Source organism: Citrus sinensis, chromosome 5, assembly GCF_022201045.2.
Source record: "Citrus sinensis cultivar Valencia sweet orange chromosome 5, DVS_A1.0, whole genome shotgun sequence".
NCBI classification, from domain to species: Eukaryota; Viridiplantae; Streptophyta; class Magnoliopsida; order Sapindales; family Rutaceae; genus Citrus; species Citrus sinensis.
This window is the reverse complement of record NC_068560.1, coordinates 6,428,161-6,699,772: the sequence shown is the minus strand read 5'-3', so window position 1 is coordinate 6,699,772 and position 271,612 is coordinate 6,428,161. Positions and strand designations below refer to the sequence as shown.

At 33.4% G+C, this 271,612-nt stretch overlaps 15 protein-coding genes, 1 long non-coding RNA gene and 5 other non-coding genes across 57 annotated transcripts; 16 read left to right on the top strand and 5 right to left on the bottom strand.

Moving 5' to 3' along the window:
* Window positions 1-32,475: 32,475 nt before the first annotated feature.
* On the top strand, window positions 32,476-124,088 carry LOC127902639 (probable disease resistance protein RF9). 12 transcript variants are annotated; one of them, XR_008055072.1, is made up of 3 exons: window positions 32,476-35,063; window positions 92,385-92,673; window positions 123,895-124,088. XR_008055072.1 is itself a non-coding variant. In XM_052442339.1 (2 exons), the coding sequence occupies exon 1, from the start codon at window positions 32,501-32,503 to the stop codon at window positions 35,048-35,050; it is 2,550 nt and encodes an 849-aa protein (XP_052298299.1). In that variant the 5' UTR covers window positions 32,476-32,500; the 3' UTR covers window positions 35,051-35,063; window positions 104,074-104,370. The 12 variants fall into 12 exon arrangements, 5 of the variants coding, with proteins under 5 accessions (XP_052298299.1, XP_052298300.1, XP_052298298.1 ...); XR_008055070.1 differs by lacking the exon at window positions 123,895-124,088 and adding an exon at window positions 93,942-94,322; XR_008055067.1 differs by lacking the exon at window positions 123,895-124,088 and adding an exon at window positions 93,936-94,322.
* LOC112497546 (multiple organellar RNA editing factor 1, mitochondrial-like) lies at window positions 46,756-50,467 on the top strand. 2 transcript variants are annotated; one of them, XM_052442349.1, is made up of 2 exons: window positions 46,756-47,251; window positions 50,162-50,467. In XM_052442349.1, the coding sequence occupies exons 1-2, from the start codon at window positions 46,848-46,850 to the stop codon at window positions 50,163-50,165; spliced, it is 408 nt and encodes a 135-aa protein (XP_052298309.1). In that variant the 5' UTR covers window positions 46,756-46,847; the 3' UTR covers window positions 50,166-50,467. The 2 variants fall into 2 exon arrangements, with proteins under 2 accessions (XP_052298309.1, XP_052298308.1); XM_052442348.1 differs by lacking the exon at window positions 50,162-50,467 and adding an exon at window positions 49,292-50,155.
* Window positions 58,189-58,944, bottom strand: LOC107178722 (uncharacterized). The gene has a single exon (XM_052441026.1). It carries the CDS (start codon window positions 58,942-58,944, stop codon window positions 58,189-58,191), a length of 756 nt encoding a protein of 251 aa, XP_052296986.1.
* LOC102607619 (disease resistance RPP8-like protein 3) lies at window positions 65,003-184,234 on the top strand. 13 transcript variants are annotated; one of them, XM_052442326.1, is made up of 6 exons: window positions 65,003-65,140; window positions 99,218-101,669; window positions 101,831-102,152; window positions 102,670-103,016; window positions 122,304-122,663; window positions 123,711-123,887. In XM_052442326.1, the coding sequence occupies exons 1-2, from the start codon at window positions 65,027-65,029 to the stop codon at window positions 101,654-101,656; spliced, it is 2,553 nt and encodes an 850-aa protein (XP_052298286.1). In that variant the 5' UTR covers window positions 65,003-65,026; the 3' UTR covers window positions 101,657-101,669; window positions 101,831-102,152; window positions 102,670-103,016; window positions 122,304-122,663; window positions 123,711-123,887. The 13 variants fall into 13 exon arrangements, with proteins under 13 accessions (XP_052298286.1, XP_052298287.1, XP_052298283.1 ...); XM_052442327.1 differs by lacking the exons at window positions 65,003-65,140; window positions 123,711-123,887 and adding an exon at window positions 135,007-135,372 and having other exon boundaries at window positions 99,104-101,669; XM_052442323.1 differs by lacking the exons at window positions 65,003-65,140; window positions 123,711-123,887 and adding an exon at window positions 134,823-134,999 and having other exon boundaries at window positions 99,104-101,669.
* On the bottom strand, window positions 79,610-79,716 carry LOC127902834 (small nucleolar RNA R71). Its single transcript, XR_008055472.1, has one exon. It is a non-coding gene; the product is annotated as a small nucleolar RNA R71 (small nucleolar RNA).
* LOC127902642 (disease resistance protein RPP8-like) lies at window positions 89,971-133,899 on the top strand. The gene is made up of 2 exons (XM_052442347.1): window positions 89,971-91,070; window positions 133,259-133,899. Exon 1 carries the CDS (start codon window positions 89,972-89,974, stop codon window positions 91,055-91,057), a length of 1,086 nt encoding a protein of 361 aa, XP_052298307.1. The 5' UTR covers window position 89,971; the 3' UTR covers window positions 91,058-91,070; window positions 133,259-133,899.
* Window positions 128,418-131,485, top strand: LOC102608398 (disease resistance RPP8-like protein 3). The gene is made up of 2 exons (XM_052442322.1): window positions 128,418-131,190; window positions 131,354-131,485. The coding sequence occupies exon 1, from the start codon at window positions 128,613-128,615 to the stop codon at window positions 131,175-131,177; it is 2,565 nt and encodes an 854-aa protein (XP_052298282.1). The 5' UTR covers window positions 128,418-128,612; the 3' UTR covers window positions 131,178-131,190; window positions 131,354-131,485.
* LOC102607121 (multiple organellar RNA editing factor 1, mitochondrial-like) lies at window positions 133,371-208,316 on the top strand. Of its 3 annotated transcripts, none has more exons than XM_052442346.1 (5): window positions 133,371-133,726; window positions 206,624-206,721; window positions 206,803-206,868; window positions 206,946-207,656; window positions 208,049-208,316. In XM_052442346.1, exons 1-4 carry the CDS (start codon window positions 133,641-133,643, stop codon window positions 207,623-207,625), a joined length of 930 nt encoding a protein of 309 aa, XP_052298306.1. In that variant the 5' UTR covers window positions 133,371-133,640; the 3' UTR covers window positions 207,626-207,656; window positions 208,049-208,316. The 3 variants fall into 3 exon arrangements, with proteins under 3 accessions (XP_052298306.1, XP_006471219.2, XP_006471218.2); XM_006471156.4 differs by lacking the exon at window positions 133,371-133,726 and adding an exon at window positions 204,708-205,216 and having other exon boundaries at window positions 206,946-207,608; XM_006471155.4 differs by lacking the exon at window positions 133,371-133,726 and adding an exon at window positions 204,709-205,216.
* On the bottom strand, window positions 144,002-145,966 carry LOC127902643 (uncharacterized). Its single transcript, XR_008055073.1, has 2 exons — window positions 145,453-145,966; window positions 144,002-145,365 (listed from the first exon to the last, which is right to left on the bottom strand). It is a non-coding gene; the product is annotated as an uncharacterized LOC127902643 (long non-coding RNA).
* On the top strand, window positions 181,208-184,587 carry LOC127902640 (probable disease resistance RPP8-like protein 2). The gene is made up of 2 exons (XM_052442341.1): window positions 181,208-183,954; window positions 184,258-184,587. The coding sequence occupies exon 1, from the start codon at window positions 181,398-181,400 to the stop codon at window positions 183,939-183,941; it is 2,544 nt and encodes an 847-aa protein (XP_052298301.1). The 5' UTR covers window positions 181,208-181,397; the 3' UTR covers window positions 183,942-183,954; window positions 184,258-184,587.
* LOC127902902 (small nucleolar RNA R71) lies at window positions 200,890-200,993 on the top strand. The gene has a single exon (XR_008055539.1). It is a non-coding gene; the product is annotated as a small nucleolar RNA R71 (small nucleolar RNA).
* Window positions 208,317-208,868: 552 nt separating the features above from the next.
* On the top strand, window positions 208,869-215,246 carry LOC102615105 (phospholipase D delta-like). The gene is made up of 10 exons (XM_006471183.4): window positions 208,869-211,484; window positions 211,819-211,935; window positions 212,105-212,299; window positions 212,642-212,908; window positions 212,994-213,062; window positions 213,229-213,376; window positions 213,469-213,617; window positions 213,803-213,973; window positions 214,131-214,328; window positions 214,773-215,246. Exons 1-10 carry the CDS (start codon window positions 210,534-210,536, stop codon window positions 215,064-215,066), a joined length of 2,559 nt encoding a protein of 852 aa, XP_006471246.2. The 5' UTR covers window positions 208,869-210,533; the 3' UTR covers window positions 215,067-215,246.
* Window positions 215,247-215,411: 165 nt separating this feature from the next.
* Window positions 215,412-215,485, bottom strand: TRNAR-UCG (transfer RNA arginine (anticodon UCG)). Its single transcript has one exon. It is a non-coding gene; the product is annotated as a tRNA-Arg (tRNA).
* A 1,227-nt stretch (window positions 215,486-216,712) lies between these two features.
* Window positions 216,713-221,090, top strand: LOC102606622 (cleavage and polyadenylation specificity factor subunit 3-I). Of its 2 annotated transcripts, XM_006471153.4 has the most exons (6): window positions 216,713-216,871; window positions 217,018-217,174; window positions 217,301-217,398; window positions 218,018-218,063; window positions 218,153-218,302; window positions 219,100-221,090. In XM_006471153.4, exons 2-6 carry the CDS (start codon window positions 217,025-217,027, stop codon window positions 220,738-220,740), a joined length of 2,085 nt encoding a protein of 694 aa, XP_006471216.2. In that variant the 5' UTR covers window positions 216,713-216,871; window positions 217,018-217,024; the 3' UTR covers window positions 220,741-221,090. The 2 variants fall into 2 exon arrangements, with proteins under 2 accessions (XP_006471216.2, XP_006471217.2); XM_006471154.4 differs by lacking the exons at window positions 216,713-216,871; window positions 217,018-217,174 and having other exon boundaries at window positions 217,301-217,415.
* On the top strand, window positions 218,830-218,948 carry LOC112497777 (small nucleolar RNA snoR100). Its single transcript, XR_003064760.2, has one exon. It is a non-coding gene; the product is annotated as a small nucleolar RNA snoR100 (small nucleolar RNA).
* Window positions 221,091-224,679: 3,589 nt separating the features above from the next.
* On the top strand, window positions 224,680-229,077 carry LOC102631022 (cleavage and polyadenylation specificity factor subunit 3-I-like). Of its 2 annotated transcripts, XM_006471151.4 has the most exons (6): window positions 224,681-224,831; window positions 224,993-225,149; window positions 225,263-225,360; window positions 225,978-226,023; window positions 226,113-226,262; window positions 227,144-229,077. In XM_006471151.4, exons 2-6 carry the CDS (start codon window positions 225,000-225,002, stop codon window positions 228,782-228,784), a joined length of 2,085 nt encoding a protein of 694 aa, XP_006471214.2. In that variant the 5' UTR covers window positions 224,681-224,831; window positions 224,993-224,999; the 3' UTR covers window positions 228,785-229,077. The 2 variants fall into 2 exon arrangements, with proteins under 2 accessions (XP_024951609.2, XP_006471214.2); XM_025095841.2 differs by lacking the exon at window positions 225,263-225,360 and having other exon boundaries at window positions 224,680-224,831.
* Window positions 226,784-226,900, top strand: LOC112497778 (small nucleolar RNA snoR100). The gene has a single exon (XR_003064761.1). It is a non-coding gene; the product is annotated as a small nucleolar RNA snoR100 (small nucleolar RNA).
* Window positions 229,078-231,077: 2,000 nt separating the features above from the next.
* LOC102630717 (magnesium transporter MRS2-4) lies at window positions 231,078-235,275 on the top strand. The gene is made up of 4 exons (XM_006471150.4): window positions 231,078-231,680; window positions 232,344-232,792; window positions 233,844-234,125; window positions 234,813-235,275. Exons 1-4 carry the CDS (start codon window positions 231,350-231,352, stop codon window positions 235,089-235,091), a joined length of 1,341 nt encoding a protein of 446 aa, XP_006471213.2. The 5' UTR covers window positions 231,078-231,349; the 3' UTR covers window positions 235,092-235,275.
* A 3,904-nt stretch (window positions 235,276-239,179) lies between these two features.
* LOC102629443 (uncharacterized) lies at window positions 239,180-248,730 on the top strand. 8 transcript variants are annotated; one of them, XR_003064270.2, is made up of 18 exons: window positions 239,489-239,833; window positions 239,967-240,107; window positions 240,192-240,236; window positions 240,318-240,358; window positions 240,449-240,530; window positions 240,808-240,852; window positions 242,504-242,560; window positions 243,493-243,552; window positions 243,633-243,760; window positions 244,100-244,361; window positions 244,454-244,520; window positions 244,859-244,929; window positions 245,002-245,091; window positions 245,876-245,984; window positions 246,063-246,154; window positions 247,056-247,161; window positions 247,683-247,846; window positions 248,425-248,730. XR_003064270.2 is itself a non-coding variant. In XM_006471149.4 (17 exons), the coding sequence occupies exons 2-17, from the start codon at window positions 239,988-239,990 to the stop codon at window positions 247,778-247,780; spliced, it is 1,473 nt and encodes a 490-aa protein (XP_006471212.2). In that variant the 5' UTR covers window positions 239,180-239,307; window positions 239,967-239,987; the 3' UTR covers window positions 247,781-248,155. The 8 variants fall into 8 exon arrangements, 7 of the variants coding, with proteins under 7 accessions (XP_006471212.2, XP_006471210.2, XP_006471211.2 ...); XM_006471149.4 differs by lacking the exons at window positions 239,489-239,833; window positions 248,425-248,730 and adding an exon at window positions 239,180-239,307 and having other exon boundaries at window positions 247,683-248,155; XM_006471147.4 differs by lacking the exons at window positions 239,489-239,833; window positions 248,425-248,730 and adding an exon at window positions 239,201-239,367 and having other exon boundaries at window positions 247,683-248,155.
* Window positions 248,731-253,197: 4,467 nt separating this feature from the next.
* Window positions 253,198-257,529, top strand: LOC102613140 (hypothetical protein). 2 transcript variants are annotated; one of them, XM_006471178.4, is made up of 5 exons: window positions 253,198-253,388; window positions 253,991-254,738; window positions 255,516-255,591; window positions 255,705-255,831; window positions 256,725-257,529. In XM_006471178.4, exons 2-5 carry the CDS (start codon window positions 254,023-254,025, stop codon window positions 256,928-256,930), a joined length of 1,125 nt encoding a protein of 374 aa, XP_006471241.2. In that variant the 5' UTR covers window positions 253,198-253,388; window positions 253,991-254,022; the 3' UTR covers window positions 256,931-257,529. The 2 variants fall into 2 exon arrangements, with proteins under 2 accessions (XP_006471241.2, XP_006471240.2); XM_006471177.4 differs by having other exon boundaries at window positions 253,199-253,388; window positions 254,002-254,738.
* Window positions 257,530-258,855: 1,326 nt separating this feature from the next.
* LOC102615383 (COBRA-like protein 6) lies at window positions 258,856-262,415 on the bottom strand. The gene is made up of 6 exons (XM_006471184.3): window positions 262,108-262,415; window positions 261,913-261,992; window positions 260,329-260,779; window positions 260,079-260,232; window positions 259,704-259,981; window positions 258,856-259,344 (listed from the first exon to the last, which is right to left on the bottom strand). The coding sequence occupies exons 1-6, from the start codon at window positions 262,163-262,165 to the stop codon at window positions 259,061-259,063; spliced, it is 1,305 nt and encodes a 434-aa protein (XP_006471247.2). The 5' UTR covers window positions 262,166-262,415; the 3' UTR covers window positions 258,856-259,060.
* Between the last annotated feature and the right edge of the window lie 9,197 nt (window positions 262,416-271,612).

Here is a 271,612-nt window from a genome sequence, read left to right as displayed (position 1 = left end):
CTTGGACATATGAGTCAAAAAGGTATGAAAGAGTTGGAGAAACAAGGTATGTTTGGTCATGATCAGATTTGTCAACTGGAATTCTGTGAAAAGTGTGTGTTTGGTAAAGCCACTAGACTTAAGTTTAACACAAGCAAGCATGAAACTAAACAGACCCTAGACTACATACATTCTGACATCTGGGGACCCTCCCAAGTTCCATCTCATGGTGGAGCTAGATACCTTATCACCTTCATAGATGACTACTCAAGGAAGCTTTGGGTTTACATCTTGAAGCATAAGAGTGAAGCCCTAGATAAATTCAAGGAATGGACATCTCTAATGGAGAATCAAACATGGAGGAAAGTGAAAAGGCTCAGAACTGATAATGGGCTAGAATACTACAATAATGAGTTTGATGAGTTCTGTAAAAGGTTGGGCATTGCAAGACACAAGACAGTAAGGCATACACCTCAGCAAAATGGACTTGCTGAAAGGATGAATAGGACCTTGATTGAAAAGGTCAGATGCATGCTGTTGAGCTCAAATCTCTCCAAGCATTTTTGGCCTGAAGCTGCTGTTACAACTGCATATCTCATTAACAAAAGTCCATCATCAGCTCTGGAGTTCAAAACACCTCAGGAAGTCTGGTCTGGGAAGCCACCTGATCTCAGCAATCTGAAAGTCTTTGGTTGCCCTGCCTATGCACACATTAGACAAGGCAAGCTGGAACCAAGGGCTGTGAAAGGTTACTTCATAGGGTACCCTGAGGGCATTAAAGGGTACAAAATATGAAGCATAAATGGGAAACCCACCAGAACCTTTATTAGCAGGGATGTTGTTTTTTATGAGGAAGCCCTGACACAGTCAAGGGTTGAGACTGAAATAATCAATACAAGCTCTGAAGTAAAGGGAGTTGTTGAGCTGGAGGTGGAGTCACCAAAAGAAGCAAAACAGCATCCAAAGCAAACACATTCTGAACTGGAAGGATATCAACTGGCAAGGGATAGAATAAGAAGAACCATCAAAATGCCTGAAAGATTTGGAGTTGCAGATCTTATATCCTATGCTTTGGCTGTGGCTGAAGCTGAAACAAGTGAGGAACCTGCAACCTACAAGCAAGCTATGAGAACCAAGGACAAAAGAAAGTGGGTAGCTGCCATGGAAGAAGAAATGGCCTCACTTAAAAAGAATAAGACCTGGACTTTAGTAAAGAAACCAGCTAACCAAAAACTAGTAGGCTGTAAATGGATATATAAGATAAAGAAAGGAGTCTCAGAAGCTGAACCAGCCAGGTACAAGGCCAGACTTGTAGCAAAGCGGTTCACCCAAAGAGAGGGAGTGGATTTTAATGAAGTATTCTCCCCTGTGGTCAAACACAGCTCAATAAGAGTCTTGTTATCTATTGCAGCATACAATGACTTGGAGTTAGATCAAATGGACGTGAAGATTGCTTTCCTACATGGAGATCTCAGTGAGAGGATATTGATGGAACAACCAGAGGGATTTGTTGAAGCTAAATCAGAAGACATGGCTTGCTTGCTCAATAAAAGCCTATATGGATTAAAGCAGTCACTTAGGCAATGGTATTTGAAATTCGATGAGTTTATGATCACACATGGCTACAGCAGAAGTAAATATGGCAGTTGTGTGTATTCTAAGGCTCTAACCTCTGGAAATTTCGTTTACCTTTTACTCTATGTGGATGACATGCTCCTGGCATGTAAACAAAGAGAAGAGCTGGAGTCGCTTAAAGGTGAACTAAGCTCAGAGTTCGAAATGAAGGACCTAGGTCCAGCCACCAAAATATTAGGAATGCACATAATCAGAGATAGAGTTTCTAAAACTCTTTTCTTATCTCAGACAGGATATGTGGAGAAGGTTCTCAGTAGATTTGGAATGAATGAATCCAAACCAGTCTTAACTCCTTTAGGAGCTCAGTTCAGACTCTCTAAACAGGAAGAGCCAGAAGAAAATGCAGAGGTTGAACACATGAAGAATATACCATACAGTAGTGTGGTTGGTTGTATTATGTATGCCATGGTCTGCACCAGACTTGATTTGGCCTATGGAATTGGAGTGCTAAGCAGATTCATGTCAAATCCTGGAAAACATCATTGGCATGCAGCTAAGTGGATGTTGAGGTATCTAAAGGGTACAGCTGGTCTGGGTATAGTATATGGAAGGGTTGACAAAAGCTCTGATCAAATTCAAGGATATGTTGATTCAGACTTTGCTGGTGATCTGGATAAAGGGAGGTCAATCATTGGTTATGTCTACACTTTGCATGGTGGACCAGTCAGCTGGAAGGCTTCTTTACAGTCAGTAGTTGCTTTGTCAACTACTGAGGCAGAGTACATAGCACTCTCAGAAGCAGTGAAAGAAGCAATATGGTTAAAAGGGTTAGTAGCAGAGTTAGGCCTGGAGCAAGGATCAGTCAATATCAACTGTGACAGCTCTAGTGCCATCCAGTTGAGCAAGAACCCAAAATACCATGAGAGAACAAAACATGTGGATATAAGGTTACACTTCATCAGAGATGAGATTGCTCAAGAAGTTGTAAATGTAATTAAGATTGCATCAGAATGTAACCCTGCAGACATGCTTACGAAGACTCTGCCATCAGTCAAGTTCAAAGCTGATTTGAATTTGATTGGCATGGTTATTCAGTAGATCTAGTTATGGTTGGTTGATTCAGTGACTGAAAGAAGCTTAACAGATTAAAACTAGGTGGAGATTTGTGAAGCCAGCAAGTAGTTATATTCTGTTAAACTGAATGAGGTGGCATGCTGAGTTAGCATAAGATCCTTGAGTCTGTTAAATCTGTTAATGAAGAATAATAGTTGGCACTCTTCTTTCGTAGCTGAGGTGTTATAAAAGGGCAGCAAGAAGATACATTGGATACATGAGTGTATGAGAGATTCTTGGAGTGAGATATAGAGCTTTTGTGAGAAGTTAATATCTCTGTAATCTCATCATCTTTTGTAAACCATTTTTCATTCTAAATAAAGCTTAGAGCTGTGTTGTTTCAACCGTGGATGTAGGCTTCTTGTGGCCGAACCACGTTACATCTTCTTGCCATTATCTTTTATATTCTTGGTGTCTTTGGCTGCTTTGTTTTGATCTTTAGTGAGAGTGCATTTGTTCGTATGCTTTGTTTTTCTTCTTAAAGAAGCTTGAAGTGCTGAGCTAGTTTCTTAACAGTGAGTAATAATAATATCGTTCGGAGTTTAGATAACGCTATATGATCAACTGGATAAAAAAATATATATTATTGTTAAATGACTTCTTAAATAATTATATATTGAAAATATTTATTACATTATAACTTAACTTATTATGAGATTTATCTTACTTATATAATAGATTGTAGAATGATTAGTGTTTTCAATTTATGATTCTTTTTAATAATAATTATGTAATTTATCATTATTGTTAACCTTATGCATGAGTTTATTTACCGAGTTGACAGATCACTCCTCATTTCCAACATTTTGCAGATAGATTTTAGAGATATGAGTTTTTTTAGTTTAGACAAAAGGATTTGTTAGTTGAAAACTTGAGTATTTTCTTTGATGAATAAATTATTGCTACTTCTATTATTGTTTACAAATGAATTTGTTTTGGAGGAAAATCAGAGGGGGAACATCGTAACTGCAGCCAAGCTTTCCATTTCAAATGTAATTCAGCATTGATCCTTTCAATAGTCAATATTTTTCATTTCAGCTGTCTTTTGGGGACAAACTTGAATAAGATCTTCTTTTTAAGTTTTTGTTCGGATTTGCATTTCAGTTTGTTCATGCATGTATGGTTTGGCTGAATTTGCAGTACATATAGACGAAGTTTGCATCGAGAGAGTTGTGCATCAATGTGATTGTGATCAAGTGGCACTCTTCAGTAATAGCCAATTCAACACTTCAGCTCCGTTCTCTTATCCTTTATTAATTTTTCACCCACAATTACTTCACTGAAATTGAATCAATAATGCGTCAGTGCATTCATTAACAGCAAGACCATATAAACTGTAAGGTAAAGAAATTTATTCGGGCACATTGCAACTGAGAAACAAAGAAAGATCCCTAGATGCAACCATTGGAGTAACATCGATAATTGGGGTAGTCCAGATAAGATCGCTAATGCTCAAAATAAATGTTTCATAGGAAGAATAGACGATGACCAGTAATGAACATAACTCAATGGGTCCACTTCAAAGAGAAATTATTTAATTTCAATCAACTTGTTCGTAGTGCAGATGTGGGATGGAGATTTATTAGAACTAAGAAGAGCAGGGGCTGCAGACACCAGAAGGATTAAAAGAATCTCGTTTGAAAAGCATCGAAAATGAATATAGCGGGACAATCAGAACAAGCTAATAGTTTTCTGTTTCTGCATCACTATTAGCTTGTTTGTTATATTTGCTTTTAACAACTCAAATATTTAGGATTTTAGTTACCAATTGTTATTTGACGTCACAAATACTTTGTTTTTTTTTTTACTTTAATCGCTCTGTTTTAAACTTTAACATGTCTTTTAGGTCTATAGTCTACCAAATAATCATAGTTAAAGCATATAAAATGTATTTCTAATTTCAGAAGGCATGTAGGACTTTATTCTCTGTTTTACTTCCAAATTAATTAGCCAGAGGAAGTTCCGCTTTCAGCAGAGCATTTTAAAAAGAAAATGGGTCACCTTTAACTTTTATTCTCATCCTTGATGGTCACTGTCTCCCTCACACTATATCAAAAAAAAAAAGGGCTAAAGTAGTGACAGTTCGCAGTTGTAAGCATCTTCACTTTAACAATTGTGAGGAAGTGAGGATTGTAAATTTACTTTCTATCTATTTATTCTTTTGGCATATGTGCATAAATATATACGTCAGGAAATTGAATTGTATGATTTTCACGATAATTCTTACATACACAGATCCATATCATTCTATTTTCAAAGATGGTAATGGAAAACTGTGTTACTCTCTCTTAACATTACACTAATTCTACCTAAGAGTTTAGTGGTAATCTTGAAATAAAGTCATCTTTTATAAGAGTTAAAATATGAGAAAATTGTTTGGCATCTGAGAAAAGCAGAGAAAATGAAAGAGAATTTTGAGAGAAGAATGAAGAGCTTAAGATTAATTGTTGTATTAGTTACAAGAGTATTTATACTCATCTCTTGAATATTCTCGAATCAATTCACATGAGCTGAGCTTAGCTAAACATGCACTAACTAATTACAAACAAACTACAACCAATGTAACTAACAATTGCCAGCTCATATGACACATCAGCAGTTATAACTAACTACTTAACAATAAGAAAAGGGAGAACCAACTTCTTTTGTAATTAAAATACACCGGATGCGTTTGGTTGAATTATGTTGTATTATATTATTTTAATATAGATGTATTGTATTATGTTGTATTGCATTAGCACTGTATTCTAATATTATTGTACAAAATTTGGTACTATATTGTACTGTACTCATTTTTTTATTAATTTAAATAATAAAATGATATAATAGTTGTAACATATTCACTAATAAAATAAATTGCTCTAAATAATCCAAGTAAGAATACTATAGTACATGTAATAATATTTTATATTATTATATATATTGGTATTAATTTTAAATTAATATTATTTAAATTTCTTCATATATAAATATTTGTTACTAGTTATATTAAATTGTTAAATAATAATCAATTTTTATATATTAGTTACTGTAATATAATTAAATAATATAATATCATGTTATATTTTTATTTTTATATATTATTTAAGTACTTATTAGTTGTATTAACTTATTAAATATTAATCAATTTTATACATTAATTATTATATAATTAAAAATTAAATTATTTAGTTATATTTTTAATATAATAAAAATTAAAATATGAATAATAAATTATAAATTTATTAACTTATATTAATAATTATAATGTAAACATAAAAGAAAATAAAAATTAATATTATAAAATATTACATAAAATAAAAAGTTATATTTTTTATTATTATTTAAAAAAAAGACACTAATGCACAATTTCGGCATTAGCTCACCCCCTTTAATCCCTTAAAATTTCTTTCCAAACACGGTATTGGTATTAAGCTAATGTGACTACTATTTTAATACCCTATAATCCCATGTTCCAAACACACCCTAAGGGTGCGTTTGGCATACTATATTGTATTATATTGTATTGCATTAATACTATATTATAATAATACTGTACAATGTTTGGTGCTACACTGTACTGTATTAATTTTTAATTATAATATATTTGGTGTTGCACTCTATTGTATTAATTTTTTATGAGTAATTAAAATTATATGTTTAGAAAATAATACTTATTAGTAATAAGAAAAATACTAAATATAGAAGTCTTAAATTTTAGAAATTTAACAATTTTTTTAGTGTAAATATTAAAAAATATCATAATTCTTCATAAAGATCGAACTTATAATCCTAAATTTTGAGATGTATAATATTCATTTTTCAATGTTTTCTAAATATATGACATGTGAAATAAAGATTGAAGCAAATAATTTAATCAAATAATCTCTAATAATATAACAACATAAATAACTATTTAAAACCTACAAGATTAGTTCAAAAGTCATCTTAGGATAATAGAATAAAAATTTATACATACCATAAGTTTATAACAAAATAATAAAGTGATACAATTGTTATAACATATTCACTAACAAAATAAATTGTGCTAAATAATCCAAATACAAGTTCTGTAGTATATGTAATGATATTTTATATTATTATTAATTGTATTAAATTATCAATTTACTAATAGATTATAATGTAAAAATAAAAAATTAAACTTAATATTATATAATATTATTTTAAATAAAAAAACTATCTTATTATTATTACTATTATTATTATTATAAAGAAAATTAAAAAGAAAAAAGAGGCAACATTAGTGCAGCCCATTAATGCAATGCGACTCGAGTTACTTTTAGCGCCAAACGTGAGTGTGCATTAATTTAATACAAAATAGTGTTTTTATCCTATATAATGTGGGCTACCAAACATGCCCTAAATCTAGTAAAATGTATAAATATATCTAATATAGGCTTAATTAGAAATCATGTAGGACATTAAGGGGATGTTTGGCACCATTTTTTGGCAAACGGTTTTTTGATTTTATGACAACATAAATGCATAAAACTTGTTTGGTCGATGCATTTTTTGAAGTTCTTGGTTCCACTTTATTAAGTCCATTATTTATAGAGTTGGCATCTTATGACAAGTCTAGTTAAATTGGAATTTTATTCATTGCATATCTTGTAATAGGGATTAATTTATTAATTCCCTAATTTAGTGAGATTCTAATTTATTAGGAATATTTGTTTCCTAATTTAATTAGATGTCTAATTTAGAAAGTCAATCAATGATGGGATTCTACAATTGACTCATGAGATTTATTTAGAGTAAGAAGTTAGTTCAAACAAGAAGTTCATTAAATACTCTAGATATTTCTAGAGAGACAACTAAGGCAAAAAGATCATATTTATTCCTATTCATATTCATTGGAATTATAAGAGGAAAGAAACTCTTATTTGGAAAGAATCCAAGTCTTTTAAAACTTGCTATTTTGGTGAAACATTAGTGCCTATATAAAGAGAGGTATTTCATAATTAAAGGCACACACAACACAGAGCATAAAGTAGAGAAGCAAAATTCGACCTCCTCCCTAGAGAATCCGGATTTAGAGCATAATGTTGTGTTGATTTATTTATCTATCTTCTTTTCATCTCTGTGGAGAGTCTATGGATATTGGATCATTAGACATTAAAGAATTAAAAAATTGCTATTGATCACTTTGTGAAGTGCCTTGAGGATCGTGGATCAAGAGGGCCAGCAATTATTCAAGAGAAACAGATTCAATTAAAGGTTGAATAAATTGTATGGTGATAAACTGTAAATGAGAATCTTAAGTTTGGTAAATCCATAGGTTGTAACATCTCAACTTAGTGAATTGCTTTTCATCTGGGCATGGCCTCGTGGATGTAAGATTGATTAATCCGAACCACGTAAAAATCTTCATGCCTTTTATTTTTTGCAATTTTATTGTGTTTTTGGAAAATTAATATTTTTTTATGCAGATGAATAGTAATCATCAAAAGTAACCGCAATTTCTTTGGTATACGTTGGTTGATTTTATTAAAAAAAAATCAGATACATTATGTATTCAGAAAACTATGTGAGAAGGTTAAAAATGAACAAAATTGCAATATTGTTAGAATTAAGAGTGATCATGGAAGAGAATTTGAAAACTCCAGTTTTGAAGAGTATTGTAATTTACATGAAATTTCACATGAGTTTTCCTCACCAATTGCTCCAAAACAAAATGGTGTTGTAGAAAGGAAAAATAGAACCCAGTGGGAAATGGCACAAGTGATGTTAAACTCGAAGAAACTTTGAAAGAGATTATGGGCCGAAGCACTTAACACTACTTGCTACACCATTAATCGTGTTTATCTTCGTCCAGGTAAAAAGAAAACTCCTTATGAGTTATGGAAAGGTAAAAAACCTAATCTAGGTTACTTTCATATTTTTTTGGAGTATATGCTTTATATTGAATGATCACGAACATCTTGGTAAATTTAATTCAAAAAGTGATGAAGGTGTTTTTCTTGGTTACTCCAATAATAGTAAAGCATTTCGTGTTTATAATATTAGAACGCAAAATATTGTTGAATCTGCAAATGTAGTTATTGATGATTATCAAGATTTTGTAGATTACTCAATTGAGGAAGAGATAACCAGTCTTTTAGAAAACACCAAATATTGTTACAGCTACTCCTAAAGTTCGAGTTATTGAGAAAGGTCAATCTAGTGAACATTCTTTGAAATAAGAAGAACTGGTTGAAGAAGACGCCTTTAAGGAAACACCAAAGAATGTGAAGGAGAAAGTTTCAAAACTCCAAGCAATCATGGACCTACAGGACCCAATCAGAAAGGAACCATCATCAAGAGTTAAGAAAAATCACCCATCTAATCTTATTTTAGGTAATCATGATGAACAAATGGTCATAAAGAAAAGGTATGCAAATATAGTAAGATATATATGGGTTGACTTTGATGAAACCTTTGCACTTGTTGCTAGATTCGAAACTATTCGTTTGCTTTTTGCAGTTGCTTATTTAATAGACTTTAAATTATTTCAAATGGATGTCAAGAGTGCCTTTTTGAATGACATCTTAAATGAAGAAGCCTATGTTGAACAATCTAAAGGTTTTGAAGACCCCCATTTCCCAAACCATATTTTTAAATTGAAAAATGCTTTATATGGTTTAAAGTAAGATCCTCGAGCTTGGTATGAAAGGTTGACCAAATTTTTGCTTGAAGATGATTATAAGCGAGGGGGAGTAGATAGAACATTATTTATTAAGCAACTTAATCTAGAGATTTTAGTTATTCAAATCTATGTTGATGATATAGTGTTTGGTTGTACTTCTTCTGATCATGTGCAAGAATTCGTGAGTCAAATGAAAAAGGAATTTAAGATGAGCATGGTGAGAGAATTGACTTACTTTTTGGGTTTGCAAGTGAAACAAATGGAGAATGGAATTTTTATTAATCAAAGTAAGTATGCCAAGAGTTTAGTTAAGAGGTTTGGCTTATATTCTGCAAAACACATGAGAACCCCTACGAGTACTAATACCAAGTTGACTATTGATGATAGTGGTTCTAGTGTTGATCCTAGTCTTTACAGAAGTATGATTGGTAGCTTACTTTATTTGACTGCAAGTAGACTTGACATATGTTTCAATGTTGGTGTATGTGCTAGGTGCCAAGCAAATCCAAAGGAATCACACTTAGCTGCTGTCAAACGAATCATTCGTTTTGTCAGTGGAATAGTTAATGATGGTATTTGGTACACTAATGACACTAATTAAAGTCTTGTAGGATATTGTGATGCAGATTGAGCTGGCAATGCTAATGATAGAAAAAGCACCACTAGAGAATGTTTTTATCTTGGAAATAACTTTGTGTCGTGGCATAGTAAGAAACAGAATTCAATTTCTCTTTCCACGGCTAAAGTTGAATATATTGCAGCTGGAAGTTGTTGCACTCAATTTCTCTGGATGAAATAAATGCTTGCAGATTATGATATGATTCAGGATATTTTGACTGTGTTTTGTGATAACACGAGTGCTATCAATTTTTTAAAAAATCATGTTCAACACTCTGGGACTAAGCATATTGATATTCATCATCACTTCATTAGAGATTTAGTTGAGAACAAGAATGTGTCCTTAGAATACATTGATACAGAAAAACAGTTTGTAGATATTTTCACGAAAGCTTTAGACTCCAAACGATTTGAAGATTTAAGGAAAGCTTTAGGTGTTGTTCCATGTAAGTCAAAAAGTTTTTTGCATTAGATTTAAATCATACATCTGTGCATTAATATAGGACATGCATTTATAAATTTTTAATTTCAAATAATTGTTTTTGTGTTCTTTTTTTTAAAAAAAAATTGATTCGTCTTGGTTAATAAATTACAAGTAATTTTTCATGTTTTTAAGACTTGAAAGCATTGGCTAAGTTTTGATTAGAGTTATTTAACTTTTTTCTTCAAAAGCACATGAATGAAAATTCAGTCTTTACTTTGACTCAAGGTTTTGATATTGACATAGTCTTTATTGAGAATATTTAACTTGAGTTATGACTGTTTGCCTTAATTCTTATCTTGTCATAAGATCTTAAATATTTACAGACATTATGGTTAGAAATAGTACTTAAAACTCTTAAGAGTGAAGCTATCCTCGAGTAATCTGAGTTTGCATATCACAAATATAACAAAGAACGAACTACCATGAGAAGAAGGTTACCTTAAGGGATAGAGTGAAAGCTCCTGACCATAGATTTAAAAAAAAAGGTTTTGCTATTTTTTTTAAAAAAAGTTTGTCACAATTGAAATGGTCAAAAATTGGAGATCATGATGATAAGGTTAATTTGACCAACTCTATGTTTTATATTTAATACTTTAACTGTGAAAATTGATGAATTTTTGGGAAAAAGCTTTAGATTGAGTTGTTTGCACACATACAAACAAGCTTAAATTTCTCTAATCTTTATTTATTTGAGCAAATTAGAGTCTTGATTTCATGAATTAATGCTTGTTCTGAAAAATTCTTAGACAGTTGTTTCTTGTTCAATTTCATTATTAATGCATTTTTTTTAAATTTAAAAAAAATCATGATGCATGTGCATTCTCATGTTCTTACATGAGAATATGTTTTTAGGTCTTAAGAGTCACATATTTTTCAGCAAAACGCAAAATTTTGTTTTCTAAGTGCATTGGCAAGTTTTTGCCCGTCACAACTGAGCATGTTGCATTCTTTTGATCATAACTTTGTCTACAGAACTCCAAATTCAGTTTTGTAAACTCCTATGAAGAGCTGATTCAATAATTTTTCCAACAGTATGTAGATAGTATTCTTATTCTCTTTCATTCATTCCCAGTTTAATTTCAAAATTCATTGCTCTGCATTGTGTGTCTGTTTTGTCAAATATCATGCATAGCACCTTGTTTTTGGGATTTTCCTTTATGTTTCTGACTTTTTTACGTTGGTTTATGTTTTTGTTTTTATATTGGAACGTTGGTTTATGTTTATTTATTCCTCTTATACGAAATTTATGTTTGTGGGTGCTCCAGATTCTTTCCTTTTGTAATCTTTTGGCAAAAGAGGGTGAGTAATTCGTTTCAAGTATTCAATTGCTCAATGCAATGAGTAAGGGGGAGTACTATTTTCAATTCTAGGGGAAGTTTTTTATTTTTGTTCAAGAATTTTTTGATTTTCGGATTTCTAGTTCTTAGGGGGAGTTTATCTTTTTATTGCTTTTGATTTTCTGCTTAATGTTGCCCTTCTATTTATTGATCAATAAAAGTAGCATTTTATTTTAATTCTTGCCTTGGTTTATTTGCATGAACTAACATGTTAATTGCGAATTATTTTGGTTAGTTCCTTGTTGTTGATTATGCTTGTTTCAGATTCTTATCTTAGCGCCAAGGTTCATAGAAGACTTGTGCTGGATTGCTTTTGCCACAAGAATGTCAAAGGGGGAGATTGTTAAGTCTATTATTTATAAAGTTGGCATCTTATGGAAAATCTACTTAAATTGAAATTTTATTTATTGCATATCTTGTAATAGAGATTGATTTATTAATTCCATAATTGAAGAATTGCTATTGATCATTTTGCGAAGTGCCTTGAAGATCGTAGATCAAGAGGGGTAGCAATTATTCAAAAGAAGCTGATTCAATTTAAGGTTGAGTAAACTGAATGGTGATAAACTTTAAGTGAGAGTCTTAAGTTTGGTAAATCCATAGGTTGTAACATCTCAACTTAGTGAATTGCTTTTCATTTGGGCGAGCCCTCGTGGATGTAGGATTGATTATTCCGAACCACGTAAAAGTCTATGTCATTTATTTTCTGCAATTTATTGTGTTTTTGGAAAATTAATATTTTTTGTGTGGATGAACAGTAATTGTAAACAGTATTTCCAAAATTTAATTAAGTTTTTAATTTTTTGTTTTTAACTGCCAACATCTATTTGCGATAGATCTAAATTCCTTTCACACGTTTTTTTCATAAAGCCATAGAATGCTAAATTGATATCTATGGTTAAATAAATTATCAAAGAAAAGGACACTTATAACCCTAGGATTTGGAAAAATTGTCATGCAGACTCTCAAATTTTCATAAAAACAAACCACCAAAACTTTTTTTTTTAACCATAATACCTTTTGAATGTAGTAACTAGAAAGTTGACTTTAAAATTTTTAATTAATGCAAATAGAATATAAATAATATAACCCGTGTAGTAGACTAGTAGCATTAAAGTATTTTAATATTTAAAATAATATTAAATTATAAACAATGATATTTATTTTATTTTTATATTTTTATTTATTATAAAAATTTTATAAATCTTTGGGTTAAAAATATTTACAATTAACAATATAGTAAAATTATTTTTTACATAATTTCAAAATAATTTAAATTTAAATTTATTTTAATTTTATGTATCTATTTAATATTAAAATTACTTTAATATAACAAAATATGTATAATAGATTGTAAAATATAATAATATTTTCTTACTTGTCAGCAAATATTTTTTTTCTCGATAACCAAAATAAAATCACATTAATATCAATTCTTTAACAGAACAACCTTTGCTTGCTGATGTTTAATACTACTTTTTCCATGCCCAAAAATTCTAAATGAATTGTACTAAATAATCCAAATTAGAGTTATGTAGTATATGTAATGATATTTTATATTATTATTAATTATATTAAATTATAAATTTACTAATAAATTATAATGTAAAAATAAAAAATTAAACTTAATATTATATAATATTATATTAAATTAAAAAGTTATATTATTATTATTATAAAGAAGATTAAAAACAATGTAGCTGGGGTTACTTTTAGCACCAAACATGAGTGTGCATTAATTTAGTACAAAACAATGCTTTTATCCTATATAATGTAGGCTACCAAACATACCCTAAATGAAGTAAAATGTATAAATATATCTAATATGGGCTTAATATTTGGTACCATTTTTTGGCAAACCGTTTTTTCGTTTTATGACAACATAAATGCATAAAACTTGTTTGGTGAATGCATTTTTTGAATTACAAACAAAAAATACAAAATTGAATAGTTCTTGGCTCCACTTTTTTTTTTCATAAAGCTAGAGAACATTAAATTGATGTTTCTCTTATCATATTTCTCATTGTATTCCCTCAAAGGTGAAATAAATTATCAAAGAAAAGCACACTTATACCCTTAGGATTTGAAAAAATTGTCATGCAGACCCTCAAATTTTAAGAAAGAAACACCAAAATATTTTTTTTAATCATAATACCTTTCGAATATAGTAACTAGAAAGTTGACTTTAAAATTTTTAATTAATGCAAATATAATATAAATAATGTAGACTACTAGCATTAAAGTATTTTAATATTTAAAATAATATTAAAATTTTAAACTATGATATTTATTTTATTTTTATATTTGTATTTGTTATGAAATTTTAAATAAATCTTTGGGTTAAAAATATTTTACACTTAACAATGATATTAACATTATTTTTTTACCTAATATTCAAAATAATTTAAATTTAAATTTATTTATTCTAATTTTATGTTTCTATTTAATATTAAAATTACTTTAATATAATAAAATATGCATAATAGATTGTAAAATATAATAATATGTTCTTACTTGTCAACAAATATTTTTTTTCTCGATAACCAAAATAAAATCATGGTAATATCAATTCTTTAACAGAACAGCCTTTGCTTGCTGATGTTTAATACTACTCTTTCCATGCCCAAAAATTCTAAATTTTTTAATTACACCTGTTACTGGGCTTGTGGCAGTAATAACATCGAAGGGCATTTTGATATTAAAATCTATTTTAAAAAAATCTTTACATTAAGAAAAGAAAAAATTGGTTTAAGCAGCATCGATTATGTCATGGTAGTAACTAAAATAAAGGTTCGATACCTATTTTTTTCAAAAGGCTCGCGTCTTAGACTTTTTGCTAAATTAACGTGTATCATTTTTCTGAAAAAAAAAAAGAGCAATAATGTCATATTTGTGGAACTTAGCCAGTTTCTTGGCATATTACTTGCAAATTCTTCAATGGTGTTTTATTTTACTCGACTAACCATATTTGTGGAACTCAACATTTCTTGGAGCAAATAAGAGCATCACCAAAAGTCTCTTCAAATAAGATTTTATTACTTATTTGAAGAGCCACATCAATATTTAAAACTCTAAAAAACACTTTAATTAAGATTCTTTAAATAAGAATTAATTATCTCTCTTCAAATTTGGAGAGTTAATTTCTCCCTCTTCAATTTATATTTTATTACTTTTCATTGAAGAAAGAGAGAGAAGTGCTTTAATTGCTATTGACTTTTCTTTTAAAAAACTAATTATATGGTTAAAATAATATTCATTTGTTTCTATTTGAAGAGCCTTTTGGAGAATATCATATTTTTTCACCATTTTATTTACCACATAGGTAAGCAAATAGGTATTTAAAGAGTAAAATTTATATAGGCTTTTGGAGATGCTCTAACAATACAGCTGGGCGTCCACCCCCGACTATTTTGAATTTGCTAGTACGTCTTCACTTGGCCTATCGCCACTCATAATATTTCTTTCATCCATAACTATTGGATCAAGATTAGAATTTGATCAATGAAAATAGATAAACAATTACCAATTCTAATTGAAATGCTATTGTATTTTCTTAAATTATCATTAATTATTAAGTAGAAAAATGGCAAGTTTTTTTGCTTCTTGATTTTGATTGGGAAAACTAATGAGACAGAGATCTTTAATTGCTAGACATCTTCAATAAAATGACTCCTAGCTAAAACTCCCAAAACTATTCATAGTTATCAATTATTCATACACATTTATATTGCGTTTACTTCCCAAATTAGGGAATCGAAATCATTGATGGCGTTTACTTCGCAAAATTGAGTTAGAAATCGGAATCGGAATCGTGGAGTCCACCACAATTTGGAAATGAGGAATGGGAGACTCATTCCCAAGGGAGAGGGTGGGAATGAGTCTCCCATTCCTAGGATTGACCATTTTATCCCTTCCCGAAATTGAAAATACCCAGTTATACTTAATTAATATATTATTATAATTAATATATTGATACATTATTAACAGTAATTATTAATAATTATAATTTTTGAATAAATAATCACAATAATTAATATATTATTATAATTAAATAAGTAATTTTATTATTAATAATTAATATATTTTTATAATAATTATTAATATAATTATTATAATTAATTAGTATATTATTATAATAAATTAATTAATAATTTTTAAAATTAATTAACATATTAATATATTATTGAAAATAATTATTAATATTAATAATTTTAGAATAAATAATCACTATATTAAAATATAAAATAATAATTATGACAATAATTCATTAAATACTCTTTAGTAATTTGTTATAATTTAGCTCATTTCGATTCTGATTGCAAGACAAAGTAATTGCAATCCAGCTCATTTCGATTTCGATTCTTACAGTTCGAGTAAACAATTTAGTCTGATTCTCATTACCTATTCTCACTCCAGCGCATTCGCATTTCTATCCATTCTGATTCCAGCTCATTTCGATTCCAATTTAGTAAATGCAACATACTCTACAAAAAATAATTCCAAATTTCATAATTTTTTCTCTCTTACTTATTTCTGAAGTTATTTTTTTCCTCTTCCTAATGTTTCTCTAATTCTGAATCCCTTAATGATGAGGGGAAAAAGATTACCAAAGCCAAACTGATTAAAGCTAAATATATAAATATTAGAATCCAAACATTCCGTGCCTAAATTCCGTTGAATATGAAATATATAAAATTAGACAATTGACTGCATCAAAAAATTTAAAAAAAATCAAAATTCATCGCGTAAAAATCTTATTTAACTCCTAATTTCATTACAAAATCGTCCACAAGTTAATTGAAATCAGTATTAGGTGATCAAAGCTCAAGCTTTTTTAATAAGGAAAGCTCAAAAGAATTTCATAAGAAATCACTTACCAATGAAAATCGATGCAGGGAAACAATTGAGCTATTTCCGATGATCCCATTGAATTCTTTTCTTTGAAACATTCGGACATGTATCTCCAATCTTTTCTGAATCACAGTTCAGAAAGCGATCATCTTAATCCGATAGATTGCGAGAATTTTTGTAAAATGTTCACACACCTTCGGGTATTGAACATGGGCTCTGCAGTCCTGGACCAATATCCACCCGGATTAGATAATTTATTCCATTTGAAGTATTTGAAATTGAATATTCCTTCGCTCAAATGTCTTCCTTCACCGCTATGCACCCTTTCAAACCTTCAAACACTAGACATGCGATCTAGCTACGTAGATCAAACACCAGAGGATATTTGGAAGATGCAAAAACTCATGCATCTGAACTTTGGTTCCATCACTCTGCCTGCACCTCCAAAAAATTATTCTAGCTCTCTGAAAAATCTTATTTTCATATCAGCCTTACACCCTAGTAGTTGCACGGCAGATATATTGTGCAGACTACCTAATCTTCAAACTCTTACAGTGTCTGGAGATTTGAGTTGCTATCACTCTGGGGTTTCCAAAAGCGTATGCAAACTCCACAAAATTGAATGCTTGAAGTTGGTGAATGAGAGCAAGCTCTCACGGATGTTCCTGTCCGAATACCAATTTCCTCCAAGTCTGATGCAACTGAGCTTATCAAATACTGAGCTAATGGAGGATCCCATGCCAATTCTGGAAAATCTTCCACGCCTTCGAGTGCTGAAACTGAAGCAGAACTCGTATTTAGGAAGAAAGCTTGCTTGTGTTGGCTTGAGTAGCTTTCCCGAACTTCAGGTTTTGCACCTGAAATCAATGTATTGGCTAGATGAGTGGACAATGGGGGCTGGAGCAATGCCGAAACTTGAAAGCTTAATTGTCAACCCATGTGCTTACTTGAGAAAGCTTCCAGAAGAGCTGTGGTGCATAAAGAGCTTGCGCAAATTGGACTTACACTGGCCCCAGACACAGTTGAGACAAGGACTACGGACTTTCGAGGATATGGAGTGGCGGTATGACATCCAGTTATATCCTTACGGAATCTGATGGATTGAATTGGGTGAGTTTTAGGGATGGCAATGGGGAGGGGAGGGGAGGGGACCGATCTCCCCGTACCCATCCCCGATATTTTGCGTATGTCCCCATCCCCTCCCCGTCCCCGTCAGAATTACTTGAGAGAATCCCCATCCCCTCCCCGAATAATAACAGGGGATCCCCGAGGGTCCCCGATCCCCGAATAACTAATACATTTTTTTTTATTTTGAGTTAATCATATTAAAATAAAAAATTCAAATAAAAATAAAGTTCGAAATATATCTTACATTAATATTTATTACAAAAGTCACATACATTAAATTAGTAAGTAACGCAACATGCAAGGGATACAAACTTATTTTACAAACTATCATGAACAAATTAATAGTCTAATACAAAATTGTTACAAATAAAATCGAATTTAGATTCAAAATTAACTTTTTCAATGGTGGCGTGGGCACTTTATAAATGTGAATTATTCCCTTTACAACACAATAGTTAAATCGGAGCAAATTAAAAGTAAATATTAGATTAGATTAGATTAGATATTAAAATTGTGATTCGTTGTGGACAATTATAACATCTAAAATTAAATAAAAAATAGATTTAAGTTTAAAATATTTAAAGAATATCAAAATTAAAAAAAAATGTTTGGCTAATAGAATCTACTCGGTCTTTTTAATGTCCTAAATAAAAATTTAGAACTTTAATTAGCTAATTAGGCCTAAAAGTTTAATAATATAAATATTTTGATATTTTTTATTTTTACCAATATTTATAATTTTATAATTTAAATTTTATAATTTATTTACTAATAATTTTAAAAAATTAAAATTAAATTAAAAATTAAAATGGGGAAATGGGTAGGGGATGGGGATTCCACCTCATCCCCGTCCCCTCCCCGAATAAGAAATTGGGTAAAAAAATTTCCCCGTCCCCTCCCCGAATAAGAAATTGGGTATGAAATTATCCCCATACCCTCCCCGAATGGGGAAAATCCCCGAGGGTACCCGTCCCCGTGGGGATTTTTGCCATCCCTAGTGAGTTTTAATCTTATTTGAGAAGTACGACTGACAAATAATATGTGTTTCCCAAATAAATTAGATTTTAACAAGTTTCAATTTAGAAATGCATTTTAATCCAATGATTTATCACAATATCCCACCAAACTGAACAAAGAAAGAAAGATATAGTATAATTACAAGTTTATTTCTTTATAAGTATGTACATGTACCAACAAAACTCTTCTTAAAACCAAAAAAAAAAAAAATCTCTCTTTAAATTAATAAATTTTCATTTATCAATAAATTAACGAATTATTCATTCAATAATTATAAATGACACAACATTTGTTAATGACACATAGCATTGGGATTTAAGTTGGTACTCAATTGTTGGGATCTCTAACATTATTGAACATGATTTAATAATCAAATTCAAATCTTGAACAAATGGCCATGAATGAAAGAATATCATGAAAGGTGTTAAGATGCACATGGATATTGGTATTAGAGATTATGTTTAGGCTATTTGCACATCTGAAAAATAATCGTCACCATTTTCTCTCACTATATTTTCCAAAACTAATTTTTGCAAAAAGTCATCATATTTGTGCATTAAATCAATTTAAAGAAAATTTTGCTTTAATCGAGAAAATTGATTTAATCACCATTAATTTTGTCGGGGTAAGATAAAGTATGGGTAGCTGCTGCATACATGTTCTTTTTAAATGGTAGGAATTTTCTCTAAATGTTAAATCAAGTTTGTTGAGAATACAGAGTAATAATAATATCACCACAAATATAGATGATACTCTGTGGCATGACCAACTAACCAAAAGAAAGATTTTATTGTTAAATGACTTCTTAAACGATTATAAATTGAAAATGTTTTTTACGTTATAACTTAACTTATTATGAGATTTATCTTACTTACGAAATAGATTGTAAAATAATTAATTTTTCTAATTTATGATTCTTTGTAATGATTATTATATATTTTTTATTATTAATAATATTATATATAAGTTTTTTTACTGAGTTAACGGCTCAACCGTCCGTCATCTCCAATGTTATTTAATTTCAATCAACTTGTTCCTAGTGCAGATGTGGGATGGAGATTTATAAGAAGAGCAGGGGCTGCAGACGCCAGAAGGATTAAAAGAATCTCGTTTGAAAAGCATCGAAAATGAATATAGTGGGAAAATCAAGATAAGCTAATATTTTTCTGTTTCTGCATCTCTCTTACCTTCTCTGTTATATTTGCTTTTTGATAACTCAAATTAGGACTTTACTTACAAATTGTTATTCTACGTCACAAACACTCCTTTTTTTTTTCTTTAATCGCTCTGTTTTATACTTTAACATGTCTTTTGGTCAATAGTCTACCAAATAATCATAATTAAAGCATATAAAATGTATTTCTAATTTCAGAAGGCATCTAGGACTTTATTCTCTACTTTACTTCTAAATTAATTAGCCAAAGGAAGTTTGGCTTTCAGCAGAGCACTTTATCCTTGATGTTCACTGTCTCCATCACACTATAATTGAAAAAAAAAAAAAAAGGGCTAAAGTAGTGACAGTTCACAGTTGTAATGCATATTCACTTTAACAATTGTGAGGGAGTGAGGATTGTAAATTTACTTTCTATCTATTTATTCTTTTGGCACATGTGAATAAAATATATATTTCAGGAAATTGAATTGTATGTTTTTCATGATAACTCTTATGCTGCGTTTACTAAACTGAAATCGGAATGAGCTGGAATCGGAATGGGCAGAAATGAGAATGGGCTGGAATGGGAATAGGTAATGGGAATCAAAATAAGTTGTTTACTTGAACTGTAAGAATCGAAATCGGAATGAGCTAGATTTTCATTAATGTGTTTACTTTATCTTGAAATCGGAATCGGAATGAATCAGATTGTAACAAATTACTAAAAAGTACTTAATGGATTATTGTCATAATTATTATTAACTAATCTATTAATTAATTGTAAAAAAATTTAATTAATTATAATAACTATATTAAAAATTATTATAAAAATATATTAACTAATAATATTAATATTAATTACTTAATTAAAATAATATATTAATTATTGTGATTATTTATTCAAAAATTATAATTATTAATAATTATTTTTAATAATATATTAATATATTAATTAGTAGTAATAATTATATTATTTATTTAATTCATAATATTAATTTAATTAATTAATTAATAATAATATATGAATTAATTATAATAATCATATTAATAATTATTATAATAGTATATTAATTAATTAATTACAATAATAATATATTAATTATTGTAATTATTTATTCACGAACAATAATTATTAATATATTATTGTTAATAATATATTAATAAATTAATTAATAGTAATAATTATATTAATTCATTAATAATAATAATATATAAATTAATTATATTAATAATTATTATAATAGTATATTAATTAATTAATTAAAATAACAATAATAATAATAAATTAATTATTGTGATTATTTATTCAAGAACTATAATTTTTAATAATTATAGTTAATAAAATATTTATATATTAATTAATTATAATATTATAATATTATATTAATTAATTATAAAAGAGGACAAAGTAGGCATTTTTAATTTTGAGGGAGGGCAAAATGGTCAATCCAGGGAATGGGAGACTCATTCCCACCTTCCCCCATGGAATTAATCTCCCATTCCCAAATAGTGGTGGGCCCCACCATTCCAATTCCGATTCCTGCTCCATATTTGCGAAGTAAACACCATCAATCATTCCGATTCCAGACTCCGATTCTCCAATCCGGCAAGTAAACGCACCATTAAATGCACACATCCATATCTTTCTATTTTCAAAATGGTAATGGAAAACTGTGTTACTCTCTCTTAACATTACACAAATTCTTTGTAAGACTTTAGTGGTAATCTCGAAATAAAGTTACTGTTAGAGTGCAATTTATGCACTAGTTTTGCATTGTTTACTTCCCTTGATATCGATGTTTTGCACTTAATAATAATGTTTTACTTGTGTTTTACTTTTATAGGTGCAATTCTATTAATTGATGATAAAATTGAGCTAAAAGATGATGTTTAAGGAGGATTGTTCTCTTGGAGAAATTATGAGCGTCAGAAGAACTTTGTTGATAAGGCGTGGGCGCGTGCTGTCAACTTCGGACCTGCAGTTTTTAGTTTAACATGTTTTGTATTTTTGGTTATTTTTGTAATTACGAATTTAATATTTCAGATATTAGTATTTTATTTTAAATAGAATTCTAAAAGAGAAGAGAGAGAGAGTATTTAAGGGAGGAATCTATTGTGAAAAAGGGGGATTTTATATTGAAGAAAAACAAAGAAACCCTAGATCTAAACTTTTTTCTTCTCTCTATGAAGAACTAAACCTATTTTTCTGGTTGAAGGATAATGAAGCTTTGATTCATCACTACTGTGAGATCTTTCTTGTGCTTTAATTGTTTTATTGCTTTTTGGGTATTTGTTTATTCTCTGAATTATTTTCATGATTATGTTTGTTAATTAGGTAATTGGCCACTATTTAATTATCAATTTAATCTATTGTCAATTAAAGGATTCATCGTATGAAGAATTTAATGTTTGTGACAAATAACATAGCAGAGAGTTGTGTTGTGAGAATAAACAATTTAATTTAAATGAATCATCATATGTGTTGATTAGGATTTGGGTCTCTCTGGTTTTTCAGGCTGTCAATTGATTAAAATCCTATGATCGTATCTAGGGTTGTCTATTGATTAGGGAAATAACCAACGGTCGTACCTTGGTTATCGACTAGTTAAGGAGAGATTGGCTATTAGAGGGTCTCAGTAGCTATAACCGGTCTATTCATAAGTAATAATAATAATCTATATTTGAATCAATGATCAGTAGTCGAATCAAGCTGAGTTAATTCCTTCAACCAGAGCTTTCTCCAATTTGAATTACAACTTTAATTTGCATTCTTGTTATTTTAATTTGATTTTTATTATTGTCAACAATTCCCCCATTTTACGTTTTACGTTTCAAAAGGATTTAAATAATTACCGATCTCTGTGGACACGACCCTGCTCAATCACTATACACAATTTATTTAGAGTAGGAATTTATTTTTGTTGGCTTCGACACCCATCAAATTTTGGCGCCGTTGTCGGGGATTGGTGTCGTTTATTTAATCCTTTTTACGTTTCACTTGGTGTATGGTTCGTTCTTCTCGTATAGGTACACTTTTGTTTGATCCTGAAATTGAGAAGACAGCTCGCCAGCTGAGACAGCAGACGAAGCGAGCTAAGCAACGATCCTCGTCGCCTTTGCTTTCTGAAACAGATACAGTGCCTAATTTAGTTGAATCATCTAGCGATTCAGAAGAACAAGTGATGGATAGACCTGCACATGTAGAAAGAACTCTTAGAGAGTTAGCTGAACCAGACTTGAATCAGCAACCACTCTGCATCCAATATGTAGATTTGGAGGTAAATTTTGAATTAAAGTCTGGTCTTATTCATTTATTACCCAAGTTTCATGGTTTTGCAGGTGAAGATCCTCATAAACATCTTAAGGAGTTTCATGTTGTGTGTTCAAGTATGAGACCACAAGGCGTGACTGAAGAGCATATTAAGCTGCGTGCTTTTCCGTTCTCTGTAGATGGGCTAGCTAAAGATTGGTTGTACTACTTGCCTCCTGGATCGATTACAACGTGGAATGGTTTGAAGAAGCAGTTCCTTGAGAAGTACTTTCCTGCTTCAAGAGCTGCCAATATCAGAAAAGATATTTGTGGGATCAGACAACTTCCTGGGGAGACTTTGTATGAGTATTGGGAGCGATTCAAACAATTGTGTGCCAGTTGTCCTCAGCATCAGATTTCTGATCAACTTCTTATTCAATATTTTTACGAAGGACTGTCATTGATGGATAGGAGTATGATAGATGCTGCTAGTGGAGGCGTGTTGGTGAACAAGACCCCTACTCAAGCAAGGGAGTTGATATCAAATATGGCTACCAATGCACAAAAATTTGGCAGCAGGCAAGATCTCGCTTCAAGGAAGGTGAATGAGGTAAATATTTCTTCTGTTGAACAACGTTTAGATAAACTTACTTCTCTTGTGGAAAAGTTTGTTGTAGGTAATGTGCAACAGGTGAAGACTTGTGGCATTTGTTATAATATGGGTCATTCAACTGATATGTGTCCTATACTCCAAGAAGAACCCGTTGAACAAGCCAATACAATTGGAGGATTTCTAGGCATGCCTCAAAGGAGGTATGATCCTTATGCACAAACATACAATCCGGGATGGAAGGATCATCCCAACAATATCCACCAAGACAACCAGCACCTCCACAGTCAAACTCCAAGTCAAGTATATCTCTTGAAGAAATTGTTAAATCACTTGCGACTAACACTCAACAATTTCAGCAGGCAACTACAGCAAGCATTCAGAATTTGGAGAACCAAATGAGTCAATTGGCGACTATAGTAAGCCGTCTGGAGTCTCAAGTATTAGGGAGATTGCCTTCACAATCTGAGGTGAATCCAAAGCAAAACGTTAGTGCTGTCATCCTTAGAAGTGGAAAGGAGTTACAAGAGCCTAGTAAGAAAGTGACAAAGCATGTAGAAGATGAGCTTGAGAAGAATGAATTGATGCCTAAATCTCAAGATGCGCAACCCACCAGAGCAAAACCCTTACCTATTGTGATACCTCCTCCTTTTCCAAGCCAGTTTGCAAAATCCAAGAAGGAGGAACAAGAGAAAGACATCTTTGAGACATTTCGCAAGGTTGAGGTAAATATTCCTTTATTAGATGCTATAAAACAAATACCTCGATATGCTAAAGTCCTTAAGGAACTGTGCACCTCTAAGAGAAAATTAAGAGGAGATGAAAAGTTCACATGGGGGAGAATGTTTCAACAGTTCTTCAAAGAAACTACCTCCTAAGTGCAAGGATCCAGGTATGTTTACTATCCCTTGTAAAATTGGTAGTGTTAGAATTGAAAAGGCTTTGTTAGATCTAGGAGCTTCTATTAATGTCATGCCTCGTTCCATTTATTCATCTTTGAATGTTGGTCCATTAAAAGAAACTGGCGTGATAATTTAACTAGCTGATAGGTCTAATGCATATCCTGATGGGGTATTAGAAGATGTCTTAATACAAGTTAATGAGTTGGTTTTTCCTGCTGATTTTTATGTACTTGATATGGAAGATGATAACTCCTCTAATTCTGTCCCAATTTTGCTAGGAAGACCTTTTCTTAAGACTGCTAGGACTAAAATAGATGTACATAAAGGGATTCTCACTATGGAGTTTGATGGAGAGGTTATAGAATTCAATATGAATGATGCCATGAAATATCCTAGTGAGGAACATTCAGTATTTTCTGTGGATGTTATTAACCCTATAGTGCAAGAAGTTTTTTACAAGAAAAAGACGAAGACATTTCATGATAGAATGATTTTGAGAAATGAGTTCTCTATTGGTCAAAAAGTTCTTCTTTTTCATTCTAAGCTTAAACTTTTTCCGGGTAAATTACGTTCTTGCTGGGTTGGACCTTTTATTGTTACTAATGTTTTTCCTCATGGTGCAGTTGAGATTCGAAGTCCGACCTCTGACAAAGTTTTTAAGGTTAACGGTCATCGCTTAAAACCTTTTTATAAAGGTTTTTCGGTGAATATTGTGGAGGATGTGGCTCTCGAGAGTCCCAATTATGGAGATTGATGCATAAATGTGTCTAGCCAAAGACATAAAACAAAGGCGCTTTTTGGGAGGCAACCCAAATGATTTATTTATTTTGGTTTTTGTTATATCTTCTTTTAATTTTGATTCAGATTTTTTTTAAATAATGTGTTTGCTTATTTTGGCCAGAAGAAAATTTTTGATAAGGCGTGCCCACGTGCTTATTAAAAAAGTACTTCTGAAATTTTTGGTGTCTCAAAGTGATTCATCACAAAAAAAAATAAAAATAAAATAAAAATTTTATTTATTTATTTATTTTATTTGTTTTTCTATTTATTTATTTTAAAAAAACGAAAAAAAAGAGATTTTCTTTTGTTCTTTCTTTTATATATATATTTATTTATTTATAAAAAAATTCAAAAAATCACTGTTCAAAAAAAAAAATTTTTACTGTTCACAAAATCCCTAATTTTCCAAAACTTGTTTTCTTCTCCAGCCGCTTGCAGCATACCAGCAGCAAACCAGCCCGCCGGAAAACGCACCACCCCGCGCGCGCAGCACCAGCATCGAGCACCATCCCGCGAGCGCAGCACCAGCATCCCATGTCTCGCAGCCCAGCAGCGCGCAGCAACAGCCGCAGCACGCAGATCTAGCGTCCCTAGTTTGCAGCATCAGTCCCAGCCCGCACGCGCAACACAACCAGCACCAACCCGCGCAGAACAACCATCCGCGTGCAACTGAACCAGCAGCCGTGTACCCGCAAGCTCCAGTCGAGCAGCAATAGTCCGCAACCAGCCTACGACCTGCATTCCAGTCGCGTGAATCGAAATTCGTGACAAGATGGAGCAGAATTTGGCCGCATACTTCAAGAGTGTGGGATTTATCCCACCATTCCCGCCAAACCCATAGACGTTATGAGGATCAAAACTCACAATTCATGGAAGTTTTTGCCTTTAATCTTTTATCCTTACGCTTTAATTTTTATGTGAGCTTTGATTATCTTACATTGGGGACAATGTAAGTTCTTGGTGTGGGGGAGGGATTTTTGCATTATTGATGTCTAGAATTATTGTTTTCACTCTACTTATTTTTTATTTTTTTCACTCTACTCATCCTTAAATGATTTTGGAGTTAGTATGCTTTATATATTATTATTTTTTTCTTTTCTTTTGTTTCTCACTACTTTTTTTTTCCCATCTATCTCAAATTATTTACATCTATTTTTATTCTATCATACTCTTTCATCACTCACATTTTATCTTTCACTTTTCATCTTTCTCACTTCTTATCATTTTTACCTTTCCTTTTATATATCACTCATACCTTCTTCTCATTCTACACCACTATTGATGGTTGATTCATTTGAAGAGTGTACATGATTTGATGGCAAATTTACCAACTTTGTGAGGATTTGAGCCTATGAGCAACCGCTTTGCTCTAATATTTTTGTTATGTGAATATCAATCTTAGTTTGTTTATTGTAGAACTTGCTTTCTTATGCATGTTGAAGCCGCATTACGGGATTTTATGCATTAAAATGATAAGGGCAAACCCTTTTCCATTTTTCTATTCTCGCATTTTTTTTCTCTACCCGAAGATCTTTATTTGCTATCTTTGTTTGAGCCTTAACCATTACCCATCTAATTCTCTCCGTCTACTTAACCATTTTTCTTCTTTTTGAGCCTCAATTTAAGGAGATTTTTGGACTCATTGTGTGGATATATTTTGTTGCTTTTTCTACCTTGTATTAAAGTTTCTCAATTAGATCAACAAGCATTATGCTTGAATTAAATTGTGCAAGGTTCATTTCTTTTATTTGATTCATCAAAAAAAAAAGGAAAAAGAAAAAAAAAGAGAAAAAGAAAAGGAAAAAGAAAAAACAAGAAAAAAAAAGAAAAGAAAAATCGAAAAAAAAATGTTTACATTCGTGGTGACTTGAGTAGAAATAAGCATTTTGATATCATAAGTTCATTCAATGAGTTCATTCTTCTCATTTTGATCTCTTTTTCTTTCATAGACCTTTCTTTTTCATTTAACCTATTTAACCCCATTACAACCCTTTTAAGACCCTTAGATTTTTGCATTTTATTCATGTTTTGTGGATTGAGATGTGATATATGAGCAAGCTTATGGTAATAGCATTCTTTGATTTGATTTGAGTGCATAAATGATACCCTAAACACTTTGAGTGCATGGAGTGAAGTCATTGAGAGAGCTATTAAATCTTGTTGCACTTGAATTTTGAATGGATCTTCTTGGTGGTTGAATGTTCTTATTCTATCTTATGAGATTCTATGCTTTAAAAATCCTTGTCTCTCGAATGTTGATCGACTTAATTTCTTGAGGTATGCTTGCTTAAAATTATTTTTGGATGAGTTGAGATGAGAATTGAGTGGAGATTTTGGATTAATCTTGAGTTATATGCTTGAGGACAAGCATCATCTTGGTGTGGGGGAATTTGTTAGAGTGCAATTTATGCACTAGTTTTGCATTGTTTACTTCCCTTGATATCGATGTTTTGCACTTAATAATAATGTTTTACTTGTGTTTTACTTTTGTAGGTGCAATTCTATTGATTGATGATAAAATTGAGCTAAAAGATGATGTTTGAGGAGGATTGTTCTCTTGGAGAAATTATGAGCGTCAGAAGAACTTTGTTGATAAGGCGTGGGCGCGTGCTGTCAACTTCGGACCTGCAGTTTTTAGTTTAACATGTTTTGTATTTTTGGTTATTTTTGTAATTACGAATTTAATATTTCAGATATTAGTATTTTATTTTAAATAGAATTCTAAAAGAGAAGAGAGAGAGAGTATTTAAGGGAGGAATCTATTGTGAAAAAGGGGGATTTTAGATTGAAGAAAAACAAAGAAACCCTAGATCTAAACTTTTCTCTTCTCTCTATGAAGAACTAAACCTATTTTTCTAGTTGAAGGATAATGAAGCTTTGATTCATCACTACTGTGAGATCTTTCTTGTGCTTTAATTGTTTTATTACTTTTTGGGTATTTGTTTATTCTCTGAATTATTTTCATGATTATGTTTGTTAATTAGGTAATTGGCCACTATTTAATTATCAATTTAATCTATTGTCAATTAAAGGATTCATCGTATGAAGAATTTAATGTTTGTGACAAATAACATAGCAGAGAGTTGTGTTGTGATAATAAACAATCTAATTTAAATGAATCATCATATGTGTTGATTAGGATTTGGGTCTCTCTGGTTTTTCAGGCTGTCAATTGATTAAAATCCTATGATCGTATCTAGGGTTGTCTATTGATTAGGGAAATAACCAACGGTCGTACCTTGGTTATCGACTAGTTAAGGAGAGATTGGCTATTAGAGGGTCTCAGTAGCTATAACCGGTCTATTCATAAGTAATAATAATAATCTATATTTGAATCAATGATCAGTAGTCGAATCAAGCTGAGTTAATTCATTCAACCAGAGCTTTCTCCAATTTGAATTACAACTTTAATTTGCATTCTTGTTATTTTAATTTGATTTTTATTATTGTCAACAATTCCCCCATTTTACGTTTTACGTTTCAAAATGATTTAAATAATTACCGATCTCTGTGGACACAACCCTGCTCAATCACTATACACACATCCATATCTTTCTATTTTCAAAATGGTAATGGAAAACTGTGTTACTCTCTCTTAACATTACACTAATTCTTTGTAAGACTTTAGTGGTAATCTCGAAATAAAGTTACCTTTTATAAACAGAGGGAGGACCAACTTCTTTTATAACTAAAATACCTCAAATGTATAAATATATCAAGTATGGACTTAATAAGAAATCATGTGAGACATTAAGGATATGTTTGGTACCTTTTTTGGCAAACAGTTTTTCGTTTTACAAACAAAAAATACAAAATTGAATAGTTCTTGGTTTTCCCTAGAGAACGTTAAATTGACATTTCTCTTATCTTATTTCTCATCGGATTCCCTCAAAAGTAAAATGAATTATCGAAAAAAAAAGGCACCTATACCTCTAGGATTTGGACAAATTGTCATGCAGACCCTCAAATTTTCAAAAAGAAATGCCAAAACTTTTTTTAACCATAATACCTTTTCAATATAATAATTAAAAATTTAACTTTAAAAGTTTTAATTTATACAAATATAATATAAGTAATATAACCTGTGTAGTAGACTAATAGCATTAAAGTATTTTTAATATTTAAAATAATATTAAAATTTTAAATTATGATATTTATTTTGTTTTTATATTTTTATTTATTATAACGATTTTAAATAAACCTTTGGGTTAAAAAGATTTTACAATAAACAAAATATCTTCCTATTAATAATATTAAAATTATTTTTTATAATATTCAAAATAATTTAAACTTTAATTGATTTATTGTAATGTTATGTTTCCATTTATTATTAAAATTACTTTAATATGATAAAATATGTATAACTGACTGTAAAATATAAAAACAGTATCTTGCTTGTCAACAATTTTATTTTTTTTTACTCGAAAGCAAAAATAAAATTATGCCAATATCAATTCTTTGACAGAACAACCTTAGCTTTCTAATGTTTAATATTACTCTTTCCATGCAAAAAGCGCTGATGACAATCAGGACAATCACTTAATTAACGTAATGAAATAGCAACGTAGTTTAGATCTACAATGCCACTTGCCATATGAAAATGTATATAATCATAATTAATTAGCGAAAAGGACGTTGTAATGATCTGAGTGAGTTGTGCATCAATGTGATTGTGATCAGGTGACGCTCTTCTTTAATAGTCAATTCAGCACTTCAGCTACGTTGTCTTATCCTTTATTTTTTTTTTCACCCACAATTACTTCACTGAGATTGGATCAATAATGCCTCAGTGAATTCATTAACAGGAAGACTGTATGAACTGTAAGGTAAAGAAATTTATACTAATACGCTGCAACCATTGGAGTTACATCAATAATTGTAGTAGTCCAGAGAGGATCGCTAAAGCTCAAAACAAGTGGCTCTTAGAAAGAATAGACAATGACCAGTAATGAACATAACTCAATGGGTCCACTTCAAAAAGCAATTGTTCAATTTCCATCAACTTGTTTAATAAAATTATGCCAATATCAATTCTTTGACAGAACAACCTTAGCTTTCTAATGTTTAATACTGCTCTTTCCATGCCCAAAAATTCTAAAATTTTTAATTAATCCTGTTACTGGGATTGCGGCAGTAATACCATTTAACGCATTTTGATATTAAAATATTTTTTTAAAGAAAAATTCTTTAAATTAAAAAAAGAAACAATTGATGTAATTAATTAAGATAATGATTCAAAGAAATAACAGACAATGATAAGAACTGAACCCTAACTCATCCTCTTAATTACAAGAGCAATTGTTTCAATCAACTTGTCTGTGGATGTGGGGTTGGAGTTCGGGAAATTTCTATCTCAAAACTGAGGGTTAAGAGAATAGTAAGGGATCTTTTATTTATAGATGAAATTTGCCTCGAGTGAGTTGTGCATCAATGTGATGAAATTTGACACTCTTCTTTGATAGCCAATTCAGCACTTGAGCTGCGTTCTCTTATCCTTCTTTTATTTTTCACCCACAATTACTTCACTGAGATTAGATCAATAATGCCTACGCGAATTCATTAACAGCAAGACTATAAAAACTGTAAGGTAAAGAAATTTATGCTAGCACGTCGCAACGGGGAAACAAAGAAAGATCACTCTATATTCTCAAAGAAGAGCCAACACTATCTTACATTCAACTGTAGATGCAACCATTGGAGTTACATCAATAATTGGGGTAGTCCAGATAAGATCGGTAATGCTCAAAATAAGTGGCTCATGGAAAGAATAGACAATGACTAGTAATGAACATAACTTAATAGGTCCACTTCAAAAAGCAATTGTTCAATTTCCATCAACTTGTTTGATAGTGTAGCAGTGGGCTGGAGATTTGTGAAAATAGCGGGGGCTGCAGATGCTAGATGGATTAAAGGATCGAAAATGAATAAAGTGGGAAAATCAAGATAAGCTTGTTTGGTGGATGGATTTTTTGAATTACAAACAAAAAATACAAAATTGAATAGTTCTTGGTTTCCACTTTTTTCATAAAGGTAAAGAATGTAAAATTAACCTTCTCTCATGATATTTCTCATCGGATTCCCCAAAAGTAAAATAAATTGTCGGAAAAATAATACCCACATCCTTAAAATTAAAAAAAAAATCATTTAAACCTTAAAATTTTCAAAAAATAACACCAAAATCTTTTCTTTAACTATAATACCTCTGGAATATATTGACTAAAAAATTGACTTTAAAAAATTTTAATCAATACAAATATAATATAAATAATAAAATCTATGTAGTAGACTAATAACATTACAATATTTTTAATACTTAAAATAATATTAAAAATTTTAAATTATGATATTTAATTTTATATTTGTATTTATAATAAAGATTTTAAATAAACCTTTAGGTTAAAAAGATTTTAAAATTAACAAAATGTCTTCCTATTAATAATATTAAAATTATTTTTTATAATATTCAAAATAATTTAAACTTTACTTTATTTATTGTAATATTATGTGTCTATTTATTATTAAAATTACTTTAATATGATAAAATATGTATAATAAATTGTAAAATACAAAAATATTTTCTTGCTTGTCAACAAATATTTTTTTCCCCGAAAACCAAAATAAAATTATGTCAATATCAATTCTTTAACATAACAACCTTTGCTTTCTGAAGTCTAATACTACTCTTTCCATGCCCAAAAATTCAAAAAAAATTTTAATTAATCCTGTTACTGGGCTTGCGGCAGTTACGCTATTGAAGGCAATTTGATATTAAAATATATTTTTAATGAAAAATTCTTTAAATTAAAAAAGAAACAATTGATTTAACCACCATCAATCATGTCGTGGTACTAATTAAATAAGATAAAGGTTGGATATCTATTGGATACCTCTTCTTTTCAAAATGAGCAATAATGCCGTATTTGTGGAATTTAGCCACTTCGCCAGTTCCTTGGCATCTTCCTTTCAAATTCTCCCATGGCGTTTAATTTTACACCAGTAACCACTTTGAGATAGAACCAATCCTTTTAATATTTCTTGGAGCAAAAAACAATACCTCTGGGTGCTACAGAGAGGAGATATGCTGGACGTCCACCTCCGACTGTTTTGTGAGAGGTTGAAAAGGGTGTTAGCAGGTGAAGAAGGCACGTTGACACTGCCAGATTCAACAAATTTAACTCCACTTTTCCAAAACCTTCTTACGGAATCCGAAATTATTGCTACTACTCTTCTGGGAAACTATGAAGCTGACATGGCTCGGCATTTGATTCAACTCCTTAGAGAAGATATCGATGACTCCAAAATATCTTTGCCTTTTTCGCAACTGTTGGACTTAGAAGAAAGCGATGAAGACGTTAAAAGACCAGATATTTTTGAAATTCTGGAGGACATCAATAACTTTGTCCGTGACTCTGAGGAAGCCATTGACACATTCTTCATCAACGTCATGCAGCAGCAAAACAGTGAAAACAGAAGTGAAAGCAGTACTAATATGGCTCTTCTTGTTGGACTCCACAGTAAAATCATTGATATTAGTAATCGGATGCAACAATTTCCACCCGGCGACGATGGTTTTGATATCAGTGAACAAAGTAACAAAATCATTCGCCTATTGAGTGAGGGACAACCTCGGCTCGATATCAGTGAATTTGAAAGGGGCAGAGAGAAGTTTTTTGATCTATTGATTGAGGGACCATCTGGGCTTTCAGTGGTTGCAATTGTCGACAGCAGTGGCTTCGATAAGACTGCTTTTGCTGCTGATACTTATAACAATAAGCATGTCAAGTTCTATTTTGACTGTCTTGCTTGGGTCAGGGTTTCTATACTCTACGATTTTGGCAAGATATTGGATGACATAATCAAGTCTGTGATGCCTCCATCTCGGGTTAGAGTAATTATCGGTAAAGATTATCAATTGAAGAAATCTATTCTTCAAGATTACCTAACAAACAAGAAGTACTTTATTGTGCTTGATGATGTCTTCGATGACGATGAGATATGGGATGATCTTGAAGAACTTCTTCCTGATGATCAGAATGGAAGCAGAGTATTGATATCGGTCACTGATCCACTCCTCCTTGCGTTGTTGGAAATGGAAAACGGAGAGAAGATTCGGCTTGATTCGGTGCTCTTTGGAGGACCATTGATCAGATTAAAGCATGAAGCCTGGCAATTTTTCATCCTACACTATGGAAGTATGCCCTTAGAAAATTATCTTCAAGGCGAAACGATTCCGACAGCTTGGAGACAAATTTTTTCTGTGATGGAGTTACCTTTTCACTTGAAAGTCTGCTGCATCTATTTTTGTGCCTTCCCTCCAAGTATTGAGATATCCACGAGGCAATTATATCAGTTGTGGGTAGCTGAAGGTTTCATACCATACAACGGTGAAGAAACTGCCGAACATTACTTGAAAGAACTAATCCATCGCGGCTTTATTCAAGTGAGTAAGAGAAGAGCCGGAGGCACAATTAAAGCGTGTTATGTTCCAAGTCTTGTATATACTCCATTGTTATTGTTGGCAGAGAAGACGAGATTTGTCTGGATGCATGACGTGGATGAGGAACCACCGGCAAATGTTAAACGGTGCTTCACTTTGAAAGATCTGATTGACTTCTTTCCTTTAGAATATTCTGACATGTATCTCCAATCTTTTCTGAATCACAGTTCAGAAAGCGATCATCTTAATCCGAAAGATTGCGAGAATTTTTTTAAAAGGTTCAAATACCTTCGGGTATTGAACATGGGTTCTGCAGTCCTGGACCAATATCCACCCGGATTAGAAAATTCATTCCTTTTGAAGTATTTGAAATTGAATATCCCTTCGCTCAAATGCCTTCCTTCACTGCTATGCACCCTTTTAAACCTTGAAACACTAGAAATGCCATCTAGCTACATAGATCAGTCACCAGAGGATATTTGGATGATGCAAAAACTCATGCATCTAAACTTTGGTTCTATCACTCTGCCCGCACCTCCAAAAAATTATTCTAGCTCTCTGAAAAGTCTCATTTTCATATCAGCTTTAAACCCTAGTAGTTGTACTCCTGATATATTGGGTAGACTACCTAGTGTTCAGACTCTTCGGATATCTGGAGATTTGAGTTACTATCAATCTGGGGTTTCCAAAAGCCTTTGCGAACTCCACAAACTTGAATGCTTGAAGCTGGTGAATGAGAGCAAGCCCTCACGGATGGTCCTGTCTGAATACCAATTTCCCCCAAATCTGATCCAACTGAGCTTATCAAATACTGAGCTAAAGGAGGATCCCATGCCAATTCTGGAAAATCTTCCACGCCTTCGAGTGCTGAAACTGAAGCAGAACTCGTATTCAGGAAGAAAGCTTGCTTGTGTTGGCTTGAGTAGCTTTCCCGAACTTCAGGTTTTGCACCTGAAATCAATGTATTGGCTAGATGAGTGGACGATGGGGGCTGGAGCAATGCCGAAACTTGAAAGCTTAATTGTCAACCCATGTGCTTACTTGAGAAAGCTTCCAGAAGAGCTGTGGTGCATAAAGAGCTTGCGCAAATTGGACTTACACTGGCCGCAGACACAGTTGAGACAAGGACTACGGACTTTCGAGGATATGGAGTGGCGGTATGACATCCAGTTATATCCTTACGGAATCTGATGGATTGAATTGGGTGAGTTTTAATCTTATCTGATAACTCATTTTTATATGCATTTTCTTTTTTTTCCCACTTTCTCAGTAGATTTATGTTTATCGTAAAACCTTCAAGGAGGTCATAAAAGTGCCAAATTAATTGAGATTGCTTCTAATGTCAAAATTATGTGTCAACTGTTGGGGAAAAATTAGGTTTTTAAATTTTTATTAAACCTTTTGAAGATCGCTCTCATATAATATATAAGAATTGGTATTCTAGAAATCGTACCTTGAAAATCCGATTTGGCTTTTTCCGTTGAAATGATTTAGGCTCCTAGATCACGATCCGCCACCACCACTCCTGTTAGATCACGATCCGTCACCACCACGCTTGCTAGATCACGAACTGTCACCAATGATCTTCCAGGTTATGACTCAGATTCGATCTGCACTTGACGTGTGGGCGCCTTTATCACTACCAAAGCAACTAGCACGAGAAAATTTTTCTCTCAACAATGGAGAGAAAAATCTTATTCTCTCATCTGTATCAAGTGGCTTCTCTATTTTCTTTAGAGAAAATAAGCCTTATATATCTCCATTTAGTGAAAACCCTAGGCTCCAAATAATGCCCTAAATAAAAATCACGTTGTTTTCTTTTTCAATAGGGGACCCACCTTGTAAAATAACATAAGGCCCCTTACACATAAGCTTATTAAATGGAGCCTCCCACTAAATGATATATTTAGGCTTTTGACCCAAATAGCTAGTTATCTTGCTTATTAGTCCAGCAGTGGTGCAATCAATTAAACGAGCTAACCCGGGGATCATTTGGGAACATACAATAGTGGCTACAATAATTAGGCCTGTAATTAAACTATCCCAATTATTTAATTCCAAATCTACTCCACTAAAAGATTGGAACTGACTTCCATAATTGTATGCTCGAATAATAATTCGTCCCAAGCCACATTGATTTCTTTACTGCACAATCCTTTGTACCACATCGTTAATTAAATTGATATCTCAACTGTCCAATCAATTCAATAACATCTTATTCCTTGATCCTTACTGGTTTTCTCTAATGATCATTTTCAACATACTAAATATGTTGACACACTCTGGCCAGAGAATTCTATGATCAAGTGCCGAAAACCCATCAAGAGATGTGTTGTACAAATTCTATATTGTTAATCCATAACTCCAATACTCATAATTGCTCCCACCAAGATACCGGGTAATCTTGACCACATGTATGTGTCGTGCCCATTGGTAACTCAAATGGAATAACAATTACAATCATGAAATCATAATTAACTCAAGATTAAGATTACAGTAAAATCAACGCCTATGAGATTTAATAAGTCTGACAGTTATTACAAAGTTAATTAAATCTCATATGTGATCCTGTTCAATGTAGTCGCACTACATCAATAAATTCATACATGATTAAGACAAATCATTCAATGAATTTATTACAGTCTATACCTAAATAAAGTGCCCCACTTTATTTATCAACTGCGAACTAAATTTATTTAATCATAAGATAACTTGTATTTATGTCTTCTGTGAATCCACATGGTGATCACATAAATACATATAATATGATTAAATGGACTTTAATACAAATATTAATGCAATTAAGATATTTGAATAAAATACCTCATTTATTTTATTAATCAGAAAAACTGTTTATTACAATTAAATAAACATATATGCTTTTAAAGAGCATATTTTCCCAACAATCTCCCACTAGCTCTCAAAGCATATCTGGCATATTGCACATGCTCTAGGGCTCTAAGTGCAGGTTATAAAGGTTTCCCACTAATGGCCATTGTAATAAGATCTGCCATTTAGCATCTAATGCCATTTGGGGTACTGTCATATAACCTTTCTACACTATTCCCTTATAAGATGATACTTCCTTTCAATATGTTTTGTTTCTTGTGATTCCTTGGTTCCTTAGATTGAGCTACCGCACCACCATTATCACAAAATAGTTTAAGGGGTGCAGTTACAACAGGTACCACCTCAAGATTTCGTAGGAACTTGCAGAGCCATATAGCTTCTTTTGCAGCTTCAGATGTAGCCACATATTCAGCTTTAGTTATTGAGTCTGTGATACAAAATTATTTCACACTCATCCAACTAATAGCTCCACTTCCCAATGTAAACACATAGCCGGAAGTTGATTTTCTAAAATCCTTATCTGACAAAAAATCAGAATTAGTATAACCCACTAGAATAAGTTCATCACCAGAATACACAAGCATATAATTTTAAGTTCTTTTCAGATACTTCGTTATATGCTTGACTGCAGTCCAGTGTTCAGCTCCAGGATTAGATTGATATCTACTAACCATCCATACCGCAAAACAGATGTCTGGACTAGTGCAAAGCATGGCATACATGAGACTTCCCACAGCTTTTGCATAGGGAACTCGTCTCATTCTCTCTATCTCTTCAGATGTTCTGTGATTGATCCTTAGAGAATGTAATTCCATGTCTGAATGGTAATAAACCAGTCTTGGAATTTTCCATGCTAAATCTAGCCAATATCTTATCGATATAGACCGCTTGAGACAAGGCTAAAGTTTTATTCTTCCGGTCTCATAGTAACTTGATACCAAGAATATAACTTGTCTCTTCCAGGTCTTTTATATCAAATTATTTTGCTAACCAAATCTTTATTGTACTCAATACTCCTATATCGTTTCCAATCAGGAGAATATTGTCTACACAAAGAACTAGGAAGGCTACAAATTTTCCCTGAATTTTCTTGTACACACATGGTTCATCAATGTTCTGAATGAATCCAAGCGATTTAATCGCTTGATCAAATCTGATGTTCCATGACCGGGATGCTTGCTTCAATCCATAAATGGATCTCTACAACTTACATACCATGTGTTCTTGCCCTTTTTATATAAATCCATCTGGTTGCTGCATGTAGATGTTTTCTTCAAGATGCCTGTTAAGAAAGGCAGTCTTGACATCCATTTGCCAAATTTCATAATCTAGCACTGCAGCAATGGAGAGCAGAATCTTGATGGATTTAAGCATAGCAACCGTAGAAAAAGGTTTCCTCATGATCGATTCCTTCTTTCTGAGTAAACCCTTCGGCTACTAATCTTGCTTTAAATGTTTCCACCCTTCCGTCTACTCCTCTTTTTCTCTTGTAAATCCACTTGCACCCTATAGGTTTTACCCCATTTGGTGCCTCTACAAGTTCCCAGACTTTATTGGAATACATAGATTCCATTTCTTGATTCATGGCCTTTTTCAAAATTCAACATCTCTATCTATTAGAGTTTCGTTGTAACTAGTAGGATCTTGTACATGTTTATCTGAGATAGCCGTATAGGTTTCTCCCAAAAACATGCATCTCGCAGGTAACCTAGTTACCCTCCCACTACGACGAGGTTCTAAAAGTGATGATTGTTCAAGGATAATCATGTTCTGATCAGCTGGTTGTTGCTGTTCTTCCTGTTCTATAACAGGTGTTGAAAGCTGAGCATCAACCTGATCTCTTTTGTTTCTCTAGTTTTACCTTACTCTTAGGTTATAAGTCATTATATAGTCTTCCTCAAAGAAAGTAAAGAATATTTCTATAAATACATTCCTATCTTGAGGACTATAATTCAGACTTTCCCTTATTCCTTTAAGATACCTAAAACATGCAAGCTTCTGAACACGAATCCATCTTGTCTATCTCTGATTCTAGTAGAAATACTAGTAAACTCCAAATACGAATGTGTCTCAAACCATGTTTGTGACTTTTTCATAATTTCTTGGAGTAGTAGACACCGAGATAGATGAAACTAAGTTCAATAAACTTTGTAGTTTTAAATACTAGTATCTGGAATCAAAAAGGTAAATGATAAACCACTTAGTATATATCTTGTCTTATCCAAAAGAATCTTGTTTCTTCATTTAATTACACTATTGTATTATAGTGTTTATTGACAACCAAATAGTGCTTGAATTCTCAATAGAGATATTATTTGTTTCGATCATATCGATGTTCTTTTATGCTCCTGTCTAATTGCTTCTGTCTTATCCATGTACTCTTTTGAATTTCAAAAGCAATGGAATCATGACGCACTTAGACAAACATAAATAAAATGAATATTCATCAACAAGTTTGATAGAATACTCACAACCTCTTATAACATGTAAACTGATTAGTCCGTATACATTTGTATGCGCTAAATCATCAAATACAATGTTATGCTTTTAGCTCAAACAGAGCATCCTTGTCATATTACTTTTCTAAATAAGATTTATAGAGTTACAATGATCAATCTTAATAGGCCAACAAGTCTATCATTAATCATTTTCTTAAAATCTTATTATAGTTTATATGACTTAAGCATAAATATCAGAGGTAATTTTGGTTTGAAGAAACATTTCTTTTCTTAGATAAATGCATATACTCTTTATCATTATATCTTACTTTGAATAGATCAATGGACTTATATGATATAAATTGTCTTTATAAATAACCAAAATAAATAATAAACAGAGGATAAAAAAATAACAGTGTACTCCTGTTTATTAAAACAAGTCACCGAAATTAATATTCCTCTAATAATTGGAAAAATAAAGACAAATATCAAAACTAAAGTCTTGTAAAATTGATCTAGTCTTTCAATTGATATAAACTAGCATGTCCTCAACTGCTGTTTGAAGCTTTCTTCACTTAATCTCTTGGTTTCCTGAAAACCAAATAAATGAATTATAAATAAGATTAGTTATCTCAGAATTCATTATTGTATGAATCAATAGAAATCTGAACTAATTAGGAAGCTTAAAGATTTCCTATACCTGATTTTAATAATCTTAGGACAATCTTTCTTCCAGTGACCCTTCTGTCCACATTTGTAACACTCGCCTTTTGGCTTGCCACTTCTTTTAGTGGACAGTTTGCCGATCCCAACTCTTGCTTGCTCATTCTTGTCTTTCGACTTAAGCCTTGAAGAGAATCCTTTTTCAGGAAGTTTTCTGCTATGATAGAATTCTTTTATAGCATGTAGTTCGTGCATTAATTCAATTAAGGTCATATCTTTATTGTTTAAGATATAACTGACCTTAAACTCTTTGAATGTATCAGGTAAAGATTCAATCACCATGTTAATCTTTGATTTATCATTGATTTGAACACCATGAATCTCTACCTCATTCAAATAGTCCATCATTTTGAGGACATGATCACGAACTTTTGTGCCCTCTTCCATCTTAGTATCTGTGATACGTTTTAATGCTGCTTCTCTGGCAAAATGGGTATTTTGCCCAAACATCTGATGAAGACTAGCCATTATTTCAGTGGCTGTTTCCATGTTCCGATGTTTCTTATGCAGTTCCACAGAAATCGAAGCCAATATATAGCGCTTAGCCATTTTGTTAGCTTCGCACCATTTCTCATAAGGCTCCCTCTGATTTCTATAATCGTATAACGATGGTTCAGGAGGGCAAGGCTGGGTCAACACATATTTGCTTCCCTTAGCAGTGAGAATATTAAATAGATTGCGTTTCCAATCTAAATAATTTTCGCCAGTGAGTTCATTTTTAACAAGGATAATTAATAATGGGTTGATGGAAGACATTTTCTGAAAAACAAAACAAAATAAACATGCATAAATACTTTGAAACAATATTCACAATAAATGACAAAAATGCAAAAAACCATAAATGCATTTTAATTTATTGTAACGATAATCTAGTACCGCTTTGACAAGCTATCCGTTGGGGAAGTCATGTCTACACTTACTAGACCCAATTATCCATTAGATTATTTACTTTCATGCAAAGACATGATAAATAATTATCGTTATCCCTTTGGGCCTAAATTTGTTAACAGAGCTTCGTTGGGAAGGTTAATAACAAACTTTAGTTGAGTATATAACCATTGTTTCAATCTACGTATTTTTCATATCAATAGTCACCGTTGGGGTGAACAATCGATTGAAAAATATTTCAATTTTATCTTTGAAGAAGTTCATCAAATAAAATATCTAATATATATACCATCCGAAGGGAGCATCACCGTATCATGAAGTCGAGGTATATATATAATTTTATTATTGAACTAACAATGGAGCCCGTGGGAAAAATTATCTTGAATTTTCCCTCTCCCACTCAATATTTTAAAATTGATTTTTCCTTTTTAAAACATACATATTGTTAATAGCATGCTTCCTATAATATTATCTAGATGATATCAAATATTATTAAGCATATGCAAATTTCAAACAATATAATGAAATTCATTATTAATGAATGACATGTATCATTATGCATAGAGTGACACTACCTATTCTATATGACATGTTATCATGGCATGTAATCATCCAAAACATAACATATAGAAAAACAATTAAATAATCTTAATTCATGGCTTTCCTAATAATGAAAAATACATTAACCCTAAGCCTAATCTTCATTGGGCTTCTTGTCAATGTCCATCTTCCATAAGTTTGTCTTTGTTAATGGACTAGGGGAAATTGGGCTTTTAAATTTATAATTGGTCCAATTTTAATTTTGAAAGGAAATAAATAAAATAAATAGTTTTATTTTTTTATTTTTAATTAAAATAAAACTTTTGGACCAAAAATAAATTTAATATATTTAATTTTGTCTATGCATTTTTAATCCATTAAGCCCAATTGAAATTGGACCTAAAGCTAGGATTCACAAAGCCCAAAACTGTTTTTGGACTTAAATGCAAAAAATTTAAACATGTCTACCCAAAAGAAAAAATTATGGAGCCATAGAGACCTCAATGATAAAAACCATTGAAACCCTAAATCCATCTTTTTCTCTTTCCTTTCTTCCCCAGCCGCCACCAGCACAAAGGGCAGCGACTGTTCATGCATTTCCGTCGCCGATTTGACCATCACCGCCACGCCGGGAAGCCTCGAAACGACGCCCTCCGCCAGCCGCAAACGTCAGCAAGCTTCCAGCCTCCACGCGCTTGCTGCTGGCCTCGCTCGCGTGCGTGCTGCTGGCAGCGTTGGTTCCAGCTGCAGCACATGCAGCGCGCGCTGCTGGCCTTGCTGGCCGCGCGCGCTGCTGCAGCGTGCCCTGGTTTGTTGCCGCTGTCAGAATTTCCGGCCTCCGTCGCTTTGATCTGCCATCCGTGATTGATTTACAAATTTCCTAGGCCAATTTTGGCTTACAAAAATTCTATAACAGTAAAATAAATCAAGAGGGAAACATGGTGATAAAAAACCACCCCTCTTGTTACAGATCCAAAGAAAAAATACAACGGAAAATCTAACCATGAATTAAGACAAACCAAAACATGCTTTATTCATATATTAAACAATTAATATATATCTGAATAAATTGTGCCACTCTAATACATAAATTTCAAGAATGATTTCATACGAAATTCTTATATATTAATATGAGATGGCTCTGATACCAATTGTTGGGGAAAAATTAGGTTTTTAAATTTTTATTAAACCTTTTGAAGATCGCTCTCATATAATATATAAGAATTGGTATTCTAGAAATCGTACCTTGAAAATCCGATTTGGCTTTTTCCGTTGAAATGATTTAGGCTCCTAGATCACGATCCGCCACCACCACTCCTGTTAGATCACGATCCGTCACCACCACGCTTGCTAGATCACGAACTGTCACCAATGATCTTCCAGGTTATGACTCAGATTCGATCTGCACTTGACGTGTGGGCGCCTTTATCACTACCAAAGCAACTAGCACGAGAAAATTTTTCTCTCAACAATGGAGAGAAAAATCTTATTCTCTCATCTGTATCCAGTGGCTTCTCTATTTTCTTTAGAGAAAATAAGCCTTATATATCTCCATTTAGTGAAAACCCTAGGCTCCAAATAATGCCCTAAATAAAACTCACGTTGTTTTCTTTTTCAATAGGGGACCCACCTTGTAAAATAACATAAGGCCCCTTACACATAAGCTTATTAAATGGAGCCTCCCACTAAATGATATATTTAGGCTTTTGACCCAAATAGCTAGTTATCTTGCTTATTAGTCCAGCAGTGGTGCAATCAATTAAACGAGCTAACCCGGGGATCATTTGGGAACATACAATAGTGGCTACAATAATTAGGCCTGTAATTAAACTATCCCAATTATTTAATTCCAAATCTACTCCACTAAAAGATTGGAACTGACTTCCATAATTGTATGCTCGAATAATAATTCGTCCCAAGCCACATTGATTTCTTTACTGCACAATCCTTTGTACCACATCGTTAATTAAATTGATATCTCAACTGTCCAATCAATTCAATAACATCTTATTCCTTGATCCTTACTGGTTTTCTCTAATGATCATTTTCAACATACTAAATATGTTGACACACTCTGGCCAGAGAATTCTATGATCAAGTGCCGAAAACCCATCAAGAGATGTGTTGTACAAATTCTATATTGTTAATCCATAACTCCAATACTCATAATTGCTCCCACCAAGATACCGGGTAATCTTGACCACATGTATGTGTCGTGCCCATTGGTAACTCAAATGGAATAACAATTACAATCATGAAATCATAATTAACTCAAGATTAAGATTACAGTAAAATCAACGCCTATGAGATTTAATAAGTCTGACAGTTATTACAAAGTTAATTAAATCTCATATGTGATCCTGTTCAATGTAGTCGCACTACATCAATAAATTCATACATGATTAAGACAAATCATTCAATGAATTTATTATAGTCTATACCTAAATAAAGTGCCCCACTTTATTTATCAACTGCGAACTAAATTTATTTAATCATAAGATAACTTGTATTTATGTCTTCTGTGAATCCACATGGTGATCACATAAATACATATAATATGATTAAATGGACTTTAATACAAATATTAATGCAATTAAGATATTTGAATAAAATACCTCATTTATTTTATTAATCAGAAAAACTGTTTATTACAATTAAATAAACATATATGCTTTTAAAGAGCATATTTTCCCAACATCAACATAGACTCAGCTTGGGTGGCAAAACAGAGTGGGATAGCCACACATTGCAGCAGAGAAACAAAGAAAGATCCCCCTTTTATCTATCTAATAAGAACCGTAAAAGCAGATTTTCATTTATTATTCTTATTTTCACTTATGTAGGCAAAATTGGAGAGGGAAACAACGCCAGCCGGACTTTCTGTTTCAATATTAATTCAGCATTGATTCATGAGACAGGGCATTGTTTTATAAACATGCCATGGTTGCAATGTTGTATACAAACTTGAACTTTTGCACTCCTTTTGCTATTTTGAATTTGCTGGTATGTATGTGTGTATTCTGTTTTAATCAATGTTTTATGCTTAGAAGTATTCCATTTAAACCCCCGACTTGCAGGTATGGTTTGGCTAGCTTTGGACTTGTATGGTTTGCTAGTCAAAGAAATATCAATCTTCTAGGAAAAATTCCTCATGCATGTACATTTCTGGCTTCATTTTAGTTGCTGATTGCACGTTCAATTTCGTTCTTAGAATATTCTTTCTCATTAAAATGATGCATGCACTGATGTTTTCAATCATATCAGAGAATCGTTTGTATTTATTGAGAGTCAACGTACATACACTTTGTAGTATAGCCCAGAGATCTGCGATCTACTCCCACCAATATTCGGAGAGATATCTAATGCCATCCAAATTCATAAAAATGAGCCTCATTAAAAGCCTAGTAGCGATATGAGTTTTTTTCCTCAAGAAATGTTTCTGTAAATTGCTTAAATATTGGTGGGGATGCATAATTGTAACCCAGTTGATTAATTTCTAATACAACTGATGTAGCAGGATTTTGGGTCATACGGGAACAAGCATGTAGGAAAAAATTCATCTAGAAAATTAGTGCAGCCGCACTTTCAATCAAATTGCTATTATGAACAACAATTCATGAGTAAATTGTTGTTCAAACTATAGGTAGCTTACACAAACTTAAATGGGTTTTGAGTAGAAGCAATGGCAATGGTAGGAATTCAATACAAAAGCAGTCAAGTTCAAGTAGTAATATAATTTAAAAAACTCTCAATAAGATAACAAGTACTAAATTTTTAAAATTTCATTGAAATATTTTCATACAATCAAATTAATTGCGGCCGGCTTCCATATGTTTTCATTTTTTAAATTGTTGAATCATAATTAACCTCTTTATCAACACCACAAAAAATATCATTTTTAATGCAAACACCTAGGTTGTCACTTATCATTGTCTAATAGAGCATATTAGCAGTTATCTAAAAAACAAAAATAGTTAAATTTTTGTCTGATTTTAAGATACTTTCAAGTTTGACCCCCTACCTCAATTGTCAGAGAGGGAAAAAAAAGAGTAAATAGCATGAAAAGAAAGTATATGAAGTCAAAAAAAAAAGTTGGGAGTAAATAAGTAATATACAAATGCAAGGCTGCTTTGATCACATTTGAAGTTAATTACAAGCATAGCTCTTTATATTTAAGTAAATATAAATAGAATATTAGCTGTTGAATAGATTACAAGCATAGATCTTGACTTTTGAATTTAATTACAAAAAATTTGGTGTATTGGTGAACAGAAGAAATCCATTCGTTCCACCGATTACATTGAGGATTTTAATGAATCTCAATCTTAGGTAACACGCTGATACCAGTAAGATATCAAATGCGGGAGATGTGAGACTATTAACTTTAAGCTCCGTTTGGTACGGTTTTTCAAGTAGAACTTATTTAAGTGGAGGTTTTGCTAAAAAAAGTTTAGTTATTTAGTTGTCAATAAGAACTTTTATTAAAAATTTATGAAATTACTTTAATAGACAAATTTTTTAAAGTTATATTATGAAAACAATAAATAATATTGTTAAATAAATAGAGGATATTATAAATATTTTGACATTTAAAAAAGTTTTTCAATCTCTACTCCCAAAAACTCAAAATTTGAGCTTTTGCTAGTAGAAAAACTTTATTAGAAAAACAACCAAACAACAACAAAAACTATGATAAGAGCTTATGAGATTAAATAAGCACTTATTGCTATTAAATAAGTTATACCAAACAGGCACTTAGGAGAACCAATAAAGACCGATAAGTTAGAAATAACTTGCTAAGTTGAGAAATACAACTGACAAATAAAATGTGGTTCCCAAATAAATTAGGTTTTAACAAGTTTTCATTTAGAAATGCATTTTAATCCAATGATTTATCACAATGTCTCACCAAACTGAACAAAAAAAGAAAGATATAGTATAATTACAAGTTTCTTGATTAAGATATATTATTATGAATTAAAGCAATACAATTGACTTGAGGAACTACTTTTTGTGTTTCTTTATAAGTATGTAGAAGTACCAACAAAACTCTTCTTAAAACAAAAAAAAAACATCTCTCTTTAAATTAGTAAATATTCATTTACCAATAAATTAATAAATTATTCATTCAATAATAAATAAATAACTTCTCTAAAATAATATTTTTTTCGTAGTCCTAATAATATTATTTTGTAGATACTTTCCACATTTATTGTGCAAGAATTAAAAAAATTATATTTTTTAAAAATATAATTGCAATCCAGATACATATACATTTATAATACAACTCTGAAATATATCAAGACTAATTCGAAAATCTACTTCTACTAATAATAATATTAATTAGAAATTAAACCTAATAGATATTTTTACAATTTGATTTAATATAAATTTATTTGTAGAAATTTATCTTTCTTAAGAAAATATTTGATTAACAAATTATTATTATTATTGTACCAACAAAATCAAACATTGGCATTTTTCATTTCCCAAAACCCTAAACAAAACCCTTCACTCTCTCACTCGAGACACTCACTGACGCGCAAGCAATGGCCCATACCGCCATCTTCCGCCTCCGCTGGTCACTACCGTCCGTCGCCGCTCTCCGACGCTCTCTCTCTGCGGTCGTCCCTGCACTCTTCGCATCCACTCCTCTGGTAAACCCTTCCATTTCATCGGCGTCGTCATCGCTAATCTTCTCCTCCTCCATCATTATCCAATCTAGGCCGTTTAGATCGTCCCCGACGATCTCCCTCTCGTCTACGCCGTCGGGTAACAAGACGTACCACTTGTATAAGGACGGCGACGAGATCACACCCGACACGATTCTGTTCGAGGGTTGCGATTACAATCACTGGCTTATAACTATGGAGTTTCCTAAAGACCCGAAACCCACGCCCGAAGAAATGGTTCGGACCTATGAAGAGACTTGCGCCAAAGGACTCAACATTAGGTCTTTCTCTGTAACTCTATTTATATTTTTAATTAAATTAATTATTGTTATCTGAATTTATTTTTTATATTTTAAATTTTAAACCCCTTTTTGGTTGAAGGTACATTTTTTAAGCTTAATTAGAAAGTTGAAGGAAATGAAAAGAGAATTTATATCGAGATGTAATTTTGAGATAAAACTGTTTTTTCATGAGCTTCCAATTTTACTGTTAGTGATTCGAAATCAGCATTTCAATCCCACACAGAAGCTAAGCAAGCTTAGAAAATTGATAGCTTCCCCCCCCCCCCCCACAAAAAAAACCCGATTGAAGATGGAAGTATTAGGTTCAGAAGTATCGAGAATGTTTGTGTGACGTGGGGATGGTAGATGGTTAATGTTAGTTCATTTATGAGGTGTGATTAATAGTTGAGGTTCTCTAATTATCCCTAAGTAGATTTTATCAGACTTTCCCAGATACAAAACAGATTGTTAAATAATGGTTTGGCTTCTTTTTTTATTAATTTGGTTCCTGGATTATGTTTCATGGCATCCTGTGCTCAGTGTAGCCTTATCTGTTTCAATCTTTTCCATATTGTTTTTTCCTTTTTTTTTTTGTTGTTGGGGGGGGGGGGGGATCAATTGTTAGTGTCATGTTTTGCCTTTGATGGTATAAGAATATTTGCCTATAATGTAAATTATGCACAATAGGAACATTGTGTTGTTGGAGCAATGTAATGGATGCAGCTGTCACTGATAAGTTCGATGGTTACTGCACATATGTAATTTGTCTTTCATGTTTTTTCACTTTTTTCCCCCAACGTTTAAGCCTTTTTTCTCTATCTTTAATTGTTTATTCATATGTATTCTGGTGTTGGCTTCCAATGTTTTGCTCAGATGCATTGTGTTTGACAGTAACGAAATATGATTATTGGTTCTTGTTTGAGATTATTTATTTTTGCAATAGAATTGAGGTATTATTTCAGAACTTTTGAGATGCCCTTGCACTTTCTCATGATGAATGCTGTAACATTTATGAAGAAAACTGAGGATAAACAATGAAATTATGGATAATTAATGGTTGTGGTAAGTTGTTTCCTATCGCTAACACCAAAAAGCTGGCATTTTAGTTTTGTAGAGTTTAGATTATCAGTGTTGTTATTTAGAAACACTGGTATGACAGGTAAAGTAGAAAGATAATAGACATGCTGTGGAGTAAATAAGTTTGAAGAATGAGAATCAGAATTTGTGTGACTATGAAAAACAGATTCAGTAGCATAAGGAAAGGTTGACTCATCAAAGATAACATGTCATGCCACATAGACATGACCTGCAGAATGTAAGCATTTATAACCCTTTTGTGAAGGACTATAACCAATGAATATACACTTACTGGAATGATAGGCAAACTTATGTTTGTTATAGTCTCTCAAGTAAGGATAACAAATACAACCAAAACATTTGAGAAAATCATAATCAGGTTTGTGCTTGAATATCTTCTCATATGGGGTCGAAAGTTTGAAAACAGAAGATGGTAATCTATTGATGTGATATAGAGCAGTATGGAATGCATCCCACCAGAATTTAAAAGGAAGTTGAGCTTGAGCCAACAGAGTTGAACCTAATTCAACAATATGCCTATGTTTTCTCTCAACCAATCCATTTTGATGGTGAGTACAAGGCCAAGAATGTCTGAAAATGATACCTGAGCGGTTTGAGAACTCATTGTTGAAAAAAAAAATGAGATTGAAGTTGTTTGGCTACTGAGAAAGAAAATCAAGAGTTCTGGAAATGCTGAATGAATTTTATTTCTCAACACTTAATCCATGATATCAGTACAGCAGCTATATATATATATGTATATATTTATTTATTTATCTTAATCATGATTACATTTTAACTAATCTAAAACTAATCATTATTAAACTAACTAATCTTCAGCACAATGCACAGGGGGCTTGTAACAAAATTTAACTGATTTTGCTGAGCTGTCAGTTGAGCTGGCACAGCTAATACTCTTGCCCTGTATTTTCTTCAGCTTATTTTTCTCCTTCTTTTGTTCAGCATAGTGAGCTACTTTAACAGGCAGACTACCTCATTTTCAAACTCTTAGTATCTGGAGATTTGAGTTATTATCGTTCTGGGGTTTCCAAAAGCCTATGCGAACTACACAAACTTGAATGCTTGAAGCTGGTGAATGAAACCAAGAGGTGGTAGCTCTCTCGGATGGCCCTGTCTAAATACCAGCTTCTCCAAGTCTGATCCATCTAAGCTTATCAAATACTGCATTATTGGAGGATACCATGCTAACACTAGACAAGCTTCCACACCTTCAAGTGCTGAAATTGAAGCAGAACTCATATTCAGGAAGAAAACTGGCTTGTGTTTGCTCTTGTGGTTTCCCGGAGCTCAAGGTATTGCACCTGAAATCAATGTATTGGCTAGAGGAGTGGACGATAGGGGCTGGAGCAATGCCAAAACTTGGAAGCATAATTGTCAACCCTTGTGCTTACTTGAGAAAGCTTCCTGAAGAGCTATGGTGCATGAAGAGCTTTTGCAAATTGGACTTACATTGGCCTCAGCTAGAGTTGAGGCAAAATCCACGGGCTCTTGAGGATATGGAGCAGCAGTATGACATCCAGTTGTATCGTTATGGAATTTGATGGATTGAATTGGATGAGTTTTATTCTTCTATGATAACTCAATCTTCAGTTAACTTGCCTAATTTGGTATTCAATTTTTCCATTTCCTCAGTCGATTTATATCTGCAGTAATACCTTAAAGGATTCTTGCAAATGCTGGTCTAATTGTTCTTGTTTCTAATAGCCATGGACATTGCTGCAGAGAAACAAAGAAACCTCTGTATTTTAATAAGTAAGAACAGTGTAATAGCAGATTTTCATTTGTGATTCTTATTTTCTTGTATTTGTTTAGGTAAAATCTGAGAGGGAAACATCACCTACCAGACCTTCAATTTCAACTGTGATCCAGCATTCATCCATTCTTTCTTTGTTTCAGCTGTCAGTAGATTTCGACAACGCCATGGCTACAGTATTGTCCACAAACTTGAATAATATATATATTTTTTAATTTAGTGGGTATGTATACTGTATTATTTATTTGTTGTTGTGTGCTCAGAAGTACTGCAATTGCATATTGTTCTTTGCTTGAAAATGTATATTGTATTATTTAAGCCCTGGAAAATGTGAGAAGAAAAAGAAATTAAACAAGATTACACGACATTAGCACATTGTTCTTTGCTTGAACTAAGTTTTTCTTTTCTTTAGCTTTTGTTAAGATGCTGTCTTAACCTTCCTCCTTTTTCCTATTGCTAGTTTGATATCTCTTATCTTTTCTTGAACCAAGAAATTTGCCTTTACTTACAAGTAAAGTTCAAATGCTCTCTCTCTTTTCTCTTAACTTTGGTTTACTTATGCCATCATTTTCAGTTCTTCCAAAACCATCCATTTATCAATACCCAGTTTGTTCTACGTTCTAATTTTGCTATGCCTTCCAACTAATATTTGATTGTGTTGCTTATATCGTCCGAATATTGAAGTCCTTGATTACTCAATATAACAATAGCAGGTACTTCAATTATTATTCACAATTTATATTTCTTTTTTCATTTTCATGTGTCAAAATCATCACTACGCATGTAATTTATTTTGTAAAAATCATCACCCACATACTCCTCGTTTCTAGATTACTTTTTTTAAAAGACCAAAGTAGAATTATGTCATTATAAACTCTTGAACAGAACAATCATCATCCTTCATATTAATGTTGTTTGTCAGATAGAACTAACAATCCTTTATCATTTCTTGATGGTGATTTTCTGCATTGATCAACTGAATAGTTATGAAAACCATCCCCTAACCCCAAAGCAACAAAAGAATCTACAACCAATCAGAGGTAAAGTTCGGGGTATACATAAAATGGAAAGAAAATAGATAATAAATACCAAAGTTATCTACTGGACCGAGAGTGCCTTAGAAATATTTTCTGCTTAATAGAATAGAAGGGCTATAGACAGCAAAAGTAAAAGCACTGGAAAGTAATAAAATGGGACGTCAAAAGTTTATATTGGTCTGTTGAGTTGTGTCCTCAAGAATTAGTCATTTTGACTTTAAAGTACTTAAAAAAAAAATTACCTTTAAATTTTGTTCCCATCCTTGATGTTCACTTAATATCATTCATTCTTTGCACATCTCATTTATAGAATCATTTAATATCAGTCATTCTTTGCATCCATCCATTCTCAATCTAAAAAAACTTTTGTTTTATTTATATCCTTTGATATTCAGCTTTCGTCATCAACACTAACAAATAACAATACGTACCTCTGAGTACTACTGAGACAGGGAAAGATATGGAAATTAACCTCACACTATTTTGTGAGAGGTTGAAAAGGGTGTTAGCAGGTGAAGAAGGCACGTTAACGTTGCCTGATTCAACAAATTTAACTCCACTTTTTCAAAACCTTCTTACGGAGTCCGAAATTATTGCCACTACTCTGCTGGTAAACTATGAAGCTGACATGGCTCGGGTTTTGGTTCAACTCATTAGAGATCATTTCGATGAAGACGAAATACCTTCGCGTTATCGGCAGCTCTTGCACTTAGAAAATGTTAAAAGAACAGACATTTGGGAACTTCTGAAAGACATCAATTACTTTGTCCGTGAATCTGAGAAAGCTATTGACACATTCTTCATCAACATCACGCAGCAGCAAAGCAGTGAAAGTGAAAGCACTACTTGCATTGCTCTTCTTGTCGGAATCCACAGTAAAATCATTGATATTAGAAATCGGTTGCAACAAATTCCGCCTAGAGACAATGGTTTTGATTTCGAAGAGCGAAGGAACGAATTCACTCACTTATTGATCGAGGGACAACCTCAGCTTTCATCCAGGCATTGAGATATCTACCAGGCAATTATATCAGCTTGTGTAGCTGAAGGTTTCACACCATACAACAGAGAGGAAACTGCCGAGCATTACTTGAACGAACTAATCGATCGTGGCTTCATTCAAGTGAATAAGAGAAGAGCGGGAGGCACAATTAAGGCGTGCTATGTTCCAACTTTTGCATGTGCTGCGTTACTTTTGCCGGCAGCATTGACGGGATGTTTCTGGACGCCTGGATTGGAAGAGGAATCAATGGAAAATGCCAAACAGTACATCATTTTGGATGATCTGATTGAGTTCTTTTCTTTGAAACATTCTGACATGTACATCCAATCTTTTCTGAATTACAGTTCAGAAAGCGATCATCTTAATCCGATAGATTGCGAGAATTTTTGTAAAATGTTCAAACACCTTCGGGTATTGAACATTTAATGTATGTATATGCATGGAGCAGGGTAACATAGTTCAACTATATTGGGCTAGCTTTGGACTGGTATGCTTTGCTAGTTAAAGATCAATCTTCTAGAAAATTAAATAAATTGCTGTAATGGACAACAATTCATGTGCAAAATAGTTATTCAAGCTATAGGCACCTCTTTTCAAAAAAAAAAAAAAAAACCTATACGCAGCTAACACAAACTTAAATGACTTTCAAGTAGAAATGGCGGCGGTACCAGGAGGGACTAAGTTCAAATAGTAGTATAATTTAGAAAACTTTCAATGAGATAACAATTTACAACCATCTTGATTGAAATATTTTCATTCAATCAATTTACAATTATCTTCCATATGTTTTCATATTTTAAAATGTTGAATGATAATCCCTTTTCACAAAAAAAAAAATATCATTTTTAATGTATATAACTACGTTATCATTGTCTAATAGAACATCTTTGGCAGTTAGCTTCAAAAAGTTAGGTAAATTACTGTTTGATCTTTAAGATATTTTGAGGTCTAAACAACATTAAAAAAAAGTACATGAAGTTAAAAAAGTTAGTAGATGAGCAATATACAAATGTAAAGCTGCTTTCATCAATATTTCAACTTAATTACAAGCATAGTCCTTGATATTTAAATGAATATATAATTATATATTAGTTGTTAAATAGATAATAAGCATAGATATTCACCTTTGAATTTATCAATTTAATTACAAATATTTTTAATCTGAGTACTCTCATCATGGTTAGAGTCCCTTTATAGGAACCCAGTCACTTTTTCTCTAATTGGATGGAGGCGAACATCTCAGTCACTAATATGAGTTGCGTAAATAATCCCCTGCATTACTGCTACGAATACAAAAAAATAAATACATTGAGTCATAATAGATTTGATTTAGATTAAAGCTCAAGAACTCAAGAGTCAAGATTTACTAGCCATTTAAATTATTCAATAAAAACGTAATGCTCACCGAAGATGGCTTGCATATTTTTTAATTTGAAATGTCGAATATGACAACATCAAGTTTTTGCACGCCGTTAACATTTAATGTATGTATGTGCATGGAGCAGGGTAACGTAGTTCAACTTTATTGGGAAATTTATATTCTCAAATAAGAAAGGTCCCTTTATACTCAAATAAGAGCTAATTGTATCATATATTCAACTGTGTTTATCAGCTATCATTGGCTAAACTACAGACCAGTGAATACTTGATTTTGCACCCGTTTGATCACTCCAAAAAATAAACATATTTTTAAAAGGAGAAAAAGTGGCCACTTGAAATTCTTCAATAATAGACAAATGATAATTAAGATCAGTAATGCTCAAAATAAATGTTTCAAAGAAATAATAGACAAATGATAAGAACTGAAACCTAACTCATTAAAAGAGCAATTGTTTCAATCAACTTGTTTGTGGATGTGGGGTTGGTGGTTGATAAATTTCCATCTCAAACTCAGGGTCAAGAGAATAGTAAGGGGCTGCCGACACAAAAGGAACCAAAAATGAAGACAAAGCCATCACTACTCCAACTAAAAGGTCCTACAATATAAGAAAAATTTGTCCACAATTAATTTCCTCTACCAAGTTGTGGTTTCAATCCCGAAAAAATTATCCAAAATACTTCTTTGTCTCAGAAATTTTTCCAATCAAAAAGGAAAATTTACAAAAATAACTTAAATTTTTTTGTAATTTTCACAATTGGCCCTCCAAAGTTTTTCCTATCATAATTAGCCAAACACAAGGTTTATTCCCCAAATTACCCTTGTCTATCAAACCAAACACAACTTTTCCTCTCTCTCTTTATCAAATTAAACACAGCCTTTCACTCTTGAATCATCAATAGAAAACGACAATGGCAGACGACAATGACGAACGATAAAAGTGAACTTCGATCAAATACAGCCGAATCCATTCGAATCCAACACCAATTTGACACGATTCTAACAAAGTGAAATAGAGTCAATCTGATTTCGTGCTACAAAAGAATTTCAGTGTGATTCTATGTTGGTGCGACAGGTACTTCATGTGAAAAAAAACAAATTGTAAGTTGGTACGACAGGTTGCCTGTCGCCCAAGCCTATCACACTAAAGTTGGTGCGACAGGTAGCTTGTCGCACCAAGTTCCAATTTTTTTTTTTTTTTATGTGAAGTTGGTGCAACAGGCTGACTGTCGCCCAGATCAAGTGCGATAGTCACGCTTGATTAGGCGAGTTGTCGCTCCTGATTAGGCGCACTGTCGCACCTAATTAGGCGCGATGCCTCCCAGCACCAAGCCCATGCCAACTTCAATCTTCACCCATGCACCACATCAACAACTTCAACCATGCCATCAACATCACAAACACTTCAATCTTCACTCACCATCACCAACACAACAAGAAAACCACAACATAAAAGAAGAATAGAAAATAGAACATGCTTCAAAATCTAGGGTTTTTGAACTAATCTTTGATTTCAGATCTTGACCGAAATTTTGGTGATGTTGGCTATCGAGGATGGACTCCGGGAAGCCACCAGTGATGAGTGACCATCTTGGGAGAGGAATCGTTGGTTAGAGAGAGAGAGAGAGAGAGAGATAAAGGAATGAGAGAGAGGAAGTTTGGTGAGAATGGAAGGGGTATTTTCGGTACTTGAGAGGGTTTTTGGCTAAGGTTGATAGGAAAAAGTTTGGAGGGTTAAATGTGAAAATTACAAAAGTTTTTAGGTTATTTTTGTAAATTTCCCAATCAAAATCAAGAAGTGAAAAACCCAAGCAAAATATTTGCTTCTGCATCATAATTAATTAAAGAAAATACAATATTCTTGTTTCAATTTGAATTGGTTATTGTTTATTGTGATTGAGTGATGCTAGATATCCCAACATTTAAATATTAATTTAAGCCTGAATTAATTATTAATTTTGAAATTCTTCACTTAATTAATGAATGACACAACATTGAGAAATGACACATTGTATTGTGACTTAAAATGGAACTCAATTGTTAGTGTTGGTTATTTTTCAATCAATTGCTATTGATGCCAATGTGCAAGTGTACACAACAAGTAATAAAATGATGGATATTTAAGATCGTCTCCACAAGGATTGATGTTACTAGAAATGCTACAGCAATCACAATAGTGCAATCTACCTTGATTCCGAGAGGAACAATTGTAAAGTTGGTTACTATTAAAATTGATAATTGCAAGAGAATAAAATGAAACAATACAGTAATGAAATAAATTAAATAAAAGTGTGCCGGAGAATCAAATGAGAATGAGGTAGTTGAATGATCAAACTCTCTTTATGGGCTGACTACTTTTCATTAAGTTAACACCAGTTGCTATAACAATTTCTATAACACTGGGCAGAATTATTTTGCATCCTCAGCTGTCGCATATTGGAATTCTCATACTCGTAAGTATCTTAGCAATGACAAATTGTTATTCTACCTACAGCATGGCACTATGAACATCCATTCTCTCCACCCTACAAGGTGAATACCTATGTCTAATTTATCACAAATCTTAACTTCAAGTATGGCCCTTATGAGATTCAAGATAAACTTAATCCAGGAAACTTAAATTAAGATCAGGTATTAATCCAATAATATCTACTAAGACATGCCATTTTGCAGCTCTATCTTAACTTGAACTATTAAATGGGTGGTCAACTAAAATAACAATTATAATAATAACTACTAGAGTAAAATGCTACAGGAATTATTTAGCAACTCATAAGAACAGTCAAGAACCCATTAGATTGTTTGTCACTCAACTACAAGTAAGTTTAGTTCATATTCTGAAAGAGAAAAACACACAGCAACATATTGGTCACGAAATACATTGGTTTAATCAAAGAGTGAAGAAAAAATAAGAGAAGAATGATAGCTAGTGAATCCAAATAACTATGTTGGATTCTTCAATGATGTGGCTTCGATTCCCTTAAATTCTGATCTTCTCCTTTTTTTTCTCTCCAAAATTTCCAATGATGATTCCTTTTACCGTTTTATGTGATGCGCGCCTCCTTTTATAACTGAAAACTAGGGTAAACAAAAAGTATCGGGCGTACATGAGCCATTCTGCAGCTAACCCGCGCTAAGTTTTCTCCCTCGGTGTTCTAGGATTGCTACAACAATTGTCTCTCCAGCAATAGCTATAACACTGCACCATTCTCGGTTGTGTTTCACTTCTTTTGTGGCCATATTCTTTCTTCTTCTTGCTAGCCTAATATCTCAGCATCCCTTTATGAATTATGAACTTATGAAAACCTATCATTATGCACATGTTTTGAGCACAAATTACTTTAAATCAAGCAAAACTTATTAAGACTCAACTAAAATGGATGTTTATGCAAAATATAACCAAAATATAATAAAAACACATCATTTACTCTCTAAGTGGTCTTGATTTGAGTCTAAAATTGTCGTAATAACTCTCATTTCATAGAGTTGTCACACCCCCAAACTTAAACCGTTACTTGTCCTCAAGTAATGACAACATACTAACACTTCACGCACAATCATGCAACACACAACTTAGCTCTTTTATCAAATTTGCAAGGATTCTTCCGCATTCATGTCACAATTCCAATCATGCAAAATGACCATAGTAAATCAGTTCTAAACTTAAGCTTCCTTCTGGCCAAAGTGTGTGTGTGCTACTTTGATTGAATTCCAGAGATGCTACAACATTACCAAGAGATTGCATGTAATTTAGAGGTAGCATAATTTTATTCATATATGGGGCAGCATAAATCTCACATACTCAAACTGTGCTCTATTTAAGAATGAAAACTTAAGAGTATTCAACCCTCCTCACTGTAATATTTATTTTTCATGTGAATGCCAATCAATTGTAATGATGACACCCAATTACCCAAGCCATGCATAGATCAGAGTTGTTGTAGCAATATCTGTAACATAATCTTATCTAGAGATATCTTTTAACTCAAGGCTGAACATGGGGCTCATGAACAGACCTGGCTACTCAATATCCTATACAGAGGATATTAGTTTTTTTTTTGTTACAGCTGCTACAACACTGCTCATAACTCTTGTTATCTTTGGACTCAAATCTGCATATGGGGTACATACTCAGCTCTGGTTACTCGGCAACTTGAGCCATTGGAGCATAATTTATTTCATAGTAAGCACAATCCATCTAACTTTTCCCCCAAACTTAAGATCTTTTCTATTCTCTTGGCTCTGCTTCAGCATTCTCATAAAACTTCACCAAAGTTTAGGTGTCAGGACATAACTTCACTCTCCATTTATAACTATCTCTACTCGGCATTCTTATAATCACTAATTAACACTCAATTTATCTTCGTTAGGTTTTCAAATCTATACACAAATATTAGATAGCAGAGCTTCACACAACACATGCATCAACACATATCCAACACACCCAGAGATATACCCCCCCAAACTTTAAATGGTGTTGTGTCCTCACAAGCACACAACACCAAAGTCACACAACCCGATAAGGACATGGAAGAGAAAGTTAGAAAATAAACCGCACAAAATGAAAACATAATGAAAGAAAAGTTTTTCATAATTGAATAAAATGACTTAGCAGGAATGGGATACTTCCCTTTTGTTTTAGCACTGCTGCAACATAGTGTGATGACATCAGCGCTTTTTGGACGCATTTCGCAGCTTATCCTTTGGGGATTCTTGCAGAGAGGTGGCTGGCAAAATCTTTTTCTTTTTCTTCAATGGGCTAGTGGGAGGGGTTGCAGTTGGGGCAGCTTGCTTAGTTGACACCGATTTGGTCCTTTTTTGTTCTGGTGAGGCTGTTGCATCAGTGCCTCCAGAAGTGCTGACTTTTCTTTTGCTAGATCTTCTAAGACTAGTACGAACAGGTTTGCTAGGAATTTGCTGTGGAGGAGCTAGAGCTGGTGCATCAGCTGTATGTCCCTCAGCTGTGATGACAGCAATGATGTCAAGTAGCTGCTTGGCTTCTGCGGGTGTACGAGTGACTCTTGTTTCTACATCTACTTGCTTGGCTTCATCTTCAGAGGCAGGAGGGGTAACTATTTTTTCCTTGCCCTTTCTCGAAAGGACTGGAATGGGGGGCTCCTCTTCAGGTTCATCTTCATCTTCTTCTTGGATGATGTGCTTTTTCCTGGGTTTGGAAGAGGTTTTAACTGGAGGTTCCTCACGTTCTTTCTCAGACTCTTCCTTTGCCTCTGTTGGTGAACTGTTAGTTGCAGACTTGTCACCTTCTTCCTCTGGTTGGTCAGATGGTTTAGCATCTTCTGAGTCAACCTCTGCTTCTTTGTCTGAGTCAGCTTCTTCAATGGCTTCTTTACTGCCCACTGTTGGAGCATCTATAGTGTTGGTGTCAAAATTGTACTGTTGGAGCAATGAATCAAGGAAATTCATGTGGATGCTTTTCATGAAAAGAGCAAATTGGTGTAGGTGGCTTTCCAGGTGCTATAGGTAGCTCTTAAACCGATCATTTTCCCTTTGCTGAGCTTCAACACATTACGTGATGCTGGTGCTCAGTGCTTGTATCCTCTATTCTAGCCCAATAGCTCGTCTCGCTCCTGTTACAGCAGCTGGTTCAGTTGTTGCTCCAGCACTTTCACCAGCAATTCTCTCAATGGTGCGTGCAATAATAGAACTATCATTCTTGACATGTTCATCCTTTGCATCAAGACGAACACCTGATACTACACATATGTTGGTTATGAGAGAAGAAAATAACAAGGCAGCAACCTTGTGGTTTTTCATGGCACAATCTCGAATTTCTTTTTCGATAATGCTTCCCACATCTATGGGAAGCCCTCTAACAATAGCATATAATAGCACCAACCTTGCCTGTGAAACAGTAGTGGTGTGGGTGGTTGGCATAAGCCTGGATTTCAGAAATTTCACCCACACCTTAGCAATGGGTTTTAAATCTATCCTATTAATTACATGCCCCTCCTCATTAGCCTACGATGCACCCTCTACTGTAAATGTCGTGAAAATTGTGTTCTATTATTGCGGGGTCAATTTGTCAAGCAACTTGGCATACTCACAATTAATTTCAGCAGGTAAATTATAAAAAAACATTTATAACTCGAAAGTCTAATGGAACAAGTGAGTTTCTTACCCCAAATGTTGTGCTGACCAGAGCTTACCAAATTGGCTTAAAATTCTTTTACTACTGGCAGCACAAGATCTCGAGGGTGGTTGCAAAACTCTAGCCACCCACACCTTGCTGCAGCATTGTGTACTGTTTGCTTAATTCCTATTTATAACGCTAATGACAATGAGGAGAATCACTTAATTAACGTATTGAAATAGCAACGTAGTTTAGATCTACAACGCCACTTGCTATATGAAAATGTACATAATCATAATTAATTAGCGAAAAGGATGTTGTAATTATCTGAAATAAGTAATAAATGCTTCAACTAATCTACAAGGGCATTGGCCAGAGGAAAATGAAGATGGTTGAATGATTAATTACTTTAAACAAAAAATAAGTCGAATCTATGAATAGAATTGTCCTTTCTTTATACATATTCAATTATAACAAACGATTATTAATTTACTCCTAATGAAAGGATTAGGTTTGTCATTATTGCAATTAAACAAGATTCTCATTTTCTCGCATCGCGTGCATTGCAAGTTGCAACAATCGAAAACTCTTGTTGATGCTTAGAGGTGGCAAAAATACCAGCCCGGACCGTACCCGGGCTGTAATACCCTAATTCTCTTAAATATAGTATGATTTATTTTTAAGCTAACCAGCCCCTTGAGTTTATAATATTTAATTTAAGAAATGATGACATAAGGAATGATGACGTAAGCATTGACATAAGCGATGATGTAAGAAGAAGTGTGGAGAAAGTTAAAGAATTCTAGATTTTAGCAAGACATTTAAGAGGATAATCTCATCTTTACTTAGATATTTAATTCTAAGTAAAGATGACATAATCAATGACATAAGTGATGATGCAAGAGAAGTTGTAGAGATAGATAAGAGTCTAGAAACTAGTAAGGTATTTATGAAGGATAACTTCAATCATTGATCAAGAATTATGGAGGCAAAATCCTAGCCATCCATTAGCCTTAAGAAATCCTATAAATACCCCCCACCACTTTTCATTTTGAATGCAACTTAGAAATTTCATTCTCTTCCATTCTAAGTCATAACAACAAGAGTAGAGAAATCCTTAATTTAGAAAGGTTTAGAGAAATCAAGATCAAGAGGCCGATGATATCGATGTGCATTTGTTACTCGAGGATACTAGGAGGTAAGTAAACTAGATTTCGAAACGAATCACAATAAACAATATATATGTTTGACTTGTGTGAAAAGCCTACTTTGATATGTATAAATATGGATTTCTATGTCTCTGCTCATGTGTTTATGTGATGTGTTGTTATGTGTGTTTATGGACATGGGCACACGTATGTGTGAATATTTCATTGACATGAGCACGAAAATGCATTATGTTTTCTGTAAAATGAGAAAGTTGATTTTAGCAAACGGAATTTTTATTTTATGAGATTTTACATTGGGGGTCACCTCTTGAAGTTGTGTGGGGGCCACCTCTTGAGACTATGCAGGGGCCACCTCCTCAAGGCCAGAGCGCCATAAAGTGTCGCGCATGGTGCAAAGTGCCACGCACAGCACAAAGTGCCACAATTGCATAATATGTATTTCATCGAAAGAAAATGAAAAAGTTTGAAAGCGAAAGAAAGAGATTTTTATGAATTTATTTACAGTATTTCTAAAAGATCATGGCATATCATCAATCTGCATTATGTATAAGTATGTATGTACTTTCGTATAAGAAAAACTGGTTTGCTTACTGAGTTTTATGCTCATTATAGTTTATTGTGATTCAGTTTCCAGAAGTCAGGATTGATTCATGAAGAGTGAGAAGATGGATTTGAATTAAGGATGGTGGATGGTTTGGCTAAATTTTTAAGTCATTCCACTGGCTTTTGTATTTGAGGGTCGAATTTTATCAGTTGTAAAGAGTTATTGAAATTCATATTTGAGTTGTGGACATATTTGCCCTTGGATTTCGGACTGGGGCGTTACACGGTCGTTGTGGGCCGGGTATTACCCGGCCCGGGTATAAAGCCGGGTCAGTCTTGGGCATCACTTGATAAACTTGGAACCTGGATTTTATTAAAAAAATATTATAAAATATATATTATTTTAAATATTTATATTTATTTGACTCATTTATTATACATATATAAAGTTTTAAACACTTAAAGTTTATATTTTCATGTCAAATTTTATTGAAATAAATTTAAAACTTATAAAATTACCAAAAATTAAAAAATATATACACATATAATATTAAAAAATATAAAATTTGGGCACCCGGATTAAGACCCGGACCGGTTGCATCCGGGCAGGGTCCGGTCATTGCTATATCCGGACCCGGCCGGGGGTTTTGCCATCCCTACCGATGCTATTAGTATATGATGTATAATGTGACTGGCTGCAAAAATGCTCTGCTGATTTGACACCGGCGTAATTGTAAACTAAACTTTTAATATTAAGTAAAACAAACATATGTTAACAAAAAGAACAATAATTAATCAATTTGGACATTGACAATTAAATAACTATATTTTTTTTTGTTAAATCTTTATTTATAAAAACTCTATTAACAAAAGCCCTCCTTAAATAAGTTCTAGTTAAAAATTTATACCAAACGGAGCTATAATATAATTACAAATTTCCTAACTAAGCTACATTATTATGCACCTTAGCAATTAAAGCAAATACTATTGACTTGAGGAAGCACTTTTTGTGTTTCTTTATTAGTGTGTGCATGTACCAAACAAACTCTTCTTAAAACCAAAAACAAATCTCTCTTTAAATTAATAAATATTCATTTATCAATAAATTAATAAACTATTCATTCAATAATAAATAAATAACTTATCTAAAATAATATTTTTTCTTAGTCCTAACAATATTATTTTATAGATATTGTTCTACATTACTGTGCAATAATTAAAATTTTTTATATTTTTTAAAGTATAGTTACAATCTAGATACATATACGTTGATAATACAACTTTGAAATATATCAAGACAATTTTGAAAATCTACTTCTACTAATAATAATATTATGGAGAAATTAATTGTCACGTGACTGCTGTAGAGTCCTATTCAACAGGATAGTTGTTGTTATAGTCAAAATACATATTTAGTTTTTATTTACTTGTAGAAGTGGTCCACTAAATCAGCACTTGTTGCTATCATTTAGCTGTGTCTTTGTTATTTTTTGTTAATGTTTTTGTATAAATTCATAGTCCGAAGATGAATAAAAGCCTTGGTTACGTTGGCACGTAATTTTCTTCAAAAAATGAATAAAGGCTTCCAATTAATTTTGTTCAAAGTTCCTCTAGTTAGGGGTGGGCATATTTTAACCGAACCGATCCAAACCGACCATTTGGATCGGTTTCATTAGTAAAAAAACTGGTTTCGGTTTATTGGATTGCAAACCGACATCACTCAGTTTAGATTTCGGTTTGGAATCAAACTGATCCAATTCAAAAATATTATATAATTACATTATATTCTAAGTTAAGCAATTTAACTAATTATATTTATTATTTTATGCAGATTTTGACAAATCAAAAGCAATTAGGCCATAAGTTTTGACGAACAAGATTCACAATAGTTTAATTGTCAATTGTTGTTCAAGTTTATTTTAATTTTGTGAGTTTGTTTTGTATTATGTTGTGAACTTGTATGGATGTATTTTTGAATTGTTATGTAGATATCAAAGTAGATATGAATAATATAAAAGAGGTATTAATTTAGATTACGGACACAAAAAAATAACAAATAATTTAGGTAAAATAATATAAAAGAAGTGAGCTTTTAGCTAATAAGTTCAAACTGAGGATCCAAACCGATCCAGATTGAAAAAATTTTAGGTTGATATCAGTTTGAAAATATTTCAAACCGATAGGTTTGGATCGATTTGATAATATGTCTCAAACCGATCCAAACCGAATTTGCCCACCCCTACCTCTAGTATTGGAAGCCTTGGTCTTCCTCGAAATAGACCAAGTTCAGCTGTTCGTTCTTTATTTAATTAACTACTACAATAGGGAAATGAAAGAAAAAGATCTTGAAAAGGCATGATTCCTTATAAGATCGCTAATGCTCAAAATAAGTGGCTCATAGAAAGACAATGACCAGTAATGAACATAACTTAATGGGTTCAATTTCCATCAACTTGTTTGATAGTGTAGATGTGGGATGGAGATTTGTAAAAATAGCGGGGGCTGCAGATGCTAGATGGATTAAAGGAACCTCTTTTGAAAAGCATCGAAAATGAATAAAGTGGGAAAATCAAGATAAGCATGTTTGGTGGATGCATTTTTTGAATTACAAACAAAAAATACAAAATTGAATAGTTCTTGGTTTCCACTTTTTTCATAAAAGTAAAGAATGTTAAATTAATGTTCTCTGATGATATTTCTTATTGGATTTCCCTCAAAAGTAAAATAAATTGTCGGAAAAATAATACCTACTTCCTTAAATTTTAAAAAAATTATCATTTAGACCCTGAAATTTTAAACAGTTGCACCAAAATCTTTTCTTTAACTATGATATCTTAATAACTAAAAAATTGACTTTAAAAAATTTTAATCAATACGAATATAATATAAATAATAAAATCTACGTAGTAGGCTAATAACATTAAAGCATATTTAACATTTAAAATAATATTAAAAAATTCAAATTATGATTTTTATTTTAATCTTATATTTGTATTTATTATAGAGATTTTAAATAAACCTTTGGATTAAAAAGATTTTAAAATTAACAAAATGTCTTCCTATTAATAATATTAACATTATTTTTTATAATATTCAAAATAATTTAAACTTTAATTTATTTATTGTAATATTATGTTTCTATTTATTATTAAAATTACTTTAATATGATAAAATATGAATAATAAATTTTAAAAAATAAAAATATTTTCTTGCTTGTCAACAAATTTTTTTTTTCCACGAAAACCAAAATAAAATTATGTCAATATCAATTCTTTAACAGAACAACCTTACCTTTCTAATGTTCAATACTACTATTTCCATGCCCAAAAATTGTAAAATTTTTAATTAGTCCTGTTACTGGGCTTGAGGCAGTTACGCCACTGAAGGCAAATTGATATTAAAATTTTTTTTTAATGAAAAATTCTTTAAATTTAAAAAGAAACAATTGATTTAAGCACCATCAATTATGTCATGGTAGTAATTAAATAAGATAAAGGTTGGATACCGATTGGGATACCTGTTCTTTTCAAAAGGCACGCGTCTTGGACTTTTCTCTAAATGAACGCGCAACTTACAATGCAAAAAAATGATCAATTTTTCAAGGTTTAGCCACTTACACAGTTTCTTGGCATTTTCCTTTCAAATTCTTCCATGGTGTTTAATCTTTCAACGATACCTCTGGGTGCTACAGAGAGAAGGAGACATGCTGGACGTCCACCTCCGACTATTTCGTGAGAGGTTGAAAAGGGTGTTAGCAGGTGAAGAAGGCACGTTGCCGCTGCCAGATTCAACAAATTTAACTCCACTTTTTCAAAACCTTCTTACGGAGTCCGAAATTATTGTTACTACTCTGCTGGGAAAATATGAAGTTGACATGGCTCGGCATTTGTTTCAACTCCTTAGAGAAGATTTCGATGACTCCAATATATCTTTGCCTTTTTTGCAACTGTTGGACTTAGAAGAAAGCGATGAAGAAGACGTTGAAACAGCAGATATTTTGGAAATTCTGGAGGACATCAATGACTTTGTCCATGAATCTGAGGAAGCCATTGACACATACTTCACCAACATCATGCAGCAGCAAAACAGTGAAGCAGAAAGTGAAAGCAGTACTAATATGGCTCTTCTTGTTGGACTCCACACTAAAATCATTGATATTAGAAGTCGGATGCAACAACTTCCACCCGGCGACAATGGTTTTGATATCAGTGAAAAAAGTAACGAAATCATTCACCTGTTGAGTGAGGGACAACCTCGGCTTGATATCAGTCATTTTGAAAGGGGCAGAGAGGAGTTGTTTGATCTATTGATTGAGGGATCATCTGGGCTTTCAGTGGTTGCAATTCTCGACAGCGGTGGCTTCGATAAGACTGCTTTTGCTGCAGATACTTACAATAATAACCATGTCAAGTTCTATTTTGACTGTCATGCTTGGGTCAGGGTTTCCTTAGACTATGATTTTCGCAGGATATTGGATGACATAATTAAGTCTGTGATCCCTCCATCTCGGGTTAGTGTAATTATCGGTGAAGATTATCAATTGAAGAAATCTATTCTTCGAGATTACCTAACAAACAAGAAGTACTTTATTGTGCTTGATGATGTCTTCGATGACAGTGAGATATGGATTGATGTTGAAGAACTTCTTCCTGATGATGAGAATGGAAGCAGAGTATTTATAACAGTCACTGATCCAGACCTCCTTGCGTCGTTGGAAATGGAAAATGGAGAGAAGATTCGGCTTGATTCGGTGCTCTTTGGAGGACCATTGATCAGATTAAAGCATGAAGCCTGGCAATTTTTCATCCTACACTATGGAAGTATGCCCTTAGAAAATTATCTTCAAGGCGAAGCGTTCCGACAGCTTGGGGACAAATTTGTTCTGTGTTGGAGTTACCTTTTCACTTGAAAGTCTGCTGCATCTATTTGTGTGTCTTCCCTCCAAGTATTGAGATATCTACGGAGCAATTATATCAGTTGTGGGTAGCTGAAGGTTTCATACCATACAACGATGAAGAAACTGTCGAACATCACTTGAAAGAACTAATCCATCGCAGCTTCATTAAAGTGAGTAAGAGAAGAGCCGGAGGCACGATTAAAGCGTGTTATGTTCTAAGTCATGTATACTACACTTCATTATTTTTGGTGGCAGAGAAGACGAGATTTGTCTGGATGCCTGACATGGAAGAGGAATCACTGGCAAATTTTAAACGGTGCTTCATTTTGAAAGATCTGATTGACTTCTTTTCTTCTTTGAAACATTCTTACATGTACTTCCAGTCTTTTCTGAATCACAGTTTAAAAAGCAATCATCTTAACATATATCGGGCCTTGTACATACCATAACATACATAAGACTACCCACAACACTAGCATATGGAACACGAGCCATGTAATTGCGCTCCTCTTGAGATCTAGGACATGAAGAAGAGCTTAATTTGAAATGAGGAGTTAGAGGTGTATATACCGGTTTAGTTTTGTCATCCATACCGAATCTTTCTAGCACTTTCTTTAAATAAGACTTTTGAGTCAACCATAAGCTCCCATTCTTCTTGTCTCTACGAATCTCCATCCTAAGTATTCTCTATGCATCACCCAAGTCTTTCATCTCGAACTCAGAAGCTAGCTGCTTCTTTAATCTTTCGATCTCATCTCTACTCTTCGAAGCTATAAGCATATCGTCGACATAGAGTAACAAATAGATGAAATCTCCATATGGTAGTCTTCTAAAGTAAACACAATGATCATGTTCACTTTTGGTGAATTTCTGCCCTTGTATAAATTGATCAAATCTTTTGTACCACTGCCTTGGTGATTGCTTCAGTCCATACAAAGATTTAATCAACCTACACACATGATTTTCCTTTCCACTAACTTTGAAACCACAAGGCTGAATCATATAGATTTCCTCCTCCAAATCTCCATGTAAGAATGCCGTCTTAACATCCAACTGAGCCAACTTTAACTCATATTCTGCAACTAAAGCAAGTAAGATGCGAATAGAAGTATGTTTTACAACTAGAGAGAAAACTTTATTGTAGTCAATACCTTTCTTCTGAACAAAACCTTTTGCCACGAGCCTTGCCTTGTATCGAGGAGTTGATTGATTCGGAGATCCTTGCTTCTTGGTGTAGACCCATTTATTCCCAATAGCCTTTTTCCCCTTTGGTAACTTTACAAGTTCCCAAGTCTGGTTTTGATAGAGACATTTCATCTCTTCTTCCATGGCTAGCTAGACTGATCACTTTCACTGCTGCGTAATGCTTCACCAAAAGTGTTGGGGATGTCATCATCAATAACTGAAAGTGCATAGGCTATCACTATATCTTTAGTAAGCCATCCGGGTTTCTTTATCTCTCTTCTTGGCTTCTTTGTTGCTATAAAATCATCATTATCTACATCATCAATTGTTTCTTCATTTTGTGGGACATCAGAAGAAACAACCTCTTCTTCAACTCTAGGTGTCACCTCCATAGTTGAACCATTCTTTGATGTAGAACTAACTGGTACATATGGAGTTGCATCAAACTCCACCCGCTGCAATACCTCTTTGGTCTTGTTCTCCACCTGCTGAGAACTTGAAGCTTTTATCATTGAAGCTTCATCAAATGTGACATCTCTGCTACACACAAACTTTTTGTCTTCGAGATCCTAAAGCTTAAAGCCCTTTACTCCACCTTTGAATCCCACAAAGATAGCTTTTCTAGCACGAAGATTTAGTTTACCTTCTTTGACATGATAATAAGCTGGACACTCGAATATACGAAGGGAATTATAGTCTTGTGCATGCTTTCCAGATCACATTTCCATAGGAGTTTTACCTCCAATTGCAGTAGAAGGCAACCGGTTTACTAAGTGACTTGCGTAGCTCACAGCTTCAGCCCAAAACTTTTTATCTAAACCAACATTAGATAACATACACCGTACCTTCTCCAGTAAAGTACGATTCATACGCTCAGCCACACCGTTCTGTTGTGAAGTATGTCTCATTGTGAAATGTTTTTTAATACCCTCATTCTGGCATACTTGCAAGAATGGATCAGAAGTATATTCACCCCCATTATCATATCGTAATACTTTGATCTTTCTGCCAGTTTGAGTCTCCACCAATTTCTTCCATTTCACGAAAATCTTTAGAACCTCATCCTTTGCTCGCATGGTGTATACCCACACACGTCTAGAGAAATCATCAACAAAAGTAACAAAATAATGGCTTCCACCAATTGATGCAGTCTTGGTTGGTCCTCATACATCACTATGAACATATTCAAAGATCTCATGAGTATCGTGATTAGCTGTATCAAACTTGACCCTTGTTTTCTTGCCTACTACACAATGCTCACAAAAATTTAATTTATAGGTTTTGGTACCTTTTAAGAGTCCATGCCTCATCAGAGTTTGCAAATACTTCTCTCCAACATGTCCCAGTCGTACATGCCATAACTTGGTGGTGTCACTGTGCGCCTCAACAACATTTGCTTCATTAGTTGTACCTCCTTTCAAATAATACAGATTGTGACGCCGAACCCCTTGCAGAATCACCATAGCCCCGTGTGTAAACTTCATTATACCATCTTTAATGGTAACCTTGTAGCCTTTAGGTTCCAGAGCACCCATAGAAATTAGATTTTTCTTTAAAACTGGAACAAATCTAACCTCTTTGAGTTCTCTGACCATTCCATCAAACATTTTGAGCCGAATTGTTCCTATCCCCATTGTATGACAAGGTTGATTTTTCCCCATCACAACTGCACCGGATTCCAGATTATGAAAATTCGTAAACCATTCCTTAATAAGACACAAATGATAGGTTGCTCCAGTATTAAGTATCCACTCGCTCGAACTAGCCATATATGTTGCATGAGTGATACTTAGTGAATAATTAGAGTCCTCATCTTTCTATGCCATGTTTGCTGCTGCTGGTTTTTTTCCATCTCTCTTTTGAGTCTTTGGACAATCTTTCCTCCAATGGCCATTTTCATGACAAAAGGCGCACTAATCTTGAGCTATATTTCTGCTTCTCGATTTAGATCGAGAATTCCTTCCACCACGCTTCTTCTGTTTCTCCATAGCCCAATCTCTACTCACCAAAACTTTAGACGATGCTCGTTCAGAATTTTTATCATTATTCCAAATCTCCAAGTTAGTCAATGTTGTGAAAACATTTTTGAAGACGATCACACTCTTCCCATTTATCAAGATAGTCACAAAATGACTATATTCTTCTAGTAGTGAGTGTAACAGAATCATAGCTTTGACTTCATCCTTAATATCTTCATCAAGATTCTTCAAATCAGCAAGTAACTTTTCAAATCTTGAGACATGATCGTGCCTTGACACCTCAGACTTCATTCGAAAGCCATATACTTGGCTCATTGCATGAAGACGATTTTCAGGACTTTTCAGCAGGTACTTCTCCTCTAATGTACGCCATAAAGTCACCGTACACTCCTCATCTGTCACCAAGTATTTCACCTCCTTGGTCAAACAAGATCTAATCTGACCACAAGCTTTCTCGTTCATACGATCCCCAATTTCTTCATCATACAAGTGTCTTTTATTTTTCAGAACAACATCAAGATCGATTTGAATAAGGGCATCCATAACTTCGCGCCTCTACATGCCGAAGTTGGTTTTCCCATCAAACTTTTCAAAATCGATCTTTTGACCTCCTATAACATGTGTTGAATAGCGATTTGACAAATCTCGCCTCCCACCTGAAGTGTCTCCTGAAATAGTCTCGGTAGATCTCTCCCCAATTTTGGAAGTTTCACCTTCTACCATTTTCTCAACGAACTATTTCCACTTGAAAAACAACCTCTATGATGTTAATTTCGCGTGAATAAATACACCAGGAAAGTTCCCATGAAACTGGATAGGAACTTGGTCACAATTAAAAAACCAGAATCCTTAGACTCTTATCACCTTTTTTTACAGAACTTTCCTAGACATGAAAAAATACACACTACTTATAATAGACTGTCTCTCAAGTACAAATGGTCGTCTCCACCGTATTCGTGAACAGTACCGCATGTGAACAATACCGTATACATGAATAGTATTGTATACGTGAACAGTGCCGTATACATGAACAATACCGTATCCCCCAAGTACGAACCGTCGGCTCTGATACCACTTGTTGTGTGCGGAATGCGGAATCAAGCACACCAAATAATTACTGAAAAATAAAAGACACAAAATTTACGTGGTTCGGTAATTAAACCTACATCCACGAAGGCAAGAAAGAATAATTGTTTATTTAACAATTAATAGAGTAAAATATTTGAGTAACGAATCTCACTTTCCAGAAACCCAAATATACCCAGTACTCTCATACTCTGCAGGAAAAATAAATTCCCCAGAGACACTTCTCTCAAAAGCTTAGAAACTTATAAGCTTAACAATTTTGGGATAAAATGGAATGAAGAAATGCTCTCTATTTATAGGCTTGAAGATAGTACTATTCCACCTAACCCATGCAAATATGTCAATGGTGTCCATTTGGCAAATTTGATAAATTTGCCAACTTTTCATTTTTTCCTTAATTGTTTGGTAGCCCTTTGAAATTTTGCCGCATGCATGACTTTTCAACAATGGGATAATCTTGAACAAGTTCTTCCTGACAATCAGAATGGAAGCAGAGTATTGATAACGGTCACTGATCCAGAGCTCCTTCTGTCATTGGAAATGGAAAACGGAGAGAAGATTCGGCCTGATTCAGTGCTCAATGGAGGACCAATGATTAGATTAAAGCATGAATCCTGGCAATTTTTCATCCTACACTATGGAAGTATGCCATTAGAAAATTATTTTCTAGGCGAAGCGTTTCTGACAGTTTGGAGACAAATTTATACTGTGATGGAGTTACCTTTTCACTTGAAAGTCTGCTGCATCTATTTGTGTGTCTTCCCTCCAAGTATTGAGATATCTACAAGGCAGTTATATCAGTTGTGGGTAGCTGAAGGTTTCATACCATACAACGGTGAAGAAACTGCCGAACATTACTTGAAAGAACTAATCCATCGCGGCTTCATTAAAGTGAGTAAGAGAAGAGCCAGAGACACAATTAAATCATGTTATGTTCCAAGTTTTATATATACTTCGTTGGCTTTGGTGGCAGAGAAGACGGGATTTGTCTGGATGCCTGACATGGAAGAGGAATCTCTGGCAAATGTTAAACGGTGCTTCATTTTGAAAGATCTGATTGACTTCTTTTCTTCTTTGAAACATTCTGACATGTACCTCCAATCTTTTCTGAATCACAGTTCAAAAAACAATCATCTTAATTCGAAAGATTACGAGAATTTTTTTAAAAGGTTCAAATACCTTCGGGTCCTGAACTTGGGTTCTGCAGTTCTTGACCAATATCCATCCGGATTAGAAAATTTATATCTTTTGAAGTATTTGAAATTGAATATCCCTTCGCTCAAATGCCTTCATTCACTGCTATGCACCCTTTTAAACCTTGAAACACTAGAAATGCCATCTAGCTACATAGATCAGTCACCACATGATATTTGGATGATGCAAAAACTCATGCATTTATACTTCTATTGCATCTCTCCCTGCACCTCCAAAAATTATTCCAGCTCTTTGAAAAATCTCATTTTCATATCAGCCTTACACCCTAGTAGTTGCACTCCGACTATATTGGGTGTTGTGCAAATTTTAATGTACTCGCAAGCGCACGAATCTATTGTAGAATAGACTAATGGTGACGAGTGTTGATCCCACGAAGAGGTGGATTTTAATTATATGTAGAATTAATTTTGTAAATGGGTGGTTGGAATTGTGGTGGAAGTGATTTAAATTATCCTAAAATTGGAATTGAAATGACAATAATAAATTCTAAAATTGGAATTGCAATGACGAGAATAAATTGAAGATAATTCTATTGAAATGACGTACTTGGGTATTCGGATCCGTATCAACATGCATCATGGGCTAAATATTCCTTATTAATACCAATTAAATCGTGAGGGGGGAATCCACACCTCATGAACCACACTCTAATCAATATGGTGCTAAGGGCTTATTGTGCCAAATAATAATAACCTTGTACTAGGGGGCCGGTGGAACCAAGGCGGTACTAGACAAGATTAGTATTATTTGTCGACGAGAAGTCAAAACATCCACAAAAATTAGAGGGGAAGAGAAAGTAAATTTACCAAATAAAGCCCATGACACATGTTGAGACTTCACCTTCAACCCAAGCTTGAAAGAAAATTAGCTACTCATAATTGAACTAGGGGCAAAATGGGAATTTATTAAAATACGTAGAAAATATAAGATGGAGAGAGAATTACAGAAAATGGAGTCCAAAAATGGATTCAGAGATATCCAATTAGGGGGGAGAGACCCCCTTTTTATAGATACATGGAGTAAATCATGGCCATCGGATTAAAAATAGTTTGGACGCTCAGGATTGCGCCACGTCATCAGTCAACAGTACGCGGTTTGACCACACAGGTGAACAGTAACACGGTTTGACCCGGCTTTGAACAGTAACGCGGTTTGGTTGAAAATAATCCTGTGTAATGCATGTATCGTACGCGCAAGTTTTGGTCCACTAATATGCTGCCACGTCACCATCAACAGTTCATAAGAATTTTAGACCAACAGGATCATGACACCTCATCAGTCAATGCCACATCATCGGTCAATGCCACGTCATCGATCCGTCTATGTGAACAGTGTCGTGAACAGTAACGTAGACAGTACCGTACATGTGAACAGTGCCATTTTTCCTTTTATGCTCCTCCTAAGGTTTTCGACCGTCCTGAGTTCAAAAGTGATGTTCGTTTTGCCGTTTGATCTCTCGTTTATTGTGAAATGACTATGATGCCCCTAAAATACACAAAATACTTAATTAAAATAAAACACACATAATTAAATTACAAGAACCTTAAATACATAAAAGTAAGGGTTGTTAGTAAGACTTGAAATGTAAAATGACGATTTTCTTCTTTATAAATATACATTTTCTAACACTTAACATTGGGCAGACTACGAAATATTCAAACTGTAAAGATATCTGGAGATTTGAGTTACTATCAATCTGGGGTTTCCAAAAGCCTTTGCGAACTCCACAAACTTGAATGCTTGAAGCTGGTGAATGAGAGCAAGCCCTCAAGAATGGTCCTATCTGAATACCAATTTCCCCCAAGTCTGATCCAACTGAGTTTATCAAATACTGAGCTAATGGAGGATCCCATGCCAATGCTGGAAAAGCTTCCACACCTTTAAGTGCTGAAACTGAAGCAGAACTCGTATTTAGGAAGAAAGCTTCCTTTTGTTGGCTTGAGTAGCTTTCCCAACTTAAGGTTTTGCACCTGAAATCAATGTATTGGCTAGATGAGTGGACGATGGGGGCTGGAGCAATGCCGAAACTTGAAAGCTTAATTGTCAACCCATGTGCTTACTTGAGAAAGCTTCCAGAAAAGCTGTGGTGCATAAAGAGCTTGCGCAAATTGGACTTACACTGGCCCCAGACACAGTTGAGACAAGGACTACGGACTTTCGAGGATATGGAGTGGCGATATGACATCTAGTTATATCCTTCCGGAATCTGATGGATTGAATTGAGTGAGTTTTAATCTTATCTGATAACTCATACTTTTATATGCATTTTCTTTTTTTCCCACTTTCTCTATATATCTATGTTTATCGTAAAACCTTCAAGGAGGTTATAAAAGTGCCAAACTAATTGAGGCCGCTTCTAATGTCAAAATTATGTCCCAACGTAGACTCAGCTTGACTGGCAAAACAGAGTGGGATAGCCACAAATTACAGCAGAGAAACAAAGAAAGATCTTTTTATATCTATCTAATAAGAACTGTCAAAGCAGATTTTCATTTATGATTCTCATTTCCCTTTACTTATGTAGGCAAAACTGGAGAGGGAAACAACACCAGCCGGACTTTCAATTTCAATTTTAACTGAGCATCGATTCATGAGACATGGCATTGTTTTGTTTAGCTGATTTCAAGGATTTGCTTTAATATGCCATGGTTGCAATATTGTCTACAAACTTGAATAGTTGCACTCCTTTTTCCATTTTGAATTTGCTGGTATGTATGTAGGGGTGTGTGTGTGTGTCTATACTGTGTTTTGATTAATGTTTTATGCTTAGAAGTACTCCATTTAAATCCCCGACTTGCAGGTATGGTTTGGCTAGCTTTGGACTTGTATGGTTTGCTAGTCAAAGAAATATCAATCTTCTAGGAAAACTACCTCTTGCATGTACATTTCTGGCTTCATTTTAGTTGCTGATTGCACCTTCAATTTCATTAGAGACGGTACAACTAAAAATTGTGATGCATAAATAATCTTAGAATATCCTTTCTCAATAAAATGATGCATGTATTGATGCTTTGATTCATACCATAGAGTCGTTTGTATTTATTGAGAGTCAACGTACATACACTTTGTAGTATAGGCCAGAGATCTGCAATCTACTCCCAACAGTATTCGGAGAGATATCTAATGCTATCCAGATTCATAGAAATGAGCCTCGTTAAAAGCCTAGTGGCGCAATGAGTTTATTTCCTCAAGTAATGTTCTGTAGGTTGCTTAAATATTGATGGGGTGTCGAGTTGTAACCCAGTTGATTAATTTCCAATACAACTGATATAGCAGCATTATGGGGTCATACGAGAACAAACAAGTGGGAAACTTTCATCTAGAGAATTAGTAGAGCCGCACTTTCAATCAAACTGTTATCATGAACAACAATTCATGAGTAAATTGTTATTCAAACCGTAGGTAGCTTACACAAACTTAAATGGCTTTCAGGTAGAAGCAATGGCAGTGCTGGGAATTCAATGCAATCAATCCAATACGGGAATTAAGTTCAAGTAGTACTATAATTTAAAAAAATTTCGATAAGATAATAGGTACCAAATTTTTAAAATTTCATCGAAATACTTTCATAGAATCAAGTTAAATACAGCCATTTTCCATATGTTTTCATATTTTAAATCGTTGAATCATAATTAACCTCATTATCAACAAGTGGGTTATCATTGTCTAATAGAGCGTCTTTAGCGGTTATCTTAAAATAAATAGTCACATTATTGTCTGATTTTTAAGATATTAACAAATTTTACCCATACCTCAATTGTCAGAGAGGGAAAAAAAATGAGTGAGTGTGCGTTTGGGATTAAGGTTGGACAACTGTAGCTTTTAAGTTACAGCAGCAAAATGTTTGGTAAACACTAACTACTGTAGCGCAAAAGTTATGTTAATTTAATTTTTCACTTGTATAATAGAAAATTTATTATATATTTAATAATTTTGTCTAAATTATTATTTAAAATTTATATTTACTATATATTATTAACTTTTGTTTAATAGTTATAGTACTTTTTAGTATTTTGTTACAATCTAACTAATTCCGATTCCGATTCCAAGACAAAGTAATTGCAATTCAGCTCATTCCGATTTCGATTCTTACAGTTTAAGTAAACAACTTATTTTTATTCTCATTACCTATTACGATTCCAGGGCATTCGCATTCCTATTCATTCTGATTCCAGCTCATTCCAATTCCAGTTTAGTAAACGCAACATACTCTGCAAAAAATCATTCCAAATTTCATAATTTTTTCCCTCTTACTTATTTCCAAAGTTATTTTCTTGCTCTTCCTAGCATTTCTGTAATTCTGAATCCCTTAATGATGAGGGGAAAAAGATTGCGAAAGTCAAACTGATTAAAGCTAAACATATAAATATTAGAATCCAAACTTTCCATGCCCAAATTCGGTTGAATATGAAATATATAAAAGTAGCAAATTGACTAAATCAAAAAACTAAAAAATCAAAATTCATCAACTCCTAATTTCATTACAAAATCGTTCACAAGTTAATTGAGATCAGTATTAGGTGATCAAAGCTCAAGCTTTTTTAATAAGGAAAGCTCAAAAGAATTTCATAAGAAATCACATACCAATGAAAATCAATGCAGGGAAACAATTGAGCTAATTTCCTAGAGGGTATAACGCTGATGACAATGAGGAGAATCACCTAATTAACGTATTGAAATAGCAACTTAGTTCTGGAAATTCTGGAGGACATCAATCACTTTGTCCATGAATCTAAGGAAGCCATTGACACATTCTTCAGCAACATCATGCAACAGCAAAACAATGAAAATGAAAGTGAAAGCAGTAGTAATATGGCTTTTCTTGATGGACTCCATAGTACAATCATTGATATTAGTAATCGGATGCAACAACTTCCACCCAGCGACGATGGTTCTGATTTGGTTTTTATCTTTAGAACATTCTGACATGTATCTTCGATCTTTTATGAATTATAGTTCAGAAAGCGATCATCACGCTCTGATAGAATGCGAGAATTTTTCTAAAAAGTTCAAACGCCTTCGGGTACTGAACTTGGGTTCTGCAGTTCTCGACCAAATTGAATTTATTTCTTTTGAAGTATTTAAAATTGAATATCCCTTCGCTCAAATGCATTCCTTCACTGCTACGCTCCCTCTTAAACCTTCAAACACTAGAAATGCCATCAAGCTACATACATCAATCACCAGAGGATATTTGGATGATGCAGAAACTCATGCATCTAAACTTCGGTTGCATCACTCTCCCCGCACGACCAAAAAATTATTGCAGCTCTCTGAAAAATCTCATTTTCATATCAGCCTTACACCCTAGTAGTTGCACTCAAGATATATTGGGCAGACTACGAAATATTCAAACTGTAAAGATATCTGGAGATTTGAGTTACTATCAATCTGGGGTTTCCAAAAGCCTTTGCGAACTCCACAAACTTGAATGCTTGAAGCTGGTGAATGAGAGCAAGCCCTCAAGAATGGTCCTATCTGAATACCAATTTCCCCCAAGTCTGATCCAACTGAGTTTATCAAATACTGAGCTAATGGAGGATCCCATGCCAATGCTGGAAAAGCTTCCACACCTTTAAGTGCTGAAACTGAAGCAGAACTCATATTTAGGAAGAAAGCTTCCTTTTGTTGGCTTGAGTAGCTTTCCCAACTTAAGGTTTTGCACCTGAAATCAATGTATTGGCTAGATGAGTGGACGATGGGGGCTGGAGTAATGCCGAAACTTGAAAGCTTAATTGTCAACCCATGTGCTTACTTGAGAAAGCTTCCAGAAGAGCTGTGGTGCATTAAGAGCTTGCGCAAATTTGATTTACATTGGCCTCAGACAGAATTGAGACAAGGACTACGGACTTTTGAGGATATGGAGTGGCGGTATGACATCCAGTTTTAATCTTATCTGATAACTCATGATCCCATTATGTCTATCTAATAAGACCTGTAAAAGCAGATTTTCATTTATGATTCTCATTTCCCTTTACTTATGTAGGCAAAACTAGAGAGGGAAACAACACCAGCCAGACTTTCAGTTTCAATTTTAATTAAGCTTTGATTCACGAGACAAGGCATTGTTTATTTGGCAAATTTCGAGGATTTGCTATAAATATGCTGTTAGAGTGCAATTTATGCACTAGTTTTGCATTGTTTACTTCCCTTAATATCAATGTTTTGCACTTAATAATAGTGATTTACTTGTGTTTTACTTTTGTAGGTGTAATTCTATTGATTGATGATAAAATTGAGCTATAAGATGATGTTTAAGGATGATTGTTCTCTTGGAGAAAGTATGAGCGTCAGAAGAACTTTGTTGATAAGGCGTGGGCTCGTGCTGTCAACTGCGGACCTGCAGTTTTTAGTTTAACGTGTTTTGTATTTTTTGTTATTTTTGTAATTACGAATTTAATATTTCAGATATTAGGATTTTATTTTAAATAGAATTCTAAAAGAGAAGAGAGAGAGAGTATTTAAGGGAGGAATCTATTGTGAAAAAAAGGAGGATTTTGGGGATTGGAGAAAAAGAAATAATCCTTAGATCTTAATTTTTCTCTTCTCTCTATGAAGAACTAAACCTATTTTTCTGGTTGAAGGATAATGAAGCTTTGATTCATCACTACTGTGAGATCTTTCTTGTGCTTTAATTGTTCTATTGCTTTTTGGGTATTTGTTTATTCTCTGAATTATTTTCATGATTATGTTCGTTAATTAGGTAATTGGCCACTATTTAATTATCAACTTAATCTATTGTCAATTAAAGGATTCATCGTATGAAGAATTTAATGTTTGTGACAAATAACATAGCAGAGAGTTGTGTTGTGAGAATAAACAATCTAATTTAAATGAATCATCATATGTGTTGATTAGGATTTGAGTCTCTCTGGTTTTTTAGGCTGTCAATTGATTAAATTCTATGATCGTATCTAGGGTTGTCTATTGATTAGGGAAATAACCAACAGTCGTACCTTGGTTATCGACTAGTTAAGGAGAGATTGGCTATTAGAGGGTCTCAGTAGCTATAACCGATCTATTCATGAGTAATAATAATCTATATTTGAATCAATGATCAGTAGTCGAATCAAGCTGAGTTAATTCCTTCAACCAGAGCTTTCTCCAATTTGAATTACAACTTTAATTTGCATTCTTGTTATTTTTATTTGATTTTTATTATTGTCAACAATTCCCCCATTTTACGTTTTATGTTTCAAAAGGATTTAAATAATTACCGATCTCTGTAGACACGACCCTGCTCAATCACTATACACAATTTATTTAGAGTAGGAATTTATTTTTGTTGGCTTCGACAACCATCAAATTTTGGCGCCGTTGCCGGGGATTGGTGTCATTTATTTAATCCTTTTTACGTTTTACTTGGTGTATGGTTCATTCTTCTCGTACAGGTACACTTTCGTTTGATCCTGAAATTGGGAAGACAACTCGCCAGCTGAGACAGCAGACAAACCGAGCTAAGCAACGATCCTTGTCGCCTTTGCTTTCTGAAACAGATACAGTGCCTGATTTAGTAGAATCATCTAGCGATTCAGAAGAACAAGTGATGGATAGACCTGCACATGTAGAAAGAACTCTTAGAGAGTTAGCTGAACCAGACTTGAATCAGCAACCACTCTGCATCCAATATGTAGATTTGGAGGTAAATTTTGAATTAAAGTCTGGTCTTATTCATTTATTACCCAAGTTTCATGGTTTTGCAAGTGAAGATCCTCATAAACATCTTAAGGAGTTTCATGTTGTGTGTTCAAGTATGAGACCACAAGGCGTGACTGAAGAGCAGATTAAGCTGCGTGCTTTTCCATTCTCTTTAGATGGGTTAGCTAAAGATTGGTTGTACTACTTGCCTCCTGGATCGATTACAACGTGGAATGGTTTGAAGAAGCAGTTCCTCGAGAAGTACTTTCCTGCTTCAAGAGTTGCCAACATCAGAAAAGATATTTGTGGGATCAGACAACTTCCTGGGGAAACTTTGTATGAGTATTGGGAGCGATTCAAACAATTGTGTGCCAGCTGTCCTCAGCATCAGATTTCTGATCAACTTCTTATTCAATATTTTTACGAAGGACTGTCATTGATGGATAGGAGTATGATAGATGCTGCTAGTGGAGGGGTGTTGGTGAACAAGACCCCTACTCAAGCAAGGGAGTTGATCTCAAATATGGCTGCCAATGCACAACAATTTGGCAACAGGCAAGATGCCACTTCAAGAACGGTGAATGAGGTAAATATTTCTTCTGTTGAACAACGTTTAGATAAACTTACTTCTCTTGTGGAAAAGTTTGTTGTAAGTAATGTGCAACAGGTAAAGACTTGTGGCATTTGTTTCAATATGGGTCATTCAACTGATATGTGTCCTACACTTCAAGAAGAACCTGTTGAACAAGCCAATGTAGTTGGAGGATTTCCAAGCATGCCTCAGAGGAGGTATGATCCTTATGCACAAACATACAATCCGGGATGGAAGGATCATCCCAACTTCAGGTATGGAGTTAGGCCGTCAGGATTCCCACAACAGTATCCACCAAGACAACCAGCACCTCCACAGTCAAACTCCAAGTCAGGTATATCTCTTGAAGAAATTGTTAAATCACTTCCGACTAACACTCAACAATTTCAGCAGGCAACTACAGCAAGCATTCAGAACTTGGAGAACCAAATGAGTCAATTGGCGACTACAGTGAGCCGTCTGGAGTCTCAAGTATTAGGGAGATTGCCTTCACAATCTGAGGTGAATCCAAAGCAAAACGTTAGTGCTGTCATCCTTAGAAGTGGGAAGGAGTTGCAAGAGCCTAGTAAGAAAGTGACAAAGCATGTAAAAGATGAGCTTGAGAAGAATGAATTGATGCCTAAATCTCAAGATGTGCAACCCACCAGAGCGAAACCCCTACCTATTGTGATACCTCCTCCTTTTCCAAGCCGGTTTGCAAAATCCAAGAAGGAGGAACAAGAGAAAGACATCCTTGAGACATTTCGCAAGGTTGAGGTAAATATTCCTTTATTAGATGCTATAAAACAAATACCTCGATATGCTAGAGTCCTTAAGGAACTGTGCACCTCTAAGAGAAAATTAAGAGGAGATGAAAAAGTTCACATGGGGGAGAATGTTTCAGCAATTCTTCAAAAGAAACTACCTCCTAAGTGCAAGGATCCAGGTATGTTTACTATCCCTTGTAAAATTGGTAGTGTTAGAATTGAAAAGGCTTTGTTAGATCTAGGAGCTTCTATTAATGTCATGCCTCGTTCCATTTATTCATCTTTGAATGTTGGTCCATTAAAAGAAACTGGCGTGATAATTCAACTAGCTGATAGGTCTAATGCATATCCTGATGGGGTATTAGAAGATGTCTTAGTACAAGTTAATGAGTTGGTTTTTCCTGCTGATTTTTATGTACTTGATATGGAAGATGATAACTCCTCTAATTCTGTCCCAATTTTACTAGGAAGACCTTTTCTTAAGACTGCTAGGACTAAAATGGATGTACATAAAGGGACTCTCACTATGGAGTTTGATGGAGAGGTTATAGAATTCAATATGAATGATGCCATGAAATATCCTAGTGAGGAACATTCAGTATTTTCTGTGGATGTTATTAACCCTATAGTGCAGGAAGTTTTTTACAAGAAAAAGACGAAGACATTTCATGATAGAATGATTTTGAGAAATGAGTTCTCTGTTGGTCAAAAAGTTCTTCTTTTTCATTCTAAGCTTAAACTTTTTCCGGATAAATTACGTTCTTGTTGGGTTGGACATTTTATTGTTACTAATGTTTTTCCTCATGGTGCAATTGAGATTCGAAGTCTGACCTCTGACAAAGTTTTTAAGGTTAATGGTAATCGCTTAAAACCTTTTTATGAAGGTTTTTCGGTGAATATTGTGGAGGATGTGGCTCTCGAGAGTCCCAATTATGGAGATTGATGCATAAATGTGTCTAGCCAAAGACATAAAACAAAGGCGCTTTTTAGGAGGCAACCCAAATAATTTATTTATTTTGATTTTTGTTATATCTTCTTTTAATTTTGATTCAGATTTTTTTTTAAATAATGTGTTTGCTTATTTTGGTCAGAAGAAAATTTTTGATAAGGCGTGCCCACGTCGTAACTAATAAGTACTTCTGTGATTTTTAAAGTAAAATGGATTTAAGGCCTGCCCACGTGCTTATTAGAAAAGTACTTCTGAAATTTTTGGAGTCTCAAAGTGATTCAAAAAAAAAAATTTAATTTTTTTTTTAAATTTAATTTATTTTTTTATTTAAAAAAACGAAAAAAAATAGATTTTCATTTGTTCTTCTTTTATATATTTATTTATTTATTTATAATAAAAAAATCATTGTTCAAAAAAAAAATTTTTTTTTACTGTTCACAAAATCCCTAATTTTCCAGATCTTGTTCTCTTCTCCAGCCTCTTGCAGCACACCAGCAGCAAAACCAGCCTACCGGAACTAGCCAGCATCTCCTGCAGCAACCATCCCGCGAGCGCAGCACCAGCATCCCGTGTCTCGCAGAGCAGCTCGCAACGCAAGCCTCACCAGCGCATAATGCAAGCCCACCAGCGCGCAACGCAGCCCCAGCAGCGCGCAATGCAAGCCCGCAACGCACCAACGCAACGCAGCACCCGCAAAGCAAGCCTCACGTGCGCGCAACACATCCCGCGACGCAACAGCAGCAACGCCCCGCAACGCAGATCCTCAGCTGCAGCCCGCGCGCGTAGCGCAAATCAATCCAGCTGACACCCTCGCGAAGCAGCAGCAGCAGCAACGCCCCGCAACGCAGCCACGCAGCAGCAGCCGCAGCACTTACCAGCGCAACCAGCGGTGCGCAACCAGCCCCAACCCGTGCAGCAAGCTCCAGTTGAGCAGCAACACAATGCAACCAGCCTGCGCCCTGTATTCCAGCCGGGTAAATCGAAATCCGTGAGTGTAATCATTGTAACAATGCCGAAGAGGAAAGCATCTACTTCCAAGTTATCTAAAAAGACACCCGTCGCAAAGAAATCGAAGATTGCCGCTCCCACTACGGTTCCATGGAACACAATTTCAGATTCACGCCAATCCGTGAGACAAATATCGAAGCATGAAAAAGGCATGAGTGCTTTGCAGCTTGCGGAATCCAATCTTGGAGGGTGCCTCACATTCGCGACGCAACAAGAGAAAGAGAGGTACAAAGACATTTCCACGCGCAAAATACTTCCAGCTAAGTATGTTCATTACCCGACTCTTGAAAAATTGAATGTTAAAGATAATTTTGATTCTTTGATAGATAAGATTGGGTTGCGTAAATTTGTTGATGTTGATTGTTTGGGTTATGTTGAGTTGATTAGGGAGTTTTATGCTACTTTTCAATTTAATATGCCGAATGATTTTACTTTGCATACCCCGGATGTCATTAAGTTTAGGTTAATGGGACGAAATTTTTCACACTCTATCACGGATTTTAACCTAGCTTTAGGATTCATTGATGATTATTATTCTTCTAGTGATGCATATTTAGGAACAACTTGTGACTTTAGCGAAAATTTTGAGCCTTATGGTTTTGGCGTAATTTATCTGTTGATCACAATGCCTATGACCCGAGTAAATCAAAGAGTTCTTTCTTACGTAATCCTGTTTTGAAATGTGTGCATCGATTCTTAGCATATAATTTTTTAGGCAAGAAAGATCACTCAGGAATTTTCTCTAAAACTGAATTTTATTTTATCTGGTGCATGTTAAATGATGTGAGGCCTAATTTAGGTTTTTGGTTAGCGGATCAATTTCAAAGTGTGCTTAAACGGTATAGGACTTTATTTCTTGGTCCATACATTACTCTGTTAGCTATAAACCTATGTGTGCTTGATCCTGACAATAACGATTTGCATCATGCTTGCAAAAAGGAATTTTTGGATATGTCTATGTTTGAAAGAACAGGTGTGGTTGAATTCAAGGAGGGGAGATTTCAGTTTACTGAACCAGGACCCACTCAACCTCCAAAGAAGCTTTATGCTAGGAGTGGTGTTACCTCTGCTGACGAGTTTGACGACGACACTACTGCCCCACCAACTATTCCTTCTACATTCGCACCACCTTTGAGCATTCAGTTAGAGAAAATTGAGCACAAGCTGAATAAGATGGAGCAGAATTTGGCCGCATACTTCAAGAGTGTGGGATTTACCCCACCATTTCCGCCAAGCCCATAGACGTTATGTGGATCAAAGCTCACAATTCAGGGAAGTTTCTTTTTGCCTTTAATCTTTTATCCTTACGCTTTAATTTTGTTGTGAGCTTTGATTATCTTACATTGAGGACAATGTAAGTTCTTGATGTGGGGGAGGGATTTTTGCATTATTGATGCCTGGAATTATTATTTTCACTCTACTCATCCTTAAATGATTTTGGAGTTAGTATGCTTCATATATTATTATTTTTCTTTTCTTTTCTTTCTCACTACTTTTTTCCCATCTATCTCAAATTATTCATATCTATTTTTATTTTACCATATTCTTTCATCACTCACATTTTATCTTTCATTTTTTTTATTACTACATACATCTTTCTCACTTCTTATCCTTTTTACCTTTTCTTTTATATATCACTCATACCTTCTTCTCATTCTACACCACTATTGATGGTTGATTCATTTGAAGAAAGTACATGATTTGATGGCAAATTTACCAATTTTGTGAGGATTTGAGCCTATGAGCAACCACTTTGCTCTAATTATTTTTGTTATGTGAATATCAATCCTAGTTTGTTTATTCTAGAACTTGCTTTATTATGCATGTTGAAGCCACATTACAGGATTTTATGCATTAAAATGATAAGGGCAAACAATTTACCATTTTTCTATTCTCACATTTTCCTTTTTCTCTACCCGAAGACCTTTATTTGCTACTTTTGTTTGAGACTTAACAATCACCCATCTAATTCTCTCCGTCTACTTAACCATTTTTCTTCTTTTTTGAGCCTCAATTTAAGGAGATTTTTGGACTCATTGTGTGGATATATTTTGTTGCTTTTTCTACCTTCTAATAAAGTTTCTCAATTAGATCAACAAGCATTATGCTTGAATTAAATTGTGCAAGGTTCGTTTCTTTTGTTTGATTCAAAAACAAAAAAAAAAGAAAAAAAACAACAAAAAAAAAGAAAAAAATCGAAAAAAAAAGAAAAAAAAATGTTTACATTCTTGGTGACATGAGTAGAAATAAGCATTTTGATATCATAAGTTCATTCAATGAGTTCATTCTTCTCATTTTGATCTCTTTTTCTTTCGTAAACCTTTCTTTTTCATTCAACCTATTTAACCCCACTACAAACCTTTTAAGACCCTTAGATTTTTGCATTTTATTCATGTTTTGTGGATTGAGATGTGATATATGAGCAAGCTTATGGTAATAGCATTCTTTGATTTGATTTGAGTGAATAAATGACACCCTAAACACTTTGAGTGCATGGAGTGAAGTTATTGAGAGGGCTATTAAATCTTGTTGCACTTGAATATTGAATGGATCTTCTTGGTAGTTGAATGTTCTTATTCTATCTTATGAGATTCTATGCTTTAAAAATCCTGGTCTCTCGAATGTTGATCGACTTAATTTCTTGAGGTATGCTTGCTTAAAATTGTTTTTGGATAAGTTGAGATGAGAATTGAGTGGAGATTTGGGATTAATCTTGAGTTATATGCTTGAGGACAAGCATCATCTGGGTGTGGGGGAATTTGTTAGAGTGCAATTTATGCACTAGTTTTGCATTGTTTACTTCCCTTAATATCAATGTTTTGCACTTAATAATAGTGATTTACTTGTGTTTTACTTTTGTAAGTGTAATTCTATTGATTGATGATAAAATTGAGCTATAAGATGATGTTTAAGGATGATTGTTCTCTTGAAGAAAGTATGAGCGTCAGAAGAACTTTGTTGATAAGGCGTGGGCGCGTACTGTCAACTGCGGACCTGCAGTTTTTAGTTTAACGTGTTTTGTATTTTTTGTTATTTTTGTAATTACGAATTTAATATTTCAGATATTAGGATTTTATTTTAAATAGAATTCTAAAAGAGAAGAGAGAGAGAGTATTTAAGGGAGGAATCTATTGTGAAAAAAGGGAGGATTTTGGGGATTGGAGAAAAAGAAATAATCCCTAGATCTTAATTTTTCTCTTCTCTCTATGAAGAACTAAACCTATTTTTCTGGTTGAAGGATAATGAAGCTTTGATTCATCACTACTGTGAGATCTTTCTTGTGCTTTAATTGTTCTATTGCTTTTTGGGTATTTGTTTATTCTCTGAATTATTTTCATGATTATGTTCGTTAATTAGGTAATTGGCCACTATTTAATTATCAACTTAATCTATTGTCAATTAAAGGATTCATCGTATGAAGATTTTAATGTTTGTGACAAATAACATAGCAGAGAGTTGTGTTGTGAGAATAAACAATCTAATTTAAATTAATCTATTGTCAATTTTAATTCAACTTTGATTCACGAGACAAGGCATTGTTTATTTGGCAGATTTCGAGGATTTGCTATAAATATGCCATGGTTGGAATATTGTCTACAAACTTGAACAGTTGCACTCCTCTTTCTATTTTCAATTTGCTGGTATACATTCTGTTTTACAATCATTAAAAGTATGTCTCTCTGTGTGTGTGTATACATTCTGTTTACTCAATGTTTTATGCTTAGAAGTACTCCATTTAAGCCCCGGACTTTGCAGGTATGGTTTGGATAGCTTTGGACTTGTATGGTTTTGCTAGTTAGAGAAATATCAATCTTCTAGAAAAAAACTGCCTCATGCGTGTACATTTCGGGCTTCATTTTAGTTGCTGATTACTCCTTCATTCGAGAGGGTACAACTACAAATGGTGATACATAAATAATTTTAGAATATTCTTTCTGATAAAATCATGCATGTACTGTCAGTCATTTCAGAGAATCATTCGTATATATTGAGAGTCACCGTGCATACACTTTGTTGTACAGCCTATTAGGTTATCATTTTTAATGAAAATAATTAGGTTATCATTGCTAATAGAGCATCTTGAGCAGTTAGCTTCAAAAAATTAAGCAAACTATTGTCTGATTTAAGATATTTTTTAAGTAATTTTATCAACTAGAAATTCATCACCTAGTTAATAATAAATGACACAACATTGGTCAATGGTCAATGACACACAGCATTGGGATTTAATTAACCAAAGGAAGTTTGGCTTTCAGCAGAGCACTTTATCCTTGATGTTCACTGTCTCCATCACGCTATAACTAAAAAAAAAAAAAGGGCTAAAGTAGTGACAGTTCACAGTTGTAATGCATATTCACTTTAACAATTGTGAGTGAGTGAGGATTGTAAATTTACTTTCTATCTATTTATTCTTTTGGCACATGTGCATAAATATATATGTCAGGAAATTGAATTGTATGATTTTCACGACAACTCTTAAATACACTGATCCATATCTTTCTATTTTCAAAAATGGTAATGGAAAACTGTGTTACATTCTCTTAACATTACACTAATTCTACCTAAGAGTTTAGTGGTAATTTAGAAATAAAGTTATCTTTTATAAGTAAAAGAAGGACCAACTTCTTTTGTAATCAAAATACACAGGATGCGTTTGACACATTGTATTGTATTATGTTTTATTGTATTATTTTAATGTAGGTGTATTGTATTATGTTGTATTGCATTAGCACTATATTCTAATAATGTTGTACAATGTTTGGTGTTATATTGTACTGTATTAATTTTTTTGATTAATTTAAATAATAAAGTGATACAATAATTGTAACATATTCACTAATAAAATAAATTGCGCTAAATAATCCAAGTAAGAATATTATAGTACATGTAATAATATTTTAAGAATATTATAGTACATGTAATAATATTTTAAGAATATTATAGTACATGTAATAATATTTTATATTATCATATATATTGGTATTAATTTTAAATTAATATTATTTAAATATATTCATATATAAATATTTATTAATAGTTATATTAAATTATCATTTAAGTATCTATTATTAGGTGTATTAAGTTGTTAAATAATAATCAATTTTTATATATTAGTTATTGTAATATAATTAAATAATGTAATATTATGTTATATTTTTATTTTTATATAATATTTAAGTACTTATTATTAGTTGTATTAACGTAATAAATACTAATCAATTTTATATATTAATTATTATATAATTAAAAATTATATTATTTAGTTATATTTTTAATATAATAAAAATTAAAATATGAATAACAAATAATGAATTTATTAACTTATATTAATAATTATAATGTAAAGATAAAAGAAAATAAAAATTAATAATATAGAAATATTACATTAAATTAAAAGTAATATTTTTTATTATTATTTAAAAAAAAACCAAGACACTTATGCGACAGTTACGGCATTAGCACACCCTCTTTAATCCCTTACAATTTCTTTCCAAACATGGTATTGGTTTTAAGCTAATGTGAACAATGTTTTAAGAGCATCACCAAAAGGCTCTTCAAATAAGATTTTATTGGTGTTTAATTTTACACCACTAACCACTTTGAGATAGGACAGAAGGAGATATGTTTTAGAGTAATGATATAGCCACAAATTCTTGTACAAACTTATTTTGTACAAATTGACGTGGCATGATAAGATTGGTTGAATTAAATATCACTTAGCCCACATGATTTGTTTTTATTATTTTATATTTTCATTCAACCAATGAATTAATGCCATGTTAGTTTGTACAAAATAAGTTTGTACAAGAGTTTGTGGCTGTATCATTACTCTATGTTTTAACATTTCTTGTAGCAAATAACAATACCTCTGGGCGCTACAGACAGAAGGAGATATGCTGGACGTCCACCTCCGACTATTTTGTGAGAGGTTAAAAAGGGTGTTAGCAGGTGAAGAATGCGCGTTGACTTTGCCTGATTCAACAAATTTAACTCCCCTTTTTCAAAACCTTCTAACGGAGTCCGAGATTATTGCTACCACTCTGCTCGGAAACTTTGAATCTGACATGGCTCGGCTTTTGTTTCAACTTGTTAAAGAACGATTCGATGAATCCAAATTATCTTTGCCTTTTTCGCAACTGTTGCAGGCACAAGAAAGCGATGAAGACGTTAAAAGAGGAGGTATTTTGGAAATTCTGGAGGACATCAATGACTTTGTCCATGAATCTGAGGAAGCCATTGACACATTCTTCATCAACATCATGCAGCAGCAAAACAGTCAAAACGAAAGTGAAAGCAGTACTAAAATGGCTCTTCTTTTTGGACTCCACAGTAAAATCATTGATATTAGAAATCGGATCCAACAACTCCCACCCGGCGACAATGGTTTTGATATCAGTGAAAAAAGTAACGAAATCATTCACCTATTGAATGAGGGACAACCTCGGCTCGATATCAGTGAATTTGAAAGGGGCAGAGAGAAGTTGTTTGATGTATTGATTGAGGGACCATCTGGGCTTTCAGTGGTTGCAATTCTCGACAGCAGTGGCTTCGATAGGACTGCTTTTGCTGCAGATACTTACAACAATAATCATGTCAAGTTCTATTTTGACTGTCTTGCTTGGGTCAGGGTTTCTGTATTCTACGATTTGGGCAAGCTATTGGATGACATAATCAAGTCTGTGATGCCTCCATCTCGGGTTAGTGTAATTATCGGTGAAGATTATCAATTCAAGGAATCTATTCTTCGAGATTACCTAACAAACAGGAAGTACTTTATTGTGCTTGATGATGTCTGCGATAACATTGAGATATGGGATGATCTTGAAGAAGTTCTTCCAAATAATCAGAATGGAAGCAGAGTATTGATATTGGTCACTGATCCAGACCTCCTTGCGTCGTTGGAAATGGAAAATGGAGAGAAGATTCGGCTTGATTCGGTGCTCATTGGAGGACCATTGATCAGATTAAAGCATGAAGCCTGGCAATTTTTCATCCTACACTATGGAAGTATGCCATTAGAAAATTATGTTCAAGGCGAAGCGATTCCGACAATTTGGAGGCAAATTTTTTCAGTGATGGACTTGCCTTTTCACTTGAAAGTCTGCTGCATCTATTTGTGTGTCTTCCCTCCAAGTATTGAGATATCCACGCGGCAATTATATCAGTTGTGGGTAGCTGAAGGTTTCATACCATAGTGAAGAAAGTGCCGAACATTACTTGAAAGAACTAATCCATCGCGGCTTCATTCAAGTGAGTAAGAGAAGCGCCGGAGGCACAATTAAAGCGTGTTATGTTCCAAGTTTTGTATATACTTCATTGTTATTGTTGGCACAGGAGACGGGATTTCTCTGGATGCCTGGAATGGAAAAGGAATCAAGGGCAAATGTTAAACGGTACATCATTTGGGAAAATCTGATTGACTTCTTTTCTTTAGAATATTCTTACATCTATCTCCAATCTTTTCTGAATCACAGTTCAGAAAGCGATCATCTTAATCCGAAAGATTGCGAGAATTTTTTTAAATGGTTCAAATACCTTCGGGTATTGAGCATGGGTTCTGCAGTCCTGGACCAATATCCACCCGGATTAGAAAATTCATTCCTTTTGAAGTATTTGAAATTGAATATCCCTTCGCTCAAATGCCTTCCTTCACTGCTATGCACCCTTTTAAACCTTGAAACACTAGAAATGCCATCTAGCTACATAGATCAGTCACCAGAGGATATTTGGATGATGCAAAAACTCATGCATCTAAACTTTGGTTCTATCACTCTGCCCGCACCTCCAAAAAATTATTCTAGCTCTCTGAAAAATCTCATTTTCATATCAGCTTTAAACCCTAGTAGTTGTACTCCTGATATATTGGGCAGACTACCTAGTGTTCAGACTCTTCGGATATCTGGAGATTTGAGTTGCTATCAATCTGGGGTTTCCAAAAGCCTTTGCGAACTCCACAAACTTGAATGCTTGAAGCTGGTGAATGAGAGCAAGCCCTCACGGATTGTCCTGTCTGAATACCAATTTCCCCCAAGTCTGATCCAACTGAGCTTATCAAATACTGAGCTAATGGAGGATCCCATGCCAATTCTGGAAAATCTTCCATGCCTTCGAGTGCTGAAACTGAAGCAGAACTCGTATTTAGGAAGAAAGCTTGCTTGTGTTGGCTTGAGTAGCTTTTCCGAACTTAAGGTTTTGCACTTGAAATCAATGTATTGGCTAGATGAGTGGACGATGGGGGCTGGAGCAATGCCGAAACTTGAAAGCTTAATTGTCAACCCATGTGCTTACTTGAGAAAGCTTCCAGAAGAGCTGTGGTGCATAAAGAGCTTGCGCAAATTGGACTTACACTGGCCCGAGACACAGTTGAGACAAGGACTACAGACTTTCGAGGATATGGAGTGGCGGTATGACATCCAGTTATATCCTTACGGAATCTGATGGATTGAATTGGGTGAGTTTTAATCTTATCTGATAACTCATACTTTTATATGCATTTTCTTTTTGCCCACTTTGTCAATAGATTTATGTTTATCGTAAAACCTTCAAGGAGGTTATAAAAATCCATTTCATTCCACCGATTACATTGAGGATTTTAATGAATCCCAATCTTAGGTAACACGCTGATACCATTAAGATATCAAATGTGGGAGATAAGAGACTATTAACTTTAAGCTCCGTTTGATACAGTTTTTCAAGTAGAACTTATTTAAGTAGAGGTTTTGCTAAAAAAAATTAGTTGTTTGGTTGTCAATAAGAGTTTTTATTAAAAATTTATGAAATTACTTTAATAGACAAGTCTTTTAAAGTTATATTATGAAAACAATAAATAAGATTGTTAAATAAGTAGAGGATATTATAGATATTTTGACATTTGAAAAAGTTTTTCAATCTCTACTCCCAAAAAACTCAAAATTTGAGCTTTTGTTAAGAGAGGTAAAATTACTTATTTAAGCTTCAAAAACTTTATTAGAAAAACAACCAAACAATAACAAAAATTATGATAAGAGCTTATGAGATTAAATAAGCACTTATTGCCATTAAATAAGTCATATCAAACAGGCACTTAAGAAAACCAATAGAGACCGATAAGTTAGAAATAACTTGCTAAGTTGAGAAATACGACTGACAAATAAAATATGGTTCCCAAATGAATTAGGTTTTAACAAGTTTTCATTTAGAAATGCATTTTAATCCAATGATTTATCACAATGTCCCACCAAACTGAACAAAGAAAGAAAGATATAGTATAATTACAAGTTTCTTGATTAAGATATATTATTACGAATTAAAGCAAATACAATTGACTTGAGGAACTACTTTTTGTGTTTCTTTATAAGTATGAATATGTACCAACAAAACTCTTCTTAAAATCAAAAAAAAAATCTCTCTTTAAATTAGTAAATATTCATTTACCAATAAGTTAATAAATTATTCATTCAATAATAAATAAATAACTTCTCTAAAATAATATTTTTTTCATAGTCCTAATAATATTATTTTATAGATACTATCTACATTTATTGTGCAATAATTAAAAAAATTATATTTTTTAAAAATATAATTGCAATCCAGATACTTATACATTTATAATACAACTCTGAAATATATCAAGACTAATTCGAAAATCTACTTCAACTAATAATAATATTAAGGAGAAATTAACCCTAATAGACATTTTTACAATTTGATTTAATATAAATTTTCTTGTAGAAATTTATCTTTTTTAAGAAAATATTTGATTAACAAATTATTATTATTATTATAGCGAAAATAAAAGGCAGCGGCAGAAGAAGTTTCTAGCAACAAAATCAAACATTTGCATTTTTCATTTCCCAAAACCCTTCACTCTCTCACTCACCGACGCGCAAGCAATGGCCCATACCGCCATCTTCCGCCTCCGCTGGTCACTACCGTCCGTCGCCATCTTCCATTTCATCGGCGTCGTCATCGCTAATCTTCTCCTCCTCCATCATTATCCAATCTCGGCCGTAACCCACGCCCGAAGAAATGGTTCGGACCTATGAAGAGACATGCGCCAAAGGACTCAACATTAGGTCTTTCTCTATTTTCTCTTTCTCTGTAACTCTATTTATATTTTTAATTAAATTAATTATTGTTATCTGAATTTATTTTTTATATTTTAAATTTTAAACCCCTTTGTGGTTGAAGGTACATTTTTTAAGCTTAATTAGAAAGTTGAAGGAAATGAAAAGAGAATTTATATCGAGATGTAATTTTGAGATAAAACTGTTTTTTCATGAGCTTCCAATTTTACTGTTAGTGATTCGAAATCAGCATTTCAATCCCACACAGAAGCTAAGCAAGCTTAGAAAATTGATAGCTTCCCCCCCCCCCCCCCCAAAAAAAAAAAGAAAAAAAAAACCCCGATTGAAGATGGAAGTATTAGGTTCAGAAGTATAGAGAATGTTTGTGTGACGTGGGGATGGTAGATGGTTAATGTTAGTTCATTTATGAGGTGTGATTAATAGTTGAGGTTCTCTAATTATCCCTAAGTAGATTTTATCAGACTTTCCCAAATACAAAACAGATTGTTAAATAATGGTTTGGCTTCCTTTTTTATTAATTTGGTTCCTGGATTATGTTTCATGGCATCCTGTGCTCAGTGTAGCCTTATCTGTTTCAATCTTTTCTGTATTGTTTTTTCCTTTTTTTTTGGTTGTTGGGGGGGGGGGGGGGAATCAATTGTTAGTGTCATGTTTTGCCTTTGACGGTATAAGAATATTTGCCTATAATGTAAATTATGCACAATAGGAACATGCCTATTTATGACGTTTTGGACACTTTCTCATTCTCGATAGCTATCCTCAATTTGAAACTGGTGGTTTGCCATTGTGTTGTTGGAGCAATGTAATGGATGCAGCTGTCACTGATAAGTTCGATGGTTACTGCACATGTGTAATTTGTCTTTCATGTTTTTTCACTTTTTCCCCCCAAGGTTTAAGCCTTTTTTCTCTATCTTTAATTGTTTATTCATATGTATTCTGGTGTTGGCTTCCAATGTTTTGCTCAGATGCATTGTGTTTGACAGTAACGAAATATGATCATTGGTTACTGCACATGTGTAATTTGTCTTTCATGTTTTTTGATCGGCATGGATTTCTGTAATGTTAGGAATGATTTTAAGGAAGAAAATGGTGGAAAAAATGGTTGTGGGACGAATTTGGTTTCCTCTGTTTTTGTGACAAACAGAGCAGCGAAACTTGAAGAAACTTGAGCGCATTCATGACTCTGATACCATGTAGAAACTTGTTTTTATTTCTTGAATAAAACATTATACACTGAGCGTTATTTATAGATGCAGAAGCTACATTTTTTCAAAGATTACATATGTGAATACGGAAGGAAATGTGTCGATCCGTTCGGTGCGGATCGTGTCTTTGACAAGTGCGGATTCTGCCTTTGAAAACTTCCTTCAATGCCGTTTTATTTGACATTCTCAACAAACAACACCATCCAGACTTTCAGTTTCAATTTTAATTCAGCATTGATTCATGAGACAGGGCATTGTTTTATTTAGCAGATTTTGAGGATTTGCTATAAACATGCTATGGTTGCAATGTTGTCTACAAACTTGAACTTTTGCACTCCTTTTGCTATTTTGAATATGCTGGTATGTATGTGTGTCTGTATGTATATATTCTATTTTAATCAATGTTTTTTTGCTTAGAAGTACTCCATTTAAGCCCCGGACTTGCAGGTATGGTTTGGATAGCTTTGGACTTGTATGGTTTGGATAGTGGCTGTGCCACGAATATAATTTAGAAAACTTTCGATAAGACAACAAGTACCAAATTTTTGAGACTTCACTGAAATATTTTCATTCAATCAATTTACAACCGTCTTCCATATGTTTTCACATTTTAAAACGTTGAATGATAATCTCATTATCAACACCACAAAAAAATATATCATTTTTTATGAATATAATTAGGTTATCATTTATAATAGAGCATCTTGAGCAGTTAACTTGGAAAAATTAAGCAAACTATTGTCTAATTTTTAAGATATTTTTAAGTGATTTTATCAACTAGAAATTCATCACCTAGTTAATAACAAAATGACACAAAATTGGTCAATGACACATAATTGGTCAATGACACATAACATTGGGATTTAAGTTGGTACTCAATTGTTGGAATCTCTAATATTATTGAACATGATTTAATGATCAAATTCAAATCTTGAACCAATGGACATAAATGAAAGAACATCATGAAAGATGATAAGATGCATATGGATATTGGTATTAAGGATTATGTTTAGGCTATTTATACATCTAAACAATAATCGTCACTATTTTCTCTCACTATATTTTCCAAAACTAATTTTTGGAAAAATCATCATATTTGTGCATTAAATCAATTTTTAAAAAAATTTCTCTCATTGAGAAAATATTTGTCATGGTAAGATAAAGCATGGGTAGCTGTTGCATACATGTTTTTTTTAAAAGGCAAGAATTTCCTCTAAATGTTAAATCATGTTTTTTGAGAATACTGAGTAATAATATTATCACCATAAATATAGATGATATTATGTGACATGACCAACTGATCAAAGAACGATTTTATTGTTAAATGACTTCTTAAATGATTATATATTGATAACGTTTTTTTTATGTTATAACTTATTATGAGATTTATCTTACTTGTGTAATAAATTATAAAATGATTAATTTTTCTAATTTATGATTCTTTATAATGATTAATATATATTTTTTATTATTAGTAATATTATGCATGAGTTTTTTTACTGAGTTAACAATTCACCCCTCGTGTCCAACATTATGTAGATTGATTTTAGAGATGTGGGCTTTTTAGTTTAGAGAAGATGATTTGTTAATTGAAAATTTGGGCATTTATTTTGACGAACAAAATGTGGCTATTTTGATTATTGTTTTGAACTGAATTTGTTTTGGAGAAAAATCAGAGGGGTAAACATCATAACTGCAGTTGTGATTAGAACTACATTTTAGTTTTGTTCATGCATGTATGGTTTGGCTGAATTTGCAGTACGCATAGTCGAAATTTGCCAAGTGAATTGTGCATCAATGTGATTGTGATCAAGTGACACTCTTCTTTAATAGCCCCTTCAGCACTTCAGCTACGTTCTCTTATCCTTTATTTATTTTTCAGCCACAATTACTTCACTCAGATTGGATCAATAATGCCTCAGCAAATTCATTAACAGCAAGACCGTATGAACTGTAAGGTAGCGAAATTTATATGAACTGTAAGGTCCCTCTAGTTTCTCAAAGAAAGAGCTGTCACTATATTACATTCGACTGTAGATACAACCATTGGAGTTCCAACAATAATTGGAGTAGGTCCAGATAAGATCGCAAATGGTCAAAATAAATGGCTGATAGAAAGAGTAGACAATGATCAGAAATGAACATGACTCAATGGGTCCACTTCAAAAAGCAATTGATCAATTTCCATCAACTTTTTTTTTTTTATAAGACTTTCCATCAACTTGTTTGATAGTGTAGATGTGGGATGGAGATTTATGAGAATGGCAGGAGCTGCAGACACCAAAAGGATTTAAAGGAATCTCTTTTGAAAAGCATCCAAAAATGAATAAAGTTTTTGAATTACAAATAAAAACAAAATTGAATAGTTCTTGATTTTCACTTTTTTCACAAAGGTAAAGAATTTTTTTTTTTTTTTTGAAAAGATAAAGGTAAAGAATGTTAAATTAACGTTTTCGGATTCTCTCAAAAGTGAAATAAATTATCAGAAAAAAAGATTCTTACATCTTTAAAATTTGAAAAAAATTATCATTCATATCCTAAAATTTTTTAAAAAATAATACTAAAATCTTTTATACCTTTGAATACACTAATTAAAAATTTGACTTTAAAACGTTTTAATCAATACGAATATAATATAAATAATATATTTTATGTAGTAGACTAATAATATTAAAGTATTTTTAATATTTAAATAATATTAAAAAATTTAAATTATGATATTTTTTAATTTTATATTTGTATTTATTATAAAGATTTTAAATGATTTTTTGTATTAAAAAGATTTTACAATTAAAAAATGTTTTCCTATTAATAATATTAAAATTATCTTTTTGTAATATTCAATAATTCAAAGTAATTTTAATTTTAATTTATTTATTATAATATTATGTTTCCATATATTATTAAAATTACTTTAATATGATAAAATATGTATAGCAGATTGTAAAGTATAAAAAATATTTTCTTGCTTGTCAACAAAATATTTTTTTTTCCGAAAACTAAAATAAAATTTTGTCGACATCAATTCTTCGACATAACAACCTTTGCTTTCTGATGTTTAATACTACGCTTTCCAAGCCTAAAAATTCTAAAATTTTTAATGAGTCCTCTAACTGGGCTTGTGGCGGTAACAACATTGAAGGCATTTTGATATTAATTATTTTTTAAAGCAAAATTCTTTAAATTAAAAAAAAAATTGATTTAAGCACCATCAATTATGTCAATAATTGGAGCAGTTACCTTTATGAAAAAAAAATGGTTCTCATCCACGTTTTCCAGTGGATGCAGCCACTGGAGTTACGTCAATAATTGGAGTAGCCAGACAAGATCACTAATGCTCGAAATAAATAGCTTATAGAAAAAAATTGAAAATGACAAGTAATTGACGTTCTTTTATCATATTTCTCATTGGATTCCCTAAAAATGAAATAAATTATGAGAGTCGAGAGAAACGGCAGCACATTTTAATTTTAAAAATTAAAATATTAATAAAAACAATTAAAAAAAATAGAATCCTTTATCATCATTCCATCTTTACAACTCTCTCTCACTAACTCCATCTAACAAACCTCTCTCTCATTGTCTCGGTCCAGCAAGACCAGTGACAATGACGACGCGACCGCCGACGATGAGATGGTCATTGCCAAAGAACCAGGCCATGTATTTTATAATTTCTCGGTTTGTGACAACAATGGAAAACTCGTGAGAATTTTGAAATTGTAGCCTAGCAAAGGAAGCAACACGTTATCTGCAAAGCGTTTTCCAGTAATATCTTATGAAATTTAATTCTTCAAGCTAACCCTTAGCTATCACAACCAGATGCATTTGCACTGTCATTACAATTTATGGAAATTAAAGTAATTAATGGTTTCTAAATCAGTTGGCTATTGAAAGTGTGGCTTGAAAATTGACTAACTCTGAGATTCTCCAACAAATCATATTCTAAATATAGTCCTTTTTCCTCCTTCTAATTAATAGCTTCCCAATAAAACCAATCTACCCTTGGGAGAACCAAAGCGTTAATTTCTTGTAATGCAAAGGGCCAAAGAATTTCAAATCGTGAAAAAGACTGTGTGAGTGAGAGAGTGAGAGAGAGGGCTGCTCGACAGAGATGGTGAGAGAGTTGCAAAAATGAAGTAAGGAGTAGATAAAATTCTATTTTCTTTATTATTTTTTATTGATATTTTAATTTTTTTAATTAAAAAAGGGTGAGAGATTTTGGGAGTCCTATTTCTCTATCCCTCCCAGATACCAAGTATTTTCTTTTTGAAAAAATTATCACGAAGGCCCTCAATTTTTTAAAAAGTAACAATAAGGTCTTTTTTTTTTTTAACCATAATACCTCATGGATATACTAACTAAAAATTTGATTTTAAGAATTTTTAATAATACAAATATTATATAAGTAATATGATCTATGTAGTAGACTAATAACATTAAAATATTTTTAATACTTAAAATAATATTAAAAATTTTAAATTATGATATTTAATTTTATATTTGTATTTATAATAAACATTTTAAATAAACCTTTGGGTTAAAAAATTTTAAAATTAATACAATGTCCCCATATTAATAATATTAAAATTATTTTTTATAATATTCAAAATAAGTTAAACTTTAATTTTTTTATCGTAATATTATGTTTCTATTTATTATTAAATTACTTTAATAAGATAAAATATGTATAATAAATTGTAAAATATAAAAATATTTTCTTGCTTGTCAACAATTTTTTTTTTCCCCGAAAACCAAAAAAAATTATGTCAATATCAATTCTTTAACAGAACGACCTTAGCTTTCTGATGTTTAATACTGCTCTTTCCATGACCAAAAATTCAAAAAAAAAAATTATTTAATCCTGTTTTTGGGCTTGCGGCAGTTATGCCATTGAAGGGTATTTGATATTAAAATATTTTTTTAATGAAAAATTCTTTAAATTAAAAAAGAAACAATTGATTTAAGCACCATCAATTATGTTATGGTAGTAATTAAATAAGATAAAGGTTGGATACCGATTGGGATACCTGTTCTTTTCAAAAGGCACGCGTCTTGGACTTTTCTCTAAATGAACGCGTAACTTACAATGCAAAAAAATGATCAATTTTTCATAGTTTAGCCACTTACACAGTTTCTTGGCATTTTCTTTTCAAATTCTTCCAAGGTGTTTAATCTTTCAACTATACCTCTGAGTGCTACGGAGAGAAGGAGAAATGCTGGAATTCCACCTCCGACTGTTTTGTGAGAGGTTGAAAAGGGTGTTAGCAGGTGAAGAAGGCACGTTGCCGCTGCCAGATTCAACAAAATTAACTCCACTTTTTAAAAACCTTCTTACGGAGTCCGAAATTATTGCTACTACTCTGCTGGGAAAATATGAAGCTGACATGGCTCGGCATTTGTTTCAACTCATTAGAGAAAAATTCGATGACTCCAAAATATCTTTGCCTTTTTTGCAACTGTTGGACTTAGAAGAAAGCGATGAAGAAGATGTTGAAAGAGCAGATATTTTGGAAATTCTGGAGGACATCAATGTCTTTGTCCATGAATCTGAGGATGCAATTGACACATTCTTCATCAACATCATGCAGCAGCAAAACAGTGAAAACGAAAGTGAAAGCAGTACTGATATGGCTCTTCTTGTTGGACTCCACACTAAAATCATTGATATTAGAAATCGGACGCAACAACTTCCACCCGGCGACAATGGTTTTGATATCCGTGAAAAAAGTAACGAAATCATTCGCCTATTGAGTGAGGGACATCGTCGGCTTGATATCAGTGAATTTGAACGGGGCAGAGAGGAGTTGTTTGATCTATTGATTGAGGGACCATCTGGGCTGGCAGTGGTTGCAATTCTCGACAGCAGTGGCTTCGACAAGACTGCTTTTGCTGCTGATACTTACAACAATAATCATGTCAAGTTCTATTTTGACTGTCTTGCTTGGGTCAGGGTTTCTATACTCTACGATTTTGGCAAGATATTGGATGACATAATCAAGTCTGTGATGCCTCCATCTCGGGTTAGTGTAATTATCGGTGAACATTATCAATTGAAGAAATCTGTTCTTCGAGATTTCCTAACAAACAAGAAGTACTTTATTGTGCTTGATGATGTCTTTGATCACAGTGAGATATGGGATGATCTTGAAGAAGTTCTTCCTGATAATCAGAATGGAAGCAGAGTATTGATATTGGTCACTGATCCAAACCTCCTTGCGTCGTTGGAAATGGAAAACGGAGAGAAGATTCGGCTTGATTCGGTGCTCACTGGAGGACCATTGATCAGATTAAAGCATGAAGCCTGGCAATTTTTCATCCTACACTATGGAAGTATGCCATTAGAAAATTATTTTCGAGGCGAAGCGATTCCGACAATTTGGAGACAAATTTTTTCTGTGATGGAGTTACCTTTTCACTTGAAAGTCTGCTGCATCTATTTGTATGTCTTCTGTCCAAGTATTGAGATATCTACGAGGCAATTATATCAGTTGTGGGTAGCTGAAGGTTTCATACCATACCACGGTGAAGAAACTGCCGAACATTACTTGAAAGAACTAATCCATCGCGGCATCATTCAAGTGAGTAAGAGAAGAGCCGGAGGCATAATCAAAGCGTGTTATGTTCCAAGTATTGTATATACTTCATTGGCTTTGGTGGCAGAGATTACGGGATTTGTCTGGATGCGTGAAAGGAAAAGGGAACCACTGGCAAATGTTAAACGGTGCTTCATTTGGGAAGATCTGATTCAGTTTTTATCTTTAGAATATTCTGACACGCGTCTCCAATCTTTTCTGAATAACAGTTCAGAAAGCGATCGTCTCGCTCTGATAGATTGCGAGAATTTTTGTAAAAAGTTCAAACACCTTCGGGTATTGAACATGGGTTCTGCAGTCCTGGACCAATATCCACCCGGATTAGAAAATTTATATCTTTTGAAGTATTTGAAATTGAATATCCCTTCGCTCAAATGCCTTCCTTCACTGCTATGCACCCTTTTAAACCTTGAAACACTAGAAATGCCATCTAGCTACATAGATCAGTCACCAGATGATATTTGGATGATGCAAAAACTCATGCATCTAAACTTTGGTTCTATCACTCTGCCCGCACCTCCAAAAAATTATTCTAGCTCTCTGAAAAATCTCATTTTCATATCAGCTTTAAACCCTAGTAGTTGTACTCCTGATATATTGGGCAGACTACCAAGTGTTCGGACTCTTCGGATATCTGGAGATATGAGTTACTATCAATCTGGGGTTTCCAAAAGCCTTTGCGAACTCCACAAACTTGAATGCTTGAAGCTGGTGAATGAGAGCAAGCCCTCACGGATGGTCCTGTCCGAATACCAATTTCCCCCAAGTCTGAGCCAACTGACCTTATCAAATACTGAGCTAATGGAGGATCCCACGCCAATTCTGGAAAATCTTCCACTCCTTCGAGTGCTGAAACTGAAGCAGAACTCGTATTTAGGAAGAAAGCTTGCTTGTGTTGGCTTGAGTAGCTTTCCCGAACTTAAGGTTTTGCACCTGAAATCAATGTATTGGCTAGATGAGTGGACGATGGGGGCAGGAGCAATGCCGAAACTTGAAAGCTTAATTGTCAACCCATGTGCTTACTTGAGAAAGCTTCCAGAAGAGCTGTGGTGCATACAGAGCTTGCGAAAATTGGATTTACATTGGCCTCAGACAGAGTTGAGACAGAGGCTACGGACTTTCAAGGATATGGAGTGGCGGTATGACATCCAGTTATATCCTTATGGAATCTGATGGATTGAATTGGGTGAGTTTTAATCTTATCTGATAACTCATATTTTTATATGCATTTTCTTTTTTTCCCACTTTCTCAGTAGATTTATGTTTATCATAAAACCTTCAAGGAGGTCATAAAATTGCCAAACTAATTGAGATTGCTTCGGATGTCAAAATTATGTCTCAACATAGACTCAGCTTGGGTGGCAAAACAGAGTGGGATAGGCACACATTGCAGCAGAGAAACAAAGAAAGATCCCCCTTTTATCTATCAAAGAAGAACCGTAAAAGCAGATTTTCATTTATTATTCTTATTTTCACTTATGTAGGCAAAATTGGAGAGGGAAACAACGCCAGCCAGACTTTCAGTTTCAATTTTAATTCAGCATTGATTCATGAGACAGGGCATTGTTTTATTTAGCAGATTTCGAGGATTTGCTATAAACATGCCATGGTTGCAATGTTGTCTACAAACTTGAACTTTTGCACTCCTTTTGCTATTTTGAATTTGCTGGTATGTATGTGTGTATTCTGTTTTAATCAATGTTTTATGCTTAGAAGTACTCCATTTAAACCCCCGACTTGCAGGTATGGTTTGCTAGCTTTGGACTTGTATGGTTTGCTAGTCAAAGAAATATCAATCTTCTAAGAAAAATTCCTCATGCATGTACATTTCTGGCTTCATTTTAATTGCTGATTGCACGTTCAATTTCGTTCTTAGAATATTCTTTCTCATTAAAATGATGCATGCACTGATGTTTTGAATCATATCAGAGAATCGTTTGTATTTATTGAGAGTCAACGTACATACACTTTGTAGTATAGCCCAGAGATCTGCGATCTACTCCCACCAATATTCGGAGAGATATCTAATGCCATCCAAATTCATAAAAATGAGCCTCATTAAAAGCCTAGTGGCGATATGAGTTTTTTTCCTCAAGAAATGTTTCTGTAATTAAATTGCTTAAATATTGGTGGGGATGCATAATTGTAACCCAGTTGATTAATTTCTAATACAACTGATGTAGCAGGATTTTGGGTCACACGGGAACAAGCATGTAGGAAAAAATTCATCTAGAAAATTAGTGCAGCCACACTTTCAATCAAATTGCTAATATGAACAACAATTCATGAGTAAATTGGCTAGATGAGTGGACGATGGGGGCTGGAGCAATGCCGAAACTTGAAAGCTTAATTGTCAACCCATGTGCTTACTTGAGAAAGCTTCCAGAAGAGCTGTGGTGCATAAAGAGCTTGCGCAAATTGGACTTACACTGGCCCCAGACACAGTTGAGACAAGGACTACGGACTTTCGAGGATATGGAGTGGCGGTATGACATCCAGTTATATCCTTACGGAATCTGATGGATTGAATTGGGTGAGTTTTAATCTTATTTGAGAAGTACGACTGACAAATAATATCTGTTTCCTAAATAAATTAGATTTTAACAAGTTTCAATTTAGAAATGCATTTTAATCCAATGATTTATCACAATATCCCACCAAACTGAACAAAGAAAGAAAGATATAGTATAATTACAAGTTTATTTCTTTATAAGTATGTACATGTACCAACAAAACTCTTCTTAAAACCAAAAAAAAACAATCTCTCTTTAAATTAATAAATTTTCATTTATCAATAAATTAACGAATTATTCATTCAATAATGATAAATGACACAACATTTGTTAATGACACATAGCATTGGGATTTAAGTTGGTACCCAATTATTGGGGTCTCTAACATTATTGAACATAATTTAATAATCAAATTCAAATATTGAACAAATGGCCATGAATGAAAGAATATCATGAAAGGTGTTAAGATGCACAAGGATATTGGTATTAGAGATTATGTTTAGGCTATTTGCACATCTGAAAAATAATCGTCACCATTCTCTCTCACTATATTTTCCAAAACTAATTTTTGCAAAAACTCATCATATTTGTGCATTAAATCAATTTAAAAAAATTTCTTTAATTGAGAAAATTGATTTAATCACTATCAATTTTGTCGTGGTAAAATAAAGTGTGGCTAGCTATTGCATACATGTTCTTTTTAAAAGGCAGGAATTTTCTCTAAATGTTAAATCGTGTCTTTTGAGGATATTGAGTAATAATAATATCACCACGAATATAGATGATACTCTATGGCATGGCCACCTGATCAAAAGAAAGATTTTATTGTTAAATGACTTCTTAAATGATTATAAATTGAAAATATTTTTTTACATTAAACTTAACTTATTACGAGATTTATCTTACTTAAGAAATAGATTGTAAAATAATTAATTTTTCTAATTTATGATTCTTTATAATAATTATTATATATTTTATATTATTGATAATATTATACATGAGTTTTTTTTAATAAGTTGACAGCTCATCCCTCGTCTCCAACATTATTTAATTTTAGTCAATTTGTTCGTAGTGCAGATGTGGGATGGAGATTTATAAGAAGAGCAGGGGCTGCAGACGCCAGAAGGATTAAAAGAATCTCGTTTGAAAAGCATCGAAAATGAATATAGTGGGGAAATCAAGATAAGCTAATAGTTTTCTCTTTTTGAGGAAATTTACGAAAATAACCATAAATATTTTGTTATTTTTGCAACTAATCCTCTGAATTTTTTTCTATCAACATTAGCCAAACACAAGCCTTTCTCCCTAAATTACCCTTCTTTACAGACCAAAACTAATCAGCATCGTGGCATGAGTTATTTTCAAACTTATTGATCTGAGTCGGAGGATGAATCTGATGACAGGGTGCCTGTCGCACCAAGCCTTGGTGCGACAGGCACCCGTCGCACCAAGTTTTGGTGCGACAGGCACCCGTCGCACCAAAACTTGAAGTTGTTCATGATGATGTTTGTGATTCGTCGGAAACGGTGGCGTTTTGGCCGGAAATTTGAGATAAGTTGTAACTGTTTGGTGATGCTTAGATTCCGGCGATGGGTTGGTCGATTGGAGGTGGGGAATAACGAAAGAGGTTGAGCTCGTGGAGAGGAGTGGATTGATTACGGTGGTGCTGGCTAAATCGCGGCGGAAACCGGTGAATGACGGCACGGTTGGCGCGGCTGTTTTGGTTGTTTTTCCGGCGATCTGTGGCTAATCAACGGTGTCCGATGCTTGGGGTTTGATGGCCGGCGATTTATGATCCGTTTAGTGGTGGTTGCGTCCGGATCGGTGACGGAAAACGAGAGCCGGCAGCCTTGGACGGTGGCCGCGGGCTGAAGCTTTTGTTTCTGTTCTGTTTCGGTTTTTTTTTTTTTAAATAATGAAGCTAAACGGAAGAAAACAAAAAGGTGAAAGGAAAAGCAATCTCTCACCCGCGTCGAAGTCGAGAAAAGTTAGAAGCAATTTGGGCACGAAGATTATGGAAGGGGGAATGAATATCAATGAATTTGCAGGTGAAAGCATTAATAATAATAATGCTGATAGAATACAACTTGACAAATTTTTCATCTTAAAATCATGCAACAAGCCGCAAAAGATTAGATTTTTTTTTTAAAAAAAAAATCAAGCTTTTTGGCCACAGAACAAGTTTTTTGGGGGAGAGATGAAGGAGGGGTATTTTGGTCTCAAAAGTTGTTTTATGGCTAATGTTGATAGAAATATTTTTGAGGGGTTAAGATGAAAAAAATCAAAACTTTAATGGTTATTACTGTAAATTTCCCCTTTTTGCATCTCTCTTACCTTCTCTGTTATATTTGCTTTTTGACAACTCAAATTAGGACTTTACTTACAAATTGTTATTCTACGTCACAAACGCTCCTTTTTTTTTTTTTTCTTTGATCGCTCTGTTTTATACTTTAACATGTCATTTGGTCAATAGTCTACCAAATAATCATAATTAAAGCATATAAAATGTATTTCTAATTTCAGAAGTCATCAAGGACTTTATTCTCTGCTTTACTTCTAAATTAATTAGCCAAAGGAAGTTTGGCTTTCAGCAGAGCACTTTATCCTTAATGTTCACTGTCTCCATCACACTATAATTGAAAAAAAAAAAAAGGGGCTAAAGTAGTGACAGTTCACAGTTGTAATGCATATTCACTTTAACAATTATGAGGGAGTGAGGATTGTAAATTTACTTTCTATCTATTTATTCTTTTGGCACATGTGAATAAAATATATATTTCAGGAAATTAAATTGTATGATTTTCATGATAACTCTTATGCTGCGTTTACTAAACTGGAATCGGAATGAGCTGGAATTGAAATGGGCATAAATGAGAATGGGCTGGAATGGGAATAGGTAATGGGAATCAAAATAAGTTGTTTACTTAAACTGTAAGAATCAAAATCGAAATGAGCTAGATTGCCATTAATGTGTTTACTTTGTCTTGAAATCGGAATCAGAATGAATTAGATTGTAACAAATTACTAAAAAGTACTTAATGGATTATTGTCATAATTATTATTAACTAATATATTAATTAATTGTAAAAAAATTTAATTAATTATAATAACTATATCAAAAATTATTATAAAAATATATTAACTAATAATATTAATATTAATTACTTAATTAAAATAATATATTAATTATTGTGATTATTTATTCAAAAATTATAATTATTAATAATTATTTTTAATAATATATTAATTAGTAGTAATAATTATATTATTTATTTAATTAATAATTTTAATTTTATTAATTAATTAATAATAATATATGAATTAATTATTATAATAGTATATTAATTAATTAATTACAATAATAATATATTAATTATTGTGATTATTTATTCACGAACAATAATTATTAATATATTATTGTTAATAATATATTAATATATTAATTAATAGTAATAATTATATTAATTCATTAACAATAATAATAATAAATTAATTATTGTGATTATTTATTCAAGAACTATAATTTTTAATAATTATAGTTAATAAAATATTTATATATTAATTAATTAATTATAATATTATATTAATTAATTATAAAAGAGGACAAAGTAGGCATTTTTAATTTTGAGGGAGGGCAAAATGGTTAATCCAGGGAATGGGAGACTCATTCCCACCTTCCCCCATGGGAATCAATCTCCCATTCCCAAATAGTGGTGGGCTCCACCATTCCAATTCTGATTCCTGCTCCATATTTGCGAAGTAAACACCATCAATCATTCCGATTCCAGATTCTGATTCCCCAATCCGGCAAGTAAACTCACCATTAAATGCACACATCCATATCTTTCTATTTTCAAAATGGTAATGGAAAACTGTGTTAGTCTCTCTTAACATTACACTAATTCTTTGTAAGACTTTAGTGGTAATCTCGAAATAAAGTTACCTTTTATAAACAGAGGGAGGACCAACTTCTTTTATAACTAAAATACCTAAAATGTATAAATATATCGAGTATGGACTTAATAAGAAATCATGTGAGACATTAAGGATATGTTTGGTACCTTTTTTGGCAAACTGTTTTTTGTTTTACAAACAAAAAATACAAAGTTGAATAGTTCTTGGTTTTCCCTAGAGAACATTAAATTGAAGTTTCTCTTATCTTATTTCTCATCGGATTCCCTCAAAAGTAAAATGAATTATCAAAAAAAAAAGACACCTATACCTCTAGGATTTGGACAAATTGTCATGCAGACCCTCAAATTTTCAAAAAAAAATGCCAAAACTTTTTTTAACCATAATACCTTTTCAATATAGCAATTAAAGATTTAACTTTAAAAGTTTTAATTTATACAAATATAATATAAGTAATATAACCTGTGTAGTAGACTAATAGCATTAAAGTATTTTTAATATTTAAAATAATATTAAAATTTTAAATTATGATATTTATTTTGTTTTTATATTTTTATTTATTATAACGATTTTAAATAAACCTTTGGATTAAAAAGATTTTACAATAAACAAAATATCTTCCTAAGAATATTTTTTTAATTAATCCTGTTACTGGGATTGCGGCAGTAATACCATTTAACGCATTTTGATATTAAAATATTTTTTTAAAGAAAAATTCTTTAAATTAAAAAAAGAAACAATTGATGTAATTAATTAAGATAATGATTCAAAGAAATAACAGACAATGATAAGAACTGAACCCTATCTCATCCTCTTAATTACAAGAGCAATTGTTTCAATCAACTTGTCTGTGGATGTGGGGTTGGAGTTCGGGAAATTTCTATCTCAAAACTCAGGGTTAAGAGAATAGTGAGGGGCTGCCGACACAAAAGGAACCAAAAAGGTGCTACAATATAATAAAAATTTGTCCAAAATTATTTTCCTCGACCAATTTGTGGTTTCAATCCCGAAAAATATTATCCAAAACACTCACTTCTCTGTCTCAGAAATTTTTCCAATCAAATTCAAGAAGTAAAAGACCCAAGCATAAACATTTGCTTCTACATGATAGTCATAATTTGAATTGATTATTGTTTATTCTGATTAAGTAACGTTAGATATCTCAACATTTAAATCTTAATTTAACTTTCAACTAATATGGTTTTTATCTATTAAATGGTAGTTAAGTAATTTTAAGTCTCAACCAATATGGTTTTCATCCCAATATTTCCGAAACTAATTTCTGCCAAAAGTCATCATATTTGTGCATTAAATCTATTTTAAACAATTTTGTCATGGTCAGATAAAGTATGGATTGGTATTGTATACATATTCTTTTTAAAAGGCATGACTTTTCTCCAAACGTTAATCATGTTTCTTTTTTTTTTCTTTTTTTTTTTTTTGAGAAAAGTGAGGAATAATGATATCGCTAACATTTTAGATAACGCTATGACATGATCAACTGAAAAAGAAAAAAAAAATATTTTATTGCTAAAAGACTTCTTAAATAATTATATATATTATTGAAAATATTTATTATGTTCTAACGTAACTTATTATAAGATTTATCTTTATTATGTAATACATTTTAAAATGATTAATGTTTCCAATTTATGATTCTTTATAATAATTATTATGTAATTTATCATTATTGGTAATATTATGCATGAATTTATTTACCGAATTGAGAGATCACCCTCATTTATGACATTTTGTATATAGATTTTAGAGATATGAGTTTTTTAGTTTAGACACGAGGATTTGGTGGTTGAAAATTTAGGTATTTTCTATAATGAATAAATTGTTGCTACTCCAGTTATTGTTTACAACTGAATTTGTTTTAGGGAAAATCAGAGGGGGAACATCGCAACGGCAGCCAAGCTTTCCAGGTCAAATGTAATTCAGCATTGATCCACTCGATAGTCAATATTTTTCATTTCAGCTGTCTTTTGGGGACAAACTTGAATAAGATCTTCCGTTTAAGTTTTCATTTGGATTTGCTGGCTTTTGTTCATGCATGTATGGTTTGCCGCACTTGAGCTACGTTCTCTTATCCTTTATTTTTTCTTTCACCCACAATTACTTCACTGAGATTGGATCAATAATGCCTCAGCGAATTCATTAACAGGAAGACTGTAGGATCTGTAAGGTAAAGAAATTTATACTAATACGCTGCAACGGAGAAACAAATAAAGAAATTCTCAAAAAAGAACTAACACTATCTTACATTCAACTGTTGATGCAACCATTGGAGTTACATCAATAATTGGAGTAGTCCAGATAGGATTGCTAATGCTCAAAACAAGTGGCTCTTAGAAAGAATAGACAATGACCAGTAATGAACATAACTCAATGGGTACACTTCAAAAAGCAATTGTTCAATTTCCATCAACTTGTTTAATAGGGTAGATGTGGGATGGAGATTTCTAAAGATTTTAAATAAACCTTTAGGTTAAAAATATTTTAAAATTAACAAAATGTCTTCCTATTAATAATATTAAAATTATTTTTTATAATATTCAAAATAATTTAAACTTTACTTTATTTATTGTAATATTATGTGTCTATTTATTATTAAAATTACTTTAATATGATAAACTAAGTATAATAAATTGTAAAATACAAAAATATTTTCTTGCTTGTCAACAAATATTTTTTTCCCCGAAAGCTAAAATAAAATTATGTCAATATCAATTCTTTAACATAACAACCTTAGCTTTCTGAAGTCTAATACTACTCTTTCCATGCCCAAAAATTCAAAAAATTTTAATTAATCCTGTTACTGGGCTTGCGGCAGTTACGCTATTGAAGGCAATTTGATATTAAAATATTTTTTTAATGAAAATTTCTTTAAATTAAAAAAGAAACAATTGATTTAACCACCATCAATCATGTCGTGGTAGTAATTAAAATAAGATAAAGGTTGGATATCTATTGGATACCTCTTCTTTTCAAAATGAGCAATAATGCCGTATTTGTGGAATTTAGCCACTTCGCCAGTTCCTTGGCATCTTCCATTCAAATTCTCCCATGGCGTTTAATTTTACACCAGTAACCACTTTGAGATAGAACCAATCCTTTTAATATTTCTTGGAGCAAAAAACAATACCTCTGGCTGCTACAGAGAGAAGGAGATATGCTGGACGTCCACCTCCGACTGTTTTGTGAGAGGTTGAGAAGGGTGTTAGCAGGTGAAGAAGGCACGTTAACGTTGCCTGATTCAACAAATTTAGCCCCGTTTTTTCAAAACCTTCTTACGGAGTCTGAAATTATTACTACTACTCTGTTGGGAAACTATGAAGCTGACATGGCTCGGATTTTGTCTCAACTCATCAGACAAGAATTCGTTGAATCCGAAATGTCTTTGCCTTTATTGCAACTGTTGGACTTAGAAGAAAGTGATGAAGAAGACGATGAAAGATCAGACATTCTGGAAATTCTTCAGGACATCAATGACTTTGTCCATGAATCTGAGGAAGCCATTGACACGTTCTTCATCAACATCATGCAGCAGCAAAACAGTTAAAACGAAAGTGAAAGCAGCACTAATATGGCTCTTCATGATGGACTCCACAGTGAACTCATTGATATTAGAAATCGGACGCAACAACTTCCACCCGGCGACAATGGTTTTGATATCAGTGAAAAAAGTAACGAAATCATTCGCCTATTAAGTGAGGGACAACCTCCGCTCGATATCAGTGAATTTGAACGGGGCAGAGAGAAGTTTTTTGATCTATTGATTGAGGGACCATCTGGGCTTTCAGTGGTTGCAATTCTCGACAGCAGTGGCTTCGATAAGACTGCTTTTGCTGCAGATACTTACAATAATAACTATGTCAAGTTCTATTTTGACTGTCTTGCTTGGGTCAGGGTTTCTCTACTCTACGATTTTGGCAAGATATTGGAAGACATAATCAAGTCTGTGATGCCTCCATCTCGGGTTAGAGTAATTATCGGTAAAGATTATCAATTCAAGAAATCTATTCTTCGAGATTACCTAACAAACAAGAAGTACTTTATTGTGCTTGATGATGTCTTCCATTACAGTGAGATGTGGAGTGATGTTGTAGAACTTCTTCCTGATGATCAGAATGGAAGCAGAGTATTGATATTGGTCACTGAACCAACACTCCTTACGTCGTTGGAAATGGAAAATGGAGAGAAAATTCGGCTTGATTCGGTGCTCATTGGAGGACCATTGATCAGATTAAAGCATGAAGCCTGGCAATTTTTCATCCTACACTATGGAAGTATGCCATTAGAAACCCTGACCCAAGGAAAATTCGGCTTGACAGTTGAGAGACAAATTTTTTCTGTGATGGAGTTACCTTTTCACTTGAAAGTCTGCTACATCTATTTGTGTGTCTTCCCTCCAAGTATTGAGATATCCACGAGGCAATTATATCAGTTGTAGGTAGCTGAAGGTTTCATACCATACAACAGTGAAGAAACTGCCGAACATTACTTGAAACAATTAATCCATCGCGGCTTCATTCAAGTGAGTAAGAGAAGCGCCGGCGGCACAATTAAAGCGTGTTATGTTCCAAGTTTTGTATATACTTCATTGTTATTGTTGGCACAGGCGACGGGATTTGTCTGGATGCATGACGTGGATGAGGAACCGCCGGCAAATTTTAAACGGTGCATCATTTTGGGTAATCAGTTTGACTTCTTTCCTTTAGAATATTCTTACATGTATCTCCAATCTTTTCTGAATCACAGTTCAAAAAGCAATCATCTTAATCCGAAAGATTGCGAGATTTTTTTTAAAAGGTTCAAATACCTTCGGGTATTGAACATGGGTTCTGCAGTTCTCGACCAATTTCCACCCGGATTAGAAAATTTATATCTTTTGAAGTATTTGAAATTGAATATCCCTTCGCTCAAATGCCTTCCTTCACTGCTATGCACCCTTTTAAACCTTGAAACACTAGAAATGCCATCTAGCCACATAGATCAGTCACCAGAGGATATTTGGATGATGCAAAAACTCATGCATCTAAACTTTGGTTCTATCACTCTGCCCGCACCTCCAAAAAATTATTCTAGCTCTCTGAAAAATCTCATTTTCACATCTGCTTTAAACCCTAGTAGTTGTACTCTTGATATATTGTTCAGACTACCTAGTGTTCGGACTCTTCGGATATCTGGAGATTTGAGTTACTATCAATCTGGGGTTTCCAAAAGCCTTTGCGAACTCCACAAACTTGAATGCTTGAAGCTGGTGAATGAGAGCAAGCCGTCACGGATGGTCCTGTCTGAATACCAATTTCCCCCAAGTCTGATCCAACTGAGCTTATCAAATACTGAGCTAATGGAGGATCTGATAAACAGTGAACTCGAAACTCAAGTGCTACAAGTCGTTTAGAGGAGTTAGTCTCAGCCGACTTGTCGCTTGAGGAGTTCTTCAGAGTAAAACCGACATCCTCTCTTTGGTCATTCAACCTTTAAGTAATACACGTGGTTTGCACGTGTGGTGAAGCTGAAATCTCGTTAGCTCAAGAACGACATCTGTGATTGCCGTTTCAAGCTCACTTATGCCAACTTGTGACAAGCACGTGAGAGAGGAGCTTCTTGGTTAGTTTTGGCGGGAAGGGTAGTTAATGTAACAACCCAGAAACAGAGGTTAAAAGTGCAGGCTCTGTCATCGTCTACACATGAATTGGGAAACACAGAGAGTAGAGAGAAGATAGAGAGAGAAAGGGGTTTACAAGTTCTTGTTCTCTGTAAATCAATTCCTATTCTTGTATTGTTTTGTGAACTAAATAGTGAAAGACTGTTGCTTTGTTTCCAGTGGATGTAGGCACCACATCTTGGTGCTGAACCACTTATACTTGGTGTCACTTTGTTTCTTTAATGCTTTGGTTCTTGCGTGTGATTTGTTACTGCATAATCTGTGCTGTTAATTCTCAAACCATTTGATACAAAATTAGTGTCTTGGGGAGAATTTGGTTAGTCGTAACAAAGCCAAATTCACAACAAATTGGTATCAGAGCCCTCTTTTCTGTATCAAGGTTCAAGAAATGACAAACAAGGTGGATCTTGAGAAGTTCACGGGTCAGAATGACTTCAATATGTGGAGGATCAAGATGGAAGCATTGTTAATCACACAAGGTCTGGGAGATGCCATTGATCCAGTCATCAAGAGTGAAAATGCAGAAGCTTCTTCTTCAAGAACTCCAGAACAGATGGCTGAGATTGACAAAAAGGCAAGAAGCACTATCATCCTCAGTCTTGGTGACTCAGTGATAAGGGAAGTTGCAAAAGAAAAGACTGTTGCTGGGCTCTGGGCAAAACTGGAACAATTGTATATGACAAAGTCTTTAGCAAACAGGCTATACATCAAGAAAAAGATGTTCTCACTGAGGATGATTGAAGGAGCATCACTTGATGAACACATAGATGAGTTTAATAAAGTTTGTGATGAACTGGAAACAATTGATGAAGGACTGAGTGATGAGAGCAAGGCTTTGCTGTTAATCAGTTCTTTACCAAAATCGTATGAACATTTTGTGGATGCCTTGTTATATGGAAGGCAATCACTCTCCTTGGAAGAGGTTAAATCTGCTCTTGGTACCAAGAAGTTAAAAGACAAACAAGATAACTCAGAGAGTGAATCAAGTGAAGGGCTGATGGCAAGGGGAAGATCTGAAAAAAGAGAATACAAAGGAAAGAAGCAAGGAAGATCAAAGTCAAAGCAAAAACACTTGAAGTGTTTTCACTGCCACAAAGAAGGGCATTTCAAGAGGGATTGCCCTGAGAGAAAAACAAAACAAAAGGAACCAAAAGAAAAATCTGGAAATGCAGCAATAGCCACAGAAGAAACCAGTTTTGAGACAGCTGAAGTCCTCATTGCCACAAAAGAAAAAACTCAAGGTCAGTGGGTACTAGACTCTGGATGTACTTTTCATATGAGTCCAAATAGAAATTACTTTACTACATATCAGTCCTGTGATGGGGGTATGGTGCTGATGGGAAATAATTCAGTTTGTAAAGTAGTTGGGATTGGGACTGTAAGCCTTAAGATGTATGATGGCATGGTTAGAGAACTGACTCAGGTTAGGCATGTTCCTGAACTCAAAAGGAACCTAATATCTATTGGCATGCTTGATCAAACTGGATGTGTCATTAAGGCTGAAAATGGGACATTAAAAGTTATCAGAGGCTCAATAGTCATAATGAAAGGTACCAAGCAAAATGGTTTGTATGTGCTTAATGGACATACAACTGTTGGAGAGGCAAGTGTCACTGAGAAGAGTGAAGATAAAGCAAAACTATGGCACTTGAGGTTGGGGCACATGAGTGAGAGAGGACTGAAGGAGCTTCAAAAGAAGGGGGTGTTTGGAAGTGACAAGCTAAGTTCTTTGGGGTTCTGTGAAGACTGTATTCTAGGGAAGGCTTCCAGGCTCAAGTTTGAATCTGCAGTTCATTCTACCAAAGAGAGGCTTGCATATATACACTCTGATCTGTGGGGACCTGCACAGGTAGATTCCCTTGGTGGCTGTAGGTATTTCTTATCCCTAATAGATGACTATTCAAGGATGGTTTGGGTGTATGTACTCAAACCCAAAGATGAAGTTTTGGAAAGGTTCAAGAGATGGAAAATTCTGGTAGAAACACAAACAAGTTTGAAAGTAAAAGCTCTAAGAACAGATAATGGAATGGAATTCTGCAATAAAGAGTTTGGGGACTTCTGTGAAAGACATGGGATTATGAGGCACAAAACAGTCATACACACACCTCAGCAAAATGGTCTTGCTGAGAGGATGAATAGAACCTTAATGGACAACGTGAGGTGTATGCTGCTATACTCAAAGCTGCCTAAGTCACTCTGGGCAGAGGCCTTAAACACAGCATGCTACTTGGTAAACAGAAGCCCATCTACAGCAATAGAATGCAAAACACCTATTGAGCTATGGTCTGGAAGGGTTGCTGATTACTCTAAACTAAGAATCTTTGGCTGTGTTGCTTATGCACATGTCAAACAAGGCAAATTGGAGCCAAGAGCCTTAAAGTGTAGATTTTTGGGATACCCTGATGGAGTTAAAGGCTATAGGCTATGGTGCATTGATCTGAAGCCACCAAAATGCATTATCAGCAGGGATGTAACTTTCAATGAGTCAGAAATCTTGAACAATTCCAAAGCCACTGAATCCAAAGAGTATAGATCAGAAATAAAACCTGGGAGTATTCAGTTTCAGGTGGAGTCCCATGAGCAAGATATGACTGAATCAGAAACTGAAGAAGATGCAGGAAGGGTTGCTGATGGATCTGATGGTGTTCAGGAGTCAGAGCCAGCTGAGAATGAAAATAACTCTTATCAGTTGGTCAGGGATAGAAAGAGGAGAGCTGTAAGACCACCTAAGAGGTATGCAGTAGCAGATTTGATAGCTTATGCATTAACAGCTGCACAAGAGATAAATGAAGAAGAGCCAAGAACCTATAAAGAAGCTATAAACAACAGGGATAAGCTGAAATGGAAGAAGGCTATGGATGAGGAAATTGAATCACTAATGAAAAATGGAACTTGGAAACTGATAGTTAGACCAGAGAAAAGGAAGACTGTTAGCTGCAAATGGATCTTCAAAATTAAGGAAGGGATATCTGATGCTGAACCTAGTAGGTTTAAGGCTAGGCTGGTAGCAAGAGGTTTCACACAAAGAGAGGGGATTGATTTCAATGAAATCTTCTCTCCAGTTGTGAAACATGCCTCCATCAGAGTCATCTTAGCTTTAGTTGCCATTCAAGACATGTACCTAGAGCAGATGGATGTTAAAACAGCCTTTCTGCATGGTGAATTACAAGAAGAAATTGTAATGGAGCAGCCTGAGGGGTATGTGGTGTCTGGCAAGGAAGATCATGTGTGCTTACTAAAGAAATCTTTATATGGATTAAAGCAGTCTCCTAGGCAATGGTACTTGAAGTTTGATAGTTTCATGACAAAACATGCCTATAAGAGAAGCAATTATGATTGTTGCGTGTACTTTAAGGACATTGGTGATGGAAAGATGATTTATCTTATGCTGTATGTGGATGACATGCTTATAGCATGTCACAGCATAAATGAAATCAGTCATTTAAAGGACCTCTTGAGCAGTGAATTCGATATGAAAGATCTTGGAGCTGCAAGGAAGATCTTAGGTATGGAAATTATCAGAGACAGGAGAAGGAAGCTTATGTTTCTAACCCAACAGGGCTATGTTAAAAAGGTGTTACTTAGGTTTGGGATGCATGAATCTAAGTCTGTTCAAACACCTTTGGCAAATCACTTCAAGCTGTCTGCTGCACAGTGTCCACAAACTGATGCAGAGCAAGGAAAAATGGCAAGGATACCTTACTCCAGTGCAGTTGGGAGTCTAATGTATGCCATGGTTCTCACTAGACCTGATATCTCACATGCTGTGAGTGTAGTGAGTAGATTCATGGCAAATCCAGGTTATGAACATTGGAGGGCAGTCCAATGGATAATGAGGTACCTGAAAGGCACTATGGAGTTTGGTCTGCTATATGGAGGGTTAAAACAGGAAGGGCACAAGCTGGTGGGGTATGTTGACTCAGATTTCGCTGGAGATCTTGATAAAAGGAGGTCTCAGACAGGTTTTATATTCACTTTGGGAGGCTGCACTGTGAACTGGAAAGCTACACTGCAAAGTGTGGTAGCTTTGTCCACAACTGAAGCCGAATATACAGCAGCTGCAGAAGCTTTTAAGGAAGCCATCTGGTTAAAAGGAATGGTCTCTGAGTTAGGAGCAAAACAAGAAACAGTTGAAGTATATTGTGATAGCCAGAGTGCAATACATTTGAGTAAAAACCAGACCCATCATGAAAGAACAAAACATATCGATGTAAAGCTGCATTTTGTTAGACTTGAAGTTTCCAAGGGAACTGTGAAGATGCTCAAGGTTCACACTGATCAAAATCCAGCTGATATGTTGACTAAAGCTGTGCCATCTGCCAAGCTCAACTTCTGTTTGAGCTTAGTAGGGATTTGCAGCTTCTGATTAGCTGCAAATGGAAGGGAATGAAGTAAACAGGAGTAGCTAGAGTTCTGAGTTCAAGGTGGAGATTGATAAACAGTGAACTCGAAACTCAAGTGCTACAAGTCGTTTAGAGGAGTTAGTCTCAGCCGACTTGTCGCTTGAGGAGTTCTTCAGAGTAAAATCGACATCCTCTCTTTGGTCATTCAACCTTTAAGTAATACACGTGGTTTGCACGTGTGGTGAAGCTGAAATCTCGTTAGCTCAAGAACGACATCTGTGATTGCCGTTTCAAGCTCACTTATGCCAACTTGTGACAAGCACGTGAGAGAGGAGCTTCTTGGTTAGTTTTGGCGGGAAGGGTAGTTAATGTAACAACCCAGAAACAGAGGTTAAAAGTGCAGGCTCTGTCATCGTCTACACATGAATTGGGAAACACAGAGAGTAGAGAGAAGATAGAGAGAGAAAGGGGTTTACAAGTTCTTGTTCTCTGTAAATCAATTCCTATTCTTGTATTGTTTTGTGAACTAAATAGTGAAAGACTGTTGCTTTGTTTCCAGTGGATGTAGGCACCACATCTTGGTGCTAAACCACTTATACTTGGTGTCACTTTGTTTCTTTAATGCTTTGGTTCTTGCGTGTGATTTGTTACTGCATAATCTGTGCTGTTAATTCTCAAACCATTTGATACAAAATTAGTGTCTTGGGGAGAATTTGGTTAGTCGTAACAAAGCCAAATTCACAACAGGATCCCATGCCAATTCTGGAAAATCTTCCACGCCTTCGAGTGCTGAAACTGAAGCAGAACTCGTATTTAGGAAGAAAGCTTGCTTGTGTTGGCTTGAGTAGCTTTCCCGAACTTAAGGTTTTGCACCTGAAATCAATGTATTGGCTAGATGAGTGGACGATGGGGGCTGGAGCAATGCCGAAACTTGAAAGCTTAATTGTCAACCCATGTGCTTACTTGAGAAAGCTTCCAGAAGAGCTGTGGTGCATAAAGAGCTTGCGCAAATTGGACTTACACTGGCCCCAGACACAGTTGAGACAAGGACTACGGACTTTCGAGGATATGGAGTGGTGGTATGACATCCAGTTATATCCTTGCGGAATCTGATGGATTGAATTGGGTGAGTTTCAATCTTATCTGATAACTCATATTTTTATATGGATTTTCTTTTTTTTCCCACTTTCTCAGTAGATTTATGTTTATCGTAAAACCTTCAAGGAGGTCATAAAACCTTCAATTGTTAGTGTCATGTTTTGCCTATGATGGTATAAGAATATTTGCCTATAATGTAAATTATGCACAATAGGAACATGTCTATTTATGACGTTTTGGATACTTTCTCATTCTCGATAGCTATCCTCAATTTGAAACTGGTGGTTTGCCATTGTGTTGTTGGAGCAATGTAATGCATGCAGCTGTCACTGATAAGTTCGATGGTTACTGCACATGTGTAATTTGTCTTCCATGTTTTTTCACTTTTTCTCCCCAAGGTTTAAGCCTTTTTTCTCTATCTTTAATTGTTTATTCATATGTATTCTGGTGTTGGCTTCCAATGTTTTGCTCAGATGCATTGTGTTTGACAGTAACGAAATATGATCATTGGTTACTGCACATGTGTGATTTGTCTTTCATGTTTTTTGATCGGCATGGATTTCTGTAATGTTAGGAATGATTTTAAGGAAGAAAATGGTGGAAAAATTGGTTGTGGGACGAATTTGGTTTCCTCTGTTTTTGTGACAAACAGAGCAGCGAAACTTGAAGAAACTTGAGCGCATTCATGACTCTGATACCATGTAGAAACTTGTTTTTATTTCTTGAATAAAACATTATACCCTAAGCGTTATTTATAGATGCAAAAGCTACATTTTTTCAAAGATTACATATGTAAATACGGAAGGAAATGTGTCGATCCGTTCGGCGCGGATCGTGTCTTTGACAAGTGCAGACCATCCCTTTGACAAGTGCGGATTCTACCTTTGAAAACTTCCTTCAATGCCGTTTTATTTGACATTCTCAACAAACAACACCATCCAGACTTTCAGTTTCAATTTTAATTCAGCATTGATTCATGAGACAGGGCATTGTTTTATTTAGCAGATTTTGAGGATTTGCTATAAACATGCTATGGTTGCAATGTTGTCTACAAACTTGAAGCAGAACTCGTATTTAGGAAGAAAGCTTGCTTGTGTTGGCTTGAGTAGCTTTCCCGAACTTAAGGTTTTGCACCTGAAATCAATGTATTGGCTAGATGAGTGGACGATGGGGGCTGGAGCAATGCCGAAACTTGAAAGCTTAATTGTCAACCCATGTGCTTACTTGAGAAAGCTTCCAGAAGAGCTGTGGTGCATAGAGAGCTTGCTCAAATTGGACTTACACTGGCCCCAGACACAGTTGAGACAAACACTACGGACTTTCAAGAATATGGAGTGGCGGTATGACATCCAGTTATATCCTTACGGAATCTGATGGATTGAATTGGGTGAGTTTTAATCTTATCTGATAACTCATACTTTTATATGCATTTTCTTTTTTTTTCCCACTTTCTCAGTAGATTTATGTTTATCGTAAAACCTTCAAGAAGGTCATAAAAGTGCCAAACCAATTGAGGCCGCAGCTTGACTGGCAAAACAGAGTGGGATAGCCACAGATTGCTGCAGAGAAACAAAGAAAGATCTTTTTATATCTATCTAATAAGAACTGTCAAAGCAGATTTTCATTTATTATTCTTATTTTCACTTATGTAGGCAAAATTGGAGAGGGAAACATCGCTAGCCAGACTTTCAGTTTCAATTTTAATTCAGCATTGATTCATGAGACATGGCATTGTTTTATTTAGCAGATTTCGAGGATTTGCTATAAACATGCCATGGTTGCAATGTTGTCTGCAAACTTGAACTTTTGCACTCCTTTTGCTATTTTGAATTTGCTGGTATGTATGTGTGTATTCTGTTTTAATCAATGTTTTATGCTTAGAAGTACTCCATTTAAACCCCCGACATGCAGGTATGGTTTGGCTAGCTTTGACGTGTGTGGTTTGCTAGTCAAAGAAATATCAATCTTCTAGGAAAAGTTCCTCATGCGTGTACATTTCTGGCTTCATTTTAGCTGCTGATTGCACCTTCAATTTCGTTCTTAGAATATTCTTTCTCATTAAAATGATGCATGTACTGATGTTTTGAATCATATCAGAGAATCGTTTGTATTTATTGAGAGTCAACGTACATACACTTTGTAGTATAGCCCAGAGATCTGCGATCTACTCCCACCAATATTCGGAGAGATATCTAATGCCATCCAAATTCATAAAAATGAGCCTCATTAAAAGCCTAGTGGCGATATGAGTTTTTTTCCTCAAGAAATGTTTCTGTAAATTGCTTAAATATTGGTGGGGATGCATAATTGTAACCCAGTTGATTAATTTCTAATACAACTGATGTAGCAGGATTTTGGGTCATTCGGGAACAAGCATGTAGGAAAAAATTCATCTAGAAAATTAGTGCAGCCGCACTTTCAATCAAATTGCTATTATGAACAACAATTCATGAGTAAATTGTTGTTCAAACTATAGGTAGCTTACACAAACTTAAATGGCTTTTGAGTAGAAGCAATGGCAACGGTAGGAATTCAATACAAAAGCAGTCAAGTTCAAGTAGTAATATAATTTAAAAAACTCTCAATAAGATAACAAGTACTAAATTTTTAAAATTTCATTGAAATATTTTCGTACAATCAATTTAATTGCGGCCGGCTTCCATATGTTTTCATTTTTTAAATTGTTGAATCATAATTAACCTCTTTATCAACACCACAAAAAATATCATTTTTAATGCAAACACCTAGGTTATCACTTATCATTGTCTAATAGAGCATATTAGCAGTTATCTTAAAAAAAAAAAAAGTTAAATTGTTGTCTGATTTTAAGATACTTTCAAGTTTGACCCCCTACCTCAATTGTCAGAGAGGGAAAAAAAGAGTAAATAGCATGAAAAGAAAGTATATGAAGTCAAAAAAAAAAAGTTGGGAGTAAATAAGTAATATACAGATGCAAGGCTGCTTCGATCACATTTGAAGTTAATTACAAGCATAGCTGTTCATATTTAAGTAAATATAAATAGAATATTAGCTGTTAGAATATATTACAAGCATAGATCTTGACTTTTGAATTTAATTACAAAAAATTTGGTGGATTGGTGAACAGAAGAAATCCATTCGTTCCACCGATTACATTGAGGATTTTAATGAATCCCAATCTTAGGTAACACGCTGATACCAATAAGATATCAAATGCGGGAGATATGAGACTATTAACTTTAAGCTCCGTTTGGTACGGTTTTCAAGTAGAACTTATTTAAGTGGAGGTTTTGCTAAAAAAAGTTTAGTTGTTTAGTTGTCAATAAGAACTTTTATTAAAAATTTATGAAATTACTTTAATAGACAAGTTTTTTAAAGTTATATTATAAAAACAATAAATAATATTGTTAAATAAGTAAAGGATATTATAGATATTTTGACATTTAAAAAAAAAATTTCAATCTCTACTCCCAAAAACTCAAAATTTGAGCTTTTGCTTGTAGAAAAACTTTATTAGAAAAACAACCAAACAACAACAAAAAATTATGATAAGAGCTTATGAGATTAAATAAGCACTTATTGCTATTAAATAAGTTATACCAAACAGGCACTTAAGAGAACCAATAAAGACCGATAAGTTAGAAATAACTTACTAAGTTGAGAAATACGACTGACAAATAAATTAGGTTTTAACAAGTTTTCATTTAGAAATGCATTTTAATCCAATGATTTATCATAATGTCTCACCAAACTGAACAAAAAAAGAAAGATATAGTATAATTACAAGTTTCTTGATTAAGATATATTATTATGAATTAAAGCAAATACAATTGACTTGAGGAACTACTTTTTGTGTTTCTTTATAAGTATGTATAAGTACCAAAAAAACTCTTCTTAAAACCAAAAAAAAAAACATCTCTCTTTAAATTAGTAAATATTCATTTACCAATAAATTAATAAATTATTCATTCAATAATAAATAAATAACTTCTCTAAAATAATATTTTTTTCGTAGTCCTAATAATATTATTTTATAGATACTTTCCACATTTATTGTGCAAGAATTAAAAAAATTATATTTTTTAAAAATATAATTGCAATCCAGATACATATACATTTATAATACAACTCTGAAATATATTAAGACTAATTCGAAAATCTACTTCTACTAATAATAATATTAAGTAGAAATTAACCCTAATAGACATTTTTACAATTTGATTTAATATAAATTTTGTCGTAGAAATTTATCTTTTTTAAGAAAATATTTTATTAACAAATTATTATTATTATTATAGCGAAAATAAAAGGCAGCGGCAGAAGAAGTTTCTAGCAACAAAATCAAACATTTGCATTTTTCATTTCCCAAAACCCTTCACTCTCTCACTCGAGACACTCACCGACGCGCAAGCAATGGCCCATACCGCCATCTTCCGCCTCCGCTGGTCACTACCGTCCGTCGCCGCTCTCCGCCGCTCTCTCTCTGCGGCGGTCCCTGCACTCTTCGCATCCACTCCTCTGGTAAACCCTTCCATTTCATCGGCGTCGTTATCGCTAATCTTATCCTACTCCATCATTATCCAATCTCGGCCGTAACCCACGCCCGAAGAAATGGTTCGGACCTATGAAGAGACATGCGCCAAAGGACTCAACATTAGGTCTTTCTCTATTTTCTCTTTCTCTGTAACTCTATTTATATTTTTAATTAAATTAATTATTGTTATCTGAATTTATTTTTTATATTTTAAATTTTAAACCCCTTTGTGGTTGAAGGTACATTTTTTAAGCTTAATTAGAAAGTTGAAGGAAATGAAAAGAGAATTTATATCGAGATGTAATTTTGAGATAAAACTGTTTTTTCATGAGCTTCCAATATTTAACTGTTAGTGATTCGAAATGAGCATTTCAGTCCCCCCCCCCCCCCCCAAAAAAAAAAAAAGAAAAAAAACCCCCAATTGAAGATGGAAGTATTAGGTTCAGAAGTATAGAGAATGTTTGTGTGACGTGGGGATGGTAGATGGTTAATGTTAGTTCATTTATGAGGTGTGATTAATAGTTGAAGTTCTCTAATTATCCCTCAGTAGATTTTATCAGACTTTCCCAAATACAAAACAGATTGTTAAATAATGGTTTGGCTTCCTTTTTTATTAATTTGGTTCCTGGATTATGTTTCATGGCATCCTGTGCTCAGTGTAGCCTTATCTGTTTCAATCTTTTCTGTATTGTTTTTTCCTGTTTTTTTTTGGTTGGTGGGGGGGGGGGGTTGGGGGGATCAATTGTTAGTGTCATGTTTTGCCTTTGATGGTATAAGAATATTTGCCTATAATGTAAATTATGCACAATAGGAACATGTCTATTTATGACGTTTTGGACACTTTCTCATTCTCGATAGCTATCCTCAATTTGAAACTGGTGGTTTGCCATTGTGTTGTTGGAGCAATGTAATAGATGCAGCTGTCACTGATAAGTTCGATGGTTACTGCACATGTGTAATTTGTCTTTCATGTTTTTTCACTTTTTTCCCCCAAGGTTTAAGCCTTTTTTCTCTATCTTTAATTGTTTATTCATATGTATTCTGGTGTTGGCTTCCAATGTTTTGCTCAGATGCATTGTGTTTAACAGTAACGAAATATGATCATTGGTTACTGCACATGTGTAATTTGTCTTTCATGTTTTTTGATCGGCATGGATTTCTGTAATGTTAGGAATGATTTTAAGGAAGAAAATGGTGGAAAAAATGGTTGTGGGACGAATTTGGTTTCCTCTGTTTTTGTGACAAACAGAGCAGCGAAACTTGAAGAAACTTGAGCGCATTCATGGCTCTGATACCATGTAGAAACTTGTTTTTATTTCTTGAATAAAACATTATACATTGAGCGTTATTTATAGATGCAGAAGCTATATTTTTTCAAAGATTACATATGTGAATACGGAAGGAAATGTGTCGATCCGTTCGGCGCGGATCGTGTCTTTGACAAGTGCAGATCATCCCTTTGACAAGTGCGGATTCTGCCTTTGAAAACTTCCTTCAATGCCGTTTTATTTGACATTCTCAACAAACAACACCATCCAGACTTTCAGTTTCAATTTTAATTCAGCATTGATTCATGAGACAGGGCATTGTTTTATTTAGCAGATTTTGAGGATTTGCTATAAACATGCTATGGTTGCAATGTTGTCTACAAACTTGAACTTTGCACTCCTTTTGCTATTTTGAATATGCTGGTATGTATGTGTGTCTGTATGTATATATTCTATTTTAATCAATGTTTTTTTTGCTTAGAAGTACTCCATTTAAGCCCCGGACTTGCAGGTATGGTTTGGATAGCTTTGGACTTGTATGGTTTGGATAGTGGCTGTGCCACGGATATAATTTAGAAAACTTTCGATAAGACAACAAGTACCAAATTTTTGAGACTTCACTGAAATATTTTCAGTCAATCAATTTACAACCATCTTCCATATGTTTTCACATTTTAAAATGTTGAATGATAATCTCATTATCAACACCACAAAAAATATATCATTTTTTTATGAATATAATTAGGTTATCATTTATAATAGAGCATCTTGAGCAGTTAACTTGGAAAAATTAAGCAAACTATTGTCTGATTTTTAAGATATTTTTAAGTGATTCTATCAACTAGAAATTCATCACCTAGTTAATGACAAAATGACGCAAAATTAGTCAATGACACATAACATTGGGATTTAAGTTGGTACTCATTTGTTAGAATCTCTAATATTATTGAACACGATTTAATGATCAAATTCAAATTTTGAACCAATGGACATAAATGAAAGAATATCATTAAAGATGATAAGATGCATATGGATATTGGTATTAAGGATTATGTTTAGGCTATTTATACATTTAAACAATAATCGTCACTATTTTCTCTCACTTTTTTTTCCAAAACTAATTTTTGCAAAAATCATCATATTTGTGCATTAAATCAAATTTTAAAAAATTTTCTTTCATTGAGAAAATATTTTTCATGGCAAGATAAAGCATGGGTAGCTGTTGCATAGATGTTTTTTTTAAAAGGCAAGAATTTCCTCTAAATGTTAAATCATGTTTTTTGATAATACTAAGTAATAATATTATCACCATAAATATAGATGATACTATGTGACATGACCAACTGATCAAAGAACGATTTTATTGTTAAATGACTTCTTAAATGATTATATATTGATAACGTTTTTTATGTTATAACTTATTATAAGATTTATCTTACTTGTGTAATAAATTATAAAATGATTAATTTTTCTAATTTATGATTCTTTATAATGATTAATATATAATTTATATTATTAGTAATCTTATGCATGAGTTTTTTTTTTTTTTTACTGAGTTAACAATTCACCCCTCATTTTTCTAATTTTAGTTTTGTTCATGCATGTATGGTTTGGCTGAATTTGCAGTACGTATAGTCGGAATTTGCCACGAGTGAGTTGTGCATCAATGTGATTGTGATCGAGTGACACTCTTCTTTAATAGCCCCTTCAGCACTTCAGCTACGTTCTGCTATCCTTTATTTATTTTTCACCCACAATTACTTCACTCAGATTGGATCAATAATGCCTCAGCGAATTCATTAACAGCAAGACCGTATAAACTGTAAGGTAAAGAAATTTATATGAGCACGTTGCAACGGAGAAACAGAGAAAGGTTCCTCTATTTTCTCAAAGAAGAGCTTTCGCTATCTTACATTCAACTGTAGATGCAACCTTTGGAGTTCGTTACATAAATAATTGGAGTTGGTCCAGATAAGATCGCAAATGGTCAAAATAAATGGCTGATAGAAAGAGTAGACAATGACCAGAAATGAACATGACTCAATGGGTCCATTTCAAAAAGCAATTGATCAATTTCCATCAACTTGTTTTTTTTTTTTTTTTTTTTTATAAGAATTTCCATCAACTAGTTTGATAGTGTAGATGTGGGATGGAGATTTATGAGAATAGCAGGAGCTGCAGACATCAAAAGGATTTAAAGGAATCTCTTTTGAAAAGCATCGAAAATGAATAAAGTTTTTGAATTACAAATAAAAACAAAATTGAATAGTTCTTGATTTTCACTTTTTTCACAAAGGTAAAGAATGTTAAATTAACGTTTCCGGATTCTCTCAAAAGTGAAATAAATTATCAGAAAAAAAGATTTTTACATCTTTAAAATTTGAAAAAATTATCATTCATATCCTGAAATTTTTAAAAAATAATACTAAAATCTTTTGTACCTTTGAATACACTAATTAAAAATTTGACTTTAAAACGTTTTAATCAATACGAATATAATATAAATAATATATTTGATGTAGTAGATTAATAATATTAAAGTATTTTTAATATTTAAATACTATTAAAAAATTTAAATTATGATATTTTTTAATTTTATATTTGTATTTATTATAAAGATTTTAAATGAATTTTTGTATTAAAAAGATTTTACAATTAAAAAATGTTTTCCTATTAATAATATTAAAATTATCTTTTTGTAATATTCAATAATTCAAAGTAATTTTAATTTATTTATTATAATATTATGTTTCCATATATTATTAAAATTACTTTAATATGATAAAATATGTATAGCAGATTGTAAAGTATAAAAAACATTTTCTTGCTTGTCAACAAAAATTTTATTTTTGTTTTGTTTTTTCCGAAAACTAAAATAAAATTTTGTTGACATCAATTCTTCGACATAACAACCTTTGCTTTTTGATTTTTTTTTTTTTATGACATTAGACTATTGCTCGAATTACAACTCATATTACATGAGTATAACTGATATTTACAATCATATATATATATATACTAAGACCTGTTGAAATATTAATAAAAAACAATTAAAAAAAAATAGAATCCTTTATCATCATTCCATCTTTACAACTCTCTCTCACTAACTCCATCTAACAAACCTCTCTCTCACTGTCTCGGTCCAGCAAGACCAGTGACAATGACGACGCGACCGCCGACGATGAGATGGTCATTGCCAAAGAACCAGGCCATGTATTTTATAATTTCTCGGTTTGTGACAACAATGGAAAACTCGTGAGAATTTTGAAATTGTAGTCTAGCAAAGGAAGCAGCACGTTAGCTGCAAAGCATTTTCCAGTAATATCTTATGAAATTTAATTCTTCAAGCTAACCCTTAGCTATCACAACCAGATGCATTTGCACTGTCATTACAATTTATGGAAATTAAAGTAATTAATGGTTACTAAATCAATTGGCTATTGAAAGTGTGGCTTGAAAATTGATTAACTTTGAGATTCTCCAACAAATCATATTCTAAATATAGTCCTTTTTCCTCCTTCTAATTAATAGCTTCCCAATAAAACCAATCTACCCTTGGGAGAACCAAAGCGTTAATTTCTTGTAAGAGTTGCAGAAGGCCAAAGAATTTCAAATCGTGGAAAGGATTGTGTGAGTGAGAGAGAGATCCTGAAATAGTGAGAGACAATGAGAGAGAGGGCTGCTCGACAGAGATGGTGAGAGAGTTGCAAAAATGGAGTAAGGAGCAGATAAAATTCTATTTTCTTTATTATTTTTTATTGATATTTTAATTCTTTTTAAATTACAAAAGGGTGAGAGATTTTGGGAGTCCTGTTTCTCTACCCCTCCTATATACCAAGCATTTTCTTTTTGAAAAAATTATCAAGCAGGCCCTCAATTTTTTAAAAAGTAACAACAAGGTCTTTTTTAAAGCATTTTTAATAATACAAATATTATATAAGTAATATGATCTAGACTAATAATATTAAAATATTTTTCATACTTAAAATAATATTAAAAATTTTAAATTATGATATTTAATTTTATATTTGTATTTATAATAAAGATTTTAAATAAACCTTTGGGTTAAAAAATTTTTAAATTAATACAATGTCTTCCTATTAATAATATTAAAATTATTTTTTATAATATTCAAAATAAGTTAAATTTTAATTTATTTATCGTAATATTATGTTTCTATTTACTATTAAAACTACTTTAATATGATAAAATATGCATAATAAATTTTAAAATATAAAAATATTTTCTTGTTTGTCAACAAATTTTTTTTTTCCACGAAAACCAAAATAAAATTATGTCAATATCAATTCTTTAACAGAACAACCTCACCTTTCTAATGTTTAATACTACTATTTCCATGCCCAAAAATTGTAAAATTTTTAATTAGTCCTGTTACTGGGCTTCAGGCAGTTACGCCACTGAAGGCAATTTGATATTAAAATATTTTTTAATGAAAATTTCTTTAAATTAAAAAAGAAACAATTGATTTAAGCACCATCAATTATGTCATGGTAGTAATTAAATAAGATAAAGGTTGGATACCGATTGGGATACCTGTTCTTTTCAAAAAGCACGCGTCTTGGACTTTTCTCTAAATGAACGCGTATCAATTTTTTGAGTTAAAAATGAGCAATAATGCCGTATTTGTGGAATTTAGCCACTTCGCCAGTTCCTTGGCATCTTCCTTTCAAATTCTCCCATGGCGTTTAATTTTACACCAGTAACCACTTTGAGATAGAACCAATCCTTTTAATATTTCTTGGAGCAAAAAACAATACCTCTGGCTGCTACAGAGAGAAGGAGATATGCTGGAATTCCACCTCCGACTGTTTTGTGAGAGGTTGAAAAGGGTGTTAGCAGGTGAAGAAGGCACGTTGCCGCTGCCAGATTCAACAAATTTAACTCCACTTTTTCAAAACCTTCTTACGGAGTCCGAAATTATTGCTACTACTCTGCTGGGAAATTATGAAGCTGACATGGCTCGGCATTTGTTTCAACTCATTAGAGAAGAATTCGATGACTCCAAAATATCTTTGCCTTTTTTGCAACTGTTGGACTTAGAAGAAAGCGATGAAGAAGACGTTGAAACAGCAGATATTTTTGAAATTCTGAAGGACATCAATAACTTTGTCCGTGACTCTGAGGAAGTCATTGACACATTCTTCATCAACATCATGCAGCAGCAAAACAGTGAAAACGAAAGTGAAAGTAACGAAATCATCAACATCATTATGGCTCTTCTTGTTGGACTCCACACTAAAATCATTGATATTAGAAATCGGATGCAACAACTTCCACCCGGCGACAATGGTTTTGATATCAGTGAAAAAAGTAACGAAATCATTCGCCTATTGAGTGAGGGACAACCTCGGCTTGATATCAATGAATTTGAAAGGGGCAGGGAGGAGTTGTTTGATCTATTGATTGAGGGACCATCTGGGCTTGCAGTGGTTGCAATTCTCGACAGCAGTGGCTTCGACAAGACTGTTTTTGCTGCAGATACTTACAATAATAACCACGTCAAGTTCTATTTTGACTGTCTTGCTTGGGTCAGGGTTTCTATAACCTACGTTTTTGGCAAGATATTGGATGACATAATCAAGTCGGTGATGCCTCCATCTCGGGTTAGTGTAATTATCGGGGAAGATTATCAATTGAAGAAATCTATTCTTCGAGATTACCTAACAAACAGGAAGTACTTTATTGTGCTTGATGATGTCTTCGATGACAGTGAGATATGGAGTGATCTTGAAGAAGTTCTTCCTGATAATCAGAATGGAAGCAGAGTATTGATGTTGGTCAGTGATCCACAGCTCCTTGCGTCGTTGGAAATGGAAAACGGAGAGAAGATTCGGCGTGATTCAGTGCTCTTTGGAGGACCATTGATCAGATTAAAGCATGAAGCGTGGCAATTTTTCATCCTACACTATGGAAGTATGCCATTAGAAAATTATCTTCAAGGCGAAGCGATTCCGACAGTTTGGAGACAAATTTTTTCTGTGATGGAGTTACCTTTTTACTTGAAAGTCTGCTTCATCTATTTGTGTGTCTTCCTTCCAAGTATTGAGATATCTACGGAGCAATTATATCAGTTGTGGGTAGCTGAAGGTTTCATACCATACAACGGTGAAGAAACTGCCGAACATTACTTGAAAGAACTAATCCATCGCGGCTTCATTCAAGTGAGTAAGAGAAGCGCCGGAGCCACAATTAAAGCGTGTTATGTTCCAAGTTTTGTATATACTTCATTGTATTTTGTGGCAGAGAAGGCCGGATTTGTCTTGGTGCATGACAGGGAAGAGGAGCGAGTGGCAAATGTTAAACGGTGCGTCATTGCCGAAGATCTGACTGGGTTTTTATCTTTAGAACATTCTGACATGTATCTCCAATCTTTTCTGAATCACAGTTCGGCAAGCGATCATCTCGCTCTGATAGATTGCGAGAATTTTTGTAAAAAGTTCAAACACCTTCGGGTATTGAACATGGGTTCTGCAGTCCTGGACCAATATCCACCCGGATTAGAAAATTTATATCTTTTGAAGTATTTGAAATTGAATATCCCTTCGCTCAAATGCCTTCCTTCACTGCTATGCACCCTTTTAAACCTTGAAACACTAGAAATGCCATCTAGCTACATAGATCAGTCACCAGAGGATATTTGGATGATGCAAAAACTCATGCATCTAAACTTTGGTTCTATCACTCTGCCCGCACCTCCAAAAAATTATTCTAGCTCTCTGAAAAATCTCATTTTCATATCAGCTTTAAACCCTAGTAGTTGTACTCCTGATATATTGGGCAGACTACCTAGTGTTCAGACTCTTCGGATATCTGGAGATTTGAGTTACTATCAATCTGGGGTTTCCAAAAGCCTTTGCGAACTCCACAAACTTGAATGCTTGAAGCTGGTGAATGAGAGCAAGCCCTCACGGATGGTCCTGTCTGAATACCAATTTCCCCCAAGTCTGATCCAACTGAGCTTATCAAATACTGAGCTAATGGAGGATCCCATGCCAATTCTGGAAAATCTTCCACTCCTTCGAGTGCTGAAACTGAAGCAGAACTCGTATTTAGGAAGAAAGCTTGCTTGTGTTGGCTTGAGTAGCTTTCCGGAACTTAAGGTTTTGCACCTGAAATCAATGTATTGGCTAGATGAGTGGACGATGGGGGCAGGAGCAATGCCGAAACTTGAAAGCTTAATTGTCAACCCATGTGCTTACTTGAGAAAGCTTCCAGAAGAGCTGTGGTGCATAGAGAGCTTGCGCAAATTGGACTTACACTGGCCCCAGACACAGTTGAGACAAGGACTACGGACTTTCGAGGATATGGAGTGGCGGTATGATATCCAGTTATATCCTTACGGAATCTGATGGATTGAATTGGGTGAGTTTTAATCTTATCTGATAACTCATATTTTTATATGCATTTTCTTTTTTTTTCCCACTTTCTCAGTAGATTTATGTTTATCGTAAAACCTTCAAGGAGGTCATAAAAGTGCCAAACTAATTGAGATTGCTTCTGATGTCAAAATTATGCCTCAACATAGACTCAGCTTGGGTGGCAAAACAGAGTGGGATAGCCACAAATTACAGCAGAGAAACAAAGAAAGATCTTTTTATATCTATCTAATAAGAACTGTCAAAGCAGATTTTCATTTACGATTCCCATTTCCCTTTACTTATGTAGGAAAAACTGGAGAGGGAAACAACACCAGCCGGACTTTCAATTTCAATTTTAATTGAGCATCGATTCATGAGACAGGGCATTGTTTTGTTTAGCTGATTTCAAGGATTTGCTTTAATATGCCATGGTTGCAATATTGTCTACAAACTTGAATAGTTGCACTCCTTTTTCTATTTCGAATTTGCTGGTATGTATGTAGGGGTGTGTGTGTGTGTCAATACTGTGTTTTGAGTAATGTTTTATGCTTACAAGTACTCCATTTAAGCCCCGGACTTGCATGGTTTGCTAGTTAAAGAAATATCAATCTTCTAGGAAAACTTCCTCATGCGTGTACATTTCTGGCTTCATTTTAGTTGCTGATTGCACGTTCAATTTCGTTCTTAGAATATTCTCTCTCGTTAAAATGATGCATGCACTGATGTTTTGAATCAGATCAGAGAATCGTTTGTATTTATTGAGAGTCAACGTACATACACTTTGTAGTATAGCCCAGAGATCAGCGATATACTCCCACCAATATTCGGAGAGATATCTAATGCCATCCAGATTCATAAAAATGAGCCTCATTAAAAGCCTAGTGGCGATATGAGTTTCTTTCCTCAAGAAATGTTTCTGTAGATTGCTTGAATATTGGTGGGGATGCATAATTGTAACCCAGTTGATTAATTTCTAATACAACTCATGTAGCAGGATTTTGGGTCATACGAGAACAAGCATGTAGGAAAAAATTCATCTAGAAAATTGTTGTTCAAACTACAGGTAGCTTACACAAACTTAAATGGCTTTTGAGTAGAAGCAATGGCAACGCTAGGAATTCAATACAAAAGCAGTCAAGTTCAAGTAGTAATATAATTTAAAAAACTCTCGATAAGATAACAAGTACTAAATTTTTAAAATTTCATTGAAATATTTTCATACAATAAATTTAATTGCGGCCGTCTTCCATATGTTTTCATTTTTTAAATTGTTGAATCATAATTAATGCAAACACCTAGGTTATCACTTATCATTGTAGAGCATACTAGCAGTTATCTAAAAACAAAAAATCGTTAAATTGTTGTCTGATTTTAAGATACTTTCAAGCTTGACCCATACCTCAATTGTCAGAGAGCGGGAAAAAAAAAGAGTAAATAATATGTTTTTCCCAAATAAATTAGGTTTTAACAAGTTTTCATTTACAAATGCATTTTAATCCAATGATTTATCACAATGTCCCACCAAACTGAACAAAGAAAGAAAGATATAGTATAATTACAAGTTTCTTGATTAAACTATATTATTATGAATTAAAGTAAATATTATTGACTTGAGGAAGCATTTTTTGTATTTCTTTATAAGTTTATACATATACCAACAAAACTCTTCTTAAAACCCACAAAAAAAAAATCTCTCTTTAAATTAATAAATATTAATTTATCAATAAATTAATAAATTATTTATTCAAAAATAAATAAATAACTACTCTAAAATAATATCTTTTCATAGTTCTAATAATATTATTTTATAGACACTTTCTACATTTATTGTGCAATAATTAAAAAAATTATATTTTTTAAAAATACAATTGCAATCCAGATACATATACATTTATAATACAACTCTGAAATATATCAAGACTAATTCGAAAATCTACTTCTACTAATAATAATATTAAGGAGAAATTAACCCTAATAGACATTTTTACAATTTGATTTAATATAAATTTTGTCGTAGAAATTTATCTTTTTTAAGAAAATATTTTATTAACAAATTATTATTATTATTATAGCGAAAATAAAAGGCAGCGGCAGAAGAAGTTTCTAGCAACAAAATCAAACATTTGCATTTTTCATTTCCCAAAACCCTAAACAAAACCCTTCACTCTCTCACTCGAGACAATTACCGACGCGCAAGCAATGGCCCATACCGACTACCGTCCGTCGCCGCTCTCCGCCGCTCTCTCTCTGCGGCGGTCCCTGCACTCTTCGCATCCACTCCTCTGGTAAACCCTTCCATTTCATCGGCGTCGGCCGTTCAGATTGTCCCCGACGATCTCCCTCTCGTCTACGCCGTCGGGTAACAAGACGTACCACTTGTATAAGGACGGCGACGAGATCATACCCGACACGATTCTGTTCGAGGGTTGCGATTACAATCACTGGCTTATCACTATGGAGTTTCCTAAAGACCCGAAACCCACGCCCGAAGAAATGGTTTGGACCTATGAAGAGACATGCGCCAAAGGACTCAACATTAGGTCTTTCTCTATTTTCTCTTTCTCTGTAACTCTATTTATATTTTTAATTAAATTAATTATTGTTATCTGAATTTATTTTTTATATTTTAAATTTTAAACCCCTTTGTGGTTGAAGGTACATTTTTTAAGCTTAATTAGAAAGTTGAAGGAAATGAAAAGAGAATTTATATCGAGATGTAATTTTGAGATAAAACTGTTTTTTCATGAGCTTCCAATTTTACTGTTAGTGATTCGAAATCAGCATTTCAGTCCCACACAGAAGCTAAGCAAGCTTAGAAAATTGATAGCTTCCCGCCCCCCCCCCCCCCCAAAAAAAAAGAAAAAAGAAAAAAAAACCCCAATTGAATATGGAAGTATAGAGAATGTTTGTGTGACGTGGGGATGGTAGATGGTTAATGTTAGTTCATTTATGAGGTGTGATTAATAGTTGAGGTTCTCTAATTATCCCTCAGTAGATTTTATCAGACTTTCCCAAATACAAAACAGATTGTTAAATAATGGTTTGGCTTCCTTTTTTATTAATTTGGTTCCTGGATTATGTTTCATGGCATCCTGTGCTCAGTGTAGCCTTATCTGTTTCAATCTTTTCTGTATTGTTATTTCCTTTTTTTTTTTGGTTGGTGGGGGGGGGGGGGGGGGGGGGGGGGGTGCGGGTGGGGGGGATCAATTGTTAGTGTCATGTTTTGCCTTTGATGGTATAAGAATATTTGCCTATAATGTAAATTATGCACAATAGGAACATGTCTATTTATGACGTTTTGGACACTTTCTCATTCTCGATAGCTATCCTCAATTTGAAACTGGTGGTTTGCCATTGTGTTGATGGAGCAATGTAATAGATGCAGCTGTCACTGATAAGTTCGATGGTTACTGCACATGTGTAATTTGTCTTTCATGTTTTTTCACTTTTTTCCCCCAAGGTTTAAGCCTTTTTTCTCTATCTTTAATTGTTTATTCATATGTATTCTGGTGTTGGCTTCCAATGTTTTGCTCAGATGCATTGTGTTTGACAGGAACGAAATATGATCATTGGTTACTGCACATGTGTAATTTGTCTTTCATGTTTTTTGATCGGCATGGATTTCTGTAATGTTAGGAATGATTTTAAGGAAGAAAATGGTGGAAAAAATGGTTGTGGGACGAATTTGGTTTCCTCTGTTTTTGTGACAAACAGAGCAGCGAAACTTGAAGAAACTTGAGCGCATTCATGGCTCTGATACCATGTAGAAACTTGTTTTTATTTCTTGAATAAAACATTATACACTGAGCGTTATTTATAGATGCAGAAGCTATATTTTTTCAAAGATTACATATGTGAATACGGAAGGAAATGTGTCGATCCGTTCGGCGCGGATCGTGTCTTTGACAAGTGCAGATCATCCCTTTGACAAGTGCGGATTCTGCCTTTGAAAACTTCCTTCAATGCCGTTTTATTTGACATTCTCAACAAACAACACCATCCAGACTTTCAGTTTCAATTTTAATTCAGCATTGATTCATGAGACAGGGCATTGTTTTATTTAGCAGATTTTGAGGATTTGCTATAAACATGCTATGGTTGCAATGTTGTCTACAAACTTTAACTTTTGCACTCCTTTTGCTATTTTGAATATGCTGGTATGTATGTATGTATATATTCTATTTTAGTCAATGTTTTTTTGCTTAGAAGTACTCCATTTAAGCCCCGGACTTGCAGGTATGGTTTGGATAGCTTTGGACTTGTATGGTTTGGATAGTGGCTGTGCCACGAATATAATTTAGAGAACTTTCGATAAGACAACAAGTACCAAATTTTTGAGACTTCACTGAAATATTTTCATTCAATCAATTTACAACCATCTTCCATATGTTTTGACATTTTAAAATGTTGAATGATAATCGCATTATCAACACCACAAAAAATATATCATTTTTTATGAATATAATTAGGGTATCATTTATAATAGAGCATCTTGAGCAGTTAACTTGGAAAAATTAATTCAACTATTGTCTGATTTTTAAGATATTTTTAAGTGATTTTATCAACTAGAAATTCATCACCTAGTTAATAACAAAATGACACAAAATTGGTCAATGACACATAACATTGGGATTTAAGTTGGTACTCATTTATTAGAATCTCTAATATTATTGAACATGATTTAATGATCAAATTCAAATCTTGAACCAATGGACATAAATGAAAGAATATCATGAAAGATGATAAGATGCGTTAGGATATTGGTATTAAGGATTATGTTTAGGCTATTTATACATTTAAACAATAATCGTCACTATTTTCTCTCACTATTTTTTCCAAAACTAATTTTTGCAAAAATCATCATATTTGTGCATTAAATCAATTTTTAAAAAATTTTCTTTCATTGAGAAAATATTTGTCATGGTAAGATAAAGTATGGGTAGCTGTTGCATACATGTTTTTTTAAAAAGGCAAGAATTTCCTCTAAATGTTAAATCATGTTTTTTTATAATACCGAGTAATAATATTATCACCATAAATATAGATGATACTATGTGACATGACCAACTGATCAAAGAACGATTTTATTGTTAAATGACTTCTTAAATGATTATATATTGATAATGTTTTTTTTATGTTATAACTTATTATGAGATTTATCTTACTTGTGTAATAAATTATAAAATGATTAATTTTTCTAATTTATGATTCTTTATAATGATTAATATATATTTTATATTATTAGTAATATTATGCATGAGTTTTTTTTACTGAGTTAACAATTCACCCCTCATGTCCAACATTATGTAGATTGATTTTAGAGATGTGGGCTTTTTAGTTTAGAGAAGATGATTTGTTAATTGAAAATTTGGGCATTTATTTTGACGAACAAAATGTGGCTATTTTGATTATTGTTTTGAACTGAATTTGTTTTGAAGAAAAATCAGAGGGGTAAACATCATAACTGCAGTTGTGATTAGAACTACATTTTAGTTTTGTTCATGCATGTATGGTTTGGCTGAATTTGCAGTACGTATAGTCGAAATTTGCCACGAGTGAGTTGTGCATCAATGTGATTGTGATCGAGTGACACTCTTCTTTAATAGCCCCTTCAGCATTTCAGCTACGTTCTCATATCCTTTATTTATTTTTCACCCACAATTACTTCACTCAGATTGGATGCCTCAGCGAATTCATTAACAGCAAGACCGTATAAACTGTAAGGTAGAGAAATTTATACTAGCATGTTGCAACGGAGAAACAGAGAAAGGTCCCTCTCTTTTCTGAGAGAAGAGCTTTCACTATCTTACATTCAACTGTAGATGCAACCTTTGGAGTTACAACAATAATTGGAGTAGGTCCAGGTAAGATCGCAAATGGTCAAAATAAATGGCTGATAGAAAGAGTAGACAATGACCAGAAATGAACATGACTCAATGGGTCCACTTCAAAAAGCAATTGATCAATTTCCATCAACTTGTTTCTGTTTTTTTTTTTATAAGAATTTCCATCAACTTGTTTGATAGTGTAGATGTGGGATGGAGATTTATGAGAATAGCAGGAGCTACAGACACCAAAAGGATTTAAAGGAATCTCTTTTGAAAAGCATCGAAAATGAATAAAGTTTTTGAATTACAAATAAAAACAAAATTGAATAGTTCTTGATTTTCACTTTTTTCACAAAGGTAAAGAATGTTAAATTAACGTTTTCGGATTCTCTTAAAAGTGAAATAAATTATCAGAAAAAAAGATTTTTACATCTTTAAAATTTGAAAAAATTATCATTCATATCCTGAAATTTTTTAAAAATAATACTAAAATCTTTTACACCTTTGAATGCACTAATTAAAAATTTGACTTTAAAACGTTTTAATCAATACGAATATAATATAAATAATATATTTTATGTAGTAGATTAATAACATTAAAGTATTTTTAATATTTAAATACTATTAAAAAATTTAAATTATGATATTTTTTAATTTATATTTGTATTTATTATAAAGATTTTAAATGAATTTGTGTATTAAAAAGATTTTACAAATAAAATATGTTTTCCTATTAATAATATTAAAATTATCTTTTTGTAATATTCAATAATTCAAAGTAATTTTAATTTATTTATTATAAAATTATGTTTCCATATATTATTAAAATTACTTTAATATGATAGAATATGTATAGCAGATTGTAAAGTATAAAAAAATATTTTCTTGCTTGTCAACATTCAACAAATTTTTTTGTTTTTCCCGAAAACTAAAATAAAATTTTATCGACATCAATTCTTCGACATAACAACCTTTGCTTTCTGATGTTTAATACTACGCTTTCCCGGCCTAAAAATTCTAAAATTTTTAATGAGTCCTCTAACTGGGCTTGTGGCGGTAACAACATTGAAGGCGTTTTGATATTAATTATTTTTTAAAGCAAAATTCTTTAAATTAAAAAAAAAATTAATTTAAGCACCATCAATTATGTCAATAATTGGAGCAGTTACCTTTATGAAAAAAAATGTTCTCATCCACTTTTTCCAGTGGATGCAGCCACTGGAGTTACGTCAATAATTGGAGTAGTCCAGACAAGATCACTAATGCTCAAAATAAAGGCAACGCTTAACTTATATTTGATGTAAGTAACATCCTAAAAGTAAAATATCAACTGAAATCCTTAGACTTAATGGAAACTACATTGATAGAGTTAAAAGAGATCCTTTTAAATCTTAAAGAAGAAATAAAAGAAATTAAACAAGAAATAGGAAAAATAAAAGTAGAATTATCTACAATACAAATAACCCAAAAGAAAAATAAAAAAGTAGAAAAACTTGAAATGTTAAAGTCAGGAATAATTGGAACGAGCTTTAAAAAGCCTGTAATAAAACCACAAGTAGGAAGTTATGATGACTGGTTTATAAAAACCCAATACCCAAAAATATTAGAGGAAACAGAAATACTAAAAGCAGAATTAAAAAGTAAAGAAAAAGGCAAAGAAAAATTAGAAATAAAAGAAGTTACACCTAGTGATTCAGAATAATGGAAAATACATTAGAAGAATTAACAGAAAAATTTAGTGATATTAATCTAAGTGATTTAGAAGAATTTGAAAAAGAATATTGTATAAAAATGAATGTTGCTGGAGGTCCGGAATTAAAACCTGACATAGGAGAACCAAGCCATAGGTATGAAACAAATAAAAAGAAAAATCGACCATTTTTTGAATATTATCCACCCGTTAAAAATACCCCTTGGAAGAAAGAATATCAACCTAATAATGACCATTTAACTCCAATAAGCAATGCAGGTACATTTTTAGACCTAGATTGCAAAATAGATTCCCGAAAAGCATTAGTAGAATGGGGGATGCAAATGAAGTTATTTTTTATATTTAACGGATCTAGAGATGACTGGAATGTAGAAACAGAAGAGGAAAAAATAAATATATTTGCCGATATTTTAATAGCAAGTTTTACAGGAAATGTATTTAATTGGTGGAAAGGATTAAGTGAAGATACACAAAAATTAATAAAAGATTCAACCAAAATAGCACTAGGAAGAGATAAAGGATTAGGCATTGAAAGAATAATTGAATATATTGCTATTGAATTTTTAGGAGAAGATTGGTTACAAAATTCAGAAAATGAGGCAAAAAGTGATAAATTAGACGCTAGGATGAAATTAATAAATTTGACAATTTGTAATATGTGCTTTGTAAAAGAATATACATGTGAATTTAGTAAGTATTATTATACCCAATTAATGAGTCATGAAGACCAAAACATTTATAAGAATTTATACTACTCTAAATTACCATACCCTTGGAATGGATATTTCATTAATGAATATGAAAAATACACTAATAATAGCAATAATAGGCTCCCAGATACATTAGGAGCTCGAATAAGATTCCTAAATACAAGGTTAAGTGAAATATGCATCCAAAGAAGTTTAATAAAAAAGAGTAAAAATATAACAAAAATATGTTGTGAAAAAACGGAAATGCCTACCCAATTGGGATGCTATGTACCTCATAAACGACGTAGAAAGTCTTACCACAAAGAAAAAAGATATAAAAAATACAATAATTTTAAAAGAAATACAGAAAACCAGGAAGAAAATATTATAAAAGAAAATATAAAAACCAAAGAAAAATATTAGATAAGTCCAAGTGTAAATGTTGGAATTGTGGAGAAATAGGACATATAAGTACAGATTGTACAAAAAAGAAAGTCAGACTTCTTAGAGAGGACTTTGAAAAAATAAAAAATGACTTAGAATAAATAAATAGTTTATCAGATTATGAAGGAGAGGAAGTTTATATGGTAGAAGATTCAGACAATGAGTCAGAATAAAGAAGAATTATTAGAAAATGAAAAAGTAGAAGAAATAGAAGAGATAGAAAAAGAAGAAAATAAAAATGGATATAGTCTTGTACCTACATTTAACAAAGAAAAATACAACAAACTTTTAAAACTAAATATGGAAAGACCGGAATACGGAATAATCCATAGATTTAGAGATATGTTTAAAAGAAAGAGAATAATATTACACGAATATTATGAACAAGAAAAAGCTGTGACAATTACACAAGCAGAAGGAAATATTAGATTTAGCTTAATAAATAAAAGATCAATAGATTTAGCATTAAGAAAAATAAGAAGTGAATCAACTAAAGAAAAAATTCAATATGTATATCTAGCAGAAATCCAAATCTTAATAAAATCTCTTTTCAAAGAAGGAATAGATAGCCCCATAGTCTTATCGTTACACGATCAAAGATTTACAGACCCTAGCATAGGACATTTAGGAACCATAGAAGGAAATCTGTGTTACACTAAATTATTATTTACTTGTCATCCTAGATATTGTGTACATATAAAAGATAGGAATATAGACGAGACATTAAGTCTACATTTCAAATTATTAAAGAAGAACCTCATGAAAGAAGGAAATAGAATAATGAAAATACATTACTCAGCTTTATATAGTTTTTGTAATTCAAATTATGGGGAAATATATGGTAATAAATCTTATATTGAAATAAATAAAGATTGTGAAGATATAGCAACATTTATAGAACCAGTAATCCAAGATTATAAAATCCCTATTAACTATGAATTAAATATAGATGATAAGAAACAATTTTTAGATAGTAATAATGAAAATTCCATTATCCCTATAAGCTTTGCTGGAAGAACCTTAATAAGAGGAAGTTCTTCTAGAAGATTAAGCACTGATAGACAACTAATTAAATCCGTGCCAACAAATAATGTAGTAAAAATACTTGAGCAGTACTTTAATGGAATAGACTATACTGCAAAAATACCTATACTATTAGATACTGGTACGAGCCATAATTATATGAATCACACTAAAAATAAAGGACTCTTAGTAAAAGAAAAAGAGATCCCGTATGAATATACTGATTTTAATGGGAATAAACATGTATGCAAACAAGAAGTTAAAGTCCCTATAACAATAGAAGGTCTTAGAATAATAGTAGCCTGTTATATAGACTCATTCATGACAACAGATCCGGAAAAACATATAGTACTAGGCAATAGTTTTTTAAATGATCTAGAATATTATAAAATTGAACCAACTAAAATAACTTTCCTTATACATGGGCAAAAAATAGTATGTGAAACATGTTAAAACAAGCTTATATAAAATATCCTCTGTCTGTCTATATACAAATAAATATAACAGAAAAGACATAGATACATGTGCCTTAATTGATACAGGCAGTGAAATAACTATCATGAAATCCTTTTTATCAACAAAATGGGAACCAAATGGAAAATTGAAAATTATTGGAATAACAGGTGATAAACAAGAAGTAAACTTATCCTTACTAAACTTTGACATATTGTTAGGCAGTAAAGTTGTCTGTATCAATCAAGTCTTTCATTATGATAATATGGATTGTGATATCCTTTTAGGTAATGACTTTATACAACAGTTTCAATATTACCAACAGACTACTCATATGATCACCTTAAAAACCCCTTGTAATCATATTCTACGTATTCCTCGAGAATTTAAACCTTACAGAGTTCAGCCAGCCCAGCGTGGTGGTCAGAACATTTATGAAAAACATTATTTAATACAAAAAGGACAAAGCTATAATATACAATTAGAAACCATAAAATCACAATTAGAACAAGTTTATAAGGAAAACCCATTAGCATTATGGAAACCAGACCATCCTAAAGCAAAGATAGAATTAACTGAAAATAGGATAATAAGATTAAAACCCATGTTGTATACTGAAGAAGACAGAACAGAATTTAAAACTCAAATAAAAGAATTATTAGATTTAAAGCTTATTAGAAATAGTAATAGCCCACATAATAGTCCGGCTTTCATGGTTAGAAAAAGGTCAGAACAAGTAAGAGGAAAAGCAAGAATGGTGATAAATTATAAAGAGTTAAACAAATATACAAAATTTGATGGATATTTTTTACCAAATAAAGAAGTATTAATAAATCTTGTAAAAAATAGAACATATTATTCAAAATTTGATTGTAAGTCAGGATTCTGGCAAATAAAAATGGAAGAAAATAGTATTCCTTATACAGCTTTTAGCATACCACAAGGTCATTACGAATGGCTAGTTATGCCCTTTGGACTAAAAAATGCCCCACAAATTTTTCAGAGTCGAATGGATAAAATATTTAGGAATTACGCATATATTATAGTTTATGTTGATGATATATTAATAGCCTCAGAAACATTAGAAGATCATAGGCACCATTTGAAAGAATTTGTTAATATATGTGTTAAAGAGGGTATAGTGTTATCCAAAATAAAAGCGGTTATAGAACATAAACAAATAGAATTTCTAGGAATGATTCTTGATAAAAATGGAATCAGACTCCAAAGTCATATAGGAAGAAAAATAACTGAGTTCCCAGATAAATTAGAAAATAAACAAAAAATACAAAAAATTTTAGGATGTTTAAACTACGCAGAAGGATTTATAAAAAAATTAGCAAAAAGGAGAAATATACTTCAAAAGTTGTTAAGAAAAAATAATACTAGAGGATGGAGTGAGGAACATACAAAAACTGTAAAAAGTTTAAAGGAGGAATGTAAAAATCTTCCTGCATTAAGATTACCAGAAGAAAATGATAAACTAGTAATGCAAACAGATGCATCTGATTTATATTGGGGAGCAATCCTTAAAACTGATATAAATGAAATTTGTCGATATACTAGTGGAACTTTTAGCCAAGCACAAACAAATTATCCAGTTCATGAAAAAGAACTCCTTGCAATATACAAGGGAATTAAAAAATTCTCATTATTTTTACTTCAAAAATAGTTTATTGTATAAACAGATAATTCTCAAGTAAGTTCTCTTATCAATAGAATACTACCAAATGAACCCCAGTACAGAAGATTGCATAGATGGCAAGCTTATCTGTCTTATTATAATTTTAAGATAGTACATATTAAAGGAACTAACAATTTCCTTGCAGATTTTTTAAGCAGGAACATAGAATTTGGAGAATGAATCCCGAGGTAAATAGAATCATCGGCAAAATAGAAGCCGAAATACAAAGGCTCAAGACTGAAGCATCTGACATAATTGATCCAATAAACTATTTAAAAGAGGCTTCTGAGAGCCATGAGAAAGGAATAAATTTGTTAGAGTCATACATAGACGACCTAACAAAGGCTGTCTCTATAAACACAAGCCCAATAAACATTAACCCAATAAATATAGGAAGCAGTAATGGACCCTTCAGAGAAGATAAACCAATCTCTGACCCAGTTCCAAGTAAAACCATATCTATAGAAATTGAGTCACCAAAATCAGATCCTCCAAAAAAGTTTATCCAAATAAACAACCCTTATACAGAGGAGGAGGAAAAACCTCTAAATCCAAAAGAAGAAGAGTATAAACAATTCTTTACATGGGTATATTCCACTTGTTCTCATAATAATACAATTTTCAAAGCACCAGGAAAAAATGTGTACCCTAGAATGATTGCTACCAAGGGAGCAGACCCACTCCTTGTTGGAAAAATAGCAAAATATGGATATTTAGACTTAGTATATCCTGATATAAACCTCCAAGAAATAGCCAGCCTTGATGACTTATTAGTTAAAGAAGTATCAAGGTTCGCCCAAAAAAGGCCGATATACTTAAAATTCTACACCATAAGCCCATAATACTATTAGAATATAGAATACCAAGCCTTTTATATGATTTCCGTAGGTCACCTCACAAAGAATTTTAAAGTCGAAATTGGGACAGAATATACAAATGTTCCACACATAAACGAATCTTGGATCAGAACTCGAAGAGCCAGAGGAATAAAGGCCATATGGAGCATAGCTAAAGATTTGTATAAAAGGAATTTCAGAACTATTATCAAGTTCCAGAATTACATCCTTATAACTTCAGAGGATGGCCATGCACCTTCAAATCTGTTGCTGGACTTCATCAACGAAATAAGCACTATGCGTTTCCCCAGTAGCAGTAAAACCATAGAGCAGGCTTACCAACTCATGGAAGTGGCAGACAGCATAAAGAAGATGCCCGACAAGATAAAGCAGACAGCATAAACAAGATGCCCGACAAGATAAAGCAGACAGCATAAAAAGATGCCTGACAAAGTCCAAATAAAGGAAACAAAGCGATAAAATAGGAACTGTACATAGAGTAATGGAATAAAACGTAAGCAATGATGTAAGAAGCCCAATAATGTGAGGGCAATAATTGACACAACATTTGTTAATGACACATAGCATTGGGATTTAAGTTGGTATTCAATTGTTGGGATCTCTAACATTATTGAACATGATTTAATAATTAAATTCAAATCTTGAACAAATGGCCATGAATGAAAGAATATCATGAAAGGTGTTAAGATGCACATGGATATTGGTATTAGAGATTATGTTTAGGCTATTTGCACATCTGAAAAATAATCGTCACCATTTTCTCTCACTATATTTTCCAAAACTAATTTTTACAAAAACTCATCATATTTGTGCATTAAATCAATTTTAAAAAAATTTGCTTTAATTGAGAAAATTGATTTAATCACCATCAATTTTGTCGTGGTAAAATAAAGTATGGCTAGCTATTGCATACATGTTCTTTTTAAAAGGCAGGAATTTTCTTTAAATGTTAAATCGTGTTTTTTGAGGATACTGAGTAATAATAATATCACCACGAATATAGATGATACTCTATGGCATGACCACCTGATCAAAAGAAAGATTTTATTATTAAATGACTTCTTAAATGATTATGAATTGAAACTATTTTTTATGTTATAACTTAACTTATTACGAGATTTATCTTACTTAAGAAATAGATTGTAAAATAATTAATTTTTCTAATTTATAATTCTTTGTAATAATTATTATATATTTTATATTATTGATAATATTATACATGAGTTTTTTTTTAACAAGTTGACGGCTCACCCTTCATCTCCAACATTATTTAATTTCAGTCAACTTGTTCGTAGTGCAGATGTGGGATGGAGGTTTATAAGAAGAGCCGGGGCTGCAGACACCAGAAGAATTAAAAGAATCTCGTTTGAAAGCATCGAAAATGAATAGCATTGTACTCAAATGAGTGTTAGTCTTCTTGCCTTTCTGCTCTCAGCTCCTCTTTGGCTCAGTAATGCCACCACTATGAGAAGTGGCACTAACTTATTCACCTGTAAATTAAACAAGAATAGGAAAAAAAAAAATATTATTAGAAGCTCTGAGGGCCAATAATTGGTTAATTGAGTTAGTGCATTTACTTGACTTCTCAGGCGGCTTATCCGCGACAGCTCCATTGTTGTGATAAGGTAGGTGATCTTAGAATGTTGTTTTGTAGTGTTGCTGAGACAAATGGGGTGCGTGCATGTATATATATATAGCTATAGGATAGGAAGAATTTGCATTGTTGAAATTGGCTTCACTTTTTAAACTTCTCTTGTCCTTCTTTGGAGCCAAGTAATGGCTTTCGCTCGCTCAATCATAATGAAAATATAAATTTTCTGTCTCTGCATCTCTCTTACCGTCTCTATTATATTTGCTTTTAACAACTCAAATATTTCGGATTTATTTACCAATTGTTATTCTACGTCACAAATACTCTGTTTTTTTTTCTTTTTTTTCTTTAATCGCTCTGTTTTGTACTTTTGACATATCTTTTAGGTCTTTAGTCTACCAAATAATCATAATTAAAGCATATAAAATGTATTTCTAATTTCAGAAGGCATCTAGGACTTCATTCTCTGCTTTACTTCTAAATTAATTAGCCAAAGGAAGTTTGGCTCTCAGCAGAGCACTTTAAAAAGAAAATGAGTCATCTTTAACTTTTATGCTCATCCTTGATGTCTCCATCACACTATAATTTTTTTTTTTTTTTTTAAAAGGCTAAAGTAGTGACAGTTCACAGTTGTAATGCATCTTCGCGTTAACAATTGTGAGGAAGTGAGGACTGTAAATTTACTTTCTGTCTATTTATTCTTTTGGCATACGTGCATAAATATATATGTCAGGAAATTGAATTGTATGATTTTCACGATAACTCTTAAATGCACGCATCCATATCTTTCGATTTTCAAAGATGGTAATGGAAAACTGTGTTACTCTCTCTTAACATTACACTAATTCTATGTAAGAGTTTAGGGGCAATCTCGAAATAAAGTTATTTTTTATAAACAGGGGGAGGACCAACTTCTTTTATAACTAAAATACCTAAAATGTATAAATATATCTAATATGGACTTACTAAGAAATCATGTGAGACATTAAGGACATGTTTGGTACCATTTTTTGGCAAACTGTTTTTCGTTTTATGACAGCATTAATGCGTAAAACTTGTTTGGTGGATGTATTTTTTGAATTACAAACAAAAAATACAAAATTGAATAGTTCTTGATTTCCCTCTTTTGTTTCATTAAGTTAAAGATCGTTAAATTTTCAAACCTATACCCTTAGAATTTGGAAAACCCTCAAATTTTCAAGAAGAAATGCCAAAACTTTTTCTTAACCATAATACAATTTTAATATAGTAATTAGAAAATTTACATTAAAAGTTTTAATTAATACAAATATAATATAAATAATATAACCTGTGTAGTAGACTAATAGCATTAAAGTATTTTTAACATTTAAAATAATATTAAAATTTTAAACTATGATAATATAACCTGTGTACGAATACAGAAAGATACATTAAGTCATAATAGATTTAAAACTCACGGACTGTTGATTTACTGGCCATTTAAATTATTCAATAAACACGTAATGTTCACTGAAGATTGCTTGCATATTTTTCAATTTGAAATGTCGAATATGACAACATCAAGTTTTGGCATGCTGTTGTCATTTTGTAAAACTACCTAAACATTTGATGTATGTGCATGGAGCTGGGTAACATAGTTTAACTTTAATGGGCAATTTATGTTCTCAAATAAGAAAGATTTTGAGAGCTAATAGTATCATATAATCAACTGTGTGGATCAGCCATCGTTGGCTACACTACAGACCAGCGAATACTTGATTTTGCACCCGTTTGATCACTCCAAAAAATAAACATATATAAAAAGGAGAAAAAGTGGCCACTTGAAATTCTTCAATAATTGGAGAAATACAGATAATTAAGATCAGTAACGCTCAAAATAAATGTTTCAAAGAAATAATAGACAAATGATAAGAACTGAAACCTAAATCATTTGGGTCCTCTTAATTAAAAGAGCAATTGTTTCAATCAACTTGTTTGTGGATGTGGGGTTGGAGGTTGATAAATTGCTATCTCAAACTCAGGGTCAAGAAAATAGTAAGGGGCTGCCGACACAAAAGGAACCAAAAATGAAGACAAAGCCATCACTACCCCAACTAGAAGGTCCTACAATATAAGAAAAATTTGTCCAAAATTAATTTCCTCTACCAATTTGTGGTTTCAATCCCGAAAAGCTTATCCAAAACACTTCTTTGTCTCAGAAATTTTTCCAATCAAAATCAAGAAGTAAAAAACCCAAGCATAAAAACTTGCTTCTGCATCATAATTAATTAAAGAAATTACAATATTGCCGTTTCAATTTGAATTGGTTATTGTTTATTGTGATTGAGTGATGCTACATATCCCAACATTTAAATTTTTATTTAAGTCTGAACTAATTATTAATTCATAAATTCATCACCTAATTAATGAATTATACAACATTGGGAAATGACACATTGTATTGCTTCACTGGAATTGAATCAAATAATGACTCAGTGAATTCTTTAACACCAAGACTATATAGACCGCAAGGTAAAGAAATTTATACTAGCACATTTCAATAGAGAAACGAAGAAAGATCCCTCTATATTCTCAAATAAGAGCCAATACTATCATATATTCAACTGTGGATGCAGCCCTCGAGACTGTCGACCTGCAACTCCAAAGTATCGAGGGTGTCCTGGACAGCAAACATTGAAGTTTCGAGCGTGGCAACGCGAGGCTCCAAGGCGTCTATGGAAGCGGCCTTGGACTTGCCGCGGGACTTAGCTTGTGCGTCCCTCCTCGCGGCCACGAGTTGGCTCAAATGACTCCACACCAACTATGCCCTCTTGTGTTATGCTAGGAGGGTTGGCCATTGCTCGTGTGGGGGAGTTTTGTATAGTAAACCCGTGCGGCACTTAGTCGACTTTAACACACAGGTCGCTAAGTAAGCATTTTCGAACTTCTCAACTAGGCAAGCAAGAATGCTTTGCGGAAATACTAGAGAGAATGGAGCAATATGGCCAAATGTATTTTTATTACACACTAAAGAATAAATTACAAGAGAGCTTTTACAAGAGTAAAAGAGCTTGTGTCTGTGCTGGTGAGCTTGTGTGTGTGTGGTGTGGTGGTGAGCAAATGGGGGTGCTCCCCCTATTTATAGGTTTGGGTGCTAGGTTCTTGAAAGTTCCATGCAACTTGCATAAATATCTTAGGGACTTAAATGCATTGACCTAGAAAGTTCTATGATATTTACAATTGTAGAGAAGTCTAAAATTTGGGCTGGGCTTGGATGATCGCTAAGCGCACCACAACTAGCTAGTTGTGTTGGCGGCCCATTGCTAAGCTTACCCCACCTTTAGTGCTAAGCGCACTCTATCTCTAGGCGGACTTTTGCTAAGCATACCCGTGCAGGCAGAATTAGCCTCTGTTGGTGGTAAATTTGAGCGGCTTGTGACAATATTCTATCTAAAAGGCGTAACTTTTCTCTAAACATTAATCATGTTTTTTTTTTATAGAAAAGTGAGTAATAATAATATCGTCAGGAGTTTAGATAACGATATATGACATGATGAACTGAGTAAAAAAAGTATTATTGCTAAATGACTTCTTAAATAATTATATATTGAAAATATTTGTTACGTTATAACTTAACTTATTATGAGAATATCTTACTTATATAATAGATTGTAGAATGATTAGCGTTTCCAATTTATGATTCTTTATAATAATTATTATGTAATTTATCATTATTGTTAACATTAAGCATGAGTTTATTAACCGAGTTGGCAGATCACTCCTCATTTTCAACATTTTGCAAATAGATTTTAGAGATATGAGTTTTTTTTTATTTAGACGAGGATTTGTTAGTTGAAAACTTGGGTATTTTCTTTGATGAATAAATTATTGCTACTTCCGTTATTGTTTACAAATGAATTTGTTTTGGAGGAATATTGGAAGGGGAAACATCGTAACTGCAGCCAAGCTTTCCATTTCAAATGTAATTCAGCATTGACCCATTCAATAGTCAATATTTTTTTGTTTCAGCTGTCTTTTTGGGGACAAACTTGAATAAGATCTTCCTTTTAAGTTTTTGTTCAGATTTGCTGGCTTTTGTAGCTTCAATTACTGTTGTGATGAGAAAGAGGGTTTAATTTTGTTCATGCATGTATGGTTTGGCTGAATTTGGAGTACATATAGACAAAATTTGCCTCGAGAGGGTTGTGCATCAATGTGATTGTGATGTTGTGCATCAATGTGATTGTGATCAAGTGACACTTTTCTTTAATAGCCAATTCAGCACTTCAACTTTGTTCACTTATCCTTTATTTATTTTTCACCCACCATTGCTTCACAGAAATTGAATCAATAATGGCTCAGTGCATTCATTAACAGCAAGACCATATAAACTGTAAGGTAAAGAAATTTATTCGGGCACATTGCAACTGAGAAACAAAGAAAGATCCCTAGATGCAACCATTGGAGTAACATCGATAATTGGGGTAGTCCAGATAAGATCGTTAATGCTCAAAATAAATGGTTCATAGGAAGAATAGACGATGACCAGTAATGAACATAACTCAATGGGTCCACTTCAAAGAGAAATTATTTAATTTCAATCAACTTGTTCGTAGTGCAGATGTGGGACGGAGATTTATTAGAACTAAGAAGAGCAGGAGCTGCTGACACCAGAAGGATTAAAAGAATCTAATTTGAAAAGCATCGAAAATGAATATAGCGGGACAATCAGAACAAGCTAATAGTTTTCTGTTTCTGCATCACTATTAGCTTGTTTGTTATATTTGCTTTTAACAACTCAAATATTTAGGATTTTAGTTACCAATTGTTATTTGACGTCACAAATACTCTGTTTTTTTTTTTACTTTAATCGCCTGTTTTAAACTTTAACATGTCTTTTAGGTCTATAGTCTACCAAATAATCATAATTAAAGCATATAAAATGTATTTCTAATTTCAGAAGGCATGTAGGACTTTATTCTCTGTTTTACTTCCAAATTAATTAGCCAGAGGAAGTTCCGCTTTCAACAGAGCACTTTAAAAAGAAAATGGGTCACCTTTAACTTTTATTCTCATCCTTGATGGTCACTGTCTCCCTCACACTATATCAAAAAAAAAAAAAGGCTAAAGTAGTGACAGTTCGCAGTTGTAAGCATCTTCACTTTAACAATTGTGAGGAAGTGAGGATTGTAAATTTAATTTCTATCTATTTATTCTTTTGGCATATGTGCATAAATATATACGTCAGGAAATTGAATTGTATGATTTTCACGATAACTCTTACATACAAAGATCCATATCATTCTATTTTCAAAGATGGTAATGGAAAACTGTGTTACTCTCTCTTAACATTACACTAATTCTACCTAAGAGTTTAATGGTAATCTTGAAATAAAGTCATCTTTTATAAGAGTTAAAATATGAGAAAATTGTTTGGCATCTGAGAAAAGCAGAGAAAATAAAAGAGAATTTTGAGAGAAGAATGAAGAGCTTAAGATTAATTGTTGCATTAGTTACAAGAGTATTTATACTCATCTCTTGAATATTCTCGAATCAATTCGCATGAGCTGAGCTTAGCTAAACATGCACTAACTAATTACAAACACACTACAACCAATGTAACTAACAATTGCCAGCTCATATGACACATCAGCAGTTATAACTAACTACTCTTAACAATAAGAAAAGGGAGAACCAACTTCTTTTGTAATTAAAATACACCGGATGCGTTTGGTTGAATTATGTTGTATTGTATTATTTTAATGTAGATGTATTGTATTATGTTGTATTGCATTAGCACTGTATTCTAATATTATTGTATAAAATTTGGTGCTATATTGTCCTGTACTAATTTTTTATTAATTTAAATAATAAAATGATACAATAGCTGTAACATATTCACTAATAAAATAAATTGCTCTAAATAATCCAAGTAAGAATACTATAGTACATGTAATAATATTTTATATTATTATATATATTGGTATTAATTTTAAATTAATATTATTTAAATTTATTCATATATAAATATTTGTTACTAGTTATATTAAATTGTTAAATAATAATCAATTTTTATATATTAGTTACTGTAATATAACTAAATAATATAATATCATGTTATATTTTTATTTTTATATATTATTTAAGTACTTATTATTAGTTGTATTAACTTATTAAATATTAATCAATTTTATACATTAATTATTATATAATTAAAAATTAAATTATTTAGTTATATTTTTAATATAATAAAAATTAAAATATGAATAATAAATTATAAATTTATTAACTTATATTAATAATTATAATGTAAACATAAAAGAAAATAAAAATTAATATTATAAAATATTACATAAAATTAAAAAGTTATATTTTTTATTATTATTTAAAAAAAAACAAGACACTAATGCACAATTTCGGCATTAGCTCACCCCCTTTAATCCCTTAAAATTTCTTTCCAAACACGGTATTGGTATTAAGCTAATGTGACTACTATTTTAATACCCTATAATCCCATGTTCCAAACACACCCTAAGGGTGCGTTTGGCACACTATATTGTATTGCATTAATACTATATTATAATAATACTGTACAATGTTTGGTGCTACACTGTACTGTATTAATTTTTAATTATAATATATTTGGTGTTGCACTATATTGTATTAATTTTGTATGATTAATTAAAATTATATGTTTAGAAAATAATACTTATAAGTAATAAGAAAAATACTAAATATAGAAGTCTTAAATTTTAGAAATTTAACAATTTTTTTAGTGTAAATATTAAAAAATATCATAATTCTTCATAAAGATCGAACTTATAGTCCTAAATTTTGAGATGTATAACATTCATTTTTCAATATTTTCTAAATATATGACATGTGAAATAAATATTGAAGCAAATAATTTAATTAAATAATCTCTAATAATATAACAACATAAATAAATATTTAAAACTTACAAGATTAGTTCAAAAGTCATCTTAGGATAATAGAATAAAAATTTATACATACCATAAGATTATAACAAAATAATAAAGTGATACAATTGTTATAACATATTCACTAACAAAATGAATTGTGCTAAATAATCCAAATACAAGTTCTGTAGTATATGTAATGATATTTTATATTATTATTAATTGTATTAAATTATCAATTTACTAATAGATTATAATGTAAAAATAAAAAATTAAACTTAATATTATATAATATTATATTAAATAAAAAACTATCTTATTATTATTATTATTATTATTATTATTATTATTATTATTATTATTATAAAGAAAATTAAAAAGAAAAAAGAGGCAACATTAGTGCAGCCCATTAATACAATGCGACTCGAGTTACTTTTAGCGCTAAACGTGAGTGTGCATTAATTTAATACAAAATAGTGTTTTTATCCTATATAATGTGGGCTACCAAACATGCCCTAAATTCAGTAAAATGTATAAATATATCTAATATAGGCTTAATTAGAAATCATGTAGGACATTAAGGGGATGTTTGGCACCATTTTTTGGCAAACGGTTTTTTGATTTTATGACAACATAAATGCATAAAACTTGTTTGGTGGATGCATTTTTTGAAGTTCTTGGTTCCACTTTATTAAGTCCATTATTTATAGAGTTGCCATCTTATGACAAGTCTAGTTAAATTGGAATTTTATTCATTGCATATCTTGTAATAGGGATTAATTTATTAATTCCCTAATTTAGTGAGATTCTAATTTATTAGGAATATTTGTTTCCTAATTTAATTAGATGTCTAATTTAGAAAGTCAATCAATGATGGGATTCTACAATTGCCGCATGAGATCTATTTAGAGCAAGAAGTTAGTTCAAACAGGAAGTTCATTAAATACTCTAGATATTTCTAGAGAGACAACTAAGGCAAAAAGATCAGGTTTATTCCTATTCCTATTCATTGGAATTATAAGAGGAAAGAAACTCTTATTTTGAAAGAATCCAAGTCTTTTAAAACTTGCTATTTTGGTGAAACCTTAGTGCCTATATAAAGAGAGGTATTTCATAATTAAAGGCACACACAACACAGAGCATAAAGCAGAGAAGCAAAATTCGACCTCCTCCCTAGAGAATCCGGATTTGGTGCATAATGTTGTGTTGATTTATTTATCTATCTTCTTTTCATCTCTGTGGAGAGTCTGTGGATATTGGATCATTAGACATTGAAGAATTGAAGAATTGCTATTGATCACTTTGTGAAGTGCCTTGAGGATCGTGGATCAAGAGGGCTAACAATTATTCAAGAGAAACAGATTCAATTAAAGGTTGAATAAATTGTATGGTGATAAACTGTAAATGAGAATCTTAAGTTTGGTAAGTCCATAGGTTGTAACATCTCAACTCAGTGAATTGTTTTTCATCTGGGCATGGCCTCGTGGATGTAAGATTGATTAATCCGAACCACGTAAAAATATTCATGCCTTTTATTTTTTGCAATTTTATTGTGTTTTTGGAAAATTAATATTTTTTATGCGGATGAATAGTAATCATGAAAAGTAACCGCGATTTCTTTGGTATACGTTGGTTGATTTTATTAAAAAAAATCAGATACATTATGTATTCAGAAAACTATGTGAGAAGGTTAAAAATGAACAAAATTGCAATATTGTCAGAATTAAGAGTGATCATGGAAGAGAATTTGAAAACTCCAGTTTTGAAGAGTATTGTAATTTACATGAAATTTCACATGAGTTTTCCTCACCAATTGCTCCTGACACAACTTAAAAGTAATTTTTAACTCTCAAGTATAAGAGTGTCTTGTTGTATTATAACTCGGTGAGTCCGAGGTCGATCCACAGATAAAAGATTTAATTTGTTTACTTTATTTTAACTAAAAATTGAAATTAAAACTTAAATATAAACAACTTAATTTAAATGAAACTATGAAATTGAACTAGTTAGGGTTATGGATCCACTCTTAGAAGTAAATAAAACTTAATAAATTCTTTTTGCTTTTTTTTATAGATTTACTGCCCAAAAGATTAATTATATAAATTATTATTATTTTCCTTTAATTTTATGATGGATTAAGTATTTATTGTGCCAAAATTTAATTTGTCTACAATAAGTCAAAATACCATTTTACCATACCTTATATTAAGATATTAAGAATTTATTGTGCCAAATTCATTTGTTTGTCTACAATAAATCAAAATTTCAAAATATAAAATGTGTATAAAATTAAATAGAAAATAATTTAATTTATAAAATTAAAAATAGAATTTGCTTAAATCATATTTATTTCCTAAGAGTTTCACCTTCCCCTAACTAATATTATTTAGTTAAGCATAATTAAAATAAAAAGAAGTAGTAAAATTGAATTACTTATAATTAAAAGAAATAAAAACAACTAAAATTGGAAATAAAACTAATTTTATTTATAAAAATAATTTACAAAATATTAAAAACACACCTGGAAATCAAGATTACAAGGAGATGGAGAGAATTTGAGAAGAAGAGAGTTGTAGAGAGATGATTAAAAACATAAAAATGAGGCTCTATTTATAGAAAAATAAATTCATAATCCAGTGCTTTGCGGTCCATCATAAGCTTCATGCATGTGCTCCTCACAACCTTTAGATCAAGATCCAATGGCTGGTCAAACTTCAAAAGTCAACATCACATGTGGCATCGTTTGACTCATCCGATTTGCCCAAAGAACGGTTGAGATTTGGTGGGTTAATGGGTGGATCGGGTCGACCCAAATACAAAGATTCGGATCCTACAACTTGCTTCACCAACCATTGCCACGTGGCACAATCATGGCCATTGAATCATGAACGGTTGAGATTTAGTCAAAATTGCCAGCTATCCCATGCACTCATATCTATTGTAAGCTCATTTCATCATCCAATCAGTGCTCGGTCAACAGGAAAAGTCAACTTTTTTTACACAAGCCCAATTTTAAGCCGATCTTGACTGATCTTAAGGTTTTCGGACCTCCGGAATCCAAATTTGACCTCTGTTTATCTGTTTGGAGTCTCGAAGTTCGTAAAATTAATATTTTTCCTAATAAACACATAAAAATACACAAAATTAAATATATTTAAAACATAATTCATAATTCATACTATATTACATAAACACAAATATAAATTATAACATAAGCATAAAATAACATATTATCGCTTGATAATTAAACAATTTTTAATACTAATCACACCCCCCAACCAGCTTATTGCTAGCCCTCTAGCAATTATAGCGTTATATTAAATTAAGATTTATAAAATTCACATGCAAGTTAATAGTTGTTCATCTATCCTTTAAATTACCAAATAAATGAACTCTCCCAAATTCCTTTACCACATTGATGTTCACTCATTATCTAGAATATCATTAAACCTTCTTTTGTGCTCAAGTAATTAACACAATACTTATGGGACTTCATTAAAAGAAAAACAACATTTTTGTTCCAAAATTCATTAGAAATTATATCTTTAGACAATAGATTATTCACACATATTTTTAAAATATTGCATTTCTAACTTGTGTAGCGAGCTTTAGATCAGTGACTCCCAGACCAGTTGGCCTTAGGGCACTAGGTGTTGAAGCACCCCTACAGACTTAATTACTCGGGTTTCTAATAAACAAACAATATATCTATTACCCATGTAGCGAGCTTTAGGCCAGTGACTCCCAGACCAGTTGACCTTAGGGCACTAAGTGTTGAAACACCCCTACGGACTTAATTACTCGGGTTTCTAGATATAACAAAATTCAAAACATTTTTTTTCTTTTTTTATTTTTTTTCTTTTTTTTTTCTTTTTTTTTTGTAATATACACTTTCTACTACCTTAGATACTATTCCTAATAAATCAAAAGAACTAAATGTTGTAAAATTTTAACTTACAACCCACTAGTATGTGTCATAATATGTGTGTGAAGAATGATTCAATAATATCTGTTAAATGAGTAAACAATTAAATAACTTAATAACCAAGTGGAGAGTTCACAAATTTGAGTAATTCAAAGAAAATGGAACAAAAACAACTTACTATGAATCTAAAAATCAAAATATAATACAACAAGACTATTAGGATGCGTCTCAAAAGTCGTGACTCTTTACACGACCATCCTAGACAAAAACAAAAATGTTTTTTTTAACAAAGAAAAGAAAAGAGAAAAGAGAAAAACAACACACCTATTTAAAAACATACGTCAATTATCCCAACCCCACAACCTAATCTAAACATTATCTTAACATTTTATAATTTTACAAATATGCAAAAAAATAAAAATAAAAGAGAATAATAAAAGAAGAAGAAGAGGAGATCTCACCTGAACTTGATGCAGAAGCTTAAAAGTGGATAACAAAGATGAAGAAAAAGTCGAAATTTTTTTTTTAACAACACCCTTAAGATTAAGAAGATGTATTTCTAGAGGTACTACATTCTCTATATCCTGCCATCTTCGACTCAAATTTGTCCTAAGTTAGTCTTTACAGAAAAAAAAAATTTTGTTTTTTTGTTTTTATTTTTATTTTTATTTTTTTTGTAAACACATCACCAGGACTAAGACATTCCACAATTATCAACTATTCCTCCCCCCAACCTGAAAAAGACATTGTCCTCAATGTTTTAAAAGGAAAGAGAAAGAGTTTAGAAGACAGCACATGAACACTACAACAGAAAATATTTACAGAGGGAGAGTTAAATCTAAATCGCACTTCTTATTACTGCTACTGTTACCGCTACCATCATCAGTCGACCAATTCAGTGCAAAAGTCTTTGGATCTGGCTCTAGTGTATAAGCTTGTAAAAGATCAAGTAACTTATTAGCAGTAGAAGCAAAGATAAAGAGTTTTTTTTTACAGAATATGGAACAAAATGATTCTTTATTGCATGGTTAATAAACGTTAGCAAGCCGTCATAAAAATTATTAACATTTAACAAACCGATGGGTTTTTGATGAATGTTGAAGTGGGCCCAAGATGCAAATGTAATTAGTGCCTCAAAAGTTGCAAGATCTCCTAGCAAGAAAATAAAAGCATCAACATGATTCATCATTTCATATATTCTCTCTTGCATACTTGATACCACTAATTCTTCTCCAATTGGTGGGCCAGACATGCACACTAGCGGTTTCATGGCTTTTGGAATAATGCCTAGTACTTGGCTTCCTCTAGTAAAAACGGCTTCTGAGACAAGTCTTGATAACCCTCGTTCACCTCCTCCATATACAAGATGCAGTTTCCTCTCTGCTATAACACGACCAAGATCTACAGCTGCCTGAACGAACTTTTTGTACTTTCCATAGTGAAACCCAGAAAGCACACAAATGTTTTTGAATTGTTTACTCGAAGATGCTGCCATTGGACTAATTTTTCAAAAACAAGTTGTGAGTGTTTGAAAAACGAGCTCATATTTAAAGATCTTGGTGACATAAATAATGAGAAACAGCTGTAAATGGGTTGGCATATTTGTCAAATGACGAGTAAAGCTCGTGGCTCAATAATTCAAAAACAACCAATAAAAAGAAAATAATGATTAGAAAAAGAAAACAGTAAAAGAAAATAAATATTTATTACATACAAAATCACATCGCTAAATGCAATAATGCAAATGATAAAATAACAGTAAAGTAAAATAACAGTGAAGTGAAAGGATATTTACTGGTAGTTGTGATTGTGGCTCACATCTTCCTTTGGTTTTACTTCTAGTAACGGCTTGAACGCCCTCTATGGGTTGAGGATCGGCTTCCCATCCAATTTTCTTATAAACTGACAAACAAAGTCTTTTTGAGTCAGATTCTCAAGACTAAACTGTGCACTTTGTTTTTGGAATAGTATCCACAAATTATAAATCTCACGTTGCACAAATCCGCTTCGATGCGTCTCAATGGATCGTAAGATATCATCCAACGATTCTTTACTCATGCCATCTTTAACGAATTTAATTTTCTCTTCCCGAGTATCAGAAACCATTCCTAAAGATTTACAATCTGGTCGTTTGCAACCAAGTCTTACACAGTTATGACATTTTGAGCCATGTCGTTTAGCTCTCTTTTTCTTAGCAAACGTACTTTTACCCAAACCAGGCATGTAAGAAACAAATGGATTAGAAAACTCACTTGCTAATCGGACCTTTGCTTCAATTAACCAACAAATGTTAGAAGGAATGCCATTGATCATTAACAAACGCAGTCGTTCACAACGAGCTTTGTAAATTTTCCTGAGGGCATTCTGAAGGAGAGAGGGAAAATGCTTATGGAGTTTATGTTGTATTTCTTCCATGTTTGATTTTGGGGTTTCAGTTATTGTGGGAAACTGAAGATACTGACTTAAGAAGTCACAGAGTACCGTTATCCCCCATTTATACGGGAAAATAAATCAAAACACACCAAAATCAAATCTGCAAAATCAAATCAAGCGTGAAAGCAAGCAAAAAGAAGCACACAATATAAAAGGAAAATGAACTTACATTTGTCCTCTCATTAAGTTAACCTCAAGCTCCAATTGAAATTCATATATGGCACTCTCTACTGTTCTGAGTTGTCCCTCTAGATCCTCAACACAGGACACGAATTCTGGTGGTTGCAGATCCCAAAGTGGATGTGATTTACAGCTTTGTATTAGGCCTCTTAAGTGAAATTTCACACGCAGAAATCTTTTAAGATGTGCAAACAGGAATTTTCTCATTGAGGTGCTCATGATGTAAAATGAAAATTGATGAGAGAATGTACAACTGTCAAACAAACATGCTTACACAAGAAAAATAATGTTAAAAAAAATATGTACAGTGTATCAATCTAAAAAAAATCAAACAATGAAACGGTAAAATAATAGTAAAACAAAAAAAATCATTAAAGACTTAATCAAGAACTGGTGGGTCACCCAAATTAATTTCGGTGTCCTCGCCACATGGGTGATGTTCCAGATATGGTTTTAATCTTTGACCATTAACTTTAAATGTGACACCGTTCTTTGGATTCTCAATTTCTATGACCCCATATGAATATACATTTTCGACAACAAATGGGCCACTCCATTTTGACTTTAACTTCCCTGGAAATAAATGAAGACGAGAATTATAAAGCAACGCTTTTTGACCAATCTCAAATGTTTTTCGAAAAATTCTTTTATCATGAAATGCTTTTGTTCTTGCCTTAATAATTCTTGAATTTTCATATGCATCATTCCTTAATTCCCCAAGTTCATTCAATTGCAATTTTCGCACATTACCAGCATCATCTAAATTTAAATTAAAAGCTTTAATAGCCCAAAGTGATTTATGTTCAAGTTCAACAGGTAAATGACAAGGTTTACCATAAACTAACCGATAGGGTGACATTCCTAATGATGTTTTAAATGCAGTACAGTAAGCCCAAAGTGCATCATTAAGTCTAAGAAACCAATCTTTTCGGTTTGGGTTAACCGTTTTTTCCAAAATTTGTTTTATCTCCCTATTTGCTAATTCAACTTGACCATTTGTTTGAGGATGATAAGGGGTAGCAATTTTATGTGTAATTCCATATTTCTTCATTAAAGACTCAAATAACTTATTACAAAAATGCTTACCTCCATCACTGATAATGGCTCGAGGGATTCCAAATCGACTTAAAATGTTTTCTCTTAAAAATTTAATCACAGTTTTACTATCATTATTTCGACAAGAAATTGCTTCAATCCATTTTGAGACATAATCAACTGCAATTAATATATACACAAATCCAAAAGATGATGGAAATGGACCCATGAAATCAATTCCCCAACAGTCAAATATTTCAATTTCAAGTATGGGATTTAAGGGCATCATGTTTCTCTTTGTAATTGATCCCAATTTTTGACATTTTTCACAACTTTTGCAGAATTCATATGTGTCTTTAAACATGGTAGGCCAATAAAATCCACATTGCAAAATTTTAGCAGTAGTTTTTCTTGAAGAAAAGTGACCACATGCTTCAGAATGACAAAAATTAATGACACTACTTACCTCATTATCAGGAATACATCGCCGAAAAATTTGATCTGGGCAATATTTGAACAAATAAGGGTCATCCCAATAAAATTTCTTTACTTCAACAAAAAATTTCTTCTTTTCTTGAGCATTCCATTGCAAAGACATTTTACTTGTAATAAGAAAATTAACAATATTAGCATACCATGGCATTGAAGTAACAGAAAATAAAAATTCATCAGGGAAAGAATCGTTTATGGGTGTTATATCATTGCAGAATTCGGATGTGAGTCTTGATAAATGATCAGCAACATTTTAGCACCCTTTTTATCTTTGATGGTAAGGTCAAATTCTTGTAGTAACAAAATCCAACGAATTAGTCTCGGTTTGGCATCCTGTTTACTCATCAAATATCTCACAGCAGCGTGGTCAGTAAACACAACAGATTTAGAGCCAAGCAAATATGAACGGAATTTGTTTAATGCAAATACCACATCAAGTAATTCTTTTTCAGTTGTAGAATAATTCATTTGAGCACTATCCAAAGTCTTACTCGCATAATAAATCACAAAAGGCTTATCATCCCTTCATTGTCCTAAAACAGCACCAACAGCAAAATCACTTGCATCACACAATTCAAATGGCAAAGACCAATCAGGATATTGCATAATAGGTGTAGATGTTAAAAGACAAATTATTTTTTCAAAAGATTTTTGGCAATCATCATTCCATTCAAACGGTGCATCTTTTAATAAGAGGTTACAAAGTGGTTTAGATATGGCACTAAAGTTTTTTATAAACCTCCTATAAAATCCTGCATGTCCTAAAAAGGATCGCACATCTCTAACTGTTTTTGGTTGTGGCAATTTAGATATGACTTCGATTTTTTCTTTGTCAACTTCAATTCCTTTAATAGAAACAACATGACCCAAAACAATTCCAGAAGTAACCATGTAGTGACATTTTTCCCAATTCAACACGAGTTCTTTTTCAACACATCTTTTTAAAACTTTCTCCAAATTATCAAGGCAATCATCAAAAGAATTCCCAAACACAGTCAAATCATCCATAAAGACCTCTAAACAATGTTCAACAATATCACAAAAAATGCTTAACATACATCTTTGAAATGTTGCAGGAGCATTGTAAAGCCCGAATGGCATTCTTTTAAATGCAAATGTTCCAAAAAGGACATGAAAATGTGGTCTTTTCTTGGTCCTCAAGTGCTATAGGAATTTGATAATAGCCCGAATATCCATCTAAAAAAACAGTAGTAGGGATGTCCTGCTACTCTTTCTAAGATTTGGTCAAGGAATGGTAATGGAAAATGATCTTTTCTAGTGGCTTCATTTAATTTTCTATAATCAATGCACATGCGCCAACTAGATGTAATTCGTGTTGGAATTAATTCACCTTTTTCATTTTTAACAACAGTGATTCCAGATTTTTTAGACACTACTTGTGTAGGACTTACCCACTTACTATCAGAAATAGGGTAGATAATTCCCACATCAAGCAATTTAAGGACTTCTGTTTTGACTATCTCTTTCATGTGTGAGTTTAATCTTCTTTGAGGTTGTTGACATGTTTTAGCATTTTCTTCCAAATTAATTCTATGTGTGCAGATTAAGGGATTAATGCCTTTAATATGATTTAAAGTCCATCCAATTGCATTTTTATACTTTTTAAGAACAGTTAGTAACTTACCTTCTTGGTCGCTTGTTAAAATAGAAGAAATCACAACAGGAAAAGTTTGTTCTTCTCCAAGAAAAGCATATTTCAATCCTTCAGGCAAAGGTTTTAATTCCATTTTAGGTGCTTCTTGTTGTTCTGTCTTTTCAATACTTTCAAGCTCCTCAAATTTTGGCTCGTCATCATAATTTTGTGAAGTCTGTACAGAATCAAGCAACGAATTTATATTAGAAATATTTAGTTCAAGTTGCTTATTTGACTTAATTGAATTAACTAAACAAACATTTGAGAGTTCAGAAAAATCCCCTTTTTGAATATTTTCCTCGATACAAGATTCAAGCAATTCTTTTTGTTCATTAGTATCATCTTCATTCTCATTTTCTTCATTAGGTTGCCTGCACATGTTGAAAACATTCAATTCCAAAGTCATATTCCCAAAAGATAAATGCATTAAACCATTCCTACAATTAATCAAAGCATTAGCAGTTGCTAAAAATGGTCGACCTAAAATTACAGGAATTGGTTTCTAATTATTCACAACAGGTTCAGTTTCCAAGATAATAAAATCTACAGGATGGATGAATTTATCAACTTGTACTAAAACATCTTCCACTATTCCTTTTGGTACTTTAACTGATCTATCGGCAAGCAAAATTGTAGTTGAAGTTGATTTTAACTCACCAAGATTAAGTTGAAGATAAACTGAATATGGAAACAAATTAACACTAGCACCAAGATCTAGTAAAGCATGCTCAATTCTGTGGTTACCAATAATACAAGAAATGGTAGGACAACCAGGATCTTTATATTTCAACTTATTATTAGTAGACAGAATTGTACTTACCTGTTCGGCCATGAAAGAACTCTTTCTTACCTTCAATTTCCTCTTAACAGTGCACAAGTCCTTTAAAAATTTGGCATATGAAGGTACCTGCTTGATTGCATCTAATAGAGGAATGTTAACTTTCACTTGCTTAAAGATTTCATAAATTTCAGAAGAGTGGTTTGATTTCCTTGGTTTATTCAATGCATGCAGAAATGGTGGTTCAGGTGGAACACTAGTTATTTCTTCACTAGGTGTAAGTTCATTTAGTCCTTCCTTACCCTTTGAATTTTCATCATTTTCATAAGGTTCAGGCATATGTCTATCAACAACCTTACCACTACGAAGAGTTATAATTGACTTGACTTGGTCTGTGGGTGGATTTGTTGAATTTTAAGATTTGGTTGTGGTTGGGCTGGAAATTTTCCTTTGTCTTGAATGGTGAGTGCAGAAGCAATTTTAGCAAGAGTATCTTTCAAATCAGAAAAAAGTTTGTGCATTTTGATTGTTAATAACATCTTGCTTTTTGATGAATGAATGCATTGTGTCTTCCAGATTTTTCCAGGGTGGTGGAACATATGGTGCATAAGGCTGAGGATTTTGAAAATTTTGTGGAGGTGGTGCTTGTGAAGATTGTGCATTATTATTATTCCTCCAACTAAAATTCGGATGATTTCTCCAACCAGGATTATAAGTCTGTGAATATGGGTTTGGTTTATTGAAAGTGTTAATGACATTAGATTGATCATTTAGACATTCTTTAAGTGCAAGCAAAGTGGGACACTCTTGAGTGATATGATCATTCGAATTACATATGTTACATGCAATTTCTTGAACAGATTTTACTTGATCACTCTTTTTATGCCCCAAAGCTTCAACTTTCCTAACTAGGGATGCAAATTTTGCTTGTAAATCATGATCTTCCCTAAGGTTATGGATTCCTCCAGATGATTGTTGCTTATTTTTCAATTCAAAAGTTCCAACAGTATCCCAATGTTGTGCATTTTCAGGTAATTGGTCAAGGTAATCTAGTGCATCTTCATGATTTTTATCCCTAAATTCACTATTACACATCATTTCAACAACCTGTCTACTTTGGGGTATTAAGCCCTCGTAGAAGTAAGTGACCAATCGCCAAGTTTCAAAACCATGATGTGGGCATATGTTAAGCAACTCTTTAAACCTATCCCAACATGGGTATAATGTTTCTCCTTTTTTTTGAGTGAAAGAAGTGATTTGCCTTTTAAAAGAATTTGTTCTATGAGGTGGAAAGAATTTTTTCAAAAACTGTTCTTGCATGTTATTCCAAGTTCTTACTGATTCAGATCTAAGGTTTTGTAGCCAAGTTTTAGCTTTATCTTTTCATGAAAAAGGAAAAAGCTTTAAACTAATTATGTTCATGCTACAATTTTGGTCCGTGTATGTATTACAAACTTCCTCAAAATCTCTTAGATGCAAATACGGATTCTCAGATTCTAAACCATGAAATGTTGGTAAAAGTTGGATAATACCTGGTTTAAAGTTGAATTGAGATGCTTTTGGAGGAAATATTATACACGACGGTGCTCCGGTTCTGGTTGGATTCATGTAGTCTCTCAGAGTTCTTGGTTGATTCTGATCATGCCCATGTTGAGATTGGTTTTCTCCCTGATTAATTTGAGGATTAAGTTCGCCCAAAATGTTTTCGCCTTGATTCTCATCCATGATTGGTGGTGGAGATTGAGATCTACGAATTAACCTGCCACTTGAAGATCGAGACCAACGTCTCATGCAATGGTTATGTTATAAAGATAATATTTACACAATTGATAACAAAATAAAATAAAATAAATAAATATGCAAATAATATAAGTGTACAAAAGAAAATTAAATAACAATTTTGGTGGTTGAACCCACCAATTAACAATAAATTAAGTATAAAATAAATGCAAAAGAAAGAAAAAGAAAGAAAAATGGTGGTTGAACCCACCAATAAAGTAAAAATAAATAAATAAATAAATAAATGCAAAATAAAAAAATGGTGGTTGAACCCACCAATTAAAAAAAATAAAGCAAATAAATACAAAATTAAATAAATACTGAAAATTAAATAACTAAAAATAAAAATTAAGAGTTAGTAGTTAGTTTGGTGGTTAAACCCACCAATAAAGCAAAAATAAATAAATAAATACGAAATAAAATAAATGCAGAAAATTAAATAACTGAAATTAAAAAAAAAGTTAGGAGTTAGCAGTTAGTAAGTTAATAGTTAGTTATTAGAGTTAGTAGTTAAAGTTAGTTTGGTCAAAATATAGTCCAAAATAAGTCCAAATATGTCCAAAGTATGTCCAAAGTATGTCCAAGTCTTGATTATTTTGAGGAATTTCGTCTAGGGATTTTATTGCAAATTATTTTTAATTTTATGGCCAAATTGTAATTTTTTGAAGTTTAGAATTGAGCAATTTGGGATGAAAGTGAAACGACTGAAAGATGTTGGGGTCAGAATGCAATTACCAAAAGATTGGGCTAGAAACAGGAATTGTTGGGGTGAAATGAGAATTATGAAAGATATGGGGACAAAACAGAATTTAAGAAAAAGAAAAGGGGGCAAACGAAAATTTACATAAAGAGAAAAATCAAAAACCAAAAAATAAAGCAAAATAAAAAATTTTTCCCTGGCAACGGCGCCAAAAACTTGACACAACTTAAAAGTAATTTTTAACTCCCAAGTATAAGAGTGTCTTGTTGTATTATAATTCGGTGAGTCCGAGGTCGATCCACAGAGAAAAGATTTAATTTGTTTACTTTATTTTAACTAAAACTTGAAATTAAAACTTAAATATAAACAACTTAATTTAAATGAAACTATGAAATTGAACTAGTTAGGTTATGGATCCACTCTTAGAAGTAAATAAAACTTAATAAATTCTTTTTGCTTTTTTTTTATATTTATTGCCCAAAAGATTAATTATATAAATTATTATTATTTTCCCTTTAATTTTATGATGGATTAAGTATTTATTGTGCCAAAATTTAATTTGTCTACAATAAGTTAAAATACCATTTTACCATACCTTATATTAAGATATTAAGAATTTATTGTGCCAAATTCATTTGTTTGTCTACAATAAATCAAAATTTCAAAATATAAAATATGTATAAAATTAAATAGAAAATAATTTAATTTATAAAATTAAAAATAAAATTTGCTTAAATCATATTTATTTCCTAAGAGTTTCACCTTCCCCTAACTAATATTATTTAGTTAAGCATAATTAAAATAAAAAGAAGTAGTAAAATTGAATTACTTATAATTAAAAGAAATAAAAATAACTAAAATTGGAAATAAAACTAATTTTATTTATAAAAATAATTATACAAAATATTAAAAACACACCTGGAAATCAAGATTACAAGGAGATGAAGAGAATTTGAGAAGAAGAGAGTTGTAGAGAGATGATTAAAAACATAAAAATGAGGCTCTATTTATAGAAAAATAAATTCATAATCCAGTGTTTTGCGGTCCATCATAAACTTCATGCATGTGCTCCTCACAACCTTTAGATCAAGATCCAATGGCTGGTCAAACTTCAAAAGTCAACATCACACGTGGCATCGTTTGACTCGTCCGATTTGCCCAAAGAACGGTTGAGAGTTGGCGGGTTAATGGGTGGATCGGGTCGACCCAAATACAAAGATTTGGATCCTACAACTTGCTTCACCAACCATTGCCACGTGGCACAATCATGGCCATTGAATCATGAATGGTTGAGATTTAGTCAAAATTGCCAGCTATCCGATGCACTCATATCTATTGTAAGCTCATTTCATCATCCAATCAGTGCTCGGTCAATAGGAAAATTCAACTTTTTTTACGCAAACCCAATTTTAAGCCGATCTTGACTGATCTTAAGGTTTTCGGACCTCCGGAATCCAAATTTGACCTCCATTTATCTGTTTGGAGCCTCGAAGTACGTGAAATTAATATTTTTCCTAATAAACACATAAAAATACACAAAATTAAATATATTTAAAACATAATTCATAATTCATAATATATTACATAAACACAAATATAAATTATAACATAAGCATAAAATAACATATTATAGCTTGATAATTAAACAATTTTTAATACTAATCAGCTCCAGAACAAAATGGTGTTGTAGAAAGGAAAAATAGAACCTAGTGGGAAATGGCACTAGTGATGTTAAACTCGAAGAAACTTTGAAAGAGATTATGGGCCGAAGCACTTAACACTACTTGCTACACCATTAATCGTGTTTATCTTCGTCCAGGTAAAAAGAAAATTCCTTATGAGTTATGGAAAGGTAAAAAACCTAATCTAGGTTACTTTCATATTTTTTTGGAGTATATGCTTTATATTGAATGATCACGAACATCTTAGTAAATTTGATTCAAAAAGTGATGAAGGTGTTTTTCTTGGTTACTCCAATAATAGTAAAGCATTTCGTATTTATAATATTAGAACGCAAAATATTGTTGAATCTGCAAATGTAGTTATTGATGATTATCAAGATTTTGTAGATTACTCAATTGAGGAAGAGATAACCAGTCTTTTAGAAAACACCAAATATTGTTAGAGCTACTCCTGAAGTTCGAGTTATTGAGAAAGGTCAATCTAGTGAACATTCTTTGAAAGAAGAAGAACCGGTGGAAGAAGACGCCTTTAAGAAAACACCATAGAATGTGAAGGAGAAAGTTTCAAAACTCCAAGAAATCATGGACCTACAGGACCCAATCAGAAAGGAACCATCATCAAGAGTTAAGAAAAATCACCCATCTAATCTTATTTTAGGTAATCTTGATGAACAAATGGTCATAAAGAAAAGGTATGCAAATATAGTAAGATATACATAGGTTGACTTTGATGAAACCTTTGCACTTGTTGCTAGACTCGAAACTATTCGTTTGCTTTTTGCAGTTGCTTATTTAATAGACTTTAAATTATTTCAAATGGATGTCAAGAGTGCCTTTTTGAATGACATCTTAAATGAAGAAGCCTATGTTGAACAATCTAAAGGTTTTGAAGACCCCCATTTCCCAAACCATATTTTTTAATTGAAAAATGCTTTATATGGTTTAAAGTAGGATCCTCGAGCTTCGTATGAAAGGTTGACCAAATTTTTGCTTGAAAATGATTATAAGCGAGGGGGAGTAGATAGAACATTATTTATTAAGCAACTTAATCTAGAGATTTAGTTATTCAAATCTATGTTGATGATATAGTGTTTGGTTCTACATCTTCTGATCATGTGCAAGAATTCGTGAGTCAAATGAAAAAGGAATTTAAGATGAGCATGGTGAGAGAATTGACTTACTTTTTGGGTTTGCAAGTGAAACAAATGGGGAATGGAATTTTTATTAATCAAAGTAAGTATGCCAAGAGTTTAGTTAAGAGGTTTGGCTTAGATTCTGCAAAACACATGAGAACCCCTATGAGTACTAATACCAAGTTGACTATTGATGATAGTGGTTCTAGTGTTGATCCTAGTCTTTACAAAAGTATGATTGGTAGCTTACTTTATTTGACTGCAAGTAGACTTGACATATGTTTCAGTGTTGGTGTATGTGCTAGGTGCCAAGCAAATCCAAAAGAATCACACTTAGCTGCTGTCCAACGAATCATTCGTTTTGTCAGTGGAATAGTTAATGATGGTATTTGGTACACTAATGACACTAATTAAAGTCTTGTAGGATATTGTGATGCAGATTGAGCTGGCATTGCTAATGATAGAAAAAGCACCACTAGAGAATGTTTTTATCTTGGAAATAACTTTGTGTCGTGGCATAGTAAGAAACATAATTCAATTTCTCTTTCCACGGCTAAAGTTGAATATATTGCAGTTGGAAGTTGTTGCACCCAATTTCTATGGATGAAATAAATGCTTGCAGATTATGATATGATTCAGGATATTTTGACTGTGTTTTGTGATAACACGAGTGCTGTCAATTTTTTTAAAAATCTTGTTCAACACTCTGGGACTAACCATATTGATATTCATCATCACTTCATTAGAGATTTAGTTGTGAACAAGACCGTGTCCTTAGAATACATTGATATAGAAAAACAGTTTGTAGATTTTTCACGAAAGCTTTAGACTCCAAACGATTTGAAGATTTAAGGAAAGCTTTAGGTGTTGTTCCATGTAAGTCAAAAAGTTTTTTGCATTAGATTTAAATCATACATCTGTGCATTAATATAGGACATGCATTTATAAATTTTTAATTTCAAATAATTGTTTTTGTGTTCTTTAAAAAAAAAATTGATTCGTCTTGGTTAATAAATGACAAGTAATTTTTCATGTTTTTAAGACTTGAAAGCATTGGCTAAGTTTTGATTAGAGTTATTTAACTATTTTCTTCAAAAGCACATGAATGACAATTCAGTCTTTACTTTGACTCAAGGTTTTGATATTGACATAGTATTTATTGAGAATATTTAACTTGAGTTATGACTGTTTACCTTAATTCTTATCTTGTCATAAGATCTTAAATATTTACAGACATTATGGTTAGAAATAGTACCTAAAACTCTTAAGAGTGAAGCTATCCTCGAGTAATCTGAGTTTGCGTATCACAAATATAACAAAGGACGAACTACCATGATAAGAAGGCTACCTTAAGGGGTAGAGTGAAAGCTCCTGACCATAGATTTAAAAAAAAAGTTTTGCTATTTTTTTAAAAAAAAAGTTTGTCACAATTGAAATGGTCAAAAATTGGAGATCATGATGATAAGGTTAATTTGACCAACTCTATGTTTTGTATTTAATACTTTAACTATGAAAATTGATGAATTTTTGGGAAAAAGCTTTAGATTGAGTTGTTTGCACACATACAAACAAGCTTAAATTTCTCTAATCTTTACTTATTTGAGCAAATTAGAGTCTTGATTTCATGAATTAATGCTTGTTGTGAAAAATTCTTACACAATTTTTTCTTGTTCAATTTCATTATTAATGCATTTCTTTTTAAATTTAAAAAAAAAATCATGATGCATGTGCATTCTCATGTTCTTACATGAGAATATGTTTTTAGGTCTTAAGAGTCACATATTTTTCAGCAAAACTCAAAATTTTGTTTTCTAAGTGCATTGGCAAGTTTTTGCCCATCACAACTGAGCATGTTGCATTCTTTTGATCATATTGCATTCTTTTGATCATAACTTTGTCTACAGAACTCCAAATTCAGTTCTGTAAACTCCTATGAAGAGCTGATTCAATAATTTTTCCAAAAGTATGTAGATAGTATTCTTATTCTCTTTCATTCATTCCCAGTTTAATTTCAAAGTTCACTGCTCTGCATTGTGTGTCTGTTTTGTCAAATATCATGCATAGCACCTTGTTTTTGGAAATTTCCTTTATGTTTCTGACTTTTTTACGTTGGTTTATGTTTTTTTTTTATATTGGAACGTTGGTTTATGTTTATTTATTCCTCTTATACGAAATTTATGTTTGTGGGTGCTCCAGATTCTTCCCTTTTGTAATCTTTTGGTAAAAGAGGGGGAATAATTCGTTTCAAGTATTCAATTGCTCAATGCAATGAGTAAGGGGGAGTAGTATTTTCAATTCTAGGGGAAGTTTTTTATTTTTGTTCAAGAATTTTTTGATTTTCGGATTTCTAGTTCTTAGGGGGAGTTTATCTTTTTATTGCTTTTCATTTTCTGCTTAATGTTGCCTTTCTATTTATTGATCAATAAAAGTAGCATTTTATTTTAATTCTTGCCTTGGTTTATTTACATGAACTAACATGTTAATTGTCAATTATTTTGGTTAGTTCCTTGTTGTTGATTATGCTTGTTTCAGATTCTTATCTTAGCGCCAAGGTTCATAGAAGACTTGTGCTGGATTGCTTTTGCCACAAGAATGTCAAAGGGGGAGATTGTTAAGTCCATTATTTATAAAGTTGGCATCTTATGGCAAATCTACTTAAATTGAAATTTTATTTATTGCATATCTTGTAATAGGGATTGATTTATTAATTCCATAATTTACTGAGATTTCAATTTATTATGAAAATTTGTTTCCTAATTTAATTAGATATCTAATTTAGAAAGTCAATTAATGATGAGATTCTATAATTGGCGCATGAGATCTATTTAGAGCAAGAAGTTAGTTCAAACATGAAGTTCATTAAATGTTCTAGATATTTCTTAGAAGACAAGCAAGGCAAGAAGATCATATTTATTCCTATTCAGATTCATGGGAATTATAAGATGAAAGAAACTCTTATTTGGAAAGAATTGAAATCTTTTAAGACTTGTTATTTTGGTGAAATCCTAATGCCTATATAAAAAGAGGTATTTCACAATTGAAGGCACGCACAACACAGAGCATATAACAAAGAAGCAAAATTCGGCCTCCTCCCTAGAGAATCCGGATTTGGCGCATAATGTTGTGTTGATTTATTTATTTATCTTATTTTCATCTCTGTGGAGAGTCTATGTGGATCTTGGATCACTAGACATTGAAGAATTGAAGAATTGATATTGATCACTTTGCGAAGTGCCTTGAGGATCGTAGATCAAGAGGGGTAGCAATTATTCAAGAGAAGCTGATTCAATTTAAGGTTGAGTAAACTGAATGATGATAAACTTTAAGTGAGCGTCTTAAGTTTGGTAAATCCATAGGTTGTAATATCTCAACTTAGTGAATTGCTTTTCATTTGGGCGCGGCCTCGTGGATGTAGGATTGATTAATCCGAACCACGTAAAAGTCTCTGTCATTTATTTTCTGCAATTTATTGTGTTTTTTGAAAATTAATATTTTTTATTGGATGAACAGTAATTGTAAACAGTAACCTCGAATAGTAACGGTAAACAGTATTTACAAAATTTAATTTTTTATTTTTAACTGCCAACATCTATTTGCGATAGATCTAAATTCCTTTCACACGTTTTTTTCATAAAGTCATAGAACGCTAAATTGATATCTATGGTTAAATAAATTATCAAAGAAAAGGACACTTATACCCGTAGGATTTGGAAAAATTGTCATGCAGACTCTCAAATTTTCCAAAAAAAACCACCAAAACTTTTTTTTTTTAACCATAATACCTTTTGAATGTAGTAACTAGAAAGTTGACTTTAAAATTTTTAATTAATGCAAATATAATATAAATAATATAACCCGTGTAGTAGACTAGTAGCATTAAAGTATTTTAATATTTAAAATAATATTAAAATTATAAACAATGATATTTATTTTATTTTTATATTTTTATTTATTATAAATTTTTTATAAATCTTTCGGTTAAAAATATTTACAATTAACAAAATAGTAAAATTATTTTTTACATAATTTCAAAATAATTTAAATTTATTTTAATTTTATTTATCTATTTAATATTAAAATTACTTTAATATAACAAAATATGTATAATAGATTGTAAAATATAATAATATTTTCTTACTTGTCAGCAAATATTTTTTTTCTCGATAACCAAAATAAATCACGTTAATATCAATTCTTTAACAGAACAACCTTTGCTTGCTGATGTTTAATACTACTTTTTCCATGCCCAAAAATTCTAAATGAATTGTACTAAATAATCCAAATTAGAGTTATGTAGTATATGTAATGATATTTTATATTATTACTAATTATATTAAATTATAAATTACCTAATAAATTATAATGTAAAAATAAAAAATAAAAATAAAAATTATATAATATTATATTAAATTAAAAAGTTATATTATTGTTATTATTATAAAGAAAATTAAAAACAATGTAGCTAGGGTTACTTTTAGCACCAAACATGAGTGTTCATTAATTTAATACAAAACAATGCTTTTATCCTATATAATGTAGGCTACCAAACATGCCCTAAATGAAGTAAAATGTATAAATATATCTAATATGGGCTTAATATTTGGTACCATTTTTTGGCAAACCGTTTTTTCGTTTTATGACAACATAAATGCATAAAACTTGTTTGGTGAATGCATTTTTTGAATTACAAACAAAAAATACAAAATTGAATAGTTATTGGCTCCACTTTTTTTTTTCATAAAGCTAGAAAACATTAAATTGATGTTTCTCTTATCATATTTCTCATTGTATTCCCTCAAAGGTGAAATAAATTATCAAAGAAAAGCACACTTATGCCCTTAGGATTTGAAAAAATTGTCATGCAGACCCTCAAATTTTAAGAAAGAAATACCAAAATATTTTTTTTAATCATAATACCTTTTGAATATAGTAACTAGAAAGTTGACTTCAAAATTTTTAATTAATGCAAATATAATATAAATAATGTAGACTACTAGCATTAAAGTATTTTAATATTTAAAATAATTTTAAAATTTTAAACTATGATATTTATTTTATTTTTATATTTGTATTTGTTATGAAATTTTAAATAAATCTTTGGGTTAAAAATATTTTACACTTAACAATGATATTAACATTATTTTTTACCTAATATTCAAAATAATTTAAATTTAAATTTATTTATTCTAATTTTATGTTTCTATTTAATATTAAAATTACTTTAATATAATAAAATATGCATAATAGATTGTAAAATATAATAATATTTTCTTACTTGTCAACAAATATTTTTTTTCTCGATAACCAAAATAAAATCATGGTAATATCAATTCTTTAACAGAACAGCCTTTGCTTGCTGATGTTTAATACTACTCTTTCCATGCCCAAAAATTCTAAATTTTTTAATTACACCTGTTACTGGGCTTGTGGCAGTAATAACATCGAAGGGCATTTTGATATTAAAATCTATTTTTAAAAAATCTTTACATTAAGAAAAGAAAAAATTGGTTTAAGCAGCATCGATTATGTCATGGTAGTAATTAAAATAAACGTTGGATACCTATTTTTTTCAAAAGGCTCGCGTCTTAGACTTTTTGCTAAATTAACGTGTATCATTTTTCTGAAAAAAAAAAAAAAGAGCAATAATGTCATATTTGTGGAACTTAGCCAGTTTCTTGGCATATTACTTGCAAATTCTTCAATGGTGTTTTATTTTACTCCACTAACCATATTTGTGGAACTCAACATTTCTTGGAGCAAATAACAATACAGCTGGGTGCTACAGAGAGAAGGAGGTATACTGGGCGTCCACCCCCGACTATTTTGAATTTGCTGGTACGTCTTCACTTGGCCTATCGCCTCTCATAATATTTCTTTCATCCATAACTATTGGATCAAGATTAGAATTTGATCAATGAAAAAAGATAAACAATTACCAATTCTAATTGAAATGCTATTGTATTTTCTTAAATTATCATTAATTATTAAGTAGAAAAATGGCAAGTTTTTTTGCTTCTTGATTTTGATTGGGAAAACTAATGAGACAGAGATCTTTAATTGCTAGACATCTTCAATAAATGACTCCTAGCTAAAACTCCCAAAACTATTCATAGTTATCAATTATTCATACACATTTATGTTGCGTTTACTTCCCAAATTAGGGAATCGAAATCATTGATGGTGTTTACTTCGCAAAATTGAGTTAGAAATCGGAATCGGAATCGTGGAGTCCACCACAATTTGGAAATGAGCAATGGGAGACTCATTCCCAAGGGAGAGGGTGGGAATGAGTCTCCCATTCCTAGGATTGACCATTTTATCCCTTCCCGAAATTGAAAATACCCAGTTATACTTAATTAATATATTATTATAATTAATAATTAATTAATATATTGATACAATATTAACAGTAATTATTAATAATTATAATTTTTGAATAAATAATCACAATAATTAATATATTATTATAATTAAATAAGTAATTTTATTATTAATAATTAATATATTTTTATAATTATTATTAATATAATTATTATAATTAATTAGTATATTATTATAATAAATTAATTCATAATTTTTAAAATTAATTAACATATTAATACATTATTGAAAATAATTATTAATATTAATAATTTTAGAATAAATAATCACTATATTAAAATATAAAATAATAATTATGACAATAATTTATTAAGTACTCTTCAGTAATTTGTTACAATCTAGCTCATTTCGATTCTGATTGCAGGACAAAGTAATTGCAATCCAGCTCATTTTAATTTCGATTCTTACAGTTCGAGTAAACAATTTATTCTGATTCTCATTACCTATTCTCATTCCAGCGCATTCGCATTTCTATCCATTCCGATTCCAGCTCATTTCGATTCCAATTTAGTAAATGCAACATACTCTACAAAAAATAATTCCAAATTTCATAAGTTTTTCTCTCTTACTTATTTCCGAAGTTATTTTTTTCCTCTTCCTAATGTTTCTCTAATTTTGAATCCCTTAATGATGAGGGGAAAAAGATTACCAAAAGTCAAACTGATTAAAGCTAAATATATAAATATTAGAATCCAAACATTCCGTGCCTAAATTCCGTTGAATATGAAATATATAAAATTAGCCAATTGACAGCATCAAAAAATTTTAAAAAAAAATCAAAATTCATCGCGTAAAAATCTTATTTAACTCCTAATTTCATTACAAAATCGTCCACAAGTTAATTGAAATCAGTATTAGGTGATCAAAGCTCAACCTTTTTTAATAAGGAAAGCTCAAAAGAATTTCATAAGAAATCACTTACCAATGAAAATCGATGCAGGGAAACAATTGAGCTATTTTCGATGATCCCATTGAATTTTTTTCTTTGAGACATTCGGACATGTATCTCCAATCTTTTCTGAATCACAGTTCAGAAAGCGATCATCTTAATCCGATAGATTGCGAGAATTTTTGTAAAATGTTCAAACACCTTCGGGTATTGAACATGGGTTCCGCAGTCCTGGACCAATATCCACCCGGATTAGATAATTTATTCCATTTGAAGTATTTGAAATTGAATATCCCTTCGCTCAAATGTCTTCCTTCACCGCTATGCACCCTTTCAAACCTTCAAACACTAGACATGCCATCTAGCTACGTAGATCAAACACCAGAGGATATTTGGAAGATGCAAAAACTCATGCATCTGAACTTTGGTTCCATCACTGTGCCTGCACCTCCAAAAAATTATTCCAGCTCTCTGAAAAATCTTATTTTCATATCAGCCTTACACCCTAGTAGTTGCACGCCAGATATATTGTGCAGACTACCTAATCTTCAAACTCTTAGAGTGTCTGGAGATTTGAGTTGCTATCACTCTGGGGTTTCCAAAAGCCTTTGCGAACTCCACAAAATTGAATGCTTGAAGTTGGTGAATGAGAGCAAGCTCTCACGGATGGTCCTGTCCGAATACCAATTTCCTCCAAGTCTGATGCAACTGAGCTTATCAAATACTGAGCTAATGGAGGATCCCATGCCAATGCTGGAAAAGCTTCCACGCCTTCAAGTGCTGAAACGAAGCAGAACTCGTATTTAGGAAGAAAGCTGGCCTGCGTTGGCTCTGGTGGCTTTCCGGAACTTAAGATTTTTGCACCTGAAGTCAATGTATTTGGCTAGACGAGTGGACGATGGGGGCAGGAGCAATGCCAAAACTTGAAAGCTTAATTGTCAACCCATGTGCTTACTTGAGAAAGCTTCCAGAAGAGCTGTGGTGCATAAAGAGCTTGCGCAAATTGGATTTACATTGGCCTCAGACAGAGTTGAGACAAAGACTACGGACTTTCGAGGATATGGAGTGGCGGTATGACATCCAGTTATATCCTTACGGAATCTGATAGATTGAATTGGGTGGCTTTTAATCTAATCTGATAACTCATACTTCTGTTACTTGCCTCATTTTATATGCGCCTTTTTTACCATTTTCTCAGTAGATTTGCATCTATTGTAAAACCTTCAAAAGGTGATACAAATGCCAAACTAATTGGGATTGCTTCCAATGTCAAAATTATGTCTCAACATAGACTCAATTTGAGTATCAAAACAGAGTGGGATCGCACATTGCAGCAGAGAAACAAAGTAACAAAGATAGATCATTCTGTATCTATCTAATAATTAGAACTGTAAAAGTTGATTTTCATCTATGATTCTTATTTCCCTTTACTTGTGTAGACAAAATCGGCAAGGGAAATATTGTAATTCAATATTTGCTATAACTGATGCCATGGTTGCAATATTGTCCACAAACATGAATAGTTGTATTCCTTTCTCTATTTTTTGAATTTTTTGGTATGTATGTTTGTGTATGTGTTTTAGTTACTGTTTTATGCTTAGAAGTGCTCCATTTAAGCCCTAGACACATGCAGGTACGGTTTTCTAGTTAAAGAAATATCAATCTTCTAGAAAAACTGCCTCATGCGTGTACATTTCTGCTTCATTTTAGTTGCTGGCTGCACCTTCAATTTCATTAGAGAGGGTACAACTATAAATGGTGATGCATAAATAATCTTAGAATATTGTATCTTATTAACTTATGCATGTAGTGATGTTTTGAATCATATCAGAGAATCATTTATATTTATTAAGACTCAATGTACATGCACTTTGTAGTATCGCCAAGAGATCTGCCAAGCATTAGCTTAGAAATCTACTCTGTCCAAATTCAGAGAAATTAGCCTGGGTCATATTTAAATAAATAAATATAAGGCTGTTCTCATCACATTTGAACTTATTTACAAGCATAACTCTTGATATTTAAATATATATATATATAGCTGTTAAATAGATAATAGGCATAGATCTTCACCTTTGGATGGTTGCAATATTGTCTACAAAGTTGAATAGTTGCACTCCTTTTCTATTTTTTATTTGCTGGTACGGCTTCAATTGGCCTATCTCCTCTCATAATATTTCTTTCATTCATAACTATTGGATAAAGATTAGAATTTGATCAATGAAAAAAAGATAAACAATTACCAATTCTAATTGAAATGCCATTGTATTTTCTTAAATTTCTATTAATTATCAAGTAGAAAAATGGCAAGTTTTTTTTTTGCTTCTTGATTTTGATTGGGAAAACTACTGAGACAGAGATCTTTAATTGCTAGACATCTTCAATAAATGACTCCTGGCTAAAACTCCCAAAAACTATTCATAGATATCAATTATTCATACATATTTACTCAACAAAAAATTATGATACATTCCAAATATCATAATTTTTTTTCCCTCTTACTTATTTCTGAAGTTATTTTCTTCCTGTTTCTAATGTTTCTCTAATTCTTAATCCCTTAATGATGAGGCGAGAAAGATTACGAAAGTCAAACTGATTAAAACTAAATATGTAAATATTAGAATCCAAACGTTCCGTGCCCAAATCCTGTTAAATATGAAATATACAAAATTAACAAGTTGATCATCATGTAAAAATCTTATTTAACTCCTAATTTCATTACAAAATCATTCACAAGTTAATTGATATCAGTATTAGGTGATCAAAGCTCAAGCTTTTTTAATAAGCAAAGCTCAAAAGAATTTCATAAGAAATCACTTACCAATGAAAATCAATGCAGAGAAACAATTGAGCTATTTTCCTAGAGCGTATAACGCTGATGACAATGAGGAGAATCACTTAATTAACGTTTTGAAATAGCAACGTAGTTTAGATCGACAATGCCACTTGCTATATGAAAATGTACATAATCATAATTAATTAGCGAAAAGGACGTTGTAATTATCTGAATTATGTAATTAACGCTTCAACTAATCTACAAGGGCATTGGTCAGAGGCAAATGAAGATGGTTGAATGATTAGTTACGTTAAACAAAAAATAAGTCAAATCTATTAATATAATTTTCCTTTCTTTATACATATTCAATTATAACAAACGATTATTAATTTACTCCTAATGAAAGGATTAGGTTTGTCATTATTGACAATTAAACAAGATTCTCATTTTCTCTCATCGCGTGCATTGCAAGTTGCAACAATCGAAAACTCTGGCCGATGTAATTGTAAGCTAAACTTTTATTATTAAGTAAAACAAACACATGTTAACAAAAAGAACAATAGTTCATCAATTTGGACATTGACAACTAAATAACTATAATTTTTTTTTTTAGAAAAAATCTCTATTTATAAAAACTCTACTAATATAAATTCTCCTTAAATAAGTTCTAATTAAAAAGTTATACTAAACGGAGCTAGGGATGGCAATGGGGAGAGGAGGGGAGGGGACCGATCTCCCCATACCCATCCCCGATATTTTGCGTATGTCCCCGTCCCCGTCCCCGTCAGAATTACTTGAGAGAATCCTCGTCCCCTCCCCGAATAATAACAGGGGATCCCCGAGGGTCCCCGATCCCCGAATAACTAATACATTTTTTTTCAATTTTGAGTTAATCATATTAAAATAAAAAATTCAAATAAAAGTAAAGTTCGAAATATATCTTACATTAATATCTATTACAAAAGTCACATACATTAAATTAGTAAGTAACGCAACATGCAAGGAATACAAACTTCTTTTACAAACTATCATGAACAAATTAATAGTTTAATACAAAATTGTTACAAATAAAATCGAATTTAGATTCAAAATTAACTTTTACAAATAAATTATAATTTTATAATTTAAATTTTATTATTTATTTACTAGTAATTTTAAAAAATTAAAATAAAATTAAAAATTAAAATGGGGAAATGGGTAGGGGATGGGGATTCCACCTCATCCCCGTCTCCTCCCCGAATAAGAAATTGGGTATGAAATTATCCTCATACCCTTCCCGAATGGGGAAAATCCCCGAGGGTACCCGTCCCGTAGGGATTTTTGCCATCCCTAAACAGAGCCATAATGTAATTACAAATTTCCTAACTAAGCTACATTATTATGCACCTTAGCGATTAAAGCAAATACTATTGACTTGAGGAAGCACTTTTTGTGTTTCTTTATTAGTGTGTGCATGTGCCAAAAAAAACTCTTCTTAAAACCAAAAAAAAAAAAAAATCTCTCTTTAAATTAATAAATATTTATTTATCATGATAAATTTTTCATTCAATAATAAATAAATAACTTATCTAAAATAATATTTTTTCTTAGTCCTAACTATATTAGTTTATAAATTCATAGTCCGAAGATGAATAAAATTTTTTTATCCAGGATTTAAAGCGTGGTAATTTTCTTCAAAGATGAATAAAGGCTTCCAATTAATTTTCTTCAAAGTTCCTCTAGTGTTGGAAACCTAGTTCTTCCTCGAAATAGACAAAGTTCACTTGTTCGTTCTTTATTTAATTAACTACTACAATAAGGAAATGAAAGAAAACGATCCTGAAAAGGCATGATTCCTTATAAGATCGCTAATGCTCAAAATAAGTGGCTCATAGAAAGATAATGACCAGTAATGAACAAAACTTAATGGGTTCAATTTCCATCAACTTTTTTGATTGTGTAGATGTGGGATGGAGATTTGTAAAAATAGTGGGGGCTGCAGATGCTAGATGGATTAAAGGAACCTCTTTTGAAAAGCATCGAAAATGAATAAAGTGGGAAAATTAAGATAAGCTTGTTTGGTGGATGCATTTTTTGAATTACACAAAAAAAAAAAAAATTGAATAGTTCTTGGTTTCCACTTTTTTCATAAAGGTAAAGAATGTTAAATTAATGTTCTCTGATGATATTTCTCATCGGATTTTCCTCAAAATAAAATAAATTGTCGGAAAAATAATACCTACTTCCTTAAAATTTAAAAAAAAATTATCATTTACACCCTGAAATTTTAAAACAGTTGCACTAAAATATTTTCTTCAACTATGATACCTCTTGAATGTACTAACTAAAAAATTGACTTTAAAAAATTTTAACCAATACGAATATAATATAAATAATAAAATTTACGTAGTAGGCTAATAACATTAAAGTATATTTAACATTTAAAATAATATTAAAAATTTCAAATTATGATTTTTATTTTAATCTTATATTTGTATTTATTATAGAGATTTTAAATAAACCTTTGGATTAAAAAGATTTTAAAATTAACAAAATGTCTTCCTATTAATAATATTAACATTATTTTTTATAATATTCAAAATAATTTAAACTTTAATTTATTTATTGTAATATTATGTTTCTATTTATTATTAAAATTACTTGAATATGATAAAATATGCATAATAAATTTTAAAAAATAAAAATATTTTCTTGCTTGTCAACAAATTTTTGTTTTCCACGAAAACCAAAATAAAATTATGTCAATATCAATTCTTTAACAGAATTGATAAAATCTGCATCAATTAGTCCTGTAACTAAACCTTTCTAATGTTTAATACTACTATTTCCATGCCCAAAAATTGTAAAATTTTTAATTAGTCCTGTAACTGGGCTTGAGGCAGTTACGCCACTGAAGGCAATTTGATATTAAAATATTTTTTTAATGAAAATTTCTTTAAATTAAAAAAGAAACAATTGATTTAAGCACCATCAATTATGTCATGGTTGTAATTTAATAAGATAGAGGTTGGATACCTGTTCTTTTTAAAAAGCAGGCGTCTTGGACTTTTCTCTAAATGAACGCGTACCCTTTTTTTGAGTTAAAAAATGAGCAATAATGTCATATTTGTGGAATTTAGCCACTTACACAGTTTCTTGGCATTTTCCTTTCAAATTCTTCCATGGTGTTTAATCTTTCAACTATACCTCTGAGTGCTACGGAGAGAAGGAGATATGCTGGAATTCCACCTCCGACTGTTTTGTGAGAGGTTGAAAAGGTTGTTAGCAGGTGAAGAAGGCACGTTGCCACTGCCAGATTCAACAAATTTAACCCCACTTTTTCAAAACCTTCTTACGGAGTCCGAAATTATTGCTACTACTCTTCTGGGAAACTATGAAGCTGACATGGCTCGGCATTTGTTTCAACTCATTAGAGAAAAATTCGATAACCTTAACATACCTTTGCCTTTTTTGCACTTAGAAGAAAGCGATGAAGAAGACGTTGAAACAGCAGATATTTTGCAAATTCTGGAGGACATCAATCACTTTGTCCATGAATCTGAGGAAGCCATTGACGCATTTTTCATCAACATCATGCAGCAGCAAAACCGTGAAAACGAAAGTGAAAGCAGTGCTAATATGGCTCTTCTTGTTGGACTCCACAGTAAAATCATTGATATTAGAAATCGGATGCAACAACTTCCACCCGGCGACAATGGTTTTGATATCAGTGAAAAAAGTAACGAAATCATTCGCCTATTGAATGAGGGACAACCTCGGCTCGATATCAGTGAATTTGAAAGGGGCAGAGAGAAGTTTTTTGATCTATTGATTGAGGGACCATCTGGGCTTGCAGTGGTTGCAATTCTCGACAGCAGTGGCTTCGACAAGACTGTTTTTGCTGCAGATACTTACAACAATAATCATGTCAAGTTCTATTTTGACTGTCTTGCTTGGGTCAGGGTTTCTATAGCCTACGATTTTGGCAAGATATTGGATGACATAATCAAATCTGTGATGCCTCCATCTCGGGTTAGTGTAATTATCGGTGAAGATTATCAATTGAAGAAATCTGTTCTTCGAGATTACCTAACCAACAAGAAGTACTTTATTGTGCTTGATGATGTCTTTGATCACAGTGAGATATGGGATGATCTTGAAGAAGTTCTTCCTGATAATCAGAATGGAAGCAGAGTATTGATATTGGTCACTGATCCAGACCTCCTTGCGTCGCTTGAAATGGAAAATGGAGAGAAGATTCGGGGTGATTCAGTGCTCTTTGGAGGACCATTGATCAGATTAAAGCATGAAGCCTGGCAATTTTTCATCCTACACTATGGAAGTATGCCATTAGAAAATTATGTTCAAGGCGAAGCGATTCCGACAATTTTGAGTCGAATTTGTTCTGTGTTGGAGTTACCTTTTCACTTGAAAATCTGCTGCATCTATTTGTGTGTCTTCCGTCCAGGCATTGAGATATCCACGAGGCAATTATATCATTTGTGGGTAGCTGAAGGTTTCATACCATACAACGGTGAAGAAACTGCCGAACATTACTTGAAAGAACTAATCCATCGCGGCTTCATTAAAGTGAGTAAGAGAAGAGCCGGAGGCACAATTAAAGCGTGTTATGTTCCGAGTTTTGAATGGGCTTCATTGTTTTTGGTGGCAAAGAAGACGGGATTTGTCTGGATGCATGACGTGGAAGAGGAACCACCGGCAAATGTTAAACGGTGCTTCATTGTCAATGATCTGATTGACTTCTTTCCTTTAGAATATTCTGACATGTATCTCCAATCTTTTCTGAATCCCAGTTCAGAAAGCGATCATCTTAATCCGAAAGATTGCGAGAATTTTTTTGAAAGGTTCAAATACCTTCAGGTATTGAACATGGGTTCTGCAGTCCTGGACCAATATCCACCCGGATTAGAAAATTTATATCTTTTGAAGTATTTGAAATTGAATATCCCTTCGCTCAAATGCCTTCCTTCACTGCTATGCACCCTTTTAAATCTTGAAACACTAGAAATGCCATCTAGCTACATAGATCAGTCACCAGAGGATATTTGGATGATGCAAAAACTCATGCATCTAAACTTTGGTTCTATCACTCTGCCCGCACCTCCAAAAAATTATTCTAGCTCTCTGAAAAATCTCATTTTCATATCAGCTTTAAACCCTAGTAGTTGTACTCCTGATATATTGGGCAGACTACCTAGTGTTCAGACTCTTCGGATATCTGGAGATTTGAGTTACTATCAATCTGGGGTTTCCAAAAGCCTTTGCGAACTCCACAAACTTGAATGCTTGAAGCTGGTGAATGAGAGCAAGCCCTCACGAATGGTCCTGTCTGAATACCAGTTTCCTCCAAGTCTGACCCATCTGAGCTTATCAAATACTGAGCTAAAGGAGGATCCCATGCCAACGCTAGAAAAGCTTCCACACCTTCAAGTGCTGAAACTGAAGCAGAACTCGTATTTTGGAAGAAAGCTGGCCTGTGTTGGCTCTGGTGGCTTTCCGGAACTTAAGGTTTTGCACCTGAAATCAATGTATTGGCTAGATGAGTGGACGATGGGGGCAGGAGCAATGCCGAAACTTGAAAGCTTAATTGTCAACCCATGTGCTTACTTGAGAAAGCTTCCAGAAGAGCTGTGGTGCATAGAGAGCTTGCGCAAATTGGACTTACACTGGCCCCAGACACAGTTGAGACAAGGACTACGGACTTTCGAGGATATGGAGTGGCGGTATGATATCCAGTTATATCCTTACGGAATCTGATGGATTGAATTGGGTGAGTTTTAATCTTATCTGATAACTCATATTTTTATATGCATTTTCTTTTTTTTTCCCACTTTTTCAGTAGATTTATGTTTATCGTAAAACCTTCAAGGAGGTCATAAAAGTGCCAAACTAATTGAGATTGCTTCTGATGTCAAAATTATGCCTCAACATAGACTCAGCTTGGGTGGCAAAACAGAGTGGGATAGCCACAAATTACAGCAGAGAAACAAAGAAAGATCTTTTTATATCTATCTAATAAGAACTGTCAAAGCAGATTTTCATTTACGATTCCCATTTCCCTTTACTTATGTAGGAAAAACTGGAGAGGGAAACAACACCAGCCGGACTTTCAATTTCAATTTTAATTGAGCATCGATTCATGAGACAGGGCATTGTTTTGTTTAGCTGATTTCAAGGATTTGCTTTAATATGCCATGGTTGCAATATTGTCTACAAACTTGAATAGTTGCACTCCTTTTTCTATTTCGAATTTGCTGGTATGTATGTAGGGGTGTGTGTGTGTGTCAATACTGTGTTTTGAGTAATGTTTTATGCTTACAAGTACTCCATTTAAGCCCCGGACTTGCATGGTTTGCTAGTTAAAGAAATATCAATCTTCTAGGAAAACTTCCTCATGCGTGTACATTTCTGGCTTCATTTTAGTTGCTGATTGCACGTTCAATTTCGTTCTTAGAATATTCTCTCTCGTTAAAATGATGCATGCACTGATGTTTTGAATCATATCAGAGAATCGTTTGTATTTATTGAGAGTCAACGTACATACACTTTGTAGTATAGCCCAGAGACTAAATTGTTATTCAAACTATAGGCAGCTTACACAAACTTAAATGGCTTTCAAGTAGAAGCAATGGCAGTCCTGGGAATTCAATACAAAACCAGTTAAGTTCAAGTAGCAATATAATTTTAAAAAACTCTCGATAAGATAACAAGTACAAAATTTTTTAAATTTCATTGAAAGTTTTTCATACAATCAATTTAATTGCGGCCGTCTTCCACATGTTTTCATATTTTAAATTTTTGAATCATAATTAACCTCTTTATCAACACCACAAAAAATATCATTTCTAATGCAAACAACTAGGTTATTACTTATCATTGTCTAATAGAGCATATTAGCAGCTATCTTTTAAAAAAAAAATTATTGTCTGATTTTAAGATACTTTCAAGTTTGACCCCCTACCTCAATTGTTAGAGAGGGGGAAAAAAAGAGTAAATAACATGAAAAGAAAGTATATGAAGTCAAAAAAAAAGGTTGGGAATAAGTAATAAACAGATGTAAGGCTGCTTCGATCACATTTGAAGTTAATTACAAATATAGCTCTTGATATTTAAGTAAATAAAAAATAGAATATTAGCTGTTGAATAGATGATAAGCATAGATCTTGACTTTTGAATTTAATTACAAAAATTTTGGTGGATTGGTGAATAGAAGAAATCCATTCGTTCCACCGATTACATTGAGGTTTTTAATGAATCCCAATCTCAGGCAACATGCTAATGCCAACGGTAATGGCAAGATATCAAATGTGGGAGATACAAGACTATTAGCTTCAAGAGAACCAATAATAGAGAGTGACAAATTAGGAATAACTTGCTAAGTTGAGAAAAACGATTGACAAATAAAATGCGGTTCCCAAATAAATTAGTTTTTGACAAGTTTTCATTTAGAAATGCATTTTAATCCAATGATTTATCACATTGTCCCACCAAACTGAACAAAGAAAGAAATATACAGAATAATTACAAGTTTCCTAATTAAGTTATATTATTATGAATTAAAGTAAATATTATTGTAGTAAATTTTTATATCAATGAGCTCCGAAAAAATCGGACGTGGAAAAAACCCTATTTTCGGAGACAATTTTCCTCCGCCGTTTAGGGAGGATAGAACAACAAAAAAGGCACGGTTTCGTGATGAGGAAGTAGCTGGTGAATATCACATGCAGGTTTCGTACAAAGAAACCCTGGTAAACTCTTCGCAAGCAAGGGAGAATGATTATGGAGGCGGAGCAACGGACTGGGATTTTGAGGAAGGAGACGTGATTGAGAGCAACGATGGACCTATGCCATCAATAGCTTTCTCTGCTAGGATCCATGAGAAGTTAAGTGAACCATGGAAGAACTCTGTCGTAGTGAAACTTCTTGGCCGAACAATTGGTTATAGGACTCTCTGCACCAGATTGACTGCAATATGGAAAACAAACATGAGTTTTTCAGTGATTGATCTAGAGAACAACTATTTCTCGATTCGTTTCCGATCAAGTAATGATGCTGTGGATGCGCTAACTAAGGGACCTTGGCTTATTATGGGGCACTACTTAACTGTACAGCCATGGACACCCAATTTCGATTTTACCAAAACGGCTACTGATTTAGTCACCGTATGGATTCGTCTACCAGGGCTTGCTGTCCACCTTCATGATAGAAAAATCCTTCAAAAGCTTGGACAGTTGGTGGGAACGGTGATCAAAATAGATGCAAATACAGCTTCTTCTACACGGGGACGATTTGCTCGAGTTGCAGTTGCAATCTCCTTGGATAAGCCATTAGTATCTCAGTTTGTTCTGGATGGGAAGGTCCAAAAGGTGGAATATGAAGGATTGCCGGTGATATGCTTTACATGTGGAAGGTATGGACATAACAGTAATACTTGCAAGGAAGCTGATGCAGCGAAGGAAGCTGAAAATCCCCCCCAGCCTACTATGCACCGTCAGGAAGATCATGCCCATCAGGAGGTTGCATGTCATGATGCTAACATGGTGGATCCTTTTGGCCCGTGGATGATTGCTACGAGAAAGGGCAGACGAACGAACAAAGGTATGGAGAACAACAATGAGTCATATCGGAACCGAGAGCTTTTTAGGGCGAGCACCTCCAGATTTCACGTTCTGGCTCAGGCCTTAGATGAGCGTGGGGACCATGCACCTGCAGTGGCTAAGGATATCCCCTCCACGTCACGTCAACCTCCCATGCATACTCTGAATCCTACTTTTACCTCTCAGCAAGAAACCATGATAAGGACTGGAATACGGCGTAAGCCTCGTAACAAGGCTGTGTTGACAAAATCACAAGGAACAAACCTGACCACCTCAATGAATCCAAATCATACCCCTTTCCAGTCGAGTGTTTTTCTCACAAGCGAAAAGGATGCAGACTACACACCCCATGCAAACCGTAACCCTAGCTCTCTTGTAACTCCACAGTTTGAACCTACTCTCCAACAAGCCTCCCACCTTGCTACCACCTTGGATCCAAAGAAGCACACGGTGGTCTTTTGTTCATCTCAAACATTCCCTTCGGGGGAAGTAAGGGATGCGGTCAGTGAACATAGAACTCGGCAGTGACCAGACCCCCAGCATACTTCTGACCCACCGGACGCTCGAAACAAAGCACGTGTTAATGCAGCTGTGGATAGTCATACACGTCTTGAACAGCCTATGGGTGGAACAGAGGAGGCTGGAATGTCAGAGGAGGAAGAATCGATGATTCAAGAAATGCCTATGGCGTTGATAGCTGATATTAATGGTCCGCCAAGCTAAGGCTTCTCGGTACGCTCCTGAAATTTTTTATGACAATTAGCATCATGTATTGGAATGCTCAAGGGGCGGCCTCGACTAGTTTTCGTTGTTCTTTTAAGACTATTGTTAAAAATTATAATCCCTCGTTGGTGGTATTGATGGAACCCCGTATTAGTGGGAATAAAGCAAATGATTTCATCAAGAAGAGTGGTTTTGAAAACTCACATCGTGTAGAGGCTGTAGGTTTCTCTAGAGGTATTTGGTTGCTCTGGCAAAGTGTTATAGAGGTGGAGGTTCTGCTAAACCACAAGCAATTTATTCACTTTAAGATAAGCAGAAACAAAGTTTTTATGTCTTGGGTGACGGGTGTTTATACTAGCCCAAACCCTATGCTGCGGAGACATTTATGGAATCATATGGAGAGCCTTGCTCTCTCAGTCCAAGGACCTTGGCTGATTGGTGGAGACTTCAATTCTATATTGTACGCTTCTGAAAAACAAGGAGGAGCTGCAGGTCGGTCAGGAGTGTGTGGCTTGTTTCGGAAGTGGTTTGACGACCACCAAATTTTTTATTTAAAGTTTAAAGGCCCTCGGTTTACATGGGCTCGTGGTTTACTTTTCAAAAGGCTAGACAGAGCCTTATGCAATAATGAGTGGTTATTAAAATTTACAGATAACTCAGTCCTGCATCTCCCGAAAGTTGCCTCAGATCACAGACCAGTGCTAGTTCGCTTTGAGAGAGTTATACGGGGACAACATGGTAATCGGCCTTTTCGGTTTTTAGCTTCTTGGTTAGCTAATGATCATTTTAATAATTTTGTTAAGCAGACATGGGATCCTCAAGCCTCTTATAGTGATGCAGCATCTACCTTCGTCAAGGAGGTTCAAGTGTGGAATCGAGAGGTTTTTGGAAATATATTTCAGCGAAAACGTATCTTAATGGCTCGGATTAACGGGATTCAAGCAGCATTGGAGAAATATAGCTCGAGGGGGTTAATGCGTCTCGAGGCCCGGTTGCGGAAAGATTTGGAGATGGTGATGGGGCAGGAAGAGATTCTTTGGTGGCAAAAATCAAGAAAGGATTGGATTATGCATGGGGACAGAAATACTAAGTTCTTTCACCAGAAAACTATTGTCCGCAGGAGGCGGAATAGAATTGAAGCCATACAAGACAATTCGGGTAATTGGTTGTATAATGCGGAAGAAATCCGAAAGCATGCAATGGGACATTTTTCAACCTTATTTAAGAGTGAGGCTGCAAGTCATCAAGCCTACCTTGTTCCGAATTATTTCCCAACTCCGGAAGCTTTTGACATCGATTGTGTTGACAGCCTAGTGTTGGAAGCAGAAATCAAGAGTGTCGTTTTTAGTATGAAACCGCTAAAGGCCCCAGGTACGGATGGATTGCATGCTATTTTTTATCAGTCACAATGGGCAATGGTTGGGCCTTCTTTCTGTAAGTTGATTACTGACGTTTTTAAATCTAGTAAGATCTCTAAAGATGTCAATACTACTCTTCTAGTCTTGATCCCTAAAGTGGAGCATCCTACTAGCTTAAAAATGTTCAGACCTATCAGTTTATGCACAGTTGCCTATAAAACTGTCACTAAGATAATTGTTAACCGCCTGCAAGCTGTGCTGACTGAAATTATAGGACCCCAGCAGATGAGTTTTGTCCCTGGCCGGCACATCATAGATAATATTGTTGTTGCCCAAGAAGTGATTCACTCTATGCGACGGAAGACGGGTAAGCGAGGGTTTATGGCTATCAAGGTCGATCTAGAGAAGGCGTATGATCGGTTAAATTGGTCTTTTATATTCGAAACTCTTCAGCTAGCTGGCATTCCGATCCATTTATCTAGGCTCATCATGGAATGTGTTACTACAACTACAATGAGTATTTTGTGGAATGGAGAGGTCACAGAGACTTTTTCTCCGGAGAGAGGAATTCGATAGGGAGATCCCCTGTCCCCTTATATTTTTGTGTTGTGTATTGAGCGCTTGAGTCATGGTATTGCCCAAGCTGTGAGGGAAGGGAACTGGAAACCAATCCGTTTGACTAAACGAGGAACGCCCTTAACACATTTATTTTTTGTTGATGATTTACTCTTATTTGCAGAAGCTTCATTAGATCAAGCCTATATCATTGATGCGGTCCTGGAGAATTATTGCCGAAGCTCTGAAGCAAAGGTTAATAAATCGAAAACCAAAGTCTTTTTCTCTAAGAATGTGCCAAATAGAGATGCTCAGCTTATTGGTGACGCTTTGGGATTTTCGGTTACTAAGGATTTGGGCTGTTACCTTGGCATGCCTTTAATCCATTCACGGGTGAATAAAGCTACATATCAATCCATTTTGGACAAAGTGGACATGCGGCTCACTGGATGGAATGCGGCACATTTAACTTTTGCTGGAAGGGTGACGATGGCTCATTCGGTGGTTCAAGCAATGCCCATTTATGCAATGCAAACGACTTTACTTCCCTCCCCAGTGCGGCAGAAAATTGATACGGCATGTCGCCGGTTTATTTGGGATGGGAAATCGAAGAGGCACAAGCTGAGTATGGTGAGCTGGGACAGAATTTGCATGCCCAAGAATCATGGGGGCCTGGGATTTAAGAAGCTAGTTGAGATGAACCATGCGCTGCTGATGAAGCTATCTTGGGAAGTAGTCTCGAACTCGGAAAAATTATGGGTGAAGGTGGTGTGTTCCAAATATGGGTTGGATCCTGACAATCTGCCACTCTCTCTCCCGGATAAACCAGGGTCACGTATTTGGATGGCCATTAGAAAAACATGGGAGGACACCATGAATGGAGCCCACTGGTCAGTTTGTGATAGTGTGAAAACTCGGTTCTGGCTTGACTGCTGGGTAATGAAGAAGGAACCACTGGTAACTCTTGCCCTCCAGCCGATCCCGCAAGTGATTATTAACGCTTCTGTGAGTGAGTTTGTAAGCGATCATGGAGGCTGGCAATGGCTAAAATTTGAGCACTTGTTGCCTAACTATATCCTCATGCAAATTGCGTCAATGATGCCTCCCGAGGTTCAGCGAGGCGCAGATAAAATCTATTGGAGCTTTGATCCCAAAGGAGTTTTTTCTGTACAGTCTGCATACGAATCCATCTGTCATCAGAATCTTGCAACCAAAGATGAAACATGGAGCCTAGCACGGACGTGGAAAGGACCCCAGTCTATCCGCCTCTTTCTTTGGCAGATTATGCATGGTGTTGTGCAAATTTTAATGTACTCGCAAGCGCACGAATCTATTGTAGTATAGACTAATGGTGACGAGTGTCGATCCCACGAGGAGGTGGATTTTAATTATATATAGAATTAATTTTGTAAATGGGTAGTTGGATTTATGGGGGAAATGATTTGGAATATGCTAATACTTAAATTAAAATGGCGAGAATAAATTCTAAAATTGGAATTGCAATGGAGAGAATAAATTGAAGAGAAAATCTATTAAATTGACGTACTTGGGTATCTGGATCCGTATCAACATGCATCATGGGCTAAATAATCCGTATTAATGCCAATTAAATCATAAGGGGGGAATCCACACCTCATGAACCACGCTCTAATCAATATGGTGCTAAGGGCTTATCGTGCCAAATAATAATAACCTTGTACTAGGGGGCCGGTGAAACCAAGGCGGTACTAGACAAGAATATTATTATTTGTCGACGAGAAGTCAAAACATCCACAAAAACTAGAGGGGAAGAGAAAATAAATTTACCAAATTAAGCCCATGACACATGTTGAGACTTCACCTTCAACCCAAGCTTGAACGGAAATTAGCTACTCATAATTGAACTAGGGGCAAAATGGAAATTTATTAAAATATGAAGAAAATACAAGATGGAGAGGGAATTACAAAAAATGGATCCCAAAAATGGATTCAGAGATATCAAATTAGGGGGGGGAGGCCCCCTTTTTATAGATACATGGAGTAAATCATGGCCATCGGATTAAAAATAGTTTGGACGCTCAGGATTGCGCCACGTCATCAGTCAACAGTCCACGGTTTGACCACGCGGATGAACAGTAACACGGTTTGACCCGACTTTGAACAGTAACGCGGTTTGGTTGAAAATAATCCTGTGTGATGCATGCACCGTACGCGAGATTTTTCGTCCACTGATATGCTGCCACGTCACCATCAACAGTACATAAGAATTTTAGTCCAACAGGATCGTGACACCTCATCAGTCAATGCCACATCATCGGTCAATGCCACGTCATCATCCGTCTATGTGAACAGTGTCGTGAACAGTAACGTATACAGTATCGTACACGTGAATAGTACCGTACATGTGAATAGTGCCATTTTTCCTTTTATGCTCCTCCTAAGGTTTTCGACCGTCCTGAGTTCAAAAGTGATATCCGTTTTGCCGTCTGATCTCTCCTTTATTGTGAAATGACTATAATGCCCCTAAAATACATAAATTACTTAATTAAAATAAAACACACGTAATTAAATCATAAGAATGTTAAATACATAAAAGTAAGGGTTGTTAGTAAGACTTGAAATGTAAAATGACGGTTTTCTCCTTTATAAATATGCATTTTCTAACACTCAACACACCCCCCAACCAGCTTATTGCTAGTCCCTAGCAAATAAAGCGAAAACAAAATTCAAATTCAAAATAATTTTTTTTTTGTTTTAATAGAAACACTCGTATTTATTCCATCAGATTAATGATAGCAATCAAATAAAAGTATAAGCATTATCTCCAGTCTAAAGCAACATCACACCCACATCAACCATCCACATGAATTAGCCCAGTAGACTTTATTTTAGCTACTCTCAAGAATGACATGTCAAACCCCAAAATCTCACTGGAAGTAGTGACATTCTCACAAATAAATTAATCCCAATAAAAATAGTCACTCCAATGAATGGTAATTGAGAGAGAAAATAATAAAGAAGTGATATCACATGCTCTCACCAAGATGAAATAAATATGCCCTCAGCTTAGAAATAATACGATCTCAAGTCAAATAAAATGTTAGTCAACCCACTTTATTTATCTTTTTTTTTTTTAATTATGCATCACTACATCTTTTTAGCCCATATAACTAGCTTCTACTTCAAACTATAGTTCCCTAAAATCAAGAAGGACTTTTATTAGGACGAAACGTAGGTTAGGGACATGGCTAACAAAGAAGGAAAATAAGGAAAACAAAGTGTATGTTTGAGAAAAATGCAGAGAATTTTTTTTTTTTTTTTTTTGGAAGTTGCAAGGTGGATTTCACCTATTTTTATTCTTTTGAAACAACAACTTTTGTTTTTGTTTTTGTTTTTTTTGTTTTTTTTTTTTTTGCTTTTATTTGGCATAACTTCACTGAACAAAATAATTATTTACATTTTCTCAAACATACATAGGTGATGGAACTTATAAGATATCAGGTAATACTCCAAATCGGAGTGGGTCAAGATGATAAGTTGACAAAGAAAATGTTTTTTTTTTTTTAAAGGCTCAAAAGGGTTAACTATGGATATTAAATAAAAGGGATGGCTTGAAAGGCTCAAACGGATCAAAGATGGCCTCTCCATCGTCTTTTAGGGCTCTAAATAATTTTCCATATCTACTAGTTAGATGGGCCTCCAAATGTAGCAACACACTCTTTTTTTCTTTTTTTTTCTTTTTTTTTACCATTTTTTTTAAAGGGTTAACTCAAAAGAAATGTAGAGATCGTGTATAAAATAATAAACTACTAAGCTGTATAGAGAATGGGCAAAAGGGTTACTCTCCAAGAAAATGATAGGCTCAAAAACTCACTTGGTACTTATTATGACATGTTCATTCCTTCAAGCAACTCATATATGTCTCTGACATCAACATGTAGAGTAGCAAACATAATGTAACATCACTTAAGACCAAAGATAATACAAATACTAAAATTTAAAATTAATCATGTCACCCAATGTTAAAACAAATCACACAAATTTTTTTTTTTTTAAACAACATTCTACCCCCCAACCTATTCTAAACATGAAAGGAAAATATGCATGCAGAAATGTGAAAATGATGCATAAAAACTAATTAGAAAAGTTACACGTAAAATGATAGAAAATGAAAATAATTTATTATTATTATTTTTTTAAAGAAGATGCGTTTCTAGAGGAACTACACTCCATATTCAGCCATCTTCGACTCAAAAGTTGGAAAATGTATATTGATAGAGGAGAAATTAAAAAGAAGAAAAATAAACATAAACATATAATAAAGAAAAAGAAAATGTCTGAAATTTTTTTTTTTAGTTTTTTTATTTTTTATTTTTTATTTTTTTATTTTTATTTTTACGATGAAGATGCGTTTCTAGAGTCACTACACTCCATATTCAGCCATCTTCAACACAAAAAGTTAGCAACAGTTAGTTTCTACAACAAAAATTAGTAAAAACTTAACCAAAATTCCACAATTGTCAACTATTCCCTCCCCCCAACCAGAACGAAACATTGTCCTCAATGTTTGAAAGGAAAGAAGTAGAGTTTAGAAGACATCACCTGGGTGGTGCAACACAGAAGAAAATATTTATAGGCGGAGAGTTAAATCTAATTTGTACTTCTTACTGCTGCTACTGTTACCATCATTATTTGGACGCTCCAACACGAAGGTCCAGGGGTCTGGCTCCGGTCTATAAGCTTGTAACAGATCAAGTAGCTCATTAGCAATGTGAGCACAAATAAAAAGTTTTTTCACATTAGCGGGAATGAAATAGTTTTTTATTGCATGGTTAAGAAATGCGATAAAGCCATCATAAAAGTTATTGACATTTAACAAACCGATGGGTTTCTGGTGAATGTGTAGATGGGCCCAAGATGCTAGTGTCATAAGTGCCTCTAGTGTTGCAAGATCTCCTGGAAGGAAAATAAAAGCATCAGCATAATTAAGCATTTCAGTTATTCTTTCTTGCATACCTAAGACGACTAACTCTTCTCCAGTTGATGAGTCAGACGAACTGCCCAATGGTTTTAGGACTCTTGGGATGATGCCTAACACTTGACTTCCTCTGATAAAAGCTGCTTCTGAGACCATTTTTGATAACCCTCGATTACCTCCTCCATTCACCAAGTGTAATTTTCTCTCTGCTATACGTCGACCAAGATCTATGGCTGCCTCAACGAACTCTTTATGTTTGCCATAGGTAAATCCAGAAAGCACACAAATGTTCTTGAATTGTCTATTGGGAGTAGCTGCCATTGGAATATTTCTCAAAAACAATTTGTGAGTGTTTGACAAAAGAAATCACATTTAAGAGTCTTGGTGATAGTGGGTCACAGCTGTGAATGAGGTAACATGTTAGTGTCAAATAACGCATGAAGCACATGGCTCGCGAGTCAAAAAGAAAACAGTAAAAAGGAAAAAGCAAACAGTAATAAAATTATTAAAGACAATAATGCAAACAATAAAACAACAGTGAAATGAAATAAAATAACAGTAAAGTAAAAGGATATTTACACGTAGTTGCGACTGTGGCTCACATCTTCCTCTGGTTTTACGTCCAGAAACGGCTTGAACGCCCTCTATGGGTCGAGGATAGGCTTCCCATCCAGTTTTCTTATAAACAGGCAAACAGGGTCGTTTATAGTCAGATTCCCGAGACTATATCGTGCATGCTCTTTCTGGAATAATGGCCATAACTGGAGAATCGCTCCTTGCACATATCCACTGGGATGCGTTTCAAGAGACAAAAGGATATCATCCAATGACTCCTTATTCAAGCCATCCCTAATGAATTGAATCTTATCTTCCCTGTTATCAGACATCATTCCTAAAGAACATGGGTTTTTATTGCAACTCATTATGGCACACTTATGACAAGCAACAGAAATTCTTCGAGCTCGTCGTTTTCTTGCATAATTTCCTTTACCACAACCAGGCATGTATGCAATAAATTTTGGAGGTAACTCACCTGCCGATCGTACTTTAGCCTCGATTAACCAACGGATGTCAGCAGGTATGTTATTTCTCATGAGTAATCGCATGCGTTCGGACCGAGCTTTATAGATCGTAAGGAGGGCATTCTGAGGAAGTGAAGGGAATCGCTTGTGAAGCTTCGTTAGAATCTCGTTTCTGTCCATACCTTCGCCTCAGAATATCAGTTATTATGGGAAACTGAAGTAACCGACTTGATTGTCACGGAGTACCGTTATCCGCCACTTCACCGGGGTAACAAACTAAAGCACACAAACAGAAAAACAAATTAAAACACACAAAGAAAATTAAAATCGTCCTCTTATTGAATTTACCTCAAGCTCCAACTGGATGTCGTAAACACTTCTCTCAATGTCTCTGAGTTGGCTTTCTAAACCCTCAACATAGGCTACTAACTCTGGTGGTTGTAGAGCCCAAATGCGTTGTGTTTTACAAAATTGAATCTGCCTTTTGAGATGAGTTTTGACACGTTGAAGTGGTTTAAGAATGTTCAGGAGGAACGGCCTAAGTATGAGACTCATGATTAACAATGATAAGAGAAAACTTAATGGTAAAATAAACACACTTATGCAAAAACAATTTCAATTAGCAAAAGAATAATATAAAGAAAGAAAACAAAATCAAATCAACGAAAAGAAAGAAAAAAAAAATCAATTCAAATCTGGTGGGTCACTCAAATTTATTTCGGTGTCTTCTCCACGTGGTTGGTATTCTAGATATGGCTTTAATCTTTGACCATTAACTTTAAACGTGACACCGTTCTTTGGGTCCTTAATTTCAATTGCCCCATGTGGAAAAACAGTATGAACAATAAAGGGACCAGACCAACGAGAGCGTAACTTACCTGGGAATAGGTGCAAGCGAGAATTGAATAAAAGCACTTTCTGACCTGGAGTGAACGATTTTCTCATAACGTGCTTGTCATGGAAGACTTTCATTCGTTGCTTGTAAATCTTGGCATTTTCGTATGCATCATTGCGAATTTCTTCAAGTTCTGCCAGTTGTAATCTTCTTTCTGAGTTGGCTTGCTGCATGTCAAAATTGAATTTCTTGATGGCCCAATACGCACGATGCTCGAGTTCCACAGGTAGGTGGCAAGCTTTTCCATACACTAGCCTGTAGGGTGACATCCCAATCGGGGTCTTGAAAGCCGTTCTATATGCCCATAATGCATCATCAAGTCTTAATGACCAATCTTTCCTGTCTGGCCTCACCGTTTTTTCTAATATGTGCTTTATTTCTCGATTGGATATCTCAACTTGGCCACTGGTTTGCGGATGATATGGAGTTGCCACTTTGTGTGTGATTGAATACTTTGTCAAAAGTGCTTTGAATGCTTTGTTACAAAAGTGGGCACCACCATCACTGATTATTGCTCGAGGGAATCCAAAGCGTGAAACAATGTTGCTTTTCAAAAATGCTATCACCACCTTGTGATCATTGGTCCTACATGGAATTGCTTCTACCCATTTTGAGACGTACTCAACACCAACCAATATGTATTGATGGCCAAAAGAAGGGGGAAAGGGTCCCATGAAGTCGATACCCCATACGTCAAAAATCTCAACCACTAAAATTGGATTTAGTGGCATCATGTTCCTTCGTGTAATGCTCCCCATTCGTTGACACCTATCACATGAAGAACAAAAAGTGTAAGCGTCTCGAAATAGTGTTGGCCAATAGAAACCACATTGTAAAACTTTAGTCGCTGTTTTCTTAGCACTGAAATGGCCTCCACAAGCTTGTTCATGGCAGAATGAAAGGATATTCTGAATTTCATTTTCTGGGACACATCGTCTAACAATTTGGTCTGCACAATACTTGAACAAATACGGGTCATCCCAAAAGAAATTCTTTATTTCCGCAAAGAATTTGATCTTGTCTTGCTTAGTCCAATGCTCTGGAAGTTTACCTGTAACAAGATAATTAACTATATCAGCATACCAAGGTAATACTTCCACACTCATTAATTGTTCATCTGAAAATGACTCATTTAATGGTAATTGTTCTATAATTGTGTCAAAATGGAGACGAGAGAGGTGGTCCGCCACAACATTCTCTGTGCCTTTCTTATCTTTGAATTCCAAGTCAAATTCCTGCAAAAGTAATACCCAACGAATTAGTCTAGCTTTTGCATCTTTCTTTGTGAGAAGATATTTAAGAGCAGCATGATCTGTGAATATAATTATTTTACAACCAATGAGATAAGATCGAAATTTTTCTAATGCAAACACTACTGCTAGCATTTCTTTTTCAATAGTTGAATAGTTCAACTGTGCATTATTCAATGTCATACTAGCATAGTAAATAACGTGGGGAATTCGATCAACTCTTTGTCCTAATACTGCTCCTACTGCATAATCAGATGCATCACACATGAGCTCAAATGGTAAGTTCTAGTTTGGGGGCTGAATGATGGGTGATGATGTCAACAAATGCTTTAATTTTTCAAACGCAACAAGACATGAATCATCAAAGACAAAAGGTACATCCTTAGCAAGTAAATTGCATAAGGGTCTAGAAGCTTTGCTAAAATCTTTAATGAAACTTCTATAGAAACCAGCATGCCCAAGGAAAGATCTTACTTCTCTGACTGTTTTGGGTGGAGGAAGATTAGAAATGAGATCCACCTTGGCTTTGTCAACCTCAATACCTTTGCTCGAAATGATGTGACCGAGAACAATACCTTGTTTTACCATAAAATGGCATTTCTCCTAATTTAAGACCAAGTTCTTCTCGATACATCTCTGCAGAACTAGTGTTAGATGATGTAAACATTGATCAAACGAATCACCAAAGACAGAAAAGTCATCCATAAAGACTTCAAGGAATCGTTCAACCATATCAGAAAAAATGCTTAACATGCATCGTTGAAATGTAGCAGGTGCATTACATAATCCAAATGGCATTCTCCTATATGCAAATGTGCCAAAAGGGCAAGTGAAAGTAGTTTTCTCTTGATCTTTTGGTGTTATGGGAATTTGATTATATCCTGAGTAGCCATCTAGAAAGCAATAAAATTCATGGCCTGCTAATCTATCAAGTATTTGATCAATAAATGGTAAAGGAAAATGGTCTTTACGTGTGACAGAATTCAACTTTCTATAATCAATGCATACACGCCATCCTGTAGTTACTCTAGTGGGTATCAATTCATTATCAGCATTCGTAATTACTGTGACTCCTGACTTTTTGGGGACAACTTGCACAGGACTGACCCATGAACTATCAGAAATGGGGTAAATGATACATGCGTCTAATAGCTTAAGGACTTCTGTTCTAACAACTTCTTTCATGTTAGGATTTAACCGACGTTGCATCTCCCTAGTAGTTTTAGCATTTTCATCAAGGTGAATGTAATGCATGCAGTCTACTGGGTTTATACCTTTTATGTCTGCTATGGTCCATCCTAATGCCCCTTTATGCTCTTTTAAAACATCTAACAACTTACCTTTTTGTTCGTCATTGAGGGATGATGAGATGATTACCGGCAGAGTGCTTTCTTCTCCCAAAAACGCATATTCCAAAGTGTTGGGCAATGGTTTGAGCTCGAGTTTCGGTGGTGATTCTGATGATGGAATGAGCTGCTTCTCTGATGGTGCTAGTTGTTCAACTCTTGACTTCCATTTATTAGTATCCATAGATGGTGCTGAGTCAAGCAGAGCGTTGACCTCATCGACCGATCTGTCAACATCAAAATCCAAACCAAAGTGAGTTAAACATGTTTGTAAAGGATCATCACTAAGGTTTGAAAGAAAAGTGTCATCAACTAATGCTTCAATTAAATCCACATCAACAATTCCATCATCTGCACTGTGAGGTTGTTTGGCAATGTTGAAGATGTTCAGCTCCATAGTCATGTTGCCGAAAGACAATTGCATATTTCCAGTCCTACATTGAATGTGAGCATCTGCAGTTGCCAAGAAAGGTCGGCCTAGAATAATGGGGATGTGCTTCCTTGAATCCTGTATTGGTTGAGTGTCAATTACAATGAAATCAACAGGAAAATAAAACTTGTCTACCTGGATAAGCACGTCCTCCACAATACCACGAGGTATTTTTGTGGACCGATCTGCAAGTTGTAACACCACTGGAGTTGGGTGTAATTCTCCCAGTCCAAGTTTCACAAATACAGAGTAAGGCAACAGATTTACACTAGCTCCTAAATCCAGCAAAGCATTCTCAATTGTCTGGTTCCCTATACTACATGAGATAGTGGGGGAGCCTGGGTCTTTGCATTTTAAAGGAATTTTATGTTGGAGTATAGAACTAATGTTTTCTGTTAAAAATGCCTTCTTTTGAACATGCATATTTCTCTTTTTAGTACAAAGGTCTTTAAGAAACTTGGCATAAGATGGAACTTGTTTAATAGCATCTAGCAAAGGGATGTTAACACTTACCTGTTTGAAGATTTCAAGAATCTCACCTGTGGATTTTCCCTTTTTTCCTTTAGCTAACCTCTGAGGAAATGGAGCTTTCGGAACATATTCTCGTGGGTTAGTTTCTTCTTTCTCCTCCGGTGATGAGTCCTCAACATTCACAGGTACAATTTGATTTTCTTTTGTCACCGGCATCTCCACTTTGTTGTCGACTTCCTTTCCTTTTCGCAAGGTCATTACTGCTTTGACCTCTCCATGCTGCTGTGGTGAACTGGTACTTGCTTCATGTACTCCTTTAGGGTTAGGCACTGGTTGACTTGGAAACTTACCTTTCTCAACGGTCATTGCCAAGGTCTGAACTGAAGAAGCAAGTTGTCCCACCATCTTCTCGAGGCTTGAAACTGATTGGGCTTGTGAATTGAAGCCTGCTCTCAACTCATTTCGTAGTCCATCAATGGTGCGATTCTGTTGCTCAATCGTGGAGTGAGTAACATTCTTGAAATTTTGGAATGCATCCTCCCATGGTCTAGGTTGAGAGTAGTTCTGGTTCTGATTGTATGGTCTAAATGGTGGCTGAGAGGCTTGAGAAATTTGAGGAATTGGTTGCGTTGGTGGAGCTGGAGCTGCTGATCCATTCTGTTGGAGTCCTTGAGACCATGAAAAATTGGGGTGGTCTCTCCATCCAGGGTTATATGTGTTGGAGTATGGGTTGTAATTTGATGGCTTTCTCATTACACCTATGGCATTGGCTTGATCTGAGTATGAGTCATGGTCATGTGGTTCTGTTGATTTAGCAGTCGATAACGATGCTATTTGTCGAGCAAGACCTTCAACCATCTCCTTGACTTCTTTGATTCCTGAAGTTGATTCGCCAATTTGAACCTCATTCACTCCTTTAATTCTTCTAGTAGTCCTGAGTGATCGACTCCGTTGTTGGGAATTATCTGCTTGTCGTTGGAAGAATTCCCAAATTTCTGATGCACTTTTTGACATAGCTCTCCTCCACTTGTTGCCATTAGCCATTCTTGCACATTTGGTAGTAATCCCTCCAAAAAGTATTGGCATTGGTGCCATTTCTCGTACCCATGATGTGGACACTTCAAGAGTAGCTCATTGAATCGCTCCCATGTTTCGAAAAATTGCTCGTCCTCTCTCTGGGTAAACTCTGAGATTTCCCTGCGAATAGCATTGGTTTTATGCACTGGGAAATATTTATTCAAAAATTTCGTTACCATTTGTTCCCATGATGAAATGCTATTAGCAGGTAAAGTATTTAACCATGAACGAGCTCTATCTTTTAAAGAAAATGGGAATAGTCTAAGTTTAACATCATCATCTGAAAAATTCTCATATTTGAATGTTTGACAAATGGCATGAAAATCATTCAAATGATTATATGGATCCTCATTTTCTAGGCCATAAAATGTAGGGAGACAATTTAACACACTAGGTTTTAATTCAAAACTCCTAGCAGCTACATTTGGGTATCTTATGCATGACGTGCTCAAATTAGCTAAGGGACTAAAATAGTCCTTAAATGGCCTCTCCTGTGGTGCTTGTAAATCCATTTTATTTTTAACGTGTTTGTGTGTGCGAAGTGTTTTTTCTAATTCAAGGTCTATAGGTTCAAGATTAGGTAATAATGACCTACGACCATGCATGCAAATAAATAAAATAAAAATAAAGATGCAAACAAAACAAAAAATAAAGATGGGAACAAAACAAATAAAAATAAAGAAGAGGGAGAAATTACGATACTAACCTTATTGCGCTATTACAACCTTTCTATAAAAATACACAAAAATAAATACGTGAAAGAAATTAACTAAAAATTAAATTAATAAGATAAACAAAAAAAAATTACAAAGAAAAATAAATGGAAAATTAAATTACAGAATTTTAAAGAAGAGAAAAAGAAAAGAAATACTAACCTTTAATTTTAGATTCACTTTTTTTTTTCTTCTTTTTTTTTAAATAATAAAAAATACAAGAAAACAATTAAATGGAATTATTCACAAAAATTAATTCTATGAATTAAAATTACTTACCTCCCCGGCAACGGCGCCAAAAACTTGTTGTGCAAATTTTAATGTACTCGCAAGCGCACGAATCTATTGTAGTATAGACTAATGGTGACGAGTGTCGATCCCACGAGGAGGTGGATTTTAATTATATATAGAATTAATTTTGTAAATGGGTAGTTGGATTTATGGGGGAAATGATTTGGAATATGCTAATACTTAAATTAAAATGGCGAGAATAAATTCTAAAATTGGAATTGCAATGGAGAGAATAAATTGAAGAGAAAATCTATTAAATTGACGTACTTGGGTATCTGGATCCGTATCAACATGCATCATGGGCTAAATAATCCGTATTAATGCCAATTAAATCATAAGGGGGGAATCCACACCTCATGAACCACGCTCTAATCAATATGGTGCTAAGGGCTTATCGTGCCAAATAATAATAACCTTGTACTAGGGGGCCGGTGAAACCAAGGCGGTACTAGACAAGAATATTATTATTTGTCGACGAGAAGTCAAAACATCCACAAAAACTAGAGGGGAAGAGAAAATAAATTTACCAAATTAAGCCCATGACACATGTTGAGACTTCACCTTCAACCCAAGCTTGAACGGAAATTAGCTACTCATAATTGAACTAGGGGCAAAATGGGAATTTATTAAAATACGAAGAAAATACAAGATGGAGAGGGAATTACAAAAAATGGATCCCAAAAATGGATTCAGAGATATCAAATTAGGGGGGGGAGGCCCCCTTTTTATAGATACATGGAGTAAATCATGGCCATCGGATTAAAAATAGTTTGGACGCTCAGGATTGCGCCACGTCATCAGTCAACAGTCCACGGTTTGACCACGCGGATGAACAGTAACACGGTTTGACCCGACTTTGAACAGTAACGCGGTTTGGTTGAAAATAATCCTGTGTGATGCATGCACCGTACGCGAGATTTTTCGTCCACTGATATGCTGCCACGTCACCATCAACAGTACATAAGAATTTTAGTCCAACAGGATCGTGACACCTCATCAGTCAATGCCACATCATCGGTCAATGCCACGTCATCAACCGTCTATGTGAACAGTGTCGTGAACAGTAACGTATACAGTATCGTACACGTGAATAGTACCGTACATGTGAATAGTGCCATTTTTCCTTTTATGCTCCTCCTAAGGTTTTCGACCGTCCTGAGTTCAAAAGTGATATCCGTTTTGCCGTCTGATCTCTCCTTTATTGTGAAATGACTATAATGCCCCTAAAATACATAAATTACTTAATTAAAATAAAACACACGTAATTAAATCATAAGAATGTTAAATACATAAAAGTAAGGGTTGTTAGTAAGACTTGAAATGTAAAATGACGGTTTTCTCCTTTATAAATATGCATTTTCTAACACTCAACACATGGCAAGTTGAAGACTCATGGTGAGCTAGCTAGACGGCACATTCCTGTGTCCATGGCTTGTGATAGGTGTGGAGCACTGGTTGAGGACATCCTACATGCCTTGAGAGACTGTCATTGTATCAAACGGGTGCGGCTGCGAATTGTTCCAGAGGGTAATTATCACTCTTTCTTCCACGCTAACCTACGGGAATGGATTGTATTCAATCTTCAGAACAATTCAATGTCCGTTTCTAACATTTCTTGGGAGTGTGTGTTTGGGGTAGTTGTTTGGAGGTTATGGTTCTGGAGAAACCATTACATGATCGAAGGAAAATTGGTGGATAGCTCAACAATTAGTATGGATATTATGGCCAGAGCAAGTGAAATTCATAGAGTGAATAATTCTCACATGAGTCAGCAACCGAGGAGAAAAGAGATTTTCATTGGGTGGCAGCCTCCTCCATGGCCTTGGTGTAAATTAAATACGGATGGATCCGTTCGAAACTCAGGGGAGGCAGGGGCTGGTGGAGTTATTCGTGACTCTGTTGGCTACTGGATTTCGGGATTTTGTATGAATATTGGGGAGTGCCCGGTGGTTATGGCTGAATTATGGGGTCTATATCAAGGGTTAATCTTGGCGTGGGATGCTGGCATAAAACGGCTGCTGGTGGAAGTGGACAGCCTATGTACTTCGCAGATGATTTCTAAGCAGGTGGTCGTGCCTAATGTTTTCTTTGCACTAGTCGTTGCTATGCGGGACCTTCTAAGCAGGAACTGGCAAGTTTCTCTCACTCACATCTTTCGCGAAGCAAATTCAGCTGCAGATTTCATGGCTAATATGGCTCACTCAGCCTCTCATGGATTACATTTATTTACTAGCCCACCTGTGGGTATTTATCCAATTATTTTGCAAGATATGTTTGGGGTTGCTGAACCCCGTATTGTTCCGGTTTAGCTCGCGTTATTGAGCCCTTCTTAATAAAAAAAAAAAGTAAATATTATTGACTTGAGGAAGCACTTTTTGTATTTCTTTATGAGTTTGTGCGTCTACCAACAAAACTCTTATTAAAACTAAAAAAAAAATCTTTAAATTAATAAATATTTATTTGTCAATAATTCAACAAATTATTCATTCAATAATAAACAAATAACTTGTCCAAAATAATATCTTTTCGTAATCCTAATAATATTATTTTATAGATACTTTCTACATTTATTGTGCAATAATTAAAAATTTTAATTTTTTAAAAATATAATTACAATCTAGATACATATACATCTATAATACAACTCTGAAATATATCAAGACTAGTTCGAAAATCCACTTCTACTAATAATAATATTAAGGAGAAATTAACCCTATTCCACATTTTTACAATTTGATTTAATATAAAGTTTGATCTAGAAATTTATCTTTTTTTAAGAAAATATTTGATTAACAAATTATTATTTTTATAGCGAAAATAAAAAGCAGCGGCAGAAGAAGTTTCTGGCAACAAAATCCAACATTTACATTTTTCATATTTCCCAAAACCCTAAACAAAATCTTCACTCTCTCACTCGAGACACTCACTGACGCGCAAGCAATGGCCCACACCGCCATCCTCCGCCTCCGCCGGTCACTACCGGCGATCGCCGCTCTCCGACGCTCTCTCTCTGTGGCCGTCCCTGCACTCTCCGCATCTACTCCTCTCGTGAACCCTTCCATTTCATCGGCGTCGTCATCGCTAATCCCGTCCTCCTCCTCCATCATCATCCAATCTCGGCCGTTCAGATCGTCCCCGACGATCTCCCTCTCGTCTACGCCGTCGGGTAACAAGACGTACCACTTGTATAAGGACGGCGACGAGATCACACCCGACACGATTCTGTTCGAGGGTTGCGATTACAATCACTGGCTTATCACTATGGAGTTTCCTAAAGACCCGAAACCCACGCCCGAAGAAATGGTTCGGACCTATGAAGAGACTTGCGCTAAAGGACTCAACATTAGGTCTTTCTCTGTAATCTCTATTTATATTTTTAATTAAATTAATTATTGTAATCTGAATTTTTTTATATTTTAAATTTTAAGGTACATTTTTTTAAGCTTAATTAGAAAATTAAAGGAAATGAGAAGAGAATTTATATCGAGATGTAATTTTAACTTTTGTTATTTTCATGAGCTTCCGATTTTACTGTTAATGATTCGAAATCAGCATTTCAATCCCACACAGGAGCTAAGCAAGCTTAGAAAATCGATAGCTTGATTCCCCCCCACCCAAAAAAAACACAAATTGAAAATGGAAGTATTAGGTTCCGAATTATAGAGAATGTTTGACTGATGTGGGGATGGCAGATGCTTAATGTTGCTTCATTTATGAGGTGTGATTAATAGTTAAGGTTCGCTAATTATCTCTAAGTAGATTTTATCTGAATTTCCCAAATACAAAACAGATTGTTAAATAATGGTTTGGCTTCCTTTTTTATTTAATTTGGTTCCTGGATTATGTTTCATGGCATCCTGTGCTCAGTGTAGACTTATCTGTTTCAATCTTTTCTGTATCTTCTTTTTTTTTTGGGGGGGGGGGGGGGCCAATTGTTACAGTGTCTTGTTTTGTTTTTGATGGGAATAAGAATATTTGCCTAAAATGCAAATAGGAACATGTCTATTTATGACGCTTTGGATGCATTTCTTGTTCATGATAGCTATCCTCAATTTGCAACTGGTGGTTTGCCGTTGTGTTGTTGCAGCAATGTAATGGTTGCAGCTGTCACTGATAAGTTCGATGGTTACTGCACATGTGTAATTTGTCTTTTATGTCCCCCCTCCCCCCCCCCCCGTGAGGTTTAAGCCTTTTTTCTCTATATTTAATTGTTTATTAATATGTATTCTGGCATTGGCTTCCACTGTTTTGCTCAGATGCATCATGCTTGATAGTGACAAAATATGATTATTGGTTCTTGTTTGAGATTATTTGTTTTTGCAATAGAATTGAGGTATTGTTTCAGAACTTTTGAAATGCCCTTTCACTTTCTTGTGAAGAACTCTGTAACATTTATGAAGAACACTGGGGATGAACAATGAAATTATGGATAATTAATGGTTGTGGTAAGTTGTTTCTTATCACTAACACCAAAAAGCTGGCATTTTAGTTTGGTTCATGATGTTTTCTTTATACACCAATTGTATAGATTGTCATGACACTTTTTAGGATGGTATTTTTGAGATAATGGCATTTTTCATTAGTTGTTGGTGGACGTCTTCATGTGAGTGATTGTATGTTTCTGTACAATTTCTTTCATTTGTTTTCATGGGGAGCCTTGATTTTGGCGCTTGGCATGAATTGTTAATGCTGATTTTTCTTAACACAAAAATGAAAAGTTTTTGGCTGATTTGAATTATCTTTTGTGGTGTCAGCTTGGAGGAGGCAAAGAAACGAATTTATGCTTGTAGCACAACGACTTATCAAGGGTTTCAAGCTATAATGACTGAAGAAGAGTCAGAAAAGTTTCAAGGTAACTGTATCCACAGCATTTGTTGTTCATATAATTCTCAAATAAAATATGATACTGACTTTTCTGTTATTGTGTGAACAGGTATACCTGGAGTTGTTTTCATATTGCCAGATTCTTACATCGATCCACAGAACAAGGAATATGGAGGTAGTGTTAATTAAATATGTTGAACTACTTTGCGCTAACATTTTGAAAGTGAATTGATAATTTTCTGTGCTTACCAGGTGACAAATACATCAATGGGACTATCATACCAAGACCACCTCCTATTCAACATCATACAGGGGGGAGATTCCGTGATCGAAACAGGAACTATGATCGAAGACGTGACGTTAATTTTGGGGCCCCACGCAGTCAGCAAGGAGGTCCGATGCAAAATCAGCAAGCATGGCCTGGAAATCCGCAACAGAATTCTTCAGAACCTATGCAAGGAGATGGTAGAAGTTATGGTGCTCATCAAAATTATCAGCCTCAACAAAATTATCCACCACGGCAAAATTATCAACCTCAGCAAAATTATGCTCCTCCGCAAAATTACCCCCCTCAGCAAAATTATCCACCTCAACAAAATTTTGGCCCTCCAGGACAAGGACAAAGAGAGGGGCCCATGCTAGTGAACAATAGAGATAATGCGGCTGGTGGAAGAGACTCTTATCAGGCAGAAGGAAGAGGTCCAATGCCTTCACATCAGGGCAATTGCAACCAAGCGGGGCAGGGAAATTATAATCTTCCACAAGGAGACCGGAGTGGTTATGGGCACGGCAATTTTTCTGGTGCTTCCTATGGGGGATCTTATGGACAAGGAACAAGTTCTAGTTATGGACAGAGTTACCATGGGCAAGGAGAGGATCAAAGATTTTCACAAGCGGATCAGGGAAACATACAAGGTGGGCATCGGAACTAGGCATCCATTGGATTTAACTAGGACAGACCAAGTAAGGCATATTCCCTTTGGAAGATATAGTGTTTTGATATCAAGCTCCAAGTGCCTGTAAATTGATTTCATTAACTAATGTGGACTATTTATTTGGTAATGCACTGTCATTCAGTCCTAGAAACTATAGTTGTGCTGTCTCTGCCCCATATCTTAATTAGAAAATAATACCATCAAACTCTGTCCTGTAAAATCAGTTATTGAGTCACCTATTTAGCTCTCTTTGTAGCTAGGGCCTTGGAACTTAACAAGTAGCTTGGTGAAATCTCTTTAGTTTCTATCCAGATAAGTGAAAGAGCAAAATTTCAATCAATGCAAGTTAAATTTTTCTTCCTGTATGAAGTGAGAGGGTTTGAGCAACATTCGTTGATGCATTGTTGTTGGCTTTTGCAGGGAAAATATCAGGATAATTTTGATTAGTTCTTTGGGACGACGAGTCAAAAGGGAGGGACCTGAAAAGTACTTAGGAATTGCTTTTTCTCTTGTTCATGGGTTGTAGGATGGTACATTTTAAAATATGCCGTGGTAAATATGTTGACAGACTAAGTTGTTTTCCTGTCTGTTTGAGGATTGGAAATGGATTCTTGCTTCACATTGTTAAGTACTTTGGCCATAAATATAACGGTTTAGAATATACATTAATCATTTTCTCTTGGTTTAATCGAATCTCCATTTGTTACATTATTAATCAACTGAATGGCCTTATAATGACAAGGATTTAGTGTATGTTTGGCCACTAAATCCTCAGAGTAGATCCTTGAATGGTTATATTATCAAGGTTGAGGGACCCAAAATTACCTTTGAATTGTTGAGAATGAAAGTGCTTAATTGCTTATGCATTGTAGGGAAAAAAAAAATAGTGTAAAAGTAGTTGTTAAAGATAATTCCCGGATGAAGTTTAGTATCTATAATGCTTGCTTACACTGGATGGGAAGATAAAATTCAATCAAATCATCAGTTTTCAAATAAATAAAAAAGTGTTATTTATGTATTTCGACACACGTTGTAATAAAAGGTTAAAAATGATCAAATTCGTCTGATCTGATCCAAAAAATTTTACTCTCGAGTCCAAGTCTAAAAATAGTTTGAATAACCGTTTTGTACGGACAATGTTTAAAATAAAATCACAAACAGTGGCTGTCAATTGATACGTAACCGATATTTCCCGCCAATTTCGCTTGCTGTTTTTCTCGGTTTTTTTTTCTGGTTCCTCTCTTTCTCTCTCTTACTTTCTTCTGCATGAAGAAACAACGAAGAAATCCATTTCTCTAACATTTCTGATCCTTAGAAAACTCGTCCTCTTCATCAGGTGAATGTTTATTTCAAATTTATTTTCAAAAAGAAAAAAGAAAAAAATTGTGGGGTTTTGATTTATTTTGATTAAAGTTTATGATCTCTTCTCGATCTTGTTTTATTTTGTATTTTTTGTTCATGCTTTTGATTGATAATGCTGAGCGTTTCTTGATGAATGAATCTAGGACGTGGGTTATAGTATTTCATAAATGTAAACCAAAAACAGTGATGGAGCCAGAGTTTTAAATTAGTGGGGGTAGGATTAATATACTTTTTAAGAGAATTTGCGGGATTTTGGTAATGAAAACATAAATTTTTTTGTTACTTTTTTCATATTTTATTCAAAGCTAGAGAGGAAGATAAAAAAATTTATTGGGGGAAAATAATAATTAAATTTAGATTGAGAAATGATATACTGAAAAAAACTAAGACTTAATAAGAGCAATCGTCTATGCTGGTCGTTGTGTCGCAACTATCTAATTTGGTCCTTGTGTGGTTCCGCCACTACATCAAATGACTCTTTAACCCTAATGTGAGGGGATTTGGAACCCAGATTTCTTTTACCACACTTAACACACACATTTTTTATCAGACACTATCTGGTCGACCAAGTGATTTTATGCTTGAATGATGAAAATCTCACTCTGTAAATTAAATTACAGTGTAGAGCTAAATGGGACTGTGTTAGATGCACATGACGGCCTGCGAAACCATCCATGGTATGGAGCCTTGCTATTGCTTAAGCGGAGTGTTAATTGACCAGTTGTTGTGTTTTCAGTTGGTAGTGGCCAAGAAGGCAATGGACAAGTACTTATGGTTTTTCTAATCTAATGAATGTTTAAAATTGAAGCTAGCTACAACATGATACAAAAAGAATCATTTAATAAGTTCATTCAGAGAATCGTATGCAAGATCCTTGAGGTGTAAATTTGTTTCATTTACTCTGAGGGGAATGCTAGAAGTAGAATTTTGTTTTGAATTGAATCAAAATAAATCTGGAAGAAAGCATGACGGATTGTGAATCGGATACATTTGGTGAAGGCTCAATATATGCTTAATCAAATTTGCTTCTTTGACTTTTTTTTTTCCAGTAGCTATAATTGTTGTTAGAGATGACGCATTTGATCTAATTAGCATGTGGATTTTGAACCTATGCTATAGTCCAAATATGCATGTGTTAATTGATCTTATGAACTGGTGATAGTCATCTGAACACTTTATCCCTTTTGGTGTCTCAGCAAGGAACGATTCTGGGATCATCTTGGAGAGATTATGCAATCTTTTTAATGGTTTTGCACCGATTACAGTAAGAACTTGTGTCTCTTTTTCACTCGGCTGCTTAATTCTGATGTCTAAGATATATGGATATTGAGATTGGATATTTTTCTTTCAAGTGGTGAAGTTTACAAGCTTTATGATTTAGATACCAGACATTTCAAAACTGGCTGCATGTTCTAACATCTTAAGAGAAGAGAACTGCTTCGAACTTTTGTGTTCGTCCACAACTTTCCATGCTAACAGGTCTCGATTGATTGTTGTGGGCACAACATTAGGTAACCAAGGTGTGCCTAGAATCTATCTCAGTATGGGTAGTGAAGGTAATGTTACTCCAAAATCCACTAGTAGCGGGAGTGCAGCTTCTGATGAACCAGTTTTCTTGCATGGCGACTTAGATTTGTCGATTTTGGAGGCTAAATCCCTTCCAAATATGGATTTAATTACAGAGAGTATGAGAAAATGTTGTAATATGTGCGGGCACTGCAGGTTTCCCTTCAAGAAAACACGAGGGCTTTCTGGCAGACATTCGATGATTACTAGTAATCCTTATGTGTCTGTTTGCCTATCTGGGGCTACAGTAGCACAAACTAGAGTAATTTCCAACTGTGAAAATCCCTTTTGGGATGAGCACTTTTGTGTGCCTGTCGCTCACTCTGTTGTAAACTTGGAGTTTCATGTTAAGGATAATGATATTCTTGGGGCTGAACTTATTGGGGTAGTGCAGATACCCGTCGAGAAAATTCTCTGTGGAAATGAAGTTGATGATTGGTTCCCTATAGCAGGAAGTTATGGGAAAAATCTGAAACCTTTTCCGCAACTGCATGTTTCCATGCAATATAAGCCAATTGGTCAGATTCCTCTGTATAAAGATGGAGTTGGTGCTGGACCGGATTACCAAGGAGTTCCGAAAACATATTTTCCGCTCAGGAAAGAAGGAAATTTGACTCTTTATCAAGATGCTCACGTTCCTCCTGGCATGCTACCTGAAATTGCTCTTGATGGTGGAAAAACTTTTCGTCATGGTCAATGTTGGGAAGAAATATGTCATGCTGTTTTGGAAGCTCGCCACTTGATATACATCATTGGTTGGTCTGTGTTCCATCCTGTAAAGCTTGTAAGGGAGCCAACAAAACCATTACCTTCTTTCGGAGAGCTTTCTTTCGGAGAGCTGTTGAAGCACAAGTCACAGGAAGGAGTTCGCGTGCTTTTACTGATTTGGGATGATAAAACTTCACATGATAATTTATTTATAAAGACGGTAATCTCTTGACATCTCATTGAATGTTGCAAGCTATCTGATCTAAAAAAGTTTTATAACTTTATGCAAGTGTTTCTCTGATCTGATACATGCACAAAACATATGGATACTTGGATTCCTTTAGGATGTTTCTTTTTTCAGTGGGAAGCAATTCATATGGTATATTACTGACTGCATTTTTCTCTGTTGAGGTCATCAATTATAGAGTAAAATAATTTCTGTATTATTTTGTCACGTTAATGGTTTGGATCTGTTATTATCAACCTACTGACAGATTCTCTCTTGATTTGGAACTGAGATTTATAAATTTGATCAATGATAGGCTTGAATGCAGGAAGGTGTCATGCAGACTCATGATGAAGAAACCAGGAAGTTTTTCAAGCACTCTAGCGTAAACTGTGTACTCGCTCCTCGCTACGCAAGCAATAAACTCAGTATTTTTAAACAACAGGTGATGAAACATTTTTGAGCGAATGTTGAATTGTTTTGACAATAATTAAGATGACACTTCTGATCTGTTGCTTGCTTAGTGAGTTTTTTTTTTTTTTAATTTTCATTACAGACCATTTAGTTGGAATTGTTATCTTATTCTCTGATTTGAATGGATCATTCTAGTCCAGGTTGTGGGAACCCTATTTACACATCATCAGAAGTGTGTGATTGTTGACACTCCAGCATCTGGAAATAACCGGAAAATATCAGCTTTCATTGGTGGTCTGGATCTATGTGATGGAAGATATGACACTCCCGAGCACAGGCTCTTTGGTGATCTTAACACTGTCTTTGCAAATGATTTTCATAATCCTTCATTGCCAGTAAGTAGTTATTATACATTCCCAAAGCTCTCTATGTGGCTTATCTTGACTTTGGATTCGAAGTTCATTGTGTCTGATGAGGCTAAGATTCATTGCAATGTGTCCATATCACCTACTTAGCTAGTTGCAGTACATCTTTGTTTATGTAGTTTTTGTACTTGCCACCATCAATTAGTGTAAATCTGGAAACGACGTGTAATCCACTGATAAGAGATCTGATGTCCATTAGGCCTCCTTGACATTTGCTTTTAAGTATGATTGAGGTGTTCTTCATTTGCACAAATAATTGCAATATATGTGAAACGCGATTTTTAATGGCTGTTATGTTGTTGACACTTGCAGTCTCATGCCAAAGGCCCAAGGGAACCATGGCATGACATGCATTGTAAAGTTGAGGGTCCTGCTGCATATGACATATTAATAAATTTTGAGCAAAGATGGAGAAGGTCCACAAAATGGCGTGAATTCAGGCTCAAAAAGGTCACTCACTGGTATGATGATAGTTTGATAAATCTGGATCGCATTGGAATAACACCATCTACTGGTCCTCATAGTTATAAACCTACGCGTGCTGGTAGTGAAAAGGAAACTGAGAATTGGCACATTCAGGTAGGGAATAAAGGTTCTTCATTGGAGATTATGAGCATGCATTAAACATTGAGAGAAGATCCTTGACTCATTTTGCTTATGATAGGTGTTTCGGTCCATTGATTCAGGATCTGTAAAGGGATTTCCAAAGGATGTTGAGGAAGCTGTGGCTCAGGTTAGAACTGAGCATATGTAATGCCTCATATGCTATACTTCTTAGCAAGGACTAACAGGTTCTTTAGTCAACTTGACAGATGTAGCTTCTCATCCATGCGAAACCATTATGAACAGAAACCTCTGACAGCAAATTTGATCTGCTGTTACTCTCTTTTTTATCGCAGAATTTGGTCTGTGCAAAGGACTTGAAAGTAGATAAGAGCATCCATTCGGCATATGTAAAAGCAATAAGGTCAGCACAGCATTTTATATACATAGAGAATCAGTACTTCATCGGGTCATCATATCATTGGCCATCATACAAAAATGCAGGTATTTAAACCAAGGAATGGACGGATTGTCGCTTAACTTTTTCCTTACATCGATCAGCTTAACCCCATAAAATTTCTTCTCTGCACAAACAGGTGCAGATAATTTAATCCCTATGGAATTAGCCTTGAAAATTGTCAGCAAAATCAATGCAAATGAGCGTTTCTCAGTGTATGTAGTAATTCCAATGTGGCCAGAGGGTAACCCAAATAGTGCTGCTGTCCAGGAAATTTTGTATTGGCAGGTAAGTTTGAGATCTATTTACGAGGAAACTACTGTACTCTCACTGTTTGTGAGAACCGTATATGGATTCATTAAGCTATTGATTATTCAATAGAAGAAACTATTATAATTCAGAGTGCATGAATCTTCTTTTTATTTACTAGTAAAGTAGAATGTCTGATGGCATGCTAATGTTTCATTTATCAGGGTCAAACAATATCTATGATGTACAAGATTGTGGCACAGGCGCTTCAGGAAAACGGCCTTTCCAAAAAATACCATCCTCAAGATTATTTGAGTTTCTATTGCCTCGGTAAGCGTGAAGCGCCACCTTTGGACCGATCTCAAATGAATCAGCAAACTGAAAACCGTGCACTGGTATACTATTTTATATACATGATAACTATATGTCTGATGGGTATAGCAATTCATATTCAAAATGATATTAATATGCAGTTACTAGCTTTATATCTCCTGATATTGATGTTATAATTATATCTTGGATTACGTTGGACTTCCCTCTTTTTGTTGACAGGCAGCGGCTCAGAAGTTCCGCAGATTTATGATTTATGTCCATGCCAAAGGCATGATTGTTGACGATGAGTATGTAATCATGGGATCGGCTAACATAAACCAGAGATCATTGGAGGGTTCAAGGGATACAGAGATTGCAATGGGTGCTTACCAACCTCATTACACATGGGCAGCAAAGAAATCTCACCCCCGCGGCCAGGTTTGAAACGTCCATTTACTTGCTAAACATGTCAGAATTCAAAGTTGGCTAAATAATTTTATGTTATTAGTTTGAATTGAACAAATGTTTCCATTACAAGGGCAGCAATCATATGTTATGGCTTAGCTTGAGTTCACTCTTCTAGTTGCTAAAATCAAATAGAGCTTTTACACTAGCCTAAATGAAATACGAGTGAAGAATTCATACTCAAGTAGCCAAATCTTGGAGCTAAAGAAAGAACAGACCAATTCTAACATCAACAGAAACTGTTTTGTGAAGTGTAAACTTTAATCCATCATCAATGATCAATGAAGATCAAAATATTCACTAATTAAGCTTACTTCGCATGAATCATTCATCATCAGTTAGTACAGATTTCAATTCAGTTGACTGGTGAAAGCATTCTCCTTACGTTGACACATTAAGAAATTGTGATGACCGCAGGTATACGGTTACAGGACTTCTCTATGGGCAGAGCACCTGGGCACACTGGAGGATACGTTCCGCGAACCGCAGAGCCTTGAATGCATGCAGCGTGTCAACAGGATCGCGGGAGAAAACTGGAAAGCATTCGTGTGTGATGCTCACAAAGAAATGAGGGGACACTTGATGCAATATCCAGTTCAAATCAGCAGAGAAGGGAAAGTGAGTACGTTGCCAGGTTATGATACATTCCCTGATGTGGGTGGTAAAATTCTCGGAGCTCCCACAAGCCTTCCCGATGCTCTAACCACGTAAATTTTTCGGAAGAGTCAAAATTAACAAATTTGGTAACTTACAAAATGGGTGTAATTACAATAAGTGTGTATTGTATGTAATGGAGTTACCTGACCGATGGTTTTGGACTGAGAGTGTGCTTTATTTATAGATAATAATTAGAAGATTGTACAGTTTGATAGTGTTAAATCATTGGTTAACCAGCAGCATTAGAAGGTTTCATCAAATGAATGATATGATCTGATCATCTCCTTTTACGTGCTGCATTTTTGGAATGTTGCTTTGAGAAATCTGTTCAAGTACATGGATGAACGAGCAGATAAATTTAAACCAAAATTACCAAAAACAAAATTAAATAAAAAGAACCGACCACAGTGGGAGTCGAACCCACGACCTTCTGATCCGAAGTCAGACGCGCTAATCCACTGCGCTATGCGGTCTTGAGTGGTGGAACATTAATAGAAATTTAAATTAATAATTAATACATTATTCATTGGTTAAAATGAATTCTTCCAACCGATGAACCGAACCGAACCGGATGTGCCCGCTTGAGTGAAAATTACTCAATACAATTTACTTGTGATTGAATACATTTACGTGATTTGAGTAAAATTACTTTACCTTAAGAATAAATAAAATCCCCTAAGGACTGTGTAATTTAAATACAAGCGCTCTGCAGACATTACTGGCATACGCACATATATTAGCACTATTTAAAAAAAAAAAAAGATAGTATCTAAGTAATTATGGGCAAAGGAGGGAGCAAGTGAAGTAAAGTTAGGGAAATAAATGACAAATAATAAATGTATAAGAAGTATTAAAAATTTTCTTTAGGATAGTTTCATGCATGGTAAAGTTTATAATTATATATAAGGAAAAGGAGGGCGAGCTCTCTAACATATTATCGATGATGTGTAAAATGAAATCAATAATTTTTTATTTAAAACCTTTAAAATTGAGATGTAATTATATTTTATGCAAATCATTCACTCTAAATTATGAATTTACCCTTCGAATGATAGGATGATAAAAAAATTATGAATAATAGACAAATTAAAATCAAATTTATTTCTGCGCAAATTGAGCAAAATAAAATATTAAATAAGCTTATATATGAAAGAAAGGCAAAATAGGCACATGGGAAGTAAAATTGGCTTCCTATTTCAGAATTTATCATTGAGAATGATACATTCATAAGTTAGATTGAATAATTTAGGTAAAATGTAATTACGTCTTAATTGCAAGTTTTAAATAAGAAGTTATTGATTTCATTATACACATGACATGTTTTAAGTCAATATATTGATTTATTTATTATAAGACTATGATAATATTTGTAAATTAAAAATAAATTTGCAATTAAAACAAACAGAATAAAAATGAGGATTATGAATCTTTTTTAAAATATTAAGAAGTTTTATATTTTTTTCACCAAATGTTAGGGGGCTCACTATCCTTTTGCTTATATATGTGTGTAATTTAGTTGTGGCAATTGTTTAATGGCTCATGGAACTGTAATTAGGGCCATGAAATTTATCTGTAATTCATTCCGAAATCAAGAACAATTCGCATTTCTAATAAAATCATCACTTCTTTCTTCATTCCGGAATTTATAATATTGAGCGATTATTCGTAAATTTTACTTTTATCAATTCAATTGAACCGACTGGTCCTCCGGTCCGATTTTTCGCTGATACAAGTAAAAAAATATATACACTCTTTAACAGACTCGGGTTTCGACCGTTCCGGTTTTTTCCACCTCTAAAATTCAATTTAACTGACTGAGAGATCTGAGATTTTGGAATTAGGGTTTATCCTCTCTTACTGTAATTCACTTTTCTCTTTTCTCACCTTGATCAATTTAAGAACTAAATTTGATTCTGCTTCAATTTAATGAATTGTTATTTAGTAAAGGGCTTTTTTTTTGGGTTTTATAATTAAAATCATCTCATTTCTTGTGATTTTTGTGAAGTGAAAGAATGGCTTCAGTGGGGCAACCGCCGTCACTTAAAAGACGGGATGCGCCGGTATCAAGAGAAGGTGACCAACTTATAATAACCCCTTTAGGAGCTGGCAATGAAGTGGGGAGATCATGTGTGTACATGTCCTATAAAGGGAAAACTATTTTGGTATGTGTAAAGGGGCGGCTTTTAAGCAGCTTCAAGTTTCATATGTGGCCATTTAAATGTGATTTAATTTTGATAAAAATTTTCATTTCTGTTTTATTTTGCTTTGTCATGGGATTGTATTTATAGTTTGACTGTGGGATTCATCCCGCTTACTCGGGCATGGCTGCTTTACCTTACTTTGATGAGATTGATCCTTCAGCAATTGACGTCCTTCTTATCACGCAGTATGTGCTCTTTTCCGGTAATGTATACCTTTATGAATTGTTGAGCAGTAGATGCAATAGAGTAAAATGATGTTTCGGGCAGTCATTGTTTACTTAGGGATTGAATTAGAACTTCTGAAATTTGTTTAAGAAGAATGATTTGGGTACTTTTGTCGCACATGGGGTGTGTGCAACACAACTGGTACTTTGTGGTATTTTTGCTCTTTACACTTTTATAAAGCACTTATTTCACGTTAACGTCCTTCTTATCACGTAATATTTACTTAATCCCATAATGTACACTTTTATTAATTGTTCAATGGTATATGCAATAGAGTAAAATGATGTTTACTTAGGGATCAAATTAGAACTTCTAAAATTTTTAATTTTGGAAGCAAATTTGGATATCTTTGTCAAACATGAGATGTTGTGCCATAACTGATATTTGTTCTTGTTATCCCAGAAAAAGATTCATATTTTATGCTGTTTTTTTCTTTACACTTTCATAAAGCACTTGTCTTTGGAATCCTATTGTACGATTGTTTAATCAAAATTGTCCTAGCTGACTCTTTTTCTCTATCAACCCACCCTTATGTTGTCATGTAATACATTTCTACTACTTGATGCTTTTCTCATGCAGCTTTCATTTGGATCATGCTGCATCCCTACCTTATTTTCTGGAGAAGGTTTGTTGTGTTCTTCATGAATTAACTCATGACCGTTTTGTAAAGTCTTCTTCAGGGCTAAATTGATATTTTTCAAAATTTTCTTTTAGACCACATTCAAAGGCAGGGTATTCATGACCCATGCTACAAAGGCTATTTACAAGTTGCTTTTGACTGATTATGTAAAAGTGAGCAAAGTTTCAGTTGAAGATATGTTGTTTGATGAACAAGATATTAATCGCTCCATGGATAAGATTGAGGTGTGTTTTCTTATTTGCTGCTCTTTTAAATTTCTAAGTACTTTTGCTTTTTATTTGATTAGAGGTAAGTTTGATTGATCTGAGGCTTCCATCAAATTTTGGACTATTATGAACTATAATTTGATATTATAAGATGCATGACAGATAAGAATGTTTATTTAGTGAACTTTAGTTGTACTGTTTCCTTCTTGCTGTTCATGACTCGTCTTTCTTTTCCTATCCTTGTTGGAGAATTACAAGAATTACTAGAATGGCCCTCTTAGCCTCTTAGGTGTTGCTTTTGGATATTTTTACCTATATATTTACTAAGGTTGACGAAGACTCCATTTATATGTGTCTGATAATGAATGATAAGTTGTAGGATATATAATTTTGTTTATACATTGTATATACCAGGTGTTTATATTTAGTATTACATTTCAATATACCAACTTATAGTTTTTCTACTATAAATTATGATGATGAGTAAGAAAGTTTACGTTTTAATAAAATCTGTGTATAATAAGCCGATGCTCTCGAATTAATATAGATGAAGGTAGCATGGTAATATGCACTGATATTGAAGTTCCAGGTCCATTTGTCTGCTCCTCTTGATGCCTTCTTGCTTGAGGGCTCTGATATAGGGGCCTGATTATGACCTACATATTTCCAGTTCCCCATGGTTGAACCTCGACGCATCCTTTCATCCTAACATTACATCCATCTGTCCTCTTGGCTGTCAATTAACCTGTAAAGTCATAATTTTGCTGACTTATCTGATCATTAAATTTGTTACTGATCTTTATTTTTCAATCCAGGTTCTTGATTTCCATCAGACAGTGGAAGTGAATGGCATTAAATTCTGGTGCTACACTGCTGGCCATGTCCTTGGTGCTGCCATGTTTATGGTTGACATTGCTGGTGTTCGAGTACTCTACACTGGAGATTATTCTCGTGAAGAGGACCGACATCTCCGTGCTGCTGAGCTTCCTCAGTTCTCTCCTGACATATGTATAATCGAATCCACTTATGGTGTTCAGCTTCATCAACCACGGAACATTCGTGAGAAGCGCTTCACTGATGTTATTCACTCAACTATTTCCCAAGGAGGTCGTGTTCTAATTCCGGCATTTGCCCTTGGCCGAGCCCAGGAATTGCTACTGATCCTTGATGAGTACTGGTCGAACCATCCGGAGTTCCATAATATTCCAATATATTATGCTTCTCCACTTGCCAAAAAGTGCATGGCTGTTTATCAGACATACATCCTTTCCATGAATGAGAGAATCCGCAACCAGTTTGCAAACTCGAATCCCTTCAAATTCAAGCACATTTCCCCATTAAATAGCATTGACGACTTCAGTGACGTTGGCCCTTCGGTGGTGATGGCAAGCCCGGGTGGGCTTCAGAGTGGTTTGTCTAGACAATTATTTGATATTTGGTGCTCTGATAAGAAAAATGCTTGTGTCATACCAGGTTATGTTGTCGAAGGAACATTGGCAAAAACCATAATTAGTGAACCAAAAGAAGTCACCCTTATGAATGGTCTCACCGCTCCTCTCAACATGCAGGTCCATTACATATCTTTCTCTGCACACGCAGACTATGCTCAGACGAGTACATTTTTGAAAGAGCTTATGCCTCCTAACATAATTCTTGTTCATGGAGAATCTCATGAGATGGGGAGGCTCAAAACAAAGCTAATGACCGAATTAGCCGACTGCAATACAAAAATTATCACCCCAAAGAACTGTCAGTCTGTTGAAATGTATTTTAACTCTGAGAAAATGGCAAAAACGATTGGAAGGCTGGCTGAGAAAACGCCAGAAGTTGGCGAAACTGTCAGTGGCATACTTGTAAAGAAAGGTTTCACTTACCAGATAATGGCTCCTGATGATCTTCACATCTTCTCACAGCTATCAACAGCAAATATTACTCAGAGGATTACTGTCCCTTACTCAGGGGCCTTTGGTGTGATAAAGTACCGGCTTGAGCAGATATATGAGAGTGTGGAGTCTTCGACAGATGAGGAATCTGGGGTTCCTACTCTACGAGTGCACGATCAAGTGACTTTGAAGCAGGACTCAGAGAAGCATATATCGATGCATTGGACTTCAGATCCTATAAGTGACATGGTGTCAGATTCTATTGTAGCATTGGTTCTAAACATCAATCGGGAGGTTCCTAAGGTAGTTGTGGAATCAGAGGCCATAAAATCTGAGGAAGAAAGTGGGAAGAAAGCAGAAAAGGTTATTCATGCACTGCTTGTCTCACTCTTTGGAGATGTGAAATTAGGAGATAATGGAAAGGTGGTAATCAACGTTGATGGGAATGTGGCACACCTTGATAAACAAAGCGGAGATGTAGAGAGCGAAAATGAGGGTCTCAAGGAAAGAGTTAAAACAGCATTTATGCGAATTCAAAGGGCAGTAAAGCCTATCCCACTCGCTGCACCCTAGATTCTATTCTCATCTAACCTCTTTTTCCCATCTTTTAACATGTTTCTGGATTTTGAGGAAATTTCGGAACTGAGTTGGTACCGCAGATTCGATTTTTGAGCAACGTTGATTGTATTGAACACTTGAATCTTTAGGCTGTACAGCTTAGCCTCGAATTTGATCATGAATACAGCAGCTGTATCACAGATTTTCTTCAAAATTTTCTTTTGAATATTTTAAAACTACTTCAGTTTTTTTAATATGTTTCATAATATCTCTTTAAATCTGCTGTTATTTTCTTGCTTCTGCGTGTACACTCTTGGCAGAATTGAATGGCCTGAGATACATATTTATAGAATTTATTTTTATCATATTGGATGAATTTCATACTACGTTGATGGGGTGTTTTCACATCAATCCTACACAAGTAAATCAAATCTTATCCCTCATTTTCACTGTACAATTGTAAATGGGGCTTCACATCAGCCCTACGCAAGTATGGTAATATTCTCCGGTGCTTTGGCATTTGATACCTGAAAATTACTAGTTCTTTTAGTGGGAACATCATGGGGCCATTTTGTGATCTAATTGTTCCTTCATAAAGAAACATTCGGTTATCTTCAAACTGGGGTTTGCCCAACTTACATTTATTGTAACTTATATTCAGTTAAAATAATGTAAAATTAGTGATAAGGCAATGGAGTCAGGTGGGTTAGTGAGTAAGTTTCATCCGGTTGTAAGTTACATTCAATATAAATTAGGGAGACGGAGACCCACCTAAACTTAACAAGTTTGTTATATTGCAAACAATTCTTTAGTGGAGTGGTGAGCATTTCTTCGTGTTATTTTTAGAGTTAATGTTTTTATTGATCTCATGCTTATTGTGTAGGTTTCTTTTCTTCTATGTGTTTCAATGTAAATTCAGTCTACACCATCATATAATTAATTTAGGAAGATTCAGCCTTTAATTCAAAATTTTTACAATAATTTTCATCCATTAATCTTTCAAGCTAATGATAAACACAATTTAAAATAAAAATTATTATTATTATTATTATTGTCAAATCATCCACTACCTCTATCATTAAATTGACAGAAAAATAATGTCAATACATAAAAATACTAAATAAAATAATATACTATTTGTATTTTTTTTTTCCTAATAACTCATGCATCATTTGAAGTTCGAATCTAAGACTTAAGTTCTAAGAAGACTACTCTTATCACTGGAACTAGACCTCTACTTCACCATTTACATCAATTTTGTACTGTATGTGCGTTGATCCAATTTAAACTTTTGTCACCTATCATAAGGTGTGTGATATTAATTATATTTTTATAATATTATCAGAATCAACCTTTTTGATATATAAATATATAATTATGTATTCACATTTCACATCCTTGTCTAGAATTGAGGTTAGGCAGTTATAATTTAAAAGCTACAATACTGAAGTATTTAATAAACACTAGCTGTTGGAAGCTTAGAAGTTAAGTTAATTTGATTTTACACTTGTCCGATAAAGAATTTGTTATATCTTTACTAATTTTATAAAATTATTATTTAAAAATTATATTTACTGCATAATATTAATTTTTATTTCATAGTTATAGTTTTTTTTTTCATAACAGTTATAATTTAAAAGTTACAATACTTCAATATTAAATAGGACCTTAGGCCATGTTTGCTTAAGGGTAGAGAAGTGGGGAGAGGAAAAGAATTTAATTTCTTTTTCACTTTCCATTGTTTGGTTGGACCAAATTCAATGGAATTGAATTCCATTAAAAGTCAATTTTTATCAGATTGAAGAATTTGTATTCCTTATCAATGGGTAAGGATTTCAAATTCCTCATCTATTGGAATACAAAAATTATAATATTATCCTCTAATAAAATTAATTTAAAATAAGTTAAAGTGCAAATAATTTATTTTTGTTTTCTTAAATTAATAGGATAATTTATTTGAAAAAAGAAAAAGCATTAAGGTGAATCGTCGGATTGTCACCGGAGACTCGCCAGAGTTTTTTGCTGGAGATGCATTTCACCATCAAAACCGGTACCAATGGAATCCTCATAAGCCGATCTACAACTCTATGGAGTTAGAAATGCTAATATACATTGTTATTTACCTCAAATCTTGTTTAAATGTTTGGAAAAATTTTAACTCTCATATTTCCAACTATATAGTGTATTTTCTGTAAAATTAACACTTTCAATGAGTAAATCGTCCATTTATGATCATTATTATGTATTTAACGCAATAAAAGATGGCGGTCAATGGAGATCAACGATAGCGTAATTTTATTTTAAAAAATAAAATTCTCTACTTAACTAGGTAATCTCAATAGGCTAACATATTATTGTTTTCAACAATTATAAATATTTAGAAACTAAATTAAACATATAACTAACTATGCAATGTTACTTATTTTGATTATAAAATAATAACAAATTAATTAAAAATATAATATAAAATTAAATTTTTTGTTATTAAGTTATTTTTTGTATTAAATTAATTTATAGTTTAATTATTTTTTTATTTGTTAACAATATTAACATTAAAGATAATGGGTATATTTGTCCAAATAAAAAACATGTAATTTCTTTTCCTTTCAAATTTAATGTGAAACCAAACAATAAGAATTAATTTTTGGAGTTCTCTCCTCTCATCTCCTCTCTTTTTTTCTCCTCTCCTCTCCTCTCCTTTCTTGAAATCAAACACCACCCTAGACTCTTATACTGTATGTTTATAAAGTAATTAAGTCAAGCACATACATGATGATGGCTATTTCGATATTTTTTTCCTTTACATAGTGGAAAAAATTAATCAGATTTTGTATGAATAATGCATTAAATAATTGTTAATTGTTGTGTTTGAATTAGTTTTTTCTTCTTTATAAGTTGTCAATATCTCTATATCTTATTTAATTTGCTATAATCTTCACCCAATTTTAACCAACAAAGAACTATCTAAACAATAAACTTGATTTTTTTTTAATTTATCTTATTTGATTATTATAGATCGTAAAATTCTATCTAATGATCCAAAATCATCTCATTATTAATGTTGAAATTTTTAACGCAGCATGATAACGTGACCCATAAGATGAGAAAATAGCCATTGACCTCCAAATACTTCACGCTTTATCAAAATCATATAAACATATTTTCCTTTTTTAAACAACAATCCACCTCAAGTTTACAAAGTGCGACACTTCTCTAATAATACTTGTTAGAATATGAATGATAAGGCTAAAATTGCCGGTGCTGCTGCTGAAGGCTAATTTGTATGCGGATGAAAACGGCTGAGGCTTCAGTTGTTTTCATTTCTTGACGTGTTTGAGAATGGGAAGGTGCCAAATCATGTAGAGTTGAGGTCATTCTTTGTAGAGGGTTTTGGGGATTGAGGATGAAAGAGATTGTAGAGCTGAAATTCATTTTTTGAAGGAGCAAATTGTTCATCTGCATACAATTTTGCCTTCAGCGGCACCACCACCAACAATTTTAACTTCAAATGACAATTTTACCCTTTCGACATCAGCCATATTCTGGTGAAAAAGTGATGCACTTTATAAAATTCAAGTGAATTGTTTGCTAAAAAAAGAAAAAAAAAAGGTTCTCGTAATTTTAATAAAATATGAAGCATTAAGTGGTCATGAATATTTTCCCTAATAAGATTTATCATTTTTTTCCTTTTTATTTGTGTTTCATCTTTTTTATTATGTAGATAATGATATGAAAGTCGTAATAAATTGTATATTAATAAGAATCATCGTTCCTCTATGTCTTTTCCTTTTGTTTTGTTTTCATTTTTCTTTTCATCATGAATCTTAATGGCAATTTGATAAATTAACGCAAAACTCAAAACATGAATCTAATATCTATCTTAACAAACAAACAAACAAAAAATGTTTAGAGCGACTATTAGTAAATTTGAACTTTTAATTCATTTGAACCGACTTGTCATCCGGTCCGGGTTTTTGGGTGACGTGTGAAAAAAAAATACTCTTCAAAGACTCGGGTTTAACCCGGTCACTCGGCCCGGTTGTTCCCATCACTAAATTCCACTCATTCTGAGAACTTTAGAATTAGGGGCTTACCCTCTCTTCACTGTAAGTCACTTCTCTCTCTCACCTTGCTCAATTTAAGAACAAAATTTGATTCTGCTTGAATTTAAAGAATTTTAATTTAGTAAAGGGCGTGTATTTTTTATTTTTTTTATTTTAGGGGTTTTGTAATTAAATTCAACTCGTGTCTTGTGATTTTATTGAAGTGAAAGCATGGCTTCAACGGGGCAACCGCCGTCACTAAAAAGACGGGACGTGCCGGTATCAAGAGAAGGTGACCAACTTACAATAATCCCACTAGGAGCTGGCAATGAAGTGGGAAGATCCTGTGTGTACATGTCCTATAGAGGGAAAACTATTTTGGTATGTGTAAGGGGGCGGCTTTTAAGCAGCTTTAAGTTTCATTTTTGGGCATTTAAATGTGATTTAATTTTAATAAGGTACTATTTTGCTTTGGCATGGGATGGTATTTATAGTTTGACTGTGGAATTCATCCCGCTTACTCGGGTATGGCTGCATTGCCTTACTTCGATGAGATTGATCCTTCAGCAATTGATGTCCTTCTTATCACACAGTATGTGCTTTTTTTTCCGTTAATGATTTTTCTGTTAGAGCAAAATGAAGTTTTGGGAAGTCATCATTTACTTTGGGATTGAATTAGAACTTTTGAAATTAGTTTAAGAAGAGTGATTGGATACTTTTGTCGCACATGAGATTGGATACTTTTGTGTCGCACATGAGATGTTGTAACACAACTGATATTTTGTCTAATTTTTTTTCTTTTCACTTTTATAGAGCACTTATTTCCCATTCATGTCCTTCTTATAATGCAGTATGTACTTAATTCCCCTAATGCACGCCTTTACTAATTGTTTAATAGTCGATGCAATAATTAAAATGATGCTTCGTGCAGTCATCATTTACTTAGGGATTGAATTTGAATTTATTTTAGAATTTATTTTTTTGAATTTATCTTAGAATAAAATCTGGATATTTTGGCCGCACATGAGATGTTGTGCCATAACTGATATTTTGTGCTATTTTTTGACTCTACGCTTTCATAAAGCACTTGTCTTTCAAATCTTGCTCTACGAGAATTTAATCAAAATTGTCCTGGCTGTCTCCTTTTCTCTATCAATCCTTACATTGTTGTGCAATATATGCATGATACTTGGTGCTTTTCTCTTGCAGCTTTCATTTGGATCATGCTGCATCCCTACCTTATTTTCTGGAGAAGGTTTTTTGTGTTCTTCGTGAATCAACTCATGACCATTTTGTAAAGTCTTCTTCAGGACTAAACTGATATGTTTCAATTTTTTTTTCCAGACTACATTCAGTGGCAGGGTATTTATGACTCATGCTACAAAGGCTATTTACAAGTTGCTTTTGACTGATTATGTAAAAGTGAGCAAAGTTTCAGTTGAAGATATGTTGTTCGATGAACAAGACATTAATCGCTCCATGGATAGAATTGAGGTGTGTTTTCTTAGCTGCTGCTTGTTTTAACTTTCGAAATACTCGTGCCTTTTATTTGATTAGAGTTACGTTTGATTGATCTGAAGTTCCCCTCAAATTTCAGACTGGTACGAACTGTTATTTGATATTATGAGATGCATGACACATAAGAATTTTTATTTAGCGAACTTTAATTGAACTATTTCATTCTTGCTGCTTATTACTTGTCTTTCTGTTTCCTACCCTTGTTGAAGAAATACTGAAATGGCCCTCTTGGCCTCTATGGTGTTGCTTTTGGATTTTCTACCTGTGTATTTATTAAGGTTGACGAAGATTTCATTTATATGTGTCTGATAATGAATGATCATATGTAGGATATAGATTTTTGTTTTCTACATTGTATATGCTTGGTGTGTATTTAGTTTATTTATCTAACATTTAAGTATAGCAACTTATAATTTTTCTACTAATTTATGATAAATAAGAAACTTTACCTTACAATAAAATCTGTGTATAATAAGCTGATGCTCTAGAATTAGTAGAGATGAGGGTAGCATGGCAATATGCACAGATTGAAGTTCCAGCTCTGCTTTTCTGCTCCTATTGATGCCTTCCTTCTTGAGGGCTCTGATATGGGGGCCTGATTATGACCTACATATTTTCAGTTCTCCATGGTTGAACCTCAATGCATCCATCATCCTCACATTACCATCCATCTGTCGTCTTGGCCGTTAATTAACCTTTAAAGTCACAATTTCCTTAACTTATGTGATCATTAATGCATTTTGGGGAGAACCAGCTAGCTCTGGGTGCCAGTGGCATTTCACCCCTAACCGCAACTCATCCGCTGATTCTTCAACATCAATCGGTTATATGTTACTGATCTTTATTTGTCGATCCAGGTTCTTGATTTCCATCAGACAGTGGAAGTGAATGGCATTAAATTCTGGTGTTATACCGCTGGCCATGTCCTGGGTGCTGCCATGTTTATGGTTGACATTGCTGGTGTTCGAGTACTCTACACTGGAGATTATTCTCGTGAAGAAGACCGACATCTCCGTGCTGCTGAGCTTCCTCAGTTCTCTCCTGACATTTGTATAATCGAATCCACTTATGGTGTTCAGCTTCATCAACCACGGAACATTCGTGAGAGGCGCTTCACTGATGTTATTCACTCAACTATTTCTCAAGGAGGTCGTGTTCTAATTCCGGCATATGCCCTTGGCCGAGCCCAGGAGCTGCTGCTGATCCTTGATGAGTACTGGTCGAACCATCCGGAGTTCCATAATATTCCAATTTATTATGCTTCTCCACTTGCCAAAAAGTGCATGGCTGTTTATCAGACATACATCCTTTCCATGAATGAGAGAATCCGCAACCAGTTTGCAAACTCAAATCCCTTCAAATTCAAGCACATTTCGCCATTAAATAGCATTGATGACTTAAGTGATGTTGGCCCTTCAGTGGTGATGGCAAGCCCGGGTGGGCTACAGAGTGGTTTGTCTAGACAATTATTTGATATTTGGTGCTCTGATAAGAAAAATGCTTGTGTCATACCAGGTTATCTTGTTGAAGGAACATTGGCAAAAACCATAATTAGTGAACCAAAAGAAGTCACCCTTATGAATGGTCTCACCGCTCCTCTCAACATGCAGGTCCATTACATATCTTTCTCTGCACACGCAGACTATGCTCAGACAAGCACATTTTTGAAAGAGCTCATGCCTCCTAACATAATTCTTGTTCATGGAGAATCTCATGAGATGGGGAGGCTCAAAACAAAGCTAATGACCGAATTAGCTGACTGCAATACAAAAATTATAACCCCAAAGAACTGTCAGTCCGTTGAAATGTATTTTAACTCCGAGAAAATGGCAAAAACCATTGGAAGGCTGGCTGAGAAAATGCCGGAAGTTGGTGAAACTGTCAGTGGCATACTTGTAAAGACAGGTTTCACTTACCAGATAATGGCTCCTGATGATCTTCACATCTTCTCACAGCTATCAACAACAAATATTACCCAGAGGATTACTATCCCGTACTCAGGGGCCTTTGGTGTGATAAAGTACCGGCTTGAGCAGATATACGAGAGTGTGGAGTCTTCGACAGATGAGGAATCTGGGGTTCCTACTCTACGAGTGCACGATCGAGTGACTTTGAAGCAGGACTCAGAGAAGCATATATCGATGCATTGGACTTCAGATCCTATAAGTGACATGGTGTCAGATTCTATTGTAGCATTGGTTCTAAACATCAATCGGGAGGTTCCTAAGGTAGTTGTGGAATCAGAGGCCATAAAATCTGAGGAAGAAAGTGGGAAGAAAGCAGAAAAGGTTATTCATGCACTGCTTGTCTCACTCTTTGGAGATGTGAAATTAGGAGATAACGGAAAGCTGGTGATAAATGTTGATGGGAATGTGGCACATCTTGATAAACAAAGCGGAGATGTAGAGAGCGAAAATGAAGGCCTCAAGGAAAAAGTTAAAGCAGCATTTAAGCGAATTCAAAGTGCAGTAAAGCCTATCCCACTCGCTGCATCTTAGATTCTGTTCTCATCTAATGTCTTTTCCCATCTTTTTAACATGTTTCTGGATTTTGAGGAAACTTCAGAACCGAAGCCCGTGCTGCAGGTTTGATTTTCAAGCAACGTAGATAGATTGTTCCGAACACTTGAATCGTTAGCCTGTACAGCTTAGCCTCAAATTTAATCATGAATACAGCCGCTGTTCTCCCATAAGATACTTTCGTTTAACAAATTTTCTTAAAGGTTTTCTTATGAATCTGTGAATACTGTTTGTTTAATATGTTTCATGATATCTCTTCAATTCCGATGTCATTTTCTTGCTTTTGCTTTTATATTCTGGCTGAATATATTGGCCTAAGATAGGTATGTATAAATTTTATTTTATCATATTGGATGAATTTCATAATACGATAATGGGGTGTTATCACATCAATCCTACACAGGCGAATGGAATCTTATCCCTCAGTTTCACTCTACAATTGTAAATGGGGTTCTTTTCATATCCGGAGCATTGAGCATTTGATACTTGAAAATGACTAGATCTTTTAGTGGGAACATCATGGGTCCATTTCGTGACCTAATTGTTCATTTGATAAATAACATTATGTTATCTTTAAATTAACAAGCTTATTATATTGTAAATTATTTTTTAATCAAGTGGCGGCAGTTTTTCGTCTTATTTTTACCATCAATATTTTTTGTCATTTCGTGTTTATTGCATTAGTTCATCTCCTTCCATATGTTTAAAAGTAGATTCAGCCTATACCATCATATAATTGATTTAAGAGGTTTTGAATTTTAGTTCAAAATTTTAACAATATTTTTCATCCATTTCTATTCTAATCTAATGATAACCGCTATTTAAAATAAATTAGATTGATCAAAAATTATTATTTTAATATTTTAAGGGATATTATTATTTTTCCACCAAAGGTATTCTGACTCATCATGTCAGTACCACGGTTTGGTAAAACCAACAATTTACCACCAAACGTTTAAACTGTTAGTATTTTCCCACCATTCCATTAAAACTCAGTTAATATGTAACGGAAAATTCATAAAAAGTCAATTTTACCCCTGGAACGTAAAAGACCATATAATTATCACACAAATTTAGTGGATGAGTTTTTTATTCACATCCAAATAATCTTTAGGAGAAAATTAAAAAAAAAATGGATTGGGTCCTCTGATTAGGGCAAATTAAGAATTGGAAATTTTGGAGCGAAATGCCATAGGATTTAATTTTTTGAGGGGTTAATGCTTAATAAAAAGTATGTTAATTTTGAGGTAAGATATTAAACTTTTAAACTGATAGGGACCAAATAATATTTAGTTGAATAAACCTTTTTTCGAGCCTTTTCACACGAAAAAATATATTTATTTTTAAATTTTTTTAAAACTCAGACTATTACATTAACATGATAATTATATTAGTTTTTATTATTTTAAATTTTACTCTCACAACCATCAAACAATTCAAAATCTTTAAAGAAAATACCACATAATGCAAAGTAAGTGAATTAACATTCTCAAATGAGAGATCAACTAGAATCTTAAATCTAAGTCACTTGTTGGTTAACTAAAACTTTAATTAAGTAAATACTTAAATATAATTTCTTAAATGACATAATTTTGTAGTTTGATTAATGTTTTAATCTTAAATCACATAGAACTCAACTTGTTGTTGAGATAAAGCAAAAGCTCAATTTTATAAACTCAGGGTTAATTACATGGTCTTTTACGCTCTAGGGGTAAATTTGACCTTTTATGAATTTTTCGTTACATATTAATTGAGTTTTAATGAAATGGTGAAAAAATACTAACAGTTTAAATGTTTGGTGGTAAATTGATGGTTTTATCCAACTGTGATATTGACATGATGTGTCAGAATTCTTTTGGTGGAAAAATGATAATATCCCATATTTTAATATGAAATAGTATAATACACTATTTTGCATCAAATATTTCTTTTAAATAACTACCTCATGTTTTTAACTTCTAATATTTAAATTACTCTACTCACATTTTGAAAAAAAGAACTCTATCTTCACTCAAATTGACCAAAAAAATTAAATAGCACAATACATTGTAGGACTAGAACTCACAACTTCATAATTTGAGTTCTGACCACCAGGATTTCAAGTGGCTGAGCATCAACTTTTTAGTTATACAGATACGTATGCATATAATTATGGGGTAATTATGTATTCACATTTCACATCCTCACCTGAACTTTAAAAAAAATAATTAATTAATTAAAAAAACTCTAATATTTTATTTTATTTTATTTTATTTTAAAACAAAAAACTCTAATAATTATTAAATTAAAAGCTGTAACCTCTCCACCGTGAAACAGCCACATGCATACCCATCTATGGAAGAACAACGAGAAGAAGAAGACGACGACGACGAAGCAGCCGGCATCACCACGAGGACCAAGGCCTTCGTTAATATTTGTCGGCCTTTTCTGAAAAATTAAGATTAAAACTCAAAAGCTCAAAATTACCCTTTACACACAAAATTTTCGAAAAAAAATAAAAATAAAAACAATTTTTTTACGGTTTTTATTTTGATTTTTTTTTCAATGGGCAAGGCGCCCCTCTCGTTCCGCCGGTTGTGCCTACGGCGTCGGTCCAAGAAGAAATTGGAACCGCCACCTTCACCTGCGCCGCCGTCGATGGGTGCCTCCTCAGCTCCTACGGCGGCGCAGAATGCGATCGCCGGTGCTGTGTCGGCGGCGACGGGTAAGGGGAAGAAGAAAGCGGGAGGTGCGAGGCTGTGGATGAGGTTTGATTTCACTGGAAAATCGGAGCTTGTGGAATGTGATAAGAGCGTCATCATTGAGCGAGCTGGAATCCCCGCTAGGGATCTGAGGATTCTCGGCCCTGTCTTCTCTCATTCCTCTAATATTCTTGGTAATTTTATTGTCAATTTATGTTCGTTTGATTTGGATATCTTTAGTATTGTGATTTCTTCTTTTTTTTTGTGTTTTCTGGTTCTGTGTATCTTTAATATGATTCATATAATGAGTAATTATATATGTTATGGTAAAAAAAAAAAAACTTAGATTTTTTTTTTGTTGGGGATAAATTTGGAGAAGCATTTTGTGTTTGTATGGCTAGAATTCGGTGAGAATAAGAAGGTCATGGGTTTTCTGCAATTCAAAAGTGGAAAAAAAATTGAAAATCTGCCGAAACTGAGGTTATTTGTGTAGGGGCAGTTTTGGTTTTATGGGAGTGTTTCGATTTACCACCGTGAAGTTTATGTAGTGTTTGCCTTGCTTTGTCTTTTGAGTTCTCGGGGAGATTTTCCAAGAAGAGTCTAGTTGATTACTCGACATGATGATTTCTTTGTCTATTTCTCATGATTTGTGCGGTAGTAATTGCAAATTATTGAGGAGGCTTCTATGTTACAGTCTTAACATTTCATGTGAAAATACACTTTTTGATTCATTCTTCGTAATTGTGTTTGTTAAGAAAAAGATAAACTCCGATTATTTTTACTATTATTGTTTTGTCCCTCTTTTCTTGAGTATTTGATTATGATGAAAAAATGTATTCTTCCTTGAGCCTCTGCAGCTCGGGAGAAAGCCATGGTTGTCAATTTAGAGTTTATAAAAGCCATAGTTACATCTCAAGAAGTGCTGCTGCTTGATCCTCTCCGCCAGGAAGTTCTTCCATTTGTGGATCAGCTTAGGCAACAACTTCCTCAGAGAACTGTTTCTAACAGCAATGGAGCAGGGCCTACAGAAGCACAAGATAATGAAATGCAAGTTTCTACTTGTGGACAGTGGTTACCTGTTCCGGAAGCTGTTGAAGGGTTCCAATGTGAGCTTCCATTTGAGTTCCAGGTTCTGGAGATTGCATTAGAGGTTGTCTGTACTTATTTGGACTCTAGTGTGGCTGAACTTGAGAAAGATGCGTATCCTGTATTGGATGAACTGGCCAGAAACGTTAGCACAAAGAATCTTGAACATGTGCGGAGTTTGAAAAGCAATCTTACGCGTCTCCTGGCTCGTGTACAAAAGGTATTTGGTAATGTGTTTAAATTGCTTTTCTGGTCTATGTGCTTCATTATAATGCTTTGCTTTAGTTGCATGATATTTAGAATGTTGAGTAGAAGAAGGATGGAGTTATAGATTACGTATTCTATCTTTTTGATCATTGCTAATGAATGTATTTCAACTGTTGAAAGATGGTCAAAAATGAAAATAATATCACCGACTATTAATTTAAGATTTGAGTACAGGTATCCGTTTCAATTATATATGTATACTATGTATATATATATATAGCTTATGGACATACGATGGGAAGGTTAATTAGAGCTCCCTTTCTTTAATTCTAGTCGTATAACCCGGTTTACTTTGGGGTGTCAAATTTGTATTTTTCCAATTTTCAGCTGTTGGTATTATACTTTTACTCCTTTTCACTAAATGGCTATGTGCAGTTTTATATTTATGGATATTACTTCAGCTCTTATTGAAGGTCTGTCTTTGCATTAATTCCTAAACTTAGAGCAAAGTCACTTGTTACAAGTTTATATCTAACTCATGGATATCTTTAAACCCCAAGGGCTTGAGTGATTATTGACCTTGGATTAAACCAAGAGGTCAGGGATTCAAAAACCTTTGGTCCACCTTCCTGGGATATTTATGCCCTATTCATTTCCTAGCTATTACAGCTGTAGAGTTCAACCTTATTTTCAACATAGAAGGTCAAGGGATTTCTGGGTGTCAAAGAAAGGAAAAAGCTATCGGATATGTTTATATGTAGGTACAAGATTAATTTTAGTAATTCCATCACGTAGAATTTGGTAATCTAGGTCGCTGTAGTTGATTTTTTTGGCCTTTTGTTGATTTAAGATAATTATAGAATGATGAACACTTCTTTTATTTTTTTTAAAAAGGAGAGAAATATCCTAGTCCCAATACGATAATTATTATCCTCAGATTCTGCTGTAGAAAGTTTTTGCACTTGAAATGGGCACATGCTTCCTTTAAGATAGTTATTGCAGCTGAATCATTGTCTCTTTGTTTGATTATTTGAAATGAGGTGCTTTTATCTGCTTAATGCCAGGTTAGAGATGAGATTGAACATTTACTGGACGACAACGAAGATATGGCTCATTTATATTTAACAAGGAGGCGGATCCAGAATCAACAAGCTGAGGCTTTGCCAGGGCCTGCAGCTTCGAATAGTATTGTCCCTAAAGCATCCCATCTTCGTCGACTTAGCTCTAACAGGAGTGGAAGTTTGGTGAGTAGTAACTTAATGGATGATAATGATGTAGAAGACCTGGAGATGTTGCTTGAGGCTTACTTCATGCAGCTTGATGGAACACGCAACAAGATATTGTCTGTGAGTATTTTCCTTCTTGATTATCACGCAAATATATGTCATTAGTGTAACCTAGAGCGGAAGATTCATTTGTTTTCAATGACCAGCTGTCAGTTGCTTCGTGCTTCTTTTACACAATCATGAGAAATTTTACTATAGTTTTATATAGCAAAACTTTCTTGTGGCTAATTTTGTGTGGAATTAGTTTTCTTCATACACATTTTCATTTGAGAAGCTCGGAGAAAATTTTGTGTGGCATTTAAGTTTGGATGCATCCTTGAAACTAGTAAACAGTAGCTTTAATACATTCTGATTTAGGTATGGATACTTTTAGAAGAGGGGGAAAGGAGAAAAAGGAAAACGGAAATCTGATTAGGATTAGATTGTTGTTTTGTTTGGTTGATGATGGTTCAACTTTTAAAATTATCTATATAGACCAAAGTGGAAACGAGGAATATAGATGATATTAATTACAGAAAAATGATGACCTACCTGAATATTAACTCAGATTTGGGTATTAGACGCTTATAATGTTGTAGAAACTTTCTACTGATGAGCATCCAAGATTGTATCTGAGATACATGCATTAACACGGTCCAGAAAATCTTTTGGTGTTTCAACAATTATATCTTTTATTCATGCTTGATGATTATTTAGTTCATTCCCTTGATCTTAATTTCTTTGTTTTGGTTTCTATTTCATTTACAGGTTCGTGAGTATATTGATGACACAGAAGACTATGTCAACATTCAACTTGACAACCAAAGAAATGAACTCATCCAGCTCCAGCTGATATTGACCATTGCATCGTTTGCTATAGCTGCCAATACCTTGATAGCCGGGATATTCGGAATGAACATCCCTTGTCAATTGTACGAAACTGACGGGATATTCGAAATCTTTGTTGGGAGCACCACAACAGCTTGTGTATTGCTTTTCTTGCTCGTTCTCGGATATGCCAGATGGAAGAAGCTGCTTGGTACTTAAAGCGACCTTATTATCATGTGTAGCTGCAATTTTTTTTTTTTTTTTACTCGACTATGAGTTCACAAAATTTATTAACTCAAATCTACTAATCTCAGCAATGATTTTCGTTGAAAGTACATACTGGGGATGAAAGTCCACTGTCAAATTACTATTGATACATCAAGTAAAATGTGAATTTTACTTATTTAGAAAACTTGAAGGTCCTTTTGGTCACATCCATGTACTTTGGCTTTGCCAAACCAAAAAAGGTGATTGTGAATATGGGATTTTGGGATTTTGTAACTTGAAACATTAAACTTAGGACAAAACTACCTTACAGATTCTGTATGTAACAGCTCAATGGAAATTAGTCTTGTATCAGCTAAATTCCAACAATTTTTCCTCTCTCCTGCAACGCGTGGATGCTCCTCATTTGCTGCGTTACATACAGAGTCTGTAACGTAGCAAGGTCCTTAAACTTATTATATTTAAGGGTCAGCTACGTTATCCCTGGGGTTTGGTGCCCCATTTTTTGTCTTTTTGAAATTCACCGTTGGATCTAACGCAAGAGTTGTAGAAATGGCTTAGATGTGATTTTAGGTTATTAACATTGAATACCCCTCTTGTTTATGCAAAATAAGAAAAATTAAAAATTTTAAAATCTTGACATATAATTCCATAATATTCTTTTTTTTAATACTATTGAATTAGGTTTTCAATTAAATAAATTATTCTTACATTTATTAATATCTATTTAAATTAATAAATTTACTTATTAATTAACTAATTTATTATATAGTTAAACTATGCATATTATTTACGAACCATAATTAATGATATATATATATATATATATATATATATATATATATATATGATTTTAAAAAAAAATTAAAATAACGGCAATCAATTTTCTCTCACCCATGTGACCAAGGTTCAAAGCCCATAATCTTTTTTTATTCAAACACGAGATTTTACTATCTCAAGTAAATATAATGTACAAAATATGAAAATAAATTTAATTTGATATTTTATGTAGTTAATGTTTTACTATTAATTTTTTTGTAACATAAGATTTATTTATCATACTATCAATTATTTAATTATGTAGTAAAAATATTAATATGTTAATTTACTAATAATAATAAAGTGTGAGTTTATGAATTTGTAAAATAATTTTTATTTGTTTGAACAATGAGTTTTGTATTTTTGGTTGACTTTTTGTTCTTAAATAAAAAGAAGAAATTTATTTGCACACTTAAATAAATTGATATTTGTTACTTCACCTCAACAATTTAAATAGTCATTAGCACACATCCATACGGCTGCGATCTTTCATGAACTTAACTGAGAGAAGGGTGAAAAAAAAATTCTAAACAATTATTTTATTTGAAAATAATTTAAATATTTCCTTAGTAAAAATAAACTAAAAAATAATTATTTTCTATTCTTTCTTCTCTCTTTTTAACATCGCACATGCACAACAATAGAGATGGCAATTCAACACATATCTATCAATTAAAATATAAGTCAATTAGTATAATTAATTGAATAATTAATCGCGTCATAAACGAGTTATTACATTAGAAGTTTTACAAATAATGAAAGAAAGCAGGCAATTGTCTTTATTTCCTATTAAAGCTATTGCGCCTCAAATTCAATCACACAACTCAAAAAAAAAATTCTTTTAATTTACTGGTGTTTGTGTGTATAAAGTGAGTAAGTGCCTGAATTTATGGATGCTTGAATTCTAAACAAATGTGGCTTCCCCAAGCATTAATGGAATTGAAAATTTTTAGGTGTAGGATTAATGTGTGAAAATGTAAAAGTTTTTAGTTTTTTTTTTTTGTTTTTCTAATAAATAACAGGACTTCATTGTAATTGATCTTGAAAAATACAAAAAAGGATACCAAAACCCACGTAGTTTTGCCCTATATTTAATTTGTAAAACTTGTAAATTTGTAATTACAAGAGGTGTTGGTAGTTTTATATTTTATGTTGTGAATATGTTTCAAATTGCAAGTTCAATATTAATTTTTAGGATCAGGCTACGGTGCAACTGTGGTACCGTGCCACAGTTGCATGCAGCTGTTGGATGCACTTAGATTAGTAGGGTTTATTTGCATCCAACGACTGGATGTAACTGTGGCACGGTACCACAGTTGCACCACAGGTTTCCCCTAATTTTTAATATACATGCAAGAATCCAAAATGAAATGGATATAAAGTGTTTATCTTTCTGTCACCACAGAATTTGGCATACAGACTTTGTTCTTGGATTTTAGTGTCCTTTTAGTATAAAAAATATATTTTCATTTCGATTTTAACTTTAAAAAGAAAAATGAGAAGGAACACCGCATGACACTTTGAAAATAAAATTTTACTCTAATAATAATAATAACAACACTCAACATTTTTAACTAGATATTTTATTTGCTTTTGTTGCAGGAATATGAAATAAAGTAATTTTCTTTATTTAGTCACTTGTATTCAAATCTTAGGAATGTAAAAGTTAAAAAATTCAACTTGAGTTTTATCCCACCCTTCCTTTTTATATAATCTCTTTTTTCTTAGCCAATCACCTTTTTCACTATAGCATGTAATCTATCTTGTAGACAACGATGATTCCAAATGAACTAACTGACCATGACTTTCAAAATCCAAAAATAAGAAAAAGATAATATTATTCTTTGTGGACAATATTTTCATTAATCACAAGTGAGAAGATATTTGTTCATTAAAATTAACTGTCCGATAGATGAATACCACCTTAATAATTAATACAAATTAAAAAAAATATATATATATATATGTTCAAGAGTGTCCTTGGGTTCTTGCTATTAGGACCGGACATTTTCGGGTTCGAATTGAATTCAGATCAATAAGTTCAGATTTTGAATTGATCGGATTAAAAAAGAATTCATATGAACTCAACCTGAAGTTGTAACTTGATCCGATTCGATACAAACATATTCGGATTGAACCGGGTTGAATTCAAATTAATTCGGGTCGGGTGAAACTACTGCACATATCAAATATAACAAAATATTTAATTTTAATGTTTAATCTACCTAATCTATTAACTAACAAAAAGAAAAAATTTGATTCATACTTATAATTTATAATTTAAGCTTCCACAGACTTAGGGTGCGTTTGGGATTGAGGTTGGACAACTGTAGTTTAAAAGCTACAGTACTAAAATATTTGGTAAACACTAGCTGCTGTAACGTAGAAGCTATGTTAATATGATTTTTCACTTGTATAATAAAAAAATTATTATATCTTTATCAATTTTATCAAAATTATTATTTAAAATTTACATTTACTCTATATTATTAACTTTTATTTTATAGTTACAATTTTTTTTTATGCAACAGCCGTAGCTTAAAAGCTACGACACCTGAATCTCAAACGCACCCTTAATCAATCAACCTCTAAAATTTTTAATACAACAGTTTTCCTGATTTTATTATTAACATTTAACAAATATGTACTTAACGATTAACAATTAACAGATAATATGAAATATATTATTATATATCATCAAAACTTCAGAAAAAAAAAAACAAAATTCGGGTTGCCGGTTCTCGGAGGAACTTGGTGATGGTGGGGCTGCAGCAGCAGATCCGGTCACGGGTTTGGCGGCTGCGTTCGCGGGCCGCGCTTCGTTCGTGTCCACTCAGTGTTTGCTGCTGGCTGCCGCTTTGCTTTTGGCTTTTGCGACGTGTGTGTGTGTGTGAAATCGTGAAGTCGTGAATGTGAGGGTGAGGGCCGTGAGGCTTTGATCTGTGAAGACAGTGAGAACTGAGAACTGAGAAGGCAGATCTGTGGCTGCATGCATGTGTTTGTGTGTTGCTGTGTGCGTGTGTTTTAATTTCATTTTGTTTTTTTATTTGTTTAATTTTTTTAGCCACCCGATCGGGTTTTCGGATCGAATCGGGTTCAATAGATCCGATCATGATTCGGTCGGGTTGGATAATGTTATCCGATCGGGTTAGGTTGGAGTTTCTAACCCGCAGCCCCTGCTCCAATTTTTCTTGGGCTCCGATCATGGACAATTGGAGCATTGGGCCGGACCGGGTTAACCTACTAAATTTTATGCCCTAGAACTTCAAAATTCTAATAAGTGGTTTGACTATCTTTGACCCTTTTTAATACCAAACGAATCTGCCATAGCCTTCCGGATACTTGCAGATTCTTTAAATTGGAAATTACGGCTTTTCCCGGGTTATTGAAGGTGCTAGGATTGGCTGATTTGTCGGTGATTTCTTTCGTCTCACTGCTGTCATTTTATTTGGTAATAAGAGTAATTGTAAGTATAGAAGTATTTGTATGTCGTTCCTGGTTCAACTTTGTGGTCTTGTTGTATCTATAAGTTAGCGATGATGATGGTGATGAATGCTTGTAATGTTTGTGACTGCATGATGTTTTAGATTTGTATATTTGGGGCATATTGGAAATGATTGGACCAATTTGGTGTTATTTGATAGTTCATCGTTGGTTTTGTGAATTGAAGTTATAGCGGGCATTGCTAGAGAATTGTGTTATCGTAAGGAGGGGTCATTTCATTGATGTAATGTAATTAAGTTTTATACTGATTGGACATGCACGGTGAATTCGTGTGGAAGTCCAATTGCATGAATAGATAGATACTTTAATTTAGAAAATTCGATCTCGTCCATAAGGCTGAATGAAGTTGAAGATTATTTTTAACATATGCTGAAAATTCAATTTTGTATTTGATGTCGACGGACTGTCTCTCTGTGGGTACTCATTAATACAATTAATTGAAGATTAATCTTTGGTGAATGGTTGAATGTCGGACTGAATTGTCCTGTGCCTACCATTACTAATATATGTTATGCTTTGCTTGCTTGTTGTGTGCATGTGGTTTAGGAGGAGGAGGAGGAGGCTAAAATGGAAAATAACAAAGAAGAAATAGTTGATGTAGGATCAGTGGTGGAAGCAGTTTCTGCAGATGACTCTGATGCTCCTCTCTACCAAGTTGAAAGCCTGTGCATGCGTTGCGGTGAAAACGTAACTGTTTAACTTCCCTAATTAATTGAATTTGCCATGCATGTCGTATGCTTTATTTACGATTATGACTTGTTTTGTTAACAGGGAGTGACAAGGTTTTTATTGACTTTAATTCCTCACTTCAGAAAGGTATATTGTTGGTCTTGATTTCTTTTTCCGGTTCTAGCATCTAAACTGTTTTGCTTGCTTAATAGCTTTTGCTGCTTGCAGGTCTTGTTGTCAGCTTTTGAGTGTCCGCATTGTGGTGAGAGGTAATTCTAACGCCATGTTTCTTTTGCTTCCAATTATAATGTATTTTACTTCCAATAACATTATATTTCTTCTTTTGTTTCTGTTTCTAGGAACAATGAGGTTCAGTTCGCTGGTGAGATCCAACCACGAGGTTGTAATTACAGTTTGAAGGTTCCTTCAAGCGATCAGAAGGTAACTGGAGTAAAGCATTGATGAATCAAAATTTTCAGTTTTATGGTTGAACAATAAGGATTGCAGAGCTAATTACAAAGCTGCATGCATTATTTCTAAACATTGCTTTCTTCCAATTTACTTCTCTGTCGCTTTTTGTGCTTTTTAAGTTACTGGCTATTAAGTCATTATCAGTCTACTATATTTTGTCACTTTTGGCATTTCTTCCTACATCTGGAGTATTTTGTTTTACCGGTTCCCAGTTAGAATTGCAAATTGATAAGTTTCTTTAATGCAGATGTTCCACCGCCAAGTAGTGAAATCTGAGTCTGCCACCATTAAGGTATTTAAGTTTATTATACTTGCGGCCTTTTAATACCAAGTTCAGTAGTTTATGTTAACCATTGTACGTATTTACAATTTTTTTTCACCTTTAATTAAATTTGGTGATCTTGTTGTTCCTCTTTGAATGCAATTGGTACGTTAGTGGCTTATAGCTTAGATCTGGTTTTTCCCTTTATTTTTTTTATTCTTTTTCCAGAATTGTTTGTTTGAAACATTAAGAAATTCAGTGGGATTGGTGCTGGGACAACTTCTTAGGCTTTACTTTATTTTATTTTATAATGTAGCATATGGACCAAACTAAACCAATCCATTGCAAACTAACTTCTCATTTGGGTTTCGCTTTATTGCTTTCCACTTAATTGGTTTATTAATTGAGTGCAATATAGAGCATGAAAAATGTTGACTCTTGCAACATCTACATATTTTTTTATAAAAGTGTCTCTCATTTCTTTATTAACCCCCCCTCTCTTCTGTTGTCAAGTCATACACTTGGCTTTGAGAGTTTGTTTTATGAAAGCATTGGTGTAGCATTTGAACCTTCATATGGAGCATGAAAATGCTGACTCTTGCATCATCTACATATTTGTTTATAAAAGTTTCTCTCGTTTGCTTATACTTCCCCTCTGTTGTCAAGTCATGCACCTGGTTTTGAGAGTTTGCTTTATGAAAGCATTGGTGTAGCATTTGTAAACCTTCTTGTTACAGCTTCGTGCATATGTTTTCATTTGTCATTTGTGTTTATAACCTTTGGACCAACTAGACCCTTTTTTAATATAATTTTTTATTTTAGATGTTGCATTTGAGCTATATTTTTGCTAGAACTTTTTAAGTGACTCAAGGACTTTTCTGCCATAAATTTAAATTATCAGACAAGTTCAACTAGTGCTTTAATTTGCTAAAAATATGCAAAACATTGAGGTTACTTTTGCTTAGAGCTTCAGTTCCCATACTAGAGGGCATTTCTTTTTCTTCTGTAAATGAATGCAGGGAGAAATAAAGGATTGTAGGAGAAATAAAGGATTACAATAGAGGAAAAGCCTCTTTACTTCCATTGGTTATTTGTTGTAATTGTTCTACTGATATGGAGTTGGGGTTTAGTCTTTAGAAATTATGTTGTCGCGGTTCTTGACAAACTGCAAACTGACACATCAAAGTTTGCAGAAGAGGAAAAATCTGATTATAGGGTCACTTGAAATCAATAACTTATAAAACACTAAATAAATGATATGGGGTTCTCATTGAGAATCTATATTTTCGGAGAATATGATATAGTACTCAGTTATGGATTGTAATAATATTTTAAACTTTGGAATGTACTTGGTAAATATTTAAAAAAAATGTTTTCGTGTGCCTTAGCAACAGCAAAGAATGAAAGAGAGAGAGAGTGTGTCAACATTTCCTTATTTTCGTTATTGTTGTATGTCTAAAATATTAAATCCCTAATTTCAGAAATCGTCTTGAATTCTGAAGTGATAGATTTTTGCAATAGAATTGTCTGGCTTACTTTGGTTAACACAATTGGTGATTCCTTCAGTTCTGATTTTGTGTCGTATCTACTTTCTTATGTGCAATCTCGTGGATACTCTAGATATTTTTGTCATATTGTAGTGAGTTATGCATTTTATTTTGTTTTTTTATCATGTATGCAGATTCCTGAACTGGATTTTGAGATTCCTCCTGAGGCTCAGCGTGGAAGTTTGTCAACTGTATGTTCTTTAAACCCTATTCATTTGTTATCGGCCCCCTCTTTTCGGGTTTGTAGTGGTCTACTGTGTTGATTTATTTTTGGCCTTATGTCTTTCTTGCTCTTAAAAATATTCTTCTTGACAGACATTTCATTTTAAAAGGCCAAGAAAGATAAGAATACAGTAGTTACCGGACTAAGTATGATGGAAATTGTAAGAAAGAAGAGAGATTTGTTTTGGAATTGCTTGGTCTCCATCAGATAGATGCTCAATATTGTGTTGCATAATTAATTGCATTGGACTTAGCCGTATCTTTAATTAAGAGACTGAAAGACGTTAGGTTGCTTACTGTTAGAAATGGTAGACAATTCAATGAGTTAGCCTCAAAAAGTTAATTCTCAATCTTGTTTTTGTTTGCTTGATTGGTTTGAAAGAAGTGGTGATGGTTCTTCCATTCTCTCCCTTTTTTTTTGGGGGGGGGGGGGGGGTGGATAAGGGGGGGGGGTTTGCGTGAACTGTTTTTCATTCTTCTGTGGATACAAAACTAATGCATTCTGTAACAAATGGAGGAGAAACAGAAAGAATAAGTTGTATTGGAGGGAGAGAATCATTTTATATATTTCTGTCCTCATCTAGCACAAACTAATGAATACAGATAATTGCAAGCTTCAGCTCAAAGGGTATATAAGTCAAATTGACATACATTGAATTTTGTTTCCCTGATAACAAACCATTTTTAACCATATAATCAATTTTCTTTCCTTGATGACTGAACCAGCGGATGATTACCTTCTCGTTTCTGTCATCCTCCCTTGTTCTTTTCCCCTTCTTTTTCCTTGACTAATGATAATTCTACTTGATGTAAGATCATAACTGTAGATTATTGTTCCGATATATATCTGTGTTTCTCTGCTCACTCACTTTCTCCTTTTCATGTGTTGAATTTCTTTTAGGTGGAGGGGATATTGGTACGAGCAGCGGATGAACTGGAGGCCCTTCAAGAAGAACGTAAGGTGTGCATTTAATTTGGTATCCGATTGTTTGATACCACATCTCTATTAGCACCTCTCATGTTATCCTCTTGGCTATCTAGAAACTGGATCCTCAGACTGCTGAAGCCATCGACCAGTTTCTGTTGAAATTGAGAGCCTGTGCTAAGGGTGATTCGACCTTCACTTTCGTCCTCGATGATCCTGCTGGGAACAGCTTCATTGAAAACCTGTAAGAGATCATTTGAATTGAGAGTGAAAGACTATTTTCTGAACTCCAATTGTTTCTGCTACTTTAATGCTTTAGTTTGGATGGACGGTTAAATAATTCTGGGGGCTGTAGTTGTGTAAATGCCCTTTCTCACATTCTTCTATTCTCTTTTGCTATTTCTTATTCATGCACACTACTCATGTATAAAAATGAAAATAGGGAACTTTTGAACTAATCATAAAGTGCAGTATTTATCAGATTTCCTGATCTCTAACATCTCTTGGGGTGGATGTCTATTCTTCTTATCTCTTGCAATGCTTTGAATCCTTAGTTGGTTATGTTTTATTGTAATATGGATAGGTATGCTCCATCTCCAGATCCATCACTGAATATCAAGTTCTATGAGCGAACTCCTGAGCAACAAGCATTGTTGGGGTATCTTGTTGACCCATCACAGCAGGGAGAGTCTTCTAATGTAGTACCATCTGAGGGGTTAAGCAGTACGTCTGATAAAAGAGAACCCCGTGGATCGGTTGGAGCAGTAGCTGGTCATAGAGCTATTGCTCAGAGCAATAGTGCAGAAATCGCTGATGCTTTATTTCGGTACTCAGCCCCGGAAGAGGTCAGTCAATTGCATGTATTTTTATTCTGCATTGCCTTTATCTTTTCTGTTAGCTTTGTATATTGTGCTAACCATTACATGTGTTTTGATAGGTGATGACCTTTCCATCAACATGTGGAGCATGTGCTGCAAGTTGTGAGACTCGGATGTTCATGACTAGTATCCTTTTTACCTCCTTTGTATGTTTGGTGGGCTTTCTCATCCATTTGAATTCCCCCCTTCCCCCCTTATAGAATTTACATGCTGAAAGTCTCTTAACATCCTCGTTCATGTGATGTTATCTTGTTATTCCTTGTGTTTTAACACTAGTCTATTTGTCGTTGTAACTGAATTTCAATGACATGCTTATTTGTAAAGTATGCGAACGTTTGGTGTTGCCTTTTGTTTTTCTTTCTTTACCATATTCATTATTAGCATAATTGTCGTTCTCCTGTGTGCCTGCATAATTTTTAATTGGGATGTTACACGCAAAGTTTGTCGACCTTAACTATGTACAGGGATTCCATACTTCCAAGAAGTAATTGTTATGGCATCCACGTGTGATGCTTGTGGCTACCGCAATTCTGAGGTTTGTAACTACTTGCTTCTACTTCCCTCTTGCATTTTTTATGTTGCAATAGTCATTGTACTTTTTGTGTAGTTAAAACCTGGCGGAAGAATTCCGGAAAAAGGAAAGAGAATCACTTTGTTTGTGAAGAACATTAATGACTTGAGCCGTGATTTAATTAAGGTATGTAACGGTGCGATACAGTTAATCTCGATTGCAGTTTAAGTTATTTATCTGGTTTCGGTTTGCATTAGGTGATTTTTATATTTAGAATTCTGTTATTCTTCTTTTAATTGTAAGCGTAGCATTTTGTATTCAAAGTATCCTTGGTTAGGAACATTTAAGTTCCGTACTTCTTTAGTATTTGCTTTGTTCAATAGTTTACTTTTTTGCTCAAAAGTTCCATTTTTCATTTCTCTGAATGGTACCTTCTTTTGTTTTCTTAAGTGTCAATGACTTATGTAATTGTAGATATCTAGTCAGAGCCGAAATTATTAATAGGATATAGATGTTTCATTGCTGTTTCCAAAAGCATGGAAGACCTATGGAAACTATATTTTAATTATATAGAATTCTTATGGTTGCATTTAAGAGGAATCTCTACTGTTTATTATGTAGTGTACCAGTAACATCTAATTCTAAAATGCTGCTCCTTTATAAATTTCCACGCTGCTATTGCATCTGAAGTATATTATTTCTCAGCATCAAGTGCTATTTTGGTTTATTTTATAAATTGTTTTGAGTTGATTTTTATCCTGTCTTAATAGTGCAGCTTTGACATATTATGTTTGTAGTTTGTTAAGTTATAATCTTTGTCTGTGATGAGATTAGTTTTTATTTGTTCTTGAGATGAAGGTAAAATATCAGTTTTTGCTTCTTTCACTTTAGCCCATTTTTTTATTTCTTTTTCGGGAATATTATATTTCCTTTAGCCGTTTCGTAAAAATAAAGTTGTGGGGTGAATCAGTCGGATACAGCTGGTGTCAAAATTCCAGAGCTTGACTTGGAGCTGGCTGGTGGCACTCTAGGTGGAATTGTTACAACTGTTGAAGGCCTAATTACAAAAATTAGTGAAAGTGAGTATGACTTTTTTGCCTTTTTTATCTTTTTACATTTTTCTTCTGCGGACATAAAGCATCAGTTTATATTTGCAGGCCTTGAGAGAGTGCATGGATTCTCTTTTGGAGACAGCCTTGATGAAAATAAAAGAACCAAGTGGCAAGATTTCAAAGCAAAGTTGAACAAGGTATCTTTATTGATCATGACTTCTTAGAGAGCATGCAAATTCAGGATTTTTTGGTTTTTAATATAAAGAGCATCGCCATGCTCTCAATTATCATCCGATATGCCTAGGAGAAGGAGGGAAAAATATCATTATGTAGATTTAATAACAAGGGTACCTTGGGCTCTGTGTTTCAGAAAATGCTAGGCAATGATATGAGTATATTCTAGCCAGGCCACTTGTAACTCTTAGATATCTACATATGCTTGCATGAAACTGTTGGGCATGAGCTCATCCAATTAATCTTGTCAAAACACAAGGCTCAGCTCAAGTGAACATAGATTTAAGAATATTTTGAACTTATATCAAACTCCTGTGTTGTTACTAATTCAATTCATGGTTTAAAAGTCTAAATGATATCTTATTTTCTTTGATTTTACTCTCTTTAAGGAGCATAATAATGTAAGTAATCTCTTGTATGTATCATGTGGTGTGTGTAATAATTTACCTTGTCAAGTTTGAACCTCATTAAGTGATCAAAAGCTTGCTTAGGTTGCATCACTAATTTGGCCACTTTGTTTTCTAAATATTCTCATTCATTTATTTTTAAATCACTCATTATTAATTTTGCTCAATAAATTATGTGATAAATACTCCCGCCCTCAGAGTTTCTGTATATAGTTAACTAGTTTTTCAATATTATGGTCTGACAGCCAATATCACTTTAACTGGATTGCTTGTGGTGTGTGTTGACATTGGCATAATCTTTTCTGTTTGCGAAATTGCCACTATGTTGCTAGGAAATTATGTCAATTATTGTTTAAGATTAAAACTTCTTAGAATTTGTGTTGTCAAAGAGAAATAATAACGTGGTCTTGTTTCACTTAACCTTCTTCCCATAACATAATTGTTTAATCTCTTGTAGCTTCTGAGTGTGGAAGAGTCCTGGACTTTAATTCTCGATGATGCATTAGCAAATTCTTTCATTGCACCAGTGACTGATGATATTAAAGATGACCACCAGTTAACATGTAAGTTTCTCCTGTACAAGGTTTAGCAATTTACACATATAGTTGAATTAACTATGCAGTACCTGAACCAACCTTTTTATTTTGTTGCGGCTGATGAGACTATTCCATAATGCTTTGTTTTCTGTCATTTCTTTGAGGATCTGGATCATCGTCCAAAATTTTGCTGTCACTCATGAGCTGTACCTAGAGTGCAATGACTAGGAAGAGACTTGATTATATGCATAATAAAAATAATAAAAATATATATTGCTTTCTATTGAATTAAAATGCTAAAGATTATTTGGATTTGTCATTCATGAGTTATGTTCTTTACTAAAATAGTCTTATATTAAGTCTGAGGTTCTTGGTGAATCCTAACAATTCTTCTGATCAAATGATTTAGTTGATGAGGGTTTTCTTTCATTCTTCTTGTCATTCTTTTTTAATTTTTGTTTTATTTTTTATTTAGCAGCATTTAGAAATTACTACATTGGTAGTTCGGATTTTGCTTCTTAATGTTATTGCATTGCTGGTGTTTCCAGTTGAGGAATACGAAAGATCATGGGAGCAGAATGAGGAGTTAGGTCTGAATGATATTGATACCTCTTCAGCTGATGCTGCTTACAATTCAACATCTTAGAGATTTTGCAGCTTTTGGGCTCAGGGTTTTTTTGGTCCTTCCTGTGGACTTTTGTCCCTTCCCTATGTACATATCCTATCTGATATGCCTTATAGAAGGAAAATTTTTCATCTTACAATCGTATTGGTCTTATTTCCGGGATTGGGAAATGAAAGTGTGCACGAGTCTATAATGAATGAAAATTTTGTTTTGTAAGGATTATTGGACCTAGCATGGTTTCTTTTTTATGCCAAGCCATACATGTTTGTTTTAAATGCTTTATTAATTAGTTCAAGTATGAGAGTTTTGTAACATTAAATGTAAAATTTGTGAGATGTAATGTAAACCTTTCAACAACTCTAAATGTCAGACATTTCGAGTGCAAGTTTTGCATCTTTTATCTTATGTTACAAATATTTTTATGGGTATCAATTACCTGCTTATAGAGCATAGCTAAGTCCTTGAAATGGAGGATCAACCCCAAGCCTTGTTATAATGGTTACAGTTCAATTCTGTTTGGGTAAGACTGTGCTCTCTAAATTTACGTTTTCTGTCTCATTTTCTCGTTATGGTACTCAGATTACTCTCATTTAGCAACCAATTTGTTTTCTATTAATTGATTAATCTATAAATGGCTGTTATCTGACATTCAATTTTTGTATCAGGTTGTCTATAGAATCTATTAAGAACCCGAGAGCTCAATTCTTTGATTCATCATAGAGCATCAGCTTCAGAAGTTTCTTTTTCGTCAAACATTTGGCAGTCTGCAAGTATAATGACGAGAGAAAACTATGTCAACGTAGGACAACCATTGAATGAGCTTATTTAACTGTAATTAACAGTGAGCAGTACATCAATTGCCATAGCTCTTGAATCCTTGGCAGCTTGCCTGTTTCCTGTGAATATCCTGTGAGTATCACTTGTCCATTATTGAGAATGAGCAGAATATTTGACATTTTTATAGCATTATTCCAGCCATAGACTCCGAATTTCATCGCTAATTGTAGTGCTAGAATTAGTGAAGTCTTTGAACTACATGTGGAACATAGAAGACAATGCGGCTAAAACAGACGATGAGATTTAGTGGTACATAGTTTGTGTTTTTATTTATGTTATAATGCATTATAAGTTGCATCTTGATCTAGCTAGCAACTGTAAATTCAGCACATAACCTAGAAGAATGTGAGCATGATTAATTCCGTCTGTTTTAGTAAGTCTCATCATAAATCTAAAAATGTTACAATTACACAAAATTAGTAGAATTAATAGGATTTAACGATGTTAGATTGAGCTGCTCCTTTGCATAGGATATGCTCAAACACCTTGATAATTTCGTGGTGTTTTTAGTTCTTTCTGCCTGCCTTTTAGCTGCTAGCTGAGGATCCTTTTTGACTTGAACCCATTTATAAAGTAAGTATACTGGGTCAAAGTTGGCCTAGTTTCTTATGTAATACACAAACCTTTGCCTCCTTTATATAGTACTAAAATAAACTAATTGAATTTCAACTTTTTTTTTTTTTTTAAGTTGTGCTTTTTGCATGCTTGCATGAGAGTCAAGACTGCTTTTTATTTACTTATTTATATATTTTTATCTCCGTTGCTTGTGCTTCTTTATTTGCCAGATTGATGATTAAAATATGTTTGTACTATTTGAAACAAAAGGGTTCTTTAAAGTGTAGGTAGGGTATTATTAGTACAATTATGAGAATTTTATAAGGTGAAACGTAAAATGTGTCACATGACATAAAGCCTGCTGCTATTTATATTTTAAAAGGTTTGGACGGGAATACGAAACCAGACATATTATACATCAACCATTGTCTCTTATTATTAACTCAAATCAGATGTTTTCACAGGCAGCTCGCTCACCTTAGGGGAAGAAATAGTTGCTACAAATTTCACATTTTATGTTAACAAAATTTGTAACCTTTTTCTGTTGAAATTTTGATGTTATAGCCATGCCCTTGAACTGAATGGGGGAGATTTAGGGTGTGTTTGTGTAACGTTTTGCACTTAATGTTTTTCGTTTTTCAAGAATAAAAATTAAGAAAATTTGTTTGGTTGACAGTTTTACATCAGTAAATTAAAAACAAGGAAAACGGAAAGTTTCCGTTCAACATTTATAAAGAACACTGGACAAAAACATGTTGACATAAAGGGAGGTGTGTAAAGATTGGTCTTCTTTGGGGCCCACATACAAATTTCATTTAATTTTTTTCTTTCTTTACTAAAGACTAAAGTCTCATCTCTCTCTTTGTAAGCCTACTAAAAATGTTTCCATGAATAAAATAATTTACATAATATATGTCTGACTTTTAATTATTAAATTATAAAAATAATATAGAGTGATAATTATAAATTTATTTATTTGATCAAAAGTAAAGACTAAATTAATGTAACTAAAAATTAGTTTGGAAGCAATGTGACATGATTTATTTGTTTCAAGTATGATATTTTTTTCCCTCTTTAATGTTTTAACCGGTGGTTATTACTATATATATGCAAATAATTAGTTATATGTGGATGCAAAAATAATATATATTGACATTTTTATAGTATTTTTTGGATTGTAAATTTGAATTGCCCACAAATAAACTACTTTAAAAAGAAAAACAAGTTATAGTTAGGTCCATTTGCAGTTTATTTTATTAAATTAATAATAATAATAATAATAATAATAATAATAATAATAATAATAATAATAGACCAGTTAAAAAAATACTATTATTGAATAAGTACTAGTTGAAAAATGTGTTTTATAAAATATTATACCAAAAATTTTTTTATTGCTTTTCTTATTTTCCGACAAACAATCAAACACATTTTTACTATTTTTCATTTTCATATACTATTTGAAAATAAATTAACAAACGTATTTTCAATTTAAAAAATTTGACATAAAAAACACCAATTAAAAAACAATACCAAACGCACCCTTAGTTTCTGGTTATGTTATGTTTAAAAAGAATGAGTGAAATTGTTTGTCAATTTCCAAATATATGCTTACTAGTCAAAGGGTGCGTTTGGGATTGAGGTGGTGTAATTTTTAAGGTATAGCTGCTGAGAAAAAAAGTTGTAATTATAAAATAAAAGTTAATAATATATAGTAAATGTAAATTTTAAATAATAATTTTGATTAAATTATTAAAGATATAATAAATTTTTTATTATACAAGTGAAAAATTATATTACCATAGTTTCTAAACTACAGCAGCTAGTCTTACTAAATACTTTAGTGTTGTAGCTTGCCTAACTTCAATTTCAAACGCACCTAAAATTATATTGGATGGGTGTATGCATTGTGTAGGAGGCTTTCTTTCAGAACATGTATTTGATATTTGAATCAACAAGATAGTGAAAAAGAAAAAAAAAAAAAACAACTGTAAACTCATTATTTTCAAATAACACTGTACCCACGTATAGTTTTACAGTTGCTTTTGGTGCCGATTGTGTTATCGTTCGTTAAGACTCTCTATCATTATTTCCCTAGAAGACAATCCAGCGAAGCACTTGAAATGGGGGGGGGGGGGGGGGGGGGGGGGGGGGGGGGACAACCCAAGCATGATAGGCAAGTGAGTTAGTGAGGATTCAAACTTTTGGACAAGTTGGGTTACACAAAGTATAGAATTTGTTGTCTCATTGTGCACTTTATGTGTGGGAGTTGGTTGTTTCCTCAGCACTTTATGCTCTTTCTTTCTCTCTCTCTCTCTCTCTTTCTCTTTTTCTTTCTGATTATTGTGCCAAAATACAAATTAATCATTTGATCAACAACTTGCAACCACACTTACTGCCTACTCTTTACTTGTAATTAACTCATTCCCAACTCATTACAAGCAAAATCTAACCATTTTCTTTGTACTCTCTTTTTGGAAAGCAAGCAAATTGCTTGTATTCAATGCAACTTTCTCTGATTTTATAAAATCATGTTGCATTTCTGAAAATCTTCTGTATCATCTTTTATAGTGTTGTCATGTTGAAATGGATGTATTTATAACTGTGATTCTATTTGGATAGATTCTTTAAAGGTTGATGCAATGAAGCAGCTCATAATGTGAATGTGACATAAATTAATCAAGCGTTTGATTAAAAAAAAAAAAAATTAATCCTCAATTTTTATATTCCAGTTAAGTGAATTAACAGAATCAAACGGAAGTATTATTATTTGGAATTTACCTTATTAATTGGACTGCTGTAAAATACAAATGTAGAAAGATACCAGCCATAAATTATTTGGAATTATTCACTAGAATTCGGGATATTTGCCATAAATTTCCCTTGAAATTATTGGAGATATTCTTTCGAGGTTCATCAGAATTTATTAAAATCTTCTCAGAATCATGTGCTTCCCACAATCAATGGACTTAAATTCTAAAAAGAAGTGAATGAGTTTGGGTCTCACCAAAAGAAAATTTTTTTTTTCATTTTTGTTTAATGTTTCATTAAAAATTAGTTATCGGAGGATTCGGAGCTAGTGAGCCTATTTTAAAACTCGAAACCTCGTAATCAATAATCAGAAATAATTTACCACTTGATAAATTTAGTCCATATAATTATCTAGTCAACCATGCGATTGTTAGGGTACAAAATAAATTTTAAATTGATCCACGGGAACATAAATTCAAATTAAAAAAAGAAAAGACAGAAAATTTACATAATTCATTATTATTTTATTGCCACCATCATTCATAGTCGAAAGGTCGAAGTAGTGGTAGATTAAATCTTGGTTCAACAAAATTTTAAACTTGAAAAAGTTGTGACATGAAAACCATAAATTCAAGGAGGTTAAAATTTAATATTTACATAACATAAGTTAAATTTAAATTAAATGTCAACTTAGGTCAAAGTGCTCGTTTTATTCTTCTTATTATTGTTAATGTCTAATTGACATTTAATTATCTCATCAACCAATCCAAAAACTCACATCAAAACTCAATAATTAGTTAATTTTCTAGAACAATGTTAAACTTAATTACTTTGGATACTCAATTCAAATATTTAATGATGTGACGTCTTATGTGTCATCTATTGAACAGATTATAAAAATAATAAGTTAATAATTAATATCATACATATGAAAAAAAAAAAATTGATGACACATCAATGAATATCTCAACTAAGTATTTAAATTTAGTAAATATAGTAGTATTGAATTTTCACATAATAAGAAAAACAGCCTTTTTTACTATATTAAAAAAAAGGCCAAATTCTTTGTTGAAAATTAATAATTAAATAAATCGTGGCAATGACACGCTCATACATCGTCATACGGATTATGGAGCTTCCCTGGCCCCTAGGGGGTGAAAATGCAAAACAAACAAAACCTTGCTATAAATGAATAATTAATTAATTAAAAATAAAATAAACAAAAACGCATTTAAAACAAAAAGAAATTTCAGTTTTTAGTTTTTTTTTTTTTTAATAGTTTTCAATAGGAAAATGCTTTCAATCCAAGCCTTTAATTAATTAAAACCAAGAACATAAAAACGAGAACAAAGCAGGAACGAGACAGACAAAAACGAAAGAGGGATTCTTCGGAATCACAATCAAAGCCTACAAATAAATAAAAAATCGAAACTTTCGATCACCCATTTGCATTTTTTCGAGATCTCGATTCTTCAATCCACCGAAGGTGACCCCTTTATTCCTTTTTGAAAGCTGAGACATTTTGTTTCGTCTTTTCTTTTTTTCTGTTTTGGCTAATCTCTTTGTAATTTCGTTTAATTTGATTATATTTGATCTGGTTCTTGTTTGGTTTTGGTGTTTTTGTGTATTGCACATTGCCGCATTTGTTTTTTTTTTTTTTTAATTTCTAAATTTAGTCATCTAGGGATTTGTTATGTGCGTTTGCTTTGTTATTGTATCCTCTGAATTTATTTCTTGTTTTTTTCCGGGAAAATGTGGGAAAAACATAAGGGCATTTGGGGTTTTGTGTCTGAAATTGACTTAACAGGAGGAATTGTTTGAAATAATTATAGCATTCATATATTTTAGGATTTGGGTATTCTTGTTAAAACTAGTATAGATGTTGTGTGAACTATTGTTAGGCATACACGAGAGGACCAAATTAGGAAGTACCATGTGTATTGTGAGTCCATAGGTTATTGCTCTGCGAGTCTACGTTAATAGTTTCTTGGAAGTGGTTCTCATTATTGATGTGCGTAATATGGGTGATTTGGGTCTCTAATGGTTATTGGTGTTTTTTTTTTTGGTTTGGTGCTGATTGTTATGTAGTTGGTTGACAGGGATTGGTTTTTGCTTTGGATATGGCAAATTCAAAGGGATCATCAAACATCAGGAATTCGTTGTTCACTGGAAAGCATGCTTTACTTCCTCCTAAAAGTCCATTTCCGAGTATTTCCCCGGCATATAGTGATTATCTCCCAACTGGTGTAATTGGACCGAAAGCAGTTCAAAAGCCCCGAGAGGGAAGTGTACACCATCAACGTACTTCCTCGGAGAGCTTCCTAATGGAGGAGCAGCCTTCTTGGCTCGATGACCTCCTTAACGAGCCTGAGACACCTGTACGCAGAGGAGGTCATCGGCGCTCATCAAGTGATTCTTTTGCGTACATAGATTTAGTCAATGCTTCTAACTTAGATTATGCAGCTCAAGACGAGTACAGATATAAACATTTGGTTTCTGTTCCTTCGTGGGGACCTCAAGATATTGATTATCACAAGGACACTCGACATTCCCCTTTCTATGCTGAATTGAACTCTCTAAAGTTAAAGAATAGGGCATGGGACAATCCTATCAATGCTTTGCCTCATCCGGGTAACCTTCCTTCTGCCAGGGAGAATGTTGTTCTGCAGAATTTGGGATCTCCAGCACAAGACGCAGATGGTGTTCCATCTACAACAAGCGAAAAGCTGGAGACAGCTGAAGCTGGTCCACATGATTCAAAATCTTCCTCAGAGAAAAAGGATAATTCTCATGTTAAGGCTTCTGCTTCTGACACTGAAACAAAACGTGCCAAACAGTATGTTTTCTATTTTATTGTTCCTATTATCTAGGGTAATTGCATGTAATATTCATTTGTCACATTGTTATCTGTAGAAGGCTTTTTGACTAGTTATAATATAGTGCCTACAATGTTGCTGATGATTAGTTATCATGTACTGCGTATTTCCTGGAAGAATTTACAATCTCAGATCGAAATTCATTAATATTGTCGCATTTGTCCAAATTATAATTAGGAGAAGATATGCACTGATTTTAATCTGAAAAAGTTTCTTGCAAAATAACCGACGTCAGGATCGTTTAATGCACCAACTGAAGTATTGGGTGCTACTCTGCCCTTATATTTGTGAATCATCTTCTTGCTTCCAAATAATAATGTCTGTTGTCTCAACAGTTGAATTCTATTTTGGTTTGAAAAGTGATTTGACGTTGCCAAGTTTGGCTTTTGTTACCTCAGAAATGTTTTGACCAACTATTATACAATTGGTTTTCTCTTTTCTGCAAGATGCCTAGAAGTTAAGTATCCATTCACTTTGTTATGTCTGTTGTTAATCATGTGAACTCTTGAAGCATACAAAAATCTCCTTAAATAGGGTTTTATGATTAATTCAAGTTTTAGTTTTGTGGTTTCACTAAATCTTTGTGTTAGGGTTGTGATTCCATGGATTTTTTAATGCCAGAAGAGAATACGTTATTAGAGTATAGAAATGTGAAATCTAAAGAGTGGTTGGCATATTTTTGGATGAGATTTAAGGTGATATATTTTTCAGTAGTTTTTTGTTACTGTATAATGCAGACAATTTGCTCAACGTTCGAGGGTCCGAAAACTTCAATACATAGCTGAACTGGAAAGGAATGTACAATCTTTACAGGTAAGTACATGCAGAATTTTGTTATATAATCTTGATTCCTTCGAGTTAAAATAAGGACTGTTTGTCTGCTTTACTGGAAACTGATAGTGGGATACATGTGCATTACTCCACAGGCAGAAGGTACTGAAGTTTCAGCTGAGCTTGAGTTTCTTAACCAGCAGAATCTTATTCTGAGCATGGAAAATAAAGCCCTGAAACAACGTTTAGAAAGTTTGGCTCAGGAGCAACTTATAAAATGCTGTAAGTTTCTGAACTTTAGGATAAGGGTCAAGGTCTTTTGTAAGCAATCCTTTTATTTGCTTTCTGTTTGTATTTGTTTAAGTGGCTCCTCCAGATGAGTTTGATTAAGCTAGTTAATATTTTTTTGTTAAAGCCAAAATGGAGAGTGAATGGTATGTATGAATTGTGACGTTTGTTGTACCATTGTCAAAAGATCTGTTTAGTCGGCTGTGTACTCACAGTCAAATATTCTGTCCTCTTGTTGATTTTAACATGACTAGGAACAGGCTATGGTTTGATTGTATTCATTCTAAGATTAAGTAGTAAACCAATAAAGTTATGATTGACTTAGGGTGCTGATATAAATTGCATTCTGGAAAAGGTTATCCACATTTTTGGGGGTTTGGCAGATCTTGAAAATTCTCGAAAATTTTATAGCATGCAATCATTAATAGCTAGAAGTTTGAGAAAGAAAAAAGAAAAATGGTTTCTTTCGTCGACAGTCATTCTGTATGCCCATGAAATTGTTTCAAACTTGCATGTATGGAAACTCAAAACTCCCTTTTCCATTTACTGAATTTTCCTACCTAGCTATTTGCATAATATGATTACATGATATGTCTATTACTAATAAAGAAGATCTATTATAGTTTCTAGTCAGAAGTTTTATTGCTTTTACTAATGACCATAAACATGAAAATTGATAAATAACATAGAAACTGAGCAAGACAAGGTTTGAAAATTAGTTGAAAAATAAATCTTCTCCTCCACAATACTCCTGTATGTGTCTAATCCAAAATAGGGGAAATATAATGAATTATAAAAGGATCTCTTTAAAACTATCATTTGGATTTAGTATTATTGTTTGTTATATTACTTGTGAAGAGGTTCACTTATCTGAAGATGTTGTACAGTGGAACATGAAGTATTGGAGAGGGAGATTGGAAGGCTACGAGTGGTGTACCAGCAGCAGCAGCAACAGCAACCACCACAAAAACCATCCTCTAGTCATCGACGCACTAGCAGCAGAGATCTTGATTCCCAGTTTGCAAATCTTTCCTTAAAACATAAGGATGCCAATTCTGGCCATGACCCTGTGACTGGTCCTCTCCACATTTAGATAGATGATTTAGCTAGAGCTGTATTGTGCCACTACTTTTCCACGGTTGGTGCTGCGGCATGACCTTAATTGTCATTTCTCTTGTGCAGGATAAAGTCAAGCTCTTCAAGTCTTGGCACCCTCTATCTTTCTGATTCATCCATTTAGTTTTTCTGCTGTTTCTGTGCCTTCTTTCACCCTTTGATAACTTAAAGATTTTTATATGCGCCTGGTAGTCATTGCCAGAAAATTACATTTCTGGCTGATGACTCACCGGAGGTGGTAACTGAAAACAGGCTTCCTGTTTGAGCCTCTCCTGTATGTTCTAGTGGTCATAACTCGAGAAAATATGTTGCAGCTTCTTCTTCTTCTTCTTTTTTTATTTTTTATAATCCTTCCTCTAGAATCCTAGTTCCAAGTGTTTAAGGATATTTGAATGTGCAGTGCTTGTGCATTATGGTGGGATATTGTAACAATTTTTTTTTTTTTTTTTTTTTCAATATGAAATCTATTTTCTTCTCCCGAGCTCAATTTGTATGTTGCAGAAGATGATTGAATGCCGAGGTCTGGCATGACTTGTATTTTTGGGAAGAATCTATTATTCTGAACAATATTGCTTACTTATTCATCTTCTTTGTGCCTTCCTAATGTTGCACTGAAACACAAGTTATGGAAATTATGTACATAGCCTAAATCTGGAAGTTTTGACACAACAGAATGACGCAGCTAAAGAAAGTCCTGTGTTCGAATCTCTTTCCTCCTAGTCCTAGCCAATTTAAGAAATCTGACAGCCTTGCCTTCTATATATATATATATATATATATATATATATTTTTTTTTTTTTCAAATTTTATGTTATCAGAAGCTTTACTTTTATTTCATTGCATTCGGGTTCAGAGTTCACGGGAAAACTCTTAAAGGGACCAAATTTAAAACTTTCAATTTTCAAGTTCTTATAAAAATAATAAAGTACTCTTTTAAAATAATAATAATAATAATAATAATAATAATAATAATAATAAAGTACTACAAAACCAAATCATAAAAAAAAAATTACTAAGACTATTATATAATGTCAATACCATATGAAAAAAAAAAGAAAATTATATTTGCATTTTTAATTTATGAGGAAAAATAATTATAAAGCAAAAGAGTTCTTACCCGTACAAAATTTCTAAACCTTAAAGAGCAAAGAGGATATCATACATTAATGTTACCTTAACGGGAATTTATAAATTATTTTATTAACTAATGTATAAAGTTTATACATTCGTTGTGTAGATTTTTCACACTATTTTTTTTTTTTTATATTTTATTTAGTAACCCCAAAATTCTTTTAAACTCTGTGGGCACAATGGCATCCTCTAGCTCTGTATACCCTCCGCCCTTGATTGCGTCAGGCAAAGATTACTACGAACTTAAAGAGAATGATTTGGTTACAGATAATCAAATATTTGCATACTGAAGATCTGGATGAAATTAGTGCAATGGAGATGCTTATACACATAATATCTCCTCCATTAAAGGTCATGCACATTTTGGTTTTACTACTGGATATCCTCTAGACTCTTTCAGGCATCCTTCTTTGACGGATTTGGTTCTCCCATTTGATATCATGATGGTTTTTTTTTTTTTTTTTTTAATTAGATTCATATATTATGGCATGAAGCCCTCCAAATAACATCTGATCTAACAGGAAACCACCATAATACCCAGAACTAAGCAAAATAAAAATAGCCACCACAGATTTGTGGATTTGGATGGAAAATTTATTGGCATGGCATCTATAAACAAAGCTTTGAATGATGCCTTAATCCTGAGAAGTGCAAATGAAGAAGTGGCTGCAAGTTTTGCCATATTTTCACTAATTATTTCATTAACTCTTTCCAAATCTTCTCTTATATGGCAAGCAAACTGTATTGCGAAACACAAGCTTTTGATCAGCATTGAATTTCTGAAACAGCTTCTTTTCTAAATTTCCGAAAATGGTAAAAAGAAAATTACCTCTATTGCTCTTTCATGTCTAAGGATTCTCCCTTCAGGAAAATGGCATTTACATGATTCCTCTACAGAAACAAATCATATTCAGAAGCTCTCGCATTGAATCTCTAACATGAAGAAGATGGATTTTCCTAATAAGCCAAAAATGAATCACAACATAACTATAAGAAGTAACAGTGGCAAGAAAATTCTGCAAGCACTTGATGAAGCAGCAGTATGGGCATTGTTGGGTAGCCTTGGATAATCATCTGGAAGAGGCATCACACATTCATCACCATTAAACAAAATTCTTCTGGGAAATCCCCATCCTTCTCTGAAAGTGAAAATTCCAGAATCTTTGTGCAGTAACATCTCAGTCTGTACATTTCCACTCTCCCCGGCTTGGAGTAACATGTCATTGTAGAACTCAATCCCCCAAAACATTCCAGTATCATCTGAAAAATTAGATTGGTAAGCCAGAGAAGAAGAAAGAAGATGTTTTCCTTTAAAATGAAAATTCACTTCATAACTAATTTAGCAGCAGATGTTGCTACATTACTGGGATCAAAAGCTGGATAATGTTATCGGCAGAACATAGTTTTGGTTATTCATCATAGTACTCTAATGATAATAGGATGATATTTTAATAATTTGCTTCTTTCAAAACTCAAAATGCTCAGAAGTGAAATCTTCCACCCTTACTTGGATTTTAAGTAAAGATGAATTGCATAACTAACTTCTGTTATACTAGTATGCTAATCCGGTAAAGGAAAATCCTCCATTACTGGTAACAGACGAATTGATTTGAACTTACTTATGTAACCATACTGGTTAAGGGGCTTGTAATTGAAGCTGAAAACTTGAGTTACACTCTGCAAATTGGGATGCAAAGCCACCAGATTCCACTGAGAATAATTTTGCACGACATTTAGATTTGTGATTGTGATCTTGACTCGCCAATACTGAGTGTAGCTTTGTTTAACGTGCCAATGAACACGAACAGGGCACATGTGCTGCGAGCAAATGACTACTGGTGATTGTTCTTTGTTCGGATCATGCTTTTGTTGCAGTAAAGATGGTGTTTCACCATACCTGGCAGAATTTTATAAAGCAGTATTAACGGTTAGATCCTTATAGGATATTGTAGAAGCAACTTAAAGATATGTATGAAAGAGCAAAACAATTTTACTTTATGCAGTTTGCAGGAGATAATCCTTGGCAATGGCAGCTGCATTTAGGGCAAGGAACGATAGTATTATTGTAGAAAGCTGATAGAGAAACACAGCACTTTGGACTAGATGATGCCATGAATTGAGAGTAGATACAAGTCACATTCCATGTCCCTACAATGAATCCACAAACAATATTATTGCAAAGAAACAATACATCCATACGTTGATTCTAATGCGAGAAAGAATAAAATCTTAAGAGTTCCTTACGAAGAGCTTGTGTCCTTCGGCGCCCTCCATCAGAATAAAACTTGCTTGGTGGAACCTCAGTAGCATTGCCACAAGTATAACCGGGAATCCCCAGAGTGAAATTTTCAGGCATTTGGAAGCCAGTATAATCTGCGGAGCCTCCAACATTCATCTGAAACCCAGCAACAAACTTAGATGGATCCTGTGTCAAGGAAGATAAAACACCTCCTTTGCAACAATTAGCAGTTTGCTGATTGTAAGGAGCTCCTGGCAAAAGATCAACAATCACTGGAGACTTTTCGCAACAATGAGGAAGTTGCCCTCCTGTGAATTTACTACAGTTTCCTTGCTCTGTGGCCTCAGCTCCCCACATGTTCCATATCACTTCATCACCTTGCCATCCCCAGTTCAATTTCCAGCCAGGCTGATCGATATGACGATAGAGTTGGTAGTTGAATAGAGATACCCTCAGCTGCAAAATGGAAAATGAGATTGAATGAAATTTGGACCAAAATGCAAATTTACATTAATGTTGCTTTTGATGCAAGCTGCATACTCAATTCGATACTTATCAAGCTATTCAAAGATACCATATTCAAGCTGTTGGCAGGATGCAACAAATATAATACTACATTTTTACAGAGTTGATCGTTTTCCATCAGAAATGAAGTGGCATTTCATCGATTGGACTGTAAATTTGAGTAATAAGTAATTTCACATGTTATGAAACTTATAAATTCCGCTTCAACACATATAATGAAAATGTTGGGAGACTATAATGCATATATGTGTACATGAACAACTCTTAGATGCAACATCAAATGTGATAAAATATTTTGATGGACACCAATGAATTTTCAATTGAGATGACAAAATTTGACCCTAATAAAAATTTTCTAGAATTAAAAAAAAAGTTCATAGCAACATCTGCAATAACACATCTTAAATAGAAATAATTATCTAAAAAATCTGCTTGAAATAGTAAAAAAATAATTTGATTGTTAATAACATTTTTTAATTTAATTTTTTATATGTTGTGTTTTGATTTTATGAGGTATTAATGTTGTATTGTTTGTTGCCTGGTGGTCTCTAGTCTCTCTCTACATGGCATCACAGACAAATCCCATTGCCAATGTCAGCATGCCACGTAATACTACTGCTAACCCAATTGAAAGACAGCAATGCCTCCATTTGATGATGTGGCAAGCAGTTATTGGAGATTAAGAACAACATTGTGTGGGCCCAATTGATGCAGAGACTGATAGTCGAAGTGGTACCGCCCACCAATCACAAACAAAAGAATTCTTCGAACGACACCATGCACTCATGCACTGGCTGGCTTTAACTCTCTTCGTATTAATCTCTTTGATTCTTTTTTTTTTTCATTATTATTTTCTTAAATTACTTGTTTAAAATTGAAAAAAAAATATTTATCTATTTTCTAATCGGCTAATCCTAATGGATCAACTATTTACCTTAATCGAATGAAAAATTTTAAAAAATTATTTTTTAAGAAAAATGAAATGAAACAAAAATATTCAATTACGAAAATGAAAAAAATTAAAAAAAAAAAATACAAAGCCAAGAGAGAGAGAGAGAATTTACATCACTTGAACCAGAATTGGATTGCATGAGATCCCATTTGATTGTTATGTTGCCGTGAGGATCCAATGGATCGTACCCATCTGCAAATATCATCAAAAGGAAACAAATTCAAAATTAAATTGATATTTATCCTTAAAAATAAACCAAAAAAAAGAATAATTTTAATTTTTTTTTAAAAGAAAGAATAATACTTACAAGAAGATGATAAACAACTGATCAAAGAGAAGAAGATCAAAACCAGAAATGGTTTCATTTCTTTCTTTTCCCCTTTTTTTTTTCAAAAAAGAATTTTTTTCCTCCAACCCAATTCAAATTACACTATTCTTCACATAATAACTCAACAAAACTATACAAAAATGGTAGGAAAAATAAATGGTGGCTGGTTTTGTTTTCTTTCACTTCCTTCTACAAACTGACTGACAGAAAAGAAATGAGTGAGAGGAAAAGATATAAAAATGAATAGACGGAGAGTTTAAAAATGAGAGTATGAAACAACACAACAACTTGGTTTTATATTTGGGTATTTATATTTATTTGTGATAATGATAATAAATGCAATGAGAGAATGTTGTGTTATTTTTTATGTTTTTATTTATTAAAAAAAAACAAATTTAATTCCATGTTTGGGATGCTAAGATTTCGTATTTAATTGTGTAAATTAAAAATGATTCAAAGAATCAAAGTCCACGCGATAAATAATATTGCCTGGAATTTAGAGTTTTTGGCCGTTTTGAATTTTGATATCAAATCACAATTAGCATGTGAGTTTTATTTTTTATTTTTTCTTTCTTCATGCACTTTGTGATGTATTATTGTTGTTTTTTTCTTTTTTGGGGGGGGGGGGGGGGGGGGAGGGGGGGGGTTAATGGCTATCTTTTTCAGTATGAATTTTCTGAAGAAGCATTTCGTAGAATTATTTTGGCAAAAAAAATGCATATTCCGGTTGTCTAAGGATAGTCTATATAAGTCTATTTCGCTCTAATTAAGTACTTTTATGATAAGTTTTTGGTTGTGCATTTTTAGTATGCTTATTTGGCCATCTGTTTTGACTCTGGCAAAGCACTTTGTAATAAATTCTAGGAATAACATTAATTCCTTGAGATTTTATTTTATTTTTTCAAAGAAATTACATAGCTTGTCTATTTGTGTCAAATAGGTCCATAAGTTTGCGGCACCTTCCTTGATGTAGCCCATCCGAATTACATTATAAATCTATTGATATAACAAGTTTAAAAATTATAATTTGAAGTCCGCCAAGACTTGTATATCTTTGATAACTCATATGAAGTATGATAATACATTTAAAAATTTGCCAGGGTGCACCTGCCTTGATATATATCATTTGAGATCCAACTTATTAAAAATTTACTTTATGAGAGATTTGCTTTTAAACCCTCAAACTCCTTTAAAATATGATAATATATTTTTTAAAAAATTTCAGACATGTTTTTTTTTATGTGTGCCATTTAAATTTCAATTAAGCCACCGAGTGATGTAATGTTATGAGAAATAATAATTCCTCAACACACATAAAAAAATTAAAACTCTCGACCTCAAGAATAAATTGAGGAAGTGTCGACCACTAAGTCAATGAGTGATTAACTACTATTGTTTTAATACATTAATATACATACTCATATAATCATAATTCAATATTATAAGATTATGTTCAGAATTCAGTAGGATGGGGACCTCTTTGATAAAAATAAAACTATGTAAAACGTGAGAAATTATGGACTTAATGTTATTTATATCCCAATACCTTTTGGCTGTATTTTTCGGGTGCTGATCTCCCCCACCTGCCATCTATTTTAATTCGAAGCACTTTATTATAATTTTTTGAGAGATTGCCAGTTGTATCTTAAAAATTAATATATATCACTTATTTCCTATTATCTTCATAACATTCAAAAAAAATTTTGGCATCAAAAAATTTAAAGGAAAAGAGCGGGTAAATGGTATTGGGAAAATATGCTCTTTAAAAGCATATGTGTTTATTTAATTGTAATAAATAATTTTTCTGAATAATAAAATAAATAATGTATTTTATTCAAATATCTTAATTGCATTAATATTTTGATTAAAGTCCATTTAATCATATTATATGTATTTATGTGTTCACCATGTGAATTCACAGAAAATATAAATATAAGTTATCTTATGATTAAATAAATTTAGTTCGTAGTTGATAAATAAAGTTGGGCACTTTATTTAGGTATAGACTGTAATGAATTTATTGAATAATTTGTCTTAATCATATATGAATTTATTGATGTAGTACAACTACATTGAATAAAATCACATATGAGATTTAATTAACCTTGAAATGACTGTCAAACTTATTAAATCTCATAGGCATTGATTTTACTGTAATCTTAATCTTGAGTTAATTATGATTTCATAATTGTAATTGTTATTCCATTTGAGTTACCAATGGGCACGACACACAATTGTAGTCAAGATTACTCGGTATCTTGGTGGGAGCATTTATGAGTATTGGAGTTATAGATTAACAATATAGAGTTTGTACAACACATTTCTTGATGGGTTTTTGACACTTGATCATAGAATTCTCTGGCAAGAGTGTGTCAATATAATTAGTATGTTGAAAATGATCATTAGAGAAAACCAGTAAGTATCAAGGAATAAGATGTAATTAAATCGATTGGACAATTGAGATATCGATTTATTTAACGATATGGTACAAAAGATTATGCAGTAAAGAAATCGATATGGCTTGGGACGAATTATTATTCGAGCATATAATTATGGAGGTCAGTTCTAATCTTTTAGTAGAATAGATTTGGAATTAAATAATTGGGCTAATTTAATTACATGCCTAATTATTATAGCCACTATTGTATGTTCCAAAATGATCACCGGGTTAGTTCATTTAATTGATTGTGCCACTACGGGATTAATAAGGAAGATAACTAGCTATTTGGATTAAAGCCTAAATATATTATTTAGTGGGAGGCTCCATGTAATGTACTTGTGTCTAAGGGGCTTGTGTTATTTTACAAGGTGGGCCCCTATGACAAGAAAGAAGTATCGTTACTTTTGGTTTATTATTTTTAATTTAAATCAAACTTGATTTAATAGAATTAAATAATATAAAAAATGGAACCTAGGGTTTCCACTAGAGAGAAATATAAAATGACTTAGTTTCTCTCAAAAGAGACAGAGCAATCACTTTATACAGATCAGAGAAAAAGATTTTTCTTTCTAATCTTGAGAGAAAAATTTTCTCGTGCTAGTTGCTTTAGTGGTGATAAAGGCATCCACACGTCAAGTGCAGATCAAAATTGAGTCATAGCTTGTAATATTATTTGGTGGTGGATCGTGATCTAACAGGAGTGATGGTGATGGATCGTGATCTAACATGAGTAGTGGCGATGAATCGTGATCTGTGAGGCTAAATCACTTCAGTGGAAAAAGCCAAATCAGATTTTCAAGGTACGATTTCTAGATTACAAATTCTTATATATTGTATGAGAGCGATCCTAAAAGTTTTTATAAAAATTTAAAAAACTGATTTTTCTCCAACAAATAGATCATTCTTGATAATTTATCTTGAAAATAGAAAATATATATTTATCATAAGAAAAATATTTTTAAATTATTAAAAACCACAAGAAAAATATTTATTATTAATTTTTATTCACACCAAAATATATACTTTTAAAACATATATTTCTTATTTTTAGTCATCAAATTGTTAATTCTAATTTATACTTATATGATTCAATTAATTTATAATTAATATGTAAATAAAAATGAATTTAAAAATAAGGGTAACACTGCAAAATTTTGATGCCAAAAGGATTATTGACTATATAAAAAAAATAAAAGAATAAATAATATATATTAACTTTAATATGGGAAAACTAGCAATCTCCCTGAATTTTTTTTTTTTTTTGGTTTCCTCTTATTTTGTGGTGCTAAAAGAAAATCACAAAGCATTAAATTATTTTTTGACTTATTAATGTCATGATAAAATTTTCAAAATTCTTAAGATATTCGGATGTACCTGTCTTTTTGTAGTTGTGGCCAAACAGCAAAGAGCCATTAATCATGCAGATCCATTGAAGTTAATTAACCACAAAAAGTCAATTTAATTTAATGTCTTTAATTGGTTATTTAAAGATTTTAATTAATTGATTAGAGAGTTGTAAACCTGGAATCATTTATTTTGAACAGCAAACTAGGATCAATTAATTCGGTTAGGTTTTTTCGACAAGTTTTACAAAATATTCTGGTTTTTTTATAGAAATAATTTTAAATTAAAAAAATTTTGTAATGCAATAACATTCTTATCAAACAATTTAGATTTATATAGCATATCATTAGTATTAATATTAATATTGACATGTCTAGGGTACAATTTGAAAATTCCATTTTTTAGTTCTCTTTAGGATTTGCAGAATTTCTTGAATTTCAATTGGGATTCATGGCCTGTTTAGGATGACATTCGTACAAAATATTATCCCAATTTAGTATTTGGTCGATATTCGGGAGTTAAATTTTTCCTAATTCACTATTCAGGACGGGATAGGACATTTAAAAATCTCAATCGGGATGCCTAATGTCCCGAAATCTAAGTTGTTAATAGACCCATGGCTAATTGAGAGTTGCTCTTGATTAGCAGATACATTGTCCATGCAAGCATTTCTCAGAGTTCATCTCGATAGAGATCGCCCCTTATCCCTATTTCATTCCTCCAAGTCATTGGTGAATTCAATTATGAAATCAACAATGGCCTATACTTTGATTGAAGGGTGATATCTGTAGATAATGTCAAACTCATTGAGTTTCAAGAACCATTTGATCAATGATGAAGAAGGGAGTAGGTTAGGTTCAGGATGGTCCTTACAGATAATGAGAGTTTCATTGTCTTGATTTGTAGGAGGAACGATACCGATAGAGAAGGAGATAGTCTTATGAGATTGATCCATATGCTCGAAGTGCTCAGTTGGTCTCTGTTTTGGCGAGATCATTTCTTTGTGCAATCTCTTAAAATTTTAAGGAGATACTAGTGCTGATGATAGTGAGTCTTAGTTTGGGCCATGAATGCTTTATAGAGCATTCTTTTTGTAAGATTGGAATAAAATCTCAATTTTATGGCATCCTTAGATAGTGATGATGCTTGTTATGGTAGGAACCTTTATAGCCAAGTGATAAGTGCATATTTTCCATATATTTTGCTTTTAATTTCTCCATCTTTTTCTTATTTTGATCTTAAATATTCTAGTTATTTTAGTTAATTTTTAATTTAATAGGGAATTAATTAATATACATATTTTATTTTTTTATATATTTGCTAGTTATTTTTATTTCTTATTTTTAATTCATTGTATTATTTTATTGAATAGGGAATTAATTGGAGATTGTGGATAATAAAAAGGCATGAAGAAATTCAAATTGAGAAGGAATGAAGATTAAATTGGAAAAGGATTTAAATTAGAATTGAAAAAGGATTTCTTTATTCTTGTTGGAGAAGAATTCGGTCAACTAGCATTATAAAAAGAGAGCAAGGCAGCAAGAAGAATTCGGCAAGAAGAAGAAAAATCAACAGCCGAAATCCAATTGAAGAAAAAGGCAGCCGCTTGAATTAATCTCCATGATTGGTTTTGTCAATTCTCTTATTCTCAATTCAATTATGTTAGGCTAGATTTTTATTTGGTTGAGGGTGAATTCAAAACCCTAAATATGCTATGCAATTAAATTTAAATTCTATCATTCAATTTATTTAATTGAGATTGTTTATGTTCTTCTATAATTAATGTTCATGATTTATTCTTGTTTTGTTTGAGTGGCCAATTAGATAGGACTTGAATAAATTTTATTGCTAGATTAAAATTCTTGATCCGTAATTGTCTTGATATTTTAATCATTAGTAGCAGGTTGGAATCAGTGATTTCAATTGAAGAACATAACCTAGGTTAAATAATCCGAGCTTGTGTGTTTATTGCCTAGATCAACCTAATATCTTTCTTTGTTTAATGCTTCCATTATCTTAAATTTAAAGAGCTTGTTTTAAATTATTTAATGGTTAGAGATTAGGTGAAGAGCTTATTTTGCCTAACGACACACTAAGGAAAGATTGAGACTAACAGAGCTTATTGTTGTCTACGGTTGATAGTTTCAATATAAATTGATGATAGAATTAATATATTATGTGCATGTTTGGTGGTGGCGAATGATCCTTTAACCAAAGTTTTCATCATTATTATTTCTTTCTCCTTTAATTAGAGTTTTTATTAAATTCTTGTTCGTAATTTTAATTTCTTTATTTCTTACTATTTAGTTAAAAATTCATAAATCCCCCTTTTATTTTTAATTGGCATTTTCTTTAGTTAGATTAATTTATATTATTATTACTATTACTATTATTATTATTATTACTATTATTTTATTTTAAATCTTGCTTTGGAGTTAATAATAAATATAACTAGCATAGTCTCTGTGGGATCGATCCTTACTCGCTCTGTACTAATTATTTATATTAGTGGTAAGGTTTTAAATTTGGTGCACCTTAACGACACTACCAAATTTTTGGCGCCGTTGCCGGGGACTAGCGTCTAGTTTGTTTATTATCACTCGTTTTATTTTATTATTATTTTTTATTTCTTTTCTTATTTTATTTATTTATTTTATTTTAATTAGTTATTTTTTGTTTTATATTTAGATTTTCATGAGCATAGAGGACATTCGATTGAAACTCGAACAACTTAGAGCAACCTCATCATATTCAGAACTCGATTTTGCCATCCACATTCCACTCCCGAAGACAGAACCAAGCAACCCAGAACCCGAACCAATGGCTCAGAATAACAACCGAACACTTAAAGAGTTGGCAGCTCCTAACTTGGACCAGCAACCCTTATGCATTGAGAATCCAAACCCTCAGGTAAATTTTGAACTCAAATCTGGGATGATTCATCTTCTTCCTACTTTTCATGGTCTTGCAGGAGAGGATCCAAATAAGCACTTGAAGGAGTTCCATGTGGTCTGCTCCACAATGAAACCAGCCGGAGTTTCTGAAGAGCAAGTTAAGCTAATGGCCTTCCCATTCTCTTTGGCGGATTCAGCCAAGGAATGGTTGTACTATCTTCCCTCCGGTACTGTCACTACATGGAATGAGATGCGGCAGCTATTTTTGGAGAAATATTTCCCAGCATCAAAAGCTGGCAGCATTCGAAAAGAAATTTGTGGAATCCGACAGTATAATGGAGAGCCACTCTACGACTATTGGGAACGATTCAAAAAGCTATGTGCTAGTTGCCCCCACCATCAGATAAGTGATCAACTTCTTATTCAATACTTTTATGAGGGTCTACTGCCTATGGATAGGAGTATGATTGATGCTGCTAGTGGAGGAGCACTCGTGGATAAGACACCAGAAGCAGCCCGAAATCTCATTGCTAACATGGCTGCTAATTCCCAACAGTTCAACACTAGAAACGATCTACTGCCGCCACCTAAGCGAGTCAATGAGGTAAGTACTACTTCTTTAGAAAAACAAGTTTCAAATCTTACTTCTTTGGTGCAACAATTAGCTCTAGGGCAACAAATGAGACCGTGTGGCGTATGTTCTATGGTCGGACATGCGACTGACATGTGCCCTACTCTCCAAGAGGGATCACATGAGCAGGCCAACGCAGTTGAGGGGTTCCTAGGCCAACCAAGACAAAGGTATGATCCCTACTCTAATTTTTACAATGAAGGGTGGAAGGATCACCCTAATTTTAGGTATGGGAACCAACAACAAGGCATTCCTAATGTGGCACCATCTCGACCACCGGGTTACCCCCAACAGCGGGTGCAACAGCCTTACCAAGTTCGGCCACCCCCACCTCCTCAAAATCAAGGTACGTCTTTAGAGGATCTTGTAAAAGCCCTCGCTACTAACTCTATGCAATTCCAACAGACTACCCAGACACAGCTCCAACATTTAGAGAATCAAATTGGCCAACTAGCCACATCTATGAGTAGGATAGAGGGTAGAACTTCAGGAAAGTTACCGTCTCAACCAGAAATTAATCCAAAGGAGAATGCTAGTGCTATGTCTCTCAGGAGCGGAAAGCAATTGGAACCATTATTAGCTAAGCCATCAAAAGTATCCACAACATTATCACCCTCTGTGACCAATTCCTCACCTGAGGCTCTTCCTTTAACAAGGAACGATGATTCCCACTCAACATTACCAGTCGATCCATCTGGCGAGGTAAGTATCCCCTCACCTCGAATTAAGACTCTCTCCATTCCTCCACCATTTCCTAGCAGATTTAAACAATCCAAGAAAGAGGAGCATGAAAAAGAGATCCTTGAGACCTTTCGTAAAGTAGAGGTAAATATTCCTCTACTCGATGCTATTAAACAAGTGCCGCGTTATGCAAAGTTTTTGAAGGAATTATGCAGCAACAAGCGAAAGTTGAGCGGTAACGAAAAGGTAAGTGTTGGAGAGAATGTTTCTGCTGTACTTCAAAGAAAACTTCCGCCTAAGTGCAAGGATCCAGGTACTTTCACTATCCCCTGCACTATTAGTAATACCAGATTCGAAATATGTATGCTAGATTTAGGGGCCTCAATTAATGTTATGCCATATTCGATTTATAACTCCTTGAATTTAGGTCCAATGGAAGAAACTGGTATAATTATTCAATTAGCTGACAGATCTAATGCTTACCCGAAGGGGGTTATGGAAGATGTTCTTGTGCAGGTAAATGAATTGGTCTTTCCAGCTGATTTTTATATCCTTGAAATGGAGGATGAGTTGTCGCCCAATCCCACTCCTATTCTGTTGGGGCGACCATTCCTTAAGACAGCCCGAACCAAGATTGATGTTCACGATGGAACCCTTACAATGGAATTCGATGGTGAAGTAATCCGCTTCAATATCTTTGAGGCAATGAGGTATCCCAGTGATGTTTATTCTGTTTTTGCCATGGATGATATTAATACTTTGGTGCAGGATTTCTTTAAATTATCCGGTAATGACAGTTTTGAAATTGCCATAAGCAAAAATCTTACAAAAGATGATTCTAAGGAACATGCAAATTTGATAAAGTTGGATGATGAGGTAGAGGAAGCTATGGCGATCTTAGATGGAGCAGTCACATTACGCACCAATGGGTATAATGTTTCTTACCTTGAATTGCCTTTATTAAACGAGAAAATTTTACCTTCAATTGTGCAGGCACCTACCTTAGAACTTAAACCACTCCCAGAACACCTGCAATATATTTACTTGGGTGAGAATGAAACACTTCCAGTCATAATTGCTAAAACCCTCACCCCAGTTCAACAAGAAAAATTAATTAGGGTGCTTCGGGATCACAAGACGGCGATTGGCTGGACCATTGCCGACATTAAGGGAATTAGTCCTTCCATGTGCATGCATCGTATTTTGCTAGAGGAAGGGTCTAAACCAACGAGAGATGCACAACGCCGCCTTAATCCACCAATGATGGAAGTCGTGAAAAATGAGATACTGAAACTCCTTAATGTGGGGATTATTTATCCCATTTCTGATAGTAAATGGGTGAGTCCTGTGCAGGTAGTTCCAAAAAAATCAGGCATCACAGTGGTCAAGAATGAAGAAAACGAGCTTGTGCCAACTAGAGTTCAAACTGGGTGGAGAGTTTGCATTGACTATCGTAAACTGAATGCAGCCACTCGCAAGGATCATTTTCCTCTG

Coding starts and splice junctions, on each gene's coding strand:
- LOC127902639 (XM_052442339.1), top strand. CDS start 32,501: ATGCTGGACGTCCACCTCCGACTGTTTTGTGAGAGGTTGAAAAGGGTG.
- LOC112497546 (XM_052442348.1), top strand. CDS start 46,848: ATGGCCCATACCGCCATCTTCCGCCTCCGCTGGTCACTACCGTCCGTC. Junction 47,252..49,291: donor GCCAAAGGACTCAACATTAG/GTCTTTCTCTGT, acceptor TCTTTTGTTCAG/CATAGTGAGCTACTTTAACA.
- LOC107178722 (XM_052441026.1), bottom strand. CDS start 58,944: ATGAATTTCCTTGATTCATTGCTCCAACAGTACAATTTTGACACCAAC.
- LOC127902642 (XM_052442347.1), top strand. CDS start 89,972: ATGCCTGGAATGGAAAAGGAATCAAGGGCAAATGTTAAACGGTACATC.
- LOC102607619 (XM_052442334.1), top strand. CDS start 99,104: ATGCTGGAATTCCACCTCCGACTGTTTTGTGAGAGGTTGAAAAGGGTG. Junction 101,417..119,160: donor CCGAACTTAAGGTTTTGCAC/CTGAAATCAATG, acceptor AAGGTTTTGCAC/CTGAAATCAATGTATTGGCT.
- LOC102608398 (XM_052442322.1), top strand. CDS start 128,613: ATGCTGGAATTCCACCTCCGACTGTTTTGTGAGAGGTTGAAAAGGGTG.
- LOC127902640 (XM_052442341.1), top strand. CDS start 181,398: ATGCTGGAATTCCACCTCCGACTGTTTTGTGAGAGGTTGAAAAGGTTG.
- LOC102607121 (XM_006471156.4), top strand. CDS start 204,810: ATGGCCCACACCGCCATCCTCCGCCTCCGCCGGTCACTACCGGCGATC. Junction 205,217..206,623: donor GCTAAAGGACTCAACATTAG/GTCTTTCTCTGT, acceptor TTGTGGTGTCAG/CTTGGAGGAGGCAAAGAAAC. Junction 206,722..206,802: donor AGAGTCAGAAAAGTTTCAAG/GTAACTGTATCC, acceptor TTGTGTGAACAG/GTATACCTGGAGTTGTTTTC.
- LOC102615105 (XM_006471183.4), top strand. CDS start 210,534: ATGGGTAGTGAAGGTAATGTTACTCCAAAATCCACTAGTAGCGGGAGT. Junction 211,485..211,818: donor ATAATTTATTTATAAAGACG/GTAATCTCTTGA, acceptor GCTTGAATGCAG/GAAGGTGTCATGCAGACTCA. Junction 213,618..213,802: donor AGGAAATTTTGTATTGGCAG/GTAAGTTTGAGA, acceptor TTCATTTATCAG/GGTCAAACAATATCTATGAT.
- LOC102606622 (XM_006471153.4), top strand. CDS start 217,025: ATGGCTTCAGTGGGGCAACCGCCGTCACTTAAAAGACGGGATGCGCCG. Junction 217,399..218,017: donor GACGTCCTTCTTATCACGCA/GTATGTGCTCTT, acceptor TTTCTCATGCAG/CTTTCATTTGGATCATGCTG. Junction 218,303..219,099: donor GCTCCATGGATAAGATTGAG/GTGTGTTTTCTT, acceptor TTTTCAATCCAG/GTTCTTGATTTCCATCAGAC.
- LOC102631022 (XM_006471151.4), top strand. CDS start 225,000: ATGGCTTCAACGGGGCAACCGCCGTCACTAAAAAGACGGGACGTGCCG. Junction 225,150..225,262: donor ATAGAGGGAAAACTATTTTG/GTATGTGTAAGG, acceptor TGGTATTTATAG/TTTGACTGTGGAATTCATCC. Junction 225,361..225,977: donor GATGTCCTTCTTATCACACA/GTATGTGCTTTT, acceptor TTTCTCTTGCAG/CTTTCATTTGGATCATGCTG.
- LOC102630717 (XM_006471150.4), top strand. CDS start 231,350: ATGGGCAAGGCGCCCCTCTCGTTCCGCCGGTTGTGCCTACGGCGTCGG. Junction 231,681..232,343: donor TCATTCCTCTAATATTCTTG/GTAATTTTATTG, acceptor GAGCCTCTGCAG/CTCGGGAGAAAGCCATGGTT. Junction 234,126..234,812: donor CACGCAACAAGATATTGTCT/GTGAGTATTTTC, acceptor TTTCATTTACAG/GTTCGTGAGTATATTGATGA.
- LOC102629443 (XM_052442289.1), top strand. CDS start 239,813: ATGTCGACGGACTGTCTCTCT. Junction 243,553..243,632: donor CCCTTCAAGAAGAACGTAAG/GTGTGCATTTAA, acceptor TTGGCTATCTAG/AAACTGGATCCTCAGACTGC. Junction 246,155..247,055: donor TCAAAGCAAAGTTGAACAAG/GTATCTTTATTG, acceptor AATCTCTTGTAG/CTTCTGAGTGTGGAAGAGTC.
- LOC102613140 (XM_006471178.4), top strand. CDS start 254,023: ATGGCAAATTCAAAGGGATCATCAAACATCAGGAATTCGTTGTTCACT. Junction 255,592..255,704: donor GGAATGTACAATCTTTACAG/GTAAGTACATGC, acceptor ATTACTCCACAG/GCAGAAGGTACTGAAGTTTC. Junction 255,832..256,724: donor GGAGCAACTTATAAAATGCT/GTAAGTTTCTGA, acceptor GATGTTGTACAG/TGGAACATGAAGTATTGGAG.
- LOC102615383 (XM_006471184.3), bottom strand. CDS start 262,165: ATGAAACCATTTCTGGTTTTGATCTTCTTCTCTTTGATCAGTTGTTTA. Junction 260,233..260,328: donor CCGAAGGACACAAGCTCTTC/GTAAGGAACTCT, acceptor GATTCATTGTAG/GGACATGGAATGTGACTTGT. Junction 259,345..259,703: donor TAACCAGTATGGTTACATAA/GTAAGTTCAAAT, acceptor CTAATTTTTCAG/ATGATACTGGAATGTTTTGG.